Consider the following 230,401-nt stretch of genomic DNA (forward strand, 5'->3'; position numbering starts at 1 on the left):
ATAACTACTCTGCAGCCAGCTAGACACCTAGAGCTGACACATTTCACACCTGTTACTGACAAAACAGTCGAAGAGACCATCTGCAGTCTGAGTTCATCAACGTGCTGCCTTGATGAGTTGCCCACTAGATTCCTAAAGTCTGTGCTGAGCAGTTTGTTACCACAACTCGCTCATCTAGTCAACATCTCACTCCAGACTGGAACATTTCCAAAGGCCTTAAAAACCGCTGTCATTAAGCCTCTTCTAAAGAAGAGCAATCTTGATGCCACAGTACTGAACCACTACCGGCCCATATCAAACCTGCCATTCTTAGGCAAAGTCCTAGAAAAAGTTGTATACCAACAGCTTAGTGACTTTCTCCTGTCTAACAATGCTTTTGATACTTTCCAATCAGACTTTAGGCCCCACCACAGCACTGAGACAGCTCTGATCAAGGTGACAAATGACATCCGCCTGAACAAAGATGCAAGTAGAGTCACAGTCTTAGTTCTGCTGGACCTGAGTGCTGCCTTTGACACAGTTGACCATGCGATCTTATTACAGAGGTTAGAAGACTGGGTGGGAATCTCTGGTCGTGCTTTAAACTGGTTCAAGTCCTATCTGGAGGACGGGAAATATTTTGTTGAAATTGGTAACTGTGTCTCAGACCAAATGGCTATGACCCAGTGGCGTGCATACATAGACATCAGGTGGTGCTGAAGCACCACTACCTCTGCCCTTTATCAACGAAAGTGCCCTTGTGAAACTTTTTTTTATTGTTATTATTATAAACATTTTACTGAGGCCGGTTTTTAAATGATCTTTTGAAAACCTGAGCGATTAATAACGACTGAAAACAATGCCCCGAAATGAGCCACCTCCTCGCGCACACCCCACCTATCTCTCTTCCTTTGTCACGTGAACTCGCGCGGTCGCGCGCAGGGCGCACCAGATGCGCTGCAGCAGCTTAGCAGGCAGGTTGCAGGCAGGCTTCTTCTCCCGTGCCCTACCAGCCAGGTAACATACAGATCAAGTAAAGTCGTACCGTTTGCCCTCTAAGCCCAACGTGTAATCACTTTGTTGTGCAGTAAAATGTCTCATACAGCACCAAACAACTAAACATTTTTAGCCGACTGGTCACCTGACAAACTAGTTTAACCTCTAGCCCAAATAAAAAAAATGCCCATCTGCCTTCATGTAATGACAACAGTCAGTAGCCCAGAACTCCTTCTCGTACTTTTTGGTCTCTTTATTGTCTTTGTCTCTGTCTGTATATTGATTTACTAATTGCAGCACAATGCCAAGAAAGGAGAGGCTGAAGAGAGAAAAGGTGAAGGAGCTACAGCAGGCAGCCCAGGGAAGCAGAGAGCTGCTTTCCTGGATGACATTTTATTTTTAAGTGGTTTGTACTAAATCAGCAGGTATTAAGATAGCTATTATTTAGTACCATAAGTCATTTCCATGTTACAAGACTTTCAGTCATGTTGCCCTAATAGCCCATTATTTAAACTAATGTGGCATAGTAGTTAAAGCTATTATTATTATTTTTATTATCATTGTGATGATGGTTATTATTATTATTATTGTTTTACAGCCAGTCACAGCAGGGAAGAAGCTCTATACCATCAACAAGAGCAGTACACTTTAATTTCATTCAACATGTGCGTGTATTTTTTTTTATAATATAGTGTTCCACGTGCGCCAAAAAGTCCAGTACATCCAGAACGCTGCTGCTCGAGTCCTGACCAGAACCAGGAAATACGACCGTATTAGTCCAGTGCTCAGGTCTCTGCACTGGCTTCCTGTCGCTCAGAGAAGAGACTTTAAAACAGCTCTGCTTGTGTACAAGTCTCTTCACGGTCAAGCGCCAAAGTACATCTCTGACATGTTAGAGCCATATGAACCAACTCGGGCTCTGAGCACCTCAGGGAGGGGTCTCCTACTGGTGCCCAGAGTCAGGACTAAACAAGGTGAGGCTGCGTTTCAGTTTTATGCTCCTAAAATCTGGAACAGTCTTCCAGAAGATGTGAGACAGGCCTCAACTCTGACAATGTTTAAATCCAGGCTGAAAACAGTTCTATTTAGCTGTGCATATGACACCTGAAAGTATTTTATCTGCACTCTTCACTTTTAAATTATTTATTTATTTATTATTTATTTTTAATGATTATATTGCCTTCTTGTGATTTTATGTATCTGTAAAGCACTTTGAATTGCCTTGTGTACAAATTGTGCTCTATAAATAAAATTGCCTTGCCTAAAAGCTATACACTACTTTTGGATTAAATTTTTGGATTTTGCGTACAAATGCGATTAATCGTGATTAATCAGGGAAATCATGAGATAAATTAGATTAAACATTTTAATCGTTGCCCAGCCCTAATAAAGAAGCAACAGGAGAATCCACTGAATCACAGTAAACCGAAGCTTTACCGCTCTGAGGCTAAATGTTTGCCTGCTGTAAAGATTTAATCTACAGTTTATCGACCCGAGCAGAGGTCCCGTTCAAAGATCAGATGAAATAAATCACTCACAGCAGCTGATTTGCAAACAAAGACACAAAAACTTTTAATTTAAATAGGAGGAAAAAATAAAATCACATAAAAAAAAAAACTGTACAGAACATAGAACCTTAAATAAAAGCCCTCCCTCTGAAAACCAACCAAACGAGAACAAAGTGGGATGGTGTGAGATACATCGTGTGCAAAAGAAGTGTCGATCCGCTCGACTCCCCCTCTGATGGGTGAAGCGCCTCCCCCCGAACCTCAGCAGAGCGTCTCTGATGAAAAGAACCCAAAAGAATCCGATAATAAAATAGATTTATATTTTAAATATATCTTTATGTAGCAAACATGCTGTACATAGTTTCAGAGATGAGGAAATCCCTTTTTTTTTTTTTTTTGACACCCAGGTCCGTCTACAAGCTTGTGCTTTCCTGACTCCCAGCGAAGAAATAAAAAGAGGAAACCGAGGGTTTAACTCGCCGTGGCGTCGGACACGTGAGCGGCGAGCAAAGGGAAACAGAAAACAGCTCTGGTGTCTGAGGAGTCTGTTTTTCCTGAGTTATCTGAGAGGGACGACCGGCTGCAGCCGAGCCACAAACTGTTTGGGGGAGGGGGGTAAACTGCAGCAAAGAGGAGGAGCCTGTTGGAGCCCAGAGAGTAAAAAGGGGCATCTGTGGTAACGCCGTGGTGACCCAGTACTCATCCTGGGACTTTAAACGCTTATTTTAGTCCCGTTTTCTCCCTTTGAACCAAGTCTTCTTGCTAAAGAAATCCATTTCTTTCCCATTTTAGACCCTGAGAACGCTGGCCTCCTTTCCAGTTTCCAACAGGCGAGCACAGCTTGTGAGAAATGACTTGAACTCAGGAGGATCTGAGGATTAATGCGATGGCACAATGTTCCGACCACTGCAGACAGCGGGGCACGAGGGGGACACATTCTGGTGCGTCGCCAGCATCGCCTATTCTTCTTCTGCGGTTTTTTTTTTTACAGTGGTTAAAAAAGAAACCAACTTCTCAGGAATACTTCCAGTTATTTTACAAGTTTAAATGAAAAAGCCACCGGTGAGATGATACAAAGACAAACTGAGGACAGGAGGGGGGGGCAGAAGGCAGATTTCCAACTCCACACATCAGCACATCATATAGACAAACCCAGTTAAAGATATCTGTAAGACAATATTAAATAAATATTCCACCCTCGCTCTCATTCAGCTTTGTTTTACTTCCAACTAAAACGCTGGATTTAACCGTGTAGGAACAGCAGTAGTAGTGGGTGTGTTAGCATCAGCAGTGGGTGTGTTAGCATTAGCAGGAGGTGCAGAAGCAGTAGTAGAAGTGACGGGAGGCAGAGACGCTGCAGGCGGGGGAAACACGGCCCCCCCTCACGTCCCCGAGGTGATGGGACCGCTTTTTAAGCTTAGCAGCTGACACGTTTGTGATAAACACAATTCTTCACAGATCGGGATCCCGGTCGATGGGATCCCGGTCTGTCTGAAGTGGTCCCACAGCTTCACTCGGAGCCCAAACACACCGGTCAGCAGTTAGAGCACCACCTGTTGGCTCAGAGGGAGTTCTTTAGTTCCCTGAAACTTGCTCTGAGAGCTTTTTAGTGTTGATGTTGTGAGGCACCTCTGCAGGATGGGGGGGGGGGGGCTCCTGAAAATGGTCAACATGTCCTGTTAAATATGGATGTCCGGTGAGGATGATAGAAGGGGGGGTGGGGGGGCAGAACAAGGCTTATGGTGGTTTCTGCGTCCTTCGCTCGTTCAGACAGTAAACAAACCGGCTGCTGCGGATGTGGAGCGACAGTCAGAAGCGATAGAAAAATAAACAATCCTTAGAATTGCACTGGCCTTTGTGGCCTGTCACTACTGTCCCAACCCAAAGGTCGTCCATAGAGACACGGAGTGCCTTCGTTAGAGGAGGAGAAGAAGAGGAAAACGGGACGATCGCCACACCTCATGATGAAACCTGACTTTGGAATAAACGAGTTGGCTGAAATCATTTCTGTCGTGCACCAGCTCAGCTTTCAGATGCTGTTTGGACCCAGATCCAGCCAGAGAATCATTTAGGAACCAGGGTTGATGGAATGAGTCCGGTCTGGGCCGGATCCGGGCCGCTGTGTGCTTTCACTGTAGAAAATGTCACCAGCAGACTCAGCGCAGGTGGTCGAGTAAAGGCAGCTCTGTGGATTCTTCTCTGGGGGTGAGGGGGTCCCCCGAAGACAGCGGGGTGGGATCCAGGGTCTGTGTGGCTCCGAGAGGATCTTGTGTCGGACCGACTTCCTGCAGCGGGACGGGGGGGGCGGGCTGGAGAGGACGAGAAACAAACAGATTAATAAAGGTTGGTGCTGATGGACAGTTAACAGATTTATCACCAACACTTCTGTCCTCTGACGGCGCCACTCAACTCTCAACTTTATTTATAAAGCCCTTTAAAACAGCCGTGGCTGAAACGAAGTGCTGTACATGAGTAACAACACGAAATATAAGGCATAAAACACAAGAACGATGTAAAAACAATAAAACAGAAACAGAGTCTCATGCTGAACAAGAAGAGAAATTCATCTTCCCACTAAGAACCGCTTTCTATGGGACGTTCCCTGCTCTCGGTTGCCAGGGTAACAATCATACGTCAGCTAATTGTTTCCACCGGGAGGAGCCTCAGTTATTCGTGTCAAAGCTGAGGTTAGAAGTCTATAACCCATCCACTGCCAGTCATTTAAAGAAAGACACAATCTGGCTGATATCGCCAGATATTTGTGCTTTTACATTACATTATATTACATTACGGTCATTTTGCAGACGCTTTTATCCAAAGCGACTTAAGGCGGAGTTATAGTTGACGCGTCGCTCACGGCGGTGGCGGCCCGTGACGTCAAAATGACGTTTCAGGCCTGGCGGTTGCCTTGAAAAGACGGCGCAGCGCGTTGTCGTGCACCAGTCTTTTTTTGTAACTTGGCTGCGCCAAGAACGACGAACCGGATGGACCGATGTGAGACCCGGCTCAGTCAGGAGGTGCGTTTGTACAGGAAGCTGTACGAAACTGCAGTGAAACAGCACAGGGAGCACGTAAACTCCCCAAACTGGTGCACAGAGATGGGCAGAACTTTGGGGAAAGAGGGAGAGTTCTGTAAGAATGTGTGGAAGAAGCTACGGGACAGATACGTGAAGGCAAAGAAGAGGGCAGAGACTCTGTTGATGCCGGGGGGGCTTCAAACCTTTACCTCTATTAACTGAATTAAAAAATTTAAATTATGCGAATACTGCAGCAGCATCATTGATGACAGTGTTCCTGATCTTCATTGTTTTCTTCTCCACTTTCGTGGGTTGTAGAGTAGCGGTAACTTTCACGTAACAGCGACACCTCTGTGACAGAGAAAATTGAAACTACTGCTGCATCGACTTGCGCCGCTATATATAGCCAGCACGAAATCGTGACGTCATCAACACCGCTCGAGCCAGCAGACGCGGCAACCATGCTAGAGGCTTCACAATAAGTGCGTTCCACATCGGTAGGCAAAAGAACTTCAGGTCACAAGAAATCATAAGTGCATTTCCTTCCAAAACCAAACAGCTAAGAGCATAACTAGTGCTAGAGTAAGTGCGGTAAGTTAGGTACTTAGACAAATGGGAAGACAATTTAGAAAACAAATAAGTGCGTAAGGAGCTGGGACGAAACAGGTGATGTCCTAAGAGGGCGTATCAGGGTAGTGTTTCCTGAAGAGATGGGTTTTCAGCCTGCAGCGAATGACGGGCAGCGACTCACTTTTCTTCTTCTAAGTGTAGCACATGATTGATAAATGACACAGGAGTGAAGTACTGACCTGTGTGCGGATGGTCTGAACGGGCCCCGCCTCCCCCTCCACTGTAGCCGGTCCATTAAAGCCCTTCCTGCCTGAAAAGCTCCACTTGCCAAAGTGGCTTTCGTAGTGCAGTCCGCCGCCCTGGACGATGCCAGCCCGCTGGCCCACTCTGTGCCCCGAGTTCTCCAGGAGGGCAGCCGGGCAGAAGCGCTCTGCGCCCGGCAGGGGTGGAGGAGCCACAGAGCTGAAGGAGAGCTGGGAGCTGGAGAGCTGCTGGCCCAGCAGCCCCTGGATGGAGGACGTTCGCTGCAGAGATGTGAGCAGGCTCGCCTCCATCCGGCCCTCGGTTTGACTCAGCAGAGCTAAAGGGAGAGGCTGAGGGTGGTGAGGCCAGCTCTGGGTGGGGCCAACTGGGTTGTCTGTACCTGAGAGGCAAAAAGACATTTTGGGATTTATTCTCAAGCTTTTACGTAACAAAGGCTGATCTTAAACTAGGCAAGGCAAGGCATCTTTATTCATGTAGCGCATTTCATACCACAGGCAACTCAATGTGCTTTACATAAAGACAAGGCATTTAAAAGAACAGCATAAAGCAGCATAAAAACAAGCAATTTAAAGAGAATAAAAAAATTGAATAAAAATTAAAACAGTTAAAAGCAATCAAAGAAGAGGGGGAAAAAGAAAAATATAAACTCAACCATAAGCACACGGAAAGAGAAATGTTTTTAACCTGGATTTAAAAGTGCTTACAGTTGTGGCTGATTTCAGTTCTGCTGGTAGTTTGTTCCAGTTGTGTGCAGCATAACAGCTAAAAGCTGCTTCAACTGCAGCCGTCTCAGACAGCAGAAAGCATGCTGGAGCAGGACATCACCTGCCCTCAATCAATGATGCTAGTTCACCAGATTAGTTTTAGCCGAGCTCTTACCCATGGAGGGCTGGACAACCGTGATATGTGGCTGGGGAAGGCTGGAGGCTGGCGTGCTTTGTGTGGTGTGAATGGCTGGGTTGGTGGAGATTGAGGTGGAGCCGCCTCCGCAGTCGGAGTCCTCGATGTTTCCTCCGCTGTTGCAGCCGGCGCCGCATCCTTTCTGCAACCTGCAGACACACCTGTTAGAGCAGCCGTCGCTCAAAGACAGGGGCTGTGTTCAAAAAACCGCATTCTTCTCCTACTACTCATACTAACTTTCTGAGTTAGTATGCGAGTTTGAGTAAGCGAGAAGTTCCCGGATGCATACTAGATTTGCCGAAATGTTGGGTATGCATCATGAGGTTACTACTCATACTCAAATTACCCAAGATGCAACATAATGTGACGTCGCCAATCGTCATTTCCTGTCAAAACGGCAGTTTCAAGCTAGCTACAACGAGGGTAGGTTCACTTCCTGTTTTCAAAACAAAAGCACCAATTGTATCGTAATGGCTTTCCCTATAATAAAAGGCAACCGTAAGTGCGTTGCTCACTACGGCTAGCTTTAGTAGCGCCGAATTCGTGGGAACAAAACTGTAAATAGCTGGTATTTTGTCAGATTTTCAACACATTGGGGATCTAAACGACTACTTTCTCGCCTGAAAATGTTTCAAATGTGGCTGTGTTCGAATCCGCATACTACATACTTGCATACTGCATACTGATCGATCAGACAGTATGCAGAGCGTTTACCCACAATGCATTTCGCTCCTACCCGAGCCGAAATCAGCCGGCCTGAAGCTGATTTCGCTTAAGCTCTAAACTCTGTAAACTTTAGCAACATTTGAAACATTTTCAGGCGAGAAAGTAGTCGTTTAGATCCCCAACGTGTTGAAAACCTGACAAAATACCGGCTATTCACAATTTTGTTCCCACGAATTCAGCGCTACTAAAGCTAGCCGTAGTGAGCAACGCACTTACGGTTATTTTCACAAAATAAAATACCCGTTGCCTTTTATCATAGGGAAAGCCATTACGATACAGTTGGTGCTTTTGTTTTGAAAACAGGAAGTGAACCTACCCTCGTTGTAGCTAGCTTGAAACTGCCGTTTTGACAGGAAATGACGATCGGCGACGTCACGTTACGTTGCATCTTGGGTAGTTTGAGTATGAGTAGTGACCCCATGATGCATACCCAACATTTCGGAGACTATAGTATGCATCCAGGAACTTCTCGCTGACTCAAACTGGCATACTAACTCAAAAAGTTTGTATGAGTAGTAGGAGAAGTATGTGGTTTCGAACACAGCCAGAGTTTCCGTTTGCTGCACCGAGTGGACGACACCCACCTGTCCCAGCTGCTGATGAGCCAGCTGTAGATGTTGTGTGGGCTGACCGGTCCGCCCCACACGGAGCGCAGCTGACCGTGGCCGCCGGCGTACGAGGTTGTGAGAGGGGACACGTAAATGGGATAGCCGATGGGCTGGTCGCACGAGGAGTTGATCATATTCCTCAGAGCCTGTTTGGCGTTCTGGATGCTTCCACGCTCTGGGTTACGGTTGCGCAGGAAGACCAGCTCCTGCTGTTGCCCCGCCCACAGCCCACGCACACATTCCCTGTTCACCTGTAGGGGGCGGCGCAGACACAGGTCAGAGGTAGAAACAGACAGCAGAACATTAACCCGAGGATTTCATGGACTAACGCGTGGAATCAGCTTAACTGAACGATAAATCAAGCTCGGACCTTGATGACTCTGAAGCTGAGGAAGCGCTTGTTGAGCATGATGATCTTGTACTCGTCGCTGCCGTCATCCATGATGTGGCGCAGTGCGAGCAGCGAAGGCATGTTGGCCAGGATGGCGCTGCGCCACACGGGGTCCCCCTCATGTGATATCAGCATCTTCTCTTCGTTGGCAGTGATGGCATCGTACAGCACCATCGGATCCTCGTACTCATCCGGAGAGGTGAAGTGGTCCTGGAGGACATACAGATTATAGCGCTGGTCACACAGTTCCATGCACAGCTGTCCCTGAAGCAGCATCCAGAGGAGCAGAATCGAGTTATTCACTGAAGAAGCTCAGGGTTTAAGGTGCTTGTGGTTCTAAAAGCCGGCTTTGGTGGGACTGACAGTCACTCTTATATCAGAGATACTCATTGCGCGGCTCCTCAAGCTCTAATTGGTGGCTCGCACTCGAATAGTAGCTTATAACAATATGGTAACAATAACAATACATTTTTTTAAATAACACACAGCAAATACTGCACAGTATTAAGAATTTTTTTATTAAGTGTGCGTTTTTGTAGTATTAAGTATTTTCATTAAGTATTAAGGCTTAACGGTGTTTCCTAACGGGGGCACACTGTTAAACCAGCTTAAACCACCGTCACACTTGACCGCAGAGCACACTAGCTCCTTTAGCCAGCGCGAGATGCAGGCACAATGGATGGTTTTTAATAAAAAAAAAGGGCAAAAACCAAACGAAAATCAGCATGAAGACCCCAGAGAGGGGACGAGCAGGCAAACGTCGGGCGTACCGCGAGATGCAGGCACAATGGATCGGTTTTTAATTAAAATAAAAAAAAAAAATTTAAAAAAAAAAGGGCAAAAACCAGCACAAAAACCATGCTAATCTTGAAAGTCTCACTATGATTACAACAACAAACTACAAATACAACATGAAGAAAGTCAAGGACATGCACGCCAGCGTCCGCTCATCCCAGTATTAATGTAGATGTGGTCTTAATTGAAAATGTATTGGCTGTGTTGTTTTTTGTTTTTGTGGGATGTTTTATGTGTAGAAATGCAAAAGGGGACTTTAGTATGTTGTGGTAAAAGTAGCTCTTCTCTTGATTCTGCTCTGCCAATGTGGCTCTTGTGAAAACAATAGTGAGTATCACTGTCTTATAGCAACAGAAGTCGTTTTCCTGCTTTCGTTAAGAAACACTACCTATTATTTTAGTAAAAAGCTGTAAAGCGGTAACCCAGCTGAGCCACCAGCGGTTATTCATATATTTATGGATGCATGCAACTCTGGGAATCCATCCATCCATCCATTATCTATACCGCTGAATCCGTCGATCGGGTCGCGGGTGGGCTGGAGCCTATCCCAGCAGTCAATGGGCGAGAGGCGGGGTACACCCTGGACAGAACGCCAGTCCATCGCAGGGCCACATAGAGACATACGAGACAAACAACCATGCACGCTCACACTCACTCCTAAGGACAATTTAGAGATGCCAATCAACCTAACATGCATGATTTTTTGGACAGTGGGAGGAAGCCGGAGTACCCGGAGAGAACCCACGCATACACGGGGAGAACATGCAAACTCCACACAGAAAGGCCCCAGCTGGGTGTTGAACCTGGAACCTTCTTGCTGTGAGGCGACGGTGCTAACCACCACACCACCGTGCAGCCCAACTCTGGGAATATTAAAAGGAATTATAAGCAAGTCATACCACGGCGTCACCTCATTAAATAAGGACAACACAGACTATGTGAAACAGCGTTGGGAAAAAGAGTTGAACGTCGTGATAACAGAGGACATGTGGCTGAAAGCCTGGGAAACACGGTCATCCTCCACCAACTCCTGGACTCTGAGAGACTTCTGTTGGAAAAGCTTAATTTGTTTCTTTATAACTCCCAAACAGACTGGTCTTCGCTGATCAGGCCCATGTTTTTTGCTCTTGCCCCCCATTCAGATTTTCTGGAGGAAAGTGGCAAATATCATTTCAAAAGGTTCTATGCTTCAATATCATTCCTAACTTTCTATCTTGGAAATATTCCAGATGGATTGAGTAAAACTGATAATTATCCTTTTAGGGTCTTGCTGGCAGCAAGTAAAAAGGCCATCACAAAATGTTGGCTCCAGAAAAATGCCCCCACTACAGATGACTTTTGTTGATATTGTAAAACAAACTGCATGTCCTGGAGCAAATGACTGACTCAATCCGACTCCAGAAAGATCTGGGTGAAAAACGATGGCAGAAATGGCCAAATGAGTTTTAACCACCCCCGGACCTTGAATGTGTAATTGTTCAATGTTTTGTACTATAAATAAAGAGATAAAAAAAAAAAAAAAAGAAACATTACCTGATGCAGTTTGAGGGACATTCGTACTCCTGGTGCCACCACCCGGTTCAGCAGGTCCATATCTGCAAACACCCATTCATCCCTGGGAGACGTGATCCTGAAGTCTCCTTTGAACAGCGCATGGAGGCCGTAAAGAAATGGCTCCAAGCTGTGAAACGCAAAAGCAACAGCAAAGTTTGAACAATGCAAAAGACGCGGGCGCTACACTCAGTGGGGTCACATGGCACTGAAAGGATCGGATTATTGGCTAAATTACAATAAGAATGAGTTAAGCAAGGGTAATTCTCCTTGGATATATGGCGGTGAATGAATGGGATCAGAGGCACAAAGCGTGTCATGATAGGTGGTGCTGTACAAATGCATTACTCTTTTGAACGCATATTTTTTTGAGAAGCAAAACGCTTTATTTTTTAAACCCCAGCCAACTAGCCGGACTACCTTGAGATGTCATGCAGCTTCATGTCAAAAGAGGCGAACTATCCCTTTATTAACTCAGTCTGATTGTAATTTAGCCAATAATCCGATCCTTTCAGTGCCATGTAACCCCACTGAATGATCGAGGTGGTGACACGGACGGGTGGTCTTACCTGGCAGACATGCTGTGGGAGGCCGTGCCCAAAGCTCTTCTCCCCAGAATGCACAGGCCGAAGCAGAGGCTGACGAGTGGTGAATCTCTGTCACAAGTCACCGGCTACAACAAGAGAGTTCAAAGGAAACGTGTTTTACATTTTACTCAGTAAATCATGAAGAACAAAACTTTGACTCGACACAAATGAGGAAAAGACGCTTTTATGTGTTTCATCCTTCAGCCTTAGCTAACAGAAAGAGGGTGGAGCAGCATGCTAGAGTCTCACCGTTTGACGCCTGCTGTTACAGTACTGAATCCAGTCCAGGTAAACCATGCAGAACGAGGAGTGGGTGATCCCAGAGGCTCTGTGATCATAGTCCTCATCGATGTTCAGGTTGAACGTGGGGTCACTATCTACGTAGTTCGACCCCAGGCAAGGTCGCAAAGCCTCCTGAACCGTCTCATTGGTGAGCCACTCTTCCAGCTTCGAGGATCGACTCACGTAGTAGATGATGCTCTGTTGGTGGAAACAGATATCAGACATTTCAGACCCAGTTCGAGTGGGCATGGAGTCCCGCTGCATCTGAACCTCACAGCACTGTGTGGAGGGCTTTTAAAAAAAGTATTGGTGCCGATTCTGACAACACAATGCGGCTGGAGTTCACGTCTAAATTCTATAAAATGGATGCTTACTGCGCCACACATTTAAACAAGCAACACTACACATTCTTAAAGGGATAGTTCGCCTCTTTTTACATGAAGCTGTATGACATCCCATATTAGCAACATCATTTATGAACATGTTCTTACCCCCTGCTGCGTCCTGTGAGCCGAGTTCCAGCCTCGTTTTGGAGTTGATGAAAGTAGTCCGGCTAGTTGGCTGGGGTTTAAAAAATAAAGCGTTTTGCTTCTCAAAACAATATGCGTTCTGAGATATCATCCTCTTCTTGCTCCCTACATTCTACGATCTGTTAACAGCTCCCCATAAGTGCCCGTGGTGTTACACCTAATCCGGTCGTCACTAATACAATCAAAATCTGGATCCAGTTCAGGAAGCAGCACGGCTTACATAGGGCCGCGACTTTTGCCCCAGTTTTGAACAATTATGCATTTCTCCCTTCCCGCTCTGACCCTACATTTCGTGTATGGTCAGATAAGGGCCTCAGAACACTTAAGTTAAGGTTCTCACAGAAGGGATCTTTGACAGCATTTCATAAAACTTGGGACCCACTGCTGGCTTATATTAGTAATACACACTAATGTTGCCGCATGTTGTTTGCTGTGACTACATCTGACATGGGTTGTCGGGAGGGATAGTTATGTTGGGGTTCTCTTTTTGTCCCGTTTTCAATGGGAAACTGATTTTTTTTTTCTTTCTGTACTGTCTGCAAAAACTCAATAAAGAGATTTGCATCACAAAATCGTTCTCCAGGAAAAAGTCAGACCTCACAATCGCTTGGCGCTATTTTCTCTCCCTTCGTATCAACGCATATTGTTTTGAGAAACAAAACACTTTATTTTTTAAACCCCAGCCAACTAGCCGGACTACCTTCATCAACTCCAAAACGAGGCTGGAACTCGGCTCACAGGACGCAGCAGGGGGTAAGAAGATGTTCATAAATGATGTTGCTAATATGGGATGTCATACAGCTTCATGTCAAAAGAGGCGAACTATCCCTTTAAGGTTATGTTGAATCATGGCCAGAAAAGCCACCGTGCTTTCACTTCGCTACACTTTGGGATATCGATGCCATTTCAATATGAATACTCTAATAACAGGCCAAAACTTGTTAAGTGACATCAACAAATCACAGAGGTGTGAACGCTGCTTCAGGAACAGGGAGATGACAGAAGAACTCCGAAGAACAAAGGCGTACCTTAACGTAGTACGTGATGAGGATCTTGCGAAGGTCGAACACTTGCAGCATGGAGGCTGCATTGTTGTCGCTGATGCTGTAACCCTCCAGCACATATTTAGTTGCAGCCACTTCCCAGGCCAGCCAGCGCTGTCCAAAGGCGGCGTTGAATGACAAGATGTGGGGGAGGTGACCCGGTTCGCAGCAGCAGCATCCCTCGTCCTCCTCCACCCCCTCAGTGATGGCCTCCACCTCCCTCTGCTGACAGTAGGTACCTGGGCACATTTGACATGTGAGGATCACTGGCTCCACATGAAGTAAAGTTAAAGTAAAGCTAAAAACCGACTCCGGGACTAAACATTCTGTGTGGATAAAGGATAATATTCCACACCCAAAGTATGAAGTAGTGTTGCACCGATACCAGTATCGGGCGGGGCCCTGATCGGCACTAAAATGGTGGTATCGGCGAGTACCAACAAATAGGGCGCCGATACCATTTCCGATACTTGTATGACACTTGAACGTCTCACGACACTCGCTACACTGTGTTTTGATCACTGTGTTGTGATCACTGTGCAGTTATCGCTATTGGCCTGCTCCAGACCAATGAGAGCGGGCCAATAGCCGCTCTTAACCAATGCCGGGGCAGCTTTTTCTATGTGTGAGGAGCAAGACGTCTGGTGACAGGCATTCTGTCAGCTGGGGAGGGTGCCCCCCACCCCATGTGTTTTATGAACTTGTAAACTAATAAAGATTTAACATTTTACATCCAAGTAGTATGCAGCTCTTCATATATATATAAAAATTTTATTTATTTATTTATTTTCAAACAGAGTGGTATCGGTATGGTATCGGTATCGGCCGATACTGCACAGCCAGGTATCGGGGCCAAAAAATGGTATCGGTGCAACACTAGTATGAAGCCTTGTTTTGACAGTGATTCTGTTCCCTGAGCTCAATAAAAACGACCTTCTTCCACATATCTAAGCGACTCGGTACATGCATAGAGCATCACAATCTGCTGCTGACCTCTGAACTCTAAACCCCTCAGCTGGAAGGTGACCAGGCCGTTGCCGATCTCGATGATGTGCACCAGAGCGTTGAGGTAGTCTGAGGCCAGGATGAAGCAGTCGCCCGTGCTGTAGTTCCCCCAGCGTCCCAGCAGCAGGTCTCCACACAGGCTGTGCTGCAAAGAGCGCGTCAGGTGCTCGTAGAAAATGGAGTTCAGGTTGTTGTCGTCGGCACCTTCAGGAAAAGAACAGCCAGTCATTCAGGGCATCAGACAGAGGACTTCATTAGAGGGAATACTGTGCCGTACCAGGGTTGCGGTCCAGCTGAGTGGCAAGTCTGGTGTTGGAGTGATCGACCCGCTTGGTGCTGCAAACACGACAAAGATCGGAGCTAAATTGGAATACTTTCTGTTGGGACTGCATGAGCAGCAGGTGGAATTTGACCTACTTGTAGTCGCGTTCCCAGAATTTCACAGGTCTGGTGTATGAGGTGACAAACACAGCGCTGCCTAGAACAGGGTTGAGAGGGGTGGAAAAGATGGCCGAAAAGATGGCCTGCACAAAAAGCACAGCAGAGTCTGAAGCAAGTAGTTAAGGAAAAGTTTACGAGTTTACTCTCATAAAAAAAAAATACTATTTAATACAATAAACCTGCAACAAAAAGAGGAGCTTATGAAGGTCTGCTGATGTGGAGACTACACCTGACCACAAATGTTCTGAGCTGAAGGATACGGGGCACCGCAAAAGGTTGAGCAAAAGCATGAAAGGCCGAGCCCCAGGTGATCTGCCAAGGGGCGATGTAGGTCAGCACGAAGCGCAGCTTGTACAGCAGGTCCCACATCTGAAAGCAGAAATCCAAAGCTCGTTCACATCATTCTGCGGACAACAAAGCGTTCCTGCTGGGGTAAAACTGCTCGATCTGTCGTGGGCTCCCACCTTGCTGAAGAGAATGGTCATGAAGTAGTAGTCGATTAAGAAGGTCTCGGAGAAGTGGGGATAATCGAACTGAAAGAAGAGCGTGGTGAAGCACAGCGTGACGTACTGCTGCGACGGCGTACAGAAGGACGAACGCAGCAGCTTCATGCCCGCCACCGAGATGAAGAGAGCTCGGCTGCTGAGGGGACGAAGAGAGAGATGGAGACGGGAAGATGGTCAGCGACACACACAGCTGAAACCTGAACAGGATTCTCTGCAGCCTGATAACCGAGTATTTAACCCGTCTAAAAACTGAATGAAGCCAGCATCCGCTGTTTTCACACGGAACAACGTGCTCATCATCTAAAACCAACAAATGTGGCTCTCACAGGAAACCCGAGAGAAAACCGAGGATTAAAAGTGTCACGGCTTCCCGTACTCCTCCCATCCGAAGGAAACAAGCTTGCTTCACTTAAAAGCTTTAAAGACGTTCTTTTGTCAAAATGTCAAAGATAATATATATCTAATCATCAATTATATGAGATGTTATCAAAGGGAAATTAAAGCACCAGGTTCAACACATCTAATCGACTCTTCAACATGCATTAATTCTGTTACTGAGCTCTGGAAACTGAGAGCAGTGGGACGTCGGGCCGTGAGACCCAGCTAACCAGAATGAGAAAACGCTCACTAGATGTCCAGCTCTTTGTGATTCTGGCCCACTGTTCGAGCTTCGGTGGTCAGGGAGTTGAGCACCACAGCCGGATAGATGAAATACTTCTCCACACACTGAAGCCACGCGTACAGCTTCTCGAACCACATCAGCTGAGCTGCATCTGGTGTTCAAGCAGAAAGCAGAATTATCAGGCAGAATATTCACATTTCCATATCCTCTGAAGCTGTGACATCTGTAAAGTGTGTGTAATGTGGATAATAACGGTTATATACATCTGAATTTATTCTTTGTCCTCCATTAACACCCAAACGCCTGTACTCATATATATCGGAGAGTTTTTCTGTCACTTTTCATTTACTGTAAACAACTTGCGGCAGAATGAACAATTTAAATGTTGCTCTCACACATTCTGCTCTTTATGCTGTTGGGTCTGTTTCTCAGTGTGTGACAGAAGATAAAAGGACCAGTCGGACACTCACCTCGGACCTCAAACTGACTGTACTCTTTGGAGCGGAGCACGGGGTGAGCCAGGCAGAACCACGGCAGCTGTTTGCGGAGCTGAGGCAGGAGATAGTGTGTAATGAAGCCTATAACTCCAGCCAGGATGTACAAGACGAAGCTCAGAGCAGGCTGTGGGTGAAGAGGAAGAAAAGAACATTTGCATTTACAATCTGCGCCCTGTTGTCACCCAGAGAACGGGATCATCAAACACTTTTGCAACTGACTTGAAGAGCGATGAAAACGGTGCTGGCACTGATGGCGAAGGTGATCACAGCCATGAGGGGACACATGACGAGGTCCGAGTGAAGTATCTCGCTCTGCAAAGAGACGTCGAGCTCTTATTAGAAACAACAAGAACATCTTGAATTGGGCAACATCCAGTTCAGGAACACGAGCAACGCTGATTACCACAGAGTTACGCAGCTTCTCTGGGAGAGGATCTTTGATCTCCACGGGGGGTTCTTCTGGTGTTCTGTTCTCGAGTTCTGGGAATAATTTAGACCGGACCAGCGACCTGGTTTAAAACAGTAAAACACAAAAGGTAATGAACTAAAGTGCCAGAAAAGGCTAACCTGGAACATCACTCTGTGCTGTAAAAGCAGCACGTCAACAGCAGAAGTGCTCGTCTGGTGTCAAATATTCGACTCTGAACGTTCATTTTAAGAGCTAAATTCATGGCAGAATTTCAAACTCAGGTCTCTAGTCTTCTTCGGTTGTCATGGCGACTCGTAACCGAGATACGGAGAGAAAATACTGACCACAGGATGGTGGGATCGCTGCTTTGGCGGCTCAGGTGGTAGGATAAGGCCAAGAGGAGGCCACAGAACACGGAGAACAGCACGGGAACATGGGCGTCCCCCCACGGCGCCTGATGAGAAAACAGAATTAAAATAGATAAATGTCGACATTAATTCAAACGCTACAAAAGAATCACTGAAACGGCAGCTAAAACTTGCACCCTGTATCTGAGACTCACATTAATGGCGCCGAGGCAAAATCCATACAGCAGAGCAGCCACCAAAACGCTGCGAATGAGGCTGAAGAGCGACGAGAGGGGGCTGGTGGTGGCTGAGGAGAAAGGAGAACATTCAGACATTATATGTGTTAAAAAAAGAAGCAGGAAAAACACATCAGGCAGAATAACTGTGTTGTTCTCTTGGTGGACTCTTTTCGGACTACACGACTTCCAGTTTTACACACATTGCTGCTCGTGTTATCGTGCTTACATGTGACTATCTGAAGGAGACGATAAACACGATCAGTTTCAAGTGATGTGTGCCATTTCTAACAAAAAGATTAGTGCTGGCTGAGTTAACTCGTTACTTATTTAACACTGAAATATTTGATCGCGCATTAATGCAATTTTTTAAAATTATTTTTATTTATTATTATTTTTTGGGGCTTTTGTGCCTTTAATGGATAGGAAAGTTCAGAGAGACAGGAAGCAGGGGGCAGAGAGGAACAACACGCAGCACAGGGCTGTCCGATGCGGGACTGGAACCGGGGCCAGTTGCAGCGAGGACTATAGCCTCTTGTACATGGGGCGCCTGCTCAACCCACTGCCATGGACCACCCTTGTTTTATTATTTATTTTATTATTGTAAAAGTCTGTTGCTCACAGGCTTTTATTTTGTAAAAGTCTGTTGCTGTCTGCTGCAGAACCGGAAAAGAAAGTAATCGGCGGATCCACTAAACATGGAGAAGGGTACGGAACTTTTACTCGGCCATTTTCATTTTAAAGTTCTTCCAGACGGCGGAGTCGACAGAACCAAAGTCATCTGTAAACACTGCCAAGTTGAATTCTCTTCTCACCGTAGTAGTTCCAGTCTAAAATATCCTTTAAAGGCAAAACACACAACTGATAGCAGCAAGTCATTCAAGGAAACAGACAGTGGAGCGAGGCTTCTACATAAAACCTACAGAAAGATGCTGATGTTAAAAGTGTGTTTGCACAACAAATGTTATGGCACTTTCATTCATATGGCAGCACATTTAAAATAAAACTAAATGCCAAAAGCTATACACTACTTTTGAATTCATTTTTGGCTTTTGCGTACAATTGAGATTAATCGTGATTAATCAGGGAAATCATGTGATTAATTAGATTAAAGATTTTAATCGTTGCCCAGCCCTAAAAAAGAAAGCATCAAACATGATAGATGTGATCTTACCTGATCCACCGAAAATGTGCATGTCGATCTGCTCCAGCAGACACATCACAAAAGTGTTAACCTGAGGTAGCAACCCGAACAGGAAGATGACGGGGAAACACAGAGAGAAAACTGTTGGACAAAAAGAGAAAAACACGTGTTACACATGCACTGCAGGGGCTTTAAAGCCGGTCATTAAAAAGGTTGACATATTAAAACTAACCAATCAGCATATTCCTAACACACAGGAGAAAGTGTGCGGAGAAGAAGGTGACGCCATAGAGGGAGACGGGCTGCAGGCTCCCGGAGCGCCCCGACAGATCAAAGATCCAGATCATGGCACAGCACAGGCAGAAGTACACCGGCCGACTGTACACGATGATCCAGTTGTGGCCCTGAGGAAGAACACAGAGACGGTCACGAGTGGCTGTCCAGCAGAATGAAACGCTCTCTTTCTAACATGTGAACACGGTACTCACATGCATGGGAGAGGCTGCATCTGGTTGGACACTCTAAAAGAAAAAGAAGGTTTCACTTACAGTCTGGATTATGAAACTAAAAGTAGATGCTTTTTATAGCATATGGGGGAAAAAAGAACAGAAATAAAGATGCTTCTAACTCTTTAACAATGGGAAGACGCTGCGTGGAGGACTCCAGATTAAATTTATTCTGCTGTTTACGACAGACGTGACAAACATCCACATTACATAAGACATATTTTTAGGAAATCCAGAGGTACGCCACCTTCAGTAAAGAGTACTGGCAGCTGGCAATGACCAGACAGAACTGGAAGACCCAGATGTCCCTAAAAAAGCCATGGAGCAGCAGCAGGAACCCCAGGAAGGCCACCAGGCTGGCCAGCACCACCGCAAACACATTCTCTCCCACCCGGCGGTTCCTGGCCACAAAACAGAAACCAATAAATAGTTGTGAAGCAGTAAGGTTTCATCTCCATCGTCTCCTTGCTTTCAAAATAAAATATTAACCTGTGTTTCTAACATAAGCTGTTTAAAGGTCTTTGCTTTTAATTATTAGTAAAACGAAGAGGTTGCATCATTAAGCCACATCTAAACCAGCCTTAAAATGCACCCAGGACAAGAAAATGCAGCATTTAGAAGGATAACTGTGTTAAACTCGCTGTTAAACATCGTTATGTAGGACCGTGACAGATTAGAAGTGCGCCACGAGCCATATTTCACTTGAATTGTAAGAAAATTAACACGTTTAAAACGTCCTTCTTAATTTACAGTTATGTTTATTTAGTTATTTTTTACACATGAAAGGTGTTGAGGAGAATGTGCAACTCATCTCAAGTTTATTTATAAAGCCCTTTAAAACAGCCGTGGCTGAAACAAAGTGCTGTACATGAGTAACAACACGAAATATAAAGGCATAAAACACAAGAACAATGTAAAAACAATATTAAAACAATAACAGAAACAGAGTCTCATGCTGGGTTAAAAGCCAGGGAATAAAAATGGGTTTTAAGACGGGTTTTAAAAATGGGCAGTGAAGGGGCTTGTCTTATGTGACAATTTGCACCTGATGTTTTCTACAGTTGGCTTTCAGGCGGCTGCAGGTGCTTCCACAGTTGGAGCTGTGGGGGGGTGCTGTTCTACAGTGCATAAAAGGCCAAATGTGTGTGGTGGAAGCCACTGCATTTCCTTTTCAGCCCCTAAAGAAGGAAATACGAGGAGCTGCGATGACCGTTTTGGTGTCGATATCAATAAAACACGCATCTCCACGTATCCATGGTATCGACGAGCAAGAGGGAAGCAACATGCAAGTCAGCAGGAGAAAGAAGTCTGCAGCAGAAAACGCTTCGGATGATTAGCTGCTCTGCTCACACGTCCCCTCACTGCCTGATCTTATGGTCAGTTTAATACCGGGGGTGGGAAAAAACCCTCCAACAGGCGTTTGTTCATGTATGAAAACTGCTTCAGTCGACTTTCTCTTCACAGATATACGAGTTGCTGAACATACATTAATGCCGACTCTGCAGTTCTTCATGTATTCTGCAGCCAAAAGGAAGCGGGAACTACTAGATGTTGGACCTGCTGTGACTTTCTTTGGTCATGAGTAATACAGTGATACAGAAGAATATGCTTTTCATATTCACAAATATGAAAAGCATGTGCGTATCGAGCTGTGGGGGGACTTTGTGGAACAGTCTGGAGAGAGAAATAAAACAAAGTGCAAAAAATATTTTTAAACAAGTACATGGAAGAGGAAGTATATTAATGGAGGACGATGAGGGATAAATATATGAATAGAATAGGATATTAGATTCGGTTCTTTTAGTAGGAGGCTCAAGAACGGACCGAAGTAATTCAAGTGAAAATGAAGTGTTTATTGGTAGTCACACATCAAAGCATATCAGCGCTGGGCTCAGTGGAACAGAGCTCCCGCAGGAAGTCTGTCAGACTGGCCCTGATTTCCGGTTATCATCTGTACTTATTGCATAGGTTGGACTCACATTCGACCGAGTATGATTGGACATGAGTAGGTTCAACATGCTTCGTCATATTCTCTGGATCAGCCCAAAACAATGTGTGTGTGTGAATCTGCCCTTGCTTTCCCAGGCTTTCCTAATTGTTTTGTCTTTCTACTCCTGGATCACTTTAGGTCATATGGAAAAGTACTGAGCCCTATTTCATTCATAATGTCTAAGAACAAAGCCAATTTTAACAAGGGTTAATTGTTATATTGTAATTTAATTAGTATATGGTATATATTGTATATATTTATTTATGGAGATAGTTGAATATATATATATATATATATATATATATATTCATATTTACATTTACAAGGATATTTGTGTAGTACATATTATTTTTTGATTATATATTTATTTAAATATTTAGGAAGTGTATATATGGCATATATTTATATAGGTGTATTGTAGTTAGGATATTTGCAAACTGAAGAGTAGTTAAAAAGGGGTGGGAAACTAAAAAAAGTATTGTACTTATTCCCATTCCTTTTTCGAACAATGTGTGATGTTTTGTTATGTATGAGCACTTTATGTGATTTAATTTTTTATTTAATTTTTTATTTATTTCTCTTTTTCTTTCTTTTGTATGTACAAAGTTACATACATTTTCTTTTTTATACATGTTCGAAAATAAAAAAATCTATCAATCAAATAAAAAAATCAATAAAAATAAAAAAAAAACTAAACATCAGTTACAGCACATCAACAAATGACTTTAAAGACAACCAAGGTTCTGTCCTGAAGAACCAGCGACCGAACAGAACCTCGGGTTCTCCTACCTGTCCAATAAGGCCAGAAGAGCCAGGCGATCATACCGAACCCTCAGCCACTTTCCTGGGAGCACCCAAAAGCGATAGTACTGTTTGGGTTTGGCTTTCTCCTCGATCATCAGAGTGTTTTCGTGGGACTCTTGCAGGGATTCATGATCAAGATCAAACTTTGGACGAGAAAACAAGTTGAGAAAGGGGTGATTAATCCAGAGGAAGGAACCACCTGACCTACAACCTCGACATTCAACATCCAGCCTGCTGACCTCGTGCATTTCCAGCGGCACCCTGCGCACCTGCATGCCCTGTAAAACCACCGGCCGGGGCTGCAGAATGGACAGGACCGGCGCCCCCTCCTGGACCTCAGTGGAGGTGAAGCTTGAGGACTGAGACTGCCTCTCTCTTTCCCTGCAACAGGGAAAGACATTTTCTGCTCTCAATCATGTTTTCTAAAGACAAATGAACATGTGTAGTCTTAACAAAAAGGGGAATCCAGTTAGCAAAACCACAGCCATTATAACGAACAGCCTTGCCACTCTCTATTAAGCCCCATTGTACCGGCTTTTTGGCTCCAGTTCCACCAGAATTCCACTGGGGGCGTCGGTGGAGACCAGAATGAATGGGGCCCAATGGAGCTAGATGCTACAAATGGTCAGTTTCACCTAAGTCTCCTCAAGAGCGCTCAGATTTGAATGTAGTTTCTGAGAGCTCAACATGGGTTTCAAGTCAAAAGTCTACTGAACGAGTACATATATCCCTTTGATTTCTTACAGGTTGGCTTCTTGTTGTCCACCACGCGCTAGCATTGTGCTAATGACAGCTGGTCGACCGGCGAAAGAATGAACTACGACCAGAGGCACTGCTTGACAGCTGGCTCCATACCAAGCGACAACAGAATTAAGATGGACTTTTCCGCTTACGTTACCACAGCCTAAGAATCTGTGATGTTACCACACATTCTCTCTTACTACAGCTCTTCCTTGAAAACGCTGCTGCCTTTGAGACCAACAACAAGCAGGATTGTTGCCGTAAAGCGGCATCTCTGGTCGTAAGCTATGTATGACGTCATATACACTTCAAATCCTTTTTTTAAGCAAATGAGTGGCTCTAAAAATCTAAAACTCAGCCATGGGTATTTTCTAAACACCCTCTTTCGAAAACAACATTCGAATTACTAGAGAAAAAATTATATCTTGAGATAAGGGCACGAAAGGGCGTATAGCTCCATTGGACTCCATTCATTCTGGTCTCCAAAATTGAGCGCCCCACGTGGAAAAAGGGTGGAACTGCAACCAAAATCGCCTCGTTGGAAACCGGAAATGCGCCGTGAGTGGCGTATCTGTACTATTATAGAATCTGTGGTAAAACCGCTTTAACTCACTGGACTGGGTCCTCATAACCACCTCCGGCAGGTCCAAACGTGTAAGACCTCTTCACTCCTGTTACGCCACAAAGAAAACTCAAATTGAACACAAACTAAAGAATAAAGAGTACACTTTGTTTACTGTTTACGGCATAAACTGAACAAAGAAGAGAATAATCCACAGAATAAGATACGAGATCAACCGTAAAAAATTAAAAGAAGGAATTGGGAGGACACCTTTTGAAGAGCGTACATTAATGGCTGTAAAGCACTCAAAACAGATATTTTTACGCAACAACTGATCCTCCTGGTTTCATACGTTCAAAATATTAAATAAAACTGTGATTAGTGGCATTTTTTTATGACACAGAACATGCTTTTCTAAAACAAATACCTGCATAAGATGCGGTGTGTCAAAAGGTTTAGAGGGTTCTGCTGCCAGTGGCTTAAAGAGAAAACAATCCAAGCAGAATTCCACTGGAACAAAAGCTCTGGGGCTGATGTCGGGTAAAACACTTAGGTGGGTGGGGCAGTCATTACCAGGTGAACTTTCCTCATTGCATCAATCAAAGCAGGTTTGATGAGGACGGGTCCATTTTTTAGGAGGATAGAGAAACACATCAGCTCAGTAACATGGCCAGAAAACGGCCTGAATCTCAATCGGATTAAAACTTTAAAAAATAATGGTCCATTAAAAGGATCTACCCTGTAAAGATAAAGCTGGAACCTGATTCAGTTTTTTGTAAACGTCTGCCTGAGCGAACTAAAGAGACGAATCCCATCTTAAACCCCCGTCCTGAGCAAGGCATGAGGCGGAGGGCCACAGTGGAGAGGAGGAACTCCTTAAACAGGAGGAAACGTCAAATCAAAGCCACCGACTCACCACTCTCGTCATAGAAATAGTGCACCGCCCCCTCCGATGTGTCGTCGAAGGTGGAGGCCTCGTGGATGCCACTGCGGGGCAGGAGGAGCGAAGAGGCGAACTGTAAGGCCGAAGGCAGCGTGCGGGTGCGGGAATGGGAGGAGGTCCGAGCCCGCTGGAGGTCCTGGAGACTGTAGGCGAGGGACAAAATGTAAAATACTGGCTTCAAATGGAAAGTGCTGCTAAAGCTTGTATGTTTCAACGTGTGGTACTTCCAGTAAATTCATCCTCACACTGGCAGAGAAGCTCTTCTAATTTAACACTTCAGATTGTGTGATGCCTAAGGGCAAAATAAGAAAAGCTGGAGCAAGACATCAGCTGGAATCACTACTCGTGCTTTGTTGGCTGACCTGGGAGGGGATCCCATAGTTGATGGAGGTGGTGTAGGGTTGCTCCCAGCATTGTGTCTCCTGCGTATGGCCTGGGTCCTCTTCACACTGCTGACCGACTCGTGTTTGCCTCCGTCCTCTGGAGCCAAGGCTGGAGAGAAGTTAGCAGTTACATCAATGCACTGCTTTACATTACAGGGTTACCCTAACCCTACGCAACACAAGGAACAATCGAATCAAAGCTGGCCGAAGACATACAACAATAACAGTGTGGATATGCAAACCAAACACTGACAAACAAGCAGTGTGAATGGAATAAATCTAGAATTTGTCACTTGGTTGCAAACTTTAAAGGCCCTTTAATGTCTAAGGAAATAAAATGATCGTCTGCTTCCCTATTTCCAAGTCTTTACATCGGCTCCCGGTCAGATACAGAACAGATTTTAAAGTTCTGCTGCTTGTCTACAAATCACGGAAGAGTAGAGTATAAACCCAGCAGAGCTCTGAGATCTGCTAACTCAGGTCAGATAGTGGAGCCCAGAATTCAAACTAGACACGGTGAAGCAGCTTTTAGCTGTTATGCTGCTCACAACTGGAACAAACTACCAGCAGAACTGAAATCAACTGTGAGCACTTTTAAATCCAGGTTACAAACATTTCTCTTTCAGTGTTCTTATGGTTGAGTTTATATTGTTCTTTTTTCCCCCTCTTCTTTGATTGCTTTTAACTGTGTTTTAATTTTCATTCTATTTTTTTCTCTTTAAATTGCTTGTTTTTATGCTGTTCTTTTAAATGCCTCGTCTTTATGTAAAGCACATTGAGTTGCCTGTGGTATGAAATCCGCTATATCAATAAAGATACCTTGCCTTGCCTAAATATCAAATGACTAAGTAATACCAGTTTTAACCAGTTATATGATCACTAACCCTTCCTGCAATAACTACAGTTATGATTCAAATGAAGCTACAGGGAAGACTGAAACTTAAAAATAGTGATATATGTTGGAGATCTAATAGAAAGGCGGGAACTCTGGTGCATATGTTATATGAAAGTGACAAAACCAGTGACATGTGGAATGCAATAATTTTGTTCTTGAATAAGATGTTTGGTACGCACTTGACCAAAAACCCTTCATTGTGTCTTTTGGAATGCTTCCAAATAATATTCAAATGTCAAAACGCCGAAAATCATGGTGCCGTTTAGCTATGATAACAAGGTGCAGGATAACTTTACTCCACTGGAAATCTCCCGTCTTGTCCACTTTTAAGGAGTGGATAGAGGTTCTAAGCTCAATGGCAAGCTATGAGCGTGTCATCAATAGAGTGGCTGGGAGGGAAGATCTATTTAATGAAGTATGGGGCCCTTTCCGAGCCCAACTGCTGGATATGTAAGGATGACACTACCTACCTCTGCATATATATATATATATATATTTTTTTTTCCAGGTACAGGATATGTATGCTATGTGGACTTCCTAGGGTGTTGTGTTTTAGTTTTGTTGATCTAGGTTTTGTGTTGTAAGTCTGGCTTGATGATGTGTATGTTGTTGCTGGACTGTAGTTTTTTTTTTTTTTTGTTTCATTTATCTGTTTGTTTGTAAAGAAAAAAATAAGACTGGGCAGATACTGAAAAAGAATGCATTGTTTGCTATTCTTACCATGTAACGGTAATAGCTACTGAGTAGCATTGTAAATACTGTTTATTGTTTATTCTATTTTTGTACATATCGATATTTTTATTCTTATTTTATTTTTTTCCCTATCTTATTCTTATTAATCTTTATTTTCCTGTAAATAAGAGCACTGCAACAAAAGAATTTCCCGCAAGGGATTAATAAAGTTATTCTGATTCTGATTCTAATGTAACAGTTAGTTTTTTGCATCTGAAAAAAAACCATCAGTAAAAAAAAAAAAAGAAGCTACAGGCATGTGAGAGATGAAGCACAAAGAAATAAAAGCAGGTGGGGAATTATTTTAACAAATCTTAATTAGCTGGATATTCAGAAACAGAAGAGCGTGCATCTGAAACACACATTTTGAACCGCTGACTGTCAAACCAGCTTACCTCCGCCAACAGCTCCCTCTTCTATCAACTCTCCTGCCCTCCATCCCATCTGGTTGCCGGTCCAAGACCCTCCGAGAGAATCCAGCCGGTGATGGTGGGCTCCGGGGAAGCCATCGGTGTGTATAGTGCGGGCTTCCAGGTCAGACTTGGAGATGGTAAGCGTGCGGGGTGCAGGGGTGGAGGTGGATGGCATGGTGAGCAGGGTGGAGGGCGCGGCCGCTGCGTTGCTCTGGCCTCCGCCTGCCCCATCCATACTTAGCACTCTGGCGTGGGTCTTAGCACTAGCTGTGCTTGAGGAGCGCTGAGCAGCACGAGGATGGGAGGGGCCAGCGGATTCGGGTAACTCCCCCTCCCTCGGAGCAGGCAGCTGGGCGGCGTTGGGGAGAGGGGACGTAATGCCAGTGTTAGCGAGATCTGGGGAGTAGCAGGAGGTAGAGGAACTCGAGTCGTCGTCGTCGTCATCGTCGTCGTCTGAGCTGTATCGCCGCTGAGAGCCCAGACTAGAACCGGCGCTCATGTCACTTCCATCGTCTTCGTCGCTAGAATCCTCAAACAAACTTTCACTGTAAGCTTTGGTGCCCAGTCGGTTGCGTACTGGGATGTAATCTCTGTGTTGTCTGTGATTGTGGTGACGCCTGTAAGAGCCACAGTCAAAGCTGCTGCTGCCGGCTCCGGCTCGCCTTCGTGGAGCTTTCCTTCGGCCCGGCCTGTGGCCCATGCTGCTGCCGCTGGCCCGCAGCTTTAAGTCTTTAGGGCGCACGACCTGCTGGGCCTGGAGAGCAGGCTGGTCGGACAGTAAGAAGGGCGCAGAGGATATGGGCAGAGCAGGCTCAGAACACACCAGACCCAAGGCCAGCCCTGAAGGCACTGAATTGGCCTGCCGAGGTGGGGGTAGAGGAGGAACTGGGACACTTCTATCTAAATCACAAACCTCTGAGCGACCACTACTTGAAGGGGAAGAGTTCTGTAGAGGGGGGTGCTGTGCAATATCAGAGGGCATAGGAGGCAAATCCTCTCCCTCAACAAGCGTCCGGTCCAGCCCCTGGCTGATGGAGAATTCTTTGGAAGGAGAGCGCAGTAACACGCTGTCTGACAGATTGTCAGTGTCGCTGCCACCCTGTCCTGTTGTATCCTCTGTGATGTTGACAGAATTAGAACCCATCGCTGGTGCTGAGGCAGACGCATGTCCCTCTGCAGGCCATGGTTGACTAAAGGAAGGACTTTCCAGCTGAGTGGAGTCAGTTTTTTCACTGCGGTAGCTGCTTACGGTGCTCAGGGTTTCACGGTCTGTGGTGGCTCCACCTGCACTGAAACAACTGTCTGTGGATCCGGCAGCGAGCGCCACCCCACTGCGGCTGCCCGGGTGCTCGGTCCCCGGTGCAAACGCCCCCGGGTCGAGGCCTAAACCCAGGAGATTTTCACTCAGCTCCTCACTTAGGCTGCTCTTTATCAGAGGGCTAAGGGGAGTATCTCCCAGACTCTCAGATTCAGCAGAGGGGCCAAGTGGAGAATAAACTCCCAAGCCATTGCCCTCAGGACTCTGATGAGACAACTGCTCTGGTAACTCGTCCAACTGTTCTTTCTCGCCTCCATCCTCTTGACTTGAAGGTGAAGGGGGGATAGACAGGCAGTCTCCAGGCTCTTCAAGGCCAGGTACTCCCATGAGACCAGTGAAATCCCCTCCAAGAGCAGCAGCAAGGCAGGACTGGACCACGCTGGGAGCCCCTGTGCAGTAAAACGGCAAAAGTCAGACGGAATTGCACATAAAAAAAAAAAAAAACTGTAACAAGAATCCTCTCAAATCTCCTTCTCAGGACACACAATCTCAAAGAGATTTGTATGCATGTTCTGCTTTGCTTTTAGGCTGAATTGCTTCCATCCAGGCAGGATAAGACAGTACTGTACAAACTTACTTAAGGTGTCCTGGGAACTGTGACGTAGAACTTCACGGTGGGCTGATGTCACAATCACATTATTGCTTCCCTGTTCCCGTACCAACTCCTTTATGTCTGAAGTAAAAGGTATAAAAACATCACTTAAAAACGTGAACAAACTGGGAATTAATGACGTAAGGACAGTTTGGGGAAATAACAGAGTATCAGTTACTAGTTTAAAACTCAGTTACTTACCCTTTCTGCCTCCTGCATCTTCCAACTGGGGCATGAACTCCTAAAGAATGAAGCAACATCTTTTACTTTAATGAATAAAACCAGTTCTTGTTAACAAGGCCACGACACCGCTGGGATACAATCAAAACATCTGCCATGAAAACAGATTAGCAGTGAACTTGAAAGCCACACTAAACTGCTGTTGAATGTATATTTGATGCATTAAATAACAACTTTTACATCTTCTTAAAAGAGGAGTTGGAGAAATGAATGAATGAAGACTGCCTGCAGCTACTAAGTGTGCAAACGTCTCACCGACACCTGGTTCAGTCCAAACAGAGAGTGCTGGGAGCTACAGCGCACCGGAGGGGTTGAGCTAACCTTCCGAAACACAGTCATCTCTACACCGACATGACTATCCCTGAAAATAGATTGAACTGATTCAGCATTTGAAAGCATCATAAAAGCATAACTTTCCTCCAAAAAAACTTTGTTACCTATGTTGAGTCCCATCATGAGCTCCTGAGTCTCCTTCTTCTATCCTTTGGGCATCAGCTGTGAGGGAGGCCTGCTTCTTCTCCACAATCTCACCAAGGTCGAACATGGTGTGAAGCCGGTAGTTCACCACCTTTATGGCGGTGAAAAAGACCGCCACCACAGCAGAGTACACGCCCGCCACCACCAAACTAGAGGGAAGGGCCTGAAAGGGAATAAAATGCATCATTATTACATTATTTCTCTGTGAAGTCAGACAAAAAAAAAAGGATAAATCTAGAGCGAAACATTTGAAAAAGCACGGTGGTATGAATCAAGTTCCTGCTATGAAAAATGTCCTCACCATGTATAGGAGAAAGGGGAAGGCCAGGAGAAATATCCACAGGTAGAGGTGGAAGCAGTTGGAGAACGTGCTCTGATGGGGGTCCACATACCAGCCTCCTGTGAGGGAAGCCCACACACCTTGTCGCAATATCTGAAGAGCTTGAGAGCCCATCTCCACCTTTAGGTTCAACCGAAGGCTGTAATGCTTCCTCCAAGGCTGTAGCTCAAAAAACCGTGCCGCAGTTTGAGCTACGGTGTCTCGTGTCTATGATGGCACTTCCATTGGGGATGGCATAGTGACCAAGACTGTTTCATTAAGGACAACAGTTCTGTGTTGTGGATTTGTGTATATTTCAGTGGAGGGTGAGAGTCCTTGCATATTCCTGTGCCAGTATGTGTACCCTTCCTGCACCGGTGTGGCTACACTCTAGCCTAATCCTTGGTGGGCAATCAGGAGTGGGACTTTTTGGCACATTGGTATCCCTCTGAACATACGAAAAATCATTCATCTGTAAGACAAATTAGAAGGAGTTACTCTGAATATGTAGGCTACACTTGGAGCATTACATTCAGTGGCAAATAAATGGATGCTGGGTAGTAACCCAATCTAAAAGTGAAACAAAAATCCTTCAAGTGAGTAAGAAGAAATCTTCCAGGATGTAGAGTTCAGTTGTTGAGATTGTTTCTCTTAGAACAGAAGAACTGTGCATGGTTCCCTCCTGCCTTTCAACCGGTCTTTAAGTAATTCACGTAGTAACAAGACAAACTGCAGTCATCATTTGATCTGCTTAAGCAACAGCATGAAAATGACAATAAGCTGACACTAGCACAAAATGATTAAATAACAAGCAAATGCCTGCTCATCAAACAAAAGAACATTCCTGACATATATTCTAAATTTCTAGCAGGACGAGAGCTTGACAACTCTTCGTTTTCACGTCCAGGCCAGCGCTGTGCCAGCTAGATTAAGTTATAAGATTTACATTAGCAAGCTAACAGGCAATTTAGCGTAGCTCATGGAAATCCCAATGCATTTCTTCAAGCTAAACGTCAGCATGTTCAGCCACCAATTACTTCAGAGGCCTTGTCCTTGTCGGATACAATGAACGATAAGATAAATACATTGTTTTAAACTGGCTGACAGACGTTAAGCAACATTATTGTCCCTGATGCTAGTTACCAGCTAATGCTAGGCCGCACATATAAGCAGTATAACCTGGGTAACGTTCCAACCGTTAGCGACATAAATGGAACACCCTCCTAAAAGAAGATAGCTTTACGCTAATAGTCGGTCGGTTGGTTAACGTTTATAGCTGATGTTAGCTCAAGTTGGGTTGACAGTATTAATAATTATGCTCACAGTGACTTGCTTTCCGATTCTAGGTCCCAGCATATCTTATAGTTAGCATTAGCTGTCCAGCTTGCCTCATATCCTCCTTCCGCATCGAGTCCTTGCAAAATCTCAGAGCTTTCCTTCTCAGGATGCTAGCAACTAAGGCAATCGGGCAGTTCAACTGTAGCTTCACTGTGTGTTGTCGCCCGCTAACTTATCATTGTTTTCTCAAAGTCGACCGTCCTCTTTGGCATTAAAAGGCGGGTAGACGTGTAGCGGGAGCATCGGTCCCATCTCATAATAAACGACAGCTGTTTTCTTGGCAAAAAAACGGAGCCTGTGTAAAAATGTTTCAACGAGCTAGCTCACTGAGTTGCTAGCTCAAGCTAACAACTAGTTGACGCACGCACGTACGTACGCACGCGCGGACGCTCACTGCGGCCAAGCGAGAGAGGGAGAGATACTCCCATAGCGCTGATTGGTCAGCTGCGGTGACGTCACGGAGATGACTTTGTAAATAAAATAATATTTAAAAGATGATCGAAATATAAGCAGCAGCTACAATGCTAAGGTAGCTTTGAGGTACACAACAGAATGACGTTGAACTAAGCACAACAACAGAAGCAAAACACAAACTTAATTACTGAAAATAGACAGATAATTAAATGAATAGATAAATCACAACAACATTCAGTTTATCTTATCTGTCAAATGAAAAAGGAAATCTGTAAAACTGTAAAATATGTAAGCTTTAAAACCCAAAGAATGCCCTGAATTGTAAGTGTTTGGGGACATTTTATTGTTGCTGTGTTATTAGTCCTGTTCTGCCACGTTTTGCAGCTCACGCCCACTGTAGAAAACACTGTAATACAATCCGTGGCCTGTGGGTTTTCAGCAAGGTTGTTACCGAATATGCAGAAAATGTAAATACATTTTGCATTTACAGTAAACCTTAACAGTATTTTAACACCTCCACCCAGATTTTTCTGTTTACATCAACTACAAATAGATCTGCAAACGCAGAGCTGAGAAATAAGGATATATTATATCAAAAACACAATGCCCCATATCCTACAGTTCCTCGTGATCTCAGCAGAGGGGGGTCAAACAACACAAAACGTGTTCTGATAACAAGATACTTTGCTTTTACACTTGATTGGTACTGTAAACTGTTCATTAAACACACGGTACTTCCTCCTCCTTACTACGAATGACTGTGTGCTGCCGGAGGAGCTTCACCTGCTTCCTAAGCCGATGCGGGAGGGCAAGGAGGGCATTGTCCCCCCTGGTGGTCAAAAGAGTTAATTACTGTGTTCCCAAATTAATTACAAAATATATAATACAATGAAAAAATATATATATATTTATAAGTGATATAAAGCGCACAGTGACAGTAAATACATCAGACCCCCCGCCAAGAATCTCAAGCTCCCTGTGGTTAGAAGCACATATTCAGAAGAAAAACAACAAACCTTTTGCTCAGAAATGCATGTCTTAATATAAATAATGCCTTCATTTGGTGTTGATAGCTTTAAACCCACATATTCTTGCTGTTTTGGTCTCATTTATTGCATTAAAATTGTTTTTATTCAGTATTGTATTAATAGGAAACACATTATGGTTGTGAAGAAATGTAGATTCTGTACAAATGGGATGTGCCACATGAACTCAAGTTGCTGAATCTCCTGTGTGGAGCCAGTTTAAGGCCCCTTATCTCCTGAAAAACATCAAATTTTATCACACAGAAGCCTTGTTTTTGTCTAAGGAGCAATCATTCAAGTTTCATTGTCTTTCTGTTATCAGTCCGTGATAATTCAGGGAAACAGTCACTTTCTCATCAGCCTTTCACACTGAGGCACCTTTAAATAAAACAGATGGTTGAAGTGAAAACCACTTAATCGCAACCATTTAATGTTGTTTACCACCGTCACGTTATTGCTCTGAAGTTCAAACCGAGCATCAGGATGGGGAAGAAATGGGATTTAAGTGACTTTGAGCGTGACCTGGTTGTTGGTGCCAGACGCTCCAAACAAAGAGGCAGCTGGGATAGAATAGAAATAGAATAGAAAAATACTTTATTCATCCCCCAATGGGGGAAATTCAAATTAGTCAAGTAGCTCAAAAAAATTATTAATATTTACAATGATTGTATATTAACAACAACAATAATAACACCAATTCTAGTAAAAATACTACTACTAACTAATAATAATTTTAAAAAATGACTAAATAAACAAATAAATAAAAAAATATGTGTAAATACAGATAAACACATGTATCCATAATCAAAAGCTTAGTATATTTCTAGCCTAAGAATGAATAAATAGAATTCTTGGACAACAAGCAACACTTTGCAGCCTTTTTCTAGGTTTACATGAAGCTTGTGACACAGTGAATCCTACAATGTTAAAAGTTATTCAGACCTATTAGTGCAGGACTACGTCAGGGCTCAATGCTGGGACCACTGACTGCCTTTCATCACATATATTCATTATACTCACCGGCCACTTTATCAGGTACACCTGCATAGGCGGCGGGTGAACCCGACATTTGGCAAGGCACCGAAATCGACATTTTATTTTTTTTTAACCAAAAATGGCGTAAAAATGAGTTATTTAGCATAATTAACAACAACAACACAAGGATTCTGTTTCAAAATCAAAAAGGAGGACATGACGGTGACGGTGTGGAATTAATTTCCAAGACTAACAAGTGTCCTGAGTGTTCCTGTTTCTGTAACTTGACTGAAATATTGTTCCCATCACGTACTCCATTGCTGGTAAAAGCAGGATCCTTATAGCCACTGTTGCACTGAAAATGTCTGCAGGGGAAACGGGACACAGCATCTGCTCCTTTGCTGTATTCTAGAAAACTTGGCCAGATTACTCTTAAGACATGGGGGGAAAGAATCATGGAGAAACTGTTTAAAGGGCGTGGCCGTAGCGACGCCTCAAAGTTCGATGACTCGCCATTACTCGCTACAAAAAATGAAGTCGCTTATAACTCCCACATACATTATCAAATCTGTCCCAAACTTTACCAGCCTGAACGTGCACATATAATATATAATGAGTTAGAAATGATAAAACCATATTTCCATACATGTTTTAAACTGGAGTACACTGTGGTGTGGAGGCATCATTTATAATATAGTGTAAAACAAAAGCAATAATGTAACAATAATAGTGGGAAAAAAATAAAAGAAGGCGGCACATAAGAGATAAGACAGATGAAAGATATATATATATATATGTTTTTATTTATGTACATTTCTTACTGACGTATATATATATTGAGGTGTTGATTTCACATGTGTTGATGTGTTGATGGCGTGGCCCCGGTTGGAGTTATTCTAACTGCTCCTCTGCTGCTGCTGGAGATTCTCATGCTTGTCCTAAGGGAGACAGAGAGTTTTTACAGAGTCGCCTCAATGAATTTCACTACTAAAAATAAACCAAAACCTGTCTCTGTGATCAACAAACTCGTTACATCTTTTCGAACATTTCAGTTTAGATTGTTCAGACCGACAAAGGTTTCTCCTGCCAAGAAGGATCACTATTTAATTTTTACCCTAAAACTGTGTCAGAATAATCCTGATGTGCACTAATGTCAGTAAATGTATTCTAACCTTTTCTGTACCTGAGGTTGCAATGAGAGGTGGTGATTTTTCTAAATTTGGAACTACTTAAGGAAAGTACCAAGAGCTGAGAGACTGATGTGATTGTACTTTCATGATGGTAGTTTGTAAGCATATTTAGATTTTTAGAGTAAATTCTTGACAGAAAATCTCAATTAAAGTGTGAATTTGTGTGCTGGACTGCAGCTAGCAGGTCCATCTTTCACGTTCAGTTGGCCTGATCTCTCCAGTCTACCTACCTCCTAAAAAAACTAAAGTTCCAGGTTTGTTAAAAATAAAATCAGTCGTAAAAGCATCACTGCTGTTTTGCATTCGTTGCAGTTATACCTCATTGCTCTCCTGGAGCGCTTGCATGATGGAGGCCCCCACCAGGTTCGCCAGCACAAACTGGGCCACAACGACAAAGGTGGCAAAGTAAATTGGTGAGACCCAGAAGAGGTAAACCCTCAGGTTCCATGAAGACCTTGTGGCAACAGGCGCTGTACAGGCCACAAGCACAACTAAAATAGTCTCCAATGTGCAGAGGGCATCTGGAAAGGCTCCAGAAGCCTTGGGATCATGTTCTGTGAGGCAGTGAAACCAAACTGGAACGCTGTATTTTCCCACACATGCACCTTTGTTCATGTTGTTCCAGGGCCCAACAACTTCCACTCAAAGCGACCCTACCAACATTGCTGGGGAAGCCTCTGCATCGACCCGTACGAACTGGAGTGACGTGAGTTTGTGAGAGTAAAGAGTTAAAGTCTTTAAGCTCAAGGGAAGATTTCCCAAGGTTTCATAAATGATAAAGCGACATGACGGAAGCCGCTCCGGGGTTTAAAGAAGTAATGCAACATTTTGCTGCACTGGAAAAAGTCTTACCAAGTATATTTGTCTCATTTCTAGTCCAAATATCTCATTACACTTAATATAAGACACAACTGCCTAACAAGTGCCATTTCAGCCAGATATAGGGACTTGTTTGAAGACAATACATCTGGAATATCTTGTTAAATGAAAAAGTCTTGAAAACAAATTGTTTTGAGTCGGATTTCATATGAAACAAGCTTTTTTTTTACATTTGAAGAGGTTTTTCAGCTAATTTCAAGATCACTTTTATCTCAAAATTCCTAAATATCACATCTTATATCAAGAAATCTTTTCAAGCCGATTTTCACTGGTTCCATTGGCAGATTTTTTGGCAGACCCCACCCCCCCACCCCCGCTCCTTTTTACCTGCCGCCTCATACAGCTTTCCCCCCTTATGCACTTAGAAAATACAGTAGTAATATTACGGATTTTTTTTAATGTTACATATTATATCAGGTGATCTCTGCTTCTCTCCCTCATCTGCACCTTTCTGTTCCACATTCTCCTTTGTGGTGATTAACTCACCATGTCTGCCTGAACTAATTTTCGCAAAAAAGAACACAATGAAAGATGGTCATCAGAAATTCAAACCGTCATGGTATATAGGTTTTTGTTGCCTCCCTAATGTAAATATTCCTACCTGATGTCATCACTTGTCTCCTCTATCACTGACCTCGTGTCTGTCTCCTTCACCCTCTCTGTGGCATTCAGCACTAAGTCATATGGTCAAAAAAGCATTATATAGTAGTTGTAAAAATTACAGATCTTAATGCAGTTTTTAAAAATAATGTTTACACGTTATTGCTTGGGATTAAGTAGCTGTTCCCTCACTTCCACCTGCATTAGACCAACCTGGTGCCTTCCCCAGTCTGTCCTGATTCTTCCTCTGTCATCTTCTCTTCCTTCTCTCCATCCTCACAGCTGAATGACATTCATTTTGTGTTAAGTAGGTTTAAAAATACAGCAGTCAAACCACAATAGAAATTAAACTTTAATTTAAATGATCTCCTTGTTGGATAACAGTTACTGACTGGACATTTCATCTGATCTGACTTACCAGATACATCACAACACACACCACTGTAGTGATATTGAATAAGACATTTATACCAGGACTCCCTGGCAGAAGAGACAGCCTGGCCAGGCCTGCCTGACAATCCTGGCTAAATAAAGGAAAAATAAAAAAAAAATAAAATAAAAAATACTCAAGTGTCCCTCTGCCAAAAAGGTTGGTAACATGGGTCACCAACCTTTTTGAGTCTAAGGGCTATAGTGACACTGAGGACTAATTTGTCTGATATACACATAAACGTGTACAGCTCATCTTTAATTAAAGAATCAATAATAATAATGTACATATGAGTGAATAAATTAAATTAGTTAAAGAATCAATAATAATAATGTACATATGAGTGAATAAATTAAATTAGTTAAAGAATCAATCATAATAAATGTACATGAGTGAATAAATTGCAGCACTGAGAGCTAAAAGCGTTGAAACATAGCTGGGAACTGCCGCCACAACAGTTTAGCTTTCCTGTTAATATTTCCTGACTTTTATTTCGGTCATTCTTACACTTAGTGTGTGGATATGTGTGTGTGTGACAGGCGTATGTATCAAATATTCATAAAAATACGAATCAAATCGCGTCAATAGGGGAGGCAACATTTAATAGCCAAATATGGGACGATTCCATATTAGGCTAGCTTTAGCTAACCTGAATATTTACTGTCCTGCTAAGTGCTAACACACTGACGGTACTTACCTGCTATCTTTCAACCACATTGAAAGGCTTTTTTTCATAACGCCAACATTTTTATCTTTCTCCCTTTTCCTTTTTGCGCCCCGGATAGCTTTTTCTTCTGCCGCTCCATCTTGTTGTCAAGTGCACAACGAGTGGTACTCCAAGATTTCAACAAAAAAAACAAACAAACAAAAAAAAACGCGCCTGAGTGCGTCTCTAGGGGCGTGTTCACAGCCACCTGTGTGGGAAGGGAGAGCGATAGGAGGGGAGGTGAAGGAGCAGAGGGGCGCCTAATCAGTGCTGTTCCCCTGTTTTAATGCTGTTAATTATAGAAAATGCCTACTAGAATTTTTTTTTTCTAGATTTCTAGGTGTCCCTCCACCACAGACAGAGGCTACTCGTCAAGTCCAATGAACTCCATAAGCGTTTTTGTTATAGCCCTCCACCTTTTAATGTCCCTACGGCTCCAGGCGTTTAAACGTTTCACTGACGGTTGGGGTTTGTTTTCCTCGCGCTTGTTTTTCATAAAACGGTCGCCGGTAAGTTACGGCACGCGCGGGAAAGAAAACCGTTTAATTCATATAAATGTAAAATAAATCTCATTGATAATTTCATATAAAGTCGCGCGGAGAAAAACAGTCACGGGTAAAAAACAAAAAAAAGTTTTTTGTTTTTTTTTTAAATATGCGATCGGCTTTTCTGATCGGCACTTCCAGAGCCCACCGATCAACCTGTTTAGGGTCTATATCGGCCGATCGATCGGAGCATTCCTAGTTTTTGTTGAAGATAAACTCAGAAGCAGCCCTGACAGCAGGGTGACATTCATCCTCTCACCACACCCCTTAATGCTGAAACATCACTCTGAATCCTGCTGATCAGCCGTAACGGCTTGAGCGCGTGACCGACTCCGAAGTTGACACCGAACGCGGAAACGACCGGTGTCCAACATCCTGAGAAGACAGTTGCAGACAGAAACAAGAGGACACGTTTAATTTTGTGTTCTTTCATCGACTTTGATCTGAGCCAAGGAGCATCGGTTTGTGGCTGCAGCTTTTCATCAGTGATGAAAAGAATACGGAGCTGACGTGAGAAATAGTGGGATACTGACTGTCCGCAGGCGATAATCACGTCCATTTTGTTCCAGTTGTCTGCGAGGTAGCTTCCTCGGTGGCCGTAGACGCCTTGGGCGACCATTATCTCGCAGAGAAAGTACCCAAAGTCAAGGCTTTTCAATACCTGGTTGGATACAATAAAAAAGAAATGCACAAGATCAATGGGTGAATATATCATCACTGAAAAACAGAACACTGAAATCTCGGTTGTACCCGCACAGAACTGAGTTCTTTGAGTTCCCGCCTCTGCAATGCATGCACCACCACGCGCGAAACTACCAGGGTGGCACGGGGTGGCAGCCGCCACCCCTTAAAAGGGGTCTGCCACCTCACCTGCCACCCCAGTCAAACAATACCAACTGATGATTTATTGAATAATTATTGTTAATATCGTTTTAAGACCAAATCAAATGCAAAACAATCTGAAATCGGTGTCAAATTGCAGAATGTTACATTTGAAAAAGAAACACATGGTTGCATCCATATCGCAGCATCTCTTTGCCTTGACGTGGAGTCAGTGCAGACACAAGCTGTCAGATGGAGCCTGTAACATGCATCAAAGTGTAATATGGTTTCGAAACGTTTATAATTCCTCATAGATGGAAGGCGCTGTACAAAATAAAAGTATTATTATTATTATTTTCAAGCCAGTTAACAGACATCCCAAGTCTCCCGGAAGTTCCGGGAGTCTCCCTGATATTGATAGTTAATCACGGATGCCCGCGAGCCATTTTAGACTATGCGAGGGAGTGGTTTTTTTTTTTTTGTTCAATGCGAGTGAGAGCTGCAGGCAATAAAATAACTCGTGCACCATGAGCGTTTCGACTGCATCCTGCCAAATGGCCGGGTGAATCAACGAGTAAAAAACGAAAATATAAGACTCATTTTACAGCAGAATATACTAAGTATATCCATGCCTAGTGAAGGTGAAGAATGATGACACCATGGCGAGGTGCACTGTATGCTTAATGACTGTAAAAGACATGTGGAGGTAGGCTGAACGCGCCATCATCTGCATTTTATTTCTGTAGGTTAAATGCTGTTATGAAATAAAGCAAAACGTATCAAAGACTTATTTAAAGTATCAATACACATTTAGTTACTAAATTGTGTAGGCCTATATCTAACTAGCCAGCTACAGTATCTAACTATTTATATCCAGCCTGTCTAAGCCTTTTAAAAAATCCCCAATTTAATATGTTGATATATTGTTGTTATTCTGTACACATACACTCACAAAATACTTTGGCAGGCAGGCCTTTGAGGGAGGGCTTTACTTGTAGGATAATGCTGGAATTTTTTAAAGTGCTGGAAAGTCCTCAAATTTCTAAATCATTCCTATGTCTTGATTTTGCTTTCAAAGTGCCTCAGATTGATTTGATTGAATTAACAATGTTCAACATTTTGAGCAAGTGTAAGAAGGCTAAATGGACAGAGATGATTTATAACTTTCCACACGTTTAGGTCATGGCACCCCACTGTGAATATAATTGTAAAAAACACATTTCTAACACTTTGCATGAACCGTACAATAATGACAAGTTTGAGTTCAAGTTGTGTTGAATTGTTTAATTATTATTTCATGTTTCTCAAGCTGTGGAGAGAAAACAGAATTAAATACAGTTCACAACACGAAATTCTCCTTTATCGGAATTTATACTAACATCCATCTCCAGTTTCATAATCTCTAGCTTGATCTTTTTTATTTTCAGTTTCTTGTGTTCATAGCTAGTTTGGCGCTCTCTTTATTGGACAAACACATTTCTTCAAAGGCTACTTACCACTGAAATATTTTCCTGTACTTTACCTTCACCTGCTGCCAGGTACGCTTTTGGCTGTTAAGATAGCTCCTGTTGAGATGTAACAGTGAAAAATTAATATGTGGGTCACACACTCACGATAATACAGTCACAAAGTATGATGATGCGTGTCGATTATTGGGTCATTAATAAACTGAGCAGGGCCAGTATATGTGTGCTGTACATCTCATACAGAGACAATTCAGCATGCTTTATGTAAACACATTATAACACAAAGAGGAGAGCATAAATACATGAGGACAGTAAAATAAATGTCTAACAATTGACAATGGTATGAAACTTTCATAACTTACGCATTTAGTCTGTCAGCAGTTAGCCTGGCCATGCCGTTTTCTTCGCTTTATTGATCGTAGCTGTATTACCATTTCTGGTGAAGACAAAAATCCTCATACAGCTCCATCAGCATTATTTGTACAGCTGCCGAAAAAACAGCTCTTGTCTTGCTCTCCTTTTCTGCCATCCACTCGTCAGGGCTTCTTACGTTCCTCGTGCACTCGCACTTAGCCAGGCCATGTAAGCCTCGCACTTAGCCAGGCTATGTAAGCCTCGCACTAAGCTAGGCTATGTAAGCCTCGCACTTAGCTAGGCTATGTAAGCCTCGCACTAAGCTAGGCTATGTAAGCCTCGCACTAAGCTAGGCTATGTAAGCCTCGCACTTAGCTAGGCTATGTAAGCCTCGCACTTAGCCAGGCCATGTAAGCCTCGCACTTAGCTAGGCTATGTAAGCCTCGCTTGGATTAGCCTCACTGAGATGGATCTAAAATATCTTCGTGGAACGACTTGAGGCTTAATTGGGAGATGGTGTTAGTTCAAGCGAGGCTTTCTGGCTACAGCCTGGCTTTCTTTAGCTACTTTCGGGGAATACCCCCCGGGTGCCGCTCCTGTCGGGTTAATTTAACCGGGTTAAATAAAAAATAACTGAAATTTACCCTTCAATTTACGCAATTTTACGCAAAAATGAGCTTTGCAAGCACAATTGTTGAGGATGTGCACCAGGGATGCTCCAAACAAAGAGGCAGCCGGGATAAACACATGTATCCATCATCAAAAGCAAGTATATTTCTGGCTTAAGAATGAATGAATAGAATCCTTGGACAACAAGCAACACTTTGCAGCCCTTTTCCGAGTTCTCAGCATCGGCGGAGTTTCCACCCCCCGGTGGTCAAAAGAGTTACTATGTTCGCAAATTAATTCGAAAAAATATGATAGAATGAAAAAAAAATATAAATATTTTTAGTGACATAACGCACACACAGTGTCAGTAAATATATCAGATTAATTTGACCATTAAAAATATAAAATGTAAAAATATTAATGAATTTTTTTAATCTCTCCTGCAGCCATTCTGCTGGCCTCGTCATAATGTGATGAGCAGCTTCCTCTCCAGATGATCTAGGAGGAAAAACTAGCTTCTCCCAAGCAGCCTGCTTTGTCCGAATCCCCCGCATGGCTTCTTCCTTTGTTCACACCCCCCCCCCCCCCCCCCTCTCCACTAATATTTACCTCCTTCACTAATCAACCTCAGAAGATGATGATGCAACCTATGAAACTCTTCCAAGCTGCCACAAGGCAACAGGTTGAACGGCTGGCTGTCCTTCAGAGGGCTCGGACAAAGGGTCCACAGCACTAAACACTTTGCATTGTGCTTTACATTCATCTATTCACACATACACTAATGTTATTATACACTTTATATGTAGTCTATAGTGAGTATGTAGCACTTTTTCACTACAATCACACACGGATGAGCATATCGGAGACAGTATGGGGTTCAGCACCTTGCACAAAGGCACGAGGACACTGCTGACCTTTTCATTTAGAGGACAACCACTGTGCCCGCTGAACCACGTTCGCCCCTATAACAAACGGCTATGAAAAATTGGTTCTTCTGCTTTAGACTGCAGTCATAAAACACTGTCTTTGTCATCATTTCTATGGCCTGACATGGTTGCTTTGCACTGATACGGTTGGTACATTCAGATGCAATCATTTAGCAGATCCTGTCAACCAAACCAACATACATGACTGCATTGGTTCCTGTGGAGACCTGGATATACTCTCTGACCTGAGTTTTAAGCAGCCATGAATGCTTTGTCACAACTACTGAACCATATTCACTGTAGTTTGCACTTTGTAACTTCTTGACCTCAGGGCATAAGCATCAGTATAAAATCAAAGTGAAAAGCTCACGTCTCAACATAAGCAGCTGTGATATGATGTAAAAGTCAGTGCCAACAACCATGGTGCAAGCCAGTGAGTGGCAAATCAGGACTTTGCCTCTGAATGAGGAAAATAAAACCTAAAAGTGGGTCTGGTCAGTGCTGACGGGCATATACTGAACGTGGAAATACTCTGCACTACACCTGGAATCCACTTCCTTAAACTTGGGTCCCTTAAGATAGGAAACAGTAAGACATCCCTCACCTTTTGGGTCCCCTAATGTGGGTTCTTTTGCAACCAAAAGGGCTCGTCATAACGGCCCAAACGCAGCAGGACAGAAGAAATACGTTGATCCTGGTGGAAAATGAATCCCTACCAAGAGTAGGTGCTTCCTCTCCCAAACAGACCAGGAGAAACTCATCCATGCATTCATCTCCAGCAGACTCCATCACTGTAACGCTCTTTTAACTGGACTTCCCAAAAAGAGCATTAAACATCTGCAGCTCATCCAGAACGCTGCTGCTGGAGTTTTAACCCGGACTAAGAGATCTGAACACATCACAGCAGTTTTAAAATCTTTACTCTGGCTTCCAGTCAGTCACAAAATAGATTTTAAAAGCCTGCTGATGGTTTACAATCTGTGATCTGTTCAGAGAATATAAACCCAGCAGAGCTCTTAGATCCAAGGACTCAGGTCAGCTGGTCCAGTCCAGAGTCCAGACTAAACATGGAGAAGCAGCATTTAGCTGTTATGCTGCAAACAAGTGGAACAAACTGCCAGTGGAGATTAAACTTTCACCAAATGGAGACATTTTTAAATCCAGGTTAAAAAACATTTCTTTTCTCATGTGTCTATGCATGAAATCTGCACGATATCTTTGAATTTATCTGGACCGTTGCTTGTTTTTAAATTCATTTAAATTATTTTATTTGTTTCTCTTTATATTATTTTATGTATTTTTTAATGCTTTTTACTCTCCCTGCTGCAATGCTTTTATTTTACATAAAGCACTTTGAATAGTTTTATACATGAAATGTGCTATACAAATACATTTGATTTGATTTGATTTATGCACTGTGTGGGTGCTGAAACAGAAACAGGTGGGTTTCTTTTCATGATAATTGCTCATGATGTCTTCAGCTGAATGTGCCAACTGGCCAAAACCCATGACCCAAAAACTGACCGAATCAAACAACTCTTACTGTACCAACAGAGTGATGTCATAACAGAGCCAAATGTGTCAACACTTCGCCTTAATTATCCCATTTCAACTGACTCCCAGACAGGAGTTAAACTGGCCTAAAATGTTGCAGTTTTTAAGCTTAATTGATCTAAATCAAGTGTACACAAAAATCCAGCCTTTATTTTTCAACTGAAACCTGGTGCCTGAAATATTAGACATCCAGGCATCACTAACACACCAGAAGTATGCAGCCTCCAAATCAGAGAGACTGAGCAAGAGAGAGGAAATAAATAAAGAATTATGATGAAACTCAAGTGTAAGACACATTCTTATGGCCTGCAATTTGTGTGAAATGCTGCTTCTCCATGTTAAATATGTCCAAATTATCCATTTGGAAAAGTGTGGCCTTTGTAGAATTACATCGACGTGGATATATTTAGTTTCTTCTTTCCCAAAAGATTCTTAAGTCCCATAGCTTACATAACAATGGACAGACTGAGGCAATGTATACAGACCTGTGCAGAATCTATATTTCGCCTGAATCATGGGACACACGTGCAGCAATTTATTAAAACGTGTTTAAACATGAACATAAACCCAGAATCTGAGGCAGAACCAGAGTTTGTTCAGTTCTGAGCAGCTTTAAAGTGAATATCTGCTCTGAGCTCCTTTCTCCTCCAACTCAGCCTGAACCCTCTCAGACAGCTTTCTGTCCTTTCTTTAAGGAGTCTTCAGGAATAGTTCTCCAGGCTTCTTGAAGGACATCCCAAAGCTCTTCTTTGGATGTGGGCTGCCTTTTGTTCCGTTCTCTGCCAACATGATCCCACACTGCTTCAGTAATGTTGAGGTCCGGGCTCTGGGGAGGATTCATCCCTCCATCAGACCTGCTGCCACTGATTTTCAGCCCACTTCTTGTGTCCTTTGGCACAGCTCAGCCTTTTCTCCCTGTTTCCCTTCCTTAAGAACGGCTACTTGACAGCCACCCTTCCATGGAGCCCATTTCTGATGAGGCTTGGGCCAACAGCAGATGGATCAGCTGAAGGTCCAGATGCATCTCTCAGCTCCTGTGTCAGGTCTTTGCTGGATTTGCTTTTTCATCACTTTCAGATGCTGTAAAACAGAGCTTTGAACCTTTTGTCCTCCAGTTTACTTAATTTTCTGAAGGACACACTGCACACCATGCTGTGATATAACAGGCTTTCAGCTAATAGCTCTTTGGGAATCCTCCTGCTGGTGTAAAAACACTATTTTACGCCCCTTAAACTGTGTTATCTTCGACATTTTTAAGAGAAACAATTTACGAAATGTGAAGAAATTGCATCTTTGCAACAGGCAGCAACAACAAACCGCCCAAAGATAGAATTTAAAATGTGTTCTTTATGATCGGTTATCTGTTTGGAGTTCTTTCCTGTAGCCTGATGCCTTTTTTAAGCTTGAATGATTCATAGGTCAGCGTTACGTTGCTCAACAAACAACAACCTCTTCTGAAAACGCTCGAGTACTGAATCTTTGAAAAAGATTGCAAGAAAGTCTGGTTCTTTGGAGGCAAAACGCACATTTTATGCCCTGGTGCTCCACCTTTTAGCTCGAATCCTCGTTCACATCTGCCCCAGTTCCCCCTAAAATGCCCCCCCTGAGAATCCATAAGAAACACCACATGACACGGGTGTGTACAAAGTATATAATCAAGTGTATTTTCATCTTTATCCACGTTCTGTACACATATTAAGATTCATTTCACATGAACACTATACAATAGCAATGAGTGAGGAATGGAATATTTTCTGAGCGCTGAGCAGCTCACGTTGAATGGCACTTTGATAAAGAAAAGAATAAAAAAAAAAAAAGAAGGAGAACAGGAAATCACAGGGCATGAATAAATAACCCAACAGAGAAAAATGGCTTTTTATATCATCAGATCCATTGAGTAACAGATTCGGCACATGTAAAAATGCACAATGCAACAAAACAAAACGTTGATTTGTTTCGTCCTTGTGTTTTCTCTGCATAATTTGAATGGGAAATAACCCCCCAAAAAAACACAAGATATTTGCAGCTATTGGAGGGTAGTGTGCTTTTTAGTCCAGATTAAAGTAGAAGGCAACCTAAAATGTAGTGTGTTAAGAAGAGTGGTAACAAGATACATCGAAATAGCAGAGAAATATCAATACAATTCACAAATCTTCAATTATTCACCTCATAGAATAGTCTTTTGATAACTGATAGAAAAAAAAAACAATACATGTTTGGCTGCTTTACACGGAATATCTATGTTTCAAAGATATGTTTCCATTTTCTGTGTGCTTCCAACGACAGTTTAGAGGAAAGAAAAGATTGTGTGTGAGCCAGCCTGGGGTGAGACGCGTTTCCAAGCAGCAATCACAGAAATCTTCCCCAAATACGCTTCTGTGCTCCTCAGAGCTCCTCGGGCTGCAGCAGTTTGGATGTTGGCATGAAAGCTGCGGGGTCGGGGTCGATGTTTATTCATCTTCACACTTTCCCTGCTTACAGGAAGCTTTGAAAAATCTGCTAACCTATATGTACAATACATACAAGCAGTGATTAGAGGAGTACCTTCACTGGTGTTCACGGGCTCACAGTTATCCCTACTTGAAATGGCACACTGACGCACGTGGTTTTTTTCTGAGATTCACTGACCGCAGGATGGATACTGACTTTATCATCACTTTAAGATGCAGAATGTTTCACCATGAGCTAGATGTCTTGCTTTGTTTACAGCACAACACTCCATCAGTAACATAACACCATCTGTTGTGGACAGAGCGAGCTGGGAGTCACAAAAACCCCCCGAAACGTAACACGGAGGCTGCAGAGGTGATGTCTTATCCAAGCTGAGTGGGCTCAGGATGACTGCTGGGGTGCTCTCTGCTCATCTACCATAAAAATCCAATAACCAGCCTGTTCTGCTTCATGGATCATAATGGGGACACTGAGACTCGGGATAGAGCGTTACAAAGAAAAGTCCAAAGAAACTGGGTGTTCTCAGCACTTTCTTCTTCACAGCGCCGTATCCATGCTATGTACAAAGCCAAGCCCCTTCAAAGGTAGTTAAAAACATTTAGAAAAGAAAAGATACATTCACAAAGAACTGGTGAATGCAGACCGAGTGCACATTTGGACACAGAGTCGGACCCTGTGTCACAGAGAACAATTTATCACTACTGGGAGCTGGACAACCTTGACTTTTTGGAAACAAGTAAAAGCAAATATCTGCTCGCCTTGTGCAGTTGTGTGGTTTTTTTTTTTTTTTTTGGCCTGTGAATTTCTGACAGATTCGGGTAGCAAAAAGGAAAGCATCCCCCCTCATCCTGTTGTCTCAGTCCACGCCCGCCTCCTCTCCTCCTAAGGTTTCACACGTAGTACTCTTTGTCCTTGTTCTTTTTGCCCTTTGTGATGGCCTTTGCCACGGAGGCCGTGGCTGTGCTTTTGTCTTTGACCACCGATCCGTTGCCCTCCACGGCGTTGTTGGCAAAGCTGTGGCTCTGGTCGGCCGGGTAGGAGCCCTCGTCCCGGTTGCGGTACTTGTACATGGCGTACAGGAGGATGAGGATGCAGAGAGCAGCAGCAGCCACGATGCCGACGACCATCCCCGTGGTGCTGCTGGACTCCCTGATCACCTCCACGGCACCGGGCTGGCTCTTTTCATCCGAGGCCGTGGGGCCGGCTGTGGGCACATGGGGAAAATTGGGGGGGTAAGTTAGTCCTGGTGTGTTTCGGGAGGATGGAGGAGCAGGGGGCAGAAGCACCTGGTCGCGGGTGTTCATTTTGCCTGCAGGAATGTGGAGTTGGTCAGGGTTGGTGGTGGGAACAAAAGGAGGTAAGGGGTGGGGTTTCTGGACTCCACCCTCACCGGCGGCGGGAGGTGGAGGAAGGACTGTCCTGTCAGTGACCATGGGGGAGTTATTTTTGTAAAAGTCCTCGTCGTCGGATTCTGTCATCTCCCCTGAGCCGAAGGCCGAGACCTCCACAGGGTCACCGCAGTCCTCCTGGTCCGGGGGGCAGGAAGGGTGAGGAGGGAGTATCAGAGACTCTTTGGTGGTTTCAAGAGGGGAAAGGAGGGTGGGAGGAGGAGGGATGACGGGGTAACGGGTGGCGATGGATGGGGGCTCAAGGGAATCCACTGTTATTATAGGCAACACTAATTCACCTCCTGGAAAGGAAACAGAAAAGGATGCTCCATCAGAAGAACTGAACATTCTGGCTTATTAAGGTGAAAAGTGCAATCTGCTTATGATGTAACTCAGACTGATATCATCTGCCTTACCGGCGATATAATCAGAAAGGTATCTTATTCCACACGTGACACAGAAACATGTCGGCGCTACATAAACATACTGAGTTCAGGAGTGTTTACCTCACTGTTGAGCAAACATATTTCTCTTTAGCCAATCAGAATAAGTATCTTTTTATGACACGAAAATGCAAAACAGCAGAGCATAAAAACATAAAAGAGCTCACATGCAGACAAATACAAGGACCCACGAAAGGCTGCAGCTGAATGAGGAGCACATGACAGATAAAAGAGCAGTAAATTAAAAGGCCGTGCGGCTCGTGCACGTTGGTGGGCTCAGGTTTGGGGATGACAAAAAAGAGCAAACAGGTTATTATTTGCAGGAATCACACAGGAATATTGTGGCTGGAGGCAGAAGGCAGAGTCTTTCTGGCTGTATATAAACCACACCACAGATACTGCAGATGTATATATACAAACAGTATTTCAGTGTGTGTGTATTTGAGAATTATTGCTACAATATCTCATTAATTTCTTCGTCATTGGTGCCATAACAACCTCTACTTCCCTTTGTGCTGCTGTGCCACATTGAGTTTCCTCAACAGGAGGTCAAGGGAATATTTTTTTTTAATAGCTGCACATACATTTCTGGCTGCTTGGTTCTGCTTTCATCATTATTTGAGTCACACATCGCAAGGCCAGCCAACAACAAACAATTCTGATAAGGTCATATTAATAATGGAGGCTCCCACAATAAAGGGCAGATTCATTCTGAAGTTCCACAGCTTGTTTCTGTCAGAAGCCTGATCTACAGCCACTCTGTCTTCAGCGTGCTCCCTGATAATATCCTCAGAGTGGTTTACGGACGCATACAGGAGGAATTAAGGCTGCAGCAACTGTCCAAATATGAACGAGCTGCCTGACAGAACAGGGGAACGATACCAGAATTCAATGCTTTCAAAACAACTATGCTTTTCAGACAGCCATATATTGTCTTTACAATCCTGAGCAGGTTGAATGAGCACCACAGCCCTACGTTTTGCAACCCACCTGTTCCCGGCTCACACTCTTCCAGGTCCTCGTCATCACTCGGGCACTCGGCTGAGGCCACCAAAATATCGTCGGAGCTCTGGGGCTGCAGGAAAATTGAGAAAAAAACGTGTTGTTAACACATTTCCAACTTTTTTAGGAGCATGTTTTCCAGCTGACTGCTCGATGTGAAGACAATCTGCAGAATGCAGCACAGAGCCGCTGTTGTGTTTTAGCTTGAAGCGACTCCAGTAAGACTTTGTGTTCCAAACGAGCGCATATACAGCTGCTTTTCCTCCATCAGCCCGTGGCTGTTTTCATGTGCAAACAACAAATAAACATCACTGATGGCTTCCCTGTGGGGTAAAGGCCTTGTTGCCATTTTACTCTGTGTGGTTTGCCTTTAAAAACATTCTTTTACGTGAACATGTGACCAACTCAGAGTGTAGGATGCCTGGTAAAGCAGAATGGTGAACTTTTGGGCTTTTGTAACATTTTGACTGCTCAGTTTGTAAAAATATGCATCAGATATTCTCTATAAAACGCCTGTTTTTACATATAAAATAGCCGTGCTGAAGCACATCATTATTCCACTTTGAAATAAAGTGCATTGAATATAGAATTCTTACTCAGATATCTGGAACAAACCTCATTGAATGGATTCAAGTCGCACACTGTATACGATTTAAAGGGATAGTTTGCCTGTTTTGACATGAAGCTGTATGACATCCCATATTAGCAACATCATTTATGAACATTTTCTTACCCCCTGCTGCGTCCTGTGAGCCGAGTTCCAGCCTCGTTTTGGTGTTGACGAAGGTAGTCCGGCTAGTTGGCTGGGGTTTAAAAAATAAAGCGTTTTGCTTCTCAAAACAATATGCGTTCAAAAGAGTAATACATTTGCATCACAAAACCGTTCTCCAGAAAAAGTCAGACCTCACAATCGCTTGGCCCTATTTTCTCTCCCTTCGTATCACTGCCTGCTGCCGCCTGCCGCGCCTGTTAAGGTGTTTGCTGCTCGGAAGCAGGGGACTGCTCGGTCTGCACGGTCTGCACAGCAGGCAGTGATACGAAGGGAGAGAAAATAGGGCCAAGTGATTGTGAGGTCTGACTTTTTCCTGGAGAACGATTTTGTGATGCAAATGTATTACTCTTTTGAACGCATATTGTTTTGAGAAGCAAAACGCTTTATTTTTGTGGGATGTCATACAGCTTCATGTCAAAAGAAGCGAACTATCCCTTTAATATCTGATGTTTTCTTTGTCTTTGTTTGTTTGTGTGGAAGCAGGATCGGGCAAAAACTCCCCGACAACTTTTCATGGAGGCAAAGGCTCAAGGTTCCAGGATAAAGGAGCAGACTTTTTATCTTTTATTTTCATTTTCATAATTCAGTCACAGCAGGAGCTTGTGAACAGGCGTGGCCTGAGAGCTGCCAAAGTTGACCCTTTTCCCAATAAATAACCAGCGGACGATTCGCAATGACATCTCAGAAGAAAGATGCCTTAAAGGGGCTCCGTTCGGTATGCAAAGACCCCCTGCTGTGTCAGAATGAGACAGTGCTGCAGATTTGAAGAATGCCCGGCTGCGGGTGGATATCTGATGGTGCTCTTTGGTGCTCAAATCACTCAAGTGTGCATGCAATGTGTCCTATCATCATGATGTTTGATCAGTGCTGTCCTTGGCAGAGGTCCGCTGTTCCTGAACAATTTATTTATTATAAAGCAGCAGCTTTGAGACCACAGACACGATTAGAAACATGTACAGCTGGTGTGTCATACATACGTGAGATTCAGGCTTTAACGGCAACATTTTGATCACCAATTTAGGAAAACTTAATGAAAAAATAGTCTTCCTTAGAGGCTCAACTAACCCTGTTTCAGTCTTTTGTTGTGTTTCCCTCAATAAAACGTTTGCAGCAGCGATAGAAGATCTTGGGCTCCTCCTTCTAAAATGCCACGGCCTTTACAAGAGTAGAAAGAAACTAAGGAGTCGAATGTTTTGTCTGATTTTCCTCGGTTGGTTTATTCTATTAGAGTTAAAAACATCCTCAAACCAAACTGCTGCCGTTAAAGGTTTTCATTCGCACCTCTGTTTCCGTTGTTTAAGGATTTCTGTTACTCTGTTTGCCCAGACCGGTGCTGTATGATCAACTTCAATGTGCAAATCAATAACTATGCTGAGAGCAAGACAAGTGCACTGAGTAAGAACGAAGGATTCGAGGGCCTTATCACACGCTGCAAAAGAGGAGTAATTACACCGGTTTCAAGCAGTCTGAGGGCTGAATTTCTGAAAGAAACATCTAAAATTTGCTTTTCTGTTCATCAGAACTTTGCACTCTTGGAGACAATGCCAATCCACATCTCATTAACACTGGCAACACGTCGGTAAACATGCGTTTTTCTTGCATTCGTTAGAACTAATCTTTAGATCTACAGAGCCTCGTTATAGATTCTCAGATCTGTTAAACACGGGGAACAAAAACATGATCAACGAGATGTGCGCATGTTGGGGCATGCGCTGGACGTCGTAGTCGCGCAGCTCTGCCTACACGCACGATACCCTCTGCGTACGTATGAGCACAGAATAACCCCAATACGGAGGGGTTTTTGAAAATTTCTAGGGGGCGCCACTGAGCCATTTATCTTCGCCCACACACGATACCCTTTACATACGTACGAGGTCGAGAGGGTGGACGTGTGTGCCAAGTTTCATGACCTTGCGATGATAAGGCTTTCAAATCACAAACACCATCACATGATTTTCACCACTTGGCCACGCCCACACCGTTCAGAGTTTCGAAAAGTTTCTCCATGATTTTTTCCCACCATGTCTTAAGAGTAACCTGGCCAAGTTTGAAGCTTGTAGCATTAAATCAGTAGGAGGAGTTCGATCAAATGCGAGGTGTGGAAAAAAAAGGATGTTTCCAACCACCAGCAGGTGGCGCTATAGCTGGATGTCACTATGATAGTATGTACGCGTTCAGGCTGGGTCCAGCATTCACCGTATGAAGTTTGGGACAGATTGGATAATGTATGTGGGAGTTATAAGCGACTTCATTTTTTGTGGCGAGTGATGGCGAGTCATCCAACTTTGAGGCGTCGCCACGGCCACGCCCTTTAAGTTTTGAAAAAGTTGCCCAATGATTTTTCCCCCCCATGTCTTAAGAGTAACCTGGCCCAGTTTGAAGCCTGTAGCATTAAATCTGTAGGACAAGTTCGATCATATGCAAGGCGTGGAATCGGTCAAAAATGGCACTTTCCATCCAAAATGGCCGCCTTCCTGTGGACGTGGGAGCATGGCGGCATGAGACTTTTTTGAGCGTCTGGGCATGATGAATGAGTGTACCGAATTTTGTCGTCCAACGTGAAACCCCAATGCGGGGACCATTTTAAAGCATCGTAGGGGGCGCTACAGAGTCAATGAGCGACTCCCAAAAATATAAAGTTGAGATTCTTTTCGAGCACCTTTTGCAAAGAATCGGACGGAAGTCGGACGGTAAAATAAGAAACAGTACAGATACAATAGGGTCCTTGTAGTTTCACTGCTCGGTCCCTAATAATGACATAAAGCGCCACATTACCATCAACCTTCAGCTAACTTCGCAGGTCAATTAAGCCCCCGTTTTTCAGCAAATTAGCACCTCGCAGTCAGACGTTCCTTTAAACTCTCTGACCTTTGAGATGCTCTCCCTCAAGCTGGGTGAGCGCTGCCTGCGGGTGGTGGTGGTAGCCATGGTGGTGGTGGTCTCCATGATGGTGGTGGACATGTCAGACACGGCCAGCGGCGTCGCAGAGGTGGAGTCGGTGGTCAGCGCGGACAGCGAGTCTCCGACCAGACGCAGGTTCCCCTCCACCTGCACGCTGGGGTCGTTTTCCGCCGCCAGCTTGAGCACCTGCAGGCCGTTGTAGTAAAGCCCTGAAATCTGACCCTGGAAGGGCCGACCCTTGTCCTGACCGCCGATTTTAATGGCCGCCTGGCTGTTAAAGATGGTCAACTGTCTCCCTGAAGTCAGACAGAGTCACAGAGAGAAAGAAAAGGTGGAGAAGAGGAGAAGATAGTAGAGCAGACACAGAGACGTCAAAGGGTACATTGTGCACAAGAAAATGATCTGAACCAGACGGGCTTTGGTGATTATAGACATTAATTAGTTTAAAAGTGGATTTAGATATTAGACAGGGAAGACTACAGTTAGCATTAAGTTTAGAATAGTTTGACAGCACACATGCAACAGGAGGCTCAAAGCCTATTTAGCTGTTTAAGTTGAAATGTTTTCTGAGTCATTTTGAATAAGTTAGTAAACTGCCGGCACGGAGGGAGACAGATGCTTTTCTATTTAACTCTTAGCTCTGGAATAGATGGTGTGAGGATTGATGTCTCATGGCTTGTTTTTTACAGAGAATTATTAAAATGGCCGACGTGCCGTGCTTCAGACCGTGTGAGGCTAAATGACACTCCTCCCCTGACTTTGTCTGCCATCAGGCCGTTAGAAAAGCCTTTGTTCTGGGTTCCCACTCGTCCAATTGTTTCACCTGAGAGGGGGGGAACGATGCCCAAAAGCCCAACTGACAGCTGCTGCACTGATAAGCAGAGTTACATCACAGGGCTGCAGCAGTGGGCCCGGGTCAAGAGAACGCTTATGGACCTAGCTAATGGCTGCTAACAGTGAACCACCACAGCCAGCCTGTCTGGGCTCAAAAACCTCAGCTATTAAGATGTATTACGATCAATTTAAGTCACGAGTTAGATGTTAATAGTAACTGATGCTACTGACATACAACATTTTAATGATTTTCATGTTGAGTAACAACACACAGCATCTATTTACACACAGTGGTTAAGAAGGACGAAGGGGGTTAGACAAGGGTTGTGTGCTTTTAATTAATTTAGTTTAAGGTGCAGCATCTCCACAAGGTGTAAGGATGACAAAATACCAAGAGATTTGCCTTCACACTTACTTTTCATATGAAGTTATACTGTGGACATCAAAATTCAAAGCCAATTCTGATTCAAATGGAAATATGTGTCAGGGTATCTTGACCCTTGTCACCCTTGTCTTCTGGCACTGCACCTCTCAAAGGGAAAGGTTATTTAGTGGTTATTTCAAGGATTTATTAATTAATCAATTAATTTTTACCTTTATCGAGTAGCCACTCGTCAACTACCCGACCGAGTCTGTATGGGATTCTTTGTCTGGCAATAGCCAGTCGTTCATTATCATAGTGTCCTTCAAAGAATTTGGAGAGACAGATTAAAGGTTAAAGTCTGCAAGCTGAAAGATCACATGGTTAGAAACAAAGTTAGAAGGGCTAACAGGGTGAGCATGTTAGCAAGTTTCACCAAGTTAAAAGAAAATTGTACTTTACTTAGTGTTATCTAGTTATTATGAGTAACAGTGTTTAAACTAGTTAGTGTTACGTTTTAGGCTATTTATAATGTGCTACTCTAGTTAGTATTATTTAGCTATTTATTCAAGCAAAGCATGCTCTTCAGTAAATATCAAACACATCAAAATGATCTGTTGCACTCAGTAGAAAAAGGTTAATTCAGGTAAAAACATAAGAAACAACATCAATTCAAAAGAGACAATCAGGGAAAAACCTGCAGATACGAGTCATTACAGAGAGCTGGAGTCTCAGCCCACTTCAGTTCCACAGCACATTTCCACTGCGTGAACAATTATTATGCCAATTCTAATCCTCAGGATTCATTTTACCGTCGAGCAAATACAATGCTGGAATGTTATTAACGTCGAACATGGATGTTCAACAAGGGAAAGGGAGTTCTGTCTGTCTCAAAGGTGAGCTGCACACTTATTACACCATCATTGGCAATGAAATTACACACAGGCTGTGTTCCAAACCGCATACTTCTCGTACTACTCCTACTACTCATACTAACTTTTTGAGTTAGTAAGCGAGTTTGAGTAAGCGAGACGTTCCCGGATGCATACTAGATTCGCCGAAATGTTGGGTATGCATCATGAGGTTACTACTCATACTCAAATTACCCAAGATGCAACGTAACGTAACGTCGCCGATCGTCATTTCCTGTCAAAACGGCAGTTTCAAGCTAGCTACAACGAGGGTAGGTTCACTTCCTGTTTTCAAAACAAAAGCACCAAATTGTATCGTAAAGGCTTTCCCTATGATAAAAGGCAACGGGTATTTTATTTTGTGAAAATAACCGGAAGTGCGTTGCTCACTGCGGCTAGCTTTAGTAGCGCCGAATTCGTGGGAACAAAATTGTAAATAGCCGGTATTTTGTCAGATTTTCAACACGTTGGGGATCTGAAAATGTTTCAAATGTTGCTAAAGTTTACAGAGTTTAGAGCTTAAAGGGGAACTCCAGGGCATTTGAAGCGCATTTCCATTGCTAGAGGTTGTAACTCACCGGCTGGTTGTACACTTGCGCATGTGAAAGCCCAAAAGAGTCGATGGACGATAATCCCATATACAAAACAATTATCTTCTCTAGAAAAACTGCGTTCAAGTATTTAAAACATTACAACAATACATGCAGTTTTTCTAGAGAAGATAATTGTTTTGTATGTGGGATTATCGTCCATCGACTCTTTTGGGCTTTCACATGCGCGAGCCTACAACCAGCCGGTGAGTGACATGCTGTTTATAAAGTTGTTTTGTAACGTCCCCATGCCAGTAATGTGAGAACCATGCATATGGTTTTAATGGTAAGGCTTGTGACTTTATTGTCGGATGGTTTATAAAGTGGTGTGACGTTTCTGCTGTGTGCAAGTTGTTGTTTTACGTGGAAGGGTTAGCGCTTGCCCCTAGCCACCACGTATTAGCCTCGCATGACAGGCTGAGCGAACAGCGCGATCTCCGCACAGGGAGCGCAGATTTGCACCTGTCTGTGTCCTACTATCAGTATTTGACAACCTCTAGCAATGGAAATGCGCTTCAAATGCCCCGGAGTTCCCCTTTAAGTGAAATCAGCATCAGGCTGGCTGATTTCGGCTCGGGCAGGAGCGAAATGCATTGTGGGTAAACGCTCTGCATACTGTCTGATCGGTGAGTATGCCGTTTGCAGAATGGAAGTATGCAGTTTCGAACACAGCCTTAGATTATTCTTCTTCTTCCTCTTCTTCTTGCTCTTCTTTCTTCGATAGGATGCAAATCCACTGAGGAAGGAGGCCCGGGTGCATGTGACACAGCACGCCCAAAGGTCGTCTGCAGACGTCTGCAGTTACCACTGAAAGAAAAAGATATCTTCCAGCTTCTGGCGGCGGCTTTGTAATTTGATTTTTATTCCATTTTCGACCCGATAAGGTCCAAGCGGCTCCTCTTTAACGATAACAGCACATACCGGCGCCCCTTCTCCACCCTGACACATCCCTCTGCCCCATCAAGTCTATTCTTATCCGTCTGCAAATCCTTTGAAAACATCCGTCTTCTGCTGTTTCTCCACCCGACGCTGACAGTTCAGACTGTGGATGTCATCGGGAGGCGGGCGGGTTTCAGCCCTCCTAACTTTCACCCTTTCTCTGAGCACTCGACGCCTTCTTCTTCTCCAGGTAAGCTGCAGTTCTGGAGAATACGGTGGCTTCACGTTTAATTTCAATCAAGTCTTTTTCAGATTAATTTCAACCTTCTCAAGTCTGAGAGTCGTATCTGTCTGGAGGACATGTAACAAGTTCTGATGTTTTCCTGTCACTTAAACCTGTTATTTCGGTGCCTTTCGCCTGAGGTCGTTATTATGCATTTATTAATATCAGGTGTTAATCACTTTGGGGCACATCATCCCAGATAATGATTAAATCCACTGAGTATAAATTAATTTGCTCTAGGGTTGAAAAATATGAATATAAATAAAGATAAAACCCTGAAGATTTCCACTTGACTAATAATTGTGCACAGAGTGTGTGTAATGCAGTGCGTGATGTCCTGTAACGGCTTTCTTTGTGCTGCAGCTCCCTCGAGAGGAACGGTTAACTTCTGAACAAACAAACAAACAAAGAGACATAATCTAATATATTTCAGCTATGCATTTGTGTGTCTGCACGGTTGGCTCAACCACAGAAACCAAATTCCAGTTGTATTTATCAGGAATCGAGTCAGGCGAGACTTCAGCCCTCTATTAAACACACGGACACATGAAAGCAGGAGTAAATTCAACAGAAGCTTTGACAGAAAATATATACGATAGCAGAATGAACTGTTACTGAACAACAGTAAAAATCTGCTCTAACTCTTTCAGTCATCAGCTAAATTGAACAAGCTCTTGACTCTACAACTAGTTAATTCTTGTTGACATTATTTGTGGACTCTTGCACTAGTTTTTGGCCAAAGTTAAAATGTTTTTAAGTCGTCATGACCTTGAGAAAGCCATCCATGCCCTAATAAGTTCAAGGTCAGACTATTGCAATGCACTTTATGTTGGCGTCTCCCAGTCTTCTCTCAGCCGCCGTCAGCTGGTGCAGAACGCTGCTGCCCGTCTTTTAACCAACACCAACAGACGTGTGCACATCACTCCTGTTCTTAACTCCCTCCATTGGCTTCCTGTCCTTTATAGAACTGATTTTAAACTTTTAATGTTTGTTTTTAAAGCTCTTAACGGCCTCGCCCCATCATATTTATCTGAGCTTTTAACAGTCCTGGTAGAGCTCTGAGGTCAACAGATCAGTTTCTTCTGGAAGTGCCCAGGTCAGAATACAAACCCTGGGGTGAGCGAGCCTTTTCCCAAAGCTGCCCCCAGGCTCTGGAATAAGCTCCCCGTCCAGCTGCGTCTTATTTCTGACCTGGGCCTCTTCACATCTAGGCTAAAAACCTACTTATTTAGGATGGCTTTTAATACCCAGTAGTATGATGACACTTTTATCTTATTCGATTTTGTTGTATTTTATTGCTTTCACTGTTCTTTTATTGTTTTTACTTATTCTTCTCTTTATTTATTACCTGCTTTAAAGCACTTTGGTACACCGTAAGGATTGTCTGTAAAGGGCTGTAGAAATAAAATACAATTATATTTACATGCCAGGCAGCTTGTTTGATGTACAACTTGTGAAAAGCAAACACGTTTACTGCATATAACCACTAAGTGTTTAAAATCGAACATGGAAATGCACGAGTGAGTATAAAATATCCGACTCTAAAAGAACATGTTAAAAGAGTCAAAGCGCATTAAAGTGGGACTATGCTTTTATTGTGAAATGCATGAAACCGAACATCCATTAAGCCCTCGCAGAGCTGGAGTATGAGTGCCTGCCCCTTTGATGTTCTATACCATGCCTCAGCTACTTCATGGTGTTTGAAGTCAATTTAAAGCCAAAAATGACCAATAGTGGAACAAAACAGGCATAATTATCACCTGCAGTGTATGGTGCACGCTCCCTTTAGGCATGAAATGAGCCCTTCTGTATGATTGCTCCAGTCTTTCACCATTTGGAATGTTTCAAAGTGACTGATACCCGAGTGGGAGCTGACAGGAAGGGGCACACATGGCCATTTACTTTTATACAATTTTCGTTTATGTAGATCTGTGGGGTAAGCGTGCGCTCTTGGAGCACCAGCTGGAGGCAGACGGGGAACCGCGGCTCCTCTCGCTGTGCCAGCTGGTGCACCTGTTCTGAATGAGGTTAATTGGTTGATTGGTTCACAGCAGGTTAAAGCTGCAGCCGGTTGTGATTACATTATAAATGCTGCTTTTTATTTCCTTTTTTTTTAAGGGTCTATGTTGTGTTTTAAGTTTTCATTTCTACGGGTTTCACCTCGATAACAAACATAAAGTGAAACCGAACCTAACTGAGCGTCACAGTTCACATGATGTTTAACAGTGGACACATTAAGCATGAATGTCAACAAGAATTTGTCAGTTGAATTAACTGTCAGAGAGCCTTGACTTTAGATTTGGGGGACCAAATTAGGCCTTTGCTGTACATGGACCAATTAAAAATAACTCTTACATCACATCCTTTGGAAAGGTCTGCAGCTACAGCTGATGAAAACAAAGCTTCCGGGAATTTTAGATCAATACATTTCCCACAATGCACTACGTTTCGCATAACAGTGTGGTACATTTCAAATGAATCAAAATAAGCCACTACGCAAGAGATATATTCTTAAACTGCAATCTTCCGAGGCTAAGCAGTCGTCCATGCATGAGACAGCCCCCGATCGGCCTTACCTGGTGGGTAACGCTCAATGACAGGATGGTTGTCCACCTGGAGAGTGGCATTGCCACCGCTGCGTGTGAAGCGCACAACATGGTACTTGCCATCATTTACAATGACAGCAGGCTCGTCGATGGTGATGTCATCTGTTCCCACGTTGAAGATGACGCCGATCTTTCCCTGATCCTGCAGGTGAAGAAGAGACGACTCAGGTGAGGCGTGAAGTGTAAAAGGTCGTGGCTTCCTCACACTGGTGCGTGAACAGCCCGATACATTCGACGGGTCTCTTAGAAATAAACGGAACACCTTAGGCCTTGTCCACACGTAGCCGGGTATTTTTAAAACCGAATATCCCCCCCCTCCGTTTATAAAAAAATCTGTATCCACATTACCTCGTTTTCGAAAAAAAAAACACCTTCCACACATAACCGAACATCTGCGTTTTCACCTGTCTTGACAACCCAAATGCATTTGCTGTTTTGCGCAATCTGCCCTCGTCAGCTAAATAATAAAGTGTGCACGCCACTTTTTTGAGCACACGGACAGGTGATCGTATGACAGTGGACTGCCCCTCGATATGAGGACGTAATAATTCCGACAGCGACAGGAGTGAGGAGTACGACTTGGGCGTGTAAAATCAAGGCTGTAAACAGCGCCTGCACAATAATAACCACCACAGTTCTCAAGACATCCATGCTTCTTCAGTAAACAAAGGTCGCACTTTAGACTTTTAAGCAGATTTGTTGTTGTTTTGGCGCATATTGTGACGTTCGAAAACGCAAATCTCCGGTTATCTCTGTCTACACGCAGCTGCATAAACGGAGTTTTCAAAAATCTTCACTTTGCCCGGAGTTTTTAAAAACATTCGTTTACGGTGCGTTTTTATGCGTTTTCATGTGGATGACAGGTCCAAACGTAGAAAAATATATTCGTTTTAGCAGATACCCGGCTACGTGTGGATGGGGCCTTAGTCACTCCTTCCTGCTTCTGAGGTCCCCAAGTTGGTTCCCTTGGGCCCCCGCTGCCCTACTTCACACTGCTGCAGGGGCCCTATTGTTTTCTCTTCTAAAAGTGTTGGTGCAGCGGAAAAAAAAGAGACCAGGAAGGATGAAACTTAATTTCTAAAGTCCAAAAGTCTCTCCACTGATTAGTACAAGAAGCGTGAGGTACTTCACCCATCGGTGGTGCTAATCAGATTCGTTTGGTCTGGAGTCCAAACGTTAGATCCCAGAATTCATCTGCATTTTTTCCCCATTAATCTCGTGCTTTTAAAAGGAATTTTCTCTGTTCTTACACACTAAAACGTATGTGAATGGCAGCATAGATCAGTCTGAAAATTGATGAAGTATAATTTGATTTAAGTGGATGTGACATAACTAATATAATTTTTTTTAATATTATAAGTATAAATACACATGAATACCCAGTTTCTACACAATTAAGACTTTTATTGTCATGTAGATACAGGAAATTTGACCCATCCAGGTCGGCACCTGTTGAACACACAGGGTCACACACTCATGGAGACAGTGTGAGCTGTCAGTTTCACAAATCTTAGAGTGGTGAGAGTGAGAATGGGAATCAAACTGCCAACCTCTGGTTATTGCACCAGTCTGTGTCCTACTGTCAGTATTTGACAACCTCTAGCAATGGGATTGCTTCAAATGCCCCGGAGTTCCCCTTTAACATGTTTCTCATGTCACACAAGATATTCCTTTCTGCTTAAATAAGGCTTCGAGCTGATCAATTGCAAATAATAACCGCTGTGAGAACCATATTCACATGTATGATGATCATTCAGAGAGAAAGACGTTGCAGAAAGTCTCTGCAACTGGTCGTCTGTCCTAAAATCCACAAGATTTGTCCCTATTCGCTATTTAAAAAAAAAAAAGAAATAGAATACATTTTAAAATGCAATCATGTTAACAGCATATGCAGGCGTCAGGTCTAATTAGGCAATCACTTGTTGTGATTGAAGAATCCCCCCAGTGATATAAAAACTCCCACTTTGATCATAAAAGGCCACTTCCACTCTGCAGAGACCTCTACCTACCCAGAGCTAATAGCTCCCACATTGTTGCATAGATAGAAAGTGAAACTGTTATTAGGGACCGAGCAGTGAAACTGCAAGGACCCTATTGTTTTTATTCCATTGCTTCCACTTGCCTTCAACCTTGAGAATCAGCCTTTAGTTCAGCTAAAGTTCAGCTAAATGCTAGCCTTTAGCTAGCGTTAGCATTGGTCATCATTTAGCGTAGCAGAGGCAATGAAGGCCGTTGTCAGCTGCTGGCGGGCGGGCGGAGTTGTTGGCATGTGTTGGATAACTGTTGTGGAGCAGAAATAGAGGTGGGTAGAGTAAAAAGTAGTCATCCAAATAATGACTGGAGTAAGAGTAAAAAAGTGCTTGGTGAAAAAACTACTCAAGTACTGAGTAACTGTTGAGTAACGTCTGATTTATTTGTTAACACAAGCATTCAATCAGACAGTTAGATGTTGAGTTTCTGCTGAAATGTGCGTTTGTTTTGGTTGACACAGAAGACACATAATGTAGCTGCTGTTTCTCACTCTTTGTAAGGTAAACATGCTTTCAGTATGAGGCCTCGTCGGCGTCTTCATTTCCCACCGTTGATTCTGACATTTTTCATCTGTTTCTTTGTTTGTTTGCTACGACTGTAAACTGTAAAGCTAACCCGTCCCGCCGCTGAGATTGAGTATGGTCACGTGACCAGACTGTACGGCTACGTCTGATTGGTGGAACACAGTCAGGTGGTAGAGCCTTTGGCGGAAGTCTCTCTCTCTGTCAGAATAAAACATTATAATGAGGCGTACGCGGGGGGATAAAAATAATGAGGCGTAGAATACCAAAGAGGTAAGAAGAAAAGTAACCAGCTCATTTTACCCTAATGTAGCGGAGTAAGAGGACAGTTTCTGCTGCACCAATCTACTCAAGTAAAAGTAAAAAGTACAGTGATTTAAAACTACTCCTAGAAGTATAATTTTTTCAAAAACTTACTCAAGTAAATGTAACTCGTTACTACCCACCTCTGCTTAGTGTTCACAAATAGGCACGTTTTTTAAAATTTTTTTATCAAAAGAGCATATGATGCTAACCATAAAACAAAAAGTGAAAATCCATCCATCTCTTGCATTAAAAAACAAACATCGAAGCGTCCCGATGGTTTTACGATGACCATTGGGGGGGGTGGCTGTGGCTCAGTGGTTAGAGTGGGTCATCCAATAACAATACATGCCCAGTAATGTTGTTGTAATGTTTTAAATACTTGAACGCAGTTTTTCTAGAGAAGATAATTGTTTTGGATTTGGGAGTATCATCCATTGACTGTTTTGGGCTTTCACATGCGCGAGCATACCAACAACGGGTAATAGTGATGCTCCGATCAGCATTTTTTGGACCGATCACCGATCACCAAAATCATGATCTGCCCGATTGCCGATCACTGCCGATCACGGAAGGAATCGGACATTTCCATGCCTTTCATCTAGCAGAGAGTGCACCATTTATAGAAATTAAACCGCCAGAGGTAGCTGGGGACATGTAGAACAAGAATCTGGTGGAGTCGGCAGAGAACATTTTGATTTGGTTCTAAATTAAGTTTTCAAATCTGACTATGCAGAAATGAGTTTGATTCTGAATATGCTTCAATAATTTTGTTCTATCATTTTGTTTTAATCATTAAAAAGAATGTAGTAAAAAAACAACCAAGTAATGACAGGTGTATGTATTCCAACAAATGAAAAATATAACTTCGATATAGATTTCTGAGTTTACGGCACCATAAATCGCTCACACGCTTTACCGTACAACGCGATGTAAACGGGCACTCGATTTTCAAGTGTAGCTAGCGCGACCGTGCCTCTCCGAAGCGCAGATGGCGTGACCGCAGTAAGTTTCACATCTTTCTGACACACTTTGAAGAAATTCCAGACAAGAGAGGTCATGTTGTTGAGATGCACTGTAGAGGTTTTGCCTGTTCGGTTCTGTACACACGTCCCGTACCACATTAGAAAGTGGTCGCTAGTAATTTACGTCAAAAAAAAAAAAAAAGCTAGTAATTTACGTCACGTGATCGGTTTTTTGATCGGCATATTTTTCCGATCGCCGATCAGGCTATTTTGGGCATTATCGGCCGATCATGATCGGCAGCCGATCGATCGGAGCGTCACTAACCGGTAAGTGACATGCTGTTTATAAAGTTGTTTTGTAACGTCCCCATGCCAGTAATGTGAGAACCATCATGCATATGGTTTTGATGGTAAGGCTTGTGACTTTATAAAGTGGTGTGACGTTTCTGCAGTGTGCAAGTTGTTTTACGTGGAAGGTTTATTATTTGCCCCTTAGACACCACGTATTAGCCTCGCATAACAGGCTGCATAAACAGCGCAATTGCCGCACAGGGAGCGCCGATTTGCACCGGTCTGTGTCCTACTATCAGTATTTGACAACCTCTAGCAATGGGATTGCGCTTCAAATGCACCGGAGTTCCCCTTTAAGTTCCTCCTTTACGGTTCGGTGCGAGTTCTCAACAGTCGGCTCAGGTTTCCTGATTTTGATCACTCTTGACAGATTCCTTCTGTCTCTCTTTTGGTTGGCCAACTTCTGTCCATTTCAGCGTCTCCCTGCAACAACAAGCCAACCTATCCAAAAGGTCAGAGCTGCTTCTCAAGCTCGCCTTCGGGTGCCACTAATAAGAAAGCCTGGAAGCAAACCACGGACGGTCTCTGGGCCTGTCTGCCTTACGGTCTCTCTAAATGCAACAATGGGTTGATAGTTATCAGAGACATTGTAGAAGAAACAGCATGCAAACCAGCAGGAGCATTTTCACCTCAATGGCTGGGCTGCAATAATGTTTCCACTGTGATGAAATTACAGACCGTGGTAAAAAACCAGCAATAACAGAGCAAAGGAGGCCGCATCATTAAACCGACACTTTTCAGGGCCCGTATATCTGGCAGCTTATGGTGCCTGTTTGTGCGCTTGTAAGCTTAGGGTGTCACATGTGTGGTCACATGTTTTGGCTGCACAACCCTCCCCGATTTCTGTGCAATTACAGGGACAAAGAACCTGCAGGTTCTCATTCAAGCAACTTCAAATCCTGCAGGTGGTTGTGTTGTATCAAAGCTTCAGCCTGAGAGTGGAGGGTAGATAAAGTGCAAACTGCTGCGGTGTTTACAGGCCTTAGAGGGAATATTTTCAAAGTTAAAAGGCTCAGTCAGAGATTTGAATGGAAACGTATCATATGTGTAAAGATGTTGTTTTACAAACTTTTTAATAGCTTTCTGCTCCAGATGTTTACGGCAGGACTAAAAATGAGACATGTGCATGGAAGGGATACTTCAGCATTATACGCTGACCTACTGCGCTACAGAACAGTTAGCTTGGGACTAGCTAAGTTAAAGGGATAGTTCGCCTCTTTTTTTTTACATGAAGCTGTATGACATCCCATACTAGCAATATCATTTATGAACATTTTCTTACCCCCTGCTGCGTCCTGTGAGCCGAGTTCCAGCCTCGTTTTGGCGTTGATGAAGATAGTCCGGCTAGTTGGCTGGGGTTTAAAAAATAAAGCGTTTTGCTTCTCAAAACAATGCGTTCAAAAGAGTAATACATTTGCATCACAAAACCGTTCTCCAGGAAAAAGTCAGACCTCACAATCGCTTGGCCCTATTTTCTCTCCCTGCGTATCACTGCCTGCTGCCGCCTGCCGACAGCCGCGCCTGTTACGGTATTTGCTGCTCGGAGGCAGGGGACTGCTCGGTCTGCACTTCGGTCTGCACAGCAGGCAGTGGCTGGAACTCGGCTCACAGGACGCAGCAGGGGGTAAGAAAATGTTCTTAAACGATATTGCTAATATGGGATGTCATACAGCTTCATGTCAAAAGAGGCGAACTATCCCTTTAACTGTTCTGCCTTCATCATGGAAGAGCATCTTCCCTGGATGCCAGGAAGTGCAGAAATTGGATTGTCTGGAATTGAGTAAACAATGAGAATAAGAAAAACGTATTAATTTAAAGAGTTAAGCCAAAATGTGGCAGCCGTGCTGTGCAGTTATATGTCGATGGTTGAGTCCTCACAGGACAAACCACCCCCCACCCTTTGTTGAAGTATGTGATATCTGCAGGATATGTCTGGGATTTCACAGCTTAGCAGATTGCTTTGGTTAAAATAAGCCACTCTGACTTTTTAATGCCGCATCTTTCTGTAATGTGACAGATTCATTCCTTCCGTCTTCTGTTTCATCCTGACTCAAAGACAAAAACAAATAAAGCTGCTGTTTGATTCAAAAATCATTCATGCTGATAATAGTTGGTGTTAAGTATCAAAGTGTCCTCAAAGAACCCAAAGTGACCAATCAAGAAAGAGAGAGGCTTTTAACTTAAAGAAAACTGTGTTTTTTACGCTTATTATTCTGATTTCTACGTCACTTCAAAGTTGTTATTAACCCAGGCAGAGGCAACTGTGCATGTGCACACATCTGATGTATGATTTACCCAAGCCAAACAGAATATAAACCCATTTTATGTCTGATACCTACCCACTTCCAGTTTCTCTCCATGAATTTGTCAGTTAATTAAAGTCAGTGTTGCTGTACCTCAGGGGGAATAAACAGGGTGTTAGGCCTCGCTGTGAAAGAACACCAAAGTTATGTGCTCCACAAAAGCGTGCTGTGAAACTGTATTATTACCTTTTTACGTGCATAATGAATCACCCCTTTACTATCGGTTGAATCCTGCCTCTGTGTTATATATTGTGCAGCCTTCATGGTGGGCTCCTTAGTTATCCACGGTGTAATCACTGTTCAGATGAGGCAACCATGAGGCAGAGCGATCGCAGGATAAACTCAACAACAACAACGTGGCCTTATACACGTACAGCTTTATCAAAAGGATCTACTTCTGCTTTGCTGCTTGGCCTTAAGAACACGAACGCCAAATAGTTTCAAAACACCATTTGCCTGCAAACAAACTACCAAACCGTGGTTTTAAATGGCCGAATCGTGACAGAATCAGACTCTTTAAAGATGTTTGGGGATAAAAGGTACGTTGGGAACACATTAGCATGAGCCCAGTCTGTGACTTTTTTGTGTGAATTTAACTGGTAAATGTGAAATAAGTGCAGCATTCAACAATGTCGGCAGTGAAGGTATCATGCTGAATTGAGCCTGCACGCGACGCATGGAAGCCTCAGACATAAGTACTGCGTATGAAACCAACACAACCGCTTTAGGACAGAGACATAAACATGCAGAACTACGCAGCAACATCCCCACAGCACGACACAAACTGACAAAAGATGATGTGAAGGTTTCAGAAGATGGACGGCAACAATGGAGCGCATTAAGATTGAGGCCTGCCAGACGAATCTGAGGGACTAAAAAGACATCCTTGCCCAGCAGAAACTCAGAGCAAGCTGGTAATCTCATTACTTGGTATCTTTTGGGTGTTTGACTGCTGAAGTTAGCTTATACTAGCATCATGCTAACTGTGACACTGAGGCATTGGCCTCTCGTGGCTAATTTGTGTTCACTGGTGCACGAAAACGATCAAACAAAGAAGGGTTTGCACTAAAAACCTGTTGAATTATTCATTTTTTGATTGCGAGTATCTTGAAGGTAATTGATGACACAGATGCATGCAGAGGTGTGCATAGAGCCCGTGTTCCAGCAGTCCAAAGCAGTACAAGGACATCGTAATAAAAGAAAGAAATCAATGTGAACTCATTCATTTTGGGACTTTCAAACGGGGAACTAATTCAGATGAACTAGTTGTATTTCAGTCTCTGAGAACAGTTTTTTGTGGAGACTACAACCTTGGGTGTGAAGCCCATCTTTACAGTGATTATTATGAGGATACAATGTGGTCATAAGGACGTATCTTTGATCAGATAAAAACCTTTAAGCAGTTTCACACTTTATTGCAAGCTGATACATTTCTAAGCAGAGCACAGACCGGTCTGCCTCTGTTTGTCACCCGCTGTCTTCTCAGTTTTGGCCGGCTTTACGCGGCTGTCTCCTCGAGACATCTCCTGAGCACTGAGAAAATAAAATCGTTTCCTTTCAGCATAGTGATACGTATGTGCAGCATGTGGTCTTAGAAACAATTGTGGGTGAGTGAGAAACTTCCATTCTTTTTTATTTTAGACGGAAAAACAAAAACTGTGCCGACTCATTGAGCATTTCTTCATAGAAACCCTGATATGTGATTAAGAATGTAAAGAGAAGTTTCTACCCGAAGGTACATCTGAATCACCGAAGTCCCTGCAGCAAGTCATGCATCATTTGTTGCCTTTACTATTTTTAACCCTCCCTTGTGGCCGGTGTTAGTTTGGCCAGAAGTGCTTCTTTTTTGCCTTCACCTAAGTTTTTTCAGTCTTCTTTAGAGGCCAATTAAAGGGAACAAGCAGAATGTGATAAAATGGTGGTAATAAACGAAGAATAACTAAAAAAGACGACCTCAACACCATCTTAGATCTTCTGGATTCCTCTCAGCGAAGCTCTAATAGGGTGTCACACTAAGCAACCTGTGCGAGTGTGAAGGACTCGGCAGCTCCTTTCAGCCTGCTTTGCACTCCCACAGCAAACTGTGCATTCAGGGCAGACTTTTAAAACTCATACAATTTAAATGAGACGGTTTGATAAACAAGCCTGCAGGGGAGGCATTCTGAGCTAAAAAACGACCGAACCGTGCACACCTCGGACCAACAGACCTGGCTGGATGTTACACAGCACAGGTGCTTTGTGGCCTTCGGCCTCAAACTGAATTCTGAATATTATTTCCAAAACACAAGGTTAAACCAGTGAATGTGAGCCTTTTGGAAGGGAAATAAAACATTTGGGGGTCAACAGGGCAGCTCATATCTAATTCTATTGGATTCTTTGAAAACTTGGGTGGAATAGTGAGGCTGCAGAAACAGGACCGATGTACTGGAACCACCTAAACAGCTGGGTCCTTTCTGTGTTTGTGTCTGCAGGAGTTTCCTCCGGGTGCTCCGGCTCTGTCTAACTGTGTAAAACCCTATCTGCCAGGTTGTTGGGGGGCACCAAATGAGCTGCAGATGTGCACAGTTGTCATAAAAATACACCACATAATGGATTACTCAACTAAATTTTGTCATAATATTATGCAAATTTAAAATGTAAAGTCGTCTCGGGCACTTTACAGAGACGGAAAGCCGGTTGAATTCAAGTGTAATAGGATTTAAGGAAAGAACAGCACAGATTTTTAACCTTAGAATCATGTGACTTGGACTCGAGTCATAAATTTGATGACTTTAGACTCGACTTGACAAAATCTAAAAAGACTTGTAACTCGACTTGGACTTTAACATTAGTGACTCGTGATTTCACTTGGACTTGATCCTTTTGACTTGAAAAGACTTGCTACCTTCCCCAAACCCAAAGATTAAAAAGTATGTTGACACGGATGCTCTGTCTCTATTTGCACGTGTACATCTATGTGCGTGTGTGAGAGAGAGAGCCAGCGCGCTGCCGGCACAATATCCAATCAAATTAGATCCACGTTGTTTTGATCTGACAGCATCCGACTAATCAAATTATAGAACAACCAATGAAGACGAACAGATAACAACGTGCCAGTAGGCAAAACTGATACCAATAGTTTCGTTTGGGTATAAAAACTATGAGGTGGTCAACAAAAAACGATTACAGACGGCGACGTGACAACTTCCAACTTGGTTCGACATTTTAAGTTGCACAAAGAACGGTAAGTTTTGAATGAAAGCAAACACTAACTTATTGGCTAAGTAACTCAATTGCTAGCCGTATAGCAGGCTAGTTTGATGGCAAGGTAAAGCAGTACAAATATTGGCCGGGTTTCCCGAAACCTTCTTAGCGCTCAGAAGAGCGTTTAGAGCGCTGCAAAAGAAGATCGCGTTTCTCGAAAGCGTTCTTAGCATCATAGAAAAGCACATCCCTGTTCATGTTCTCTCTCTCTCTCTCTCTCTGGATGGCGTGAATATATTACATATAGATTTATGTTTGTGTATGTTTCTATATCTGTGAGGGCCGTAACAGAGGATGTGAACATGCAGGAGTGGAAGGAGAGTTTTTGGAAAGTGTGGATTTGTTCAGGATGTGAAGACAGTTTTAGAGAAAATGTTTGAAAACTAAAAAGACTGTTTTGCAAAACCGAGGATATTTTGTGATGGAGATGAACACTTTGGAAGAGTTAGGACAGTTTAATAGAGTGCAGATCATTTTTTGGGAGAGAGGATATATTTTATAAAGTGGTGACATGTTTGAAAAGGTTAAAGTTACACTTAGGTTTTGAAAGGAGTTAAAAAGACTGATTGGACTGATTGATTATATGAGATCAATACAATACAGGACAGAAACTGCTGTGCAACTAGTTATAGTGCAATAAGCTATGGAAATACAATGTAATTGATAAATAAATACAGATCTTAAAAGCATACATGATCTGTGTAAATATTATTTCTTTTTTGTTAAAAGGACTCGAAACTGAAACGGTAGGACTTGGGACTTGACTCTGGACTTGACTCGGGACTTGAGGGCAAAGACTTGAGACTAACTTGTGACTTGCAAAACAATGACTTGGTCCCACCTCTGCAACAGTTACTCAGTACTTGAGTAGTTTTTTCACCAAGCACTTTTTTACTCTTACTCAAGTAATTATTTAGATGACCTCTTTTACTTTTACTCGTGTCATACTATTCTGAAGTAACAGTACTTTTATTTGAGTACAATTTTTGGCTACTCTACCCACCTCTGATCTCAGGGAGGCATGTATACTTTGGTTTTTTGTCTGGTGCTTTCACAACAGATCTGATTGTAATTATCAGTCATCTAACAGAGATGACTGATAATGGAGGTCACCAGCGTACACCTGTCCTGTGACAACAAACCAAACAGGAAGTGGGCAGCAATCGAGTCCCGAACACATTCCTACAACCAGAGGCGATCTCTTCCTGAACTAACATCAACATATTATTTCCACTTATCTGAAGGTGGCAGGAAGATGCCACAAAGTTTTTTTTCCCGTGGAGCGCTTACAATGTGCAGCTGAAGATAGTCTCCGAGCCCATGGGTGCTCTCCACCCTCACCAGGATGGCGTCTTTCTGCTGAGAGCTGAAGCCCACGGCTAACCGGTCGGCTCGGGTGCTCGGCCGTTCGTTGGGGGCCCACGTGAACGTGATGAGAGCCCCTCCTTTTCCGAAAATATACGTGGTCCCAGCTGGAATAGAGACAGAGGGGGAGAGAGAACTTTAGATGGTATTCGCTCGGTTAGTCGAAGCTCAAACCAAGAACAACAATTCTAAACATGATTTGTCCGTTCCAGGTTTTAGGAGCATTTCCTCCTCTTAGTCTGGCCACCTCTTTCGACCTCACAGCTCTCTACACTTAATATCCATCCATCCATTTTCTATCCGGTTCAGGGTCGCTGGAGCCCATCCCAGCTGCCACTCGGCAGGAGAAGGGGGGGTACACCCATCACAGGCTCACACTCACTCTTAGGGCCAGTTTAGAACCACCTAACATGCATGCTTTTGGAAGCTGGAGTAAGCGAAGAGAACTATATCTGTAGAGTACCTGTAGTTGGCTTAGAGATGAACAAAAGAAGCCATCTTTGAATGTTAGTAACAGAAAAACCAAACACAGAACAGCCACATTGGCTCAGGAGTAGTCACACTGAGGAGGAACGCTTCCACAGGCTCATCTCAGATGGACATTTGTGTCCATGTTGAATGTATAATTGCTATTTTTTTTTAAAATATATAGCTGTTTTATGTCTTTTAATTTATTCTTGTATTTTATTCTTTTAATTTCTTTGTTTTTTATTTATCTGTACAGCCCTTTGGTCAACTGAGGTTGTTGTAAAGTGCTTTATAAATAAAATTGTTTCAGCTGCTTATTAGAAAAAAAATGGACGTCCGGGTCTATTTGTCAAAGATGAGAAAGAGCATCAGGCCAGAGTTTCTGATGATATGGGGGTGCATCAGTGGCCAAGGCCTTGGGGACTCAAACAATCAAGTGAGAAGGGACCATTGATGCTGGAATTTTAGACACACCAGATCCGCTTCCTATTGAAAACATCTACTTAATAATAAAGAAACAATGGACTGTTGAACGCCTTCCACATCTGTTTAAGTGGAATTAAATTGAAACGTAAGGTGACCCAAGGGTAAACCTGTGTTCCTGACATCAAATTCTAGTTTTCTTATATATTCTTTGTACAATTAAGTTGGTCGGTGACAGCAATGAAAATCATTTCCTCTGTGCTTGTGCCTGTAAAATGGGTTAGAACACAAAGTGTGGAATCATCCAGCTGCCTGAACTTCTCATCAGACGTAATTACTCCGCACTCAGAGCAGCTCCACTCTCCTCCAGATGAATTCAGCATATTGATGCTAATTTGTGATTTAAATTGTCTTGCTCAAACTGCGGCCGCGCATACCTCAGAAAATTCATCCTGCAAATCAAACACCTTTGCTCACATTGTTAATCAAACATCAACCTTTAGCATTTTATAAAGTCAATGCAAATTTAGATGCATTTTGTTTATGGGTTTGATGTCACACCCAAAGACGTGTTTTATGGCTCTGAAGCAGAGAAAGCACTGAAGTACTGGAGAAAAAGACACGCCTCAGTTTCTGCTGTTGACTGAATGACATCAATACTTTAAACACTTGATGAGGGGGTTGTACTAACTTTGGATTTAAATTGAAAGGGCAAGTTTTTGAAAGATAATTATTTGCTCAATGAGGGGTTTCTTCTTTTCAGTCAATGCTGTCTACACTGTAGACCTCTTTGCTCTTTACATGATTACATTTTGGACGCATTTATAAATAACTTGTCTGTAACTTATGTTACAAGGGTTAATTTGGCTTGTTTATAATTTCATAAAATGATTGTTCTTAACCTGACATTTATAAGACTAGTCAGGTGGCACTTTTTTTTTTTATTTCTGTTTCTGTACATTCTTTTATGGGGGAGCAACACCCGCTACAAAAGACAGAGGCTGTGTTCGAAACCGCATACTACATACTTCCATACTTCCATACTGCATACTACATACTTCCATATTGCATACTCATCAATCAGACAGTATGCAGAGTGTTTACCCACAATGCATTTCGCTCCTACCCGAGCCGAAATCAGCCGGCCAGAAGCTGATTTCGCTTAAGCTCTAAACTCTGTAAACTTTAGCAACATTTGAAACATTTTCAGGCGAGAAAGTAGTTGTTTAGATCCCCAACGTGTTGAAAACCTGACAAAATACCGGCTATTTACAATTTTGTTCCCACGAATTCGGCGCTACTAAAGCTAGCCGCAGTGAGCAACGCACTTGCCTTTTATCATAGGGAAAGGCATTACGATACAATTGGTGCTTTTGTTTTGAAAACAGGAAGTGGACCTACCCTCATTGTAGCTAGCTTGAAACTGCCGTTTTGACAGGAAATGACGATCTGCGATGTCAAGTTACGTTGCATCTTGGGTAGTTTATTTATATTATTTATATGATTTCAGATTAAGTTTAAGTTGTTGATTATTTTCATGGATTTCATAATTGTTTTCTGTTTATTTGATCTTGGTGATTACCTTATTTAATACTTGCTAATGTACTTGCTTTTCATTTTATGACATGTTCTCATTTTCTTTTCTCCTTCTTTTCTTGAATAAAGAAAAATTTGATCACAAAAATTCTAATTTGTCAGGTATGCTCCATGTTTGACTTATTTGTGCTAATGTTTGCGGTGCTCTTTTTTCTGATGTTCGGTGAGGAAAGGTGGAGGAAAATAAAGACCTTCGAAAGAGCGGCGGTGTGGTCTCCATTCGTACAAGCCTTAACACAACACATGACACATCACATCAGCTATTTGCTCATTAATTTTGTGAGCATGCTGATCATCTTTATCTTATTAACCACGTGCCATATGATATAGATCATGTGCGATTTTACTGTGTAACATACTCAATTAATATTTAATCCCCATCATTTAATTTTAAGCAGAATTAGGTGAGTACCACCTCACATGAACAGCAACACAACACATGTTGCACTGTGCCAATATTTGTTTTACAATTAAACTGAGATAAGAGGCAGGAGCTCTTAAATCCTTTGTCTGGAAAGGATTTAAGAGGGTGAGCGGCAGCCAGGTGCTGCTACTCAAAGACACTCAAATTAAATTATCATCTTCAAATGAGTGAGCAGGTTTTGTTTGCTGGCGTGTGTGTTAACACGATGCCAAGGAGGAAAGACACCAGCGATGATCAGCTGCCCATCAACCTGGGAAGGGTTATAAGGCCATTTCCAAACTTATCTGGAGTCCATCATTCTACAGAGAGAAAGATTATTCACAGGTGGAAAACATTCAGGACAGCCGTCAATCGTCCCAGGAGTGGACGTCCCAGCAAGGTCACCCCAAGGTCAGAAACCCAAGAGCTACATCTCAGACTCTGCAGGCCTCAGGTAGCATGTTAAAGGTTAAAGGTCACCCCAAGGTCAGAAACCCAAGAGCTACATCTCAGACTCTGCAGGCCTCAGTTAGCATGTTAAAGGTTAAAGTTAATGAAGGGCTGCAGGAGAAAGCCTCTTATAAAAAAAAAGAACATGGCAGCACAGCTTAGGTTTGCAGTGTTTCATCTGAACAAACCACAAGACTTCTGGAACAATGTCCTTTGGGAGATAAGATCAAAATGCAGAATGTTTGGCGACAATGTCCATCATCAGGTATGTTGAAAAGAAGATCAGCACGAGCACCAACTGTCACGAACATGGGGTTGTTTTTAGTTTTGTGTTTTATCATGTTTTAGTTTCTCATGCCTTGGTGTTTAGTTCCTGTTTAGTCTTTAGTTTTGCCATCGTTTCCCCCCACAGTTGCTGTTTTCTCAGTCCCCATGTTCAGGTCATTAGCTCATTCATTCACCTGTAAGTTCTCATCAGCTGCACTGCGCTGCATTTAGGCTCCCTGTTTTCTCAGTCTTTGTGAGATCCTTGCACCTTCACCATTTACCTTTCAAGCTAAGTCCAAGCTAAGTCAAAGCTAAGTCAGGCTAAGTCAGGCTAAGTCAGGCTAAGTCCAAGCTAAGTCAAGCTAAGTCAGGCTAAGTCCAAGCTAAGTCCTTTTGTTTTTTGTCTAACTCATGATCATGTTTTCTTTTCACAGTTCAGTTCTTGTCATCCGGCTCAGCCGTGTTTTATGTTAACCTTGTTCTCTGTTTGAAAATTAATCAAGTCTTGTTTTTGAAGTCCGCGTGTCCTTACACCTCGCAACCAACGCTGCTGTGGAGGAGTAATAATTTGGTCTTGTTTTGTAGCCACAGGACCTGGACACCAAAGTATTATGGGGTCAACTGTGACATAAAAGACTTTTAAGCTTTTTCATTTTGGTCTTAAAATTCAAAACTGCAGAATTAAAAGAAGGTGTCTGTTCTGTTTCTCGTGACTGCTCATATCAGTCGCATATCCTTTCAGAAAAACTGGAATTTAACATGTTTATTACAGGAGAAACGAGCAGAGACACAGAACAGACAGAGAAGTAGGACCATGCTCACCTTGAGCTCTGCACACCGTGGAATATGGAATATTACTGCAGCTGCAGGAAAACATGGGAGCATCTATCTATAGACAGCAGCACCTGCTACATTAGTGATGACATTAAAGCATTCCACACCTTCATGCCTCGCCGTTCTGTCCCTACCTAACTCTTCTTTTCTGATGTAGACTTGCATCAAATGAAGCTGGCGGTGCATCAGGCTCGTTGGAATGATTACTATAAACAACACAGTTTGCTACCTTGAAACGGCCCGGCTCGCGGGCTCGGCTGGCTGTCTCAGGGGAGCGCTCCGCTCTTCTCTCACGGCCGCACGGAGCATCTGTGCTTGAATAACAAGGCACCCTTGGAGATTCTCGGTTGCAAGGTGTGCGATGTATCACATCATTATTAGTCGGGAGCCTTGAAATTGAATAATAAACTCATCCTGTACACACGCATTGTGATATTTCTGATGCCTCCCACATCATATGAGAGCGTCACACGATAAAGATGAAATGAATGCAACACTTTGCTGAAATGAAACGGTATTTCAAAGCTCTCTTTTGTTGGTTTATCAGAGCTTAATAAGACTGAGTTACAGCGGTGAATGAATTGTTGTGGCTTCGATGAGACTCCCGTGTCCTCAGCTGTCTTTACACGACACATGTAACTGTGTGATGCATGCTGCCCACTCAAACATCTTGTCCTTCTTATCCAACCGAATGCACGAGAGATGAAGCAACGGCCTCTTGAGGTGCGTCACATGTAACGGTTTAGATGTGAAAAGGTTTAAAAACACTGAGCAATTCCTCTCGTGATACTTCTAATGACATTTAAGAGTTTAAAACAATAATCACAAATCCCAAAAGGAGCAGCTACAGTTGCCTGAGCTGTAACACTATAAACAAGACATGCCACATGCGGCTCCTCAAGCTTTAATTGGTGGCTCGCAGTAGCTTATAACAACATGCTAACAATAACAATACATATAGCGAATACTGCACAGTATTAGGTATTTTTATTAAGTTTGCGTTTTTGTAGTATTAAGTATTTTTATTAAGTATTAATTAAGGCTTAATGGTGTTTCCTAAAGGGGGCTCTGTTAAACCTGGCAACGCAGCCCACTTAAACCACCGTCACACTTGACCGCAGTGCACGCTAGCTCCTTTAGCTAGCGCGAGATGCAGGCACAATGGATCGGTTTTTAATTAAAAAAAGGGCAAAAACCAGCACAAAAACCATGCTCATCCTGAATGTCTCACTATGATTACAACAACAAACTACAAATACAACATGAAGAAAGTCAAGGACATGCATGCCAGCTTCCGCTCATCCCAGTATTAAGGTAAATGTGGTCTTAATTGAAAATGTATTGGCTGTGTTGTTTCTTTTTTTGTGGGATGTTTTATATGTAGAAATGCATATTTGCAAAAGGGGACTTTAGTATTAGGGGTGGGACGATATGCTTTGGTCACGATTTGATTGTATCACGATTCTAAGGTGCAGATTCGATTTGTATCACGATTCTTGATAATTGCGATTCTCCAAGTATTGTGATTCGATATAATCAGTAATTGCAATTTTATTCCTAATTAAAAAAACAAACAAGTTGAATCATACACTTCTGTCGTTCCCATAAACAATGCACATCAGTCTGTGTCAGTCAGTCCAGGGGCTGACATTTATTTCAACTGAGACAAAAAGAGGCATTTTTTAAAGTTTACAGTTACAAAATGAATTGAAATGTCCACACAGCACAAATGTGGGCTAGTTTTAACACAACTTAATGTGATGAATTGATGAATTTTATCAGGACACGGATATGATGTAATATAATCGATAAAGCTTTCCTTGGCATAGCAAATGTGCTTAGCATAAACAGTATTCAGATTACAATTCTGCTGCCATAATGCTGGACAGGACAAGGGTTAAAAAAAAGAAAAAAGAAATCGATTCAGGGGAGAAAAAACGATTTTTTAAAATCATCCCATAAAAAAAAAATCGCGATATGTACAGGAATTGATTTTTTCGCCCACCCCTATTTAGTATGTTGTCGTAAAAGTGGCTCTTCCCTTGATTTTGCTCTGCTAATGTGGCTCTTGTGAAAACAATAGTGAGTATCACTGCTTTAAACACAGATCAGAAAGCCCTGCTTTGTGTCCTGGTGATCTTCACTAGGGCTGTTTTACCGGAGGCTACCAATGGATGAGGCCTGTAAATATGTCTGAATAGCTTCCAGCCTCCAGATGGACAGTCAGTGCGCAATATTCTGTTGAGGCTTCAGGCAAAGACGGTTTGTGAAGGGCAACGAGGGCACTTTAAACAAAGCTGGTCGTGTGGGACCGTAATCTCCCAACTGTGAGCTGTTCTGCAGAAACGGAAAGTTATGGTGAAATATTAAGTTCAAATTCGTGGTCTGACTTATAGCATCTGAGGCACTCTTCTTCCACGGTCTATTAAACACAGCTCAATGAAAGGATGAAAGTGAATCATGCAGCCTGAAGCCTGTCAGAGGGAGCATGTGGTCCTCAAGCTTAAATACGGCGTTCGGGTTGGAAAGTGGCATTATATTCTCAGCACGGTGTGCACAGACTTTAGGAAAGAAAGCGATCAAATCAATTGAATCTGACCAAGCAAAAAGTGTACTTTAAATCTTTTGAATCTTAAATAACTCCACATGCAGCAGGCACACGCCAACTTCGGCTTTATCACAGCTGAACTGCTGTTTCTGCTCCTTTCAGCACGCTGTAGCCAGACGGCTGGTTCATAAATCGAATGTGTGCAACTCAAACAAGCCTTTCTTTTCATCTTAAGGTTAAACCTTTCTGTCACTTTAACTTTAATTGATTTGGGGTTGTGGTGAAACTGTGTTTGCCTGGACTGCAGAGCTGAAAAAGTGCATTAAAAAGTCATGCACTCTATGTCACTAATGCGGCCATATTGTGTCGCTTGACACTGTTCCAGCAACGTGCACAAGTGTCCGCTTTGTCCTGCGTGAGCACCAGAGATGGGACCAAGTCACACATGTGCAAGTCTCAAGTAAGTCCCAAGTCATTTTTTCTTGGGCAAGTCAAGTCAAAGTCAGGTCACCTTATTATTGCATTTTTACCTGCAGAATCTGATCTTAATAAAGTGAAAACACAAAGATATAAGTAACTGTCAGTAAACATGATTGGCCAATATGTCCAGCCTGTCCACCCCGTATCATATCAAGCTAACGTTCGCTAACTACCCACTAGGCTAACAGGTTAATATTAGCTAATTTGACTGGTCAGAATGGATCTTCAAATGACGAACAAAGTTCGAAGTTGTCGTCTGGCTGTCTGAGATGTTGATGCCGCATGTCTTGCACTGTGCTGTTCGTCTTTAGCCGTCAAAATGGTAATTATGAAAGCCGAAGACTCTCGGTCCCCCTCCCGCTGACATGTTGATGCATATCTGATATGAGTTTATTCTCTCCAATAAACACTTAAGGTATGTAGAGTGATCGACAGGGTAGGGATCCAATCATGACGCCATTCTCAGCCTGCGCTCCTACCGGGTAATTGACATTATTTTTTTTATTAATTTTAGATTCAAACTGAAATATGAACTGAATAACACTCAAGTCATTCAAGTCATCGTGTCTCAAGTCAAGTCAAGTGCCGCGTCTTTAACTTCCAAGTCCGAGTCGAGTCTCAAGTCTTTTATTTTTTGTCAAGTCAAGTCACAAGTCATCAAAACAGCGACTCAAGTCCAAGTGACAGTGACTTGAGTCCCCATCTCTGGTGAGCACAGTGCTGATCAGCCTGCAAACATGCAGGCGTTTGAATGATGGCATCATGATGACCATCATTTTCTCACTTTGTTTGTCACTGAGCACCCCGGTTTCACCGCCTCGTGGTCCCAGGTGAGACCGTTGTTCTTTCATTCACTTTCACCACCTTTAGGCACCATATCTATGGGGTTTATTAATGGTTTAAATGGTGTAAAACACAGCTTTTCTAAACACTGAATGTTCGTCACACTGTATGACGAGGTGGCAGAGACACTGGGCTCCTTTGGCTGAGCAACGCTGAGATGATTCATGCAGCTTTCTGGAAATTTCTCTGACATTATGATAAGAGTGCTCCATCCACAGCTTTGTTGTTACTGCTTTTTTATAATTCTGATTATTCTTGAATTAGGGAATAAGTTGTTTTATCTCCTGGATATCTCCCTGATAGCGTATATCCTGTCGTGTCAGTGCTGCATTATGGGAGATTTGCGTGTAAATGTGTCCGCTGGAGCCAAAGACAACGAGTCTGCGGATGAATACAACTCTGGAAGTGTGAAGCTACAGAGAAAGCCACCAGGTATCTTTGGTTAAAGCTGCTATGAGATCAACTTACTTACTCTAATGTCTGTCTGAACTGCATATTCGTGCAGTGATATTTACAAAAATGCGAAAATGGCGTCGCAAATATTTTGTTGCTCTTGCAAGCCGAGCGTTTCCTCTTGCGACTACACAGATGGAGAGCATGAAACTGGCAAAAAGCACAGGGAGGCTTTTAATGTTTAATCAAAGCTGCATCCCCCCTAAATAAAGACTGCGAGCGTGTTTGACTGGGTTCCAAACAGATCCACCAGTTGGTCTTCAGCAGCATTTTTTGCCAAAGTCACTGCCAAAGTAGCGGTCTGCTGTCATCTTGAGCTGCTCATGCTGTTATCGCTATGAGCCCAAGAGTCAATAAATACAGGTTTTCAACTTTTATTTGAAGGAAAACAAAGGAATACATTGTCTTCAATGTAAAATCGGATTTTGAGATGCCTTTTTTTTAGGTGTTCCATTCAAACATAGAAAAAAGGAAACTGTTTTGGACCCTGGATGAGTCAAATTCTAAAATAACTTACTTTAAAACTGCCATTAATTCCTTTAAACGGTTTTACTAAACCACTGTCACACTAAAATGTGCAGATAAAAAGTCTCTGTCATCCCATGTCAGGATTTCAGTGGATAAAATGGTGAAATTTTATGAGGAAAACTTCCTCCGACTGTGGATTTAGCATATTCTCATAAAAAGGGGATTGTAACTGTCTGTGAGACAGATTTCATTGTTTAGATTTATATTTCATATGTTATATAAAACAAAATAGATGTTTGAAGTGTTTGAACTTACACATTTTTTATTTTGAAAGTGTCCCCTGGTTTGTCGTGAGGGTGAACTGTGGGATTGTGGGTCAGAAGTAAAAAAGCGGGACCACAGACAGTGGAGGCAGGAAGTCATGACACTGGACAGAGATAAATACGCTGCGTTCAAGAGGCGCAAACGCTAACTGTGGTTTTGTTTTATATGTATTTAATTTTGTGGTTGTGTACAAAGTGCGTTGAGCATACAGTGGACACTTTGTGTGTTTATTTGTTTACATTGAGTTAGCATTTAGCTACAATGGACCCATATGGACTCTCTGCTTCTATTTTTTTAGTTTTCACGGTGTTCTATGATTTTATCAACGTCGGAGGGAATACACTGGAAAAAATGCCCCTAAGTGCCCCCTATGCCCCATAAGTAAAAAAACAACAAATACAAGACGTTTTTGCTTGAAATAAGCAAAAAAAATCTGCCAATGGAACTAGTGAAAATCGGCTTGTCAAGATTTCTTGAAATAAAATGTGATATTGAGGACTTTTGAGTTAAAAGTGATCTTGAAATTAGCTTAAAAACCTCTTCAAATGAAAAAGAAAGCTTGTTTCATGTGAAATATGAAATATAAAACAAGATGTTTTCAAGACTTTTTCACTTAACAAGATATTCCAGATGTATTGTATTAAAACAAGCCCCTATATCTTGCTGAAATAGTACTTGTTAGGCAGTTGTGCCTTATATCAAGTGTAATGAGATACTCAATGAGACAAATATACTTGGTAAGATTTAGATTTTTTCCAGTGTAAAAGTGGAAATCAAGACATCAGTATGAATCGTGGCCTTTTGTTGAACCGGTGTAGCTACATGGATTCTTAACATTAAGATGTCTGCACTGGAGGCAGGTCAGCCTTTGCTGCTTTATGCACGTGAGCATAGACGCCGTCAGCATGTTGGTGGTGTCGCTGCAGCCTACGACTGTTTACTCGACTTGGAAATGTTGCACGAACCTCAGACAGGATTACAAGCCAACCTGCTTAGTAGATGCATACTAAGCAGGTTGGCTAGATGTATACACTGAAAAAAGTGACTTTTTTTTGTGAAGTAAACTCTATTAGAGTAACTTTCATAATTTCTACCTTGTATTTTTATGATTCAGTAAGAACTAGAGCTTCTTAAGTAAAATTAAACATTTTATTAACGTAATACATGAATTATGGGGGAAGAGTAAGTTTTCCTTAGGTTTCCTCATACAATTTAAATGTTTAATAGTTGTATGTACATAAACCTAGAAATACTACATAAACTTTACTCAGAAAGTGTATCGTTAAAATCTACTAAGTTACTTCATAACAGCAAATACTACATCCATCCATCCATCCTCTATACTGCTGAATCCGTCGATCGGGTTGCGGGCAGGCTGGAGCCTATCCCAGCAGTCAATGGGCGAGAGGCGGGGTACACCCTGGACAGGCTGCCAGTCCATCGCAGGGCCACATAGAGACAAATGAGACAAACAACCATGCACGCTCACACTCACTCCTGAGGACAATTTAGAGATGCCAATCAACCTAACATGCATGATTTTTTGGACAGTGGGAGGAAGCCGGAGTACCCGGAGAGAACCCACGCATACACGGGGAGAACATGCAAACTCCACACAGAAAGGCCCCAGCTGGGTGTTGAACCTGGAACCTTCTTGCTGTGAGGTGATGGTGCTAACCACCACACCACCGTGCAGCCCAGCAAATACTACAGATATATAAAATATACTTAAAATTTTGAGTAAAATGATGTTCCTGCCTATGAAAAACAAGTAGAGTTTACTTAATTTGTTTAAATAAATATAACTTAAAGCAATACTATGTAACATGTCTACCTTAAAATAACAGCTTGAAAAAAATTGTGCGGCTAGAATGAGTTTTAATATTACGATTGGCCTGTCTCCTATGCCCTTCGGGGGTCTGAGTTGGAAAAACTGCGCTATGTAACTTTGCTGGACCGGCCCGGGAGCTGAGCGGAAGTACTTCGACTTGCTTTCTGGCACACCTACCGCAAAAACAAATAGACCCCTCTCACGCTCCCAGGTACATTTGATTACTCTTACCTTCTCGGTCGACATAGCTTGCACCTTCTGACTCCTCGCCGGTTCGTCAACAAACGTGAAACGTGAAAGCGAAAGGGTGTTGTATTTACGACAGTGTAACCGTACATTACCTCCAAGCCTGTAGGGGGAGCTCCATAATGGGCTTTTTGAGAAGTTACATTGTATCGCTTTAAAGATGTAATTAAGTTATTGTTACTTAATATCTTCAACAACTGTCTGATGTTGATGATCTGTTGAACTCTTACACATCAAGTCTCTTAAATGTTTTGGATACCATTGCACCTGTCAAGGTTAGAATGGTTAAAAGTAGGCAAAGGGCGCCATGGAGGAAAGAAGAGTCGGTCAGGGCACAGAAAAGGGAGTGCCGGAGAGCCGAACGGAAATGGCGCAAGTCAAAGCTCCAGGGCTATGTGTGTTCAACCAGACTTTGCGTAGAACAAGGGAGAGTTATTTTTCTGAAATCATCAAAAACTGCAGTAACAACTCTCGTGTCCTGTTTGCTACAGTAAACAGATTAACAAACCCTCCAGTTTCACTGCCTTTAGAACTCATTTCTACATCCAAGTGTAATGAGTTTGCAACATTCTTTAATGACAAAGTTCAAGGCATTAAAAATGCAATAATTTCCACAACACAAATAACTACTCTGCAGCCAGCTGGACACCTAGCGCTGACACATTTCACACCTGTTACTGACAAAACAGTCGAAGAGATCATCTGCAGTCTGAGCTCATCAACGTGCTGCCTTGATGAGTTGCCCACTAGATTCCTAAAGTCTGTGCTGAGCAGTTTGTTACCACAACTCGCTCATCTAGTCAACATCTCACTCCAGACTGGAACATTTCCAAAGGCCTTAAAAACTGCTGTCATTAAGCCTCTTCTAAAGAAGAGCAATCTTGATGCCACAGTACTGAACAACTACCGGCCCATATCAAACCTGCCATTCTTAGGCAAAGTCCTAGAAAAAGATGTATACCAACAACTTAGTGACTTTCTCCTGTCTAACAATGCTTTTGATACTTTCCAATCAGGCTTTAGGCCCCACCACAGCACTGAGACAGCTCTGATCAAGGTGACAAATGACATCCGCCTGAAACAGATGCAAGTAAAGTCACAGTCTTCGTTCTGTTGGACCTGAGTGCTGCCTTTGACACAGTTGACCATGCGATCTTATTACAGAGGTTAGAAGACTGGGTGGGAATCTCTGGTCGTGCTTTAAACTGGTTCAAGTCCTATCTGGAGGACAGGAAATATTTTGTTGAAATTGGCAACTGTGTCTCAGACCAAATGGCTATAACCTGTGGGGTTCCCCAGGGGTCAATCCTGGGACCCGTGCTGTTCAATCTGTACATGCTTCCATTAGGCCAGCTAATACGCAGCTATAATGTGTCCTACCACAATTATGCAGATGACACTCAGATCTACGTGTCACTGACGGCAGGAGAACACGGGCCTGTAGATACACTGTGTCGCTGCATCGAACAGATCAGTGTGTGGATGCAAAACAATTTCCTCCAGCTAAACTCAGACAAAACTGAAATCATTGTCTGTGGCCCACAGAAACAAAGAGAAAGTGTTATCAGTCACCTTAAGACTCTCTCTCTAAAACCTAACTATCAAGTTAGAAATCTCGGGGTAATATTGGACTCAGACCTGAACTTTAACAGCCACATTAAATCTGTAACATCAGCAGCTTTTTACCATCTAAAAAACATTGCCAGAATCAAAGGAATAGTGTCTAAACCAGACTTAGAGAGACTGATCCATGCGTTTGTCTCCAGCAGGTTAGACTGCTGTAACGGCCTGCTCACTGGGCTCTAAACGGGCTGTAAGACAGCTGCAGTACATCCAGAATGCTGCTGCTCGAGTCCTGACTAGAACCAGGAAATACGACCATATTAGTCCAGTGCTCAGGTCTCTGCACTGGCTTCCTGTCGCTCAGAGAATAGACTTTAAAACAGCTCTGCTCGGGTACAAGTCTCATGGTGTAGCACCAAAGTACATCTCTGACATGTTAAAGCCATATGAACCAACTCGGGCTCTGAGAACCTCAGGGAGGGGTCTCCTGCTGGTGCCCAGAGTCAGGACTAAACAAGGTGAGGCTGCGTTTCAGTTTTATGCCCCTAAAATCTGGAACAGTCTTCCAGAAGATGTGAGACAGGCCTCAACTCTGACAATGTTTAAATCCAGGCTGAAAACAGTTCTATTTAGCTGTGCATATGACACCTGAAAGTATTTTATCTGCACTCTTCACTTTTTAATTAATTAATGATTATTTTAATGGGTTTTAAATTTCTTTCTTTTCTTTTTTTTATTCCTTTTTAATGGTTTTATTGCCTTCTTGTGATTTTATGTAGCTGTAAAGCACTTTGAATTGCCCTGTGTATGAATTGTGCTCTATAAATAAAATTGCCTTGGCTTGCCTTATGTTTTATGGTAAGTAAAATTTACTTGATACTGGCAAGTGAGTGTTACTTGATACTGCAGCCTTAAATATTACTTAAATCATCTGAGTGCAAATACTTACAAAGGGTTTTTTAAGTAAATCTTATGAGTTGTTTTTTTCAGTGTATCAGCAGCATAATGAGGGTGGTTAGAACTCGTGACACTGCTGAGAGGTCAATCCACTCTTTTCAGTACTCACTACGACGCTGTTAGGTTTTCAGAGCCTTTCCTCAGAATGAGCAACCCTGATGTATTTAACGGTAATAACTGGATATTACTGGAGATCCGCGGCGTGCTGGAGGGCGAGCGACATGTTCTTCTGCTGAAAAAATGCAGGCTTTCACATGTATCTTTCTCACCCGTTCGTGTTTTCTCTCCTGTTTGTTCTGCTTTGATGCAGATTTAGAACAGAGCGGCGGCGTCCCTTTTCTCTCTCATGCAAACCTTTGCCGCGAGCACACGTTCCTCCGTCAGTTTCAGCAAAAACAACAGCGCAATGAAACCATTTGTATTCTGCCATAGAACAGCAATGAGCATCAAATAATGAATGATAAAACTCTGTAATATGAGCAAAGCATCCTGTGAGAGAGCCTCTTTGGCTCTGGTTGGTTTTTAATGGTGTCTGTGTGTGCAGAGCTGCCTCAGCATCACTCTGGATGGGATGCAGTATGTAACCCAGGGGAGACTGAGCCCTCTCTACCTGAACCTCTGATGGCCCCGTCCCTTCTGTTTCTCTATTTCTGCAGCTGAAATTAACATCCGACTGCAAAGAGCCTCCTCACAGACATGTTTGTACAACAATGCACCGATCTAAGGATTACCTGTCTGCAGTTATAAGTTATATTTCATCTTTTTTAATTATGCTTGAATGTGCGATCCTTGAAATACGCTTCCTAAATGATTTTCTCCTCTTCAGACATCTCTCAGGAGGCATCAGCTGCTCTTTGCTTTGCCACAGACACATCTAACACTAACACTGAGGCCCCGGAGAATGAAGTGCGGCACATTTTTACTGAGTGTGTTGTACATGCGGGCGTGTTGGGAGCATGGGAAGGGGTCAGCCACAGTGCCAGCTCTCTTGCATTCCAGTTGAGAGAGTACGAGGCCTCTGGCTTCGGGGGTCATGGTATTGGCTGACACTCTCACACTTTGGTGGTGAGGCATTAGTTCAAAATGTTCACTGAAGCAAAGCTGTCAGTAAGCAGCAGGACTGGCTCAGGGCTCCCCCTGGCCTAAGGGAGTGTTACCCTCACAAAAGTTGCTGTTATTAGCTTAGCACATGACAATGTCTTGTTTGCAGAGGAGTTACATTTACTCCGTTATATTTACTTGAGTAAGTTTTTGAATAAAATTATACTTCTCGGAGTAGTTTTAAATCACTATACTTTTTACTTTTACTTGAGTAGATTTGTGCAGCAGAAACTGTCCTCTTACTCCGCTACATTAGGCTACAATGAGCTGGTTACTTTTCTTCTTACCTCTTTGGTATTCTACGCCTCATTATTTTTATCCCCCCGTGTACGCCTCATTTTAATGTTTTATTCTGACAGAGAGAGAGAGACTTCCGCCAAAGGCTCTACCACCTGACTGTGTTCCACCAATCAGACGCAGCCGTGCAGTCTGGTCACGTGACCATACTCAATCTCAGCGGCGGGACGGGTTAGCTTTACAGTTTACAGTCGTAGCAAACAAACAAAGAAACAGATGAAAAATGTCAGAATCAACGGTGGGAAATGAAGACGCAGACGAGGCCTCATACTGAAAGCATGTTTACCTTACAAAGAGTGAGAAACAGCAGCTACATTATGTGTCTTCTGTGTCAACCAAAACAAACGCACATTTCAGCAGAAACTCAACATCTAAGTTGAGGAAACATGTAGCGGTAAGTTTCCTAAACTCGTTTTTTCCCCCCATGGATAGGTGAATGTTTGTTTTTTAGGTTACATATGGGTTACATATGTTTTAAACATTTCCTAAGTCTCTTTTATTTTTTATTGAAGTTCTTGAATTTACCAGGATTATTTTAATTTAAAGCTGCAGTCAGCAAGTTTTCAAAATTGCGAGTCTAAAGTCGGAAAATTCGAACTGATACAACTTTCAGGTCCCTCCCCCAACCTCTAACAAGCTCCGAATCGCCCCCCAAACCCCTCCACCTCTGTGGACGAGGTTGTGCACGTGAGTTCACACCAGTGTGCCCGCACACAAGCTGCGGGCAGACTCACGCTCAGCAGCGTGTGCACAAGCTGTGATTGACAGGTAGGATTCCTCCACCCTAACTTGATTGGTTGAAAACAGCCGGGAGCGCTCGGTTTTTGCAAGCATGATTACAGGCTTCAGAGGGAGCTACAGATTTCGTTATTTTTCCTAAACAGCTTATTTAATATTCTACTTTCAGAATCCCATGACAGTTCAAGCTAATATGACTAAAAAAAAGTTGCCAACTGCCGCTTTAAGCTATTTTGTAATTCATCAATTAATTTTAATTTATTTTATCAATGGGATGAACTCTAATTTGCCTAAAGATGATTATTTAGTATTTTTGTCTGTCTGATTGAATGCTTGTGTTAAAGGATAAGACCGGTTTTTTGACATTGGGCCCTTGATTTCACATTATAACATGATGTTCTACTCACCCCCGCTTGTTGTTGAACATTTGGAGCTGTTCCGAAGATATTCGCGAGGCGTCTGGCTGCTCTCTTGAGATATTCGGCCATGAAACGGTTTCCTATGGGCAACGTTATACAGGCACAAACTATGCTGTTTATAATTTATTAATTACTCTACACTAGCACTGATAACGTGGAGGTGCGTCGCTTACTTAAAAAAATCCGGGTTATTGTAATTTTGATTTTTTTCGTCGTAAAGTGGGTGTTACTGACGTCCTCGTCGTGCTACTGCCACAGACAGCCCACAGACCTGCTGCCTATTTATTCATTCGGCTAAAATTCAAAATTAGTAACCCGGATTTTTTTAAGTAAGCGACGCACCTCCACGTTATCAGTGCTAGTGTAGAGTAATTAATAAATTATAAACAGCATGGTTTGTGCCTGTATAAGCTTGCCCATAGGAAACCGTTTCATGGCCGAATATCTCAAGAGAGCAGCCAGACGCCTCGCGAATATCTTCGGAACAGCTCCAAATGTTCAACAACAAGCAGGGGTGAGTAGAACATCATGTTATAATGTGAAATCAAGGGCCCAATGTCAAAAAACCGGTCTTATCCTTTAACAAATAAATCAGACGTTACTCAACAGTTACTCAGTACTTGAGTAGTTTTTTCATCAAGCACTTTTTTACTCTTACTCACGTAATTATTTGGATGACTACTTTTTACTTTTACTTGAGTCATATTATTCTGCAGTAACAGTACTTTTACTTGAGTACAATTTTTGGCTGCTCTACTCACCTCTGCTTGTTTATAAGAAGGCAGAATCAAATTCGCCTAACTTGTGTGAACTGAAAACAAAACGTGGGTTTTGTGTTAACAGTGTGAACTCATTATGTTGCTGTAGACTGGGAGCTTTTTATCTGATGATGAAATGTGAGAAGAGACTTCCTGATTTTCATGAAAATAACCTGACATGGCTGCACGGGGGTGTGGTGGTTAGCACCGTCGCCTCACAGCAAGAAGGTTCCAAGTTCAACTCCCAACTCCGGCCTCCCCCCACCGTCCAAAGCGTGCATGTTAGGAGCCCCGGGGAAGGAAAACCTCGGAGGAAGCAAACCAGGGTAGGGATGCTCCTCAGCCTCAGCTGGCAAGTCGCTTACGAGAGGAAAACCAACCCTGAAGACGAAGGATGTGCTGGGCTTCTGGCGCGTAACGGCAGTACAACGCAACTATGTCATGGATTTTCACTTCCGGATGGTTTGATTTGGATATTTGTGAAGGTAAATTTAGAAAAAAATAACCATCGCTCGGACATATTATCGGATCAATCTGAAGATTATATTCTTAATTAGCCTGATTATGGTTCAGTGTACAGAATAACAAAGCAAGAAGTAGAAAAAAAAGTCACAATAGCCTCAAATAAAATTCTCAAAAAGCCGAAGAGAATGAATTTTATCAGACAATTAATTCGTTAACTAATCACTCAGACTGACACAACTGCACTTCTGACTAGACACACGCTTAATCATCCTCTCATCCGTCCTGTGGGTGACTCTTCACATGTCAGTGTGTGGGAGTGTGTCACCTACTGTAACTGGTATAATGAAACAATGCATGCAATAACCTCTGTTTTGGGTGAGGGACGAGAGGCACCACAGTGGGGGAAGTGACCTAAAAATAGCAAATAGCCCAGGGGCATCCAGAAGTCTTTGGCTAGCCTTGAAACAGCGATGCACACACAAGCTCACTTACACAGTCCACGACAGAGGGCATTACAATGACTTCCATCACTTTCCCGGAGCCTTAGATTTCAGTTGCACCTTTCCACTGAACAGATGCATAGCTGTGGACGTTTGGGGCATTTAGACTTGTTCAAACTGTTCAAACACTGTTGGTGGTGGCAGAGCTATGAACAGAAGCTAAGAGCTGAAAAGTGCATAAACACGGGCTGCTGTGTTTGAATCATGGCTGTGTTACATCTTACGGTCAACAAGTTTGCAGGACTCCAGTTTGGTCTGCGTGAAATGTGCGCAGTGTGTGTAAATGTCATGATCAGTGTGTGCGGATGAGCATGTAACTGCTCATTTGTTGTGACTGACGGTCTTGTAACCGGGCTCGATTTGGTAGCCTGCGGAGTACCTCGCTGTCAGTACAGGAAACGGATCTTCCCAACATGCAATAGGAACTTTAAAGGTGCGTTTTGTTGAAAAAAAGAATCGGAAAAGCAATTCGTGTTTGTATCATATTTGCACCACGAGACGTGACATTAGTGACCGTAGAGTGCAGTCTGCCTCGGGGGCAACAGAGAAGCAGAAGCAGGAGCAAACTGACAGAAAAACATGCAACAGTTTGGGAAAATGACGGTGATTGTAACAATAGTGGAAGCAAACACGACCATCTCCCCAAAACCAAACAGCGTTCAACAGCAATGAGTCAAAATCACAGAAATGTTGGCGTCCTTAGAGCAGCAATGAACAGAAATCTGTTGTTTGTGCTGTTGGAGGGACGTGCAGCTTTAACTGATCTCATCTGGCTGCATGTGTTAATGCGCTGCTGAGTGACCAACCTCGTTAAGGAAAGGTAGCTGCGTTGCTTTTTGTTTGTCAGCTGTTTTTCTTGGTGATTTTTCATCTGAAATAAAAGCAGCCGGTAGAAGTCGACAGGCCACAGAGCCTCTATTAGTTACCTGGTAACAACAAAGAACAGAAAAGCTAGAAATACACCTATTCTGGTCTATCTCTGCGGCCTCGTGAAGCTCTTTACGTTTTAATGGGTGATCACACATGTAGAAATGAGCATTCGCTGTCTCAGACGGCGTAACTGTACCTCAAATTTAAAATACCTAAAACACCCAAAACCTTTCCAAGTTGCTGCATTTCTGTGTGTTTTCATAACTGTATGAAAGAGGCCTCGTTCACAAGTCTTTAGCGTAGTAAATTAGATTTCACTGGGGCTTTATTTTCATCTAAAACCAATATGCCATGTGCATGTTGCTGGGTTGTGTTGTCACATGTTTGGGGACGTGCACATAGAGTTACCGAATATGTGGTTATGCTGTACTTACAGTGAAGATTCAGTTAATAACTGTAATGTTGAAAGAAACCAGCAAACCATTTTCTATTCCCATGCTCATCCAGAACGCTGCTGCTGGAGTTTTAACCCGGACTAAGAGATCTGAACACATCACAGCAGCTTTAAAATCTTTACTCTGGCTTCCAGTCAGTCACAGAATAGATTTTAAAAGCCTGCTGATGGTTTACAATCTGTGATCTGTTCAGAGAATATAAAGCCAGCAGCGCTCTTAGATCCAAGGACTCAGGTCAGCTGGTCCAGTCCAGAGTCCAGACTAAACATGGAGAAGCAGCATTTAGCTGTTATGCTGCAAAGAAGTGGAACAAACTGCCAGTGGAGATTAAACTTTCACCAAATGGAGACATTTTTAAATCCAGGTTAAAAACAGTTATTTTCTCATGTGTCTATGCATGAAATCTGCACGATATCTTTTAATTTATCCAGGCTTTTATTTGTTTTTAATCATTTAAATCATTTCATTTCTTTCTCTTTATATTCTTTTATGTATTTTGTAATGCTTCTTACTCTCCCTGCTGCAATGCTTTTATTTTATGTGAAGCACTTTGAATTGTTTTTGATAATAACTGTAACGTTGAAAGAAACCAGCAAACAATTTTCTATTCCCACTTAATCCAATTTAGGGTCACAGGGGGGCTGGAGCTGATCCCAGCTGTCATTGGGTGAGACACGGCCACACATGCACGCTCATGCTCACGCTCACTCCTGAGAGTCTCCACTTAACCTCACTAACATACACAGGAGAACTTGCAAACTGAACCTGGGACCAGCTAACCCTCATCTTAAGACAAATGCTCACCTTAAAGCTCAGTGGTTTGAGTTCTGGGCCTTGGTTTTGATCACAACTAAGAGACATGTGCACACACACACACACACACACACACACACACACACACACACACACACACACGCGTGTGTTATCTTTGCTTTTTAAATAGTTTATGCTCCGCTATCTGTTAAAGTGGTTCCGTGCCGTGCTTTAATGACGGCTATATGCTAACCAAAGTCTGAGTATGCTTTTCCACATCGTGCATTAGGGTATTGTTGTAAATCCTAAGTGCTGCCTGCATCACTTATGTCACTGTGAATTGAATTTCTTGCTCTGGAGCACATACTTCATAATAATCCACAGTTGAGGATGTACAGTACAAGTAATTGAAAATTTATCTGTGACTTCGGTCAAGTGTTTTTCTTTTCTTTTTTTTGTGTGATCAGACGCCGTAAAAAAGCCTGGCTCAGGATGATATGGCTTTAATAGCACAGATGTAATTCATTGCATTTTTAGCCCCTTTTGCCACTGACAGAGCTGCAGCTGTGAAATAGACACAACAAATCCATTGAGTCTCTTTTTATGGGACATAAAACTGAGTCTCAGCACTGAAAATTCAAAGTGAGATAGAAAAAGGAGCAATGGCTTCTGTCAGAGCTTTGATGGAGACACAGAATAGCAGCTTTTATGTAGATTGCTCAGGTTGCTTTACATCCCTCCGTTGAAAGCAGCATGATTTTATTTTTTTTCTGAAACAGACAAAAAAGAATCAAGCTGGAATATGAAATGTTATTTCAAATCTTTACGATTATCTTACGTTTTACGCACGATCTGATGCTGTGATGTAATACTAATTACAGCCATTTAGCCACAAAGCAGTTCATTAGTACTGAGTGCATTATGCTGCTCAGACAAACAGCAACTCAGGCTAAACAGATAAGAAGGCTCGCAGTGATTCATCACATCTTTAACGTGTATTTTTACTACCAACACTTCCACCATCGCTGTAGGAGGTCGAAGACGGCAACACGGGGAAGGGCAGCTGCTACGGATACTGATGGAGATATGTGTGGATCTAATGATGCACAGAGGCTGCAGCACAAACAGCTGGAGAAGGATCCATCCTCCCACTGGATCTCACGAGGAAGCCACCAAAAGTACAAACAACCAAACCTCTAAAACACTGAATGTGTTTCTTTCTACGTGTGAATCTGTAACATCAGAGCAAAGGGATGCAGCAAAGAGAAAGTGGAGAGTCGTGGGGGGGGGAAGGTCTTACCGTGGCCCCCTCTGGTGAGAAAAGGCATCCTGTTGATGGCAATGGGAACAGTGCCGTGCTTATTGTGGAAGTGGTGGACATGGTGCGTGGTGCTGAGGCTTGAAGACACACGTGCGGTTCCAGTCTGGATGGGGAGAACGGTGAGCAACGCGAACCAAAACGCTAGTCTTGAGCAGTAACTTAGGCCCATGCCTAGACAAAAGGGAGAGCAGCTGCTGCGCTGTCCGAGCACAAAGGTGGCTGCAAAGAGTCTTAGATCCAGGAGGGCCCAGGACAGACCACTCTGCCAAGCTTTGGCAGCCTTGGACCGTTTCACTTGAAGACAGCAGGACATCTCACTGACAATCTGGGCTCATTTCCTTCATGGTCCCTGGGTTGGTAGACTAACAAATATTCTTTCAATTTAAAAAAAAACAAATTGGAAAAAAAATCGCTTCAATGGATCCCGAAGAAGAAACCAAAATCCAACTGTTTTCTTCAGAAACTTAATCACTGCTAATTAACATATCTGGTGGACAAAAACGCAACAATCTCCAAAAAACTACCCCGAAGCACATTCTTTGAAAAAGTGAGCCGGGTGTATCCAACATGCAGGGAAGGTAGAAATCCAAGCCTGGGGGGAGAATCCAACATACAATTTCAAACAGCGATACTGCCCACAGTTATATTTAGGCATGATTAGTGGCAGGAAGAGAGATTCATGTGATAAGAATTCTGATAAGAGTCTCCATTGCCCACAGGTAGAGCTCGAGGACGGCTGAGCCTGCCCACCAAGAACAGAGCCCCTCCACCGCAGTAGAAGATGTAGCCCGCTTCCGTAGGAAAACGGATCATTTCATTAGGCGGAAAAATCACAGGCGGATGAAAAAATACGTGCACGTGAGGGTGCAGCGATGAAGGGAGATGCCACGGCCGGCGCTTTTGTTCCTTCTCAGCTGGGGGAATGTGAAGAGAAGAAGAACAGGGGAGGGGGGGCAGAAAGAGGAGAGAGGGAGCAGTATCTGCAGCGGAGAAGAAAGAAGAAAATCCTCAAAATAAATAAATAAGTCGGCAGCACCAGCGGCTCCTCATTCAGTCTCTCGCTGGCGCCGCAGATCCAAGGCGAGCACAGCCTGTGGCGTGGCAGAGATCCATCAGAATGCAGCCGCAGCAGAATCTATGTGAAATGAACGCAGGCTCCGTCTCTCATGCTGCACCTGCTCAGCCTCATGCAGCAAAGACTACTGCTGCATTCCCCTCACTGCTGCTGCTCCTTTTTTTCCTGCATCCGCTCCCGTCTCCTCGTCCAGATCCGCTGCCTCTGACGGAGGACGCTTAATGTGACGGCGGCAGGTGGCTCTCCTCGGATCAGACGACTGAAAGGTAGCCTCGGACTGCTGCAGCAGGACTTATGCTAATTTAAAAAAAACCACCATCGCATCATGATGAATCCAGGATGCGGGGGGGTGGGGGGGTGGATTCCAGGACAGCCTGGAGCCCGGTGGAAAAAACAACCTTGACTTGGGGTTGTGGTCGGATGAATGCTAGATAAAGGAGCTCCTCTGAAGGCAGACTGTAGTCAGGGGCTCTGATCCGATGGGGCACGGCATGTGTGTTTGTGTCTGAGAAAGAGTCTGTGAGCAAATGAGTGAGAAGGGTGAGGGGGGGTGAGCGGCCGCGGGAGGGAGGGAGACACAGGAAGAGGCAGCCGTGGCGCAAACACACAGGGACAAACAGTGAGGCAAGCAAATGGGTTGTGTGAACAAATACATGTTGGAGGATCCACAGCCTCGCAGGTCCTGGCAGGAATCATGCTGCAGAGGAGGAGCCTGATTTAGGTGAGCTGTCAGCGCCGTTACACAGGGAACACGGGGGTATTGGTGCGGACGTGAACCCAACAGAAAGACCCCTGAGCTACAAAAAACACAAACGATACGGGGACACAAATACCTGTCAGAATGATGTAAGGGGGCTCGCTTATCTCAGCCCCAGGAAGTGATAGGCTGTGCTGTGCAATCCATTGGGAGGAAATCAAGAGCCTGCATCAAAATTCGATCTAAAAGTGGCGGCACAACGCCATACCTTTGCTGTTTTTCACACTCCAAATCCATTTTCTCTAATCCCTCAGCCTGATGTATTCATCTCACATCTGTACACAAGTCACCTTTCTGTTTCTCTCATGCTGCCTAACCAGGCAGAACTTATTCACAGCACCAACAGATCTGAGTTCAGAGCTGCTCGGGCTTTCATGTTTTCAAATGTGACGGTGAGATGAACTGACATCTGACATGATGAACGCATTAGGAGATAGGTGGGGACAAAACAGAGAGGGGTGGGAGCCGAGCAAGAGAAGGAGAGGCAAAGGGAGGCTGCAGCTGGATCAGCTAAATCACGGTCGATAGAGATATCAGCTGGGATTGCCTAGTTGGCTGAAAGGACACGCATGGAAACAGGAGGACAGAGGAGAGCCGTGCAGCACCGCCTCTCACAGTGACAAGAAGTCGACGCAGGCCATTACTCAAAGAGAGGAGGGGGTGGCGCTCAGGCCGGTTGAACAGAAAGAACAGAGGAGGGATATGTGCACAACACTCTGGAGCGTTTGATGCTATCACAAACATAAATAAACAGAAAAGAAGCTGCGACTGTCTCACCATCTGCCCCATGTGTTCCCATCTGAGTCACCGGGAGAATTAAATCCTTCATGTGCGGCGTCATCATCTATATGTTTGATAAATCTCCGTGCATCTCGTCTTAATCAGACGCACAGGAGCGGTGATGCACAGCACCGCCCGGCTCTAACATGCAGATCAATTCACAATAATGGCTGCTCTGACAGTCTGTTTGATGGAACCAGCAGAATAGGAGGTTTTTTTTCTTTCAGCAGAGCTTCAGAGGATCGGTGCCGTGCGTGCCGTGGCCCCCGGCGTGCAAAACACAGCAAAAACCAAGAAAATGTGCAGTAAACACGCCATTTATAAAACATGCACAAGTTTAAAAGTGTGATAATCTGGTCTTTTTCTTGGTGTTTCTGTGCCATTTGTTTTGAGAATTGGAATTCTTTTTAAGTTGCTTTACTTCCTGTGTGTTTTTATTGTGTTTGCTCGAATATTCTGATGTATTTTCATGGTTTTTCTTTGATTTTCTCATGTTCTGACGTGCGTTATCTCAAGCGACATGTTTTATTACTTTGCTTGCAAAATGCAGTGTTTTTCCGTTGTTGTAAACCGCGTTTTCTGAGCCGCTGTCGGGATTTTTCTTTCTGTTGTCGTGTTTCTGTCTTTGCTCTCGTGTTTACATAATGTCTCTCTGCTCGGAAACATGTGAAAAACAAGTCAGCAAACAGCGCGGCAGGTTTAAATAAAGCCGGTCTTTCGTTCTGCTGCTACAGTCGGGTCTGAGCGGAAGAGGACAGAGCGGGATGACTGTTAAACGGGTGACTGAGGCTGTCAGGCTGGCCGGCCATCATCTCCTCCAGGCAGTGAGTGAGTGATGTCTTGGTGAGAGCTGTCAGCAACAAAAGATCGGCATTAATCAGTTTACATGACGGATGCTGAACAGAAAGACGGAGCTGGAGAACACTGGAGAACACTGGGTAACCTTGCGTTGCCCTTGGTTCCTTAAAAGGTTGGGCAGCTCTTCATATCAACAAAAAAACTACACCTTAATAGGATATACATCAAATGCATATTTGATGAGTTCTATTTCTAAAAGAATTCCAACGGACCTTTTTTAAGATTTAAAAACCGAGCGACTGTCCTTCATCAACAGTCAAAGAGAGCTTTGGGTGGTCTCTGCATTCAGATGTCGTACAGCGATATATACACGCTTTGCATTTCCCTGCAGAAAAAGCACAAACCAGGAGCTCTGCCGTATCAGATGACATGATGCGAGGGGACGTGGACGGCGTTTTAAGGACCTAAATGTGCATGTTTGTTCTCAGGAGGATTGGTGAGAGATGATTTTTCACAGACATCCAGTCTCGCCTCAGGGGGTAAAGTAGCAGGATTAATCATAGCACTTTCAGATTAATTACTCATAATGCGAGTATCCTCTGAAAGGCATGGCCTGCGGTTGTGATGTTTGGTTGGTTTCATTAAGCTCAAAGCGACAACACCTAAAATAAACCTGGCTTAGACGGAGCAAGGAAAGGGCTGAAAGCTGGCTCCACCATCAGAGAATCACAGGTAATCAATCTCCTCGTATCACCAGAAGAGAAACTAACCCGAAGCTGCTCAGATATTCTGTTTACCGGAGATTGCAGATGTAAATAAAACCCATTTTTCAATGCTCAGGGAATTAGGCTACATTTCCATTCAAAGGCATCAGTCTAAAGCGGAACTCCGGATTCAGTTCTTTACCTGCAGACTCAAAATTCTCATGATTCTTCTCCCTTTTTTAACATCAACTTTGGTGTCTCGGCAGAAGACATTCCCTCCTGTGAGACGGCACTGCTTGCAGTAGGCTGCACACTGCTTTCTGCACACGGTGCCGGCCAAAATCAGATTCCATTTACTTGTTTAGCTAAGCTCACTCGCCTCAGCGTGGACCCTCGAAAGAAAGAGGGGCAGCGACGCATACAAAGGAGAAAACCCACCGACGAGCGTCCCCGTGTTGAATCTGAAACAGCAGTTCCAAAATGTCGTGCCTCAGATTGATGAAAGGATTGCTGGAACTACCTGCCTCCACAGTAATACAGGCGGTGCTTTGCAGACATCACAGCAAACAAACCTTACAACATCATTTCTGCTGGTCCTCCTCATTCTGCAAACAATAAGGAGAGCAGCAACAGAGATGCACGAAGCGTGCAACAGTTGCCCCAACTATGGCTTCTGCAGAGCGCAGTCATCCTGCAGAGCCTCTAACTGTGACCCTGCACAGTATTTACGTCTCGTATCCAGGTCCTATGACAAAGATAGCCACATAAAGCTTCTCAAAGCACGCAGCAGGCTTACGTAACAGTATGAAAGAAATGTTGGTCTGACCTAAATTGTGGGAAATGGAAGCTCTCAAAGCCTGACTAACACACCTAGATAATGTGATTGGAAATCAAATCACTCACGGATGTATAGCTGGTTTTCTTTTATGAGTGAATGCATGTGCATCAGGGGCCAAACTGTAATGTTTGATAATGATTGTAAAGAACTTATGTAACAAACTTTCATTCTCATAGATTCTTGTTGACGCAGTAATGAAATAATTCTGTAATACATCCCTATTTCGGACAGTTCTTCTTACCTTTTCTTGCTGGTTGTGTTTCTGGTTTCCTTATTTTCATCGGTCTTCTCACTGTTGCAGGACAACCTGCCACATTTAGCAGGAACGACAGCTCGGGATACATCAAACCACTCGTTGCAAAGCGCCGTGTCGTGATTTCGCTTTCTCAGCACGTTCGATTCGAGACTCTCGAGAGTAAAGCGAAATTGTGAACAGTGGATGATGACGGATTTACTGTTACACCCTGCGTGCTCCAAGCTAACAATGTAATCAGCTGCAGTCAGTGTCCCAGACTAAGCTACCTGTCACACGGACGGCTCGGGCCCGGAGGGGATAGAGTCTTGATTTTCTCTCATCTTTAGTAAAACCATCTTTGTGTTATCTGGGTGTTTTCTCTGATCCAGGGTCTGAGCCTGGATCAGCATGCAAATAGTTTAGTGCGCTCGTGTTTTTTACCAACGAAGGAATATCGAGGCCTGCCACATTCCTCCTGGAGATGGAAATGATTGTCCATGATTTTGTTTAATCTTGCCTGGATTACTGTAATTCTCTTTCCCCCTTTTTGCCAGAACAATTCATCTCTAACCAGCCTGCGATTGGACCACAATGTAGCTGGCAGCCTGCTGACAAAGGCATCCAGTAGTTCCCATGTAACACCAGCCTTGATTTCTTTACATTGGCTCCCCGTGGACAGCTCTATTTATTTGCTAGACTTACTGAAGCCCCACAACAACAGCAGGACCCTCAGGTCCTCCGATCAGAGGCTGTTGGTCGTCTCTCGGCTCAGAACAAAAGGATGCTGTGCTTTTATCGTCACCCCTAAGATTTGGAGCTTTCTGATCCGTTCGGTCGTTTGAACAGTTTCTATCCATCTTTGCTGGGCGATTAGCTTAAATTTAGGAGCTTGAAAACACAAGGTGGAGTGCTGCTTCTTCACTGAGACGACCTTAAACAGAAACCCATCTATAAATACAGAGATACTCATAGCGCGGCTCGCGAGCCACATGCGGCTCCTCAAGCTTTAATTGGTGGCTCGCACTCGCATAGTAGCTTATAACAATATGGTAACAATAACAATTAATTTTTTCAAATAACATACAGCGAATACTGCCCAGTATTAAGTATTTTTATTAAGTATTAATTAGGCTTAAAGGAATGGTTCGGCGTAAAATGATAATTTGAGCATCACATGGTCATGCCACATAATTTATATGGGTGATGAGCCTTTCTCCGAAAGACCGCGGCATTCCGAAGTTGGCTATTTTAAAGTGTTTTGTTAGAAACGCAGCCAATGCAACTGTACGGGGCCAATTTGGAAAATATAAGAAATCGGTTGTTTTTCCGCGATAAACAAGCTCAAAAGCGCTACATACTTCAGCTGTGTCATAACAAAGGCCTCGTCAAGCAAACCGAGGCACAGAGAAGTTCATCGGACCACACAGCCTTTCACTGGCTAGTGTTTTTTGAGGCATCACCGGTAGTTCCAACTCCTTGTCTGACCCGGATGTAGGCCCACTGCTTCAAGTTATCAAAGGGAGGCTGAGACGCAATGGCAGAAGACGACCATAATTTTTTTCGAAGACGAGCCATTTGCGTTTGAAGGCCAACCATACTTGTTTGAGCCCGAATATACAGACGAGGAGTTGCGGGAACGGGAGGAACAACAGAGATGTGCGGAGCAAGCGTGAGTGGGCGCTTTCTGCTCGGTCGCGTACTGGAGGTACATGGTGGTGTAGCTGCGAGTGCTGCGAGGTGATGCCGTCGGAGGAGGAGAGCTTCTGTTGCCAGGAGTGGGAACTGTTAGGCACAGATATGCCGAATGAAAACACCTGTTTGTCATCTTTTGTGTCGCTAATAGACAAAGGTGAGTTTTTTTGTTTTGTTTTACATTGCATTTCTTATATTTTCCAAATTGGCCCCGTACAGTTGCATTGGCTGCGTTTCTAACAAAACACTTCAAAATAGCCAACTTCGGAATGCCGCGGTCTTTCGGAGAAAGGCTCATCACCCATATAAATTATGTGGCATGACCATGTGATGCTCAAATGATCATTTTACGCCGAACCATTCCTTTAATGGTGTTTCCTAAAGGGGGGCACTGTTAAACCTGGCAACGCAGCCCGCTTAAACCACCTCACACTTGACCGCAGTGCACGCTAGCCCCTTTAGCCAGCGTGAGATGCAGGCACAATGGATCGGTTTTTAATTAAAAAAGGGCAAAAACCAGCACAAAAACCATGCTCATCTTGAATGTCTCACTATGATTACAACAACAAACTACAAATACAACATGAAGAAAGACAAGGACATGCATGCCAGCTTCCACTCATCCCAGTATTAAGGTAAATGTGGTCTTAATTGAAAATGTATTGGCTGTGTTGTTTCTTTTTTTGTGGGATGTTTTATATGTAGAAATGCATATTTGCAAAAAGGGACTTTATTATGTTGTCGTAAAAGTGGCTCTTCCCTTGATTTTGCAGGATGGAAAAATTAAGAATAGCTGCCGTTACAGAGTCAGTCAGTCCTACAGTTAACTGTGAAGCGGACTGCATAAACAACAAGAAAAAAGCAGAAAGCTCTGTTGGCTTTATGCATTCGCAGCAGCTCTAGAATCAACACAATTCTATTAGTTATACATTTTAATTGAATTAAAGAGTTAGTGGTAGATGGGAACCCAAAGAATTCAATATTCGTTTAATTAAAGAATATGTTGTGAAATAAATGATCAATTATTTGTGGGATTAACTGCTTGCAAGATTACAATTAACCGACATCATGACACAACAAGAGGAAATGATTAAAACTCATTATCCTGAAATGTTATTTAGTTGTTCATTTGCATTTATGTAGAAATGCCCTTTCTGTTTCATGAAGACATTCTGGGAAGTGGCATGTTTCTGACATTTTTCAGCGTTTATAAGTGCTGCAGACGGTTTAACTAAGGACGAGCTCAACACTGGAAGGGATGGCGATGCGTTCAGGTTCCTGAATGCATCTCACAGGACTGTTACAAGTGAAAAATATAGAACAAATGCAGCTTATTAAAAGCTTTTGATGCACACAAAATAAACCTACATCCCTCCTCTTCATTTTTGTTTTGGTGCCGCCGTCCCTAAATAAAAGGAAGTCTGAATTCAGACTGTTCTCATTTGTGGTTCCATGATGTTTCCAGCTGCCAAATGCCTTCAAGAATTTATTAAAAGTAATAATTTCCAAAAACAACTCCCCTCCTAACGCATCGAAGGCTCTAATAAACCTAATTCACACTCACTTTGCACTTACCCATGTGTTTTTTTGTTCTCGTCCTTAGATTTGGTGCTTATTATAATAAACAATCCCTTTCTGTGCTTCAGTCTCTATGTGAGTGTCTGAAGATCAAACACTATGACCTGCCACTTTGTATGGGGGCTCATGCGCAGGGAAACAGTGCCTCACACATCAGACCTCATCTTTATCTCTTGATAATGCCCCATAATGCCCTTATTAATGCCTTAATAATCTGTATTTAGTTTCATGGTTTACACCCAGACAAGAGATCCTGACCCCTAATTGAGATAATTGAATTATCTCCCAGTAAGAAGATGACATTTCCAAGCACATAAATGGACCAATGATGCAGTCCAAGGTTTATCAGGTTGATGTGTGATGAAGGGAGAATCAATCCCGCCGTTTGAAGCTTCCACATCTTTGGCCAGTTGAACCCGACTCACAAAATGATTAAAAAGACTTTAGGAAAAAGGGTCAAACTTATTAAACAAAAAAGAGTAAAACAGGTCTCCTTTAATACCTGATGAGAGGTTTCTGTGTGTGCGGCAGCTTAAAAGCCGTTTCCCACTTTCTGAATAGGAGCATTTGCTAAATGAATAAAGTAATAATGGTATCTTTATTAGTTTAGGTGGGAGGCGACTTCTTTGAAAATTAATTTGTGCGCTTGATTGATGAAAAAAAATGCAAAAGGAATAATAGAATTATCAAAATGGGCATATTTAAAAACTGTCCATCTATCTATCAATCTATATATATATATAGATATATATATCTATATATATATATCTATATATATATAGATATATATATTGAATTATCTCCTAGTAAGAAGATGATATTTAAATGGACCAACAGTGCAGTCCAAGGTTTATCAGGTTGATATGTGATGAAGGCTTCATATATATCTATATATACATAGATATATATGTATATGTGTCATGATCCATGTATTTTTAGTAGGGCTGGGCAACAATTAAAATCTTTAATGTAATTAATCACATGATTTCCCTGATTAATCACGATTAATCGCATTTGTACGCAAAATCCAAAAATGAATTCAAAAGTAGAGTATAGCTTTTAGCATTTAGTTTTATTTTAAATGTGCTGCCATATGAATGAAAGTGCCATAACATTTGTTGTGCAAACACACTTTTAACATCAGCATCTTTCTGTAGTTTTTATGTAGAAGCCTCGCTCCACTGTCTGTTTCCTTGAATGACTTGCTGCTATCAGTTGTGTGTTTTGCCTTTAAGTGATATTTTAGACTGGAACTACTACGCTGAGAAGACAATTCAACTTGGCAGTGTTTACAGATGACTTTGGTTCTGTCGACTCCGCCGTCTGGAAGAACTTTAAAATGAAAATGGCCGAGTAAAAGTTCCGTACCCTTCTCCAGGTTTGGTGGATCCGCCGATTACTTTCTTTTCCTGTTCCGCAGCAGACAGCAACAGACTTTTACAAAATAAAAGCCTGTGAGCAACAGACTTTTACAATAATAAAATAAATAAGAAAACAGGGGTGGTCCGTGGCGTAGTGGGTTGAGCAGGCGCCCCATGTACAGAGGCTATAGTCCTCGCTGCAGCTGGCCCCAGTTCGAGTCCCGCATCCCGAGCTTTCCTATCCATTAAAGCTGCGGTCGGCAACTTTTTTTTAGTCATATTAGCTTGAACTGTCATGGGATTCTGGAAGTAGAATATTAAATAGGCTGTTTAGGAAAAATAACGAAATCTGTAGCTCCCTCTGAAGCCTGTAATCATGCTTGCAAAAACCGAGCGCTCCCGGCTGTTTTTAACCAATCACGTTAGGGTGGAGGAATCCTACCTGTCAATCACAGCTTGTGCACACGCTGCTGAGCGTGAGTCTGCCCCAGCTTGTGTGCGCTCACACTGGTGTGAACTCACGTGCACAACCTCGTCCACAGAGGGGGAGGGGTTTGGGGGGCGATTCGGAGCTTGTTAGAGGTTGGGGGAGGGACCTGAAAGTTGTATCAGTTCGAATTTTCCGACTTTAGACTCGTAATTTTGAAAACCTGCCGACTGCAGCTTTAAAGGCACAAAAGCCCCCCAAAAAATTGTTAAAAAAAAGAACTGCGTTAATGCGCGATAAAATATTGATCGGCGTTAAATAATTGACGAGTTAACTCACCCAGCCCTAATATATATATATAAAATATATATATGTGTGTCATGATCCATGTGTTTTTCTGGTTAGTCTCCAGTTAGTTCAGCCCTGCCATTTCCTCACCTTTCCTCAGCTCCACTCCCTTCACCTGTGCCCATTATCCTCAGCTCACTCATCACTCTCCCCACAGTATTTAGTCTCCCCGTTCTTTGTCAGATCCTCTGTCAATATACGTCATATAAGTTACCCCCTGGCCCAGGCTCCCTGTCTGCACCTGGGTCCTCCATGCTTTTATACCCTGACAACACATGTAAATATATATACATATAAAGACCTGGTTAAACTGTGGCTGAAATGCATGGCCAGTTAGTTGCTGAAGGTTTGAGTTTCCTTGGTGCAGGAATGGGCTTTAACAGCCTTTTTGTACATGATATAAATCCTTGTTTATAAACCCAGAGATATAACCTGATGCTGATAACACAGGTGGTAATTTTCACGATGATTTACCAAATTACCAGACGAGCAACACAACACTGACACGGAGGGAAACCATATAATTAAGGATAAAACCTGACCTGCATAATTTATCACTGAATTCTGCTTCTGCGGCAAAGGAAAAAAAAACATTTATATTCTCTCATTTTATGGAGGATTTCAGATGCTTCAGATGGTGAAATAAAGCAAAAATAATATCATATTTTCACTGCTACCGAACACCAAACACTTTCACATTCATCTCTGATATTTTGCAGGCAGCATTTATCAGAAATGAGAGCTTAAAGCAAACCTTTGATTTGAGAGGAAAAGCTCTAAGTCTCTCAATGTGCCCAGCGTAATTAAAAGTGGCTGTGAGCCATGATGCTGTACCCTACACAAAAGCCTTTGATGCAGCTTTGATGCAAACCATACATGTCTGGCATCTGGCATGACCACAAATCCATGTTTGCACAGCCCACAGCAGAGAAATATCACACACATGTGCGTATTTTGTAAACTGAAAAGATAAAGCTTCCTGTGAATTATCTCTTTTTTTAATTAATTAATTAACTTTAAACTGTCATCTTCTCCAAAACGGCCAATGATCACGTTGGAAAATCTACTGGTTGTGAAGGCAGCTCCATCTAAAGTGAGGTTCTTTATGGTGGCGCTGCACTGTTTCACATCAAGTCAACCGAGAGGCGTGAAAAGGGACCTCTTCTGTTTAACTTGTATATGCTCCCTTTGGGTCAGATATTGCAGAATTTTAACATCAATTATCACAGTTATGCAGACGATACACAACTTTATGTGTCTCTGTCACCGGACGGCTGCAGCCCAGCAGACGTTCTGTGTCAGTGTCTGGAGGAAGTAAACACCTGGATGAGAGATAATTTTCTACAATTAAATGAAGACAAAACTGAGATCATTCTGTTTGGTAGCAAAGAGAAGAGGGTCAGCGTTGGGAAATATCTTGAGACTCGGGCCCTTACAATCACTGACCAAGTTGGTAACCTCGGAGTGTTGATAGACTCAGATCTGACTTTCAGCAGCCACATCAAAGCTGTCACCAAGGCAGCTTTTTACCACCTCAGAAACATCAACAGAATTAAAGGTTTCCTCTCCCAAAAAGACCAGGAGAAACTCATCCATGCATTCATCTCCAGTAGACTCCATCACTGTAACGCTCTTTTAACTGGACTTCCCACAAAGAGCATTAAACATCTGCAGCTCATCCAGAACGCTGCTGCTAGAGTTTTAACCCGGACTAAGAGATCTGAACACATCACAGCAGCTTTAAAATCTTTACTCTGGCTTCCAGTCAGTCACAGAATAGATTTTAAAAGCCTGCTGATGGTTTACAATCTGTGATCTGTTCAGAGAATATAAAGCCAGCAGAGCTCTTAGATCCAAGGACTCGGGTCAGCTGGTCCAGTCCAGAGTCCAGACTAAACATGGAGAAGCAGCATTTAGCTGTTATGCTGCAAACAAGTGGAACAAACTGCCAGTGGAGATTAAACTTTCACCAAATGGAGACATTTTTAAATCCAGGTTAAAAACATTTCTGTTCTCATGTGTCTATGCATGAAATATCTTTGAACTTATCTGGACTGTTGTTGGAAATGCAGCACTTAACTGCTAGATCCACCTGCTCCAATTTAAAGCTGCCCGTTTGAGTCGTGTTTCCTTTCTGCTGCTTGGAAGGCTGGTGCTTTACAAAAAGCTTTACTGAAGGGTACGAACAGAAGATTTCCATGAACGTTTCATTAGGAGGACTCGATGCCTCCAGCATGCTCATGTTTATCAAGTGCGTCTCTGTTGGGTTGATGCAAATCTTACTCTAAATACTCGCTGTAAAGCATCTGTTTGATAGAGCTGGAAGTGCGGCTGAATAAATGGCAAATGAACCTGAACTTATTCAAAGTCGAATCAAAAAGTATCGCACCTCCGCACGATTAATTTATACCGAACAAAGATTTCAAATCAGATGACAAACGTGCCACAAACATATCAGCCTCTGCATTACAACCGCATTATAGGAAGAAATGTATGAGGGACAGCAGCTTAGCTCACAATAGAGGGGAAGCTTAGCAGATCGTTTTATTATTCATTGAACGTGGAGGGAAGTGAGGGAACTATCCATTAAAATGAACAGAAAAGAAAAATGTAAAGGTTTTCTTCTGCTGAGCATGCAGGGATGAGCGCTTTGTTGTGCAATGACCAGAGTGTGAGGACGAGGAGCAGCGAGGGGGTGATAAAGAAAAGGGGCAGAGGGGGAAATCAGATGGCAAGAAATGGAGGGTTTGTGTGCGCAAGAGGAAAGGGAACAGGGATCTGGTGCAAAGCACGGTGCGGCTCAGACGATACGTGGAGCGCAAAACCTCGGTCATGAGGTCCACAACTGGATTCAGCTCTAACTAAGTATTTTCCATGATGCAAATGAACCTCGGCTTCAGTAGACACGGTGTGTGGGTTTGCTGGAGGGGGAGCAGCAATGCACGCTCCATGCTGCAGTACATGCAGACTGCAGAATAACAGGCAGGCCAGGCAGCAGCAGCCACGGCTTAAACCTCTAAATCGGCTTGAGGCACAATAGTGTCTCCAGGTGCTGGATTTAATAGCTCTCAAACACAATAATTTCTCTTATAAAATACTGAATGAAAATACATATTTTCCATTACTTATTTGGTGTTCTGATATCTGTTTGTAAAAAAAAAACATCACTACGCACTGGCTGCTTCCTGACTCCCCCACAATAGAGGAATGGAAGGATATAGTTAACGAAGTATACTTACTGGAAAAAATTACGTTTTTCACTTCGCCTACAAATGAACAGATTTATTAAGTTGTGGTCAGAATGGGTCTCCTGTGTACAACAGTCACGGCCAGATTTCGTGGAGTTAATAAACTGATAGATTTGGTTTTTGTGGTGGTGTTTTGTCTTTTTGCTTGTTTTATTTATTTATTTCTTTAACTCTTGGGATTTATTTGTTTTGTTTCAGTTTTTCTCATAAGGAAAAGGTTGCTCGGTCTCCTGTTTATTTACTTTAATATTTTATTTAATTGTTTAAAGAATCCCAGATGTTGATGTCCCAACATACCATGTACATTTCTGTTACATCCCTCTGTTATTTTTATTTTAATAAAATGGGAAAAAAAGAAGAAAATACAAATTTTCCTACGAGCCAGTTTGAATTCCATTATCAAACGTCTGTTAAGTATTATTGCGGAACATGTGATAATTACATGAATACGCTAATGCTAACCGTTGTAACCTGGTCTGCAGAAGCTTAAAAGCCATTTGGAGCATTTGGATGAGGAACTGACTTGAATTTGAGGCCCATCTTCTGTGTAGCAGGTATGCTTATAAAATGAAAATAGTATGAAGAGTATATAGGTATAGGCTAGTATCAGAGATCTAGTATGCGACTCTCGGAGGAAGGAACAGGAGACTGAAGTTTGCTTTTTGTTGGTACCAGTGGTTAATTTGAGGTGTGTGGTTAATTTGAGCCGGATCCTGCCGGAACAGGATCCGGCACTTCTTCATTTTGGCCACCCTGTGTTCCGGCACCTATTTGGGTAGATCCGGTACCTCTCACAAAAAAAAAAAAAAAAGGTTAAAATGAAATAAAATATGCAGATATAAATTTACAGAACAAATCCCAAGAATTTCATGTTGTTTATTAAGATTAAGATTTGAAAGAGTCGGAGATCTGTGTTGACGCACAGAAAAGCTGGGCCAACGAACAAAGTGCTTTCACTTTTGAAATTCGCCACATCGAGGAGCACGATAGCCTAGCAAGCCAGACCCGTGGAGAGGCGTCTGGCTGCAGACCTGACCCTGATTTCAGCATTAAATTAAAATGATTGTGCTTTATTCCTAGAATGCCCTTTACACCACACTGGATGCTCCCTATGACTTTTCTGTTGTAAGTTTGATTCATGCAATCAAAGTAAGCTCAACATTACAACAACAAAACATTTATTATGACGTAGTGTAAGGTTGTTGTTTTTTTTTTGTTGTTGTTGTTGATCATTTTCCAGGTGGACATGCCACTTTTATGACAGTGGTGGTGTATCATCCTCATGGAAAATTTTGACCTTGGAAGGTGAGACTGCAAAGATTTTGTAATTTGACTTGAAGTTGACAAGACGTTTTTATTTATTTATATTGTTTAATCATTTTTTGAGCTATGGAAAGCTGTTCGCCCACTGGACAGATGGATCAAAAGCCATTCTGTGAGGTGAGGTGCCACCAGTGTTTAGGCTGAAAAGGACGATTGGTGACATTACTGAGGTCAGATTTCTTTTTATTTTGGTTGAGTTCTGTCTGAATTTTTCTTTTGTTTCTGGTCAGAAAAAATATTTTTTTGTACTGAAATTGTGGGGTCACTAAAGAATATGCCATTCACAAGATAAGGTCAGACCTGCTGTCTGCAATTTATAAATAAAGTGTCTAAATAATGTGTGATTGGATTTGACATTTGTTGAGCTCGCCAATGGTTCTAGGTAGACCTATTAGAGGAGGGCAATGATGGGATCTTCACTCTTTTTTTTTTTTTATTATAGCTTGTGTTTTTAATATTAAAACTTATAATTTTGCTTATCTAAGAAGAGCAGGAGGCAGAGGTCTCCAAGAGAGCCAGACTTGCTGATGTGGACACACCAGTGGAAGGCGTAAGCTTTTGCACAGTATCTATTGGTCAGATACTGTTGGTGTGGCAGCTATAGTACAGACATCTTTCTTTCTGTCTTTTCCATAGGACTCGGTTGAAGATCGCATTCTTCAAAATTGCAGACATGCAGCAGAGTGGGCTGAGGCCAACAAACCACTGTTGTCTGCCAGATTGGACCTGCCTGACGTTCTGGGCATGGGGGAAGAGGAACAGGCAGAGGCTGCTCTACAATATGGGAGGTTGTGGAACGAAGAACTGGACGAGGATGAAAGAGAAGCGATCCTGGAGCCTTTCAAAATGATATTTCACAATATTAACGACATGTTGATATTTTGTGAACAGGTAGTCGACAAAAACAAAGATTTTTTGTCATATTGTGAATGTTTGACTGAATAAACACTACAGAACATTTGATCATGTTGTGACTTGGTGTGTTTTTTATGTTTTCTCATTGATCCCTTAATAATTTGACTAAGATTATACTGTAGATATCAAGAGTTAGGGTACTATTCAGTGGTACTAAGGTGTTCCAGCAGCACAAGAACATAATTGGCATAGACATAGAACCAAACATGAAATTTATGGTGGTTAAGGATAAAAATACAGAATAATACAACAGAAAAATTAATTGAAACAAATATATATATATATATATATATATATATATATATATATATGTATAAAGAGCAGTGCGATAAAGTCAAAATGAAATGATAATGAAATAGCAGTGACTTACTCTATAGTACACAATAAAATGTACAGTATAGGCCTATGGCATCTTGTGAGATGTTGGCTTATGAATATGAGCCTAAGAGAAAATGTGTGCACTGACCAAACAAAAGTTTACAATACAAATAAAAACAATATACAATAGACCGGGAATTGATAGATTTTTATTTTATTGCCTCACGAGTGACGTCACGCATGTGGCATCACTTTACGGCATGGTCAGTCCTAGCGCTGAGCTAGCAGAGAGGTGTTAGCTCAAATAGTTACAGATTTCAGCACAGCCCTTTTACATACTCTCTGACTAGCATCTGGTTTAGCTTTGGTTGTTGTTAGCAGCACCAGGTTAGCACTCTGGCACAGTGGACGAGTGCCGTAAAGCAGCCGGTCGTAATCTGCCGTGCGTTCTTCAGATTCCGTTAGCTAAATGCTAGCGGAAACTGACTCGCAAATGCCAGACCTGTAAGAAAACAGAAAGATATAACTCCCAGGTTATTGTACTTTTGATATAAATCTATATCCCTCTGTCAGAAATCAGAGTAATATTTTCAGGTTTCAGTCGCTAGCGGGGACATTTTTTGAGTTATTAGTGCCAGCCCTATGGAAAATGGTCATTCTGCACTCGCTCGCCAGCGCCCCCAGAGAAAATCAACTGAACTGCAGCCAATTTTTTTATAATGGGGCGAATAGGAAGTGGAACGGCTGTCTGTAAAAGGGCTGTGGTGCAGGTCTGTGGGTCCTGAGAGTGCAGGTCTGCAGCCAGACTCTCTTGGACCCGTGACGCTGGATAGCAGTGTGGGCGGGATAAACGGTTGTCTGTCAAGTTGTCTCTGCACTCAACGCCACGCAATAGGATGGCGCAACAACCAATCAGAGCGATGAAGAAGGATTACATAGTCAGTGCGACGGACCAACGGAGCAAAACTCCGAAAACGTCCTTTTTATAAAAAACAAAAACAAAAACTTAAGTGCAGTTATCTGTTCGTCTCGCAAAGAAAACTGTATATCTAAAATTTCTAGAGTCGCTACCAAAGCCAAATCGAAAGACTGTTTGCTGGGCGCAGCCACTGTTTACCTCTCTCTGGAACTACACACTGAAACGTCGCACCTCTGTCGTCACTAGGTAGCCCGGCCTCCGACCCCGCTCCTCACGATTTGATTGGCCTGATTAAGTTTCGATTTGCAGCCTCGCAAAACGACCACAAGTGACTAGACTAGCCCTGGAGCAAATTCAATTTGCGGTCGCTAGTTCTCAAATGAACTTGATTTGCACTCCCAACCGTAGCTCTTTGCCCACATCCACCATGTCATCTTTACTCTTCTTAAATCTTGTTGGACCCCCCTGGCTAAATTCAATCCAGTCCCGTACGTGAGTAACCTGGTTCTCACGCAGATGGATGTTTCTCATCCATCTGGAATTTTGTCGGTTGCCTAGCTGTTCTCTGCTGTGAGTAGGCGGGAGTTGTATTCAAAAACCTCTCGAACCTGATTGGAGAATTCAATGTGTGTGTCACGTACTACTTCGACCAATCATATCGAAAGCGGACGTGACGCGTTGGAGCGCGACCAGTCTCTCGGTCTGTGGTGGAAAATAAACAAAACACAACAGCAGCGAGCAAAGCAGGAGCTAGCAGCAGCTAATCGGGCATGTCTTGGCATGTTCCTATGCTAGCCAAGCTGCAGCAAAATATATCAATTATCAGTTCACAGTTCGGTGGTAACAAAGAATAAGCTTACAACTTACCTCTACATGTTTTTTCAAATTGGAGGGAGAGTTCTTGAACGCCAAAATTACGTGGGTCTTAGGTGTGCAGAGTTTACATTGCATTTTCCAAGAGTCATTTTTGCACCCGACTATTTTGAAAAAATCTTTAAGATAGGGCCAAGGATGAGGAAGGTCTCTTTGGTCTCCGTCTCCATCTCCCGATACGCTCTCGCCTGTGTCCGACCTTTCAGACATTTCGCCATCTTTTTCTGAATCGGACATTTTGCGTGGCAGCTTCGCGTTTGCAGTTAGTTGTAGAACACCTGCTCGCTTCTGACGAATGACGATTTAATTTGACGAATAGCCTAACCGATGAGTGTTTGCGTTATATGATTCATCCAATTACACTCGTTCTCACTAGGTGTGGATGGCGCCACTGATCTGTATTGGATGGCGCACATGACGTGAAATACATCAACATTAAACTGAAGCCAAAAGTTAAAAAAAAAAGGTTGGTACCATATATTTTTTCCCACAAAGTGCTTGTATGTACAGTAATAATAAATTCAAGTGAATGGCCATTCAAAGTAACAGTGAAATAATTAACTCAATGCTTAATCACAGTTCATAGAATCACAATGCAACTGCAGTTTAAAACTCGCAGTGCAAATATCAAAGTCCATTGCAACACAAAAACACAAATACCCTCCCAACTGCCCACAGTTCAGTTCATAAAGTCCAAAAACCCACGTCTGAAGGATGTTTTTGACTTGAAGGATGTTTAAAGTGCTGTGTGCATTTGGCCAAAAGCCCGAGGTAGAGTGTAGGGCGAGAGTTATGTGTCTGGGCACGAGGAGCCCCCTACCAGCCCGGCAGGAGAGGACAATGCAGAATCTCTAGGCTAGGTCTTCCTTTAGCTCACCATCACATTGGAACCTGGCCTGTGACAAAGCACCAGAGTTCCAGCTCCGTCTTTAAGCGATTCCGTAAGGCCTTTCTGCTGTCTGCTCATACAGGGGACTCCTGCAACCTGCTCTCGTTTGGCTTCCCCACTGCTCTTCCCCGACAACACCTGTTGCAACGCCTTAAGAATGTGCGTGATTGGCCACATTGACCAATGACCAACATGTGAGCAAGGACTGCGGTGATTGGCTCAGAGTAAAAGCAGCGCAGAGACAAGGAAATAACGGGGCAAAGTAATACGGAGGGGAAAAATAATATGGAAACCATGTGGGTTACACCTGCATGTTCTGACACTAAACTGGTATTTTACAGACCAACTAACGAACCGTGCGCTGACACGTGTGTTTAAATGCGTGTTGAGTGTTCAGCCATGCAGCAGCATCGCAGCTGTCCATGCACCTTGTATAGTTATTCCTGAAGCTAATCTCCTGAATACCAATTTCATATGGATTGTAAGGTTTTACAGGCCACAGAGGTGGGCTGAGGAAAGTAAAGGGATTTGTAAACGGGCTTTTAACGGGACATAGAAGCAGCAAATTTCCAGCTGAAGAGAAAAGATGGCTGCCACCTCGGGCAGAGAAAGATGTAGAATAAGAAGGATGTATAGTCTGCAGTTTAAGTGTTTTCAGTGACCGCCTGTGAGGCTGTTCTCTTTGCCTGTATGACCATGTGACTCAGTGTGAACAATGATAATCCAAGGTGACACGCCAGGATAAAAAAAAAAAACCTTTGTGGTCTTAAATGCACCATCATGGTAAAGTGTGAAATCATGATGACATTTTTCTTTTAATAAATAACTTTGATGCTTTAACTTAGTTAATAACACTTTAATATTAGGACGGGGCTACCACAGAAATAGCTCCGTGCAAAGGTTAAAGCTTCAGTGCATCTGTAAACTAAGCAAACACAACCCAGCTTAAAGCATCATTAGACTGAAAGATATCGACTCGATTTGGATTCTCTTTAAAGTGCCGTGAGATCAACTTTGTTGTGATTTGGTGCCATAACAGCCTTTAAAGTTCTGATACTGGTCTATAAAGCTCTGAATGGTTCAGGATCAGAATACATCAGTGCCTCCAGACCCTTCCAGAGTCCAGACTAAACATGGAGAAGCAGCATTTAGCTGTTATGCTGCAAACAAGTGGAACAAACTGCCAGTGGAGATTAAACTTTCACCAAATGGAGACATTTTTAAATCCAGGTTAAAAACATTTCTTTTCTCATGTGTCTATGCATGAAATCTGCACGATATATTTGAACTTATCTGGACTGTTGCTTGTTTTTAAATTCATTTTAATGATTTTATTGGTTTCTCTTTATATTCTTTTATGTATTTTAATGCTTCTTCCACTCCCTGCTGCAATGCTTTTATTTTATGTGAAGCACTTTGAATTGTTTTGTATATTAAATGTGTTACAAATAAATTTGATTTGATTTGATTTGATTCCAGACCCCTCAGGTCTGGATCTGGATCCGGTCTTCTATCAGTTCCCAGAGTCAGAAACAGACATGAAGAAGCTGCATTCAGCTTCTATGCTCCACATGTCTGGAACAAACTCCCAGAAAGCCTCAGATCAGCTGAAACACTCAGTGTGTTTAAGTCCAGGTTGAAGACACACCTATTTTCACCTGAATAAAGCTCCAAATCTGAAGCTTGAGTTTCAAAACTTAATCACATTTTAACTCCTGATTTTATCTGATTTTGTTCTTATTTCTTTCTTTTTTGTTTAAAATTTAAATCATGCTTTTTATTTCTACTGTTTTAATGTCTCTGTAAAGCACTCTGAATCGCCTTGTTGTTGGATTGTGCTACAAATAAACTCGCCTTGCCTATAACAGTAAAATTAACTGAAACGAAGTGAATGTGCAGATGAAACCACAGTCACTGGACCGACCATCGGGCAACGCAATGTAATCACAGAGCATGGAAACACTCATGCAGGTCCACAGAAAAATATGCAGCCATCTCACGATGAAGGCTGAAAATTTGCACAATGGCTTCATTGTGCTTCCTGAGTGCTTCGCTGCCACACAGCTCCCGCAGTGCTATTGTTGACGTTGCATTGTGATGGCACATGGCAACATAAAGATGGCGGCAGTTGCCACTCTTGAATAGGTCCAAAATGCAATGTCAGGTGAGCAGCTCCACGGCAACCCTGTGCCAGGGAGTCCAAACTGTTTTGCAATTATTTTTTGCAATCAATTCGATGCATTTTGTCGTTTTAAGATGCTGAATATTGTATTTTCTGAACAGAAAGTTGGGGAAACTGAACTTATTATTAGGGCAAGGCAACAATTAAAATTTTTAATCCAATTAATCACATGATTTCCCTGATTAATCACGATTAATCGCATTTGTACGCAAAATCCAAAAAATGAATTCAAAAGTAGTGTATAGCTTTTAGCATTTAGTTTTATTTTAAATGTGCTGCCATATGAATGAAAGTGCCATAACATTTGTTGTGCAAACACACTTTTAACATCAGCATCTTTCTGTAGTTTTTATGTAGAAGCCTCGCTCCACTGTCTGTTTCCTTGAATGACTTGCTGCTATCAGTTGTGTGTTTTGCCTTTAAAGGATAAGACCGGTTTTTTGACATTGGGCCCTTGATTTCACATTATAACATGATGTTCTACTCACCCCTGCTTGTTGTTGAACATTTGGAGCTGTTTCGAAGATATTCGAGAGGCGTCTGGCTGCTCTCTTGAGATATTCGGCCATGAAACGGTTTCCTATGGGCACGCTTATACAGGTACAAACTATGCTGTTTATAATTTATTAATTACTCTACACCAGCACTGATAACGTGGAGGTGCGTCGCTTACTTAAAAAAATCCGGGTTACTAATTTTGAATTTTAGCCGAATGAATAAATAGGCAGCAGGTCTGTGGGCTGCCTGTGGCAGTAGCAGACAAGGACGTCAGTAACACCCACTTTCCGACAAAAAAAATCAAAATTACAATAACCCGTTTTTTTTTAAGTAAGCGACGCACCTCCACGTTATCAGTGCTAGTGTAGAGTAATTAATCAATTATAAACAGCATAGTTTGTGCCTGTATAAGCTTGCCCATAGGAAACCGTTTCATGGCCGAATATCTCAAGAGAGCAGCCAGACGCCTCTCGAATATCTTCGGAACAGCTCCAAATGACCAACAACAAGCAGGGGTGAGTAGAACATCATGTTATAATGTGAAATCAAGGGCCCAATGTCAAAAAACCGGTCTTATCCTTTAAGTGATATTTTAGACTGGAACTACTACGCTGAGAAGTCAATTCAACTTGGCAGTGTTTACAGATGACTTTGGTTCTGTCGACTCCGCCGTCTGGAAGAACTTTAAAATGAAAATGGCCGAGTAAAAGTTCCGTAACCTTCTCCATGTTTGGTGGATCCGCCGATTACTTTCTTTTCCGGTTCCACAGCAGACAGCAAGAGACTTTTATAAAATAAAAGCCTGTGATCAACAGACTTTTACTAAATAAAAGCCTGTGAGCAACAGACTTTTACAATAATAAAATAAAATTAAAATTAAAAAAATTAAAATAAAAAAAACTGCGTTAATGAGCGATAAAATATTTATCGGCGTTAAATAATTAACGAGTTAACGCGATAATAACGAGTTAACTCGCCCAGCCCTAGTTATTACAGATGATTCATGACTATTTTTTTACACATTCAATTCAAAATGTATTTATAAAGCACATTAAAACAACCTCGGCTTAACCAAAGTGCTTCACAACAGCAGCTGCGTCACATATTAAGAAAGTCATCAATAAAATAGCAATAAGAATAACTGCGCCACAGATTAAATAAAAATTAGCAATAAAATAACGATAAAAGCAGCAAGCCAAGGCTGGAATCTGAGCACGGCTTCAGGAGCTATGCAAAGTTGAATCTCAGACACACATGAAGCTAAAATGCACTGAACACGATGCGATCCACCTCTGAACGAGCGTTTGGCGTGCATGTGCAACCTGATCTGAGCCCTTTTGCTGCTGAGTTTGAAATGTATGACATAATGTGGTGGGTTTTCCAACCAGAGTGCAGACGCAGGCTTGCTGACAGCGATGCCTCGCATGCACGCCGCCTTCCTGAATTCTTCATGGCAGCGGGTTAGAGTCTGACTGAGCATCAAACGGAGCGACAGCGTGACTTTTCGAGAGGAACAGCCAGTGAATGATGTATAAGTGAGTGTGTCACTTTGTCTGTGTGCCTTAGCGTGAGGCCGGGGTGCATCTGAAGGCCTCTGTGTGTGTGTGTTAGTGTGTGTTAGTGTATCCAGCCTTTCTGATGTAAACTGAATGTAACCTTTCTCCTCTCGCACAGCCCCTGCAGTATGGACCGGGCAGCCCCTGACTTCCCCTGGGAGCAGGCATAGACCAGCATTCATCAGAGCCTCAGCTGCTGTCGGTAAAACCCGCCATGTTCCCATGGAGAGCAGGGCACAGAGGGACAGTCAGCGCAGGGTGGGGACGGCCCACTTGGTAATCAGGTCTTGCATAATGTTAGTCCCAAAACTGCTCGGTGCTTGAGAGATGCTGTGCTGAATATATCGTGGTGGAAATGAGCTGTGAATGAGAGGCGGTTCATTTTGTGTCCCTCCACACCCACCACACTCACTGAGCCTCTTGGAGCGCCTCTGACCCCACTTTTACTCCACTTATTGCCATAATTACAGGTGCTCTCGCTTGCTTCACCTGCAGGCATATTAGGGTTGGCCCTACTTCTTTGGTAAGTGACGAAGCAAATAAAAAAAAACAAAACACGATTTCAACAACTGGCCCTTAATGACTCTCTTTTTAACACATCTTCTTTAACAATTTGGCTGCGATTATGAAAATAAACCCTCCATTCTAATACAAAGGGCTCCTCAGTGGATATAAGTGTTCCGGCTGAGCTCTTATCTTGTTGTTATAAGGTCTGAAACTGCCTGTGGCTGTTGAAATCGGTCATCGGCTGCGTGAGGCTCATATACAGCCTTCCCAGCAGTTATTTTCAGTGAAATCTCTCAGTTTTACTGTTTGCTTAAACAGGCTTTTCCACCTCGTACACACAAATTGAGACCAGGCTTTTTGTTTATTTGTGTTTCTATTTCCATGAAAGACTTGTATATCATTGGAGATGTTTGCCCAATCATGGTGGAATAAAGTCTATGGTTTGGACAAATAAAGAGATGCTGAAGAGGGCAGCATTTAGGGCACATCATTCAGCTAAAAGCAGACCTTTTTTTTTTTTTATCATTTATCATTTCTCTTAATCTCAACCGGTGAGAACAGTGACAGCAGCCAAACATATTCAGCCTTGTATAAAAATACTATTACATATATATTTCTAATTCTGATCATTGCTTTTCCTTCCACAATTACAAAGTGACTCAACCCATTTATAGCACGGAGCCGGTGGTGACCACCTGTTTCACTACATCAGGGTCTGAAGGGGGGGTTAAGGGGAGCGTTTAATTGGTAAAGCTCTATCAGACAACAGGTCCTTTCTGCTTGAAGGAGCTGCTGAGTTCCACAACATAATGCAGTCAATTATTTTCATCTGACTCAGGTGAAACTTAAATTACTGGCACATTACCGGCCTGAGTGCTTTGAGTCGACATGTGTTACGCCTACGGGACTCAGCCCATGTTTTAAGTTTTATGTTTTAGGTTACATTTTGGTTTTCAGTTCATGTCTTGGTTTTGAGTTTGAGTCTTGTCATTGTTTTTCCCCTCACTCTGGTCATTAGTTCATTCTAGGGGTGGGCGATATGGAAAAAATGTTGTATCACGATTTTTTTTGCATAAAATCACGATTTCGATTTTTTATCACGATCTTCCATCCAAAAAAAAAAAAAAAAAGACCAATTACAGTAGAATTAAAGTGATACTCCGGAGTAGATTCAACCTGGGGTCATTTGAACCGTGATATCCAGCCAAGTAGCCCACCCGCAGTTTTTTCGATATTGGCTGAACATCAGCTGAGTTACAGAGTTATCCCGAATAGCTTCTTACAAGGGTTAATGGATCCTGGTCCGTATCTCCAAAATTACCACACTAAAATCACATGCCATGACACCAAACTTCTACAGTAGTGCAAATATGGTCTGTACTCACCAAACGATGCATTTGGAAGTTTGAAAATAGTCCAGGAGTTTATTATTATCAACACAAGCCTGATAGCTTCTCTGCAGCTAAAGCTGCGTCGACGTCACTTCAGGGAGCTGGGAGCTTCAAAGTAAGATGAGGGTTGATCTACTACTGTAGACAACAAAGTATATGCTATATTCTACATGTTTTTTTTAATGAATTTTTACGTTGTAGAGTTGTGAAGTTATTTTATCAATGGAGAAACTGAGCAGCCTTGCTTTGTTGTCTACAGTAGTAGATCAACCTTCATCTTATTTTGAAGCTCCCAGCTCTCTGAAGTGACGTCGACGCAGCTTTAGCTGCAGAGAAGCTATCGGGCTTGTGTTGATAATAATAAACTCCTGGACTATTTTCAAACTTCCAAATGCATCGTTTGGTGAGTACAGACCATATTTGCACTACTGTAGAAGTTTGGTGTCATGGCATGTGATTTTAGTGTGGTAATTTTGGAGATACGGACCAGGATCCATTAACCCTTGTACGAAGCTATTCGGGATAACTCAGTAACTCAGCTGATGTTCAGCCAATATCGAAAAAACTGCGGGTGGGCTAGTTGGCTGGATATCACGGTTCAAATGACCCCAGGTTGAATCTACTCCGGAGTATCACTTTAAGTCGACATGCTGAACCACAGAAGAGCTAAGGAGTAAAAGAAAGAATTTGGCAATCAACACATTGTAATTCAACTGTAACCCAATTCAAGATGAAAATAATGATCTAATTGATGACATCTGACACAGTGAGAGTGAAGCAACCGGAAATAGAAAAACGAACCACTGATGACGACTTGACTCCACCTCATGATGCCATTTAGCAACAGATGAGCAACGCTGCATGTTCATTTACTGCAGCCACAGTCACGCACTGCCATCACCAGAGCGCCCTAAAGGAATACTTTTCAACTGTGTAATGTTTGTCACGGTCGCGGTGCATCCCTTTTCTCTTGCACCGTAGTTAGCTTACGAGCTAGCGGTTTCCTCATCCGACCCGAGGGTGCTGCTGCTGGCCGTGAGTTTCTCCCGTGCGCCGCTATGGATGTGCTGTGGATGGTGCCGCTGCTGCTGTTCCCATTCCTGATGTGGACCAGCAGCAGTGGGTTAGGGTAGAAGAAAACCCGAACCAATTCCAAATTACAGAGGTGGATTTCCTCTTCTTCATCGGCTTGGCTTTCAGCCATGGCTGTCCATGCGTTTTCTAAGTTTTTACAAACACAACATGGAGGCGTGTAAGAAAGTGTCATGACGCACAGTTCGCTATGATTGGTCGGTTAGGTTAAGGACGGCCTACGTCTGCCGCATCGGCGGGAACCAGCATTAAAAAAATAAAAAATCATTGCACTGATTGGCAAAGGCGATCTATACGGTTTCTCTGATTTGGTAGATCGCCTGCAATTCTCCACGCTTCCTCGCCAGTCACCATTTTATATCGTCAGATCGCGCACCCCTAGTTCATTCACTGCACCTGTTAGTCATTGTCACCAGCTGCACCCTGTCTCCAATCACTCCCAGCCCTCTATTTAGTTTCCAGTCTCCCCTGTCAGTTTGTTGGATCTTTACCTTACCATCCTTACCTTCCTACCTTGTGCCTGATTTTCTTCCCCTCATGCCATGCCACGTATCTTCGTATTTGAAGCTAAGTATTTATCCCATGCCATGTCAAGTTATTTATTTTTTTTTTTCACAGTTTAGTTTTTGAATCCGGCTCAGCCGCGCCTTTTGTTTAACCACGTTTTGTTTTGTGAAAATAAACTCAGTTTTCTTTTGAAAGTCCGCATCCGTGTCCTACCTCACCCCCCCACCCTGACAACATGAGCAGGTTTGTTGAAGAGAAACATCTTTTTCTTTATTTGTTAATAATCTTTAACACCAATCCTCCTTTAGTGTGATATGTGGAAGGCTGTTGGGGATGAATGTCGACAACACAATCAGTTGTTTGATATCTCGGATGGTACAAAATGTTATGGTCCCTCACACCCCGTCCTGACCAATAATGTATTATATTAACTGGATCAATCAATAGAGTCCTCAGATGATAAAAGACAGGCCTGGTGTCTAGATCTTAAAGAAGAAATAACAGATGACGAATGGAAGCATGTATGCTTACAAAGCCAAGTTCAAACGATAAATACACGATTTAAGTTACTTCAGTACAAATGGCTGATGAGAACATTTATTACTCCAGTAGTACAACATCGTATTGATCCTAACACACCTGATCTATGTGTTAAATGTGGTACACATAAAGGGACTCTATTTCATTGTCTTTGGGAATGTTACATTATCCAAGAATTTTGGAAGGAGATAATTACGACTTTGTCTAAGATCACTGATACACATCTTCCACTATGCCCTAAGCTTTGTATTCTGGGACTTTTCCCAGAAAATTGTACACTCAGTAAGTATGAGAAATCAATGGTCATATATTGTATACTTGAAGCTAAACATAAAATCGCTCTCTCATGGAAATCTATGTATAGGCCAAGTAAGCAAATGTGGGCTGAAGGACTCTCACACTGTATAGCCATGGAGAAATTAACATATTTGATCAAGGGGAAATATAACAGATTTGTTAAGATCTGGGATTCGTTTATGGAGTTTTTGGAGGGAGGGGGTTTGTCAGAGATTGTATAATTTCTTTTCTTTTTTCTTCTGTTTCTGCTCATGTTATTCTTTTTACTTTCTTCACTAATGTTAATTTCCGGATTTTGTATCTACTTACTGTTGTGCTTGATGAATATGTCTGTTAATGTGCCTTCTTTTCTTTTGTTGTTGCTTTATTTTTGTACATGGTTGTTTGTTAATTAAAAGAAAAAAATCAATAAAGATATTTGTCAAAAAAAAAAAAAAAAAACTGGATAAGGGACCGAAAATGGCCGCCGTTGATTTCAATGGAGTTGCCAGACTTCTGTTAGGCGGCCCATAGAGCATGCGCAGTAGAATCCCCCTCCATGATGCTTTGGGGCCTCCCATCATGCCCCGGGGCAATGAGGAACGTGCACGTATGTACACATCACAGTGCGTACACAGCTGTGACGTCACGCTGGGAAAAGAGACTTTTCTGGGGCCGTTAGGAAACTTTTTGATGGATAAAAAGTCCATAACTTAAAAATATAGAATACAAAGATTAATAAATAACAGTGGTTACAGCTGGAGGCGTCCTGTGAACAGTTTTACAGGCATCTCTTTCACTATGGCAGTCTATGGGGAAAATGCTTTTTGGGCCACAGGGGATTTTTGGTTGCAATACCACGATTGGCCACTGGGAAAAAAAAAAAATCGGCCTTTCAGTGGTTCTGACTGAAACTGATGCGATACGACGACAAAATTTCGCGAGGGTGTCCTGATATGCAGCGTGACGATTTTGTCGGGAGTGATACTATTGGTTCAGAAAGTACTCACTCGAAACACCGAGTTCTCTGGCTCCCTTCGGTTCAGATCTTTGTGGTTCGGGTGTTTGGGGTCATAAACCATTGGGTGGTGTTCCACGGTAAAAGTTCAGCTTCTCCTCGTCCGTTATTCCCTGAGTGATGCTGACCTGTTGCTAACCAGCTTGTCAACAGGAAGCAGCGCGTTCATTTCAACCAATAAGAAGTGTTTAGGGGCGGGACGCTGGCGCGAAATGTCGTCCATAGAGACAGCGCGGGCGATTTAAAAAACAAACAAAAAAACAAATAAATAAAAAATGTTATTTTTTTTTTCGGCCGGCGTCATCGCTGGTCAGGACAGGCTGATTGAAAAGTACGCATTCTAATCACTTATTATCAATCGCTCGCGTTCAGTCAAGACGGGGTGTGAGACGTGGTCATCAGTAAAACAGCTACTTTTTGTAATAAGTTAATATCAGTTAAAGGTAGGGTAGGAGATCCTGGATTTTGAGTCCAGCGAAGCTGCATTTTGAAAATACACAGGTAAAAAGTCCCAACCCTTTTCTTCACTTTCCCCCCGAAGGCACGCCTCTAGAGTACATGAACGCGCACGAGCACGAAGGTGCACGAGCGCTGTTCTGACAGCAAGCATCGATCGTTGCCGTATTTAGTATTTAGTTTATGCTAACTATACGTTTAATAATGCTAGGTGCTAGCCAAGCTGGCTCTAGTTTAGCTTCCTGCCAAGCTTCGTTCACGGAGCAGGGTACGCGCACAGGGGGAAGGAGGGGGAAGGAGGGGGAAGGAGGGGGAGGGGGAGGGAGGAGCAGATTGCAGTTTGATAGACGGCATCAGAATCCAATCATTGTGAACGGTCCGTTCACAATGATTGGATACTGTTTTTCCTAGATTGTACGTTCTAGAGGCCACTAAAACTGGTTGCAATGGGAGTGTGAAGAGTATTTCAAGCAATATGTAAAAAAATGTTCCAGAAAAAGATCCCCTACCCTGCCTTTAATAGTTAACAACACACATATTACAAAAGCTATCATAACTCGTGTATAAGGTATGAAAGTAGCATAAACTGAAACAATGGCTGCTCCTCTAACTGGGATCTGAACTCCTCTGTGGACACTTTGGTAAGGTGACTTTATTTATACCCAAAGGTAGATTTGTCCTCCGCTTTTAACCCATCCAGGTTGGCACCTGCTGACACGCACATGCACATGCACATGCACAAGGTCACACACTCAGAGACAGATGCCAACCTGGAGCGGTGGGCAGCCATGAAGCGCCCGGGGAGCATGGGGGTACGGTGCCTTGCTCAAGGGCACCTCGGCCGTGACAAGGAGGTGGACTGACACCCCTCCAGCTATCAGTTCCACCAATCTTTGAGTGAAGTGTGGATGAAAAAGCTTTGGATATTTCTTCTAACTCTCTTAGTCAGTGTGACATTGGCAGGAGATTGAACTCCCTCTCCGGCGTTCAGTGTTTGTTGGGTGAGTCATGAGAGACCGTGACTAATCGTGAAATAACCTGTCGCACATCTGAGGGAAGCTGGCAGTGCGACTTGTATTTTCCAATCTGTTAAACATAGCTTCGCACAGCCAGTGACTGCTTGCATCCTAATGAGCCATCAGCTGGCATTAAATTATCCCGATCCGTGACACTTTACCCAAAAGTTGCAGGAGGTCACGGAAGCGACGTCTAGTTGCTTTATATAATGAGCAGGTTTACTTTTAAAGTGAGATTTACTGATTGCTGACGGTGTGAGTTCTTAAGGTTAATGAGAGCTTTAAGCTGAAGCTGTATGCGATCTGCAGACAGTATGTGAGCCTGTAATACTCCTTTTAATGGAAATAAGTGTTAGATTAAATATTGGAGCAAAGCGCTGGACAAATAGACACTTCTTTCTGATGAAATAAGGAATGTGCGAGTTGAAATGTCTGGAAAGGGTTGGCAATGACTGCACAGTTCATAGAACAACCTCCAGGTAATGTGTAACCTAACGGATATGTCATGTGACCAATGTGATGATAAAGAATGAGTATAAAGTGGGAAGCTAACACAGATCAACGGAGAACCAACATCCAGAGGTGGGTAGTAACGAGTTACATTTACTTGAGTAAATGATACTTCTAGGAGTAGTTTTAACCACCTGACTGTGTTTCACCAATCAAACGTAGCCGTGCAGTCTGGTCACGTGACCATACTCAATCTCAGCGGCGGGACGGGTTAGCTTTACAGTTTACAGTCGTAGCAAACAAACAAAGAAACAGATGAAAAATGTCAGAATCAACGGTGGGAAATGAAGACACAGACGAGGCCTCATACTGAAAGCATGTTTACCTTACAAAGAGTGAGAAACAGCAGCTACATTATGTGTCTTCTGTGTCAACCAAAACAAACGCACATTTCAGCAGAAACTCAACATCTAACTTGAGGAAACATGTAGCGGTAAGTTTCCTAAACTCGTTTCCCCCCCCATGGATAGGTGAATGTTTGTTTTTTAGGTTACATATGTTTTAAACATTTCCAAAGTCTCTTTTATTTTTTATTGAAGTTCTTGAATTTACCAGGATTATTTTAATTTAAGCTATTTTGTAACTAATTAATTCATTTTAATTTATTTTATCAATTGGATGAACTCTAATTTGCCTAAAGATGATTATTTAGTATTTTTGTCTGTCTGATTGAATGCTTGTGTTAACAAATAAATCAGACGTTACTCAACAGTTACTCAGTACTTGAGTAGTTTTTTCACCAAGCACTTTTTTACTCTTACTCAAGTAATTATTTGGATGACTACTTTTTACTTTTACTTGAGTCACATTATTCTAAAGTAACAGTACTTTTACTTGAGTACAATTTTTGGCTACTCTACCCACATCTGCCAACATCATTAGAAAAACAGCAACACAGGGTAAAGATGAAGGTTGTGAGCAGAAAAGCAAAGCAGCACTATGAGAAAATACAAGAAATAAACAGTGTTTAGGTGCAGAAGAATGAAGAGTAACAGGAAAATCTTTTTCCTCCCAATGGTTTGATGTTGCCATTTAACATGGACACTCCTTTTGTGTGATTCCAAAAAGCTAACTGCAACATATTTCCAGTTAGGGCAGTGAATAACACGGCAAACATCCATCTTTTCTCAAACAGGACGCTCAACTCCATCTCTGCTGTTCCCTCTGTCTAATAAAAGCCAAACTTATGATATATGCATGTACTTATTTACATGCTTATGCCTCTCAATATGCTTTAAAAATTTGTAATAATTTAGGTAAAAACTGTTTGTAAAAAGATTATCGTGCCTGGTCAAAACAAATGTGTTTTCAGGCTAAAATCTGGGTATTTTTTGTTTAAATACGTGGTTTTAAATGTACTGAGTGCATTTAGTTGCATAACTTTCCATTTTCTAGTCGGGTTCCTTGTGCTCCCGCAGTGAATCAACACTGCTTCTGCAGCTTTACGCAGTTCTCACTTGCTTTTAGCGGATGAGCAGACAGCCAAATGTCACCAAACAAAGCTTCATCATGGACAGAAAAAATTCAGCTAAAACAATATGACCGGAGGGGCTGAAAATCTTGGATGGGACTCTGCCCTGCTGCCACTTCCCAGTGAGGTCAAGAGTGCAGATCTAATTGAGAGCCCCAAGTGTAACGTCTTCTTTTAAAAGCTTAGCGTGCTGAAAGGCCCTTAGCAGGTTAATGCAACGTGCAGCATTTTCCTAAATATCGTGTTAGCCAACAGGAAGAGAAAAGCACTGAGATCGGGTAAAATTGAGGTCATCGCAGGGGCAACGGTGGCTGAGAACATTGCTTTTTAAACAGCAAACAATCCCAGGCTGAGAGGAGACTCCACTCAGACGGCGGCGATTTCTTCAGTTATTACACGTTAGTGTGCATCTCTGTGATGGATCCACTCCATTTTAGAGGAAAAAACGCTCCAACCTGAGAGAAAGCTAATTAATTAACTCTATGCTATCCGCCGGCCTTATCGGCAGCAAGTCTGTGTAGCTCTCAATTTTTCTCGTCGTTTATATGATTATTTGTCAATGTCTTAACATTTTTAGTTATTTTTATTGATCTGCTTTTTTGTTTTATTTAAATTTTTTGACAATGTGCACTACTACTAAAGCAGTGTACACAAGAGAAGAACTGTTGGCACTGTCGGGCTGTGACCTTCAGCTCTCACTGGAGCGGTTCGCAGCCGAGTGTGAAGCGGCTGGGATGAGAATCAGCACCTCCAAATCTGAGACCATGGTCCTCAGCCGGAAAAGGGTGAAATGCCCTCTCCGGGTCTGGAATGAGATCCTTCCCCAAGTGGAGGAGTTCAAGTATCTCGGGGTCTCGTTCACGAGTGAGGGACGAATGGAGCAAGAGTTTGACAGACGGATCGGTGCGGCGTCTGCAGTGATGCGGGCTCTGCACCGGCCCGTCGTGGTGAAGAAGGAGCTGAGCCAGAAGGCGAAGCTCTCGATTTACCGGTCAATCTATGTTCCTACCCTCACCTATGGTCACGAGCTGTGGGTAGTGACCGAAAGAACGAGATCGCGAATACAAGCGGCCGAAATGAGTTTCCTCCGCAGGGTGTCTGGGCTCTCCCTTAGAGATAGGGTGAGAAGCTCGGTCATCCGGGAGAGGCACGGAGTAGAACCGCTGCTCCTCCGCATCGAGAGGAGTCAGATGAGGTGGCTCGGACATCTGGTTAGGATGCCTCCTGGACGCCTCCCTGGTGAGGTGTTCCGGGCCCGTCCCACTGGGGAGAGGCCCCGGGGAAGACCCAGGACACGTTGGAGAGACTATGTTTCTCGGCTGGCCTGGGAACGCCTCGGGGTCCCCCCAGAAGAGCTGGAGGAAGTGGCCGGGGACAGGGACGTCTGGGTTTCTCTGCTCAAGCTGCTGCCCCCGCGACCCGATCCCCGGAGAAGCGGAAGATGATGGATGGATGTTGGCACTGTCAAGGATTGGAAGCGGAATTAAACATCCAATTCTGACCGAGCTTAAAAAGCTGTACCGTGGATGCAGAGCTGGAGCGAAACTTAAGGCACAACAGGAGGTGGAGGTACAAACCTTTTCTGCCCTCTGTGATTATGTGAAATGCTAACTCACTACCAAACAAGCGTGATGAGTTAGAGGCGCTTGTGCGGAACCAACGGCTGTATAAGGAGAGCAGTTTGATCTGTCTGTCTGAGTCCTGGCTAAACGACAGCACACCAGACTCATGTGTGGACATTCCCGGCTTCACAGCCGTACGAGCGGATTGTGACATGAGTACAAGCGGCGGTAAGCGGAAAGGCGGGGGTGTTATACTGTTCTTTAATCAGAGATGGGTAAACCCCCGCAATGTGACCGTTTAGGAGAGGGTTTGTTGTCCAGACATCGAAATGCTGTCAGTTGGTTTCCGTGCGTTCTATGCACCCAGAGTTCCCATACACAGTCATCATCGTTGTTTACATTCCACCGAGGGCGGCACCGAGGGTGGCACCAACAACGGCGTGTGACGTCATCCATGACGCCGTTGCTAGGATACAGACCCAGCATTCTGAGGCATTCATTGCAATCACAGGGGATTTCAACCACGTCTCTCTATTCTCCTGCCTGACTGGCTTTGTACAGTATGTGGAGGTCCAACATGTGGAGAAAAGACATTAGATCTGTTCTATGCTAACGTGAAGGAGGCTTACAGGGCAGTGTCTCTTCCACCACTGGGTAGATCTGATCACAGCATGGTCTATCTACAAGCCACATATAGACCTTGTGTACAAAGACTTCCTGTTACTGCCAGATCTTTCAGGAAGTGGTCACCAGAGGCGAGTGATGCATTGAGAGACTGCTTTGATGTCACAGACTGAGCTGTACTGCTGGAGGAAGATGAAATGGACATTGACATGGACAGGAGGGTCAGCACCATCACAGACTACATTAACTTCTGTAGGGACACTGTGATTCCAGTCAGGACTGCAAGGTGCTATCCAAATAACAAACCATGGATCACCAGTGACATCAAAGACCTCCTGAACCAGAAAAAGAGGGCGTTCCAGAATGGGGATAGAGAATGGCAGAGGAGTGTACAACAGGAGCTTAAAAAGACATTACGTCGAGCTAAGGTGGAGTACAAGAAAACGGTGGAGAGACAGCTGGAGAACAATAACACCAAGGAGGTGTGGAGGGGCATGAGGACCATCACTGGATACACTGAAGAACTCTCAGTCTGTAGAAGGTGATGTGGACAGAGCCAATACTTTCAACCATTATTACAACAGGTTTGACAGTGTGGCTTTTCCCTCCTCTGCTGCTGCTCCCTCCACCCCCACCACTACAGCTGCTTCCTCTATACTGCTTCCACTGCCCTGCTGTACTTCCACCTCAATGTCAACCTGCATCGCCAAGCCTCCTCCTCCGCCTGACTGCACCTCTACCTCTGCTGTCACCAACGAGCTTCTTCTGTCCAGCTGTACCTCCACCTCTGCAGCAACTTCCACCGCCTGGTCTCCTGAGCCAAGCTACACCTCCACCTGTGTGGTAGCTTTCACCACCAGGCATCCAGAGCCTAGCTGCACCTCCTCCTCTCAGAGGCTCTTCAATATAAGTATTCAGATGGAAAAAGTCCTGGTACTGTGGAAAACTTCTTGTCTCATACCAGTGCCCAAATTAGGGCAACCGGTGGAGCTGAATGACTACAGACCGGTGGCTTTGACATCTCATATCATGAAGACCTTGGAGAGACTCCTAGGTGGACTTCAGGAGATCTAAAACCCCATACCAGTCAGTCTGCATTGATGGAGGGGAGATAGCGACTGTTCAGACCTGCAAATACCTGGGGGTGGTGCTGGATAATAAACTGGAGTGGTCTGCCAACATAGACGCAGTGTACAGGAGAGGCCAGAGCCGTCTGTCAGTGATATGATGAGCATGTTTTATCACACTATCATTGAGAGTGCACTGTTCTATGCTGCTGTCTGCTGGGGGAGTTGCACTACAGACGGAAACTGTAGGCGCCTGGACAAACTTGTGAAAAAGGCTGGTTCTGTTGTAGGCAGAAGGCTGGACCCTCTCAGTGCTGTGGTGGAGCAACGGATGAGGAGGAAATTGTATTCTCTTTTGGAGAATAATAAACATCCCCTCCACAGTATCCTGACAGGACAGAGGAGCAGCTGCAGTGAGAGGCTCATCTCTCTGCGCTGCAGGACTGAGAGGTTCAGAAGGTCCTTTGTTCCCACAGCCATAAGGCTTTATAACAGTGACTGCTGAGTTCTTCTCAAATTGATTGATTGATTTTTTTATTTTTTTTACTTATTTGTTTATTTAGTAATTTCTTCTTATTATTAGTTAGTAGTAGTATTTTTTTTTACTAGAATTGGTATTATTATTGTTGTTGTTAATACAATCATTGTAAATATTTAAAAAAAAAATTTGAGGTACTTGACTAATTTGAATTTCCCCCATTGGGGGATGAATAAAGTATTTTTCTATTTCTATTCTATATTCTATTTTGTTTTTAAATTCATTTAAATGATTTTATTTGTTTCTCTTTATATTATTTTATGTATTTTTAATGCTTCTTCCACTCCCTGCGGCAATGCTTTTATTTTATGTAAAGCACTTTGAATTGTTTGTACATGAAATGTGCTATACAAATAAATTTGATTTGATTTTTGATTTGATTTATTTCATCGTAGTTATTTCTTGTGATGTCGTTTGAATCATAAAACAGCTGACAGAGGTTTTATTCCACTGTCTCCCTTTGATGTTTGAACATTGACCGTATTAAATGTAGGAGAAAGCTACTTCTTCTCTCTGTGTCCAACCATCAGGGCCGGAGTGGGACTCATTTCCAGCCCTGGACTTTCATGCCTCAGACCGGCCCACTTTAGATCACAACCTATTGTTAAAATCATGTAATTATAACCTTACATTTGATATGGAAAATACACTTTGACTTAACCAATTAAGATATTTTCAATGGCAAAATATGCAGGTTAATTTCATATTACTGTTATCCTATTCTCTTTCAGTTGTGGGCTTTGTGTATTTACTATCGTTTGGGCATAGAAAGTGGTTATATTGGAACTAATGCTTGTTCACACACGCTGGCTCCTCTGCTTCTAACACTAAATCATATTTTAAAAATGGTCATAATTCTCAGCAGAAATCTCCCCTTTTTTACAAAGCCTTCTGATCAATTCAGGTCAGTTTCACTAATGTTGAACAATCGAGCATCTCAGGGCACTTTTCATAGAGCAGGTCTACACCATACTTTTCATTATATTCATTCTAATAATATTCTCTCAATCCCACCTGCCCACTCTGGACCTGTGGGCTCATGGCTGGTGCTCGGTGCTGCATCTTCTGACTCTGATGGGCTACAAGACAAAGTTTCCCAGTTATGTGGCGTCGCATCATGCTATTATTTAAATTGTATTACGTCACATTATATGCCACAACGCCACGCAATTCACTGATTTGATAATTATTTAAGTTGAACGGTGGTTTGCAGGCAGAGTTCAACATATTGCCTGTTTCATTAGCTGCATTCGGTCAGAGCAGTTCTCTAAGAACGCAGTTCTCTAAAGCCTGATTTATACCTCTTTTAACTGCCCTTGGGCCTTGCGCTTGCGTTAATGGCTCGAGACGTTTATGCTTCATTTTGCTTTGTCGGCGGTTGCGGGTGCTGCTTTGCGTCTTGCGTCACCGACAATAAACCGACCTTAAGAACGCAGTTCTCTAAGAATGATATTAATCATGGACGATCACATCAGGCGTCTAACATGGAGGCTGGAAGAGCTCACAGAGAGAGTCAGGAGATGAAGGATGGAGCGCAGGCCATACTTTTTCATTTCATGAAGGAAGGAGAGCAGAGCGCCGCAGACAAAGGAGACAACGTGTCAGTTTAACTTATTAAACACGCGCAGGTTGTGTCTGTGTCGTTTGAGGAAACATTTCACCCGTGACAACATGACAAGGGGCGGAGCTACCAACCACCAAACACCTCCGTCAGATGTGTTCCTATAGAACCCAGAACAGACCCAGCTGAGGAGAAGGAGCTGAAATGGTTCCAGGAACTGAGGGCCGTGGTCCCTCAGTTCCTGTATGTCCGAATGTGGGGAAAAACAGCCCCGTTCCTGAAAAGGTTATAGGAACTGCAGAAGGTTCCTACAGAGGGAATGCAGCTATTGTCCTCATTTGATGTGACAAACCGCCCGTTTAAGTGTTCCGTCAGGATGCGTCTGCAAAAAAATAACCCAAAAAAACCTAGAGCTGCCAGTGGAGGCGTTCCAGGGACAGAAGTAGCAGCACAAAATCAACCCACTGCCATGACTGAACTCCCCGACCCCCCCAAAAAAGAAGAGAACACCGGTCCCTGCGGCCCCGACATCAGACCGGCCCACCGGGAATTGTCCCGGGCCTCCCGACCATCCCTGTTTGTCTGAATGAACTGGGTCATATGAACTGAAATCTCTCACTGTGTCCACTCACAATCTTACGAGAACAGTTGGCGGAAGGGTATTATCTGCTTCTCTTCAGACGTGCAGCTCCCTTACTTCCCCGACAGCCTGTTAAACACTATGAGTCATGGTGGAAGTGTCACTACGAGTCTCAGCCTCATGTCCGATCAGATATGGCTGAATAGAGTGCAAAACTAATCCGCTCTGATAGGACTTTCTGAAAACTGACGACATCATAATTGGGACAAATCAAATTAGCAATGAATCATATTTACTACAGATCTGTGGTTTCAATGAAATGTTCCTTGAAGATTGTCTCAGAAGACAACACAGATTTTATATTTATTTTCCTTTTCAGAAACTGAAAGGACAGAAGCCAAAATAAGTCTAAAACAGAGCATTCTTCTTTTCTTTTCACATCTTTGTCATGAATGATTGAAACTTTCACGGCTGGAGGGCTGAAAGCTGTAAAATGCTGTGGGAACTGCTCTGTAATGTTTTTCTGTGCAGGATGAGTTGCTTTTTATTCTGGTGGTTGGTCTCCACCTGGTTGGTCTTCAGTGTCTTTTCCACCTTCGTAACGAAGCTGTTGCACATTACTCTCACAGTCTGTAACACATATGACACATCTTACATCTGGATGATGGTGCTTCAGAAAGCAAAATCTATGCATGGATGAGCTCACATGCACAGCACTTCCCTGATATTAACCCTCACTGTGAGTAGGACGCTGCCATGTAAACAGCAGTTTACCTTAAGATAGTAATAATTGAATTGAGCTCACGTTATGTAAATATGCATTCACCTCATTTTCAATCTTACTTCTTTCCACAGTTTCTACGCTTCTTGTGACAAAGGTGCTCCAGAGTTACCAGGTCAGCTTCTAATATGCAACTTTGGGTTAATTTTTCAAGAACATCTGGTTGTTTTGGGCTTGTTTTCACTGAACAGGCTGCTTATTTCCAGGGGTGGAAGTAACGAATTACAAATACTCACGTTACTGTAACTAAGTAGATTTTTTAGTATTTTTTTTTTTAAGTGTGTAATTTTACTCATACTTGAGTACAATTTACACCATGTAATCTACTTCCTGCTTTTAAAATCAAAAGTCGCTACTGACTTCGCCCACAATTTGAATTAATATTCAAACCCTCAGATGTTTTTTTTTCAGTGCAAATCCTTGTTGGCCGTCAGATCGCGCCTGGGCCGATTAATCTAAGCCGTAATGTGAGGAAAGGCCAACTCCACAGGTTTCTGGAGGAAACACACCTGCACAGCGGAGCAGAGATGGACTGAGGAGACAGCGACCGGATGCAGAGAAACTCTGTTTGAGCTCCACGCTGACATCAACTTACAAGACTTCAACTCTAATCTAAAAACACACTGCAGGAAGAGGTTTTACAGCTATACTTGTATGATGTTGCTTTATTTCTCATGTGTTCGGGTTATTAATTTGGCTGAGATGAGTCTGCAAAGCTGCCATTGGTCAGCCTGATAATAAGGAGCGAGCTAACGGGTGGATTCAGTGAACAGAATGTATTCATGTGTGTATTCAAAGTAATTAATACTCTGAGTAGTTTTTGAGAAGAGTACTTTGTACAAATTTGAGTACAAATTTTCAGTCCTCTTTACACCTCTGCTTCCTATTATCTGGAACCAGTCTGCCCATTTCCTCTGACCTCTCACATCAGCAATGCATCTTCACTGTCTTTGACATGTTTATAGAATATTTAGAATATTTATAGAACGTAAAGAACATTAATCTTTACTAAAAAGCTAATTTTGCGTTATAACGTTAAATTTCAGTTAACTTGCTCATTTACAGACCCCTTAGGGGTTTCCGCGTTAGCGGAAAGCGGAAATTTTCCGTTCTGCCACGAATTCGACTGCGACTGAAATCGAGACTCGTCAGACCAGGCAACGTTTTTCCAATCTTCTATTGTCCAGAGGTCCGTTTCACGTAGCAGGTTTAGTGAAAACTCTGAGTTGGTTGAAATGAGGGAAACCCTGAGTTTTCCGTTTCACAAAGGGAGGTAACTCAAACCAGACAAAGAGGGGTAACTCTAGCCTGTTTCACAAAGAGAGGTAACTTAACCTCTCGGTCAGTTACCGTAGTAACAGACTCTCTGAACCTAACCTGGTCGGGACCAGGTTTTATTCACTGAACCTCGAGTTTCTTTCTGTCTCTGCCCTCTTTCAGCCACAAACGCCATTTGATTTCCTCATTCATTCAGTCAGCAGAGCGAGTTCTTCTACTTCTATAAGTCCTTTAGGCACAGTAGGAGGCGACTTTTTTCACCAACATGTCCTTCTGACAACGATCCCGTGGATGAAGGTGCAGCATTATTGCGCAGAGAATTAAATATTCGTCGGAGATGGTTATCAGACCGCGCATAGATTTTTGCATTTACAGACAATTATCTTTTTGAGCGGCACCATCAGAATGTGTTGGGACAAAAGAAAAAAAAGACATAAAAGACAAATAAATATTTGTATGAATAGGCTTAAAAAAAGATATATATAGGCCTATTATATTTTATAAAGACACTTGTGTCTTGGGGGTGGACTCCCTCCAGGGACTCCCTCAGCCACTGGCCTTCTGTTAGAGGTGGCGGTGCTGGGCACCACCCGTTTTACGGGCATCTGCCTTCTTTCTGTTGGCTGAGTAGAAGTCTGTGTTAGTTTAAATAGGCTTAATTATTTAACAGAACATGATATAGATGATGACTCTAAATTGTCCTTAGGAGTGACTGTGAGTGTGCATGGTTGTTTGTCTCGTTTGTCTCTATGTGACCCTGTGATGGACTGGCGGCCTGTCCAGGATGTACCCCGCCTCTTGCCCATTGACCGCTGGGATAGGCTCCAGCCCCCCCGCGACCAGACTGACGGATTCAGCGGTATAGATAATGGATGGATGGATGGTATAGATGAGAAGACATACTTTATGTGTGTGAAAACAGCATTATGTTGGGAATAAAATAACTGCACAGTCAAATAGCCACTTAATATTTACTTTACAGTGTAAAACATGATCAGAATGAGGTACCTCCATACCGAGGTCTTACCTGTTTGAACAATGTTTTTATATTTCATCTTAAACTGGTGCCAAGTGTGCTTCTCCCCGCGGGATTGCACCTAAATGAAATAAATGAATGAGCTACCATTCAAGCAGTTTCCCTGTAATATTATTGTGATTGCAAAGGAATACATTTAAACTTACGCTTCTGCTGCTGCAGCGGTGTTGCACTTATTTCTAAAAACGTATTGAAACTCGCCGTATGAGCGCATTAAGATTTCCAATTCGAGGTTGGGGAAAAACGTAGCCCCTCCTCTTCCCCGTTGCCAAGGTGACTCGTCAAATCGGGGCTCCATTGATGCTGGCTTTTTAAAGTTGTGGTGCACGCGCTAAACTCAAGGTGAACTTACTCAGAGTTGACTAAACTCACTCAAATCAGCGTTTCTGGAACCGAAAACTCAGGATTTTCTATCTCAGAGTAGATCAACTCAGAGATCAGGAATAGACTCAGAGTTGGTTGAACCTGCTTTGTGAAACAGACCCCAGTTCTGGTGAGCCTGTGTGAAATGTTGATAAGTATTTTTTTTTATTTCTGACTGATCTGGTACCGCTGAAACCTGATTCGGTTAATATTCCGTGTGTTGTGGCCATTTATGTTTGCAAATCATAAGTTCTATCAATTTAGTTTTCTTTGGGCAGTTAGAATATACTTTAGTTAGTTTGGAATCAAAATCTGTAATTCATTTTTATATTTGAAGTTGTTTAGATTATTTTGGTAACTTTTAGACCCTCCCATTAATTAGAGAGATTAAGAACACACCGGGGGGCTGTTGGAGGAGCTTTTTGTTTGTCAAATGTCCGGTGTGAAGACGGGAGGTTTTGGTAAAATGATTTTTTGAACACTTTTTGAGCTTGTAAAATCAGATTAAGTTAACTTTTGTTTTTCATCTAAGTTGTAAGAGATTTTTTAGGTATTGTTTTGTTCATATTTTTTGTTGGAAATAAACTACATATATTTTTTAAACAATCAAGTCAGAAGTACGTGCAAGAATCAAACCACCTGAAGCCACCCACGGCCTTTCTTAGAAAATGTAGTTTGGATACTTAGAAGGCCGCGACACCGTGTTTTGAGTCATTAATCAGGATATGCTCTGTGACGTGAACTGGATTATGACTGGGATGGCTTATCAACAAAAGTTAATAGTGAGAATATTGCTGTGCATATAAGCAAAGCGATGCTTGTTAAACCTTTTCTCTGTTATAATGAATTGAACAGCCACAGCATCCCATCCATCCGCATTGAGCCTCGTCTGAACATCCAGCTCTACCGATGGGTTGAGCACATTTTCTACTACCTATACCAGTGATACTCACTATTTTTTTTCACAAGAGCCACATTGGCAGAGCAAAATCAAGGGAAGAGCCACATTAACGACAACATACCAAGTCCCCTTTTGCAAATATGCATTTCTACATATAAAACATCCCACAAAAAAAGAAACAACACAGCCAATACATTTTCAATTAAGACCACATCTACCTTAATACTGGGATGAGCGGAAGCTGGCGTGCATGTCCTTGACTTTCTTCATGTTGTATTTGTAGTTTGTTGTTGTAATCATAGTGAGACATTCAAGATGAGCATGGTTTTTGTGCTGGTTTTTGCCCTTTTTTAATTAAAAACCGATCCATTGTGCCTGCATCTCACGCTGGCTAAAGGGGCTAGCGTGCACTGCGGTCAAGTGTGAGGTGGTTTAAGCGGGCTGCGTTGCCAGGTTTAACAGTGTGCCCCCTTTAGGAAACACCATTAAGCCTTAATTAAGACTTAATAAAAATACTTAATACTACAAAAACGCAAACTTAACAAAAATACCTAATAATGTGCAGTATTCGCTGTATGTTATTTGAAAAAAATGTATTGTTATTTTTACCATATTGTTATAAGCTACTCTATGCGAGTGTGAGCCGCCAATTAAGGCTTGAGGAGCCGCATGTGGCTCGCAAGCCGCGCAATGAGTATCTCTGACCTTATACTAAATTAAACCTGCCTCAGCCGTCTCTTCTGCTTGGTTTAGGTATGTAATATGTCTTTAACATTTTTAACATGTTTACCCTTTTCATACCCTGCCAATTCCAGAAAACACTTTCTTCCAAGAACATTAACTGATGGACACGAGGTCCATGAGGAAAATGGCCTTTAACCTCTGGAAGTAGCGGCAGGGAACAAAAGGCAGGTCTTTTTTTTAAAAAGAAAAGCAGTGCAGTCAAATCATTTAGATTATTTTTCTCTACAGACTGCTGTTCACATTTCCCAAAACTTAATTTAGATAGAAATTTCCCCAAGCTACTCTGCACTGGATGTTAGGTTGGCTGGAGCTGTGAAATGAATGCTGCTGTGAGAGAAACCTGCTCACACCTCCACCGCCTTGGCTCAGAACGCCCAAACAGACGTTGAATAAACACACAAACACTACGATGTGTAGCGACTCAGCAAAATCAGAGTCACGTCAGGGATTTTAAGGCTATTTAAGAGACGGGAACGAAGCGCACTGTAATTACAAAGTCTCCTCTCACAGCAACCATGGAAATAAGAGCGTTTACTAGTCTAAAAATGAGATTTTTCTCAGCTTAATCCCAAGCACATCTAGTTCTTTGACTTTTAATAGCTCAGACTCAGTGGTCTCTTCCAAGTCTATTCCTGGTAGGTCATGATGTTATGAACAGCAATATGTTTTCTTGAGCCTCTGTCCCGGGGCGCGAGATTAAGTCTGAAACTCTATCCTGGATAATCCTCGCGGCTGCTGGGACATGCTCGTAATTGTGAAAGATACCTGAAATAAAAAAGCAAGGTCAAATGGAAAATAAGATTTTATTGAGCATTTTCGACATGATGCATTCCCTTTTTTCTAGGGCTGGGCAACGATTAAAATGTTTAATCTAATTAATCACATGATTTCCCTGATTAATCACGATTAATCGCATTTGTACGCAAAATCCCAAAATGAATTCAAAAGTAGTGTATAGCTTTTAGCATTTAGTTTTATTTTAAATGTGCTGCCATATGAATGAAAGTGCCATAACATTTGTTGTGCAAGCTCACTTTTAACATCAGCATCTTTCTGTAGTTTTTATGTAGAAGCCTCGCTCCACTGTCTGTTTCCTTGAATGACTTGCTGCTATCAGTTGTGTGTTTTGCCTTTAAGTGATATTTTAGACTGGAACTACTACGCTGAGAAGACAATTCAACTTGGCTGTAAATGCAGGAGTTTTTTAAATTTATTTTGAAATACGTGCTTTTATGTTGAAACAAGTAAAACAGGAAGTAGCGCCGGTTAGCTCCGTGAGCTTCACACAGAGACCGAGGAGCACCTGTAGTGGTGATGTTACCTGCTAGTTTATCTTTATTTTATTACTCCATGCTTCGTGGTGTTTGCTGTAACTGTGTGAATGTGATGCATTCAACAGACTTTTACAATAATAAAACCTGTGTTAATGCGTGATAAAATATTTATTGGCGTTAAATAATTAACGAGTTAACACGCCCAGCCTTACTTTTTTCAAATGTGACGCGTACTCAAGTGTCTTTTAAACCACAATCTTTATCATTACGAATCATTTAGAAAGTGATTGAATTGATTCATCCTTTGAAAATATGTTGTATTTGTATGTGATTGAGGGAGTAAATCTAAACTACAGCTGCACCTACAGTCTGTATTATTCTGCAGTTTAGAATCATTTCATGATGACAAACAACATCAAGCTCTTTTTTTAAGGGCTGGGCGAGTTAACTCGTTATTATCGCATTAACTTGTTAATTATTTAACGCCAATAAATATTTCATTGTGCATTAACGCAGGTTTTATTATTAATGCTAATGCTAATGCTAATGAATATTAATCTTGAATGCATCACATTCACACAGGTACAGCAAACACCACGAAGCATGGAGTAATAAAATAAAAAATAAATTAGCAGGTAACATCACCGCTACAGGTGCTCCTCGGTCTCTGTGTGAAGCTCACGGAGCTAACCGGCGCTACTTCCTGTTTTACTTGTTTCAACATAAAAGCACGTATTTCAAAATAAATTTTAAAAAACTCCTGCATTTACAGCCAAGTTGAATTGTCTTCTCAGCGTAGTAGTTCCAGTCTAAAATATCACTTAAAGGCAAAACACACAGCTGATAGCAGCAAGTCATTCAAGGAAACAGACAGTGGAGCGAGGCTTCTACATAAAAACTACAGAAAGATGCTGATGTTAAAAGTGTGTTTGCACAACAAATGTTATGGCACTTTCATTCATATGGCAGCACGTTTAAAATAAAACTAAATGCTAAAAGCTATACACTACTTTTGAATTCATTTTTAGATTTTGCATACAAATGCGATTAATTGTGATTAATCAGGGAAATCATGTGATTAATTAGATTAAAAATGTTAATCGTTGCCCAGCCCTACTTTTTCTTTTTTTTAAGGAAAAAGGCAGGCGATTGTTGCTCTGATGCGGACACAAATGAAAGCTAAAGCTCGGTAACTGGCAGATGAAGAAGAGAAGCAGGGAGAGCTGCTGTGTCGTGCAGCGGTGGCTCGCCTGCATGCCTGGAGGAGGCTGGGATCCTCGGGAACCGAGCAGTTCAGAGGAAATGTTGGCTGAGGAATTATCAGCGAAGGTGGCCTCCACTCTGCAGATAGCTGACGGGTGCCAGCGCCGCGGTTACGTAAAGCCACGTGCTTCTTAAGCGTGTGGGGAGCTCATTGTTTACTGACTGACACGGCTGGGATCGAGTGGGAGGACACAGAAGACGATTGGTGGGAGAGTTAAAGTCAGCGGCTGCCCATCATGCCTTTCAACACCGTGTTGTTGGTGTCATGTCAGGAGGAGCCGTACGCTTGTCACAACAGTATTTTTCTCCTCTTAATGGGCTTGATGAAAGTTAAAGTAATATCTTTTTGTTGTGAAATGTGCTCAGAATACACAGCTGCCAACCTCTCACACACACACACACACACACACACACACACACACACACACACACGCACACACACGCACACACACACACACACACACATATGCAGGTAATGAATATGCCACAACAATTATCTCAAACTGCAGAGGTTAACCAATAATTACACACGCCATATGTTTACAGGAGAAAGTGCTGAAAACCGAGCACAGAACATCAGTCCAGGCGATTGGTGTGATGAAACAGTGACCCAGAGGTGATGAGCGCAGATGTTTGCTGCAAACCTACTAAATGGAGTTCTTTATGGGAACGTCGACGTGCAACACGAGCCGCAAACCCACAAACAGCAACTCGTCTTAACTTTTTTTTCCTCGATCCGTAGAGCACATAGTGCTTTGTTTAACGCTTCTTAGAACATGGAGCTGACCCAGAGAATTAGCCGGTGGCACAGGAGCTAATACTGCTGCTTACAAAGCACTCCGCTAGTGTTTTCATTAGGGCAGGGCAACGATTAAAATGTTTAATCTAATTAATCACATGATTTCCCTGATTAATCACGATTAATAACATTTGTACGCAAAATCCCAAAATGAATTCAAAAGTAGTGTATAGCCTTAGTGTATAGCCTTTAGCATTTAGTTTTATTTTAAATGTGCTGCCACTTTCTCAAAATCCTGACTCTCCAAAAGAACGCTCATCTCCCAAAACCGGAGAAAGGTATGAGGCTAAATTATATGCTAAAAGGCCACAGAAAGAGCTAACCACTGGGCCTCAAACTCTGATAGTGGGTGACGGAGCTGTGAATGAGATAAAATGTTTTTGCAGCAAGAAAAATACCAAAATACTCTGTTTTAGTAACGACATGGTGTCTGATATCTCAAAGAAGATCCTGGACATTGTTGCTGAGCATCCGACACTGAAATCTCTCATCATACACACAGGAGCCCTTGATGTTGTGAAGCAACAATCGGAGGTATTAAAACAAGACTTTATGGACCTGGTAAACAAAGTTCGATGCACAAGTACAGAGGTGTTTTTCAGTGGACCTCTACCAACAGTTTGGAAAGGAGATGAGAGATTCAGCAGACTGATGATGCTAAACAGATGGCTCAAAGACATGTGTGCTGCTCATTCAATGAACTTTATTGACAATTTCAACATCTTTTGGGGACGCAGGCACCTCTTTAAGGCAGATGGATTTCACCTTAACGAGTCAGGAGTACAGTTGCTAAGCTCCAACATTTTTTACTCTCTGCGTCACACACCAGCAGCCCCTATCAAGGACGAGACAGGACAAAACGATCCAAAAGGACAGATAGGACAATGCTCTGGTGAGGGCGCTGAGACAAGGACTGACCATGGAGGACAGCAGATCCAGAAAAAAACCTGCAACATCATCATCCTCACCCCAAGATAAGGAGTCTTCACCAGCCCCGGCAGTCCAACAGGCGGAGTCTCCCCCAGCCCCAGTGGGAAACCCCCAGCCTTCGCCCCCCCGGACCCCACCCATCCCCCAGCAGTCTCCACTCAGTCTGGACTCCTCACTTCTGGATTTCCCGGACAGGATGAAGAGCTTTCTCAATATTGGAATACAATTGACACCACGCCAAAATCCTGACTTGACTTTGGTTCTGTCGACTCCACCGTCTGGAAGAACTTTAAAATGAAAATGGCCGAGTAAAAGTTCCGTACCCTTCTCCATGTTTGGTGGATCCGCCGATTACTTTTACAATAATAAAAGCCTGTGAGCAGCAGACTTTTACAATAATAAAATAAATAATAAAACAGGGATGGTCCGTGGCGTAGCAGGTTGAGCAGGCGCCCCATGTACAAGAGGCTATAGTCCTCACTGCAGCTGGCCCCGGTTCGAGTCCCGCATCAGACAGCCCTGTGCTGCGTGTTGTTCCCCCTCTCTCTGCTTCATGTCTCTCTGAACTTTCCTATCCATTAAAGGCACAAAAGCCCCCCCAATTTTTTTTTATTTTAAATTAAAAAAAAAAATAATAATAAAAAAAATAAAACCTGCGTGATAAAATATTTATCGGCGTTAAATAATTAACGAGTTAACGCGACAATAACGAGTTAACTCGCCCAGCCCTAGTTTTCGTATTACAGTCACATTTCCTTTTGTTTTAATGACTTCAGCGATGGCTCAATGCGAAGGATGAGGCTTCTGATTTCCTCTGAGCTGGACTGATGTATCGGTTTGACCTTTGATATTGGCCAGACATGCCATTTACCACCCACATGATTGAGAGTCCTCCCAGGACACGAGGAGACGATAACCCAAAATGCTGCAGTGGAATTGGATTTTTGGTCAAAATGTTGTTTTTTTCCCCCGTAATCTTAAAAGCGTCTCTGTTCAAGGGCTTTTTTTGCATGAATAGGAATTCATTTCTGAGGGAACTGGTGAATCAACAGTTCAAGAGTTGAATGTTTAAAACGTTTGGCAGCTCTAAATGCCCCGACTGAGCCTTATTTGCAAAGCTGAAACTGTCAGAACCTGCAGCGAGTACAGTTCAAACAACCAGATGCTGCATCTGTCTCAGTTCTGCTGAACTGTAGCTACGCTGATGTTTGAGCTCAGGCAAGGTGAAGCGCATGGGAATAACTGAAATCACAGCAAATATAGAACATATGTAACACACGTGCTTCCACAGTTCTGGGTGCTGAGAGGAGTTTCATAATCGGAGCTGAACACTAACAAACCGACGTGATGCTCTCAGCTGAAACCCTCCCCAGCGCTGATGAAGGGTTGCTAGTGAAGTCTGTTTGCTCTGACAAACCACGGCTGACTGAAACTATTATCTGTGCGCTGCAGAAACGAGCAGCGATGAAATGAAGATCATGAGTGAGCATAAATGGGTCGCCTCTGTAAGATACTGAAACGAAGCAAGAGATTCAAAAGCCTGTTTACAGTCAACAAAACAGAATAAAAGCTGGTGAGCGTTTTATGCTGAATTTTTCAAGGTCTGCTTGATTACTTGCACAAGAGAACTGTATTATGGCGGAATAATGAAGAAGACAAACTTCAGAGAAGGATTGAGAACATTTCTGTGTGAGCAACATCTCAGTTAATTTAGTATCTGAATGATATACTTGGACTGTGTGTGAATAAATGTGCTTATAATGATCACTGACAATGCTTTATTTACCCATCCTTATGTCTGTTTTTCCTGAAAACACCACTCTCTTACCCCCGCAGGTGTGAGAATGCAGCTTTCATCTCTTCCCTTAATGAATACATGCACAACAGCTCCTTTTAGTGACTGCCACAAATGCATCATTTTTTAACTTATTGGTAAAAAACTCTGCAGCAAATGAAGCTCGGCTCGCATCCGCTGGACCAATAAACAGAATCTTTTTGCCATTATAAGTGAGAAAAAGCTTCTGGTAAAAGTGGAGTCTATTAGTTTGGCATTAGAGCGCTATTCATAGTGTATACAGCAATTAGACAAAATGTTTTTAAATGTGATGCTATCAGTGAGCGCTGTATGAATACACGGATGCTTTCTTATTAAACAGCATATACATATGTACACACACGCCTTATATAAGCTGTTTTTAAAGAGGTGTCTCGGTCGTGTTTGCTTGCTTTATACATTGAAAACCATTCATCATTGTTCAAAACATACAATAAGAACAGCTGACAGACGGCAGCTGATTTCAGATCACATAAAAAAGGTCAAATGTCGAGTTTTCAGAGCTCTAAAAACCTTTTTTTAGAGTGTATTATGTATGCATCCATGTGTGTTTGAGGGCGACATGTGATCAACTGGAATTTAACTCAGGCGTAATACACCTTTACTCACGGTCGCTGCAGAAAGGACCCCCGTAGGTGGTCATGGTGCAGTCACAGGAGAAGCCCTCCCACAGCTGCAGGCACACGCCTTGATGGTGGCAGGAGTCCTCCGTGCAGGTTGTGCTGGGACCTGCAGGATGATTACAGCAGATTAACACACGGCTGTTAACTTCAGATCATGCCTCTTCACCTCTTCATTAACTCGGGGAGTTAATGGAATTAATAAAATGGTTAATGGCGAGCTTTACTGCACCAATTAAAGACAATAGCTGCTGCAAAATAAGCTTGTTTTTCTTTCATTCTGGGACAAAAGGGAAGTATCTTTGCATGATTAGTAAAAACAAAGAAATATCTTTATTTATCTTAAAACTACGTTTCAATCGCTTTACAGAACAAAAAGTTGTATTTTCACGGCCATAAAATGAACCATTTAGTGAATTTCATGTTCAGAGAGCGAAGAAGAAGAAGAAGAAGAATGTTAAAACAGCAAACAGTGTTCGAAAGGACTTTATCAGAGAAGCAAAAACATGAAGAAGCAGAGTGATTTCAGGATAGATGAAGGCATGAATTAAGAATAAACACTGGTGTTTTCCCAGATAGAAATCGCTGATGATGGTCTTTAAGGTGATGCAGAAACTGGCTGTTTTCTTCCAGACGGGTGATTTAGCCCACCGATGCAATATGTTAGTGGGTAGATGTTTGCTTTCTCTAACTTTGCTAAAAGATAGACATATATATCACTACGTGCTGTTCCTTTAAATGGCCCTTATGCAGCGCCTTTGTAGCTCCTGTCTCTGTAATTTATCCCCCCCTCGGTCCAGAAGCCCTCTTTCTTCTGATTGGCCAACTTTCAGAAGCCTGTAAGGGCAGAATTCAGTGCTCGCAGTGACTCGCAGTGCAGCAGCACTTTATAAGTGTGATGTGTGTGTGCACTCGGTCAACTATGAAGACATCCAGGACGCGCTGAGAACACTGGAAGCATTTCTTAATGGAACCTAAAGCGTGACCCACCGGATCACAGATTTCTCTCACATGTATGAGTCTCTGAATGAAACCTCAGACATCACAGAGGTCCTTTTTAACAGATCTTATTTGTTTTTAATCTTCCTGAGAATCTTCTCAGGAAACAAGATTCAACTAGCAAAGAAAAATGAATCCCTTGGAGACTAGTCATGGTTATTAACTCTGCTGGTGTATGCGTGTGTTACTACGACCACCTCTGATATACCAACCAGTCTGATTTTAACTGACCACAAACACAATTTTCACATCAACTTCCTTAACTTAATAATCTTGGCTCAACAAAGCACTTGGTCTAACTAATAACTAATAATAGGAGTAAACTTGACCTAACTAATAACGGGTAAACTTGATGTAACTAATAACTAATAAAAAGAGTAAACTTGACCTAACTAATAACTAATACTATTGACCTAACTAATAACTAATAACAGGAGTAAACTTGACCTAACTAATAACTAATACTATTGACCTAACTAATAACTAATAACAGGAGTAAACTTGACCTAACTAATAACTAATACTATTGACCTAACTAATAACTAATAACAGGAGTAAACTTGACCTAACTAATAACTAATAACAGGAGTAAACTTGACATAACTAATAACTAATAATAGAAGTAAACTTGACATAACTAATAACTAATAACAGGAGTAAACTTGACATAACTAATAACTAATAATAGAAGTAAACTTGACATAACTAATAACTAATAATAGAAGTAAACTTGACTTAACTAATAACTAATAACAGGAGTAAACTTGACATAACTAATAACTAATAATAGAAGTAAACTTGACATAACTAATAACTAATAATAGAAGTAAACTTGACTTAACTAATAGCTAATAATAGAAGTAAACTTGACATAACTAATAACTATTAACAGGAGTCAACTTGACTTAATGAAGACCTGCTTAAAAGAATGCTTAAAAAATCTACTCTGTTACACAAAGATGTTTTTAGACTTTTTGGGCCAATCATGTGTTTTTGGGATGTCTTCAGAGTTCCAGGAAGTTTTTCACCTATTCGACTAACCTAACCCTCCCTGTTGGACACGAATATGTGCTTTCATGTATCTTCTGTTGTCTGTTTCATGCACGTGTCATTGAACAGCGTTTGAGTGCTAACTACTGCAGATGTATTTCCCTTCAGGGGTATTTAAAGTTGTTCTAACTATCCACTAACTATTCTGCTGTCACCAGTGCAGGCTTTCTTGTTTAAGCCGGGCTACCTGGGGACATTAGTTGACATTATTGAGCCTTTGCAGAACTCTGCAGTCAGCAGAGTGCTTTCTTGTTAGAGCTCAGCAAAAGCAGCTGAACACCATGGCTGCAGAGCAACTTTAGGTTTATATCAGACGTATTTATTTAACAGTGCACTGGACAAAGCTGTTTAATATCATATAATAACTTTCAGTGGGCAGTTCTCCTGCTTTCATCAGCACTAAGCCTTGTTGAGATGTAGATTATAGAAATAATTCCCTGGTATTCCGTGCCCTCACCTCCACAGTCACGCTCCACATCCCCCACCTTGTGGAGGGCATCTACCAGGAGGTCAGGGAGTCTTCCATTCAAGTCCACGGACGCCAGGCAACCCTTGTATCCTTCCCGGGATGCTATCAATCTGGGCAGGCCGCTGTACATGCTCTTCCCAACACCTCCAATGTACAGCTCCCCTGTACGAAACAGAAGTTAACTAACATATTTCACTGTAAATGTGTGGTTTAAGCATGTTTTTTCCCAGAGAGTTTGACATATAAGACACTAAAAGCTCTGCTTACTCCTGGAAGCAGAGAAACTCTGAGTGACTGAAGGCACACCTTTTAAATCCAAGTTGCGCGCTCCATTGGCGTGTTGAGTAACGGTGCGGGAGTCGATCTTGAGGATGTGGATGTTGTTGTTGTCACGGGAAATCACCACGTTGTGCCACTGGTTGTCATTCAGAGGCTTGTCTGAGTTTCCCTTCATTAGCGACGGTCCGTTTCCCAGATCAAACACATAATGAATGTACCTGCAAGGCAAAAACGTTTGTTCACCAACCTCTTGTTTTACTTATGAACGTGCACCTTTCTCCACATTTTCTCCCTTTACACACCAGCATAGCCAGTTCAGTGGACATGCAAATCCACAGGAATGCTTGTGAGACTATCACAGCACAGTTTAACCCTAATACCTGATTTAAAACACAACTTAATTTCTGAAAAGGGACATTTTTGTCCCCTTTTAAAATGACCTAAAAACATCATATGTTAATATTTTTTTCTGCAAAGTGGAATTGTTGAGCGGGGATAATTATGGCCTAATAACTAATAAATGGCCCTTTTCAGAAATTAAGGAGTTTTTTTTTTTTAAATCAGGCATAACAAAAAAATAAAAAATCCCTAAAAATCAATGTTGTTGCTAATCATTGACATATCCCAGACCATAATTATCCCTACTCAATGATTCCACTTTGCATTCCATATTTTGAAAATACTGGCACCTAAAGGCTTAAAATTTAGGCTAAAAAGTTCAAATTGGCATCTAAAGGGTTAATTTTTTTGAAAATAATTGAAAACTTGGTAGTTATGATCAGAACCGAAGTGGAATAAAAGATTTATGGGAAAAAATGGAAAAAAAATATTAATATTATATAAATATAAATATATAAATATAAATTTTTAGGTCGTTTTAAAAGGGGACAAAAATGTCCCTTTTCAGAAATTAAGGAGTTTTTTTTCTACACAATGAAAAATTGCATTGTATATGATGTGTGTTTGAAATTCGAAAAAATTGTCAAAAATGTACAACTGGACCAAATATGATGAGTATCACTATCTACAGTGTGAAACTACCCTATCAGGGATTAGGGTTAAACATTTATGATGGTACGCCTGGTCATGCAGTGTGTGTGCACTGTTGTCTACCAGCTTTACTTTGCTACACTACCACTGCAGGGGCGCAAAATCACCGATGTGCATGAAAGTATTTTGCTGACAGTTGAAATAAACAAAGTGAATCTATACAAACACACCTCTCGAAGCTGTAGTCGTGCCAGTGTGTCGACTTTGAATACAATCATCAGACGGCGCATAATCAAAAACCACATCTTGTTAAACATCAAAGTCGAGCAACATCCATGAATACGCCCCAACACCAGGAAACTATGAAAGAGGTGTTGGAAGCCATCTTTGTCTGCGCTGTCTGTTGTTGCAGCTCCTGCTCCCGACTGCAGATCTGAAGAAGGCCTCCTGGTGACTGATTGCTTACTGGGAGAAAGCCTGCACCGTCTGACAGTGGGAGGATTGTACTGTTGTTGCTTTGCTGTCTGTAGCCAAACTTGTCTACAATGAATAAAACATTTGTAGCCTATTTGTTATGCTAAAAGAGCTTCCGTTCAGGAAGAGCTTCTGGTTTTTGAACTTATTCTTCCTCTCTCTGGTTGCCCCACTTTAAGAAAATAATTGCTGATGAACAAATGATTGTAAAACACTTGTTTTCTCTGTAACATTCTGCAGTTCAATGGATTTGAGACTCATGCTGAGGTCATTCAGACTGTTCTCCCAAATACAGCCCCATGGGTTGTTCACTCATGGATCTCAAACGCGCTATAATTATTAGGGCTGGGCGAGTTAACTCGTTATTATCGCGTTAACTCATTAACTAATTATTTAATGCCGATAAATGTTTTATCGCGTGTTAACGCAGGTTTTTAAAAAAAAATGTTATTATTTAAAAAAAATTGGGGGGGCTTTTGTGCCTTTAATGGATAGGAAAGTTCAGAGAGACAGGAAGCAGGGGGCTGAGAGAGGGGGAACGACACGCAGTACAGGGCCGTCCGATGCGGGACTCAAACCGGGGCCAGCTGCAGCGAGGACTATAGCCTCTTGTACATGGGGCGCCTGCTCAACCCACTACGCCACGGACCACCCGTTTTATTATTTATTTTATTATTGTAAAAGTCTGTTGCTCACAGGCTTTTATTTTGTAAAAGTCTGTTGCTGTCTGCTGCAGAACCGGAAAAGAAAGTAATCGGCGGATCCACCAAACATGGAGAAGGGTACGGAACTTTTACTCGGCCATTTTCATGTTAAAGCTGCTGTCGGCAACTTTTTTTTAGTCATATTAGCTTGAACTGTCATGGGATTCTAGAAGTATAATATTAAATAGGCTGTTTAGGAAAAATCCCAAATTCTGTAGCTCCCTCTAAAGCCTGTAATCATGCTTGCAAAAACCGAGCGCTCCCGGCTGTTTTTAACCAATCACGTTAGGGTGGAGGAATCGCTACCCGTCAATCACAGCTTGTGCACACGCTGCTGAGCGTGAGTCTGCCCCAGCTTGTGTGCGCTCACACTGGTGTGAACTCTCGTGCACAACCTCGTCCACAGAGGGGGAGGGGTTTGGGGGGCGATTCGGAGCTTGGTAGAGGTTGGGGGAGGGACCTGAAAGTTGTATCAGTTCGAATTTTCCGACTTTAGACTCGGAATTTTGAAAACCTGCCGACGGCAGCTTTAAAGTTCTTCCAGACGGCGGAGTCGACAGAACCAAAGTCATCTGTAAACACTGCCCAGTTGAATTGTCGCATCACCGTAGTAGTTCCAGTCTAAAATATCACTTAAAGGCAAAACACACAACTGATAGCAGCAAGTCATTCAAGGAAACAGACAGTGGAGCGAGGCTTCTACATAAAAACTACATAAAGATACTGATGTTAAAAGTGTGTTTGCACAACAAATGTTATGGCACTTTCATTCATATGGCAGCACATTTAAAATAAAACTAAATACACTACTACTTTTGGATTCATTTTTGGATTTTGCGTACAAATGCGATTATTCGCGATTAATCAGGGAAATTATGTGATTAATTAGATTTATTTACATTTTAATCGTTGCCCAGCCCTAATAATAATACATTCATACATTTTCTATACCCGCTTATTCCACTTCGGGCTCTATAATTACGTTCGAAGAATACGTGACCTCTGTTGGCCGTGAAAACAACTGCAACTATTAAATCTTTTTACCCCTAAACAAGCAGCTTTCATCTTTAGGCCAAACTAAGTAATGTTATTGCATTTCAGTCACAGTTTGTGTTGTTGTGATTCACTAATTGTCTGCATGTATCTCCCTGCTCATGACTTTACAGGATGCCATTATGGTTCATATTTAAGGGGAACAACAAATTATCTGGATGATTGTTTCAGTTGGAGGACTTGTTGTGTTATTTATATCATAGTAATAATCCCTTTTTTCTTTCCCCTGGTCGGTTCTGCATGAGGATTACAGCTGAGTTAACATTCAAGCCGCTTACCCTTTGACCAGCTCCACCACGATGAAGTCACTCCCGTCTCCGGAGTTGTAAAGTATCAGACCGTCGGGGCTGGTGGTCTTGAACTGGAAAAAAAGGTGCATGGAAGCGTAGGCCTGCAAGGTGGAGAAGGCCAAGTAGCTGGCTTGAGTTAGAAAAGTGACAGGATTGGCAACGATGTGCCTCATGCCAAAGCGGGCGTTCAGCTCGCAGTAGGAGATGTCTCCATTCTTGCACTGGTCCAGGTAGAGGATCCCGTTGAACGACAGCACTTGCAGATGGCCGATGAAATTGGAAGGCATCACCGAGATGAAACGCCGCTCCGTCATGATCCCCGTCTCGATGTTGTTGAACTCCAGGCGGGTGTGGGCGCCGCTCATGTGGCCTACGGAACACAACACTCTGCTTAAGCTGCGTACGCCTTTTCAATATCCGCATCTTTGCCGGCACGCCTCCCTTTTTCCACTACCGTACCTTCCACTGTCACGTTGTCTACCGATAGCTGCAGGTTCTTCCCCCGCCGCATGACCTTAACTGTGTGCCACTCGTTGTCGTTCAGCTTCTCGCCTACAAGGAGAATCTCCGGTCCCTTGCCTGAGAGGAAGAAAGCGTCAAGTGACAATCATGCCACATGAGAGCAGCGTCTTTCCACACAGAGCTCTTAACTTGAGAGGCAAGTCTCAAGGTGCATTCATTAATTTACTCATCACTCACACAGACATTCAGCAGCAGGCAATAATCTGCATGCACTCTGTGCACAGCAAAGTGATAAAGACCAAACCAGAGCAGGGGCTGTCTTTAAAGTAGGGCTGGGCGAGTTAACTCGTTATTATCGCGTTAACTCGTTAATTATTTAACGCTGATAAATATTTTATCACGCATTAACGCAGGTTTTATTATTGTAAAAGTCTGTTGAATGCATCACATTCACACAGTTACAGCAAACGCCACGAAGCATGGAGTAATAAAATAAAGATAAACTAGCAGGTAACATCACCGTTACAGGTGCTCCTCGGTCTCTGTGTGAAGCTCACGGAGCTAACCGGCGCTACTTTCTGTTTTACTTGTTTCAACTTAAAAGCACGTATTTCAAAATAAATTTAAAAAAAACTCCTGCATTTACAGCCAAGTTGAATTGTCTTCTCACCGTAGTAGTTCCAGTCTAAAATATCACTTAAAGGCAAAACACACAACTGATAGCAGCAAGTCATTCAAGGAAACAGACAGTGGAGCGAGGCTTCTACATAAAAACTACAGAAAGATGCTGATGTTAAAAGTGTGTTTGCACAACAAATGTTATGGCACTTTCATTCATATGGCAGCACATTTAAAATAAAACTAAATGCTGAAAGCTACACACTACTTTTGAAGTAATTTTTGGATTTTGCGTGATTAATTAGATTAAATATTTAATCGTTGCCCAGCCCTACTTTAAAGTCAATATTTAAAATGTTTAGAAATGGGGGAAACACATTAGCTAATATACGAGGCTCGGCTTTAAAATATAGCTTGAAGTTTCACGATTTCCTCACAATCCTCCTCTTTTTTCACTGGTTTCAAAATAGGTCACAGAGCAGAGGCTTGCCACTGCAGCACCGTCAACCCAAATCAGTGCCTGTGCAACAGGCCGACACAGCAGTTCAAAGGAGTTCTGACATCGCTCGGGTAACTAATTGGCCATGCCTAAGCTGACTGCGCCTTCAGGGGTTTGTCTGTCTAATTGAGCTCAGGGTGTAGGAGAATTACAGGGGACGCACAGAGGGCAATAAAGGAACAACTCAACTGGTTTCCGAACATTTCGCTGTTTCTTCCTTGGGGAAATATAACTTTGCCTTTGAGACTTTGAGCAGGGCTGCATATTAAGTGTCTCCGCAGCAGAGAGCGTGATAACAGAGGCCACCTGCTGAATATTGGCTGAGCACACCAGGCGGGATCAATGACATCAAATCCTGCTCTCTCTGCATTTGATGAATTTACTCCAGTATGGAAAACAAACCCCTTGCTCGAGTCGTGTTCGGGGCGAAAAAACAGAAAGGGTTATCTCTGTCACGTAAAGACACAGACAAGATATTCTGTCATGAAAGGGAGATAGTGGGGTGCTTGATGAAGGGGACTATTAATCTAATCTGCGCCGCTCAGGAGGGAGCTATCCCGCTAACTGGACGTATGAGCCCACGAATACTAATATCCAAACCGGAAAATACAGACAATTTCCTGCTGGGCAAGTAAATGAAGTCGAGTTTTATTAATATTTAAAGACATTAAAAGAAGAAAGGCCGAGTGTTTTCTCCTCTGTTTATAGCATCTCTTAAAAAGATTAACTTTAGATGCAATGCGGCCTTTTTTTTCAGCAAATGGGTAAAAAGTTGACCCACTGCATGCATGTTGACACTTTTACCGTCATATTTACATTATTATTTTATTTTTTACCAAACTGTGAAACACATGATAAACATACTTTGTCTTTAAAAACCTGGTTTGGCTCCTTGAAGTAAAATCTTAACGTGTAAAAAATAGATGTAACGGCTGCTACATCAATATACGGAAGCCCAGAGCGGACGTGGTACGTATAAACTTTTTTTTGATGGTTTTCTCGAGATAACGAGATAATTATCCTCGGTTTTCCCGTGATAACGACATAATTTGCCTCCGTTTTCTCGTGATAACGACATAATTAATTCGAGATCTTGAGAAAACCATCAGAAAAAAAGTTTATACGTACCACGTCCGCTCTGGGCTTCCGTATCAAAGCCAATTTATCCATTTATAAAAAATCCCATTCAGCCTCTCTTTTACAACTAAAACACAGTTTTAAACCCTTTTTTAAAATGAATGTCATACATTTTAATATTAACAATAAACATCCTGTTTTCCCTTGTATTGAGGAGCACATCAGTAAGAAATGGCTTGTTTTACCCACTATCCCCGACACTCTTCTTCTCACCACTGCAACACACACGCAGTGATTAGAGGCTTTACAACTGTTTAAACTTGCCTGTGATTAAGTATTTAACAAAGAATAAGAAACATGTTATGCTTGACAAATGAATTCTTATCAATAATACATGACCCTCTGTGTGTTTCCTCTATATTTTATGACATTGATTGCTTTTAAGAATTAATAGCATCTGGAATGATATTGACGTCGGTGATCCTGGCTTCGTTATTGCTTCCAATGGAAGCTAATTGTCTGCTGCTCGACATGAAGTCCTTTGTCGCTCAATGGAGAGATGATGCTGCTTGTGTCAGCATTGGTCGGGAGTTAAATGGGACAGTGGATGAAACTCAGGGGTGTGGAGTCACACCGAAGCTTGTTGCTTCTACCTGCAGCTGCAGGTAGAAAAATGAGTCGGAAATCAGTTGCAAACAGTCACATGGCACTGAAAGGATCGGATAATAGGCTAAATTACGATTAAGAATGAGTTGAGCAAGGGTAATTCTCCTTGGATATATGGCGGTGAATGAATCGGATCAAACTCAGGCATTGGAGAAAGATGGAGAACGCAGACCAAGATGAAGCTACGTCCCTCTACATTTGGTCTGTGATGAGCTGCTTTTTGCACAAACGCGATGCACAACGGAGCATTCTCCATCGCGTTGTTTGTTTCTTTCTGACGGCAACAACAACAGTAATATCGTTTCCTTTGACTTCCGGGTCACGACCCCGGGAAAAAATCTGGAGCATGCGCAGAACGCAAAGTCTAATGCTGCGTGTACACCAAGAGCGACCTCCGCTACCTGGTAGCTGGTGGAGAAGCTTCGCTTGAGAATTTGCTTTGGTAGCTTTGGTAGCTCGTGACGTCACATTTAGAATGTTCAATTTTTAAAGGCCCCGCGGCTGTGCAGCACCGCCGTGAAAAAAAACATGAGGAAAGAGAGGGCAGGGACACGAATAAACGTGTTGTTATTTACAATTTGTTATACAAGATGTACATCACGTTACAAATGATGTAAAACTACATTAGGTACACCTGAGAAGAGCAGGAATAGCAGAGGCAGCTGTGAAAAAGAAATTAAATCCGAAATAAAACTTAATTGCAGTGAGAAAGGTATGCGTGGGGTTACTACACTATTGTATTGAAGCACTCAACACGGCAATTGCAACAGTCTCAGGATTAAACGACTATTGTTTGGATAGGAACCAAAGTTTACACGTCTGTTTCCGCGAACCACGCGGATTGTCGGACCCCTACAATCTGTGGATTGTCATTGGTTTTCGCCGAACCGTGTCATAGCTCATTACCATAATGTTAGCTTGAGTTTAATCGCTGGAATCCGCTCTGGTAGCGCAGTTCTCTTTGCCACTGGAGAATCCGCTCTGTTAGCCCCGGTAGCTCACCCTCCATAGAGAAATAATGATTTCCGGCGCTCAGGTAGCGTAGGCCGCTCTTGGTGTACACGCAGCATAATTCACCACGTGTTTCAGCGTCTACAAGCAGGTTTAGAGTGACTTTCAACCGAGTTATCTCGGGGTCTTAATTCGATCCGATCCAATTTCTTGTCAGATTAAGGTGTCTACATGAACTTAATAACTCAGTCTGATTGTAATTTAGCCAATAATCCGATCCTTTCAGTGCCATGTAACCCCAATGAGTGTCTGGAAAATGTTGGACAATATTGAGTCAGATGGGGCTTGAATTAGACACTGTAACTGGGCTCTCTGATTGGAAAGTCATTAAAAGGGTAATGGCAACCTTCTTGGAAGCGTTTCATAGCAGGTAGACACATAGATGTGAAACAATGTTTTTTTGTCATTTTTGATCATGCATGACAGTGTACCAAAAGCATATTATAAGCATTTTACCGTTTCATGTGCAAATGTCAATAGCAATGATCGAATATTACGCTAGTTTAACAATTCACTGATATTTTTTCAGAGATGGAATACAAAATCTGTTCTAGTGAAAGACTTCTAAACTAGCTGTTCACTCACAGCTAGTTAAACTGGAAATAGGTCTGCAATGAAGTTAGTCAGTGGGGTCACATTGCACTGAAAGGATCGGATTATTGGCTAAATTACAATCAGACTGAGTTATTAAGTGCATGTAGACACCTTAATCTGACAAGAAATTGGATCGGATTAAGACCCCGAGATAACTCGGTTGAAAGTCACACTAAACCTGCTTGTACATACTGAAGCTCGTGGTGAATTAGACTTTGCGTTCTGCGCATGATCAAGATTTTTTCCCGGGGTCGTGACCCGGAAGTCAAAGGAGACGATATTACTGTTGTTGTCGCCGTCAGAAAGAAACAAACAACGCGATGGAGAATGCCCCGTTGTGCATCGCGTTTGTGCAACAAGCAGCTCATCACAGACCAAATGTAGAGGGACGTAGCTTAATCTTGCTCTTCGTTCTCCATCTTTCTCCAATGCCTGAGTTTGTTGTTGTTGTTGGTGGTGAAGAGGTCAACAGGAAGTGGCTCTATTAGCAATAGTTGGAATGGGTACAGCGCCACCTATCATACCGGGGTATGACATGCTTTGTGCCTGATCCGATTTATTCACCGCCATATATCCAAGGAGAATTACCCCTGCTCAACTCATTCTTATAGTAATTTATCCAATAATCCTATCCTTTCAGTGCCATGTAACCCCACTGAGTGTCTTAGTAAGTAAACAATGAAGTACACACACTGAAGCTTCATTCCCTATTAGAGATGAGGATCCATCTCTATAACTGCAGGGGATCTTAAAATGGAGGCAGATGATGTGCATGCTCACTGATATCTGATTGTAAACCCTTTGAAATGTTCCCTCCTTTTAAAGAGCTTTCACTTCACACGCTCAGCATCCAGAGGCCCGAGCCCCTCGCCTTGACACGCAAAGGGTCTGATTCTCACTTAAAATCGACTTTGATTAATACGCTCAAACAAAGACGACCTCAAAGGCCCGACGCAGCTTCACAGGTCGGGCTTTGTGAGCGAGATGAGAAATGCATGATCTGCATGTTAATCAAAGCATGTTATACTAAGTGTGTGGCGCGCTGTTATCGCCCCCGTTGCATGGAAATCAATCACGGGCATCTCATATTCAGACGACCTTTTAACTCCCTCCAGTTAGTCTCTGATTCCTCAGAAAGGTGAGCCACACTCGCCTGAGAAATCTAAATGATTGATCCTGTGATCGGGTTGTGAGGTAATCCATCTTAATAATCAAACAGGTGTATTTGAAACTCACTGAGACTACGATGCTGTACGACAGCGCTCATTTGGTGATATCTATCGATTAAAATCTATCAATAAAAGCCACGACTTCCCGTCTGCAGTGGAAGTTTTTTGCACGAGCCACCTGTGTTGCACATATCCACCGCAACAGATTCTAAACGAGCCTGTTTTCACACACATTACTTATTCTCTGTGGTCAATGCGTGAGGGGACGATGCCATCTGCTGGTTTAGTGAGGGCACACATTTCACCAAGATAAACACTTTTTTATAATACAAAGAAACAAATCACAATTAAAGAGACTTTTCTTCACGCACACACACACAAACTCTACTCACCTTGATCAGAGAAAGAAAACACAATACAGCGGAGGGTTGATTGGGCTCATACATTTGCAGTAAATCTATCACACTATTCGCTATAAAGCCTTTGAAGCTGCTCTTCAGATCAATAGATTAACATGAGACAGAATTACAGATTGCCGGTGAGTTGGTCTTCCATAATAGATGATTAAATGCCGAGATACATGTGAGAATACTGGAACAGCTGTTGCATGGGAGCCATTTAATCTCATGCCATCAGAATTATGATGCAACACCTGCTCTTCCTGCAAAATCACAGAGCAACTTAAACATCTAATTTTAAAGTATTCAGTAGATATTCATGCATAAAGGATGGAGACCAGCCTTCAGCCGACGCTAACTATTACCAGAATTCACAAGCCTCCTCTGTGTAGATTCTATCTGTGGCTCACACTGCTGGAATCTGAACCAAAACCTAATCAGGTGAGCAGCACAATCTGCATGATGAATTCCAGCATCATTGAACTGTGAACATACAGTATTACTTCAGTTAATCCAGAGGAAGATCTCTCTTTGGTGATCATCTGCCCCTGAATGACCTAAATACCCCCTTTTTTTTTGATGGCTACTCTAGTTTTTACAGCCATGTTCCACAGTCTGAGTTATTGCACTTTGCTATTGGCTTATCGTTATTTTTCCTTCACGATTTTATACGTTTTCCTCGCTTTATCTATCCGAACATCTGGTCCAGAATCACTAATGCAATTAAAGTCATGAACAGAAAAACAAGTGTCTGCTGATGCACGATGAGCAGCTCCATTCAGACGCTGGCTGCACTTCAAAAGGCGTCTGATGATTTAATTTACCCAAAACACCATTAAAACCTCTCAATAATTCCCCTCCCAAGATGGAAAGAGTTCATCTTTCTCTCACAATTTATGCAACAACAAGTCATTATTTTGATAGCTGTCTCATATTAATCTGCTGATCACACATGAAGCTAACATTCAAGTTAATCTCAGCCGTCACCAGAGTAATTACTCCCCAGGAAGACGTAACTTTTGTTTTCCCCTGAAGTGAGACTGAGTGCTGTTTTGTTCGAGGAAGGGAATTGCTTATTATGCTTAAATTGAACCCATTTATGAGCTGTGAAAGCTGTGAAAGCTAATTAGCTAGCGGCGAAAGAATGATTTACTCAAAGCAAACTACTGTATGCCAGATTGTGCAACATTTGATTAAAATAAAATGACACTGAAATAAAAAGGGAAAAGTGTCATTTGGATTGTTGGGTGAGTGTTCTGCAAAATGATCCAATTAAAGGGAAAGTTTTTAGTTTTTTTTTTAAACTTGGACCTTATTTCTGGCATAAAATACGTTCAGCAACTCATCGATAACAGTTTGGTGAAAGTCGGGAGATATTTAGATCACTGGAGAGAACAGGGCAGAGACAATACGGCCTCTAAATAAGGCATTATCTGTCTTGTGAGACGCTCATTTCTGGAAACATCCAGACGTGTGTCTCCTGGCCTCGGCGTAGGTAAACCACACCAACACCACCAGTTAGTTCTTCTCCGGCCAGCTGTTCCTCTCTCTGCTTCTGCATCCTTCTTTCCAGGAGCTCCTCGTCCAAATGATAAGGACGTCCATCGTACTCAATGTCGTCAAAATCTGATAAATATCCTGCCATGTTGCACAAAACTAGCAGCAGCAAACTCTGTGTGAAGTTAGCCGACCGTCACAGAGCACGGAGTGAATAAGCTGTGCTGCAGCGGCGCGGGTTGATGACGTCATCCCAGTAGAAAGCCCCCGATAACAACAACACGGCAGCTCTGAGCTAACAGTGCAATACTACGCGTTCATTCATTCATTCATTAGTCTTACGGCGAGACACGGCAGGCAAAAACAGTGATTTTTCATGCTTTTGGGCCGGTCTACTCCTTCAATGTGTGTTCTTTCAACCTGCTATAAAGAAAACGTTGAAAACATAAATTAAAATGTTTATTTTATTACATTTTGTTTACTCGCGGCAGTACGTTTCGCCCGAATTTACCATGCCGAGCTTCGTCTATTTATGGACCACCTACTAACACCAAACTTTCCAGTTATACACTTAGCAGTAGTCTGAAGATATTTACAAAAGGATTTGTTGATAAATCATTCCTGACCTGATTTATGTGACATTATAATAAAAAGATATGGCGAAAATCGATGTTTTTTAGGCTATGGACAGTATATTTTGATTTCCTAGGAAATGAAAGCAAATATCTTGAAATCCCTCTGTAATTTACTTTTCATTTTCTGTGTAAACAAAATGAAAGAAGAATTCTGCACCTGGCTTTATCATATGTTCAGATCTATCTTCTGGAAATATATGCAAATTTGCGCATATTTACTGAGATAATGCCTAATTTGCCATATTAAACTTAAGTAATCAACTGAGGAAGTTTCATGGTGATATCTATTATTTTAAAATATTACACCTGTAGTGTCTCGCCTTAAAGTATTGATGAAATAAAGACAGACAATTCCTTATTTAGAGGCTGTATTGTCTCTGCCCTGTTCTCTCCCGTTATATGGATATACGCCGATCTCCAGTGATCTAAATATCTTCTGACTTTCACCAAACTGTTATCGGTGAGTAAATGAACGTATTTTATGCCAGAAATAAGGTCCAGGTTTAAAAAAAAAAGCGAACTTCCCCTTTAAGTTCAACATCGCAGGTTCTTATCTTTATAATGATGCTCGTGAGAAAGATAAAACCAACAGTAAACCAGAACAGCGGAGCAGAATAAATGAATTATAGAGAATATAGAGGCAGGAAGCACACAAATATACCACAGTGCATGTTCTCTACATCATGGTACAGTAGATAATCATAGGAGACACTTACTGAGATTACAGTCTATCCTGATACAATCTGGTGAGAGAGAGAGTGAGATGGTGAGATTAAAAGAAAAAAAGAACAGCACAAAAAGAGGAGAATATTTCACATCCTTCAAGGTACATTCTGCAGACAGTTCAGTGCTTTTTTAGAGCCCACCATCCGGGGACAGCCTGGAGAGTCTAAACCGCCACTTTCCTTCCTTCCTCCCCGCAGTTTTCGTGACATTAAAGAAAACGACCAGTGAGGAAAAAGGACGATGTCGGTGTGTGTGTGTGTGTCTGGCGCTGCTGGAGGCCCAGACGAAGCAGCTCAAAGTTAGAATCAATAACAACTTTATTGATCCTAAGAAGTGAAGGTGCACCCGTGCTGCTGTGTTTTCTGCCTCCGTTACGGCTGCTTACGTTCGGTTTCAGGCTGGATTGGATTGTTTGGGATAATGTGACTGACGGTTTTACTGACATGTGCTTTGGGGTACTTCAGCAAAAACACACACTGCTGTGAGGAAAGTCGTCTGAAGTCTATGACAAAAACAGAAAATGGAGCACGCACCAGATTTGAGCATCTTATGTAGAGATATTAATGAAAAAAAAATCGCCACAATTCAATCATCTTAAATTCAATTCAATTAATTTTTATTTATATAGCGCCAAATACAACAAATGCCATCTCAAGGCACTTAGATAATAAAGTCCAATTCAAGCCAATTGGAATTCAATTCATTGTAATCATAATTATTTATAAAATAATCCAATTCATTCATATAGAGCCAATTCAAAAACAATTTCCTAGCCAAGGAAAGCTTCTTAAAGAAGCAAATATGACTTTACAGAGAAGCAGAGTCCTGGTAAATGCTTGAATTATGCAGAATTTCCCATAAAAGTCTCGTATTGTTGACAAAAATAGAATGAAAATTTCATGTAAAGTATAATGAATTTATATCTTGTCCCCAGTGTGGGTTTTAATTTTCCAGAACTGTTAAAAATGACTGAATCCTGATGGGATTTGATGCACCTCCACTTAAAAACTCTGTGTGATTAATGGCTTGAATCTCTTTTTTTTTTTAGTTAAATTCGGAGGGAAAGTGGCGATTTGCACAACCTTCAGCCACAATAATACTTACACCTTGAAAACATTGACCAAAGCACAAAACACGATGCTTTGCCAACACCGATCTAGATCTAAAAACAGTTAATATATTATAAATCCATGCAAAAATATTCAAATTGCCGGCCTCCAAATGGCTTCGCCCACTCATCATTTGCACGTGTTGAATAATTAAAGCAGCCTAGCGGTACATTGGTGTAAGTCACATGGCAGAGGAGTGCTCTCAAGCTGTCAACCATCACAGAGCAGTGGAAACGGACAGCCAGAGACCAGGGACTCCGCCGCAGGTGTGCGTGCCGTCGTGTGCGCGCCCGTCACCGGCACTCAGTGTTCGGTGAAGTGACTCTAAACTGGAAAAGACCAGTAAATGTGAGGGGGATTGAACTACACTGGGACCATCGACAGTGTGAACCATTTAAGTGGTGATATTTCATAGTAATGATGAATCAGGTCTCTGACTGCCCTCTCCTTGAACTGCAGACAAGCCATTGAAGGGCTGAAAGAGCCGAGACGGTCAGGTGGGACCCGACCCCGGGATGAACCCAGAGAGAAGACAGAGAGGCGGAGACGAAGAGAAGGCAGAGTAACACCCACACAGTTGCTTAAAAAGGCACCAGCCCCCTTTGCTTTCTTAGAAATAACTTTTTTATTGATGATTTTTTACCATCTGTTTGATTTTATTCTGTAGTTTATGTTTAACCAACAATACGACACTACGTACGTTTAGGAAAGACTCCCTAACCAGATGATTGCAGCTACCCACGGTGTATTTGCTCTGTGACAAAACCTCCTTTTTTTTTCTCCAAACTAAAAGCTAATCAATGCAAGGGGGAAAAAGTCAAATATATATTCTTTTTCTTGAAATACAGTTCTTTTTTAAATTATAGCTTTTCCATTCTACCTCGAAGTCATTTTAAGAATAGCTGTGCATTAATTCTGGTGAGGTCGAGTGGTTAAATGGCAAGGTTACCATGGAAACTAAATGAGACTTTTTATCAAATGTCATTGTCTTTATGCTCTCTCTCTCTCTCTCTCTCTCTCTCTCTCTCTCTCTCTCTCTCTCGTCTCTATCTCTCTCTCTCCTCTCTCTCTCTCATCTCTCTCTCTCTCTCTCTCTCTCTCTCTCTCTCCCTCTCTCTCTCTCTCATCCTCTCTCTCTCTCTCTCTCTCTCTCTCTCTCTCTCTCTCTCTCTCTCTCTCTCTCTCTCTCTCTCTCTCTCTCTCTCTCTCATCCTCTCTCTCTTCTCTCTCTCTCTCTCTGTGTGTGTGTTCCTTGTCTGTATCTAAATAGTGACGATGTAATGTCTGCTGTTTGGAGTCTCTTTAATCCCCAAAGTAAAAGAAAAAATTAGTAATAGGGGCCACACCTGTCCACACCTGTCTCTGCGTATCACTACGTGCTGCCGCCTGCCGACAGCCGCGCCTGTTACGGTGTTTGCTGCTCGGAAGCAGGGGACTGCTCGGTCTGCACTTCGGTCTGCACAGCAGGCAGTGATACGAAGGTAGAGAAAATAGCGCCAAGCGATTGTGAGGTCTGACTTTTTCCTGGAGAACGATTTTGTGATGCAAATGTATTAGTCTTTTGAACGCATATTGTTTTGAGAAGCAAAACGCTTTATTTTTTAAACCCCAGCCAACTAGTCGGACTACCTTCATCAACACCAAAACGAGGCTGGAACTCGGCTCACAGGACGCAGCAGGGGGTAAGAAAATGTTCATAAATGATGTTGCTAATATGGGATGTCATACAGCTACATGTCAAAAGAGGCGAACTATCCCTTTAATGAGCATGTTGGACGCTGCTGTAATATAATAAACCCACACAATGACAGAATTAAAAACTCCCTGCAGGGTTACTGTAGCGTGAAATAAGTAACAAAAAGGTAAGTGATGTGATTAAAAGGGCTTTAACTACAACCTAACACTGGTGAAGTCTCTCTTTTTGTATCGTAATGTGACATCTGAAAAAGCTTTGGGAGATGCTTCCCTCTCTGATAACAATCTTTCCAATGCACTCCCATAGATGAGGCACTTTTAAATTTCCCAAAAGTATTACATTATTATCATTAAAGTTACCTTAAGGCTGCACAGGCTCTGCTGTCTGACTGAAGCCTTCTTCCAGTGAGGCATCATGGATGACTTATGCCAGATTACTTTCCATGACAGCTCGTCTGTCTCGTGTACGAATGTGAGGACATGCTGACATTTTCAGTGAGACAAAAGTACTTTTATGTGTGTAAATAAACTGCAGATCTCTGCTTTTTGGTACCGCCTACCTTGGTGAGTTTAAAGCAAACAAACGACAGCAGCATGCAGAGGCAACCAGGGGCTGTGCTTCTCTTTTTAGGCAACTGCAGCTGGTGTGTGGATGGGTATGAAAGAGCCTCAGACACAACAAATACACCGAGCTATCCGTCTCTGCGACACGTCTGAAAAGGTCAAACGGTATCATCTGCTCGTGTTAGCTGCAGCAGCTTTACCCAAGTTTACAGTGAGCTTCACTCTGCCTCCGTCCAGCTCCACGCGCAGGGTGTCCGCCGACTGCTGGGAGGTGGTGGCCATCAGCAGCCCGAAGGCCCTCTGGGACATGAAGCGCAGGGACAGGTCCTCCGCCTCCGTGTGCAGCGTCCTCGGCAGCACCACCTTCAGATACATGCTGCCGTCGTAGCTGACGGAGGTGGCCTCTGCGGATTTCAGATTTCAAAGATTAAAAAATCAAACGTACAAAATAGGGATGCACCGATACCGATATCGGGCCGATACTATTCTAATATACTCGTACTCGTACTCGTTAAAGTTAACCGATATCAATTTATTGCATGAAAAGAGATCATAGGCACACGTATCTCACTAATTTGTAAGTAGGCAAAATATTTACAATAGCACATGGTTCACTGATTGCTGAAATGTTGCATTGATAATTTGTAGTTTAGGACCGTGGACAATGCAGCTTCCTTGCATTGACAGTTATCTGTGCTGAATTTCTGCTGAGTTTCCTTTGCCTCATTTTTAATTTTGTGACCTGTCTGGTTTAAATGAATGTGTTGGTGCTTTGATGAAGTCTAATTTGATAAAGTTTCAAATACATTTTTGAAATATTTCATTAATAAATATTTCATGAGTACAATAGTTGTCTTTGTCATATTGTATTTGGCATTAGTAAATAATTATGTACATTTACAGATATTTTACATGATATGAGTGATAACACGTGTTATAAGGGCTATTTTGCACAATAGGTGTGCCTTGAGATTTTTACTTGTCCTTTGGTGTGCCTTGGGCACAAAACGTTTTTTTGTGGTAGAAGTATCGGCATCGGTACTCGGTATCGGCAAGTACTAAGATCCAAGTATCGGTATCGTATCGGTTTGAAAAAAAGTGGTATTGCTGAATCCCTAGAACAAAACAGACGTCACTGGAGAAGATCTAAACTCTTTTTAGGAGATCAATCTGTGGGCGCTGCACAGTTTGATTTTCAGACTGCAGTTTTCATCAATCACACCAGATGGCAGAAAAAGCCTGGAGCACACGAAGAAAAAGGTGAAATTAAACCACCAATTAAATCTTTGCAGGATTTATGCCCATCACAGAGCAACACAGGGAGGATTTTCATGCATCCCTCACACGATCGGCTGCCAGTGGATCTGCGTAATTTGGCCCGTCGGTGAGGAAACCATCTGCACGGCTAATGCTGCCTGATTCAGGCTGAAGCACCTCTGCATTTCTAATGAAACACTCAGAGCACTGGCAACCTCACCACACTGATTCATTAATGAATCACTCCACTGTAGAAAAATACTGCAATTTACTTTTAAACGGATCAAATGAAAAACATTACATTCCATTACGCTGGAACGGTCGCCAGGCGTAAAACACTGCTTTCAGTCTAGAGCAAGGCACTCATTTAAATAGATATGACATCACCAACTACACTTGCAAATGAAATTATTATCGTTTGGGAGCAGCGAGTAGTAGGTGTGATGATGGATTTTCTCTGTTTCTACATTATTTCTGTCTGCAGTCACTTTTTACACCTCGGCTTATGAATAAAATACCACCCATAGTGTGTTAAAAGCTTTGCAGCAGTATTCTAAAATCACTTATCCACTTCCAACGCTTCCAGAAACTCTTACCCTTCTCACAGCTGGGACCTAAGTAGCCGGTGCCGTTGCAGTCACAAATGTGACGGTTCCAGCCTTCTTTGCAGTATCCGCCATTGGCACACGTGTCTCGGGCGCACCTGACGTGAGTCTCTCTGGTGCAGAAGCTGCTGACACCTGTGGCCGTCTGGACCTCCGCCAGCCGCCACAGGTTGCGGCTCTGCCCGTCGATGAAGAGGTCCCTCACGCAGCCCACGAAGCCGAGGCCGAGGGAGGCGGACCACACCTCGGGGGGGAGGATGAGGGCTTGGCGATCTTCAGGTAAACCGCCGAGATACATGTTCCCGTCCAGGTCGAGGATCTCGCTGCCTTCATTAGCGGTAAATGGGACGCTCTGGCTGTTCACAGAGATGAACCCTGTGGGGGCAAACCATGTTTTAGTTGGAAAAAGGAGGCGGGAGTTTGGGTGTGCTAAGTGAGAAGAAAGAACAAAGTATGAGACTCAGGAAGTGGGCGCCGGGAAGTGTCGGTGTTTTGGAGGTGAACTAAAGCCCTGTTTCCACTATGCAGTCCGGTACAGGTCGGTTCAGAACAGTTCGCTTATTTCAAGGCGTACCCCCCCGTCCAGGCAGTGGAGACTTAACTGGATTATTAAGTGATTATCTCACTGGATGCAGAGAAGGCCTTCGACAGGGTGGAGTGGAACTTCCTTTTTTTTGTCTTGCAGAAATTTGGTTTCACCCCAGAATTTATATCTTCGATCAAATTGCTTTACGCTAACCCAGTCGCCTCCGTCCACACAAGTGGACTCCAGTCCGACCCATTTCCCCTCTATCGTGGAACCAGACAGGGCTGCCCTCTTTCCTGCTCCTTTTTGCCATAGCTATTGAACCTAAGGCCATCTGGCTGCGTCAGGAGGGTGGGTTTGAGGGCATCACCAGAGCTGGTACAGCTCATAAATTATCATTGTATGCCGATGATTCCACTCCGTGTTTCCACTTCCACAAAAGCGTACCGGTCCCATGGTACCCGTGTCAACTGGTAGATCAATGCTTTTTATTGTGTTTTTATATAGGATGTATATTTTACATTACATTGCATTACATTAAGGTCATTCTGCAGACGCTTTTATCCAAAGCGACTTACAATAAGTGCGTTCCACATCGGTAGGCAAAAGAACTCATCATAAGTGCATTTCCTTCCAAAACCAAACAGCTAAGAGCGTAACTAGTGCTGGAGTAAGTGCGGTAAGTTAGGTACCTAGACAAATGGGAAGACAATTTAGAAAACAAAGACAATTTAGGAAACAAATAAGTGCGTAAGGAGCTAGGACGAAACAGGGGATGTCCTAAGAGGGCGGATCAGGGTAGTGTTTCCTGAAGAGATGGGTTTTCAGCCTGCGGCCAAAGATGGGCAGCGACTCAGTTGTCCTGACATCAGTCGGGAGATCGTTCCACCATCGGGGCGCCAGAACAGAGAAAAGCCGTGACCGTGTGGATGGTGCGCAGGGACCGCTGAGTGACGGGGCAGCCAGGCGCCTGGAGGCCGCAGAGCGTAGCGGTCGGGCGGGGGTGTAGGGCTCAACCATAGCCTGGAGGTATGAAGGAGCTGTTCCTTCCACTGCCCTGTAGGCCAGCACCAGAGTCTTAATCTGGATGCGAGCAGCTACAGGGAGCCAGTGTAGAGAGCGGAGAAGGGGAGTGGTGTGGGAGAACTTGGGGAGGTTGAACACCAGACGAGCAGCAGCTTTCTGAACCAGCTCCAGAGGTCTGATGGCAGAAGCCGGGGCGCCAGCAAGGAGCGAGTTGCAGTAGTCCTGGCGGGAGATGACAAGAGCCTGGATGAGCACCTGTGCTGCCTTGTTGGTGACGAAGGGGCGAATCCTCCGGATGTTGTAGAGAAGGAACGGGTCACTGATGCATTTTAATGCATGCATCATCTGGGACCTGAAGGTTGTTTGTGTGGAGCTTGTGTTGCACGATGTGTGGTTTTGTATGCAATAGACATTTTTAATGCTGGACTTTTATTCACTGAGCTCCATGGATTCACTGAGGTGCAGTGGCAGGCCGTGGATACGCGGGACGTGGAGATCAGCTGATAGGGCGGCGCTTAGAAGAGACCCGGCCACTAAGCAGATGATCGCGCACTGGATCTTGAAGCCCATTTGTAGACTCCTTGGGCTGTTGACTGCTGCACTTTATTTGTTTAGCCTCTTGCCTCTTTTTACCCTCTTTTATTTGTTATATTTTAATGGTTTTAACCTATGGCTTTTTATTATTTTTGATCGGCGCATTTTATTGGTTCTTTTTTTAGCCTATTGCTTATTTGGTTTTAGTCTACTGTCTTTTATATTTGATCTGGCATAAATATTATGAAAACTACGGTGGTCGACACGTGCAAACGGCAAAACAAATCCAACAGTAAAAGGCTGCAAGAGAAAAAAGCGGCAATCACAAAAACGACCGGAGCAAACGCGACGCAAACTTCAAAACATATGCAAGAAAGAAAAACGCGCTGCAAGTTCACTCAAAACACATCGGAAGTTCACCCAGGCCACTATGGGGTCTCGACCTTTGGGAAAGGGGACCGACTATGGGAGATCGAAGGAGCAACGAAGGAGAAGAAAGTATAAAGGTACCTTGTCCTTTATGTCTTTATGCCAAAGGTTTAAAAAAGACGAAAAGGACAACATACCTTTATACTTTCTTCTCCTTTGTCGATCTCCTATAGTCGATCCCCTTTCGGATAGGACCTATCCCACACAAGTCGAGACCCCCTAGTGGCCTGGCGAACTTCCGTTGTGTTTTTCTCTCCTGCATGTGTTTTGACATTTGCGTCGTGTGGGCTCCGGTTGTTTTTGTGATTGCCGCAATTTTCTTTGCGGCGTTTTACTGTTGGATTTGTTTTGCCATTTGCAATGCGTTTGCACGTGTCGGCCACCGTAGAAAACACTGGAAGTGGTTCGAAATTCCGCCCACCCCTGAGGGTCCCCTTTGTACACTCTCAGAAATAGGGGTACAGTACAAGTCCTTTTTTGTCCCCTGAGGTACAATCTCTACTAATGTACCCCCTAGGGTTAATTATTGGGCCTAAAGGTACCTATATGTACCTTTTTGAGGGTTCAAAAGGTACATATATGTACCTTTTTTTCTACATGCTGGGGTACAATAGACAGTCTGTGTTAGGCTACTTCAGTATAAGGGTACAAAATTGCCACCAGAGGTACAAGATTGGTCTCTGTAAGGTACAAACCACAAGGTACAAAATTATACCTTCTGAGGGTACTGCCCCAGTGACAAGCCATCGTACCCCTAAAGGTACACTTCTGTACTTTATTTTCTGAGTGTACAGTGGGAACACAAAGCTGACCCCAAAGCGACCCGACCCGATATGAAGTGACCCGAACCGTACTGACAGTGGAAACGAGGCTTATCAAAAGCAGGAACTAAAAGAAAGATTAAAAATGTATAAATGACAGATATATATCGCCGTGGTAACCTAAAAACGTGTAACGGCGTGAATCATTTGGGTTGTATAAGTATAAATAAGGCAGACATTTCCTCTTCTCACTTGGACTGGGAGACTCTGCACTAAAAATATCATGATAATTAAAAGTTAATACGCATGGATGTTTCACTGCAGAAATAAGTGTGCGGATATGACTGTACCCATGCTGGCATATGGCAATTTCACAGCTTGAAGCCCTTTATACTCCACAGCTAAAACTGGAGAGAGCAGACAGAAGGCTTCCCCCCCACCATCACAAACACACATAATCGTCTCACCAGTGCGCCCCTTTCTCTGGAAGTTCACGTGGCACCACTCGCCATCATCCAGCCTTTTGTCACTGGCTTTGATTTTAAGGCTGCCGGAGCCCATGTCCATCACCAGATAGAGAAACCCATCCAGCAGCTCTATGGCGAAGAAGTCGGCACGCGGCTTCCTGTCGGGCAGCGTGCCCTGCAGACTGCCGTGGCTGAACATCAGCAGGCCGCCGGGCTCCGTGGTGCGGAAGTCGAAGGATACGGCGCCCGTCTTCTTCGTGTTCCACCTGGGCAACGTCAAGTGGGCAGACGGCGTGTCAAAGGTGACCGGCTCCAGGGCTTCCACATTCTCGCAGCTGAATATCAGATCACCATGGATACTGATCCTGGGATCCCGCTGTTCAGCCAGGCGTGACAGCTCCAGTCTAAATTCATTATTCTTGTAGACGACCTAATAAATGAGAGAGAAAGCTGTGGTGAGATGACAGCTGGACCGGGGAATAAATTAGTGTAAAGGTTGAATATTAGTCCTCAGTGAGTGCAAGAATTGGGAGCTCATAGAGAAAAATACCCTGGTTGATTCCATTAAGAATGATATATCAAAGAAACAGCGATTGTTCATGAAATGGAAGCAGAAACTGAAAAAGGAGAAGAAAGTCAATCACTGATGATTTTTTTTTTGTCTCATGCTGTGCATCTCTGCATAGACAGAAGAGGAACTAAGATATGAACAAATTGTTCTGAGTACATTCAATCATTAACAAGCTAAAGTTGGATCAGAAATGATTTTTCACCACGATACCACCCTGCTTCATGATTGAATCTGCTTGCTTTCAGTTTTCCTCAACAAATAATGGGGAATTCAATATTACAACAGAAGAAGAGAACAAGTTCACATGCATTTAGATCACGATGCAAATACAGACATTTACATGTCTCCCATGTAAATGTTCGTCATGGCAGGTGGGGATAGTGGTGACCTTGATGCAATGGGTACTTTTGACATATATGTTATTAAAAATTAGGGCTGGGCGAGTTAACTCGATAGTATCGCGTTAACTCGTTAATTATTTAACGCCCGAGAAATATTTTACCGCGCATTAACGCAGGTTTTATTATTGTAAAAGTCGAATTCTATGTTGAATGCATCACATTCACAATAAATAATAATATAAAAATAAACTAGCAGGTAACATCAGCGTTACAGGTGCGCCTCGGTCTCTGTGTGAAGCTCACGGAGCTAACCGGCGCAACTTCCTGTTTTACTTGTTTCAACATAAAAGCACGTATTTCAAAATAAATTTTTAAAAAACTCCTGCATTTACAGCCAAGTTGAATTGTCTTCTCACCGTAGTAGTTCCAGTCTAAAATATCACTTCAAGGCAAAACACACAACTGATAGCAGCAAGTCATTCAAGTCTTACAAATGCGATTAATCGTAATTAATCAGGGAAATCATGTGATTAATTAGATTAAACATTTTAATCGTTGCCCAGCCTTATTAAAAATGGATATTTTCTGTAGATTATCTTTAAAAAATGCTTCCTGGGGAGTGAGGGGTAAATCTGACTGACTTGTTACACAGAAGCATTCCTTGGTAGAAACATGGGGCACAGAAAAAAAAGATCAGATGTAATCAATCAGATCGGCAAAGCGCACACCAGAGGAGGCAGTCGGGAAATAAGAGCCTTGGTTGTTGACTCTGGTCTCACCTCAAACTAACTCATAGCTGGAAGCAGATTGAAACTTAAAAGTTTTGGCCACAAGCGAAAAGCTTTGAGACCGAAAAAGGTGTTTTATCGCAAAGGATGTGGCTGTGAATCCAGTGATGCACTCCAAGTAAACCTGGCTGTGGATGGCAGAACTGTGCACCGTTTAGTGCCAAATAACCATCCGCTGTTATTTGATTGATTTAAATGTCAAACTGTGGGGCCAACGGTATCACAGCCCTCAACAAAGAGGCTTCTCAAAGTCGAGGAAGGATCACTAATAGCTGCATTTCTAAGATGCCAGATCATGAAAATGAAGGACTGCTAAGATGTCAGTGATCCTCTGAAGGATCACTTTGTCCTTAGTTCTGTGAAATTTCAAGGATGCTTCTCTGTATCCTTGCTGTTCTCAAAGCACCCACAATCCTTTGCACATATCGAAAAGAAGGAAGATGGACAAAGGTTGGTGCGATATTTTCAATTTCCCTTTTTTTTCACAGCAGTAGATATTGTCTGCATAGATTATTGTTATGTGGCCAGATCACAGCTGTAGGTTATGTACCAGTTAAAGTGCCAGCTGTTAGATGCTGTGTGTGTTTGGAGCAGAACTCCAGGGTGGGAACACTGCGCCCTTATGTGTTATCAGACTGCATGAAGGACTCTTTCCAAACCTAAGAGGGATACAAGGGGAGAGCACCCTTTACTTTGAGAGGCACTTTAAAACTAGTTTCTTTTGCCACTGCTTTGTGTGTTTCCGAGCTTTCTTCCCACGCTCTGCCTCGTGTTTTTGGATCTTTTGTGTTGAGCACTTCAGAGCGTTGCAGCACCTTCAGTTTTAATTTCGTTGATAAAAAAAAGTCTTATTTCCCCCGACCTGCCGGCCTTTGGGTTTTGGATTCCCACTATTTTTGCTCCACGCGCTTGCATGACAAAGGGAAGATTAAGTGTCCTCTCTTCAGATAATTAAACAAACATTCTCGCCTCTTTCTGTAGGCTGAGAGCAGCAGGCACTGATGTTACAGTTCCTCACACTACATTCTTCTCCATGGATTATTTTCTAAAAAAGCATGAGAGACACACGAGGCTTCATGCTTTAAAGCTAGTGGCTACCTCCATCTTTTACATACACTCAGTGCTCACAGCTAGCATCCAATCACAATCAATGTTTACCTCTAATTTAATGGTTAAACAAATCCCTTTGTGGCCAGAGTTCCTGGGCTAAATGATTCCACAGCAAACCCACCTCATTCTGTACAGCCTCCATCTTTTCCAGCACATAGTCAGAATGTTTTCTGGGATGTGTTGGAATAAGGGCTGGGCGAGTTAACTCGTTATTATAGCGTGAACTCGTTAATTATTTAACGCCGATAAATATTTTTATCACGCATTAACGCAGGTTTTATTATTGTAAAAGTCTGTTGAATGCATCACATTCACACAGTTACAGCAAACACCACGAAGCATGGAGTGATAAAATAAAAATAAACTAGCAGGTAACATCACCGCTACAGCCTACAGGTGCTCCTTATTGCCCAGTATTGTAAGGAGTAAGGAGCAAACCGGCGCTACTTCCTGTTTTATTTGTTTCAACATAAAAGCACGTATTTCAAAATAGGTTGAAAAAAAACTCCTGCATTTACAGCCAAGTTGAATTGTCTTCTCACCGTAGTAGTTCCAGTCTAAAATATCACTTAAAGGCAAAACACACAACTGATAGCAGCAAGTCATTCAAGGAAACAGACAGTGGAGCGAGGCTTCTACATAAAAACTACAGAAAGATGCTGATGTTAAAAGTGTGTTTGCACAACAAATGTTATGGCACTTTCATTCATATGGCAGCACATTTAAAATAAAACTAAATGCTAAAAGCTATACACTACTTTTGAATTCATTTTTGGATTTTGCGTATAAATGCGTTATTAATCAGGGAAATCATGTGATTAATTAGATTAAACATTTTAATCGTTGCACAGCCCTAGTTGCTATTGATTGGATATCTTAAATAACTGCAAAACGCCCCCCCAAAAAAACAAAATCCTGATCATACAAGTATGATCGCTTGATATCTAAAACCATGGGAAACCTTCTTTGACAGAATACTTGCACAGGGCTCTTTGTTGTATTATTTTCAGCTTCTGTTCCCGGGCTCATCAATATTCACAGCAGGCGATGTAATCCTTGTCTCATTTTGTATCGGTTGTAAGTCACCCCGAGCCCACCGTTATCTGCCACCTCGCTCTGCAACCAGCCACAGCCTGAGGTAACACGCCACGCTGCACAGAGGGCCAACAGCAGAGCTGAGAAGCAGCGTCAGCCAATATCACACTTCACACTGCCTCCGTGTGACTAATTAGGCAGCCAAATCAGATGGGGAAACTGACCATCGAGAAATGAGTGGAACAGGCAATTTCAAAAACGGGAAGTCAATCAAGCCAGTCACTTACACAAGGGGTGAGCAGCACGTCAGCCGCTTGCAACTACACGAGTGTACAGATGGCTCCAAAAATGTCCCGGTGACCTCTGCAGAACATTCATATAAGCCAAAGGACAATAAAGAAGAAGTGGAATCCCATTTTACAGAATCAGATTTTCGCTGTGCGGGACACGGGTTGTAGAGCATGTGATGTCCGAAGAGATCACTCACATTCGACAAAATAAGACTCTTTTTCTATCCTTTAAGGCTTAGGATTAATATGCGTTTCCTTTTCATGATCAAACTCCAGGCCTCTCACCTGGACTTGCACGTTTCTTAACCCTGCTGCCAGTCCCACTCATTACTAGGAAATTTTGGGGTCCGTTAACCCACCCTCATGGCTTTTTGTACCATCATTAGCTCTCCCTGCAAGCCCACAGTACATCTGTGTGACGGTGCACAGCAGCAGTGGGTCTGAGCAGCACCGCCAGCCCCACCGCCTACAGAGCGGAGGTTGCAGCATTGGCAGCAACACCGGAACAATAACCTGTCCGTAAATAACATCTCATTTTCATTTCACTGGATGCAGATGTTAAAGCGATTGTGTAAGCAGGCTATTTAAAACCGTTCCACAGAGGTGTGAGTGTTTTTAAAATCTCCACTCTCCACTTCCAAAGCCATTACAAATTACAGCAAAGTGCAGCGTTCTTCTTCTTCTTCTCTGCTCTGCATCCTAACGCTGCAGAGAGCGCAGGCCACGCCACATCCTTTGTAAAAGCGCCAAGAACTCGAGGGCAGATGAAGGAAGCTGAGCTAACAGGGAAAACCAAACCGAACACAAGGAATAAAGCTCAGAAAACATTAACTCACGACCCAAACAGCATCACAAAATACATTGAAAGAAGACTTAAGCTTATTTTGCGTTGGAACCTTCCTAACTGGGTGAAATGACCCAGGAGTATCATGGCAGTCATAACAAAAGCTGTTGGGAATTCTCCAAATGTACAAGGAAGGAGCTCTGATGCCTCCTTTATCATCTGGTTTAACTAGGGCTGGGCAACGATTAAAATGTTTAATCTAATTAATCACATGATTTCCCTGATTAATCACGATTAATCGCATTTGTACGCAAAATCCAAATATTTATTCAAAAGTAGTGTATACCCTTTAGCATTTAGTTTTATTTTAAATGTGCTGCCATATGAATGAAAGTGCCATAACATTTGTTGTGCAAACACACTTTTAACATCAGCATCTTTCTGTAGTTTTTATGTAGAAGCCTCGCTCCACTGTCTGTTTCCTTGAATGACTTGCTGCTATCAGTTGTGTGTTTTGCCTTTAAGTGATATTTTAGACTGGAACTACTACGATGAGAAGACAATTCAACTTGGCAGTGTTTACAGATGACTTTGGTTCTGTCGACTCCGCCGTCTGGAAGAACTTTAAAATGAAAATGTTCCATAGTAAAAGTTCCGTACCCTTCTCCATGTTTGGTGGATCCGCCGATTACTATATTTTCCGGTTCCGCAGCAGACAGCAACAGACTTTTACAAAATAAAAGCCTGTGAGCAACAGACTTTTACAATAATAAAATAAATAATAAAACCTGCGCTAATGTGCAATAAAATATTTTTTTGCGTTAAATAATTAACGAGTTAACGCGATAATAACGAGTTAACTCGACCAGCCCTAGTTTTAACAGGGCATACACAGGGCCATCCTTTATGAAAGACTCTGTCCCACAGTTCCTTGTGGCCCAAACTTTAGCAACACTGGATTGTTTTCTCATCCCAATCGCAGACCCACATATCATTTACTGTTAGTTAGTCAGATTCTCTGACTAACTAACATCTGACTAACTGAAATCTGAGACCATGGTCCTCAGCCGGAAAAGGGTGGAATGCCCTCTCCGGGTCTGGAATGAGATCCTTCCCCAAGTGGAGGAGTTCAAGTATCTCGGGGTCTTGTTCACGAGTGAGGGACGAATGGAGCAGGAGATTGACAGGCGGATCGGTGCGGCGTCTGCAGTGATGCGGGCTCTGCACCGGCCCGTCGTGGTGAAGAAGGAGCTGAGCCAGAAGGCGAAGCTCTCGATTTACCGGTCAATCTATGTTCCTACCCTCACCTATGGTCACGAGCTGTGGGTAGTGACCGAAAGAACGAGATCGCGAATACAAGCGGCCGAAATGAGTTTCCTCCGCAGGGTGTCTGGGCTCTCCCTTAGAGATAGGGTGAGAAGCTCGGTCATCCGGGAGGGGCTCAGAGTAGAACCGCTGCTCCTCCGCATCGAGAGGAGTCAGATGTGGTGGCTCGGGCATCTGGTTAGGATGCCTCCTGGACGCCTCCCCGGTGAGGTGTTCCGGGCCCGTCCCACTGGGAGGAGGCCCCGGGGAAGAGGGGGACACGTTGGAGAGACTATGTTTCTCGGCTGGCCTGGGAACGCCTCTGGGTCCCCCCAGAAGAGCTGGAGGAAGTGGCCGGGGACAGGGACGTCTGGGTCTCTCTGCTTAGGCTGCTGCAGCCGCGACCCGATCCCCGGAAAAGCGGAAGATAATGGATGGATGGATGGACGGATAGTCAGATTCTCACTGTAGTATGGTTGTCTTTAAGAATTTCACAATAAAAGGTCAATTATTTTACTATTTGAGCCGATCCTTCCACACAGAACTACACAGAAACATACAACAATGTTCAGCTTGCATTTGGGTGTTTTATCCTCGGTGTGAACAAGTCTTTGCTCGAATGTTGTTTGACTTGTAGTCTCCAAGGATGTTGTGTTTTGAGGAAAAACAGGCTCCACCTATCAGCCACCTGCAACACAGCTTCGACACCCATCCCCAGGCGGTTTCACCTCCCGGGTTCTTATGACCTCGATGATTCCAACGATGACCGAGTGGGTAAACGGCCCACATTTGACCTGAACAACGGTAACACCGACATGACGACTGGATGGGTCAACAACATGCAGCCTCTGTAATGATGTCAAGGAGCCAGTGATCCCACAGGAGGTTATAGACCAGGTAGAAAATGAAGGTCAGAGGATTATGATGACCAGGACGACCAAGAACGGAGATCTGTACAGATGTACGTGGCTGAAACCAGAGGTGGGTAGTAACGAGTTACATTTACTTGAGTATGTTTTTGAAAAAATTGTACTTCTCGAAGTAGTTTTAAATCCCTATACTTTTTATTTTTACTTGAGTAGATTTGTGAAGAAGAAACTGTCCTCTTACTCCGCTACATTAGGCTAAAATGAGCTGGTTACTTTTCTTCTTACCTCTTTGGTATTCTACGCCTCATTTAATGTTTTATTCTGACAGAGAGAGTGACTTCCACCAAAGGCTCTACCACCTGACTGTGTTTCACCAATCAAACGTAGCCGTGCAGTCTGGTAGTGGTGCAACGGATCATCATTGATCCGTGATCCGTTCGGATCAATTATTTCGGTTCGGCACGCACATGATCCGCGGATTGATTTATGAAAAAAAAAAAATTGTGCGCATGTTCAGTCCTCACACAGCCGTAACCATTCCTGCTAGTTCCAGGGACAGAGCTACTTTCCACGCTCTGGGTAAAAGTCTGCAACACTTCCCTCTTCAATAAGCAAACAGTCCTGTGGCTCGTTTGAGATTTATTGTCCTCAGCGTACAACATGTAGAACAGTGGGCATGGAAAATAAAATACTTCGGTGACTACTGTAGCGATAACTGCTGCCTTTAGTGCTACGTCTGTTTCCATATACTCGCGCTGCCACACAAACCTGTCGCCTAGGTTACCACACAGACATAACACGTAGCTGACATAGCGCTAGCTAACATAAAGAAAACCCCTAACCTGCAACACAGCGTGGTCATGGCGAGCGGAGGAACAGAAGAGCTTGAACGCCCCACGTCATTTAAATCCCCTGTTTGGGAGCATTTTGGCTTCCCTGTCAAATTTAATGAAGAAGGAAAGAGGTTGGTGGATAAAACCGTGACGGTGTGTAGGCACTGTGGCACAAGAAAGCCACACAACAGTGGAAACACATCGAGCATGGCCACGCACTTGCAGCGACATCACCCCGGTGTTTCACTGACAGGAGTGAAACCGAAAGCGGCTCAACAACCGCTCATCACCGCGGCATTTAAGCAGCCCCTTCCTTCACAATCCGACCGGGCTAAAGCGATCACAAACGCTATCGGTGTGTTTTTATGTTGCACTTTAAGTTGTTTTTCTTTGATTATGTTGAAAAGAAGATGTTAATTGTGCACTTTAAGTTGATTTTATATATTTCAATTTAATAATTTAAAAGTGTTAATAAACAAAAAGACAAAACATGTTTGTCTTGTCTATTTTAATTTTTTTTTTGGCTGATCCGAAAAATGATCCGTGACTCTGATCCGAGGAACGATCCGAACCGTGAGATTTTTGATCCGTTGCACCCCTACAGTCTGGTCACGTGACCATACTTGATCTCAGCGGCGGGACGGGTTAGCTTTACAGTTTACAGTCGTAGCAAACAAACAAAGAAACAGATGAAAAATGTCAGAATCAACGGTGGGAAATGAAGACACAGACGAGGCCTCATACTGAAAGCATGTTTACCTTACAAAGAGTGAGAAACAGCAGCTACATTATGTGTCTTCTGTGTCAACCAAAACAAACGCACATTTCAGCAGAAACTCAACATCTAAGTTGAGGAAACATGTAGCGGTAAGTTTCCTAAACTCGTTTTTTTTCCCATGGATAGGCGAATGTTTGTTTTTTAGGTTACATATGGGTTACATATGTTTTAAATATTTCCTAAGTCTCTTTTATTTTTATATTGAAGTTCTTGAATTTACCTGGATTATTTTAATTTGAGCTATTTTGTAATTAATTAATTAATTTTAATTTATTTAATCATTTGGATGAACTCTAATTTGCCTAAAGATGATTATTTAGTATTTTTGTCTGTCTGATTGAATGCTTGTGTTAACAAATAAATCAGACGTTACTCAACAGTTACTCAGTACTTGAGTAGTTTTTTCACCAAGCACTTTTTTACTCTTACTCAAGTAATTATTTGGATGACTACTTTTTACTTTTACTTGAGTCATATTATTCTGCAGTAACAGTACTTTTACTTGAGTACAATTGTTGGCTACTCTACCCACTGGCTGAAACAAAGGAAGGGAAATCTGCAGGAAACAGGAGTGGCCAATTCTGCATGTGAAATACCTACATCGCACTGATCTGTGAACACGGGCACACAAGCTAATTTCAATAATGACCAAAGCAATCGACCGAGACCGGTACGAATTAGCGTGGGCCTCCAAACAAGCAGAGCTGCAGATAAAAAGGAGCAGGGCATTTACAAACAACACAGCTGCTTTTGGCTTCTTGTAAAAGCACGATAGACGGTGATCCTTCTTAAGTTGGTAAAAACATTTGAGCCAAGTCATTAAAAGGTTAATATTCCAAAAAAGAGAAGAATATGAAGCAGATAAAGCCTGAAATGTTTGCACTACTACCGGCCAATTGGGAATATTATCCACAGCTGCACTCAGGGACAGCGCAGGTGAAAATGCGTTCGCCAGAATCACAGCAAGATAAGCTTTGTTATGCTTATTTAAACTCCTAAATGAATAAATCAATAGGAGAACAGAACACGAACGTCTGCACGAGCAAAAAAAAAACATTTTTCTTTGCTTTTTCTCAGTGAGGATATTATAGGTTTAATAATGCTTGTATTAAATGTCATCTGTTATATTCAGTTAATAAACCGTGTTTAATTACTGATGAACAAAAAGCACTGCATGGTAGGAAACCCAACAAAGTATGAGATAAAATAGAGCAGAGCTTGAAATGTAGCGGGAACAAACACTGAGCAACGGCAACAATCTGGCAAAGACGGATGATATATTTACTGAGGTGAATGAATCAGGAATGCACCACACGTGATGGCATCAACTCACTGAAAACCGGGTGAGACGCAAAGAAAGCAGAGAGCAAAACTAATAAAAAAATCTAAATAAAACAGGAAGTAAAGCTAGAATAACACAAAATCCAACAAAAACACAATGAAAACTATGAATAAATATGTACTGAGATGGTGAATTCCTCTGGTACTATTCAAAAATCTAGCATGAAAGGATCCTCTCTGCTTCCTCCCTCTAATGACGCACACTACGCTGAACCTCAGTCAGTTGTGTGATGCGTTGTAGGGTAAAAACCCTTTTATAAATAGATGAGAGGCTCAGGTGTACATTTCTACCACAGAAACAGACTCAGTGTCACATGCACACTGTTGGTAAATGTGACTTTTGGTAAAAATTCACCTTCATTTATTGTTAATATGCCAACAGAAATATTGCAAGCAGTTTCTTCAGAAAGTTTTCTTGGTCTTCCACGTCTTTAGTGGCCTTTTAAAAAATTTTTTTTTTTTACAACAATATGCAACAAGAGAGTGTTTTGCAACCTTACTATTGCCATTTTCAATTTTGTCGACTCAAAAGTGTAAATATATGCTTAAAGCTTTCAGTTTTCAAGTCGGCCTGCCGTCTACTCAGACTGCCAGGCGGTAAAACTGCTGTTTTTACATAAACCTTTCTGCTCTGGGATTGTATTTGCTGCTGTGGCCGGCACACAAATGAACAAAGTGAAATAGTGAAATTGGATAATCCAACTTTTGCCTTTTTGTGCATTTATTCAGGCAAAGTCGATCCACAGCCGAGGATTGATGGTGAGAATGGGAAAAAAAAAGCTAAAGAAATGACAAAGAAACAGTCGTTAATACCGCTTGAACATGGGGACGGCTTGTTTTGCGGTTACCATGGTTTCAGATGGTACAGAAGCCAGAAACAAAATGCACAGCAAGGAGCCGAGACCAGAAACGATGTCAGTAATTCCGCCATGTCTACAGCCCAGCATACCTTGGATTTCTGAACAAATCAAACATTAATCTGAGCACTGAAGTCAAACACATGGTCTCTGACTTTAAGCAATCATTAAACCACCTTTAACCAGCCTATAGAACGCGCACACACCGAGCCGACGTGCTGCTGCTGCTACATATAGCTTAATCAGGTTATTTCCACTCTATTTGCCTGGTGCATTTTGTGTATCCTCTATCTAAGTGATGTGTTGTTCTCTTCCTTGGTGCACTGTGCTCGCTGCTGCATCCCCTACAGCTGGATTTAAAGGGGATCAGGCGCTGTTTTATAACAGTTTGTGAGCAATTATTCAATAAATCTCATCCTCTGTGATGCGAACGTCTCTGAAAATAAGTCGACTCATTTGTGTGATTTGGTCGGTGTCCCCTAGAAGGAAAAATCTGCCACCCTGATGTCTCCTCCCGATTACTGAGATTCTTTATTCACAGTTCATCATTTCTTCTTATGGAAGAACTGAGTTTATTCATTTTCTATGACAATCCGGAGCCTGGTCTGTAGTGCTTCCTAGTGCTTGATCTCGTCTTGCTTGCTGAAGGTAATCGATGTGACAGGTGCAGGCTGGAGTGAAAACACTTCAAAAACGTGGAAGTGGTGATGAAAACTGGGTTCAGGCAGTGTGTCGGGACTGAACATGAGATGCAACTGTTTCTTCTGTGTATTAGCACGATATTCTCAAAGGGATTCCTGCGGATGTATGTATGCTGCCTCGCAGCATAAAGGATCTCCTTCAAACACCCTACAACAGGACAATCAATACAAATGTGAGGGAGGATTCTCTATGCGCTGAGCATGCTATGATTATAGGATGGGGCAGCGCTGTCTAATAAGGCTGGGATAACATTTCCAGTCCTCTGTGTGAGGTCGAGCTCTACTCACATCTTTCAGACAGCCCATGAAGTTGTTGCTGACCGGGGAGCCGGGCAGGTCAGCCGTGTTTAGGCTGCCCCCTATGTAGAAGAGATCATCAGAGCCCAGCATGGTGTAGTCCTCCTGCGTGTAGCCGGTGGTGGTGAGAATCCCATCCACCAAGATGGTCACCTAAAGAAACCAACGAGAGGGTGTGAGAAAAAGAAATGACAAGAGGAAGAGAATTTAAGACCAACGGAAAGAACTGGCCTAATTATTTCATGCTTCCTTCCTTTATTCCAGTTGAGCTTGCCTTAATTTGGAGGCAATTACAAGAGCGGCTTTGAAGGGTTCACTAATCTCAGTTGATCCCTGTTTCTGATATACATACGCAGGATAGCAGCGCAAATCAACACCATAAATTTTCCCCTTCCGCATATATTTTGGTTCCAAAGCAGTGTGAACGCCACAACATACTCAATTAATTTAAGATGAAAGATATCAGAAAGGCAAGCTGCATTACCGGCGCATTAGCATAAACAAAACAAGATAACTCTCATATCAGTGTCATCTGTACACAGAGAAGGAAACGAATGGCTGAACAGAGCTGGAGAGGTAAAAAAAAAAAAAAAAAATCATGTGCTTGTTGCCATGACAATAAGCCCACAGTTAAGATGAATTCCTGCAACAACAAAAAAATGTAACAGAAATATGTCACAACAATTACCGTTTCTTTGTTTCAACTTTCAAGAAAAAGTTGCATTTGAGGTGAAACATAAAAACGTCGGCGGGCCTAAATGTTCACAGATTTCTGTTCTTTGTGCTCACGTCTCAGACCACTCAGTCATTTTCTGAGCTCTGAGCAGGAAAACATCACACACACTTTATTAAAATCAGGCCAGGAAAATTTATCTGAGCCCATGTTAGGTCGAGTAAACAGCCGCTGCAGTTTCAGTGTGCATAATTTAACGGTCTTTTACTGCCATTTTGTTCCATTATCAAGTGTCGGACTCGCTCAGATTTTCACCGTTTTTAATCTTCATCAGGAAATACATAAAAAATAGCATTTTTAGCAACATGTTTAGGAAAGAGCAACCATAACTTATTAGAATTTCTTTAAGCAGGTTCAGCGTGAGCAAAAAAACAAAGTAAACGATTTAAAATAATGGACTTATGATCAAGTCATCACCGCTTTGCAATCAGTCTGTTTTGAGAAAGCAGGAGAAAAAGAGACACAAAAGATCTGATGCACTGAAGACCATTCAGGCGTCATCTTTATGAAACAAGGTTTGGCTTCTCAAATCGTTGACAGATATTGATTTCTGTCTGTCTAGTTGGGAAGCCTTTTGTATAACTGGACAGCGGACAATAAGAAGGCTCGACTGTGAGCCGATGATGCTGCATAAAACCAGCTTTTTACGTCTGGGAACTGATCGATGCTTTTTTTCCTTTTTATTCAGCATTTATTGACAAAAAGCGTAACAAATGTCTGATATGATAAAACGCCTTTAAAGTTACTTCACTGGCAGCTGAAAGTCTGAGGTTACTGATCAATGCCGCTGGGTGGAATTACAGAATTAGGTCATGATTAATTAAAAGCTCACAGTGGGATAATAGTCGAGCTCCAGTCCTGGATGGCACAGTTTGAGGTTGACCTTTCAGTATAATTTAGTTTTACCAGAGCTGATTAATTAATGGACGACATATATTTGTGATTGCAAAGAAAAGTGATGATTGAAAACAACATATATATATATATATTTGTTTTTATTTATTCTTCTCTTTATTTATTACCTGCTGTAAAGCACTTTGGTACATCGTAAGGATTGTCTGTAAAGGGCTGTATAAATAAAATATATTTACATTTACATATATATAACGTGTAAGCATTCTGCACTGGAAAAGATGCCCCTCCAAATATAAGTAAAAAAAAACAACAGATACGAGACGTTTTTGCTTGAAATAAGCAAATAAATCTGCCAATGGAACTAGTGAAAATCGGCTTGTCAAGATTTCTTGAAATAAGATGTGATATTTGGGACTTTTGAGATAAAAGTGATCTTGAAATTATCTTAAAAACCTCTTCAAATGTAAAAAAAAATCTTGTTTCATATGATATGTGACTCAAAACAATTTGTTTTCAAGATATTCCAGATGTATTGTCTTCAAACAAGTCCCTATATCTGGCTGAAATAGTACTTGTTAGGCAGTTGTGTCTTATATTAAGTGTAATGAGATATTTGGACTAGAAATGAGACAAATATACTTGGCAAGACTTTGATTTTTTCCAGTGTGTTAAGTGTGTTCTGTCTGCTAAACAGGCCGAAACACAAGTGGATACGTCATTAACATGGATTAAAAAAGAGACGGGACGTTAAGAATGAGCACCACCCACTTTGTCCGCGACACAAAAGACAAGATGGATGGAGAAAAAGATAAAAGAAAGTAATAAGAGGAATTCTAGCCTGAAAAGCACCACCGGATCTAATAAATAGTTTCCACCGACACACTTGGGAGTTACGGTTCCCCCATCTACATGTCAGTGTGGTAACTTATCTGAGGGGAAAGCAATTTACACAGGGATCAAATAGATGCCTGAAAGCATAAGTGACGTGGCTAGCATTGGATTGCAGCTGCTCTGAAAGCCAGGGTGAGGAAATAGATGTGTGGAGGAGGATGCAAGCTTATCTGCAGGTCTGCGTGACGGGTTCCAAACATATTTGCTGATGATGAGAAGGTTAGATAGAAAATGGGTTCAGCGATATGGCAAAGAAAACTCAAATTTACTTGGATTGTATGAACCAACCTCAATAAATGGAATATTTTTAAGGTTAGTGATGATTCAAGTGCATCTACAAAGTGATCACTGTGTGTGACATGAAAAGTCTTTTTAAACTAAGAGCCTCTATTTTAGAAACGTATCCTGCTGGGCCCCCACAGATTTAAATGCCCCTTTAAGATAGCATTACATCTTAAAGGGGCATATATTAGTTACATCACACATCTGCTGAATGGATTTCGTGAACACAAGGCGTCCATTCACACTAATCGTGCATTTATCTGGTTTAACAAAAGCATGCTAGAAATAATTATTCAATCTGTTTGTTCGGTGGGCACAGACTTCTCGGTATTTGGGGATTATGCTATCGCTGTAGGTCACTGACTTCTACAGGAAGACACCAGCACTGTAGCTCATTTTCACACTAACCTTTGTCTGTTTAGCAGAAGGGATTTCACCATTGAATTATTGAACAGCATCGCACAACCCCCTTTTGGCAGACTAAATTAACACCATCACCAGATGTGTATTAGCTCTGTTTAACACATTCAATAGCACCGATTGACTTGCACGCATGTTTTTCAGGAACCGAGGCTGCAGCTTATGATTGCCTGCGAGATATCCATCGATTCCTGTCGGCAAAGCCACCTGAGAGCAGTTCCAGAGAAACAGTGGAGCGTTTTAAACCACAATCTTTTACAAAGCTCAGTGTCCTTCCCCCGAACAGCACAGGATAAGGTGCAAAAGGGACACTGCCTCGCTGAGCTTTGCACTGTTAGCAATCATCACAAATCATTCAACACATTTGGCAGCTCTGGCTGCCACTTCATCCATATATTCCTGATAATAGACATGTTGTCAAGCATAGAGAATGCACTGATGATAATATCAGATCAAGATTTAGCCTTAATATGAATTGTTGCTAACATGTTTAGCAAATTGGCTAAATTTATTTATTTAGCCTGATAAATCTATTATCTACTTTCCACATTAAAAAGTGTTAAATTATTTATTCCCACTCATATATTTGGTCTTATTTGTCCTGGAATCGGGTCATCAGAGATCGCTGCTGCTCGTTAGCTGAGGTTAGTGAAAACAGAACTGATTAGAGTGATGACACCGTGCCATTACATTAGCAGCAGAAACGGCTAATTAAGTGCATGTTCATCACTGCAACCAACCACTTTACATTACACTTATTCACATTAAGAGCAAAAAAAAAAAAAAAAACACTGATCCTGCAAAGTGCTGTGAAATGGCACAATTTGCAATGCAAGAGGAATGCCGGCAGTTTCACACCGAACGTAACAGAAACATCTTGGCAGTAGATTAGTTTGGGAATTCAGTGCGCTGTCCAGACTGTATTAATGATATGAAACCTTCTTGGCTGCAGTAGTGCAGCAGTACAATGTTGGACACATGCAGTGGCTGTATTCATTATAGAAGCTCTGCTTATTCTTGACGGCTATCAGTTGGTGCAAAAAGTAGAAAAAGACAGATTTCTGCCTCCTCCAAAGCAATCTACAGGGCAATGACCTCATGTAAGCTTGTATTATCGAGTTGAAAAATGGAACACAACACAGTATATGTTGTCTAAACTATATTTACATGGGGCCACTTGGATCTGAGAGGAATCCAGACATATAATTATGTATTTAATGTTTTACACACCTGTGATCAGAGGTGGGTAGTAACGAGTTACATTTACTTGAGTAAGTTTTTGAAAAAAATTCTACTTCTAGAAGTAGTTTTAAATCACTATACTTTTTACTTTTAATTGAGTAGATTTGTGCAGCAGAAACTGTCCTCTTACTCCGCTACATTAGGCTACAATGATCTGGTTACTTTTCTTCTTACCTCTTTGGTATTCTACGCCTCATTATTTTCATCCCCCCGCGTACGCCTCATTTTAATGTTTTATTCTGACAGAGAGAGAGACTTCCACCAAAGGCTCTACCACCTGACTGTGTTTCACCAATCAGACGTAGCCGTGCAGTCTCGTCACGTGACCATACTCAATCTCAGCGGCGGGACGGGTTAGCTTTACAGTTTACAGTCGTAGCAAACAAACAAAGAAACAGATGAAAAATGTCAGAATCAACGGTGGGAAATGAAGACACAGACGAGGCCTCATACTGAAAGCATGTTTACCTTACAAAGAGTGAGAAACAGCAGCTACATTTTGTGTCTTCTGTGTCAACCAAAACAAACGCACGTTTCAGCAGAAACTCAACATCTAACTTGAGGAAACATGTAGCGGTAAGTTTCCTAAACTCGTTTTTTTTCCCCATGGATAGGTGAATGTTTGTTTTTTAGGTTACATATGGGTTACATATGTTTTAAACATTTCCTAAGTCTCTTTTATTTTTTATCGAAGTACTTGAATTTACCTGGATTATTTTAATTTAAGCTATTTTGTAATTAATTAATTTATTTTAATTTATTTTATCAATGGGATGAACTCTAATTTGCCTAAAGATGATTATTTAGTATTTTTGTCTGTCTAATTGAATGCTTGTGTTAACAAATAAATCAGACGTTACTCAACAGTTACTCAGTACTTGAGTAGTTTTTTCACCAAGCACTTTTTTACTCTTACTCAAGTAATTATTTGGATGACTACTTTTTACTTTTACTCGAGTCATATTATTCTGAAGTAACAGTACTTTTACTTGAGTACAATTTTTGGCTACTCTACCCACCTCTGCCTGTAAAGTACACTTGAAATTTCAGTATGAAGTGACAGTATGAGGTCATAACTTTCGACCCTCTCTGTCAGCGAATAAAATAACAGCAAACAAGATGATGAGTTACATCGTTCCCTCCGATTTCTTAGTCTTATCTGCAGGGAGCGTGGACAGCCCAAGCGCTGGATTCATTCTCACCTGGCGAAGGTTGCGTGTGACTCGCACGTCATGCCAGACATCGTCATTAAACTTTCCGCTGGCAGGTTCTACCAGGGCTTCAAACGCACCGGAGCCCAGGTTGATGACCAGCCACAAGGCTCCATTCCTCACGGATAAGTTGACGTAGTCGGCCGACTTCCCCGTGTGAAGCAGCAGGCCGTTCCTCTGAAGGGTCCGGAAGGACAGCGTGATCTCATCCAAACTACTCTGGATGGGAGTCTGGGACAGGTTGTAGCTGAAGAACTCGTTGCCTTTGAAGGTGGCCACTGACTCCTCCTGCCCTAAGAGGGAAATAACAACATTTTAGATCATTGTTCCTGTTATCAGACTCAATTTAAAAAAAATAGGGTCTTTAATTTAGTTTAGTGGGTGAAACTGAAGAATGTAAAAACCACTGCTTGACAAATACTCCACTTTTATTAAAAAATGAATGGACTAAGTATCCATTTATGTTGAGCTGGTCACAAGTGCAACGAAATTACTGTAAATTTGTGAATTCACTGTGGAGAGGAAAGCACATGACTCTTTACATATTAAATCTGGTCATTTTCTCTATCTTTCTAATTGTTAATAAATTCAGTCAAAGTGTAACTCTACCAACAAATACTAATAAAATATGTTTAAATAAATAACGGCGTACTCGCTGCCTAGAGAAAACTATATTTTCTTTTAATCACACAGACCTTCACAGAAGCGCTTGAGTCCTAGTGTTACACTGAACTTACTAAAAATAAAAACGGCCCCATTTTCCTCCTATTTAAGTAAATAATGTTAAAATTCATGTAGTAGTGCCAGCTTTATTCTTTATGCAACAATGACTGAATGTGGCCAATTTACACCCACATTCCAAGAAATGTCCACTGGGTAATGATAGATGGATGGATAGATGGATAGATGGATAGATGGATAGATGGAAAGATGGATATACAGATAGATAGATGGATATATAGATGGATGGATAGATGGATGGATGGATGGATGGATGGATATATAGATGGATATACAGATAGATAGATGGATATATAGATGGATAGATGGATGGATATATGGATGGATGGATGGATATATAGATGGATATACAGATAGATAGATGGATATATAGATAGATGGATGGATGGATAGATGGATATACAGATAGATAGATGGATATATAGATAGATAGATGGATAGATGGATATACAGATAGATAGATGGATAGATGGATGGATGGATAGATGGATGGATGCAGGGCCGCTGACAGGTTTGGCTGCCCCCCCCCGTAGCAACAAACCCACACCCACCTCTACTTTCCCAGTCTCTCATTTATTGCGGATAAACCAAAAGGATTATTTACCACTTTGCCTGGATATGGATATGGACTGAGTGGAGTTATGGCTTTCAAAATCCTACCACAATAAAACTCACGCTATTTTATTCATTTAGAGCTCATAAACTGCACATTTCATCAACCATTTTTCACTTGACCAAGGGAATCATGTTAAGGGTAGTTTTATTTATCGCCAGACCCGCGTGTATGTCCGCTGAACTTTCTGAGAATGTTCGGGGAACAAGGCGGAGCCCATTCATCTGGCGAGTGTCAAGTTAAATCAGTCTAAACGAAAGTTACAGGCTACCCCAAAACGTCACGTTTATAACCCATTCGTTACATTCAACTCTATCTATTTTTAAACAAAATAAGGTTAAACTAGAGCCGCGTTACACTGGCTGTCATTCAGCTGACTGGGGATGATTCTCAAATCAATTCAGCCTGATTGGCGTGCGTGCCTGAAACATTTGGACATATTTGCGGACTAATGCGCATATTCCTTTTTTTTTTTTTTTTTTTTTAATGGCCCCCCCCCCATTCCTGGGCCCGGGACAAAATACCCGTTTGTCCCCCCCTATCGGCGTGCCTGGATGGATGGATAGATAAATAAAATGGATAGATAAAATAAGATGGATAGATAAATAAAATAAAATAAATGGATGAATGGATAGATAGATAGATAGATAGATAGATAGATAGATAGATAGATAGATAGATAGATACTGTATACTTTATGGCTGTTAATACACAGGAAATGCATTATGACACCCACTTATGTCAACTAAATTGAAATTCACAGTAAGATTCGAAAGTTGTAATTTCAAACATTGTCCCGCTGTTTGACCTTGGCAAGGAGGAGTATTGTTAACTAAACACCAATTTAATTTTACACGAGTGGGCTGGTTTAAGCCTCATCCTTTGCTCGATGTGGCTTCCGCTACCGAGCAAGCTATTTCAAGCCAGAGGGATAAGCTGTCCCTTCAGCCTTTGTCTGCATGTACGGTAAATGTCAGCATGAGAGCACCGGGGCCAATTCAAGGCCAAAGGATCAGCGGCCCCATTACTTTCTATTGTTCGAGCTACGTAGTTACTCAACCACCGAGGACACAGCATCTTGTTAAGCTATTACTGAAAAGCATAAATATGAGGCTCTTCATTTGACTGACAGAGCAGATGCTACTCTATTCAGTGCTTAAAAAAACATTGTCTGAATTTACGAGGGAACACGAGAAGTACTCTGGTCTTACTGAACTAAATGTGAGAGCCTGAGTGCAGTCTGTTATTCTGTTCATGCAAATTATCACAAAGCCATTTTATGAAAGTTTGAGAGCATCTAAAAAGAAAGCTGGCCCAGCTCACCTCAGAGGTGGCTGTCTGTTGTGTGCAGAGGCAGTATTTACCAGCTTTAAGAAAGGGAAATACCAGCATTGTTTTTCCTAATGCTACACGGACTCTGGCACTAGCTCTGTGGAAATGTTTCCACAGACATCGGCTTCAGTCTGCACACTAAGAGACGCAGTTAGAGCAGTTTCTGCATCTCGTAGCTGAATGGAGACGGTTGGGTGGAGGAGGCCGAGCCGTCAACCCTTCTTGGAATCAGCCATTGTGCTGAAGCATCGCTTGATGCAAATGGAACAATTTTTTCAAAAAAGAAAGGCTCAGCAGAAAATAACGGGAACACCAACCGTCTCCACGAGTCTGTGCTGCTTCTCCACTCAATGTCTTTGTGCACAGCTATCCCCGCCCCCCTCCCTCTGAAGTCATAATGAGTTACTTTAAAGGCGGGGTAGGGGATCTTTTTCTGGAACATTTTTTTACATATTGCTTGAAATACTCTTCACACCCCCATTGCAACCAATTAATTAAAAGTTTTGACACAAATATGAAAAGTTTTAGTGGCCTCTAGAACGTACAATCTAGGAAAAACAGTATCCAATCATTGTGAACGGACCGTTCACAATGATTGGATTCTGATGCCGTCTACCAAACTGCAATCTGCTCCTCCCTCCCCCTCCTCCCCCCCCCTGTGCGCGTACCCTGCTCGAACGAATTACATGTCCAGAAGCTTGGCAGGAAGCTAAACTAGAGCCAGCTTGGCTAGCACCTAGCATTATTAAACGTATAGTTAGCATAAACTAAATACTAAATACGGCAACGATCGATGCTTGCTGTCAGAACAGCGCTCGTGCACCTTCGTGCTCGTGCGCGTTCATGTACTCTAGAGGCGTGCCTTCGGGGGGAAAGTGAAGAAAAGGGTTGGGACTTTTTACCGGTGTATTTTCAAAATGCAGCTTCGCTGGACTCAAAATCCAGGATCTCCTACCCTACCTTTAAATTCAAGATGCAAAAAATTTGAGAGTCCTCCTGGAAACAACAGGACTTGTATATCCAGCGTGCCCATGGCCAGAAAGTTTCCTTGTAACAGTCACAGCATGCAGGACACATCAAACACTGCAGAGAGAAAGGGCCTTGCCATCAGGAGGATGAGGATGAATCATAGACTTTCTCAAACAAGCCCACCTGTACCAGTCACAACACTGAGCCTGCACATTAATATTAAGATTTACAGCATGGCAATAACTAAGTGATCCAAAAGCCTGGGGCACAGATGCAGCTACTACTCTAATGTCACCTCTTCTCAGGGCCAGGGAGTCGGTTAATGGCGGGATGCACTGAGACCAGGGCGAGGCAGCATGTTCGGAGGACTGGGCTTCAGCAGGAAGATGCATTCACTGCTCAGATATCTGATCTCTCTCTTTACAGAGCATCAAAGAAATTCTGAGACTAAAACATACGCACAAGCAGCAATCTCATTAAGTCTGCATCTATCTGTTGGATCGTATCAGAACCCTCTCTCAAGTATCCCCCCCCCAGGCTAGAAGCCGGGAATCCTGCTCATGACTATAGCTTTTATAACATTTAATGTCTGAATTAAACTTTGACGTCCAGTGAATGTGCTGATGTCATGATACTAACTGTAGCTGTGTTATGGAGGTCTATTTCTGAACATTTTATCCCCCCCTCCCTTCCCTGAATCAATTACCAACTTCTACTTCATTTTAATGCATGAAATTGAGCAATTACATTTAGGCCTCAATTCATGACAAATCCCATTGTGGGTGGCTGTAGGACACGCTTACTCTCTGATGTACTGAATATTTGATACAGCGACGTCACTCTAATAAAGCAGACATTATTAATCATTGTACAGCCGAGGCAATGGTGGCAGGCAGCGTACCCAACTGCATTCCCACGGGCCTAATAAAGACTAATTACAACCTCTAAAACATGCAAAGTTTTTGCTGCAGAGTGAATAAACAAAGACTCCAGACCTTAATCTATAATGCCACAGTCATGTAAAGCCTAAAGCTGCATCATTTGTAGTTGCTGATAACCCGCTGTAATGATTGTGTGAAGTCTCCACCGAAGCCTTTGCGTCTACTCTAAATTGTCTTGACATCAGTTCAACACAGAAAATGAACATGGGGAACGCTCGGGGTGCTGAGACACACCTTCTCCATTCAGAGGAAGTGTGAATAACAGGAGACGACAGACGAAGCTATTTCAGTTCCACAGCTGTAGATTATTCACAATCATTACTCGGGATAGACTGGGCTGAAAAAAATAAAATAGATCTGAGAAAAAGTCACTGACGCAGGAGCTGTAATAATAACCCCATGTTTCTCTGGTCAGATAAGTCATTTTCTTGAGGACTTGTGTATTATTCTGTCAGAATAGGTCATCAGAGCTATGTCTCAAGGAGGTTTAGAGACGATTGCCATGGCGACAGGATGAAGGCCGTCCTCTCGATTTCACTGCACGTGCTGGGAAATACCAAGTATGCATACATACATACAGCTGACTTCATCAGGGCTGACGTCACCCTTACAGTCAGTCAAAGTCACTTTTTTTTGTCCGTGAATATCCGGAAATACTTTGTCTACTTTTGCATTACAGTGCAAACATCTATATTTTCTAGGGCTGGGCAACGATTAACATTTTTAATCTAATTAATCGCACGATTTCCCTGATTAATCACGATTAATCGCATTTGTACGCAAAATCCCAAAATGAATTCAAAAGTAGTGTATAGCTTTTAGCATTTAGTTTTATTTTAAATGTGCTGCCATATGAATGAAAGTGCCATAACATTTGTTGTGCAAACACACTTTTAACATCAGCATCTTTCTGTAGTTTTTATGTAGAAGCCTCGCTCCACTGTCTGTTTCCTTGAATGACTTGCTGCTATCAGTTGTGTGTGTTTGCCTTTAAGTGATATTTTAGACTGGAACTACTACGCTGAGAAGACAATTCAACTTGGCTGTAAATGCGGGAGTTTTTTTAAAATTTATTTTGAAATACATGCTTTTATGTTGAAACAAGTTAAACAGGAAGTAGCGCCGGTTAGCTCCGTGAGCTTCACACTTGTAACGGTGATGTTATCTGCTGGTTTATCTTTATTTTATCACTCCATGCTTCGTGGTGTTTGCTGTAACTGTGTGAATGTGATGCATTCAACAGACTTTTACAATAATAAAACCTGCGTTAATGCGCGATAAAATATTTATCGGCGTTAAATAATTAACAAGTTAACGCGATAATAACGAGTTAACTCGCCCAGCCCTAATATTTTCATTTCAATGTTCATCAGATGGAGAAAAATAAGCATGTGTGAATTACTGAGCTGCAAGCTCTTTATTAGCACAACAAAGTGCAATCTCTCTGCCATCAATTCCCCAATGCAATGATAATACATTCAAATCTGTATTGTTTCAACAATGCAAATAATAAATAAAGATGCAAAACAGATTCATAATGACTGTTTACAGGGAGTGTAAAGTGTAGGCTGCTTCCTGTGGAGACCTGCCGGATACCTCATACACCAGATACCTTTACTCTTCATTACTGTAACCTTTTTCCTTTGAAAACACCATGAAACCAAACCGAAGAGATGCTATGAGCATAGATTCATTACCTTGGCGAAAAACTGCAGAGGTCAAAGGTTGATGTTCCAGTAGCTCAGTCAGTGGTCAGGACAAGGGTTTGACGGACAAAAATTGAGTGAATAGTGAGCATAATATGAGAGGAAGCAAAAATAAATAGGCAAGTATATGGAAAAAAAAGAGGAGAGGAAATATTAGTGCAGCACAGTTAACTGAATGATCTCAGGGGGGGGAGGGAAATGTGTTCAGGTGGCTGGGAGGGGAAAAGCAAACCAATAGACCCCATACCTTGGCGGTTTAACATCAGGTGCGCCAGACCTTGAGGGAAAGAACAGAAAAAAGGATACGAAAACAGGAAGTTCATAAAGAGGTTTGGGAGAACAAAAGCATTGTCACAATGTTGGACTGCAGTTTGTGACAGACATCCTGGGGTAGGTACGGATGTCAAAGTTTGAACTAAAATATAAAGGGGAAATCAAACTCAAACAGACAAACATCTCCGGGGAGGAAAGGGGGAGGCAAGGAGAGAAAAAAACATCTTGAACGGTGCAACCCTCACAGGTGGTTGCTCACACAGATGCTTTTTTCTAATGGAACACATATTGTATGTTTACTTGATGCAGACAGTTTGAGATGTATCAGGTAGACGTAGAACCTGCTTTTAATTGGAAACGGACGCGCGGTGAAGCTAGTTTTCTACCATCTTTAATGTAGCTCTATGTGCTTTCCAGCTCGTCCCCGTTGCTCTACTCGCGGTTGTTTTCTGTATGCGAAGCTTTCAGCCAACCCAGCCCAGCACGTTTAGCCTTCTTTGTGGCAGAAGTGTATGAAAAGGGCTGAAACGGCACCATTCCTTATCCCTTATATCTTTAGTAGCTTGCACTCACTCTTTCTCAAAGGACTCACCTTCTTTTTACAGTAAAAGGGTTAGCTGGACACTGCGGTAGTTGTGCTGAACAGGAGTCAACTGCATTGATCAACCCAACAAGGCTTTATTCTTAAGTGAATCTTAAAGGATAAGAAAGATGGAACACGGGATATATTCGTGCAGAACCGATAAAGCCTTGCAATAACTGACATATCTTGCATGTTTCCTACCTCACAAAAGAAAACTGGTACGAGCTGTGAATGCAAAATGAAAATGCATCTCATTACAGATGACAATGTATAGAAGCTCTGCAGGTTGGGCTGTGAATGCTGCAGCCGTGCTGTATTCAATCTGTCCTATGCTGAGCAAATACAGTGAAATATAGACAAATATCTCAATAGGTATGCCAGAAATGGTATGGTGCGGCTCTCCTGCTTCTCCCGTGGGAATGACACTATGCAACACTTTTGCTGTGCATGTGAGTCCCACCGTGGCAGCCAGCACAAACAGCTCTCATCAGAGCATCGACACTCTGAGACACTCGCTCTGTGCCTGTCCCACTTCAGCCACTAGCTGCAGCCTTATGCAGGGGCAGGTCACTGTTGCACGAATCTGTTCACATGTATCACTGAACAAAGGTATTAATGCCGCAACTGTGCAAGTGTGGAATGGACATGATTACCCCTGGGAGGGTCCCTGCCTGCCAACACGGAGGCTTTTGATAGAGTGTTCTATTGCAAAGCCAATGAGTGAGTCTCTGCTCACACTCAGGATTCATCCACAGTCCGTTCTGCAGAGCAGACAAAGAGCTGCTGTGTGCGCCCACACTGCTGCTGCGAGGGAATCCACATGACAGGCCGACGTGTGCATCCACTCAAGGTGGAGTCGGAAGTTTCTTCTTTTTCTACTTTTTCCCATGAACCTCAGAGATGTAAAATCTCACAATTTACCAATCCGTGTTCCCTTATTTACGCTTACCAAACAGAAACTGCGAATGAACAAAAATAGATCCAATTTTGGGTTGAACATGGGTTCAAACAGCATCATTTTCCACCTCTAATCTGTTACCTGCACAACACCAGAGCATTTCCTCTCTTCATCAAAAACCGCCATTAAAGAACACCTTGTAGGTTTCTCAGAGGCTGAATATGTTGAGATTGCACCTATCTGTCATTCACAGAAATGTAAAATATGATGTTTGTGGCCATGCACAACATGAATAACACCAACTATCTCATTCTCACCTGCTGTTGGATGTTGGCAGATGTGAAAGGAGTCAGATAACGGCAGCATGTCTCCTCTTTGCCCATCTCTCTGTTCTGAAGCTGGACAAAAGTAACTTTAACCTTAACATCTATCTGCTACGATGACTCCACACACCACAAATCTTTATCTAGCCTGTGAGTGACTGACTACTGGAACAACAGATGCCTCGGTCAACATAGCCTTCTTTTATAATGCGTGTACTTCCAAAGACTTGACGAAAAGTGGATTAGGAATGGTGTCGTTCCTGCCCTTTTATACTGGCACCTAACTACTGAATATATGCATCCTACTCGCCTTTGCTTTCCACCCAAATCTCAGTGAGTGGAGAGGCAGAGATAACTGGCTCAGACCTGTTTTAGGGGGGGGACAGGCTGCATGGAAATAAGATGCTCTTCCCACCAGTAATCTGCTAGCTTTCTTCTTTTAAATGAGAGAGGAGCTAAACGGCTAACGGATTCTTTTTAGTCGGCTTTGTTATAAAACCAAATGCATTTTTATCATGAGAAACCAGAACAAACTGAATTAGTGAGGGATGTAAAATAGCTGGTTTGCTTAATAAATGTTATTGATCTTCATCTTTACGCCCCATAAGGGGTCAGTAGTGAGGAGTTTACTGTACTTAGACGCCCTTTAACCCATCTATACTGATATCTATAACATTAAAAACAGTAGACTGAGCAACCCTAACCCAGGCTGCAGGGAGAGAGATGAATGTTTGAATCCATAGAGCACTGAATTAACCCTTATTCTCAGTCTATTTCTTTTTAACAGATCTTATCAGATTTTACAAGGCAGATACAAAACGAGCGTTTAGAATTACCTTGAATTATTCCAGGCAGTAAGGGAACTTGGAGAATGTCTAAACATCTGAGTATGAAATTAAGCGGAGGAGATTTTTCTTTTTTTATTGAGGTGGGAAGGCTGGTCCAAGTAAAAATAGCTATTGATTCCGCTTCTCTGTTTCCTTGTGGTCGTATTATTACTCCTGCGGAAATACCTCTAAAAGGATTAATGCAGCTACCTCTGAAGGTTCAACCCGTTAAAGTTTAAAACAGCTGCCAATGTTTAAGAACCTCTCCGGCGTTATTATGACATTCATGAGCAGGCAAATTTGTTTTCCTGAGAAAAGTACAGTGTAAAGGGTGGCTGTTGTGATGAGGGATTAGACCAAGGTCACTGCTGCTGAAAGAAGCAGGCCCATCAGGACCAGCGGCGTCCTTTCTTCCCAAACATTCCTGCGCTTACCCTCCTTAGCGTGTCGTTAGCGTGTGCTTACACGTGAACATCTGACGGAAAAATCCAAACAGTGACAAGTTTGTGTGTGCTGTAGGTTTTTCTCTCCATGTTGGAGCGATTTTTTTCTCTGGCTCCGCATCGGCCTTGTGAGGTGGCTGCTCTTATCTCTTGTTTGCAGACCTCAGAAAGCGTCAGAGGAAGCTGCACTGTTTTGCCATCCGAGCGTGCCCCACTGTGGCCTTTGTCCGCGCAGATCAATGCGAGCCCACGTTGCTGCATACTGTAAATGAACAACTCAAAAGACTCACCTGCTGGGCCAAAGGTTTTCAGCAGCTTAAGGCAGTTCCTCAGACAAATAAAAAAGATTATTCCTGCACCACTTAGAACACACAGCCAGGACCAAATATAGCATTTGGGTTACCATCTTTGTCATCTCTGGGGGAGAGTAGGCGATTTTAGGTAACACGTATTAGTCTGTTTCAGCTGATGCAAGGGCAACAGAGGAGAGGCACGCTGCCGAACAGCACATGGAGTGGTATGAAGGACAGAAAAAGAGGCTTCTGGTGGCTGCAATTTTCCTGTTGTCATTGTTGCTTTCATGCATTCTGCATTGGGGATTGTCCCAGTGTCGAGCTTTAATCCAATAAACATTCTGAAGTGCTCTCTTTGCAGCATGTCATTTAATAATGCTTGCGTATTTGCTGTAAGCATAGCCCTGGCGTCTCTGCTTACACTGAGAATGATTAATGCTTGCTTCTGGAAACTGTGCGGACATGAAACCGGTTAACCGTTTCTGAAAGGAAAAAAACGTACACCTAATACATACATCTAAGAGCAATAAGCTCTGCAAACCTATATAAAAGGAAGCTGCACGTCTGATTTTGGTGTAGCCTGCATGACCGAGTCAGGACTGAGTATGTAGCATGAAGACGATATCATTGTGCAGTCCTCACTATATTCTGCTGTCACATGCCAAATGTGAGAGTCGGAGGCGGAGCCACAGAGAACAGGTGTGTGTGTGTGGCTGTGCATCCTGTGTCAGTAACAGTGATTTATAATGTGCAGCGGTGCAGCACACCTTGTGCTGGTCTCCTGAGCCTGTCGGCTGCCCTTTCGCCACGACCAGCAGTCCTTACTGGGGAGATGGATGCGTCGCTCTGATGCCGACTAAACAAATCTCCCACCTCGTGTTCAATCTTCATTTCGAGCTCGGCGTGCGCGCCCTCATTACAAACCGAGCTTGTTTAACTGTAGGCAGTTTGAAATTAAGAGAGATGTGCCTCTTTGTGTCAAAGGATATCTTTTTTTTTTCTACCCCCTCATGAAGAAGACCACCATCACTGCGAATCTGATTATAATATGTTGAACGTTGAGGTCCCGGCGATCAGTCATGTTGTGCCAGAGGGGCTCATGCCATCATGCTTGAATTTAAAGCGCACGTCGACCTTAGTGCGAAATGACATATACGACTAAGTAGACCTAATGACAGTAATTTAGTTTGGAAAAACCCGAGTGGAAGCAGAATTCATAAACAGCTCTATGCTGCTATTTCTTCTGTCGTGCAGTGTATAAATTCTACTCATATTGTGTGACACCCACGCACTCTGCAGACCTTTAGTCACCTTGAGCACACTTATTATACATACAACGAGCGTTCAGCACATTAGGCACTTTTCCCTTTGCGACCTCGTGACCAGTGACAGAACATCTCTGTTCAGCTTAATTTGTTGGATGTCGGAACTGCAGTCCAAACTGACAATAACAACCTCATAATAACCAAGCACACTCTCTCACACACTGATGCTGCGCTGATATCCTTTGCAAGTAGGAGCAGCAGCGTAAACTGAACAGTGTTCCTCGTTACGTTCTTTATCTACTGCATTGTCTTACCTTGCACTTCTCTCTGGATAGCTGCAGGGAAGGAGAGAAAAACACACTTTTGAATATCAGAATATAGGTTTCTGTATCTGGAAGGATTTTTCTTGTTGTCATTCTATTCAGCACTTACATGAGAAGGAATTAAACCTACAACTCAGACCTGGTAAAAGGCCACTAAAACAGACATTAGTAAGGTACAAATAAAAAAACTAGGGCTGGGCAACGATTAAAATGTTTAATCTAATTAATCACATGATTTCCCTGATTAATCGCATTTGTATGCAAAATCCAAAAATGAATTCAAAAGTATTGTATAGCTTTTAGCATTTAGTTTTATTTTAAATGTGCTGCCATATGAATGAAAGTGCCATAACATTTGTTGTGCAAACACACTGTTAACATCAGCATCTTTCTGTAGTTTTTATGTAGAAGCCTCGCTCCACTGTCTGTTTCCTTGAATGACTTGCTGCTATCAGTTGTGTGTTTTGCCTTTAAGTGATATTTTAGACTGGAACTACTACGCTGAGAAGACAATTCAACTTGGCTGTAAATGCAGGAGTTTTTTTTTCAATTTATTTTGAAATACGTGCTTTTATGTTGAAACAAGTAAAACAGGAAGTAGTGCCGGTTAGCTCCGTGAGCTTCACACAGAGACCGAGGAGCACCTGTAGCGGTAATGTTACCTGCTAGTTTATTTTTATTTTATTACTCCAAGCTCCATGCTGTGTGAATGTGATTCATTCAACATAGAATTCGACTTTGACAATAATAAAACCTGCGTTAATGCGCGATAAAATATTTATCTGCGTTAAATAATTAACGAGTTAACGTGATAATAACGAGTTAACTCGCCCAGCCCTAACAAAAAGTAACTAAACAAATGGCTATGCAGTGTTTTTCTGGAACAACATGCATGCTGACTGACCTTCTGTCCTTAAGCTTAAAGTACAACACAATGAACCACATTTTTTGCATTCTGTGTGACATCATCAGAAAGATGAGAAGTGTTTATCAGAGTGGAAAATATAATCTGTAGCTGCACTGTGTGAGTTTTAAAGTTCAACTTATGACATTGATTTATTTTTGTTGTTGTTGTTTTTGCACATATTCAATAAATAAACAGCTACCACATTAGAAAGATGGCCTCTAAGTGCTGCTGTAGCATTGCTGTTAGGTGGGCTTTATTGATTATCCACCAGAGCTCAGTCAAGGTACAGACTACATGTTTAGAACGGGATATTAATAACACAGCTGAAGCATTAATAAGTCACACGTTTGCTGTAGCCGAGTTAAAGTACAGTAAAATGGCATTTTGAGATCATTCTCAAACACTTTATCAAACATTTATGCCTATTAGAATTAAAATAATGAATTTATTTGATCCTTGAGTGTTAATTAAATGCAATTTTCAAACAGTTGTTCTGCTTGGCCATTTGGTTACAGCAGCTACTGTTTGCTAGCTTTGAACAGATGGTTTATGAGTGTGGGACACATTATTTGCTCATACTCTTCCTTATTTCTACTATTGTTCAACTGCATTGTGTTACCTTTTGTTTGCCTGAGCTCAGAAACTCTAAACCACTTCTGTCCCCATCAAAACAAAATGTGCACGGCCGTGTTTGCAGTGCACACAGAAGCATGGTGCTTTCCTCACCTTCGTGGCAGTACCTTCCCCTGTAGCTGGTGTTGATACAGTCGCAGAGGACCTCTCCTTGGCTGACAGAACAAAGGCCTTTGTTGCTGCAGGGAGAGTGTGTGTCACATATGTACTCCAGATCATTATGCACAGCTTGGCCGTCCAGCAGTATTGGTAGAGCATCCCCCACTTTCAGATTGGTTATGAAGCCCTGGAACGGCGGCTCGTATTTAACGGTACTGGAAGTCAGTGCAGAGAGACGCACGTCAGGTGAGATCCCCCCAACAAAGAGGTCGCTGTCCACCGCCATCTCTTTCCTCTTGGACTTCACCTCCGCCACCTTCTCTTCGTTGTCCACGACCAGTCTGGTCTCCCTGTAGTTACGAGCGAGGAGGACTCTGTGCCAGCGGTAGTCGTTGATGCGCGTCTCCGTGAGCACGGAGGCCGGTTCTGCACAATGGATGGTGAAGAGCATCTGGAGCCTCCCATCCGCTATCAGAAGCTCGAAGAAGTCGCAGTTGCCCCCATCATCCAGATAGAGCACCAGGGCTTTGCTGAGGTTGGTTTTCAGAACGAAGCTGAGCTCACCTGTCGTCTTTGCGTCCCACGGGCCGTATCGGGTCCACTGACCGGGCACGCCCTCATATTCTAAAGCTAATCCTGTTAGCACCAACCCCGCCAAAAACAAAATCCAGGAAAGCTTAACTTTACAGCTGCCCATGATGGTCACTATCTGCTATCTACAGCTGGCTCCAGTTCTATCGAGAAATGTTATCGAGTGTTTAAAATGGTTTTCTTAACACGGTAAAATGTGCAGAGATCAGACTGCACGTGCAGTACAGGAGTTTGCTTAGCTTTGACTGTCTATCCTGACTCTCTTTGCCATCTCTTAGCCTCACAGAATGCTTTGCATCTACTTTGGATCGGCCGAGCAAGAGAACAAACAATACAACTGATCCACAATACTGTGTGCTTCCTCGTCTTCGCCATCCAGTGTCTTGGCCTCCATCCAGCGCTGCTGCTATCAGTTCTCCATGGGTCGGCTAGGCACGCAGCCCAGGTACATTCTGCACTCCTGTCAGCATCCCCAGTATCCTGAGACATGAAAGAAGAGTGCGTAATGAATAGCTGGAAGCATTACGATCCGCTGATTGCACAAAAGGTAAATAATCTGCATTCATTAGGAATAACTTGGCAAATAAATAACAAAGTCTAACAAATCATTAAGGAGGGAATTATGGAAATGAGAGGGATTGATTTGAAAAATCATTTCTAAAAATGACAACTATCATAAAAGATTTTTGGCAACAGGGCCTCAACCGTGGGCTTAGCAACAAGAACACCCCAAAAAGATGTCTTGGCACAACCTGCTTCCTCACTAACTTCAGTGGTGTTGAGCCCCTTCAGCCCCTTCAGCCCCTTCAGCCCCTTCAGCCCTCAGCTCTCCCCAGACTCAAACTGAGATGTTACAGACGAGCATCCAGGCAGGCAGAAAGCCGGGAGTGTTGAAAAGGAGGAGGTTTATGTCACGAAGAAACAAGCAAAAAAATATATATAAACGAGAAAATCAATACTTTGTGACAACAAAAGAGGGCGTGTCTGACAGGCTTAAGGACACACGCAGAGTTATGCGCCAGCCTTTGGGTGACCTGGGAGCCTGCAGTGACTCATGAATACCACTCAGGCTAAAGATGCTCTCTGACTCAAACGTTAGCTCTCAAACTGCACAATTTCTGAGGGATGAAGTTTGTATTCAAACACTAAAGATGGCCTTTGCTTTTTCTTGTTGTTACCCAACAGAAAGCATAGTATAGTCTGTGTACACGCACCTTAATATAGCTCATATGTTGCCCAAAAACACGCTGTATTATAAACACAAAAGAGCGATCCAGTCATGTGATCCACACCAGAATCAGCCACCACAATTCGTTACATGTTGAAGCTGTAGATCTTTAGGCAGAATGATTCTCCTCTTAACATTAACAAAGTCACCCGGTCTCCTCAGAATATGAGAGCAATCCGCGGCAGCTCTTTACATCTGAGGTCCTGATCCACTTGGATCCAATCAATCAGTCTTCAGCTAACACAGATGGCTGTCAATAATTTGTGGAGTTAAGCTCAAGGGTTCGCAGCTACACCGAAAAATACAAGAGATATTTTTCTGAAAGCTAAAAGCTTTGCGACGTTGAACCGAGCTCTCGGTTTTTCAGACATTTGTCGGCGAGGGGCATCTTATGCAAGTTTGGCCCAATTACATCCCTTCCACAAAGAGAAGCATCACATGTGGAAGCCTGATGGAAAATACAGCCTCTGCTGGGCATCCTACTGATTGGGGCCTGCCGCAGTCGCATTTATTTGCTAAAGGTAGATGTCACAAGACAGGATTTATCACAGCAGATAAATCAGAGTATCAGAGGGCTGCAGGCTGGAAGAAAAGCCCTCTGATAGACGGGTTTATCATGGGAATAGCTGCGTGGTGGAAGGTCATAGAAACTGCCACTTTCCTCAGAGGATGAATTGCAGTTTTCCAGGGTCAGGTATGATGCGTAAAATGCTTCTCAGGTTCTGCCCGGGGTTGCGTGATCAGCTGCAGTTGGACGGTACTTTTGTAGTTTTCATACAATAACGGATTTTCAGCAGATCGCATGAACACTTATTAGTAATAATAATTAATGAAGGTCTCACTGGAGTTGAGCTGATATGAAGTGTTTTGTTTACGTCTCTTTTCTGCTTCTGCATCTGTGTTATCTTTGAAATTTCCAGCGTTTCCTGTAGAGATAACTCTGCCTTTTTTCTACACAGTTTTATCAAGACCGAGGCTAACGCAGACGGTGGGATGTAACATACGAAGGCTTATTTCCCACTTGAGCTCTGAGATGCAAGTCAGGCAATGTCATTTCTCTGCACTGGAAGAAAAAGACTTTAAATGTATGAAATCATTTGTTTATTATTATACTTTAATCTCCTACTAACAGATTTCTAAAGGCTCTAATGAGCTCTACTAAAGTGGCAGTAATGAACCGTTAACAGTCAACAGTTCTGCTTTAGTCCTGACCAGAGGTGGGTAGTAACGAGTGATATTTACTCCGTTACATTTACTAGAGTAAGTTTTTGAAAACATTATACTTCTAGGAGTAGTTTTAAATCACTATACTTTTTACTTTTACTTGAGTAGATTTGTGCAGCAGAAACTGTCCTCTTACTCCGCTACATTAGGCTACAATGTGCTGGTTACTTTTCTTCTTACCTTTTTGGTATTCTACGCCTCGTTATTTTTATCCCCCCGTGTACGCCTCATTATAATGTTTTATTCTGACAGAGAGAGAGAGACTTCCGCCAAAGGCTCTACCACCTGACTGTGTTCCACCAATCAAACGTAGCCATGCAGTCTGGTCACGTGACCATACTCAATCTCAGCGGCGGGACGGGTTAGCTTTACAGTTTACAGTCGTAGCAAACAAACAAAGAAACAGATGAAAAATGTCAGAATCAACGGTGGGAAATGAAGACACAGACGAGGCCTCATACTGAAAGCATGTTTACCTTACAAAGAGTGCAAAACAGCAGCTGCATTATGTGTCTTCTGTGTCAACCAAAACAAACGCACATTTCAGCAGAAACTCAACATCTAACTTGAGGAAACATGTAGCGGTAAGTTTCCTAAACTCGTTTTTTTCCCCCCATGGATAGATGAATGTTTGTTTTTTAGGTTACATATGTTTTAAACATTTCCTAAGTCTCTTTTATGTTTTATTGAAGTTCTTGAATTTACCTGGATTATTTTGATTTAAGCTATTTTGTAATTAATTAAATCATTTTAATTCATTTTATTAATTGGATGAACTCTAATTTGCCTAAAGATGATTATTTAGTATTTTTGTCTGTCTGATTGAATGCTTGTGTTAACAAATAAATCAGACGTTACTCAACAGTTACTCAGTACTTGAGTAGTTTTTTCTCTTACTCAAGTAATTATTTGGATGACTACTTTTTACTTGAGTACAATTTTTGGCTGCTCTACCCACCTCAGGTCCTGACTTTATAAAACTTCTGTGTGACTTTATGTAAGAGATCTCAAACTGGGGATCTTGGTGCCTATGAATCAGGGTCAGCCACTCCCCTAATAAACTGGTCTACCAATGTTTATGTAAGATATTTACAGGCTTCCTATACATCCAATAGCTTTCATCACTGGTTAACATGCACTTTTTCATTTAAAGCAGCAAAGGCAATTACACACCACGGCCAGAAATTGATCTAGGGGCCACCTGGGGTTGTAAAGTTAATCTCATTTAAGTGGAGGCCTTTGCCAACCCCAACAGCACAACCGAGCGCACGTCTGTCCTCAGACACGAGAGAAGGCCTACGATGATGACTTTAGTCAGGTCTGCACGGCCCCGTTTCAAGCTAATAGTGTAGAACACGATTTTAAAAAGCAGCGATTGGGTGCATACATGTAAATTTGACAAGCAGAGTTTATTTAAATGTATTTTATACCATCCTTCTGTACCTCACTGTACATCCTATTAACTACACATTGATATCAACAGATTATCAACATTATTTGGGATATATAACATGAAAACATTCTTTATATTTAAAAATTTCAATCCCGACCCAGTTTTTTAGGTCTCAACCACACCGGACATTTGGTGTGTTTTAGAGTTTTCTAAAGGACTTTTCAGGTGTTGTGAAAAGCTGACCGTTGCACAGTCCAGAGACTTGATATCACATAAAACTCTCCTGGGGTGCATTCACACTGTTCACTTGACTGTTAATACGAGGCGACAGAAACAGTTAAGCAAAGAATGTAAAACAGTAAAGGCAGCTCGAGAGAGAATTTTAAACCCCGGAAAAGCATCCAGCTCCGCACAGCTGTGCACAGCTGGACTATCATCGTGTAAAAACTGTGGATGAGTCAAATTACATGTGAAAAATGAGATTTTTCCCCTAGATTTACATTTCTTTGTTACTGTGGCATATCAAGCAGTTTTGTTTGTGCTCAGTCCCTGCAAGGCATGAATAAGGAGACATTTTACAAGATGCCCAGGATTCTGCTCTCCCACAAATACCATTTATTGCAGGCCAATGGGACTGGCCACTAAACAAATGAGTTGCAGGGTAGCCACCGAATGCCAATACAACGCTGTCTGCCCGATCGATACGTTCTCTTAAATAGGAGACTTAAGGATCAGCAGGGTTTTCAGGAACGGCATTGTACTGCTGAAAAGCTTCAGCATGGATGAGCTGCTGCTGCTTCCAGGAGTTGGCCTGCAGCTCGGAGGCAGGACAAAGGGATGGACAGCGGGGCCAGAGGTTCAGCAATTACAGACCGCACATGTTTAGACATCACACTGGGCCAACGTTGCAGGGGACGGGACGGCGCCATTTTTCCTGGCTGCCACCAAACAACAGGGGTCACGGCGAATTACCCGGTAACATGTCGGTAAACAAAGTGGCGAAGTTAAAGACTCAGCTGAGTAAAAAAGGTTAATGAGCAAAGCTTCTGAAAATACTAAAAATAACCAGCCCACTAAACTGATAATAAAGATTCCTCCATGTGCAACAGCAGCACACACTCGCAGTGTTCTAATAGTGTTTAAAGTGCATCAGTACGTTTGATTTGATCACATGTGGCGTCTGCGACTGCTTGTCACGGACGCATCTTCCAGCATTGTTATTTAGACAGTGTATGTAGGAGACACAGCTCAGGGTCTTCTCGTCTGGCAGCTTGCCTCTGCTGCATGCATGTCTGTGTTTAATGCTTCAGTAATCTGCAAGCCTACTCAAGTTATTTCTTTTAACCGCAGTTTATCCAAGCACACTAGGCTTCCAGTGAGAAAGACGAATCCAGCATTCGCACCCAATGTACCTCGTGGCTATTTTTCTCGAGCTTTTTAGCTCTGCTCTTTTCATCCATCATTTTTTTCTATTAGAGGAGCAGAGGAGGCTGAATATGCACTCATTCTCCAAATGGGGCCTGCGAGAATACGGCTGCATTTCCAATAGGCCTGCAGGACTGAACCTAAGGAAAACTGCACTCAATATGCACGCCCAATCTACCAGAGGAATGTGTGTGTCACGGGTCTGCGAGCCCAATGCAAGTAATGACTTCCCTTCACACCTCTGTAATCTTTAACTGCCTCAGTCTTAGGGCTCGTAGTCTGATTGATGCCACAGGCAAAAAAATAGGCCATATCTTTGGATATTAATTATCAACATGAATCACAAACATCAAATGAAGAATTCATGGCGTTTTGGCACAGCGCTTGAGTGTGTGTGTGTGTGAGAGAGTTTCCACCAGGAGCCGACGTTCTGGAAACAACCTCTTGTGGGGCAACACACTGACGACTCCTCTTACTCTTAAGCTGGTGTTCTGTGAAAATATAACAGGTGGAAAGCCCAAATCATAGCTGTTAAGATTCACAGTAAGCTAAAAGGAGAATTTCTCTTATGTTTGGGGGGGATGCTGACAGCCGTAAAGCTCTGTGTCTGTTTTAAACTTCTTAAATTACAGTAAGCATTTCTAAGGGTGAAACATCTCATCCTGGAGCATTATAGCAAGAATTATAACTTGTAATAAGAGATGGAATCACTGACTACACAAGTTTGATCGGCCATTTTGGAAAGGAAATGTAATCTGTCTCGGTGTGGAAGACAGATGGACTCGACCTACACATGCTGGGGCAGTTTCTTTGATGCAAACTCTGGACGATCAATGAAAGACTTCTTATGACGTTTGCTGCCTTGGCCCTTTGTCTCAGAGCTCAAATATATTCTAAAGTAGGGCTGGGCAGCGATTAAAATGTTTAATCTAATTAATCTCATGATTTCCCTGATTAATCACAATTAATCGCATTTGTACGCAAAATCCAAAAATGAATCCAAAAGTAGTGTATAGCTTTTAGCATTTAGTTTTATTTGAAATGTGCTGCCATATGAATGAAAGTGCCATAACATTTGTTGTGCAAACACACTTTTAACATCAGCATCTTTCTGTAGTTTTTATGTAGAAGCCTCGCTCCACTGTCTGTTTACTTGAATGACTTGCTGATATCAGTTGTGTGTTTTGCCTTTAAGTGATATTTTAGACTGGAACTACTACGCTGAGAAGACAATTCAACTTGGCAGTGTTTACAGATGACTTTGGTTCTGTCGTCTCCGCCGTCTGGAAGAACCGATGTGGAACACACTTATTGTAAGTCTCTTTGGATAAAAGCGTCTGCAAAATGACGGTAATGTAATGTCATGTAATTTTAAAGTGAAAATGGCCGAGTAAACGTTCCGTACCCTTCTCCGTGTTTGGTGGATCCGCCGATTACTTTCTTTTCCGGTTCCGCAGCAGACAGCAACAGACTTTTACAAAATAAAAGCCTGTGAGCAACAGGCTTTTACAATAATAAAATAAATAATTAAACCTGCGTTAATGCGCAATAAAATATTTATCGGCGTTAAATAATTAACGAGTTAACGCGATAATGACGAGTTAACTCGCCCAGCCCTAATTCTAAACCTTGTATTTTGGTCAGACTTTCATTAATGGGAGAGCTGATGAGAGACAAACATCAGTGTCTGTCTGTTTGCATGTTGCAGGAGTTACTTAAAGGTAGGGTAGGAGATCCTGGATTTTGAGTCCAGCGAAGCTGCATTTTGAAAATACACCGGTAAAAAGTCCCAACCCTTTTCTTCACTTTCCCCCGAAGGCACGCCTCTATAGAGTACATGAACGCGCACGAGCACGAAGGTGCACGAGCGCTGTTCTGACAGCAAGCATCGATCGTTGCCGTATTTAGTATTTAGTATATAGTTTATGCTAACTATACGTTTAATAATGCTAGGTGCTAGCCAAGCTGGCTCTAGTTTAGCTTCCTGCCAAGCTTCTGGACGCGTAATTGTTCACGGAGCAGGGTACGCGCACGGGGGGGGGGGGGAGCAGATTGCAGTTTGATAGACGGCATCAGAATCCAATCATTGTGAACGGTCCGTTCACAATGATTGGATACTGTTTTTCCTAGATTGTACGTTCTAGAGGCCACTAAAACTTTTCATATTTGTGTCAAAACTTTTAATTAATTGGTTGCAATGGGGGTGTGAAGAGTATTTCAAGCAATATGTAAAAAAATGTTCCAGAAAAAGATCCCCTACCCCGCCTTTAATGCGACAGTAGTTTCTTCTTTAGACACATATTTACAGCTTTGTTCGCATAGGGACGTGTTTTCTAAGGTCTATTGTTCACACCCAGAGATGATACATCACAATCTTTAGGCTTCTGCCACTGCAACACAGCTGTATGCACTCAGAACCAGCTTACAGCATTGTGTCTGTACTTAAAGAATTAGAAGGACAGTCTACTGAAAACAAGACCGACGGATTCTGATTGTTGGAAAACACATTTTTTGATATATGCTAACGTGAGTACTTCAAAGGAGATACGTGCAAGGTTACACGGATGAATCACACAGAAATCCTGAGTATTAATGCATTTAAATAAAAGCTCTTGGCTGTTGTGGCTATTGGACAAAAAAAAATAAAACTCTAGCTGCACTAAAATCAAGGTTTATTAATAGGATATGCATGCAAATATAAGCGGGAAAAAGGCAGCAGGGGGAGGGGGAAGGGTAGCGCGGCTGTCACTCAGGAGCTGATATTGCCTGGGGAGCTACAGCAAAGTTACAAGGACAGCACCCGCCCTCCACCCTGCAGCACCCAGGATGAAGCCACAGAAGGCTGCTCAGCTGTGTGGGGTCACTCTAACAAGCTGCCACCTCAGTCTGGCCCAGCTGAAGCCTTTTCCTCTGCTTACCAGGCGCCTAAAAATATGGCCTCAGTGAGCTGTTGCTGCTCTGCTTGGAAAGAATTCATCCTGTGTCTGCTGCGGCAGACCAGCCTTCACAAGTACTTCTCTTTCTCTGATTGAATCGTGAGGCATTAAACCCTTTAGATTATTTTAGTGCATATCCCAAATGGCAGCTGTACGTAAGTTCCCCAAGTATTGCTCTTTTAGAAAGTATTCTTATTAACTTTTAACCATTTAAATTATTGCAGTGCTGTACAGCATCTCCTAATCATGATTAAAAAAGGAAAATGGGACATTTCTTTTTCTTTGAGCTCCGTTTGTATATGTACAGGAAGGCACAGCTTGTTTTATCTCGTAAAATTTGTCCACACAGAACCAATATAAGAAACATATTTGTCGGATCGGTCTGTATTACAAGCTTCTCCTGCTACATTTCAAGGCAGAATACATCAAATATTAAAAAAAGGCTGAGTCACTCCTCATATATGCTGAAATCTGTATTGAGTTATGCTTAAATACTTGTTAAATACTCACAATGGGATCCTGACCTGATGGAGCACTTAGTTTCACATTTAATTTCACTTTATTTAGGTCATTGTAAGGAAAACATCAAGCTTTGGGCTGAAAAAACATTCTTTGTCATTATGTCTGTTTGTTTCCAGGGTGATTTAACGCTAAAGGTGACATATTTATTTCATATATACAACTTCTATCCATTAATACTGTTAATACTATATATTTCAGATATTTACATTTTCTTTTATTCTCATTTTGTATTTTTTTATTAATTTTTTTAGTGGTAGCAGGACAAGGAAGAATTTCACTGCACATTGTACTGTGTATGATTGTGTATGTGACAAATAAAACTATCTTGAATCTTGAATCTCTTGAACATTTTTGCAGTGACTATTAAAATTGCCATTCCTGCTCGAACAAATGAACGATTATCCTGTGAGTGGACAGAAAACTATCCCCGTAAAGTCATCTGTGCTAAACAAAGATCAAACGAAGACAACAACCATTAAAAAAATGCAGAATAATTCTGGTGCAGCGAGGCAAGCAACCAGCTAAAGGCAAGAGATCAATGCTTACATCCTGAAAACTCGTTATTATCGCGTTAACTTGTTAATTATTTAACACCATAAATATTTTATCGCAGGTTTTATAATTGTAAAAGTCTGTTGAATGCATCACATTCACACAGTTACAGCAAACACCACGAAGCATGGAGTAATAAAATAAAAAATAAACTAGCAGGTAACATCACCGTTACAGGTGCTCCTCGGTCTCTGTGTGAAGCTCACGGAGCTAACCGGCGCTACTTCCTGTTTTACCTTTTTCAACATAAAAGCACGTATTTCAAAATAAATTTAAAAAAAACTCCTGCATTTACAGCCAAGTTGAATTGTCTTCTCACCGTAGTAGTTCCAGTCTAAAATATCACTTAAAGGCAAAACACACAACTGATAGCAGCAAGTCATTCAAGGAAACAGACAGTGGAGCGAGGCTTCTACATAAAAACTATATAAAGATGCTGATGTTAAAAGTGTGTTTGCACAACAAATGTTATGGCACTTTCATTCATATGGCAGCACATTTCAAATAAAACTAAATGCTAAAAGCTATACACTACTTTTGGATTCATTTTTGGATTTTGCGTACAAATTCGATTAATCGTGATTAATCAGGGAAATCATGTGATTAATTAGATTAAAAATGGTAAGCGTTGCCCAGCCCTATTCATAATGTACTTCCACAGGGAGTGCAAATAAGTTGTCTACATTAAACCTTTTTCCACAGCAGACATAATGGCGGCTAAGTTTGGACTTTAATCCCTGGAGGAACGCAGCCGTCATTAATACAACTGTTCAGTTCCTCAAAGGTTCATTGTGCTATCGTGGTTCTTTGACAATGACAAACTTTATGCAGCGCTAATAATGTGCTACATGATGACACGACAGGAGAAGTGAGGCGAGATGATCACCGACGTCTAAAGAAACCAGACTATGGGAGCCGTGAATGCCAAAACATTCTGTTCAGTTAGCAGTTACTGAGATTAAAGCCACTTAGTTTGAGTTAATAACAGGATTTTGGGATAAAACATTGAAACTGAGCGTTGGACGTGAAATCAGCCCAGATTTCATGGTTGATAGAGGATTTATTTCTACTGTGGTTGCTTTGAATTTACAATATCCGCAGTCTGTCAAGGTTATTTAGTGATGCGTATCAAGCGGTAATTTTACAGGACTATTGTTTGTTTACCATGTTTACCCCATTTCTATTCCCCAACAATGAAAGTCAGGCTGTCTGAATGTATTTCTATAAATGTTTCTTACTTTATTTGCGGCTTCACGGTTGAAGAAGAAGAGTTTCATCATGTTTAAGTGGAACTTCGTGTGATATAAGATGACAAAATCACACATTTTTTTACATATCCCCTTTATAAGTGTTTTTGCTTCGAGGTTTATATTTGAGGAGATTTTCAGCCGTAGTGTGTGCCACTTCCACCCTGCTGAGTTGGAGGACATTATGAATTATTTGCATTTCTGTCCCCTTGGTGGCCGATGTTTTTGTGTTTGCGTGGAGAAATACTTCCACGCTTCAAGTCACAATCTGAGGTAGCTGTCTAAAAGCTGCAGCTTCATATTTAAGCAAAGCTGGCGTCACTCCTCTCATATAATTCTTCATAAAAAAGATAATAGGCGTAGCTATGCATACATTTCATGGTTGAATAGTTTAGAGATTCTCATTTTCCTTTTTTTTTTTAACTGTAAGAGCGTGTTGACATCCTCATTTTTTACTTTTGGTTAACAATGGTTCACCTCACAGGAGTGTGCATGAGGCACTAAGGGGATGCTCTTGTCAATACGGCCCGTGTTGCATGATGTGAATCACTCTGTCGACGTGGGTCCTTTCTGCACCTAACATGAAAGCGGGCGGCATTATGAGCTGTAATTACTGATGTTGTTTCATGCTGTTTGTATGCTACTGCGTTTGCACTCGGTGTTAGTTGTGGGAGCCACATTTTCCACAGTGCACAACAGCGTCCCGACTTCAAAATGTGTGTCATGTCGCAAACATCACTCTCATCCTCTCCCAAGCTCTATGAATCTTACATTTCATTCCTTTTGCTTTTTTTTTTCTTAGTACAGAGTCTTTTTATGGAGTCAACTTCATTGGAGCGACTCAATCTTTTATGACGGGCCTGCACTCATCCATAGTGGCTGGTGTAACTTGAAACTTTAATTACTGTACTGATACATGACATCCTGTTTTTTTTTCTTTCTATGAAAATGCACCTTCCTCGGGAGGTAAGCCGGCCTGTTTCATCTGCAGTGTAGGTCTGGTTACTTTGTGTTACTGTTAAGCGGTGTCAGTATTATATGTGCAAGTTCTTGCAGCTGAACATTGTTGCTGTTGCAGAGAAACAAATTAGGGCTGGGCAACGATTAAAATGTTTAATTTAATTAATCACATGATTTCCCTGATTAATCACGATTAATCGCATTTGTACGCAAAATCCAAAAAGGACTTCAAAAGTAGTGTACAGTGAACCCTAGTTTTTCGCGGGGGTTACGTTCCAAAAAGAACCCGTGATAGGCGAAATCCGTGAAGTAGTAACCTTTATTTTTTTTTACAATTATTATACAATGAAATACTCCATAATACATTGAAACCAAAGAACAAAACCTTTTTACAGGCCCAAGCATTTGTTAAACAAATAAAAGTACTGTATAAACGTTTTTTTTTAAACAAATAACTACTGTACTGTAAAATAATCATTTTAATCATCAATACGAACTGAAGGCTTCAAATTGCGGAGATCAGCACCGCCCCACCGCGACCCGAGTCATTGGATTAGAAGACGGGAGAAAATGAAAAATGATTATGAAAAGAAATACAAAGTACAGTAGGACAAATAGTGACACGTGTATTTCACTGCTCTTCTGACTGAGCTACTGCATCCTGACTCCGCTCTGTAGCGTTTTTTTCTTCTAACGCCTGTGGTGCAGGTGTGTTTTTTCGAGAGAAGAACAGTTATCGGTAGTTGTTGTCGCTCTTTTTTTTTCTTCTGGGCAAAAAGATTTATATATACCGACATGCCACCATCGATTATGTTTGAGAACTGTAATGAACGTGTACGTGTACATATTAAACCGCAACGTTATTGACACACAGGTAGAGAAGAAGCGGAGAGACTGTTTAGCCAATCAGAATGCAGAACACAATGCACGATGCAAATCCGTGAAGCAGCGAGACCGTGAAAGGTGAGCCGCGTTTTAGCGAGGGTTCACTGTATAGCTTTTAGCATTTAGTTTTATTTGAAATGTACTGCCATATGAATGAAAGTGCCATAATATTTGTTGTGCAAACACACTTTTAACATCAGCATCTTTATGTAGTTTTTATGTAGAAGCCTCGCTCCACTGTCTGTTTCCTTGAATGACTTGCTGCTATCAGTTGTGTGTTTTGCCTTTAAGTGATATTTTAGACTGGAACTACTACGCTGAGACGACAATTCAACTTGGCAGTGTTTACAGATGACTTTGGTTCTGTCGACTCCGCCGTCTGGAAGAACTTCAAAATGAAAATGGCCGAGTAAAAGTTCCATACCCTTCTCCATGTTTGGTGGATCCGCCGATTAATTTCTTGTACGTCCTGTGCTGCATGTCGTTCCCCCTCTCTCTGCCCCCTGCTTCCTGTCTCTCTGAGCTTTCCTATCCATTAAAGGCACAAAAAATTTGTAAAAGTTGTAAAAAATTTTGTAATAAAAAAAAATAAAACCTGCGTTAATGCGCGATAAAATATTTATCGGCGTTAAATAATTAACGAGTTAACGCGATAATAACGCTCTAAAATAAATAGTACTCTGATGAGCTCTTCCACCTCATTAATCACTGCTTTTGCAAAAAAAAAAAGGTGGTCAATGTTTCACAGGCAAACAACGTGGCCAAAATCTCAGAGTGTTTGATAAACAGCAGAAAAGTGTGAACAGCCTGTGTTAACATCACGTTTAGATAAAAAAAGTCAGACGTTTGGGGGAAATAAGCTCATTTGTGCTTTTGCTTTCTTGAGACTTAATCAGAAGATTGACAGAGCTCTAATGTCTGCATGGTGAATATACGGAGCTTTTCAAGTCTGCATGCGCCGAACTAAGCTTAAAGCAAAGACGCTAAGAAATAAAAAGAGACTATTTCTTGGTCAGCAGTAGCTGCCTGGAGTCCCTGCTGTTCCCTGTAAAAAGATTATTTATTCTAATTTTTTGTACAGATTAAACATAACATGTCAGTTAGAGGTGCATTACAGACTGCGGTGTGCAGATTTAGTTACTTTGGACGGATGAAGTGTAGCTGTGTCCCCTGTTTCCACTCTCTGTGAGAAGATAAGTTAGCTGGCTGCTGGCAGTAGCTTCATATCTACCGTACAGATATGAGCGTTATCAGCCGTCTCATCTAACTCTCAGCAAGACGGCAAATAGGCAAACCATTTTTCAAAGCAGAACTTTTTCCTTTACGCGGCTGCTTTGGGACTTTGGCTTATTCTGTGAAATGAAAATGTCTTTAAAGAAAACACATTTCTAGACGAATCTCTCATCTTTAGCAGCTAGCCGTTTGTGATGCTGGTAGCAACCTAAAGGATGATACTGTCACCTTTACAGAATTTGTTAAAACACACCCAGGTATTTGTGTTTTTGTCTGCTTATTTTGCATAGATTTAGTTTTTTAGAGACTTTCTTCCAGATGCCAGCTTATGAAATATCTTCATTGCCCTCATTCGGTTCAGCATCAGCATCATCATCATCCTTACCATCAGGCATGCAGCCATAAATGAAGTCATCATTATCCTCATTTTCATCAACCGCTTGATCCTCTTCTGGACTGTTAAGTCATATGTCCTCATCATCTTTTATCAGGATGATTAATGCTGCATAATTCAAAGAGACATATAACCCGTCCTATATCTGTTCTGCTGTGTTCTTTTTCAATCACACCGATAACGGCCTTTTTAGAACACCGATTTGAATCGTAAACTATATTTAGACCATTTTTGGAACGTTTGCGGTGACGCTGTTGGTGTTCTTTTTGCTTTCCTTCAAAGAAAATCAATTTGTCTTGCTAAAAGAGCTCCTTTCCTGCACCTGTAGATTGTGCGATGAATAAAAGCTAGATATGGTCTTAGTGCAGGCAGAACAAGCAATCTGCATTTTCTATGTACAAGGCGGAAACCTGCTGAAAGCACATCAGCAGAACCCAAACTTCCATTTTCTCAGTGGTACAAGGCGTTGTAACAGCTGACATTTTCACAAACCAGCAAGCCAGGTAATTAGGTAACTAACTACGTAACAGTGGCTACAAGCATAAACATGGCACTGTGCACAGTGCCCTCATTAAGTGAATGTAAATGCACTGTAGGCATAGTAATGATCAAATCCATGCACATCTGCTTGCTACATCGTTGAAACTGGAACGTTTGAAATGCTTTCCTCTGAAATGCAATTTGGATGGATTCCCACAGCAAAAAAAAAGTGATTTAAATGACAAGACAGCAGGCATCATCCAGCTTATTCACTCGCATGCTGCAAATGAGCCTGCCTCGCTGTCTGCGTCCAACCTAGCAGGATCAGAGCACCACCCTTATCGCACACACACTGAAGTGGAGGCTGAGCTAACTGAGGCTCAGCTCAGGCACAAAAAAAACTCCCAAGCATCATTAGAAGCATTTTTGTGTTTCTGGCACGCTGTCAAGATTTAAATTCCTTCTCTCACGCTTGGATGTTTGGGTAGAAGTGATGCAGGACTTGAAGGATATATTTGTTTTAACGTTGTTTTTTAAACGTGTAACATTCACTGCTTGATGCCCACTGTCTTACAGCACATGGTGACATGAGAGATGTGTTCATAGACGAGCAGAAGATGGAGTGGAGCGCCGTTCAGTCAGACACTGTCAGTCTCCCACAGGTAAGCTAAAGTGGGAACGACAGGGAGAATATTTCAGTTTCGCATCATGAATGTCTTGTGATCTCTAATTGTCCTGAGGTCTCAGCAAAAAGGACGACCTCGGTGCAGTAGTGAGGGTGGTAGGTTCTGTTGAGACACACGGGAACACAAATGTAAACTGAGCACGGTTTCACTCCCAACACATTTACCTGCTTTATCGGGACCTTCCTGTTTCAAAATGTACCCTTAAAGGGATAGTTCACCTCTTTTGACATGAAGCTGTATGACATCCCATATTAGCAACAACATTTATGAACATTTTCTTACCCCCTGCTGCGTCCTGTGAGCCGAGTTCCAGCCTCGTTTTGGCGTTGACGAAGGTAGTCCGGCTAGTTGGCTGGGATTTAAAAAATAAAGCGCCTTGCTTCTCAAAACAATATCCATTCAAAAGAGTAATACATTTGCATCACAAAGCCGTTCTCCAGGAAAAAGTCAGACCTCACAATCGCTTGGGACTATTTTCTCTCCCTTCGTATCACTGCCTGCTGTGTAGGCCATGCAGACCGAAGTGAAGACCGAGCAGTTTCCTGCTTCTGAGCAGCAGACACTGTAACAGGCGCGGCTGTCGGCAGAAATCTTTGGTTGATTAGACGATTTTTAACTTTTTTTTTTTTTTTTTTAAACAGTTTTTTCTCACAAATTGTGTGCAAACGTGTGCCATCCACATATGGTTTGAGGATTCATTGTCCCATCTACATGCATACAGGGTTGTTTTGATGCAACCGATTGGATTTCTCTTTGTAAGCCACATGGAGAGGACATTAATGCCATGACTGAGTGTGTGACTGACTATTTAAACTTCTGTGTGGACAACACCATCCCCACCAGAACAGTGAGATGCTTCCCTAATAACAAACCCTGGATCACCAGTGAGCTAAAGGAACTATTAAACAAGAAAAAAAGAGCCTTTAGGGAGCGAGACAGGGAGTTACTGAGGAGTATACAGAAGCAGCTCAAAGTCAAGATCAGAGAGAGCAAGGAGGTGTATAGAAAGAAGCTTGAGAGTAAACTGCAGAGGAACAATATCAGAGATGTGTGGTCAGGAATGAAGAAGATCACAGGCCTCAAGCAGAGGGAGGATCGGATGGATGGAAGTCTGGACAGAGCAAATGACCTGAACACATTCTTCAACAGGTTCAGTTCAGGAACAAGCTCACCATCCTCCCCTCCTGTTCCCAGCCAAAGAGACATCCCACCCTCCTCTGACCTACAGCTTTCCTGTAACATCTCCACCTCCACCTCAGTCATGGATTCTTCTGCTTCCACTAGTTTGTCTTCAACCCAATCAGGAGATGCTGCTGTCCCCTTTGCCTCCCCCTCCCACTTTTCTGTTTCTAGAAGTCAGGTGAAGAGGCAGTTGGAGAGACTGAACCGGAACAAGGCTGCAGGTCCAGATGATGTCAGCCCCCGAGTCCTGAAGGCCTGTGCAGAGCAGCTCTGTGGGATTCTGCAACACCTTTTCAACCTTAGCTTGACCCAAGAGAAGGTACCACTATTGTGGAAGACATCCTGTCTGGTTCCATCAATGACTACAGACCTGTTGCCCTGACATCCCACATCATGAAGGTCCTGGAGAGACTCCTGTTGACCCAGCAAACCAGCACATATCAGGACCCCCTGCAGTTTGCTTATCGCCATGGAGTTGGAGTTGAAGACGCTATCATACATCTGCTTCAACAAACCCACTGTCATCTGGACAAAGCAGGCAGCACTGTGAGGATCATGTTCTTTGATTTCTCCAGTGCATTTAACACAATTCAGGCTGATCTGCTTCGTCTGAAACTCCAGAAGACTCAGGTGGAGGCCTCAACAATCACCTGGATTAATGACTACCTGACAAACAGACCACAGTTTGTCAGAATTGTGTGTCTAACCAGGTGATCAGCAGCACAGGAGCACCACAGGGGACTGTACTCTCACCATTCCTTTTCACTCTGTACACTTCAGACTTCCAGTACAAGTCAGACTCCTGTCATCTACAGAAATATTCAGATGACTCTGCAGTTGTCGGGTGTATCAGAGATGGACAAGAAGCTGAGTACAGAGAGCTGGTGGACCGCTTTGTGGCATGGTGTGGGAACAATCATCTCATCTTGAATGTTAACAAAACAAAGGAGATGATTGTAGATTTCAGGAGAAACGCGGTCAGATCAAACCCTGTTTCCATCATGGGAGAAGAAGTGGAGGTGGTTGAGGAATATAAATACCTTGGTGTTCATCTGGACAACAGACTGGACTGGAGACACAACAGTGAAGCAATCTACAAGAAAGGACAGAGCAGACTGTACTTCTTGAGGAAGCTAAGGTCCTTCAAGGTTTGCAACAAGATGTTACAGATCTTCTACAAGTCTGTTGTTGAGAGCGTCATTTCCTCTTGCGTCATCTGTTGGGGCAGCAGCATCAGAACCAGGGACCTAAAAAGACTCAACAACCTGATAAAGAAGGCTGGTTCTGTTCTTGGGACGACCGTGGAACCTCTGGAGACAATAATGCAAAGAAGGATTTTGCATAAAATCAAGAGAATTATGGACAACCCTGAACATCCTCTCCATGAGACTGTTATCGGAAAACAGAGTCTCTTCAGTCAAAGGCTTCTTCAGTTTGGATGCAAAACGGACCGCTACAGGAAATCTTTCCTGCCCACAGCCATCAGCATCTATAATAACTCCTTGATTTAATTGAGCTACATCAACATTTAATTTTCCTCTGGGATAAATAAAGTATTTTTGAATTTGAATTTGAATTGAATTGAATTGAATGTTTAAAGTTAAAATCTGTGGATTATTTGAGTTGTATGCAAGATGTTTGTTTATAAATGGCAGTGGCACGGTCACCCTGTACCTTGCACATGTTTAAAATAAAAACATGAATATATTAACCTGTGTATTATTTGAATAGCTTAGTATTGAATGTACAATAACAGAGTAGCTATGTTTATACACAGCACTAGGCCCCGTTAAATATAAAACACAATTGTATGCCATATAAATAGTAGGGGGGTCCCTGGCCTGAAAAACGTTGAAGACCCCTGCTTTAAGCTTTATTCAGTGTCCATGTATAATACGTGACCTTTGAGCTCTAGTAGTCTTTGCAAAGAATGCACTTCTTTGTGGAGAGATGGAAACGTGGGAACCCTCTACTAGACAAAACATAAAGGTGTGTTTGAAAAGCTGAGGAATTTAAATAAAGAGAAAAAAACAAGGTGCTTGAGGCACATGCATCAAAGTGCCTCAAAATGTGTTAAGTTTGATGGTTCCAGAGTTTAATTTCATTAATATAAATCTAGATAACTTTAAGAAACATAACTAAGAAGTTCTGTGGGGTTTTTGTTTGTTAGTTGTTCTTTTTTATTAGCTTAGAGAAACCACAGGACAGATCTTCTCCTGGTTTGATAACACAAAATTGCTAAAATGTCCTATTCTCACACTGCTGTTGCATACAAAGTGCTTTTTTTGTTGCCTTATACTGCCGCAGCTGAAGTACAATCATATTATTCCGTGTGTGTAGCAGACTCCAGCAAATTAGAAGAGTACACATTGTATTAGGTCAAAGATTTATTTAGAAGAAACAGGTGTTTTTATTTTGGAAAATGCATTTTAACAACTCAAAGACCTGCAGGTTAATGCTTTGTCCCGGAGCACATTGCCTTGATTTTTTTTTAACAAATTTTTAATCATCTTAGGTCATGTCAATAGGTTATCTGGTTAGTCCCCGATTGTTTGTTTGGTGGGACATGACCCAAACAACCAGTAATTACCTTTTGAATCGAATCTGGTTCTGAATCAATAATGTTTCTATCTAAGCTTAGTAGAAGAATCCAGTATCCAGTAGCTGCTCTTGCTTTGCTAACACATCAGAGTCATGATGTCATGCTTGGAATACACGGATCTATGCGGGAACATGGCATTAATGTTTGGTCAGCATGCAAGGATTTATCAAATGTGACTCACAAGAGACGGAAACCAAAGCCTCAAAGGCCACTCCCAGGTATTCTCGCCCATGTGCATTTCATTTCCCGTTACTCTGTTGTGTGGCACCATCGGTTTTGTGACTGTCAAACCATTCCTTGGGCACATCAGAGAGACGGGTGGGACAATTTGTAGGCAATAGTAACTATATAGCACCACTTTCAGGGCCCAAGATAACACTTTTCATTGAAATTTGCTAAAGGCTAATTAGCATGCTAATTAGTATTAGCATTCTGTATGTAACAGAGATGTAGTGAAGGATAGAAATCTTGTCAGCTGCTTTCGAAAGATGAACTGAAGCGTCCAATCAAATGTACACACACACGTGCACGTGCACACACACACAAAAACATGTGGCTGAGAGCATTTCTGAATTTGATCCGTCGAAACACACCGATCCATAAAGCAAAGAAGAGAATTCCCTCTCACGGTACAGATATTCCAGATCAATGAAGCTCTTTTTCTTAAGTTGAATCTTCATACATTCTTAGATCTTTCGGATTGCCTCTTCAGCGCTCTGAATGTGCAAACAACCACCATGAAAGCCACACAAGTGACTTTTATCATAAACAACAGACTTTCACTCTCAAGGAAGCCTTAAATTGCCACTGAGACGTCGTCCTCTGGCGGAACGCTCCGTGTCAGTGTTTATACTATAAATCACCTCCTCACAAAGACACTTTGTGAAATATATGCACAAAAAATTTAATGAGACAACTGGTCCGTCCCTTTCTACAGCGCCATTACCAGGAGCCATCATTCAGCAGCCATCATTCAGCAGCACACTTCCTCATGGAGCTCGCCCATTTATACAGTATACCGGCTATTCATGATGGAAATGTTTGCCCTTGAAATCTAAGTTAATAAGCAGCTATGCCATGACATCCATGATTATATGATCCAGTGCTGTCACATCTCATCCTGAGGATGATGCCGCCAGACAAAGATGAGAGAAGAAGCAAACAAAGGCCGACTTGCTGAGTCTTTTCTTTTCACACAGACGCACACACAAGCTAACACTCCTCTCCTCTTCAGCGGCTTTGCAACAGAACAGACCTGGTTAATCTTAGGTAACAGCTTCTTGGCCAGGATCAAAAAAAGCTCCACTAAGACTCAACGAATTCTGACATTCGTATGGCATGGAGCCCTCTCATGCAGGTAGGACGGATGAGGCAAACACCTTCATAGACGAAGCAGCCTTGGGCAAGGATAAGATTGATTTCACAATGCAGCATTAGATGAGATTTCAAATGCATACTGGAACAAATTAGCATGAATCCGCTCCCCATGAGAGCGCGTTGGAAGACACAGCTTAAATTGAAATAAACGACGCACCAGTGTTTACCACACCATCCCCCCATCCTTCAGCTTGTTGGTCATCTAAGTGTGACTGGCGCACCAGAGATCAGTCTGATGGATGGAAAGCCAGGCAGCTGTTGAGAATCTTCTGATTTGCGCCCCGCCTGCCACTCACTGATTACCTGCGTCCACATAAATCTGCCACCTGCTTCAATGTGACACGGAGAGGATGGGAAATCGCAGGACTCTTGCTTTTATAACCTCAAGTCTTGCAAAGCAATTTTCCAATAACCGGCCGGGTGCTCCGCTCTTATTTTTCCCCAAAAACACGAGCTTTCTTTCGTTGTGAACTCCTGCACACCCCCCATTAGAGAGCCGTGTGGATATTGCCTGGAGAAGATGAATGCCTCGGCCGGTGAGAGTAATGCTGGAATGAAAGAGAGAGATTCATTGCAACCGAGATAGTGTGAGACCTCTGTGGCCCCTGTCAGGAGTCTCTGACAACAGATCAGATGCAAGTTCAGTCAGGATTATCCATTTTTTTTAGTCTGATTTAATGGCTGCTGAGGTGATGTGGCTGATGCAAATTATCAGGCTGGCAGTCAGTCAAGGTGAGTGCTTAACCTTCCTTGTGTCATCGTTGTTTTAGAAGAAGAAAGAGGCTCGTGCACACGCTTCTCGCAAGATGGCATTGAATAATTCAGTCGATCCGTTCTGTTGTCGGATTCATCTTTTTTTTCCCTGGAATTCATCACTGAAGCATTCAAAAACACGCCGCTCAGGAAACCTAAAGATCCCATCGCTGAGGGATGTAAAAAAAAACAACATGCAGAGATGTGATGATATTTCTGGGAATGCCTGGCACTTTCCAGTCAATTAAGCTCGCAGCTTCAGAAGACTTGACTGTAATTTAGCTTTTACAATCAGGAAAGCACACGCGCTTCTCCATCATGATCCTACTGTGTGATTATAAAACCGCGAGACGATTTATTCAAAATAAAATAAGCATTTTGCCCATCAATGCAGTTCAATCAATACCGATTTGGCCCGGCTGCATTGTTGTGCTTCGGACACTCTAACTGCATAATGTATATCCTGACAGGCTGATGTTGTGTTTTATATCTCTAAGGGCACTGATTATGCTGCCGAGGCACATTTATGGTTAACAGTGCAGCTTCAGCCTCCTTTGCTCACATTGTCACACAGGAGCAAGAATGGATGGGCTCAAGTGCTTAGATCTGCAATGTAATGCAACACTTCTGAATGTGCACAACGCACCTGAATGGAGCAGAGAGACGAAGCTGCTCTATCCAACTGCTGGGTTACGGGTTTTAAGTTCAACTTTAATCTGCGCCCTCTGAATTCATCCTTCCTCATGATATTTTGATTGAATTACAACAGGGGCTCAAAGTTACATAGTGTGATTACAAGCACCTACTCGCACATTACTCCATTTCTTCTCTGTGCTGTTTCCTGGCCTACAATAGCCTCTTAATCAAGACCGGAGGGTGATTGGAGACTGTGGTGTCAACCTCAGGAGGTCAGTTGCAAAATGTGGCTGCTCCACAGGGTAGAAGGAAGTGTTTTTTATTCAGTAAAGGAGCCAAAAAGGGAGACGTTATTCCTGAGAGAAAGATTCAAAATGTACTAATAACAGGTCGTAGCTGATCGTAAATCACACGTTTGAGTTCTCCTGTACATGTTTGCTCTGACAGAGCATGAGAAAGGATCTAAACTTCAATAACACAGCAATTAAACAATAACAAAATGGTGTAATGTGTCCGGCTAAAATTAAATGCGGTACATTTTAGCGATGCACACATCTGATGAACTGCAGTTGAGCTTTTCCAAAGGCATTTTGGTCTCAGCGTCTCCACGTATGACAGGGTCTGATAACAACCTCTGCTGAATCCTAAGTAGCATTGTGCTTACAGAAAATTACAGACCACCTTTCGTTTCTTTCCACCTACTGTACCACCTGTGGTGAAAATAGCAGCCAATTACACTGTCTATTATTTCCCAGATATATAGCAAGACCACTCAAAGATTTTCAAATCTGTTGCCACTGCATGTGCAGATCATCTTTTCCTTCCTCTTTCTCCTTTTTTTTGTCCGAATCTGGACCTTAAAGGGATAGTTCGCCTCTTTTGACATGAAACTGTATGACATCCCATATTAGCAATATCGTTTAAGAACATGTTCTTACCCCCTGCTGCGTCCTGTGAGCTGAGTTTTTCGTTTTGGCGTTGACGAAGGTAATCCGGCTAGTTGGCTGGGGTTTTAAAAAATAAAGCGTTTGCCGTCTGCCGACAGCCACACCTGTTACAGTGTTTACTGCTCGGTCTGCACTTCGGTCTGCACTTCGGTCTGCACGGTCTACACAGCAGGCAGTGATACGAAGGGAGAGAAAATAGGGCCAAGGTCTGTGAGGTCTGACTTTTTCCTGCACAACGATTTTGTGATGCAAATGTATTACTCTTTTGAACGCATATTGTTTTGAGAAGCAAAACGCTTTCTTTTTTAAACCCCAGCCAACTAGCCGGACTACCTTCGTCAACACCAAAACGAGGCTGGAACTCGGCTCACAGGACGCAGCAAAGAAAATGTTCATAAATGATGTTGCTAATATGGGATGTCATACAGCTGCAGGTCAAAAGAGGCGAACTATCCCTTTAACAACATGGGTGAAAGCTTCAGTCAGATGTTCCAGGTGATGAGAGGTGTAAAAAGTCATTTTTAAGGTCTGAAAAGTTTGCTTTGATTGTTTCCTGTCATTACAGACATGATAGTGCAAGGACACAGGGAAAAAAATACATAAATATATTTAATTCTGCTGAGTGATAGCTGTGAAAAATATGTTTAATGCGTTCTGTTTACTGGTGCTAAGCTGCATCTGACGAGCCTACAGGGAGACGGTCTGCTGCTGTGACAGTCCTCACAGTGGTTTACCCATTATCGGAGTTAGGGGTAACAGTGGTTGGCACCGCTGCCTGACAGGAAGATGGTTCCCAGTTTGAACCCAACATGGCTTTGCTGGTAGGTCTAAATTGACCCTAGGAGTGGATGTTGTTTGCCTTATTCCACTCTGTTGTCCAGCAGCAGCTGGGGTAGGATCAAGCCCCCTAGGAATTCTAAACTGGAGGAAGCTGGTAAGGAAATTTAATGACAGAATACTGGAGGGGGGGGGGGGCAATGATCCCATTCTCCCAGGAGGGGAGTCTCTCTCCCTATGATTTTTAACTATGCTTTACAGTGTTTTAAATCCTTGTTGCTCCTCTTTAAACTAAGTGGCACAATGACCCAGATTGTAATTGAAGCAACACCGCTGTGCTGGAGTCACAGCTCTGAAAATGTGACCCCCGGCTGTATGATTTCCATCGTGTGAAGGATTTCACTTATTCCTTTACTTCCTTTCACTACCTTGAACAAAGTTCACTGGGAAAATAATGCACCAATGATTAGTTTACCCAAACTCCCAAAAGGCAGAGAAGGATAAAGATCTCAACGATGACCTTTTTTTTATTTTTTATCTTCACCATCCAGGGACATAATCTCTGTTTGGCTCTGCAGCTGGCATGCAACTGAGTCACGCGTCAGCCCTGATTAGAAGCAGCAGTGGACCGCGGGCCCCGTTCCTCTGCTAGAGCCAGGAGAGGAAAAGGCCAGGGCCACCACTTTCAGTCTGTGGATATGACCTTGATGGGCTACGATAGAGAGGAAGCGACACAATTCGCAATGCCACACAATATCTGTAACCTTCCGCTGCTCAGTATGCAAACTGGAGCCACTGAGCTGCGCCACACATGCACGCAGATGCACACACACCCCACGTCAACTTTGCCCTCTTGTTATTTCAAACAGTCTCTTCTGTCCTGTCATCCGTCTCTCTTTGCATACTGGCTGGTGCTTTGTGTTTTCTCTTAATTCTACATTTCCATTTCCTGTTCCGCAGCTGTCGCTCTAATTTAAGAGACACACAAGTAAGTGCAGCTTGAAGAGATAATGGCTCGAATGAATTTAAACATTAAGCTGAATGTGAAGTGATGTGATATGCCATACGGCCGAATGATATTAAGAGCTGTAACAAAATATATATTATTTTGAAATTCATAACTCCTGGCATTAGGTTTGCTGTTGTTGTGGCAGCCGTGACACCATTTTCCTGTTTTAAAATGAAAAGTCTGCCCAAACCTTTAAATCTCATCTGAGGCAGCAGTGGAGGCAGATGTCTTGTGAGTCAGATCAGAGCAACACAAGTGTGGCAAAGATGGCACTGGAGGCCCCCCGAAAATAGCTGCGGAATTCTGAGAGAAATCTTGCCAAAATACAGCCGATAGGAAATGGAAAATACACATGTCGGATTTAATTTTAAGCAGCTAGAATAAGGGAAGCAAATGCAAGGAAATGTGGAATGTAATAAAACTATAAGAAAAGCCCACAAAGCCAACAATGCCACAAGAAAACTTCACCAAACACTTGCTTTCTGTGCTAGAAAGTGTATTCTGTTGAACTGGACAATGGATAAAGCCCCATCTAAGGCTCAATGGCATAGGGTGATACTCGAATATGTTGCTTTGGACTATCTGACGTGTAAATTACACAGCAAAGATGATGCTTTTTGTAAAACATGGCAACCCTTTTTGTCATATATTGGTTTGAATATCGCATTGTATCATAGCTTAGAATGACACCCTACCATTTAATTAATACGTTTTTGTTTCCGTGTACCTTTCTTTGATCATGTGAATATATCATGCATGGCAGTGTACACTTGGTTTATTTTGCTTGCTTATCTTAGTTATATGGGATGACTCCTGAATCTCTCGCCTGTATAAATGTAAATCTGAATTTGAACTTGGATGTGTATGTGAGCCAAATGTGTGTATGTTTGTTTTGTATATATATATGTATAAATGTATAAAATGTATAGAAAAAAAAAAACACAACTTCCCTGCCTGTAACATCATAAGAATGCCACCTGTACAGAATTTATCTGCACACGTATAGTTCATGTAAGGACCATTATATGCCATGACTTCCTCACTGTAAATCTGGCTCTCAGGTAGGAAATGAAGAATGAAACTGCATTTAAATGACAATCAGCTCAAGCAAGGTGGTGTTAAAGCGTGGCCTTTCGATGCAACACCTATCCATAAGCGAGGTGCTGAGAGCCTGCGTGCAACAGTCGTCAAAGAGAGACGGCTTCCTAATTCACTACTCCTGCTCACCTGAAACCACATCCTGCCATCGTTCTACTCGGGGAAGGCAGTAAGAAAACCTGTCAGGTTACAGTCGAGGTGGAATTTGCAAAGCAAATCGGTTTGCAGGAGGTGCACCAAGGGCAGCAGCACTCCTGAGAGATGAGCAGTGCAAGAGTCTTGGGCACCTCCCCTTAGTTTTGGGGTATATTAATCTAATTATTGAGGGAAATATCAAGCTGTGACCTGACTCTTTACCGTTTTTTAATTAACATCATCAAAGGCAATCAGAAAGCAGGCCGGTGAATAGGCATGTAACACGCAGTTTCTGCTCTGCACTAATTCATGCAATCCTGTGAACAATAGATGCTGATTAAGTAAACAGTCCCCATCTGCTCGGCCACAATCATCTCTCTGTAATATGCAGGGTTGTACAAAGGATTTAGGAAAATGTGTTGTTTTGGAGAACAGGTTGTAATTCAAGCAGCAGCACCTCCTCAGTAGTCAGAAGCCCTAATTCTGTAGCAACCTTATCTTCTTTACGGAGGCAGAAGCTACCTGGAGCTACATAGAGGAGCAGGTTTTAAAAAACCTCTCTCATCACAAAGGTAAAATCAGCAGCTATATGTTCATTCCCAACTTTTCTTTGATTCTAAGGATCATATTTAAAGCGTAATTCTTTTGTTCCAGATGACTTGTGCTCCCCACTGCCTTCCTCTCTGCCTCTCCTTCTGCTGCCTTTAAACTGGCCAGTCCTCTGGCTCGGAACATGAAATCTCTCTCAATAATAAATAGGCTACCTCGAGCATTTTAGAGAAAAGGGGCCCTCAGTGCTGCATGCAAGACTAAAAAAAAACACCTCAGCTGAACTTTTATATATAAAAAATTTACACCTTTAGTAGCCAACCCGGCATGTGGCATCCGGCGGAATAAAACAATAGGTTGTGCCTCCCGCTTCCATGATTTCCACCGGAGCTGCAGCCCTGTGTGCAGAGGAAAAGTCCCCGCTGCATGTGCTGCATGTAGCCCAACCACAGGGCATGTCTTCCGGCACGCAATTAAGCAAACCTCATCCGCAACCGTGTTGGATTTGGAAACCATACAATCTCCTCTGTGCGCGTAAACACAGCTGGAATAACAAGGATGCATTTTTTATTGTGCAGTCTGATCACCGCTGGCTGCATGAAGCAACATTCCAGAAAAACACCTCAAGAGAAGTCTCGGTAATTGGGCAGCAGCAGCCCAACATCCCTGAAATGAGACGCAAACAATTCCCTGGGCTAGAAAAAAGAAAGAAAAAAAAGACAGAAATAAAGAAAAAGATTGATATGCTACCGCGTGGCTTATCTTACGGCTTCCTGCTGCAGCGCGCTTTAAAACCAATTACCGCCGTCCATAAGGTCGTTTCTGTGTGGGAGGTGTGGGGTGTCATTTACCTGTGCATCATCCAGCGATCCGACACATGGATACAGGGAGGGTTTGATTATTCCAGCCAGCCAAACACCAAAGCGCGATGGAGAAAGGCGAGGAAATCCTAAATTGAGCAGAGATGAATGCGGCAGATGAATATGCGACCTCTGTCTTCAGAAAGGATAGTCGTCTTATCTTTAGATGTTGCTGTGTCGATGGAAGCAGGCAGGCAGGGAGGGAAGCCTGGAGCCTCTGTGTGCAGACAAAGATGCTTTCTTTCTCTCCTCCGCCGCACTGAGGGCAGCAGCAGCAGCAGCAGCAGCAGCAGCAGAGCCGTCAGACCCCCCCAACACTTGGTGGGAAGACTTTGGTAGGTAGCTTATGTGGGTTGAGGGTGCGGTCAGCTGCTGTTGACCAATCGCGCTCCCCATCAAACTAAATTAAGCGTTGCGATGGTGGATTAAATGGCTTCTAACAACAGTATCCGGAGCTGTGGTGGGAAAGCAGGTGCATTCAGGTAACCCGATCCAGCAGGCATCTCCTCTTACTGTACAGCAGAGGCGTCATGTTTAAGGAGCCCCATCCCGCCCTTCTCAGGGGGACAAACTGCCCTCGAGCAAGGTGCAAGGCAGCACTCACTTGTTGCATTTCTTGGACTTTTGTGGATGATTTCACGATTCTTCATTTAATCATAAGGCCGAAAGGGAACCCCCCCCCCCCCCCCCAACTGAGATTTTAATTTGTTTTCCACGTGTGTCTTCATCATGTGAGCTGCTTACTCATCCAGTTGCCATCTTTGTTTCATATCATGAAACACAACACACTCTCGTGCTGTTTTAGATGGGAAAACCCACGAATCTGCACAGATGTATGTTTGCATGTGTTTTTCTGAAGATCAGTCAAATCTCTGATTTATGAGAAACTATAATCTATACTTTTCAAAACTGAAGCAATAGAACTGCATACAAAAAGTAGCCTAAAGGTAATCAGGTGCATTGGGATTTATACTATAACTATAAGGCCTGCTGTTTAGTGTCACAGTGCTGCAGCCGTCCTCGGGTCTTCTCTTTCACACTAAGTAAAGAGAGGACGGGGATTATAACCACACCATGTGATTTATACATGCTGCATGTTAAAGGTCATGTGCTTAATCTAGTAGCCTATATTTCATACACAAAAAGCTAGTTAGCATACTTTACAGTGTGTAAACCACATAACATGAAGTAAGAAATGAAAGAAAAAGTAAAAAGAAGGAAGTTTCTAACCCTTTTAAAGGTTTCAGAATGTTGTCATCAACGTTGCTCATAAACTGAAAAAAATGACTTTTTTCCTCTTCATTTTTAACCACAGAGCCACACAACTCTGTCAGTTACAGATAAAGACTCCCAGTCAGAGAGATAAAGTCATTGTGGAGGTTCTTTACACCAGCATACCTTTTAACGCACAGCAGGGTCAACTCTATGCAGGCCAGTCGTCTCCAACGCAGCGCTGTGAAAATGGCAATAGTTCTTACAGGGGGTGTTACCTCACTCAGCATTTCCCTAATGAGTTTGAAGTCTCAATTGCTAGTTTCAAGACCCATTCACTAAAGTGTGATGTTCAAGCTGTGAATTATGGTCCTATTTTAAATAGTACAGAGGATAAGTCGGGATATTCTTTAGCGTGTGATGGACTGGCTGCTGCCTCTTTGACGTGCACAGACTCAGAAGTCAAGCCTTCAGTTATTTCAGGGTGTGATCGGATATTCTTTATGTTGCAGGATCTCCTAAATATGTCACTTTTTAAGGAGATTGATCAACGTTCTGAGCTTTCATCTTGTTCCGTTGTAGCCGAATGCTAACTGTATATTTTAAGATTTTTGAGTGAAAAAGTGCTGCTTTTCCCTGTTGGGTTTGCATTATTGGAAGTGACTAAAGTCAGCTCAAGAACATTTGTGTTGAAGATTATCTCAAACATTTCATTTCTCCAAAAAACCCTGATTTTGTACTCACTACCTTTGATGAGAACGATGCAGGGTGTTTGGAAGTGAACGTAGAATAGAATATTTGACTTATCGGAGGCTGACTCATCCGTACGAACCTCTAAAAGCCTGTTACAGTGAATTGGTTTGAGTCGAAGCCTCGTTTTATGAGAAAGATAAAATCAAAGCAATCTTGGATCTGAGGTTGATGTATGAATAATAAATGCTCAGAATGTTTTTTATTTTCCCGTGAAACAATTCAGTCAGAGGGAGTAAACAGCAGTGGGAACTGTGTTAATTTTCATAGCATAATAAATATAGAAATGCAGTTTTGCACCTTTTAATCTGAAAAATTATAAAGTGTACGAGTTTTATTTGATTTCCCTAAGTGTACCAAGTCATATCATAGGTATACGTGGTGTTTAAGGGATTTTCTATGAAAAATATAACATGCATTTACTAAGACTGTGACAAATATGAGGAAGAACCAGCCCGACTGAATGTAAATGAAAAGCATGTCCAAAATCTCTTATCTGCCTGCCAGTCACATAGCTGATAATGTGTACTATAATCCAAACAGACCACTTCAGAGGTCTGATTCTTTCACATTTTAGAGGTCAGATGTCCACGGATGGTTTGCTGGCTCTGCTGAGCCCAGAGCTGTTATCAATTTCCGGTGTAGTATCATCTTATCTTACCTCCAGCCTCCCCTCTCAGCCTCCTGCTTTTCCGTATCTGTATGATCACTGAGCCACTACATTAAAACCACTGACTGGGCATGTAAATACAACTGACTGTCTAATTATGAAGCAGTTATGAGCTCTGAAACTTTAGGAGCTAGCATTTATGTGGTGGTTAGCTTGCTCCATACCAGGCGCCAAAAACAAGCAGTGGTCTCCTGACGAAGTTGCTTAGGAGGAAAACAACAAGATTTACAGCTACCAAACTCCCCAGACCCCGAGCACCTGTAACCTGTGCTTGAACAAGCCCAATTTATGAGGCCCCAGCCTGAAACCGTCACTACCAGGGGTCCAATGTCCATGCTGGGCTGCACAGTGAGAGGGACTTGGTTTTATTTACTGATCGATGCGTGTTCTTAGTTTGAATTAACTGACATAGATCATATGAGGGTTTTTAAAGTAGGAAACATAACCAAAGCTGTCGAATTGAACAGTTGAACAATGAAACATCAACCAGTCAATGTAAATCAGTTATGAATCAGTTATAAATCCAATGCATCAGGTTTTTTTTTACTTTATTACACCATGTCACACCATATTTATTTTCCATCGTCCACCTTTCTGTTTCTATTTTTGTGACCATTAAAATCTTTTATTGAACATCTGTGGTATATTTGTGCTACAGAACACCTTACCAAACAACTGTTTGTGTGTTTTAGTGACCTGTCTCGGGCAATTATTGATTTTTGTTTGGGGTGTGAGGCCGAGTGAGGCTCTGTGGCCTCGATGAGGAAATAGAGGTGCTCATCTGCTGTGCCGAGAGCAACTATTGCAATAAAATATTGAAAAGACTCATATTATGAGAAAGCCCTCAGGACTTAAAGCAAAGCATGCATGCTATTGAGCGTGCTTTTTAGGATTCAGCTGCAGTACAAGCGCGAGGAGCACTAAAACACCAGCTTACAACATTTCTGTGGCTTGTGTTGTCAACACTGAAAATAAACCAGATAGCATACTCTCATGAGAAATGAGGTGCAAGCGAACAATGTCACAGACTGAATCTAAAAGTAGCTGCCTGGAAACCTGGATTTTTAAGAAGCAGTAATGGGCAGCGGGCCTATCATCCACTTCATGATTAGGTTTTAACTACAGCATCAAGCAGCGTGATATGACATTTCACTGGCAAAGACAGAAAATCAATAGCTCTTCTCACTGATAACATTTTGTCCAGACACAGTTGGAAAATTATTTCTGTAAATTATACAGATAATGGAGGCTGATTTCCAAAAAGCAGAAAATGATTGTGTATCCTGGCTCTCATAGATTTATGTAATTTATAACATCCTGGTCTTTGTGACAAGTGAACACGCCTGGCGTTTGTATGACAAGATAATCAGTGACTGGATATGAAAAGGATGGACATAAATAGGATGAAAGAATCAACCCAAATTTCATGACTTATGTTCAGATTGTTGCTGTTAATGACCCTTCATCCTCACACAGAGATCTGTGAGGGTCAGGGTGAGATTAAACATAGACTATAAACCAAATAAATGGAGATGACAGACACAAGCAAGCATACACGTTCACACTCGCTCCTATGATTTAGAGTCACCCATTAACCTGACGTGCATGTTTTTAGTCTTTGGGAGGAAGCCGGAGTAACGCATGCATGCACAGGGAGAACATGCAATATACCCCCCACAGAAAACTCCTCTCACCACCACAATGCAGCCCAGGGTTCAGCCACAAATAGAGAAATCTATAAACATAACCAACAATTTCTTTACACCTAACCCTGACTACTCACAGGTGAGAGCAAAGTAGAACAGCGAAGAATCACGAGAGAGAAGCTGTTTGAGATGTATCTCTCACTCTGGCTTTGGAGTCGACAGACTAAAGCTATCCTCCAATCATCGGTGGACGTAGAAGACTTGTGTTTTTGTTTATGCATTTGGCAGATGCTTTTATCCAAAGCAACTTACAGGTAGGGTAAGGGGGTCTTGCCTAAGGACTCCTACTGGAGGTAGTGCCTTTCATGCAGGGGATTTGAACCCAGGTCACCTACACGAAAGGTGGCAATAGCCGCATTCGGACAGAGCAGTTTTAAGAACGGTCCACCTCGAATTCCGTTCTAATAACTGCCCTTCCCCAGGGGAACTGCTTCAATTTGCATTCCCACATGAGTCGGGACCTCGATAGGGACTGATGCGACGCAACCGTCTGCGGCAGCCGTCTGCGACAGCGACGTTTTACTTTAGCGCCACATTCAACAACAAAACAAAACAAAACCTGCGAAAAGTAAGGAGAGAAGAAAAAAACACCACCAAGAAGCTAACATGGAGAGCGGGGAGGCCACCGTGTTCATGGTCTGCATGACGGTGATATTAATCATGGACGATCACATCGGGCGTCTAACATGGAGGCTGGAAGAGCTCACAGAGAGAGTCAGGAGACGAAGGATTGAGCGCAGGCCATACTTTTTCATTTCATGAAGGAAGGAGAGCAGAGCGCCGCAGACAAAGGAGAACACGTGTGAGTTTAACTTATTAAACACGCGCCGGTTGTGTCTGTGTCGTATGAGGAAACATTTCAGCCGTGACAACATGACAAGGGGCGGAGCTACCAACCACCAAACACCTCCGTCAGATGTGTTCCTATGGAAACCAGGACAGACCCAGCCCCGGAGAAGGAGCTTAAATGGGTCCAGGAACTGAGGGCCGTGGTCCCGAGTTCCTGTATGTGCTAATGAGGGCAAAAACGGCCCCGTTCCTGAAAAGGTTATAGGAACTGCCAAAGATTCCTGCAGTGGGAATGCGGCTATACTTACCACCACACTATCCAGTCCCAGTCAAGAATTCACCTGTAAACGTCTCATAGTGAGGATGCT

At 42.5% G+C, this 230,401-nt stretch overlaps 2 protein-coding genes across 13 annotated transcripts; both read right to left on the reverse strand.

Annotated features, from left to right (window-relative positions):
• Positions 1-2,522: 2,522 nt before the first annotated feature.
• On the reverse strand, positions 2,523-31,566 carry LOC142402157 (pecanex-like protein 3). 4 transcript variants are annotated; one of them, XM_075487674.1, is made up of 36 exons: positions 31,258-31,566; positions 29,852-30,341; positions 29,511-29,713; positions 29,329-29,434; positions 29,035-29,074; positions 28,819-28,914; positions 26,906-28,630; positions 24,863-24,992; positions 24,474-24,643; positions 23,609-23,666; positions 22,494-22,635; positions 22,240-22,397; positions 19,708-19,861; positions 19,443-19,475; positions 19,187-19,358; positions 18,985-19,095; positions 17,790-17,881; positions 17,572-17,681; positions 17,222-17,327; positions 17,038-17,130; positions 16,792-16,942; positions 16,328-16,472; positions 15,658-15,835; positions 15,454-15,562; positions 15,170-15,299; positions 15,030-15,088; positions 14,741-14,956; positions 13,733-13,986; positions 12,142-12,372; positions 11,875-11,978; positions 11,288-11,435; positions 8,939-9,169; positions 8,545-8,819; positions 7,214-7,383; positions 6,310-6,713; positions 2,523-4,792 (listed from the first exon to the last, which is right to left on the reverse strand). In XM_075487674.1, exons 2-36 carry the CDS (start codon positions 30,002-30,004, stop codon positions 4,640-4,642), a joined length of 6,810 nt encoding a protein of 2,269 aa, XP_075343789.1. In that variant the 5' UTR covers positions 30,005-30,341; positions 31,258-31,566; the 3' UTR covers positions 2,523-4,639. The 4 variants fall into 4 exon arrangements, with proteins under 4 accessions (XP_075343789.1, XP_075343791.1, XP_075343790.1 ...); XM_075487676.1 differs by having other exon boundaries at positions 29,335-29,434; positions 31,193-31,566; XM_075487675.1 differs by having other exon boundaries at positions 15,658-15,832; positions 31,193-31,566.
• Positions 31,567-45,344: 13,778 nt separating this feature from the next.
• On the reverse strand, positions 45,345-225,211 carry nrxn2a (neurexin 2a). 9 transcript variants are annotated; one of them, XM_075487677.1, is made up of 22 exons: positions 224,898-225,211; positions 197,220-198,296; positions 195,578-195,598; positions 190,606-190,635; positions 190,350-190,361; positions 184,048-184,349; positions 178,414-178,575; positions 166,523-166,952; positions 162,771-163,154; positions 161,118-161,321; positions 157,540-157,566; positions 148,657-148,776; positions 148,186-148,567; positions 144,714-144,904; positions 144,396-144,569; positions 141,879-141,998; positions 70,131-70,312; positions 59,094-59,265; positions 54,088-54,177; positions 52,627-52,955; positions 48,975-49,059; positions 45,345-47,843 (listed from the first exon to the last, which is right to left on the reverse strand). In XM_075487677.1, exons 2-22 carry the CDS (start codon positions 197,920-197,922, stop codon positions 47,044-47,046), a joined length of 4,920 nt encoding a protein of 1,639 aa, XP_075343792.1. In that variant the 5' UTR covers positions 197,923-198,296; positions 224,898-225,211; the 3' UTR covers positions 45,345-47,043. The 9 variants fall into 9 exon arrangements, with proteins under 9 accessions (XP_075343792.1, XP_075343793.1, XP_075343794.1 ...); XM_075487678.1 differs by lacking the exon at positions 224,898-225,211 and adding an exon at positions 224,355-224,518; XM_075487679.1 differs by lacking the exon at positions 157,540-157,566.
• Between the last annotated feature and the right edge of the window lie 5,190 nt (positions 225,212-230,401).

This window comes from Odontesthes bonariensis, chromosome 16 (genome assembly GCF_027942865.1).
Source record: "Odontesthes bonariensis isolate fOdoBon6 chromosome 16, fOdoBon6.hap1, whole genome shotgun sequence".
In the NCBI taxonomy this organism is placed as follows: domain Eukaryota; kingdom Metazoa; phylum Chordata; class Actinopteri; order Atheriniformes; family Atherinopsidae; genus Odontesthes; species Odontesthes bonariensis.

Bases quoted from the DNA above. Each gene is read 5' to 3' on its own strand.
- LOC142402157 (XM_075487674.1), bottom strand. From the start codon at position 30,004: ATGGGCTCTCAAGCTCTTCAGATATTGCGACAAGGTGTGTGGGCTTCC. The intron at 19,862-22,239 runs GTAGGAGAACCC...TTTTGTGGCCAG, and splicing joins CTTCTGGCCTTATTGGACAG to GAACCGCCGGGTGGGAGAGA. The intron at 9,170-11,287 runs GTAATGTTTCTT...TATGTCCTCCAG, and splicing joins TGTCCCTCAAACTGCATCAG to GACCACTTCACCTCTCCGGA.
- nrxn2a (XM_075487677.1), bottom strand. From the start codon at position 197,922: ATGGGCAGCTGTAAAGTTAAGCTTTCCTGGATTTTGTTTTTGGCGGGG. The intron at 161,322-162,770 runs GTAAGAGTTTCT...TGAAATCCGCAG, and splicing joins AGGTCCCAGCTGTGAGAAGG to AGGCCACCTCCGTCAGCTAC. The intron at 47,844-48,974 runs GTGGGTTGCAAA...TTTCCTTTCCAG, and splicing joins AGAGTGTGAGCCGGGAACAG to GAGGTGAATTAGTGTTGCCT.